The following is a 288358-nucleotide window of genomic DNA, read 5'->3' on the forward strand; positions in this document are numbered from 1 at the left end:
CTTACTGTAATTACTTTGTGTCATAAACTGTATAAAGAGTTGGGTACTTTTAAAAGGAATTTAACCACATTACTGAGGAGATTGACTATGCCTTTAACCCTTTAGGGCACTCACACAGGGGCGGCCTTTCAGCAGTGCAAATGGTCTCAGATCCTTCATTAAAACACATATTGAATAGGTTTCGAGGCACTGGTGTGAAGAAAATAAGTGAAATGTAATTTATTTTTTCTGGCCCGTATTTTCTTTTAGTTTGACTTTTGGTTCATATGACACATCATGCAGTAAAGTCAAATTAGAAGGCCTATAGAAGTCTATAACAGAGCGAGAGAGAGAGAGGGGGGGGACGGGGGGACAGATTGAGACTGCAGATTGTTGTGTATTACTATTATTATTATTATGTAGTGCGTCTGAGTACTTCAGCACCATGGACAGAGCAAAGTGAAGAAGATTGTTTCTAGCGCCCTCCAGTGACCAAACTCAGTTCTGACAGGAATAATGAAAGAGTGATAGAGTTATTTGGAAATATTGTTTCATTCATACAGTACAAAAAACACTGAGTAATCCACAAAGAAAAATCTAAATTTTATCTAATTAAAAATGGTATGTTAAATATGGTATATTCTTATTCTTGCCCAAAACAGTTGGTTTAATACGTAACATTTACTTAAGTTACTTTTTTGCAGGCTGAATGAAGTTACTTAGTTTACTTACTTTGTTGATGCAGGTCAGGGGCAGAGGTTCAGAGTTCCCTGAAGTGTCGTTTTAAAATGTTCTTTATTCCCACTGCCATTTGTTGAGAGAGTTTAGCCAGCAGCAGTTAGTGCACAGCATTTTACTGTATATGAAATAAATAATAACACATATATTGTGTTTTCTCTTTATTTGCACTTTGATGCTCTCAAATGTACTTTATTGTATCTCTGTGTGTACCATGCACCAGCAAAAGACACATTTCTAATAGTTTAGTATCAAATCTTGTGTAAGTATGCATAGTGGGGCTTCAAAAAATGTGAGTTTGAACATTTTTCTAACTCTGACACTATTCTCAGTGGGTCTACAAGGAGTTGTATTCATGTGAGTTTTAATACTGTATATATTAGAACTTTGTGTGAGTTTTTTTCCATTCATGTAAAACATCTATATTATCATTGTTGCTGTTTTTTCAACACATGCTGCAGGCCAAAGTCCATTTGGAAAACTACTAAATATAATATACACCAGACTCCATTTGGAAAACTAATAGTTATAAAATACACCAGAATCAATTAAGAAAACTACTTAATTTAATGTACATTTGGAGTCCAATTGGAAACTACTGATTATAATATACACCAGAGTCAATTGAAAACTACCAAATATGCAGGCTAACACTCATTTGTGCCTATGTCCATTAAGCTTATCAACACTAACATGTAGGCTAGCTGGGCTGTCATTGTGCAATAAGTAGGCTATTGGGGTTATGCAATAGGTTAGTGGTGCAACACATGGGCTGTTGGATTGTTCAATACTGTATGTCATTGTGTATTGCATATGTTATGTGAAATGGGTGATTTTTCATTTGTGCAATATGTAGGCTATTGGGGTGTGCAATAGGTAAGTTAAGCAATACATAAGCTATTGGATTGTTCAATATGTCATTTGGGCAATACATAGACTGGTTGTGCAATATCTTATTGTACAAGGGTTGTGCTACATTTGCAGGGAATGCAGCCGACAGGGTTATCAAAAATTGCCATCGGAAGAAGGAGTTAATGTGTCTGCTATATAGGTACCTGTCTATTGTATATGAGAGCTGTGTTGTGTTGCATGAGAGTATGTGTTGGGAAATGTTTATTTCTGTATTTTGTGTTGTCTTTGTAAAGCTGCAGAACAGACAGAGTCCAAAACAAATTTCCCTTCAGGGACAATAAAGTACATCTTATCTTGTCTTGTCTTGTCTCGTCTTATCTTATCATGTCTTATCTTATCTTACACCAGATTCCATTAAGAAAACTACTAATTATAATATGCACCATTTGGTAAACTACTAATTATAATAAGGCACTTTAAAACAAAACTAGTTGCCTTTCCTGCAAATATTTTGTGAACTGTGTTTCACCACAGAAAAATTCCTCTTTGGCTCCAAGTTCCGGGCCGATATCTTACTCCTAAGGTGTGTGTCAGTAAAAGACAAAAACAGAGGCAGTGTAGATTAGGGTGTGTAGGAGGAGACTGTAAAGGTGCAGCTTGGGAGTAACTTCACTTCTGGATGTCAATTACGCGTACTTTTTTTAAGGAAATATTTGCTGAGCTTGTGCTTTGCCAGTATATACCTGCTGACACTAAACCCTACAGGAGCTGCCCAGAGACACAGCAGTCAACCAACACTGGCCTGTCATGAAGCTCTGCTGGAGTAAAGTCACTTGCCCAGGATAGCACAGTGCTTTTCATTCGTTCAGGCCCTTAAAATAAAAAGTTTTTTTTAGATCTTCACAGGTACCTTTTCGTTGTTTTATTCATCAGGCTGCACAAGCAGATCCCTTCTTTAAATTTTGTATAGCTTTCTCTTATCTAGTTGCATAATAGCCTACTATTGTTTTTTATTTTGTTTAAAAAAAAAAAAGTATTCCTTTTACTTTAAAGCACTTTGAAACTTTGTTTATCAAAAGTGCAATGTAAACAAAGTTATTAATGTTGACTAATAGGGAAAATCAAACAAACAGACAGGGTAAAGGATATGAAAATTATGTGACTGTTGTGTTGCTATATTTTGTCTATTTTTCAACTTTAGCTCATATTTGATAATAATAATTGATGGCTTGTGATATTAGATAAAGTGACATAACTGTCCTTTATTTGTGTATTTTCTCTTTGAATTATGTAGCCTACGTCACCATTATCTAATGTCAACCAACACCAATAAAATGGACTGCTTTTACTTTTTAGTACTTTTTTTCTGCAGGTATAAGTTCGTATGTTGGGATGTTGCGAAGTCACGTTATTTCTGTTAGATTATATATCATGCAAGTATGCTGTAGGTGCGGACTTTGTGAAAATGGCGTCTGATATTGGCTGCCTTCATAAGAGGAGCTGTGCTTTCAGTGACCACAACAACATCAGTGCGTTATAATTCATCTCCTGAGAATGGAGTCTGCCGCCGCATCAGGACTTGCGTTGGACAAGAAAACACATACAAGCCGCCGTCATCATGGGAAACTACGGCCGCGTTGCTGCAGATGTTTATAACGAACAACGCAATGAACGTTTTCATGGGTACCCGGGGACGTGATCGCATTTCACTTATTTATCGCCCGTTTACTATCGAAGAAGAAGTGACCTGCTCTGAGGAGGAAGATGTCAGCGCTGAAAAAGGTAGGAAGGAACAGTGTCGTGTTTGTGCATGGCCCGAGCCTGCAGCGCAGCCTGTTATTGTTGTTATCATTTTTATTGCCCGTTATATCTCAGGTGCACCTACATGGGGTCTGATGGCCGGCTGGAGCATCGCACCTGGTCAGAGTGAAGGTGCAAATGTCAGAAACGGCCAGAAGTTTTACAGAGCATGAATGAGTCACTCACTGAATGATTTTTCACTTGACTGAGTGTTTCCTGCACCCATCAATCAATAGCACTGAATGATGCATGGTGTGTGGGTGAGGTGAGAATTAGAGTACATGTGTTTGGAGGTGGAGGTGAGTGTGTCGGGGGAGAAGGAGGAGATGAGCGGGGTGTTTTATTTTTTTTTTTTACCTTAGTGAAAAGCCATTGTGAATGGAGAGGACCCACAGCTTCTCCCTCAAGTTTCTTCTGTCTGTAAATGCCCACATGTTCACATTGTGCTGCTCCCCTCCATTCAGTCGATCTACGTGTATGTGTGTGTCTGTCTGTCTGGAGTGACTCAGCTGTATTGTACTACTGTATATCTGTCATCCATCTTTTCATCTGTCACAGGTGTTACCATGGCTACTACAGACTCACTGCTGTCTTTTCTTTGAGAAGGATTCAGGTAAGAGGTGGGAGGGGTGATTAAGTCAAACTTAATGAGGAGGTGTCATTCACGCTAATAGGGAAGGGTTTTTTTTATTTTGGTAGCAGGCATCAGAAGGAATAAAGGTGTTAATGGTGGATGCATACTTGCTCTTTTAAAGTGACGATTTTTCAGGAGTAGGAGACCATTTTGGCCAGTCAACCATGTTTGCATCATTGGTGTTTAGTAATAGTGTAAACTTTATTCAGAAACCATAAGAGATATACGCCTGGTGATAATCTATATTTCTCTTTTTGTCAACAAATCCCACAAAAAGACCAAACTGATCATACTAAGTTTTGCCTTTGTAGCCAGATCCTGATATATCTTATTGCTATCTGCCACAGACCTCCATTTTTTGTCCAAAAATGATTAAAAACAGATTAATGAGTCACAGTTGCACTGAGTGACATGTTCCTTCATTACCATAAACACAGAACATTTTACCATATTGCAAATTCTAAGGCCACTTAGCCTTCTGGGCATATCTAAGTTTTGACACGCTTAATTAAATCCAGCTGTCTTATAAATTAAACCAGTGTACTCATAATCCTCAGAGGAGGGGAAAATGCTGAATGAGCATTTATTTGAAGATTTAGATCACAACAGGGCAGGTGAATCTATCCAAACAAGACGATATATCTCAGACCGATCCTTTACCAACTTAATGTTCTGCTGTTAAACAGATTAAAACTTCTTCCCAAATTGCAGACTTCTCTACATCTTAACTAGTGACGTGTTTTTCCCTATACTTAAATACACATGTGCACTAGATCACCTTACAGCACTATCACCTGGCATAAACAATAAAGATATATGAACCTGTATTCTTGCACATAAGGAAATAATATTAAATATAAACATAACTTTGGCCATCCACAAATAAGTTATACATAAAACTATTGTATGAACTTTATAACATATATAATTTACCAATCTGAAGTTTCATTTGAGTCAATCCTACATTACTGCCAAAAGTAAGCAGCAAACCAAATGTGTGTTAATCCACAGCTGAAAATAGTTCCTATGCACTATTAAATCATTTTGCTCACCCCCCCCCCCCCAATACAAACAACCTACAATGCACATATTTTTTAGGAAATCATATACCATTTAAAAATTAATATATTTGTGAAGTCCAATATTCACCTTCATTTGAGCTAATTTTAATTCTTCAACTCCTGAGAGAGTTATCTGACTATTTAGTTGCTAACCTCTACACTATGTTGACCAGCTAGTTGATAACTTTTTCGGCCATTTGGTGCTGTGCAGGAAGTGTACAGTGGGTACAGAGCTTTTGCACTGTAAACGTCTGCCTATGGAGGCTGAAACTTTGCTGATAAGTGAGTTGGAACCAAATCAGTTCCAACTCAAGCCTTTCTAGCACTGTCCCCTTAAAGTGACAAAGATCGACTTAACAGATGAATGTTTCCCCACCATCTGCCCAGTGCATGATGGGAAAGGCTTGAGTCAAGACAGACCAAAAGACAGCAAATAAACCTCACATAATGTGGTGGAGGTGTTGGCTGCTGTGATGTGTGGAGAATTTGGGCACAGAGCATCAAGGAGATAGTTGTTAATTAGTTAAACTCTGCACGACTCCTTCTCTCAGCAGAGGTCAAAGCACCGAGAACCATCCAAGGAAAAAGCACTGCAGGGGTCTGCTGCCTTTCTCTTGGCATTTTTTGGGCATTATAGATGATCAAATGCTGGCTCACATCAGCACAAACCTCAAATACTATCACTATCACTATGATTGCTTTTGAAGCAAAAGGCCACGAGGAAATCATTAAAGAGTGATCTTGAATTTTTACTTTGTGAATTTTAATTCACTTCACACAAAACCAAGTCTTCTCATGATTCTCCTATGACTTGTCGGTGTATAATTCACCAATGAATAAACATTTTAAGGGTCATATTTAACTATTTTTACACTGAGGTTTCACCATTTTGTTCTGCTCATTAACATCTCAGCTACATTTTGCACATTAGTAGCTTGTCAGAGTGTTGCTGTATCATTCTGAATCATAACTCCATCCTTAGATAAAGACTGACTAAACTCAAGTTTGACAGCATTTGCTGTGCTCAAATGGTCATATATGTGTTAATTGCATTCTGAAAATGTCTTTTTAAGCACTACGAATGGGCTGACAGTGGAGTTTCAGCCCGACCACACATCAGAGATTATCTGCGAGTTAATCGTGTGTAGGGTCCTACTGTGCTTTTACAGGCTTTGTCAGCAGAAAGGCTCCGGATGAAGTGAATGTGGATGCGGGAACATCTCTGCGTGTTTGATGTGCATAACCTAAAGAATTGTTCGAGTTCTCTTTCTTTTCTTTATCAGCCATCCACAGAACTTTTCAGAGCTCTTGATCATACCTTACTCATCGCTTTCTCAAGGTTGAGGCAGAATGTTAATGACTGTGTGGACTAAACTTGTATTCTTTAAGGAATATAAAGCAAGGAAGCCACGTGGCAGGAGCAGTGATGCTCATTATGACTTTATGTGCAGGAGCTTGAACTTAAAAAATGAGTCTGATGGCGGTTTGTCATTTCTGTTTGTCTATGGTTTTTAATGTAGAACAGGATTATAGCACAAATGTGTAAATATTCCTTAAGCGCTTCATATCAGTGGTTCACCACTAGGTGGGACTGTTTACTTGATAACGTATTGAAATGCTGCTATGACGCACTCACTGGTGCACTTCAGAAACTGGCCATTTGAGAATTCACTACAGACTGTGTGCTGTGTTACTTTGTGAAAATGTATTTACTTACTTTGCTTGCTTATGCTGCTCAACAGTTTGTCAGCAGCACTGAAAGGATGCATAGCCATCACTACAGCACAAAGATTGTAATGTATCTCTCGTCCTCAATAAAACGAAAGGCTTTAAATAAGGAGTCTTTTTATAGTTATCTGCAAACTATCACAATAATTTCAGTACTTGTGTTGTATCTACAGTCTCATTATTCATGATGACTGTTCGGGGAAATAACTACTAGAAAGGTATTATGATCTCTATAGAATGAAATATCTTCCCATTTTACATTTTTTAGATTATGCTCTCTGTTCGTCAGATCATAAGGAGACTGCATTCAGGATTCTAACTGCATTTGGCAAAAGCGACTTGCTGTACACATTTTTAATGGCTCTTACGTGCGTATGGTATCTCCTTGAGGGTAAAAGCTCAAAGTGTGGGATTACTTGTAATCTGGAGACTTTGTCTCTTTATATTTAAATCATATTTCTCACTTTGTTGCATCTACGCCTCCCCTATAATTCTATCTAACCTTTGTGTCCAGGATGTTTTTTGTGACAGTTTCAAAGAAGGCAGTTTATTTCAAAATTTTAAAATGTGCCCATTAATATCTGGAGGGGGTTGACTAAATAACCATGGAACATGTGAATACTGTAATCAACCAACTAATGAGGATCAATTTCAGTCGACTTTGATTTGCTGTCATACACAACTGTAACGTAGTGGAATAATAGATAACCACCAGTACTTTCGGTTGGAGAGACTGTGGAAAGCATTTGAGACATTAGCTTGAAATGCTAGTACAATCAAAAACATGTTAGGTTTCTTCAGTCAGTGCATTGACCAGACACTGACATAAGATCTGGAGTTGGTCCCCAGGCGCTGCACAGCGGCTGCCCACTGCTCTCTTGAGGGATGGGTTAAATACAGAGGATGAATATCACAACATGTATGTGTATGTGACAAATAAAGTACATTTACATTTACAGTTTTTCAAGAAAACAATGTTGTTCTTTAGGGCACACCTGTTCCTCATATTCTTTAATTGCTGCATTGTCTAAAACACTTTAACGACTCCCACAACACAGAGCCATCATGACCGTTTAACAGTTGGCAAGAGAGGATTGTGGGCTGAAAACCATTGTCTCTTTCCAAACATTCACCTGCACAGAAAACGGGAGAAAGACTTTTTCACTAGGTTTGAGCTCTTACAGCTTTGTGTTCCCATGTCCTTATTTAAACGGTCTGTCTTTTCTATCTGCATCAGATACTGCTGATGTGTCTTTTTCATCTAGTGAAGGTGCACTCATATTTCTCTTGTGTAGCCCCTCTTCTCCTCCAGAATACAAATAAGTCTTACATTATGAATAAAATCAATATGATCCTTCCCAAATCTGTACTTATTCCTCTCTCCCATTGTCTCTTAACATTAGAAGCTCTGCTGTGCTGTAGGAGAGAGAAGAGACTGGTGAAGGAGGGAGGACGTGAGGGGAATGTGAGGGCGGTCGGACTTGGAGATCAAGTGTTCTGCTGGTTGGTGGAATTTGCGGCTCTAGTTTGGATAAGAGGTAGTTGAAAGACAGGACATGTGTTCAAGTCTTGTGATGTAACTTGTGGCGTTTACCTGAAGTGGGACCATCACTTTTGGCGTGCCTCTCTGTGCGTCCTGTTGTTCAGTTATGGGTAACTTTCTTTACGGATTGTACGCCTATTTAAATACCTGCACATGGCATGAGAAACGTGTCTGATCTTGGTGACGTCAGCAGGGTCCCGACAAGACCAGGGAACGACTCCCTCCCTTTTCGGTCGGAGGAGTGATGTCATTGCAGGAAGCGCACGAGGTTGGCTGAGGCTTTATTGAGCTTGACGTTTTATCACCAAGGGCGCCAGATGTATGACCACATGCACCAGTCAGTACGGGGGACACACAACCAGGAAAAGTGAGCGCCAAATAACAATGGGAATACGTTGGTGACTTGTTTTAACCCCCCCCCCCCCCCCGAGTGGGAAAAGGAGCGTGAGGCAAAGGCACACAGAGAGACAGGGATGCTGATAGAAACCCAGAGGGGAAGAGGGACAGCATGAGTGTGCATGCTGATGGGGATAGGAGCGTGTGGAGCTACAGAGCTGCAGAATCCTGAATCCAGCAGATGGAGACTCCGTGTCCTTGTTTTACGGTGATCTGTGGGAGCAACATGCAGCTCGCGCCGCTGCCTCGCACTGCTGCAGTGGAGGAGTAAATGCGGAGCTCAACACTGCTCCAGGTGATCCACAGCAGCCCAGCCCGGCAGACTCCCTTAGCCTTCCCTCTCCTCCTCCTCCTCCTCCTCCTCCTCCTCCTCCTCCTCCACCACCACCACCACCACCACCACCACCTCCTCCTCTTCCTCTTCCTCCTCCACCACCTCCTCCTCCTCCTCCTCCTCCTCCTCCTCCTCTTCCTCCTCTGTCAGTGCTCCATTCCTCTGAGGGCTTTGAAAAAAAGAACAAGAAAGGAACAGAAAAACAGAGGAGAAATCCTGCTTTCCCCCTCCGTTCTCAGATGTGAAACACCTCTGCATGACTGTCCGCCGCTTCCCTGTCATCGTGTGAAGACGCGCCGCATATGTGCTCCAATGTCTCCAGAACATAGACTCGCTGCAAGGTAAGAAGACTTGGACCTGTCCAGAAAAATGTTTCTCGTATTTGGATTTTTTATGTTTTTTGCTTTCTTCTTGAGACATTTTCGGTGGAACTGTTAAAGCCTTGTGTGTGTGTGTGTGCGTGTGAATTTAACAGGTAGATGAGAAGTTGCCACCGCAGATTAAGTAATTAGTATTCCTCGCAATGAAGAGAAATTTAAATAAGCTCACAGAGATAGATCTTTTGTCGGATATGACAAAATACATCTGTCTTCGGTTTAGGAGGAAAAGCTTCTCGTCTCCCCCTCAATCACAGCGATCAGTGCAGGTGTGTGTGTATGTGTGTTCATATGCATGTGTGTGTAACAGAATCCAGCAAGGTGGGAGGGATTACTCCTCAACCAGGCTTCTCGATGGGCAGCAAGGGGATTTTCATCTTGACAATGTGACCAAACAGCTTTCCATCGATCTTCTTATGGCCACAAATGTCGGCAGAATCTCAGGCTTCAAAATAACTAACAGGCTGTCTTCTTTAATAGTACCAATAGTGAATCATTATGTAATGGAGCGAATTGTAGAGAAAAAAAAAAAATCGCTTTTATGTTTGTCTTCATGACGTATTTGGAAATTTGGAAATCAAGATTAAAAGAGGAAACAAAGGGGCAGATAAGGGTAATGAGACCAGGTAGATGGGGACAGGGGCATGGGTTGGTGAGTGGTGGTGGTGGTGGGGAGGTGGATGGGCAATGTAGGAGAACTTATTCCATCTGTGATTTTGTAAAAACCTGCCGGCCAACAGCTGAACGCTGCGATCCTTCTTAAATCCTTCAATCTCTCAATCATATGTTGGATCTGAAGCCTCAAAGCCTGAACCTGTAAGTGACCCAATGAGGGTTCATCACCCCCACCACACACACACATACACACACACACACACACACACCACACACACACACACACACACACACACACACACACACACACACACACACACCCTTCCTCATAATAAGAGATGGAGACTAGCTGGTGCTGCAGCGATATCCAAATCCTGCATTCTGCTGTTTGACAGGGCTTCAGGGTTTTTTATCATATGTGTGTGTGTCTGTGTGTGTGTGAGTTGAAACCTTTGACAGTGTCTTGCACCCTGTGTAGCTCCTGTATTCGTTTGCCCAGAAAAGCACAAATGTGTTGGTTTTGACCTGAATAAGGAAAAGAAGACAAAACACCATAAACCTGTGTTGGCTTGAAATGTTAGGTACATTCACATTCATTCATGTTTGCATTCAGATCAGATCGTAGTCTAGGCTCTTTTATAACTGTGATGCAGCAGAGGATTGACAGATACTCTTTGTCACTAGAAGCATTAATCCTTGTGTCTTGACACATGCAGGCACACACACAAACAGTACATACAGCGTTTGCCCTTGCAACAAGCTCCATCTCCTAATTCAGTGTACATACAGTGAGTTACAGGCACACCTATATGCATACAGGCACACTGGTCCAGCTGTGTGGACCGAATCAGTCTGAATTCCTGTGTAGGAAGGTGTCTGGCTGTGGTGGTTGTTTGTCACATGTGGCATTAGGATGCAGAGGAGGGTCTCAGAGGAGCAGAGTCTCAGCTCCTCGCATCTCCCAGGCGGCTTTTTACTGCTCTGATTCTCCAGCAGATACACTGGCATCCTGAAACGCCTCATTTAGTCAGTTCTCCAACAAGAATTAGAGTGGAAACTCTGCCAGCAGCTCCTAGTGGCTGCAATGTTTATTACACACAGCATGGGCATTTGGGGTAAAAATGGTAGAGGCTAACTGCTACGATGGTTAAATGAATCCTTATTAGCTTTCTTGCCAAGAGTTAGATAAGATGATTAATGCCACTGTCATGTCTGTACAGTAAATACTTGTACTTGGAACCAGTAGCCGGTTAGCTTAGCACAGCACAAAGGCTTGAACTTGCCGTTTTACGGGGGGGCTGTTTCACTTGGCCTGGATCACTTTCAGGAGTCTTCGCTGGTTATCTGTCTTTGTTTCTCTTTTTTTAATTAAACAAACAATATAGAATGTTATGAAGTGAGTTTTAGAGGTGCTGGTAGGCAGATTTTGATACCTTTGGACAGAGCCAGGCTAGCTGTTTCCCAGTCGTTCTGCTAAGCTAATTTCCCAAAATGTCAAATGATTCCTTTAAAAACACAAACATAGCTGGACTCCTTTATTCCTGAAACTTGGCAGCTGATATGAAGGTGGTTCAGTTCATGTTCAAGAACCTCTGTAGGACAGCATAGTTTGTTTTTTGTGTCCTAATTTGAGAATGGGCGAATCTGTCATTTGACATAGTTTAGAAAATGGGTAATTTGTTTATGTACCCTCTTACTTTCACTCAGAGAGAGAATGTGTTTGTTTTTAGGATTAAAAGCTGCAGTACATCTGGCTGTTGATGGCATCTTTTCTCTTTGTTTGCTGTGGGGGTTTGGAGGTCAGGACGGAATGATTAACCAGCCATTAACTCACAAGTTGATTCATTGACGGGTGCAGAGCAGGACAACAATAGAAATACAAGTGAGTTCTGTTGAATTTTAAGTAATAATCCACAGAATCATTTTTAATATATCTTTTATGTTGTCTTATCCAGCCGTTAGAGACATTGCTGTGGTGCAGCTGTACTGCATGATCAAGACATCACCTGAAAGTCTAACTGGCACTACTGGAATGACTTCTTACTCATATTTTCTGTTGAAGAAGCTTGATTTTCTTTTGGTGGCAACATTTTCTTTGTCTCTTCATTCATGGTGGTGATGACTGTACATGTTAATACCTAGTGTTAATACTAAACTGCAAACATAAAACATTTAAAATTTGGCAGATTATTACGTCAGTCTCCCTACTGAGCTGCACAAAACTACTTCTTTCCACCAGAACAATTCTTTTATAACAATACGAAGTTAGAGTGTTGATGAAAACTGCCTCAGGGAATGACACTTTCATGCAATTAACTTACATTTTAATGATTAAGGGTTAGCAGCTTACCTATTTAGATCTTAGACTGTTACAACTTACACATCTTTTCACTGTCTTTTCATCACCTTGCATTTTGCTAGTGACATCGTGGCATTTTCTCCTGCTTCATGACAGTGTCTACAATACAAAAGGTAAAATTGAGAGACATTATATTCAGCACTCAACACAAAAAAACTGTCTTAGCAGCTGATGTACTTTCAGTTCAAGATAAAGTGAAAACAGCACACACTCAATTGTAGTTGCAGTGTTTAAAAACAGTGTGTTAGTTTGTCTGACACATTTCTCTCATGATATTTGACTGAAAATATGATATATCCTATTAACAGTTAATGCACACTTGCATGTCTTCTCTGTATAGCCATTTGTGTATGTATTTTCATTCATGTTCACTTTTCATTTTCACTTAATGAGCAGATTATGTTCTCAATGCATGACTAATCATATGGTCTTTAAATGGTCAGTATATTGTGAAAAACGCCACCATGTCTTCGTCCAACCAATGACCCAAAACCGAAGAATATTCTTTTTGTAATGATATTAAACTGAGAAAAGCTGCAAATCCTCACATTTGAGAAGCTGGAACCACAGGATATCTGGCACTTTTGCTTGAAGTGTGATTTTGTGAGATATCCTGTCTTAACTCGGCAGTATTTTTCATCTGTTCTGTTCTTGTCTACAGTATCCCCTTATTCTTTTGCTGCTGCAGTGACCCAAGACCCCTCCCCCAGAGGAATCATTAAAGTTTCATCTCACTTCTGTAATCTTAATGTTTTCTGGGGGCCTGATGTTCAGTCCGGTAACAAAAACCCCCAAGAAAAACTGGATGGAAATAACCAGAATCCTTGTTCCCTGTTTTAATCCCTCCTTGTGGTGCCTGGTACAATACCATGTTAGGTAGCGAGAGAAGCTGTGTGGGTGTATGAGTGAGTGGAAGAGTGAATATGAGTTTGAATATAGAGAGCATTCAGAGGAGTGAGCTGGGTATTGGCAGCAGAAAGCACGATTGATACAATTTACCGTTTTGTGCTAAGAAACACATGTTCACATCTGACCTAAGTAAAGCTGACTGTGCATCACATAAACGTCAGGAGAAGTAGTTGAGTGTTTTGGAGGATATATATTGACCACATGACGTGACACACTGTTGGTACGACAGAAAAGCAGTGAGGCACCTCAACTGTATCTACGTGAGTGCAGGTGAATTTCACTCTGCCCTGTTAATTTTAATGGCAAATGTGAGCTTCTCCCTAAATATCCGTTTGAAAGGCTTTTCTGCACTGTACGCTACATGTTTTAGCACATGGCCTACAGCGAAAGCCACTGTGGCCTACTCTTAACCTTTTAGTTCTGTGGGATTTTGAAGCAAATTGTTATAAATTCAGGGAGTTTATTTAAATAGAATCGCCTGCTTTTGTGTATTTTTATCAGTGTATCATCAACGATCCTGACTCGAGAATGATTTCTAGTTTCCACGTCAAAAGAAAATCCTGCACGTAAAATTATAAATGTGAGGCGTTTTCAGGAGAATCGATGACAAGCAAGGACAATACTGCATAGGCGTGCGGGCAAATCATACAATCTGCATTGATCAGCCTGAGGAGATAATCTCTTGTTCAAGTCCAATAAACTAGTTGGAGTGTATTGACTTCTTACATGAGGAAACCCCTCATCCAGGTGTGTGGGTTTTTTTGAGGTGGAAAAAGCTGTCACAATTAATAATGGAATCAACTGCCTGGTGTGTGTTGTGCTTTGGCTTCCCTAATGAGGACTGGATTCATCCTCAGTGTCTGACAGTATGCCGAGTGGAATATGCTGCTCTCCAGCCTGTTTCCATGGAGATATTCAGGAGCTGAAGCATTTTTTTCCCCTCCCTTCTGCTGTACATTCGACCAAACAGTGCTGCTTCATGAGAAGGATCTGGGCCAGGGTGTGCATGTGTGTGTGTGTGGGGGGGGATATAACGGTGTGTTAACAGGCACACCAACACGTATCGTGCCACTGACGGATATGCTTATGCTATTGTGGTGGTATTAAGCAGTGAATGTGTAAGTGTGTATGTGTTGCAGCTCAGTATCACCAGCAGTGTGATAGCACTGTGTGTTAGTGTGTGTCTGTGTGTTGTACGCTCTCTCCTGGTGTGTCACGCTAGTAGTAGCTGCTAATCCTGAAGCTCTGCTGTAGCGAATGTCCAAGTGTGAACGTGTTTGGGTATGTGTAGCGCGTGACGGGGGCTGAATTATCGGGCGTGCGTGATACTCGGTCATTGACAAGAGTACGTGTGTGTGTGTCTATGTGTGTGTGTATTTTGTACGCGAGATAGTGAGTCACAGTGACATAAAGAATGAGAGAGAAGAGTGAGATCAGGAAAGTGAGATGGCTAGAGATTGAGGAAGAGAGAGACGGTGAACCAGAAGGAAGAAATTTAATGAATGCAGAATATGATGGTTGATTGTAAACCGTGAACAATATAATCTCATTGAATAAATCCTACTGCATTCTGAGAGCCACACGTGTACCGTTTTATGTGTGTAGTTACTGCATATGTATCCCCTCAGGGCTGTGACACCAAACACTCAAGCTTCTGTGGTTCTTGCTTACAAGGTGACAAAGGTGACTGGTGATTCCTGGCCAGACAAAAAGGGCCGCCACGGGGATGGAGCGTGTCGAAAATAGCAGCGAAAAGGATCTTTCAGTCTTGGCAGAATGATGCAGTGCAGACCTGAACAGAGGGGTCCCTGCTGTATGAAGGCCGGGGCAATCCCTGTAGCAACAGGATTTCTAATCCTGAGGCTCTGCCCTGTCAATATGCAGCCTGCATCTGTTTGAAGGGTAGATCCGCTCTTTGATTTATCGACTGTATCTGGTAGTGTTACTGCCTGGTTTTGTCAGAAGGGCATGGTAATGAAACTATACACAGTAAACTCTTCAGATTAACTTTTAATTGGTTACTTTACTTAAATCGCTTCTATAAAAACAGCTGCTATAACCAAATATTCATTTTACTATCATAGAAGACTAAGAGAATCTGAAATATTTGAATGGAAGCTGGAGCCAGTTAATTTTTGCTAAAAGTAATTAATCAAATCAAAATCGCCGACACCTTTTCAGCAGCTTGACTAATTGACTGATTGTGATCTGATTGTGTGATTGTGATCTCTACCAACACTCCTGAAGGAAATATCTGGCTCTTTAGCTCGAAAATACTACACTATGTTCACCATCTAAGCGCTAACTTGTCTCCCTTTTGATGCTGAGGAGGGAATGTTGAGTAGCTTTTTCATAGAAAACATCTGCCTGCTGCAGCCGAAAACAGTGCGCGGTGAGCTTGAACCAAAACTGTAACAATGAGCTCAAGCTCACTATAAAGCTGAGGGGAGCAGCTGATTCGAGTAGGGGTGTCATGATTTTTTTCAGCATCTGCTAGAGCAAATAAATCATGAGCTCACAGATTTGTCTGGTTCCCAGGCTATGGCAATGTTAGACTATCCAGTGTTAACACACTAAGGCCATATGGTCAAATTTAAAATGTAAATTTAACTTATGTCATCATGTAAATGCTCTGCATAGCACCTTTCTAGTCTTCTCGACCACTCAAAGCTGTAACAGCCACCGGGGACAATTTGGGGTTCAGAATCTTGCTCAAGGACACTTTGACACGCAGCCTGGGGGAGCCAGGGATTGAACCACCAACCTTCCAATTAACAGGCAACCTGCTCTACCTCCTGAGCTACAGTCGCTCAGTCAACTGGTAACAAACTGTTCAACAGAAAATCAATAAGAAAAGTCACAAGATGGCAGAAGGGTACATTACAGCTCGACTTTTCTAGCCCACACCAAGGCACACTTTAAGGAAGTTGGCTTGTGGGTAAATGAACCCTAACATGTGCCATAGTGGGTTTGTTGTAAGAGGTGAGTTCCTCCCGGTGCCAGCATGTTGCTGCAGTCATAGAAAAGTGCATACTATATCTCCTTCTTTATTTTTCTCCATTGTCTGACCATTGTAATCACTACAATGTGTGTGTGTGTGTGTGTGTGTGTGTGTGTGTGTTCAGCAGGGGTTGAAACCTTCTGTAGATACTATTTTTACGACATTCAAAATGACTTTAGTCAGACTAACGTGGCTAGATAAAAATAATAGTTACTCACAGCTTGTGTTTAATATCACAGAAGAGAAATAAGAAGGCCTGTTCATGCAACATTATTAAGCGTCCTCCTGCATTCTTCACAGCAAAGTTGTGTGAAACACCGCTTACCACGGATGAACGTTATCAGCGGGTCAATGAGGGTCAATCAAAGAACTGTGATACATCTCTGACTCCAGCAGTGGCCATGTTATCAAGTTGCAAAGTGCAGCTGCAGGCTACTGGCCTTGAAGTGTTTTTTTTTTTTTACCCACCTCGGACAAACGCAGAACGTGCCCTTGTAGGCTGGGAGAATCCTGCTTTTGATTTTGAAGGTTGAAATGCAAAACTCATTTCTATCGATTAACAATCAAAATCGTGACACCCCTTTATTCAAGTGATGATTCTCTGTAAATTCATCACTACGAGCGACCCCTTTCACATTGTTTTCATATTGTCATTTGGTTCATTGTTATTATATAACTATTGATTATTGCAGCTTTAAATTAATAAAAAGTGGGATTTAAATACAGAGTTTGGTTGGTGTCTAGGTAAAAATTGTTATAGGTGGTTGGGCATTTGGGTTAATTTGGACTTATGGACCTCAGTATTTCCAAAAACGTGGTTACCGCCCTGCCTACAATACACAAACATCTCAAAACAAATAAAAAAGCAGGTATTAGATGAAAACAGAAAGTGGATATAAATATGTTCTTGTCTTTAATTTCCCATTTGAAATTTATACCATAGAAAAAAAGATCAGGATCAGCTTTATTGACCTATGCAGTTTTAATTGTTACGCCATCATGCGTGAAATTGATTTATGTATGTGTGTGTGTGTGTGTGTGTTTATTCTCCCAGGCAGAATCCTTAGTGAACATCTCCATAGCTGATAATAGGATATACTGTGTGCAGTGTTAGACTGTAAAGAAGCTGGGTGGTAGCAGTCATCTCGGTCTATCGCACTCTGGGGAGCGCTTATAGGATCAGTACAAGTTGGGGCAGCAGGGAAGCTGTGTTTGTGTGTGTGTGTGAGCGGGCACATTACATTACCACATGGTCTTGATCCTTTGCCAGTGCCATGGTACCTGCCGTGTGTTAATGGCCAGGGTTTTCTGACTCATGCAGGGCGGCGATGCCTGCCAGGTGGTACATGTCCACACAGGGAATTCAGAGTGCAAATACTAATGTGCTAAACCAGCGTCCAGTCAGGTCAAAACACCTGCAGGGCATGGCAGGGGGCACCGCTTAGCTGGTTTACTCAGTTGGAAGCTCACATGCTCTGTATCATGTATGTATACATGTGAGCACACAGCGACCGACAGAAAGCACTTCGCAGGTGTTCATTCAGAAACTCTCTGAAATGCAGGTGTTGGTAAATAAGATGGTTTGACATTCGCTTTCATTCAAATTACTGTATTTTGCTGTCCAAACCTTATCTCTTCAGTGAGAGCTTTATTCTAGGTTGCTGTCCTGCACTGACAGCAAGAGCAGAACAGCCTTGGCATAAACAGTGTTTTCCAACTTCTTTTATCTATTTCAAACAAAAACTGACTCTTCAACCATTCTTTCAACTTTCAAATCACTTTGGCAAATCCCTAACTAGCCTCTAATCAAAAGGCTCTTCCCACTTGGAAACAGACTATGTATGAGGGTTTTTTTTGACTCTGACAGGCTGCTGGCGTACAACACCCCGAGCCTGGCCTGAACAGAAAACCCTTGGCTCATCAGCACAACTTGAGAATGGAATGGATTTTTGCTGGTCTGTCGAGGTTTGGTAAAATAGACTTTACAGCAAAGTGGAGATTTGTATGTATTTTCTGAAATGCCCAAACTAAAGTTCCAAATGTGTTCTGACATCATGTGAATGAAACCAAACAATTAAGTGTGAGGCCTTTTAGCAGCCCCAGCATTTCGCTAATCGTTTTAATTGCGTGGGATTAGATAGATCTGCTCGTCACCACAGAAACACACGAGGTTTAAAGATTATGGCCTGTACTCTGACGTATCATGGCACATAGAGGTGAAAGCAGTGACAACACAGTCTGGCATCCCACTGGTAGTGACAGTTTAATTCAAAGCTAATTATGGAAAAATCTGGAGCTTGTCTCGGTTTCCTCAAAGGAGTCCGTATGAGGTGAAAAGCGGTGACATACGTCTTTCAGTGGTTACGATCATACTGTCACAACAATCTTTATTCATATTGTCACTGACCAGATTTTGAAATAAAAATTGCAGACGCAGTAGAGATTGTCAGCTAGATCTGTGACGGCATGCTGTAGTGCCACCATAACAAGTCAAATATTACATTTTGTGTGTAGCTGACCAGAATCTGTGAGCTCAAATCAACGTGGCATTGCTGCTTTAATACTGCAGTGTAGCCAGAGACTTCTTTTTATAAAATAAAAAAAGAGACTTGAAGCCTTTTTCTCTAAAAGGTGAGGAAGCTAACACCAGGGGGGCAACTCCACCTCTTTCCTTGTCAAATCTAACAATAAATTCCCACATAATCCTGAGGAAACCATAGATTTAGCCATGGAGAGTATTTGTCTGTCTACAGGGCTTTTAGATCGACCACTTTAGAGACCAGGCGTGAGTGTGCTGTGTGTCATGCTGTGTGCGGAGAAGAGGGAGAGACAAATAAAAGCATGCACCTCTCCTCTCCAAGCCATTATTCCGCCAATCCATTAAAACCAAAAATCAAAGCTCTCTGCTCTTTTGAGCTATAGGTGTTTTGGTGTAGAGTACCAATATCTCAAGATCCCATTCAGGATTCTCAAGTGTAACATCGAATTGGGTCGAGTCGAGTCGTGAAGTGTCACACACTGCCAGCCAGTTTGAAAACATCCAGTTTAATACCTTCTCGAACTAGCTATGTTTTTTTAGTATGGAGATCACCATGTAGTCAAGTACACACTCATCTGACACGCTATCATTTGATATCGGTGATGTTGCTGATGGATTGGGACATGCAGTGACCACTTTAAATACATTTACTTTAGGTTGGTTTTAGCACCATAGCAACCACTGGCCTTATGTTACCTTACAGTACATATTAAATGATTCAAATGGAGGCACATTGATTTTAAAGACTGGGTAAAGACTGCTATTTACAAAGCACTCCATGTTTAAACACATTACCACTGAACAGAGAGGTATAGAAGCAAAATTTAGATTTTCTGCTATTAAAAGGTCCAGTGTGTAATATTTAGGAAGATCTATTCACAGAAATGCAATATAATATCCATAACTATGTTTTCAGTGGTGTATAAAGACCATATATAATGAACCATTACATTTTTATTACCTTAGAATGAGACATTTCTATCTACATACACCGTTTACTTGCTAACTGCTTGTAAAATGAAGCTCTCTGTGTTAGCTGCTCTTGTAAAAACACTACACGTTGTTCTGTTGCTGTGTGCGTCGTGTGTCGGCAGAGTTTATTCGTCCACTGCACATGATAACACGTTTCGCTGTTTAATCAACCAAGCAGCATATCTAGAAATGCTACAGAAATGCTATTGCTGTTATTTAATTTGTTATGCAAACAAAATGGAAATGGTATTTGTAGTTTTCAGTATAAAACTTGTTGAAATGGTTTCAGTGTGTGTATCAGTACATTTTAATATTTTTTGGCACATTTTTACAATACCGTGATAATACTGATAACCGCGATAATTTTGGTCACTATAATCGTGATATGACATTTTCATACCGTTTCATTCCTACGCAAGAACGACTTCACAACTCGGGAAACGGGACCAACCGAGGAGCACATAAATGTACCGTGAACCACTGGTTGCAATTTGCAATCCTCACCAATAGATGCCAGTAAAACTTACACACTGAACTTAAGTGTTTGGAATTTCATACAGTGTGGTAAATAACATGTTATAATAAACAAATGATGATAACATGTGGAATGGCCTTTTGAGATAAGGCGCTGTGCAACTGCAATTGAATTTAGACGAAACAGGCATGTTATCCTGCAGTAACATGATAAATTTGGCCATATCTCAGTGGTTGTCTCACTCACTTGAAACCTATACAATACATGCTTTAACAAAGTCTCAATATTTGTAGACAGAATTTAGGGATTCAAAAGATCATGGCCCTCATCAGCCAATCAGCATGACACCTGGAGGTTTGCTCAGCCATGGTGGAGGCCTGTGCTCCCTGAGTGCTTTCCAGTAATGAATTGCTCTCTTAGAAACACAATTAAGATACAGTATGTTAAGACATACTGTCTCGCTGTCAGATACTCTCACTGGAGAAGACTTTCTTTTTTTTGGGTCAACATTCATGCTCAGTTTCTATCTTAGTATTTATTTGTAAAAGGGAAATGAAATTGCTTGAGCAGGTGATCTTAATAAAATCTTATCTGGATGTGTCATATGAGCTGCTGAATTTTGTTCTCATGAAAAAAGCAACCAGCCCTGTGGAATTTCCTTGTGCGCTTTTACTGAAAATCACATTAGCAAATAGTTTGTATCTTGTACTTGCAAAAAATAAATTAGATGAATCACTTCAGCCCTGAGAGTTCTGATTAGACATTAGCTCTATAGTATTTTCCTCTGGACCAGCTATGCATTCAGGCCGTTATCCCAACACAAAAACCCTTCACAACAGCAACGCTACCACCCAAGGCGCTCTGAAGCCAGGACAAAAGCTTGCTATTGTGACTGCGGATGGGCATAATAAGAAATACTGCTGTGTGAAATACCCAGTTTGTGCTCGTATAATCTCCCTCAGCAGCATCTTTATTAAAATATTCTGTCACTGCAGTGTGCTCTTGGTGTCTTAAGAAGAGACAGCTTCTGTTGAATGTCAGATTGCTTTGACAAATCACACTCGAGTGTGAGAGCCACACTGCTTCTTGTGTGCAGTAAAACACAGCTGATGGAAACACCTCAGCAGGACATCAAAATGGTCGCAAATCAAAGAAAAAAGGGAGAAAAAAATAAAAGAGGTAAAGCCCCTATAAAAACTTCTAATGGGGACTTGAAAAATGATAAAAATATATAAATATTATAAATAATATAATAAAAAGATTGCAGACAAACAAACAAACAAAAAGCAGGAACTTTCAAAGTGAATGACAAAGTACATTCTTTGTCAGTTACAGGTTCCTGGGAATCTGAAGGTAGACTTACACATATAGAGTTTGAAATACTGAGATGTAGCCAGCAGCCATACCAATCTGAAAACAGGAAACAGTCTGTCAATCACCTGGCTGGAGAATTCTGTAAAATCATGTAAAAAAAACTGAAAAAGAAAGTACTTTTAAGTTGTGAAGGTTTGACAATTTGAATGTCTTTATTGCATTTCTGTTAAGAATCTTGACTATAATACCACATTTACTCTATACTATAGTATCTACTTGTAGCCACCACAACAAAGTTTTTATGATTATGTTTACTGAATGTAGACATCTGGTTACATCAAGAGGCCAAGGGTGGCTGAAGAAGACATCTTGTGCACAAGATGAGACACTCGTTTCTAATTAGGGCGTCAGTAAATACAGCTAATAGTCTTTCGGTGGCATAACAAATTATTGTGTTGTATTAGTTATTAGCCTGTTTGATATGTGACATTCTGCTCAAACACAGGAGCACTTTCAGTGCAAGACTTATTCCCCACAATGCACCACAGAGCGCCATGGGAAGTCATTCCTGCCTCCTCCCTCTAAGTGTCTGACACATGGACACTTAGTTAGTTATTAAACTGGACATTATTATCTGTTTTGTGCAGTGATACCTGTTTAAATACTTAATGTGCAATACTCTCTGCTGGAATTCTGCTGCTACTATTTATTCATTATTATTGTTCACCTTAACAACTCTTTTAATTATGTAAATATTGTACATATCCACACTCCTTTATATTTTCTTAGTATTTTATATTTTTACTCTGATATTTATATACTTCTTTATATATGAACTTTCTGTTATTATTTAGGGTCCTTTTGCCTTGATGTGCAATGTGTGCAACTGTGACACAGAATTTCCCCTCGGGGATCAATAAAGTATTTCTGATTCTGATTCTGATACATTAAATGTATTATTCATATGGTGTGGTTGGTGGGTGCAAGCAAGTAGGAGGAGAGTGTGGCATCCTGTTTTTTTGCACACAACTTTGCTACAGAACCAGTCCCCTAAACAGATCGAAAATTTAACCTCGTTTCTAAGTCAGACTCAAATGTGAATATGCCCAAACTCAGATGGTAAAATATAACAATAATATAAAATGCACCCTCCTGATTCCTGTTTTATTATTACTTTAAATAGCCAGGACATGTAACAGCACCATAAAATCATCCACATTTGACAAGGTGGATGATTTGTTATTCTATATTCAGCAAAACCATCAATGTGTTTGCCCATCTTTCAATACTTTCTGACTTCCTACAATGTCTGTGGCACTCAAGCCCATTAGTTCCTATTGAAGACACAAATCTTTAAAAACAGGTCACAAATATATAACTTAAACTTTAAAAGCAAAGTAATCCCCTTAAGCAACTGAGTACTATACTTTACATTACTACAACTGGAGTAAAAGGTATTTTTTGGGGGACTATTTTCAACTGTGGATTAATACACAGTTACTATTCTATTGAGAATTTCAGTCAGCAGGATTGGGTATTAGGGATTTGATCTAAATAAACTTCAATGACATAGTTTAGGGTAATGAAGGAACATTTTTATGGTCCACACACTTTACACTGAAGTAGGGATGGGTACCGTAACCTGATGTTAGAATTAAGTAAATTATGAAGGAACGTAGTATCGATAAGCTCAGACGTTATCGGTTCTGCTTTTGGTACTGGAGAAATTAAGAAAATACATTTCCTATTTATTATTGCTACATAAAAATTATGTTGCACATTTTATCTCAGGGACTGTCTACTTTGTAATAAGATTAAGACAATCGTCTATGATGCATTGTCGCTATTCTTGATCAAGAAAAAAAATCTCTCATGAATCCTGCATGCTCCTTCGCGGTGCGGTACAGCACGCACACACACACACACACACGCACACACACACAAGCCCCTGCTCATGGAAGCACGAGCAATCTGTCCAAACATTTATCTAAATTGCATCATGTACAGGCAAAGTTTTTTGACTGCCTAGCTCATAGTTCATCTCTTGCTGACCCATCTGCGCCAGCTATGTACAGTATGCTAGCAGCCCACACACAAAGTTACCTAAATTATATAATCATGGGTTCATGATTAACAGTAACCATTAGCCAGCTGATTGTTTAGCTAATGGTGGTTCATAAATTCAGTCAACCATTTAAAGATTTGGAACTTTTTTAGTAAAGTTAAAGTGTTACTATATACCACTGTCTTTTCTTGAATTAGCCTACTTTTAGTCCATAACAATTTGTTCAAAACACAGCTGTTTCTTTGGCTGTAATAATTGTTTATTTTACATTTCAGAAAATAACACTGAAGTCTATGGCACAAAGGGAAAAGGCATATTAATCTGACCCTTCACTAAGCCACACTAATGCAAAAGGCGTTGTTTTCTAGCTTTTTTTTAGCTGTATTTACATTTATTCATTTAGCTGACGCTTTTATCCAAAGCAACTTACGATTGCTAGACATGTCAGAGGTCACATGCCTCTGGAGCAACTAGGGGTTAAGTGTCTTGCTCAGGGACACAATGGTGGATGTATCACAGTGGGAATCGAACCTAGATCTCCTACACCAAAGGCAAGTGTCTTATCTATGCGCCATCACCACCCCACAACTTGTCCATATGATATGGCCAAACACTGTTCCTGGGGTACGTGTAATAGTTACATTTACTACCCAGAGAGGTTGATAGGAGAAGAATGATTTATTCCCTTTCCAAAACCTAAAACAAATCCTGAAAAATGTAGGCTGTGGATTGTTCCTAATGTAATGTTAGCTAATGCTAGCTAACTTACTGCTGAATATACCATTATATACAGTGTTGGGCAACCTACTTGGAATATGTAGTGAGCTAAGCTACTAGCTACTCTACAATGAAACTTCACTACACAGAAGCTACGCCCCAGTGAAATGTAGCAAGCTAAGCTACGGCAACGTGGCAAAAGTAGCTTAGTTACATCTAAGCTACTTTTAATTTTGAATATTTTATAGTTAGGTTTTACACACACACACACACACACACACACACACACACACACACGCACATGCACTCACGCACAGTATAGGCCTACTTTATGTTGAACTAACTTCATTCCACAGTAGCAATAGAAGAAAGACTAAAAACCTGCTCCAAACAGTGTGTGTGTGCGAGAGAGAGCTAAATCACAGAAACACTCCTACTGAGTGCCATATCATTGCAGCTCAATGTATTTCCCATAGACTGTAGGTATTTCCTCATGCAACAAACAGGGAACCATTGTTGTTTGTATAAAATAACTTAATTATCACATTATTAATTAATTATATATTTTATATATATTGTTTATATGTGAATTTGTGCTCTGGCAACATTGCAACCTAAACAATCTAAACATTCATGGCAATGAGAGAGAGAGAGAGAGAGAGAGAGAGAGAGAGAGAGAGAGAGAGAGAGAGAGAGAGAGAGAGAGAGATCTCATGGAAACAAGTTTTTGCCACTACATATGAAAGTTTCCTCCTCACTAGAGGTACAGCTCTCCAGGCTGGACCCTGATCTTTCTCTCAAGAGGTGTTAAAATAACTATCACAACAATTGCAGCAAAGTTGCAGACATCAGCCCAAGGATCGGTACGTGATGTCACCGTCACGTACCGGTGGCTTCACTTACTGATCCTTCAGAAATGCTTGGGAAAATGTAGCATGTGTGGGAGCTACCGTGCTACTCGGTCAATAAAAAAGCTTTGTTACTGAAAAGCTATTCTATTCAGAAAATAACGACTCTACCACCAAACTACTGAGAAATGTAGTTTGTCAGTAGTAACACGCTACTGCCCAACACTGATTATATAGCCCTACTGTTCTGCTTTTTAATGATTGAAATAGTGAATACCTTCCCAGCTTACAGTAACAGTGTTAATCCTTAATATTGTTTGTCCTTTGTCTCAGTCAACAGGTGATACAGTGGTACACTCTGTGATCGGCAGGCTTTAGCTTCTATCATTATCTTTTTCACGTTAGTTTGACAGCCTGAATATAACCTTCAAATGCACATTGCAAATCTTTCTGTCTGCTTTATAAATTAGACAATATTTCTCCAGGAAGTGCAGTAATAGACAGTGGAAGTGCCGTGCCAAAAGACCTAGCAATAGTAACTAGGGTGGGAGTGGCTTAGCGAAGGGTCAATTGGGCTACATAGGCACATACAATCCATTGTTGGTTTTTGTCTTTTGATTAGATTTGTTGAAAAATATCTCTTTGGTTTTAAAGGGGTGGTGAGTAAGATTTTAACTGCTACATAGCACAAAAATAACTCTTGACAAGATGTTGATCTGCTCCACTGACTCAACAATTACATAGTACTGAGATCTCTGGCCTTCAAAACTCACTCCCTGGCTCATGCTGTGTTTTGGAACAAAAAACCCACTTTAGCCAGTTTGGCCAATGTTGTTGCAATTACTTAGGTTCCCGATAGAGGTCATAAACCACTGAAGCAATACTGTTCCTTCACACTATAATATAAAGACCTCCCCTGTGCTTCTGTGTGAAAAATCTCAGATGAAGATGTGGATGGCATCAACATACATACACACACACACACACACACACACGCACACACACACACACACACACACACACACACACACACACAAAAACCTTCTCGTGCCACAACCCTCTGCCATGTTTGCCATCCTTCCCTCTCTACATGTGAAGCACCCCTTTGCTCTCGCTCAGCGCTCACTTAGCTCAGCTAAGTGTTGCTTTGAGATTAATACATGGGAGGCCCACTCTGCCAGATGATGTAATAACCGTGATGGTTTGCTGTTGCCTAGATACAGGGAGACAGCAGAGAAAACACTCAGCCAGGTCTTGCTATCTCTGTCACCAAGACCCTCCAAACAGCTTGAGTCAATCAGCAAAAATGTTTCGGGCGAACTGTTGTTCACTTTTGGAGCCAGTATGACCAAAAAAAGAAAAGAAATGAAAACTAAATCATTTTACAAACACACCACTTAAAAAAGCTTCAAACATTTAATGACTGCATACTAGGGGTGCACAATATATTGACTCAATATCGTTATTAAAATAGCATATTGAAAATGTTGCAGAAAGTGTGGACTACTGTTCGATTTAGAGCCCACTTATAACAGCTATATAATGACCATGTTTCATTGGCATGAAGACATGAGTGCATGGTGTTCACTATACGAACATACGCTATATGAGTGAAGATAGAGAGAATTGGGGGGAAAAAAAGCGTTGCGAGTCAGTTGAGGGAAAGAAAAGAAAGGACAGAAAAGTAAGAAGATCTCAGGCTCTGGGAGACACAGACACAACGTAGATTGAAGGGGAAACAGGGCCCATGAACTAGTGTTGTCGTTATCCCAATATTCATGATCACTACCACTATCACTTTTGATCAATATCGTGCAACCCTACTCCATACACACTGACTGTCTAGCCTGTTAAAAAAGGAGATTTTCTCATTATATCATTTCCTTGAATGTTGTTGCTTAAACTTGTTATGCCTCATCTTTGTACATAACATTAGCGCTTTGAGGACACGAAAGATCCACTAGCAACAAACTCACTAACCCTTCACATATCTCTTCATCTGTATTCCTCTCAGTCGCTTCCGCCCTTCATGTGCACAGACGTCCCACAGCTAGAAAGGGAACTCCAATCGCCTGCTAAGATGCAGGTCACTATGTTTGTCTAAGTGTGTGCGTGTGTGTGTGCAGTAGAAAAAGGAAGGTGGTGACTAAGTCTCTGCTTCTGTAACTGCGTTGCATTAAGTGCATCTGTTTTTTGCCCAAATTCAATTCACTGGTTGCTATGGCAGTAGAGTTTCTAACACTGAAACTTTTCGTGGCTTTAAAATCTTTCAAGGTGGTTTAATACCCTTGTTCATTTGAATGAAGATGGAGTCTTGAAAATCTGAGTTGGATGACAACAGAAAAGGGCTTGTACTCTGAGGGGAGCTCTCAATCTGCATTCTTGTCTGCTCTTGTGGACTCTTGAGGAAGTATTCTTCCGATTCACAGTCTGCCATTTAGCCAAGTATGGTTAGATGGAAATGTTCCTGCTCTGCCAACTTAACCAACCAGCGGTGATGGCAGATAATATGAGCCAGATAGCACTTACTGTGTCACTGTGTTACTGTGTTCTGTTGCTGCTAAACTGGTTTGGCTTAAGGTAAAGTTTAAGCTTATACAGATCTTGCCATACTTAAATAAAAATGAACAAATGTATAAAAATGAAAAAGAAAAAGTGCATCTGTTGACCACGTCTCACAGTCAAAAGTTAAGCAGACGTTTGAGTTAAGACTATTTTGTCATACAGACATTTAGGAATAATTGTGATAATAATTCATAACTTCATTTAGCATATTTGAGACTCTGTATGTGTCATCTATTTTTTTATCAGTGTAAACTGAACTGAACTTTGGTTGGACAAAGTAAGACATTTGAAGACGTCACTTTGGACTGTGATGTATAATTTTCAGTCATGTTTTAGACACCAAACTATTAATCTAATTATCAAGAAAATAATCAGAATAACCAATAATTCATAAATAAAAACTTAGCTTTTTGCAGTCCTAGTCATGACTCCCAAGTTCAGCTTGCCACTTTTTAACTACTAAGGAAGCCTCTTAAAACGTGGCACACTGTATTGTGAAAGGACTTGACTTTTGGACACCTTCACCAGAAGTGTATCCTCAAACTTACTTTGGGAAAACACCTCTGTAGCAACATAAAAGTTATTTGATCATGAAAACATTTCCATGAAAAAAACTGATCCCAGCAAATAGGAGATTCCCCACAATCCTTTTTGACAAAGGAAAGCCATCTTTCTGCTGGATGAGCCATCATTTCGCCACCATCTGCTCCTCTGGTGCCAGTGTTCTGCCAGAGACTGGCTCTGACCTTGGGGGGAGGCTACATCGTTGGGCCTGTCTACATGACATGGACTTTTGCTTCCAGCGGTCCATTAGTTCTGGCGAAACTCCATGTGATGAGTCAGTGATGCCTTGCCTATGCAGCATCTACTATAGATTTGGCAGCTAGATTGCCTATCATCATGCATTTTTGTTACTAAAAAAGCATTTTGACTGGTTCCTGCCTCATTAGGCGGCGCATGGCACAGAGAACTAGAGAAGCAGATTAGCTGTGATGTTAAAAAAAGCATAGCTGATGGCTCAGTCTCCTGAGTCTCCAGTAGACTTTTAAAATTTTGCCATTTTCAATGTGACGGCAGTAAAGTCTGACATTTTGTGACACTGTCATGTTAGAAGGAGCTGTGATGGTTTCCTAACTAAAAGCAGAGCCTGTCACACATCCATTTTTCATTTTCCTCACACACCAAAGCCAAAAACCATTGCAAACTGCCACCATACTTGAAGAAGGTACCCTGCATATAGTAGACAGGTAGTGTGAGGTGCTCCACGTCTTACATATTAAAATCATGAAGCTACCCTACTACTGTCAACATGGCTATTAAAATGCAACACAACTTTGCACCGATTGACTGATTCACATCACATTGCGTTTACACAGGTTTAGCATATTGGTCACATGAGGATTCTGCCTTGACACACTGGAGGTGCAATTAAGTCTCAAATGTTATTCAAAGATGGACAGTTTAGAGGGACATTATCTAATCTAACTCGCTCGATTAGACCAGTGGGAATTGCGGCAGCGTTGGCAGAACATTACTCCTCCTGGACAAGTCTCTGAAAAGCCTCTCTTTCTGTTCCTACTCCTGTTCTCTTCAGCTACAGTGTCCTGTGCTTGACACTAACAATAAAGTCAAGTCACATTTGTACAATAGAGGTGAGTAAGGTAGCTAATTACAGCAGAGATCCAACAGAAACCACTGAAAAGGTAATATATCACCATGCTCATACAGGAATAATGAAAGTACCTTGACAGTCGCTTTTGCATGAATTATTAGCCCTTGCAGAGGTGTTGGGATGGTGGTTGCTTAGATGGTTGAGCAGTTAAAAAGCCAGTATAGACGGGAATTAGGGGTAAAGGGGGAATTGTTTTTAGCTTACCTCTCAAACAATAGAAATGTTGTCATGAGTCGGCTGAATGTTACCTCGAAAGATGATATTTGCATCTGATCAATGAGATTTGTTTTTGAGCAAACTACTATAAGTGTGTATTCTCACATTTATGGCCTATGGTTGTATGTACAGTTGTATATACTGTATGCGTGACTATGTATGTTTGTGTGTTTATTTATTTACTGCCTGCAGTGGAAGTCTCACATAACACAGTGCCCAAAGGCACATTTTATACAGTAGAAGCAAAGACACTTGAGGGTTTTTTTTAGGCAGTCACGCACATTGCTGTATTGATACTCCAGGCCCACACAAACAGTTACATGTCATCCCTTTCCACTTCTCCTCTCCCTTTTTTCTCCTCACTGTAGTGTCTAATAAAGCAGAAACACCTTAAAAACAATTTGTGTCACCTTAGCAAATCGCTGCGGTTACATCTACGGTTGTTTGATAGTGCTGTGAATAATGTCAGTGTCCATCGCTGCTGTCTGCAAGCTTCCACAGTGTCTATTTTTTCTTCCCGGGGGGGGGGCTGGTGCTGTGACAGGCTTGCACGTTCAGAAATCCTGAACACATAGATAGAGGCCTGTAGAGTAACTTACAGCGACAGCAAAAGGACACACGCAGGGTCATTTGAGGCACCAGCAATCAAATCCCAAAATTTTAACCTAAAGGAGATGCTGATTAATGTTTGGGGGTGTTCTAATACCAGAATGGAGTGCGTGCATGACACATGTCAAAAGCAAAAGGCAGTTGTAAGAGTTGTAAGAGAGATATGACATACAGTGAGGTGTGTTTGATTATAAATGTCTGTGTCACCTTTTTATGGTGCATTTAGCATCTTCTTATGGTTCATTAATGTGCCAGACGGCTCAGTGAACACCGTAGCAGCATGTGGTTTAATTATCAGGAGGGACAGGATAATCTGTCAAGATGACTGATTTGGACATGTGCTCCTCTTGCAGTATATAGTTTTGTATTTGCAATCTGTAAAATTTACAGTTAACATGCTTTGAGTTTGCATTTATTTCTTTATCTCTCTCTCTTTCCTCTTTATATACGGGGGGTTTGTTCTCCTCTTAGGATAAGCTCAAAGTTGTATGTGAGACCCACCTTGCACACCATCTCCCACTGACATATCTGGTGTTGCCTGGCAACAACTTAGCATTTTTGTGAAGGATACCCTTATACCCATATTAAAAAAAAAATCCTTGAACTCCTACTGTGAGTGTATGAATACTTGAACACATTATGTTTCTCACCAAACACCAGGAGAAGCATCGCAGTGCTATTCTTGGGCCAACAACCCTGCCCCAGAGTTTCCGAGAAGGCTGCAAACTTTCTTTCTCACTGGCTGCTGAGAAGAAGTACATAGTTAAAGTTATAGTTTTACTTTTTGTGTGCGATCAATAGGCTGTAATGCCTTGAGGGTGGTTTGAAAATACAGTATATAGTTAAATGGAATCAAATGGATGCTGTGTAGCTGACAGGTCATTTGCTGTCTTGGCTTGCATTGTTGCTTGCAAGAGCTTGTTGGAACTGCTGCAGGTTAAAACACAGGATTCATGTTTTATCAGAAAGCACACAGCACAATGTACTGTAGTTAGTACATCCAGACATTGTAGTTGTGACTAAATATATTTAATTTAAAGTGGCTGTATGTAGTTTTCAGCGGCCACTAGCGGTGTGTTTTTTTAGATTGCAACCAGGTGTGTGCTCGTACGTGTGCTCAAACTCATGAGCGACACATGTAGACAGACTCACCGGGAGAATGCTGCACACAACATGCTGGAAGCTCAGGTAAACTCCCCCTGCAACGTTATACAATATTTTTATCAGCTTGAGGTTGAAGTAATCCATGCTCATTACCAGTGTTGGGCAAGTTACTCAGAAATTGTAATATATTACTAGTTACTTATTACTCCTTTAAAAAGTAATATTATTACATTACATTACATTATTACTGGGTGATAAAAGTAACTAGTTACGTTACTCTGGTGCCATCCGACGCTACCAACATCAGGGGAACCGGATGTGCACGGAAGCTAGCTGCTGAGAAGCGCAAATCAAGTTGTAATCCCAAAAACTAAAGTAAAAATCTAATTTAACAAAAGCAGTTAACTCTGAGCTCCTCCCACGGGTAAACGGCGTAGTTGTCAGAGCAGAATCCAGACCGACTACGGGTGTTTATTTGTCCGAAAGCTGCAGCGCTGCTCTCTGTATACATCCCGCTTTTTATCCACTTGCATTGACTTAGTATGTAATCAAGCTGCCCAAAACGCTGAATTCACTTTTAGTGTGAACACACCTTTACAGTCGTGGATTTACGTCAAGGATGGTGCAAGGGCCTGCTCTTTGTCCCCCACACCAGGCTGCGGACTTTTGGAGACAGAGCAGAGCCTCAGTGTCGCATCCCCCACCCTCTGGAACTCCATCACCACTGAGAGCCGAAATGCTCCCTCTCTGGACTCTTTCAAAAACCTTCTAAAAACCAACCTCTTTACAAAGGTATTTAACCCTAAATTACCTTTTTATTGTTCTGTCTCAATTATGTGTAAAGCGTCCTTGGGTCTTGTGAAAGGCGCTATATAAATATAAGTTATTATTATTATTATTATTGATAAGTGAATCAAGAAAAAACTCCATATAGCCCCTTTAATTACATGTATTGGTTTCCTGTGAGCTATGACTCACTTCCTTTCAGGCCATTCTTATCAGTCAAACTCCCTAAAATGACTTTAAATTACATTTAATAAAAAAGTTTCTCAAAGAGTTTACTTTATGGGTGTAGCCTGAGTGATGACATTATTCCTACTTGAGAGACCATAAAAGTATTATTATTATTTTTATTTATTAACACAAACATTCAATTAGTTTAGGTCAGGACATTTTACAGCAATAAAAAATAAACTTGTCAGTGCTCTCTAGTGGAGAAAGTAATGGAAACACTTTCTCAATTAATCAAAACATATCTTTTTTGTAATGCAATTTATTGTTGTTGATCTGGTAACTAACACAAGATTATATTAAATTATATTTGTTTATATTGGGTCACTGTTAGTGGCCCATTGACTCAGTCGTCAAAAACTATTTTATGCAATCAAAGTGAGAACACCTACATTATCCTCACCGTGGATAACATACGGCTGCTTTATTGATAACTTCATTATTTGTCATGAGGAAAATTTGCAAGAAGTCACCATCACAGCCAAATTACATGGTAATGGATTCAGAACAGCAGCTGATCTGCCTGTAACTGTAATTATCTCCACATCCTGCTTTTAATTGCATTAGCAGCCTGCCTCCATAGTGCACTAACTGTGAGACAGCCAAATGAGAACAAATTAATAAGACTCTGGAAGTGTCCCAACTCTCTTGGAGAGAAATGTCCGGCTTATTGTCGAAAAGCACACACAGTGAAATTGTGAATAAAAATAGTGAAAACTGTGCAGTGTGTTGAAAGACAAGATATGGGAATCCTTTAATCTGAGGTTTTTGGTAGAATCTCAAACTGTGCGTTGCTAGATCCATTGACAGACAAGAGAAAATACAGTATATAACGTCAAATGTTGCTTGTATAATTGGATCTTTGTCCTAGCTTAGGACTATAAAGACATCATTGTGAATCACTATCTTGGTTTTAAAACAAGCTAAATACCATTGAAATGTGTGTGCAACGTCCCACTCAGTTACCAGCTTAATTAAAAAGGCATGAAAGAAAACAAACGTGATCTAAATTTGGCTCCATTCTTGCAATGTGTGAAATAATTTAACATTTTTTCAACAGCTCATAACCTATCATAGCCTGTAAACAATTTGTAGGGGCATTGTTTATCTAATGATTTAATTATGGAGGAATAGTTTACATTCTTTCGGACTTGAACCAAGAGACCTGGGTTTGCCACTGCAGAGAACTAATTTGTCTTAATTATGAAACCATGAGTGTTTTTTGTTGCAAAAAATTAAGGAAGCTAGCTTGTTTGTTCATCATTGTGTGGACTTCATGGCTTTTTTCTCACTGTTTTAATTTTCTACATTGAGTTTCCTGTGAGGATTATTTTTTCAATGTATTTCATTTTTCAGCCATCTTCTGTTTTCAAATGGGTTGTAGCAAACCCATTCACCCCTAGAGAAGAAGCTATATGTGTGTGAAAGAAAGAGAGAAGGGACAAGAGGCGACGACCCCTGAGAAATCACTTGTCTCTAAATGAGTGAGTGTATATGCAGTCTTAAGGCAGATAAAGGAGATCTACTAAATTAAATGAGGGTTGCACTACGTTATTATTTATGCACATGGTGTCCAGCATCACTGAGTAATTCTGATAAATCACTTTCCCTGCGGTAAAATCAATATGTGTGGCACACACAACACTTCAGTCCAAAACAAACCCAGATAATGCCCCAGATATAGAAGCTGTGTTTTCCCTCTCAAAGCCTGATATCTACAGTTTTAATAATGCAAGAGGTTACAGGTTGTTTGTTATTTCTGTAATTAAGTTAGTCATAACCTCACACTATGGCATCAATTAATCATAAAACAGAGCATGAGATTCTAGCTGACTTAGGTCAGCATGTGAGATATTGAGGTAACATCAGGGGATTTAAAACAACTTTCAGTTGTTATTACAGTTTTTGCCTATTATTAAAACAGTATAACCAGGCTTTTAAATGAAAAAACTTCATTTTTCAAAAAGCCCACCCATTTCCTACACTAAAATCCCTTCATTTCTCATTGCCTACACCATGTGGTCATTGAGAAAGCTCTAACATTCAATATTGTTCACTCAAGTCAAGGTTGAGCTCAATAAGCACCCGACTACCCAGGTGGAAACACAAAGAGTCATAATAGATAACACACCAATCAGAAGCTTCAATTGATAGATCAAAGGGCCCAAGTCAGTTCATTCAGTTTTGGAACAATGGAGCTAGAGAGATGTGAAGGAAGAGGTCTAGGACACCTGAGAGGAGGAGGAGTAGGAGGAGGAGGAAGAGGAGGAAGAGGAGGAGGAGGAACAATAGCAATAGATAGAGGAGGGAGAGGTGAAGGATGAGGAAGGCCCAATGTCCACCCTCACAGACTCACAGACTTTGAGATGCGTTGCCACAGTCCATGAGGGCTTAGGGCTGTCCCACTGTCAAATCGTCAAGTGCGCAAGGGCTGTCTAGGGGACATTTTGAGCCCTTTTTAGACCCTTTTCTGCAGACTTTGCTTGAGGGAATTGCCCACAGTTCATTGCGGTATGACGTGAAACACAGGGAAACGAGAGAAAAATCCCGGTAAATCCGCGTTATAAGAGAAGAAGAAGAAGAAGAAGAAAAACAGTAAACAAACAAGCATCAACACCAACGCTGATGTAAACATTGTAAGAATTTTTCTTAAGATGGTATAGTACACATGAAATCGGAGGAAAGCAACCACCTTTACACACTTAGTTTATTCAACTATTTATTTCAGTTTTTGCTTAATGATGCTGTTTTGACCAAACTATAGTGTAATGATTATTGACAAATATATATTGACATTTAACTCTCCTCCACTCTGTAGGGCAAGAGCCTGCAGGACTTAAAAATCAGGCAAAAACATAAAATAAAAAGTGTGCAACGTGTTTCAGCGTCGTCAAGTTAACGTGATAAAGTGGGAAAGTGCTGTCCCGTTCCTGTTTAAAGCATTTTGAGCCCTTGCAGCCTTTTGCACTCAATCACTTTCCAAGTGATGTCAGTAAAGTCTGTGAGGGTTCAGGGCTTAGGGTTTAGGGGGGACATTGGGATTGGGCCGAACAGTAGGAGTTGGAGGAGGAGCAGTGATACGAGGAGGAAAAGGAGGAGGAAGTGGAGTTTGAGGACGAGAATCTCTGGCCTGTCCCTGACCAAGGACAGGATGCTGGGACAGAATAATTAGTTGTTTGGTGTGCTGTACTGTACAGTACACTAAGGAATACAAAATGTGCAAATGTTTAAATTTGTTGTTTCTTTTGTGTTCATAATGTGAACAGGTTTATGAAGGTGAGAACCACAAGCAACATTATTTATAACCAGTTTTATAGTACTGTTTTGAATTTATCTCACCAGTGTGTAAAACTGTGTTGTAGTGTGTGTGTTTTTGAGGGTGTGTCATGTCTGAGGGCGAAGTTTGGTTTTTCAGCAAGAAGAAGTTTTGAATGGAGAGCTTCATTTTGACCCGAAAATAGGATGTTTGGGGAATTTGGTGAGATGTGAAATTATTATTATTTTTCTCAAAACTCTAAACACAAATCCATAGTGTTTAGAGTTTTGAGAAAAATAATAATAATTTCAAGAATTGTGTTTAAGCAATAGAGAAAAACTGTAAACAAGCAAATGCCATGGCACCCAAGAAACTGTTTGAAGCTGCACTTGAAAAGATTTCAATTCCAAAAGACATCTTATAAGCCTGCACTGTGAATCAAACGTGGCGAGGGATAGCAATAAAACAGAAGAACTGAAGAATGAGCAGTGAGACTTGGCAGTGTTGCATCTTTGGAAGTCTGTGTATCTCTGTTTTTAACATAATTAATTTCACAGCTGTAGGCATGACCTTTATGTGGACAGGCTACATTCTGAGTATGACAGACTTACTTGCAAATACTTGCATGAATTAATTACTAAAAGTGCTATAATTCAGAATATAGTGTTATTGGATAGCACAGTGCAGAATATCAGGAAACATGAGGGAGAAGGGACTGTCAGACTTTTGAAGTACACGCCACATGCAGTATTCTGCTGATAAAACCCGTGCTGTTTTTCTCCTCAAGGATCTGCTCTTGTTGACTCCACTGCACCACAGCAGTGAAACTGTTGTCCAGGGGATTCCCCAACATCTCAGCATCCCACTGTGCAGCATCACACTGTCATCACCTATAATGCAACATGAAGAGATGTTTTAAACCCCACCCCTTCAAATCTCACCACACCCACCTCCCACAAAAAAATTTTTTTTTTGCCACTCTCCTGTCACTCACAGCCTTGAGAAGGTGACACTGACAAAAAAGAAAAAACTGTGATCAAACGAAGTGAGAGCGAAAACCCCTCTAAGAGCTTTTCTTTGCATTTGTCACTTCTGTGGTATTCCTGTCGCCTTTATACCAGACACAACTGGGAATAGTTTCATGACAAATAGTCAAAGCTAATAAATAATCTACACACTTTCTTTGTACGCTTACTGGAAAGAGACTGCAAAGGAAAATAAATCAATAATAGATGTTGTGTTACCTCTAGATTATTTTCTTCTGCACCATTTTCAATGTTTCCCATACCAAATGGTTACTGGAGAACACACACACAGACACACACACACACACAAACACACACACAAATTGAATCTGCAAACTATCTAGTCCTCTCCAAGGCTTTCATACGTATATATAATATAGTTAAGTGGGACTATTATATACCCTTTAGATTAATTAGAGGTAACTCTATTTTATCAATAGAGGAGCACAAGGCCTCCTTCCTGGTTGCAGAGTTGCTGGGAAATTGAGTGAAAACTGGCACAATAAAAGAAAAGCAAGCAAAATCCTTCACATTTTGGCAGCTATCCGCACTCTGGAGTCCTGATGTAGAAAGTAGTCTTATGCAAGGTAAGCTTTTTGAAATGAGTCTCATGTCACTCTGTGTAACTACTGTCCTGTTTGCACAGGACCTATTTAAACCTTGGATTTGTAACCATGCAGTACATAGATTACTGGCAATTTAAATCCCTTCTAAATCTAATTTGAAAAGTAACTTGGGATTATATTCTTAGTTATAGCAGTCATTGTTTGTATTTGGCATGCCATTCCTTTCCTCTTCTTCGTTTTTATGCGTGCCAGATAAAATACAGGCGGTAGTGTACCATATTATATTTTTGAGTGCACTTTAAAGTACAGCTTCAATTTGTGGTTTGATTAACCAAAACGTGACTGATTGTGACCAAATGTCATTACCTAATGTAAATCTGTTATAGAGCTACAAAGAACAGTTATTTCCATCATTAATACATCATTGATTTTTGTAATTCATCAACTAATCACATGGCAATTTTTTTAATAGTGAAAAGAAAAAAAACAACAATTTTCCAGAGCCTAGTGTGACATATATAAATTTTTCATTTTGTCCACAATCTGAAGATACTTACTTAAATTTACTATCATATGACACAAAGCACCAGATAAATTTTTTGAGTTAAATAATAACTCTTATTATCAAAATAGTTATTAGTATTTTCTGTTGATTGACTAATCATCAAATTCCTTTGGGGCACCTGTGAGATAAAGCGGGTTGTCAACTTATCACAGGGTTGGTGGTCCAATCCCCTGTACTCTATAGTTACAGTATGACTTATTTAAAATGGTCTTTTACTTGAGGGTGGTAGACGTTAACATGTGCCGTGCTGTCTAATGCAGTAAGCCTCTCAAGGGACCTCTCCAAGTTGTTAACAGCTGTCTGCTCCTTCAAGTAGAATGGACAACTCTGAGCATTTAAAGGTACCACGCAGACAGTCATGCAGGTGTTTCTGTAGTCAAAAGGAAAAAAAGTCCAAAGGGGATTTCCTGCATTTTTTCTCTCGCCACTGGCAGCATGAAAATTCAGCTATAAAAAAGTATTATCACTTACATAAGCAGAGAGATGGGCACAGGGGTGTGCTACTTATAATCATAGTTCAAGTTCTTCTAAACCCTCATTAATTACTAAATAGGCAGTGAAATATTCTAGAAATATTGTGAGGTGTAAGGAGGTTTGAGGATGAACTTGAGACTCAACGTGGCAGATTTTGTACAACATGGACATCTTTGGATTGCAGGTTCAGAATTGTCTTTTAATTCCTTTTTAGGTTTCCAAATTTTGTGAGTGTTTCCCGGAGCTAATCATGGCCAGTGCTTGTGAGTCCACCAGACGCAGTCACAGCACGTCCCAGAAGTGTCCCGGAAGCGGCTCTTCGCTCTGCAGAGAATATGTCTGTTTTTGGTGGGCAGGCTGCAAGCTCCGCAGCTGAAACGCTTCTGAGACACTTCCAGTAGACTTTGACGCCGGGCTATGGACGGATCAAAACCGTGGTGCAGCCGTAACGAGCTGTAGCCGGAATCAGTGGACTTTCTGAGTAACATAACATGATACTGATTCAAAGCTCCTTTTTGAAGTAACAAGTTACTTTGAAAAGCGGAATATCATCCTTTATCAAGAAAACATGTCACTATATGTCAATACTGTTTGATTGATAAGTGACACCACATCAAAAAGCACTGTTCATCATAGATGGGCATGAACTCAGTTACTTTTTTGAAGTGGGCTCTGGACTGTAGTTTGTATTTTTACTTAGATCCCAGGTAAATTCAGTCTATGCATGAGCTCTGACTCCCGCAGAGAATGCATATTTATACCCCAGCCTGTCTTAAGACGACACTGCCAATCAATAAATTAGATTTTCTACTGGCAGACGGTGCACAGTGATGCTAAGGACAGCAGAAACTGACAGCAGCAGAGATATTTGGCTTGCTAGGCATAAGGTATAATGTAATATTACTGTTTGGGTTGTTCGACTAAGCTCATATTAAGTTCATAAACGACTAAGTTCATATTTATTTATTTATTTATATTAATGTATATTGTCTGCTACGTAGCAGAAAGGCGTTACCTGCTATATTTCAACCCCACATTAAATGTAAAACAACGAATCAACAAATCAATGAATGGATATGTGAATAATTTAACAGACTAAATAAATGAATAGACAAAAACAACAACACAGAACAGTAGATACTGACTGACTTAAGTTAGCAAGTGGTAGTTATTTTTTGCCTGAGATATAGGTTGTCATGAGTCTTTTTCTGGGGGGGTTAATTGAGATTGAGCAATTAATACAGTCCCGTTTTTGTTTCTGTTTTGTATTAATGTTATGTAACACTGCGAAATGGTGAGTTTTTTGAGATTTCTCTCTTTCATTCAACAATATTCCACAGAAACAACCAGGAAACACTAGTTTGTGACAGAGAAAAGCTTGTAACTGTGAACCTCCAGCGGGGCGAGAATACAGCTTTTGGCTGACCTGCCTGAGAAACTACAAAGACCACAGAGGTACAGATGGCAAGAAAACCAGTCAGAGAACAAGGAATATTCCTTGAGGAATAAGCTGGACAAATTCAGACTTTACACCAGAACCTGCTACGAGTACCACGAGTTATATGTTCGCTTTTACAGAAACTTTGTTGAATCCGGTATTTCTAGCTCACTCATGAAGTTGGATAGCTTTTCCCTGGAATGTTCTGTATTCTGTTAGGAGTCCTGAGCCAGGTAAGACAAGAAGGGGTGGACTATGTGTCAATACCAATCAGAAGTGGTGTGGACAATTATACCACACGAGAGACTATCTGTAACCTGGACATTGAGCTATCATGATTGAGTCTAAGGCTGTTAAGCCTAAATATCAACATAAAGTAAAATATTCTGGAAATATCCCTTATCCCTACACAATACCCTTCAAGACGCACATTAAAATTGACAAATGAGCTATGAAGTCCTTATGTTCTAGAGTAAAATAAATTTTGTGGTTATTTACTGGTTTTGATTTTAAGAAATGTAATAAAATACAAATATTCTCCATACCTTGAATGTTTGCCGTTTTACAGTTTATTTAAATTGGACACACTAGCATTAGCTGATTTGAAGCATTACAACAGCAGAAATAAAAAAGCTGCATTAATATACCATGCTGCAAGAAAAGCATCTTGATGTAAGGCTTGTCTTAACCCTAACCCTTCCATGAAATTATTTTGGAACAGCAATTAAATCTTTTTTTCAATGACTATTCTTTTAAGCTTAGTCCCTTTTGAGAGCTCGATCCAGTCTGATCCAGATCTGATTCTACTTCAACAAATTTGTCAATTTGCATTTACTGATGGATAGACACGTGTCACACACCAATACATTACCAATACGCCATGTTTATTCATTTTTTCTCTTGCATGCTTAGCAAACCATCCATCCATCGTCAACCGCTTATCCTGCATACAGGGTCGAGGGGGGCTGGAGCCAATCCCAGCTGACATCGGGCATAAGGCAGGGTACACCCTGGACAGGTTGCCAGTCAATCGCAGGGCCACAGGACAAACAACCACTCACGTTCACACCTAAGGACAATTCTAGAGACACCAGTTAACCTAGCCTGCATGTCTTTGAATGGTGGGAGGAAGTCGGAGCACCCGGAGAGAACCCACGCAGACATGGGGAGAACATGCAAACTCCACACAGAAAGGCCGGGGCAACCGGGGTTTGAACCCACAACCTTCTTGCTGTGAAGCGACATGTGCTAACCACTGCGCCGCCCTGCTTAGCAAACCACAATCTGCAAATATAAAACCCAAAAAATTCAATTCAAGGATTTAAAAATAATTAAGACAACTGTCAAAGAACTGACAGCAAGACTCATTCCTACAATGACAAAACCGCTGCCTAATGAGATGCATCACTCCCCCAAGTTGTGTCAAAATAGACTATATTTTCTTTTCTTTCAGAAAATTGATTACAGATTTTGTTTTTTTAATCAATCTTTACAAAAAGACAACTAGCCTGGCTTCTTGACTGTTTTTATGTTGATTGGTGGGCAGGATTCCTGACAAACTCATAAATTAAATTAAAAGAAATACCCTAAGATTACACTTACAGTGAAGCTTTAAACTTAATTTGTCATGTTAAAATGTCAAAAGTATTTTGTTGTCATTGTGTTTGGCTTCACAAAGCAGCCTTTCATCCATGTGTTAAGAAACAGGTTGCCAAAGCCACAAGCCTGTCTCTTTGAGTGTTCAGGCGTGACTTAGCCTGGACATCTCAACAACGCCCCGCTGTGACCTCAATGAATAATTTAGTTAAGTATATTAACTAAATTAAGCTTGATTGCTACTGTGAGAGCACACATTTCCCACATTCCCCCACTTAATGATTATTTTCATTATCGGTTCATCGGCTGATTATTTTTTCATAATCGACTGACTGTCTAGTTTGTAAAAATTCTAAAAATAGAGAGAAATGTTGTCACAAAGTTATACTTTCGCAATGCTTGTTTTGTCTAATCAACAGTCCAAACCTTATAATTATTACAAATAAAATAAAGTGATTAAAAAGGGGAAATTAAGTACCATGAAAGAACCATGAAATTATCAAAAATAGCTGACAATAAATTATTTACCTGTTATTTTGTAAACTTTATAAAATGTTTTGTGTGCAAAAATCTTAATTTGTGAAGTAATTAAAGCTCTCAAATAATTGTAGCATCTCAAAAACTCCTCTGTGGCACAAAGCAACATTGGCGCAGAAGAGACAGCTAGTGATAGTGGAATAAAAAGTACAATATTTCCCTCAGAAATGTAATGAAGTAAAGGGTAGAAAGTGGCATGAACAGAAAAGACTCAAGAAAAGCACATCACGTGTACCTAAGTATGGTACTTGTACAGTAATAATATTTCCACCACCGCCTGTGAAGGGTACACTCTAACACAACTGAGTATTACTCCCAACAGTTCCTCCCCCTGTGTATATAAATTAAGCTAGTTTTACTACTGGAAGTAGTGGTAATACAGTTACAGCCAAGGCATCACTTTGTTTTGAAAAGTGGTGGGGACATAAGGGTTCAGATTAGGGCCATGATGATACACTTGTGTCACAAGACCTGACAAACAAGATGAGAACATTTTTAACACTATTTTGAAGAAATATGAAATGCTGAAATATATGAGTGGGGGTGTGGGGGTCCTCCCCCAGAAGATTTTAAGCATTAAAAACTTAATTTCCTGCATTCTGGAAACATTTTCTGCTCCAATTTAGGGTGGAAATGTCTTCATTTATAAAAAGAGAAACAAAAAATTCAGCTGGCAGGTGACAATTCATAAATAGAAAAATACAGTAGAATATAATGCAGTAATCAAGCAGCCTGTTACTTTGTTGGACAACGCACATTTGTTTCTTCTATATTTAAATAGCTTTGCATGTTTTCTTGTTATGCAAATAAACCTTTCTCAAAGCATTTTCATTAATTTAACATTTCTTGGTGCAAGCTATTTTTTTAATAAATACTTTCAAAAAGTCATGGGGACAAAATCAGCCTGGTTAAAATGTGGTGGGGACATGTCCCCAGTGTAAATGACACATATGGTTACAACTACTCTTACTCTCCAGTAAACAGGCTTTTCTTTTAGAAACTGCTTTTGAATTTCAGTAGTCTCCTATATATTGCTTACCTTAACAAGCACTGCTGTTTAGGTTTGCTGCCAAGTATTACCCTCTTTATAGAGCTTTTTGTAAGACTCCTTTCATGGCAGAGTCTCTGTTCCTCCTGCTTGAGCAACGTGCAGGATCTTTTAATCTGTCTTCAGCGATCAGGGAGAGGGCCTGTCCTCTATATTTCATGTGCTTCACATTTGGTTAGCCATCATTAAAGCTCAACTTTTCACACTGGCTGTTTGACAATCTGGTGCAGGCTGTACAGGTATTGGAGGAGGAGTTGTTCCCCACCCCACCCTTCATCCTTTCTCTGTCTCTCTCTCCTCTCTCTCTCTCTCTCTGCTGCAGTAAGCTCAAGACAGATGGAGCGGTACATGACAAAACAGCCTAATTAAGAGAGTGGTGCACCTCTGAATTCCCACACGTGGAAACCCTCTCCAGTACCGTGACTGAACATGTTGGCAGCGAGGAAAGAAGAAAAACATTGTTCAATTAGCATCATCCATCTTTGTCCTCGAAGTGCTAGGCTTTTACTACTACCTGGAAGCCTCGCAAAAGAGCGTGTAACAAATAGGCCATTAAAATGTGCCGTTTCTATCGCCTGCATGAAAAATAATGAGCTACACGGTTTAATACATTTACGAGTTGAAGATGATATACACATGGATCAAAAAGTTGTTAGACCTGCACGCCAAGGTCCCCGCTGAAGTTATACGGCTTATTTGTGGGCAGCTTGGGAAAAAAAAATACAGCTCCTGTACTTTAATTAATGGATTAAACAGCTGCTCACTTTGACTTCACGAGATGTAATATGCACCTTCGTCTTTGCTGCTGAAATACAGTATGAGTGTAGAGGTGTAACGATCTGTAACGAGCAACTAATCATGCCAAATATGTGATTGTCCAGCTCCCGCAAATGTGCTGCTTTTCCTTGCATTATAGTAATTTGGATATCTCCGTGGTTGGACTTTTGGCCAGACAAACGAAGCAGCCTGAAGATGTCCCCATTGGCTCTTGAATATTGAGATAAATATCTTATATGCCAAATGATTAATCAGTTAATTGAGAAAATATTTGTCAGCATAATCGTTAATGAAAATAGTAACTAGCTGCAGACCTACACAAGTATGCAATCAATAAAAAAGTTTTAAAAAAGTTTTATATTATTATATTTTATATTTTGTATCAGTCTAGGAAGCATTTTGCTTAAGTTGAACCCAATAACCTAATAATATCTTCTGTGTTTATATTTAAGGGTTTGCTGTCTCCAGTTAAAAAAGATCTCCATCTGTATTACCCTCACAGCACTAATATCTGAGATGTTGTAAAGAAGCGCTCTATGCAATGCTGCATAAAACTTATTTTATTAGATATTGTATGTATTTTGTATTATGCCCTGTACTGTATGCATTAGCAACTAATGGCTGTGTCTACTAAGAAAAAACTTCTTCCTCAAATATAGTAGTAATATAGTAGTTTCATCGAGTAGTACCATAGAAAGAAAACTCTAAGCAGCTGTTTTGTAAAGCAACTGGTCGAATAAAATGTACCATTAAAAACATGATTTTGCCAGACTACATAGCAACTAATAATATAATAACCGTGGGATGATAATTTGTCACAAAGTCATATGTCTTATTGTAACAATTAAGAGTCGTTAGACACTGTACATCTATAAGTATTATAAAAATCACATTATTAGGAGTTGAAATATGATAATATTAGCTTCAGTGTCACATTGTGTCTCTGTGCCTTACATGTGGGAAGACTTTGCTTAAGCACAAAGCTGTCAGTCACTGTCAGTAATGCTGTTGCTGCTAGAATAAATGTGAAAGGGTTGCAGAGAATTACAGGAATTGTTTCACTTTTGTCCTTGAGTGTGGCTATAAAGACAGGGGATAGTGTGTTTTTGTGCAGAGGTACTCACTGCAGGCCAGGGTAAGCTGCACCATGCTGATACCTTTACACATACTGTATATCACTTTAACAGATGCTTCTTAGTCGAGGTGTATGTGTGAAATGTATTGCAAGAGCTGTAATGAAGCCCGACAAAGTATCTGGTCAAAGCAGTCGTTCTGAATTAAACATCTGTTAAAACCTGATGAGGATGAAAGCCTGGCCTGTGCTTTAATATTGTCATTGTTGCAGATATGAGGGGCAGATATCAGGACATTTTTTTTTAGAAGAAGCTCATTTCATATTGTTTCCTCATTCTAAAAAAAACCCCATCAAATAGCACAATATATTTTGGGATGAAGCTTTTATGTGACATAGTTTTTCAGCTATTGTTTCCCATCTGGTTTTGTTCTGCATTAGTAACACAAATGTGTGAGGATGCATTTGTTATGTTGTATGCACAACATAAAACAACACATTTAACCTGTTTAAACGTCACTTTTGAATGTATATTGTCTAACACACATCTAGCTTCACCATTTGTGCTTTTCTGGCTTTTGTCTGTCAGTGTTGCTGTCCCCACGATGCGATTTCCCTGCACTTTATTTCCACATCTGAGCTAGTGTCTATAGCCACAAGGAGTTGGTATATTATCCAAAACGTCCTGAAAGCCGTAAGAGATTTATTCGAGCTGGGGAATTCAGACACAGATTGATAATGCAGAAATACGTTGTAATGTATTTAGTATTTTAATGAGAAATTGCAGAAATGCATTTTGCAGATTTAAAAGTGATGTAAGTATATTGCAAGTTATAGCTACTACCAGGTGTATTTTAACTTTCTAACTTCATTGAACCATGGAATCCATTATTGCCTGTAAATCTCACAAAAGGTCAGGCTGTGTGTTTTTGTATGTTTGGTTTGCTATAACTGCAGATGAAGTGTATATTAAATGACTGTAATACATGATGTCCAGTTGTCCTTTTCCCTGAGGTTTGCAATTAAATATGTATAGTTATTTTAGGATGTGTCTATTTTTTTAAATGCACAAACTAAATGTTTACTGTTGTTAGCATTTAGTAATTTGAATGCCAAACAAGCACCTGGGTCAGTAGTTATACGATCCATTACAATTCATGGTAGCCATGGTAGAAACACTTATAATACAACACATGTCAGTATTCTCTGTGTGGTCACATGTTTGAGAGCAATATGTTGAGGTAAACGTTTTGGAGGCTTAAACATACTACTCAACTGAGAATGCCAAAGTGTTCCAGATGTCTCAATATTCAAACTCACACAGGCTGTGTAAAGTGAGACTTCTGCAAGACTAAATACTGTACATATGAGCTGTTTCCATGGAGATGCGTCAACATTTGCTGCAAGACCTGAATGAGGAGAGGCAAGATGCCAAAGCTAAGCCTCCTACACCTGAGTCTTCCATATCTATCATCAGCAGTGATATATTTTCGTATATTGCCTGAAACTACAGGAAGAGGGCAGACTCAAAAAGGGGCAGGCTTACGCTCATAGACTCAAAGAGGGACACTGTGCATCTGACCTAAGATCATTATCCTTATAACTTATTTTAGACCCAAGTTGCTGCTCTTCTTTTGAATGTTGTACATTTACAATATGTGGACAGATCTATACGTATATACAAACTACATAAAATACATAAACCCTAAAGGGTAAGTCACAGCTAGAGGACCTTATCTGTTGTGTTAATCAATGTTGTGTGGGAGGCTTTACAGGCTGCTACACAGTGAGCAGTGATGGACCATAAGCTCCCTATTTGGCGTTTTCTTCCACTGAAGGGTGTAGAGAAGAGACTGTGGCTGTGTCCAGGGTGTGTGGCATCACTGCAACATCAGCCAGTGTCTGCATGCCGAGGAGAGAGCAGCAGTAGTGGGAGGGAGTGGGTGGATATATCAAAAGGTGAAATGTCTCTGCTGCAAAGCTACATCCAATTGAATATGATTTTGTCTCAGTTGCAAGGTCTAACACTCTTTCCACTTATATAATGTGCACTGCTGTCCCCGTGTATATGAGCAAAAACATTAAATTTCTGTTGTATCTGCAGTAATGCGATAATACCTTTATTATCTACAAGGTGCTTTGGTTATTTCATGCGAGTAAATATTCATTTTGCTACTCAGGTTATTGCCAGGTCATGCGAACATATCTGGTCATCTAAACAGATCAGGTTTACCACTGGACTCAACCCCTGAAAAGACAAGCATTATGTTTCTAGTTTGATTGGAGTATACAGAAGAACTGGGCATTATGCTTGAAACAAAGTAGTTTGTGCTACATGTTGTCCAACATCTAAAAGCGAAAGTGTTTACAGCTGTTCTGCACACTGACACTGCGGGTGACAAGCCTGTCATCATAGAGGGGGGGGGAGACAAAATGGAGATAATGGCGCACACTTTCAGACACTTTCTTTCCTCGAAGGCATTTATGGTGTGATGGAATTTGTTGATGGAAGAATAAAACATGAGAAAGTAGATCAAAGCGTGGCTAGTATAAGATCTCCACACACCAATCATGCCGTTTACATGTCCGGCTTCTAACGGAGTACTCTAACTAGCATCCAGGTTTCTCAAAAGCAGGAAATGGCTTTTACACGCCCAACACATTAGCCAGGGTATTCCAAAAACCTGATCATAACCAGGATACTCGTCTACATGTAAACATACTCTATATGTCATTCTTGCTGGAATATTCAGTAAGTCATCTGGCTACATTAGTTCAGTCTTCAAGATGGGCAGTGTCCATACACTCTAAATTTATTTCAGTTTTAAATGTCATTGAGTGGCTATATAAATGCGGGCCTCCTATCCAGTGCGTGCTGGGATATGATCTAGACTCCTGTGACCCTGACTGAGCATTATTGTTTTGTCAAAAAAACAAGGTGGTGCTGAATGCTTTCATGACTTCCTTTTTGCAGGTTGTTGTAGTCGTGGGCAACACACCTCGGGTATACAGGAATATTTTGTTAATTAGTGGCAGGGGTTCTGAAACTTTTTCTCGTCAAGGATCCCTAAACTGACCCAAATTAGACCACTGACCCCCCTTTTGATAAGATTTTGTTCCAGGATTGCCCATTTGATAGGATTTTGGCTTTTAGATGATTTATTCCAGAAACTGTATGAAATCCATGACCAAAATAGTCATTCATTCGGTCACTATGTCACTTATGCATAGACTTATAACGGAAATAAATGATTCCCCTTTTTGCTGGGGACCCCCTGGAACCCCCTCACGGACCTCTGGGGGTCCACAACAGGGGGGCCAAAATCACAGGCTATGAAAAGAACATATAAAAAGCTTATCTTGAACGAGACCTTAAATGGAGTGGGGCAACAGCAGTGTAAAACTGATGATACAAAGAGAAACATTTAGAGCAATGTTGCTGGGCAATGTTGCCGTCAGTGGTAATGGCTAAAGATTACTATCGTAATCTCCCCGCCCCGCTGCTATCCGTTCAAAACATAGCCAACCTTGCCACCATCAACATTGCCTAGCAACATTGCTCAAAAAGTTGCCCTATGTTAATACTACACAGCACATGTGTTTCACTGTGGTGAATTATTTTTACAATATTAAGGTGGTTGGCTTGTTACCCTAAAGCTCCCTTCACATTTCCATTTTTAAGGTTGGTTTATCACCAGCTTTGTTTTTTATTCTGATTAAGCTATCAATAATACTTGATCTTGTATTGATTGCACTTTTTGTTAACTCTTACTTCCTTCCCTAGGTATTTACCCCATTGATGTGATATGTACTATGAGCTCTTACTAGTATTTATTGCTGCTCTTACTAGTATGTATTGTCAGTTGTAGATCTGTATTTGATGCTCTGTTGATGTTTGTATGTTGTTCCTCAAATATAAGTCGCTTTGGATAAAAGCATCTGCCAAATGAGTAAATGTAAATGTACTTGCAGATGAGATACAATAACCTCTAGGCCAGTGCTTACTTTACTCAATACATATTCAACATAAAATTTATTTTCTTGGTTCTAGTATCTAAGACTGTAAGAGACTGAGGATGATAGAAGCTGCCAGCCCCCGCTCATGATATTTCTATCAGCTCCCTGCTAGTGTCATTGTAAACCTTTAGACAGTTTGAATGTGAATCATCTCACAACTCTATAACTGACCTGATTTGAAGATGTGGAAGTGGGTGGTGGCTTGTTTTTCTCACCGAACATCTGAGTACAGGACTAGGGAGCAACCTGGGCGAGTAATAATGAATGATTAAGAACGGATGTTTTTGCTCAACACCGATCGATAAATTATCTCAAGGATGTTATTTTTCAACAGTGTGATTCATGTTCTACAGTTTGGCTGCCTGTTGCTCTGTTCTTCCCCGTGGCATTAGCTAGCTGTGCATTGGTGTGGAGGAGGAAGGCCTAATTTATTCCAAGTTATGCAACCATCTTGGGAAATGCTGGCCAGGCGCTGACTGTAGCATAGCGGCAGAGCTTTAACTTAGCAGCCAGCACTGAACTGGTTTCCCAGAGAGCAAGCAGAGAGGCTTTCCCCCTCTCTCTCTCTTTTTTCGGCACTAGCCCTAATCTCTCCCACCTTAGTGTATGGCATCTTTGTTGTGAAAAAAAAAAAAGGTTTCACAGGCTGCATCAGGTGCTGACAGAAGCACATTTAAGGTAGAGAGGAAACAGCCTGTTGATCATGCACCACAATAGCTGTTGCATAAGCTGTGATACAGGAAAGCCCTTTATCTTTCATGGAATTGCAATGTGAGGTCTTACAGAGGGAGCATTTGCATTCAACCTATTGTCCTATTGAAGAAAAAGAAAAATCAATCTTGGCAACTAAAAGCATTTTCCTTTACTATGTTTGCATACTACAGCATATATTGTCACTTTAATAAAAAGGTTTTGTAAAATCTTTCTTTTTTGCTTACAATATATCAACTTACACATTTTGATTTACAGTCACACCATGGCTGTAATCTTCTCAACTGTAAATGTAATCTTCTGAAATGTTCCCTTCAGCCTAGAATGGAAACAAGCATGCTTTTCTCAAAAGTCTTTCAGGAACTGAATTCTCTCCCCTCCGAGGTCCATCAATCTCTCCCGCTCCACATGTCCTCTTTTTTTCCTTTGCTTCTGGTTTTAGCTCTCTCCTCATACTGCAAGTTAATCAGATTATATTGTCAGTAGATGCCAGTGCTCTCATGAATAACATTTTTAACCTATATTTATCTGAGCACAACTGCTCTCTTCCACAAATGCCCTGCTCTGCATTCACACACCTGGGAGCTGCCAAGTACAACAATCTGTTGGCCGCTGAGCAGTTTGGGGTTAGTTAGTTGCTCAAAGGCACCTCAGTTGTGGTAGTGGCACACTTATTGTTCCAGGGTTTGAACCGGCATTCCTGCAGAAGATGTGCAGATTAGTCTAGTCCAAGTAAACTCATGGAGTTTTGCTGGTGACCAGGCTTCAGCACTCCATTGCTGACTGAAACGGGTACTATTGTAGAACCGGAGGTAAGAGTTGTGTGGCCACAAGGAAATCTGTTCAAATAAGCACTTGAAATACTTGATGGTTCACCTCAGGCGGATGAGCTGGAGGCTAAAGGTGCTCCATGGTTGCATCAGCTCATAGTAAGGAGAGTGGGTGGTATTGTCCAAGATAGAGCTGAGGAACTCATCCTCCCCTGTGCTACTGCCTGCAGGGTATCCAGACTCAGCCCTATGACACAGCTTTTTTTTTTACCTGTTTGCTGAGCCTGCTGGCATCCCCTTCCTTGATGTCACCTCCCCCGCACACAGAGAACAGTGCATCGGCCACTATGTATTAGTAGAAGTTGCAGAGCAGTCTGTTGCAAATATTGGATGACACAAGCCTCCTCGGGCAGACACTCAGTGTGTGTTGTCATACCAGACCGAGTTGTTATAAGATATGAACTCCCATAACTCGACTGCACCACCTTCACATCCTCACTACGGATTGGTGGCAGGTGTCACTGGCCTCCTGCTCTGCCGAGGACATCTGCTGCAGGCTACTTCACTTCACTAACATTTAATGTGAAGAGTTGCGTTCAATATAGTTTAAAGTGGCTTGACATGATCTTGAGTTTAAATAACATTTTATGGTGCACAATTTTGTTCTACACTGCAGAGATTTTAAAACTGCTGAGGAGCTGTCAGATCTATTCTGGCACATTCACATTCACCCACATTCACATGTTTCTCTAAATTTATTGGGTGCTATTAGTACAGTATATGGATCCTTTGTCTGGTTTGTGCCTTTAGTTTGAGTTTAGCACCTGTAAAAGTAATATAATAATAATAATATTTAGCTACCTTCACTTTGCCATATAAATTAAGTACACACATACAACCAACCCTCAGATTTTGTTTTGAAAGTTAGTAAAAGAAACCTAAATGTAATTTCTTTTGTTAACCTTGGCATTAGCAAAGCTTAGTAAGCTAAGCTGTTTTTGAAAATTTTGTTCATGAGGCAATTTCAAAATAAAAAAAATCATTGTTTTGATCCAATGCTATACTAAAGACAAGACATAAAGTAATAAGTATTTTTGCAACAGTAACTCTGCAGTGGCTAAGGAGCAGTAATGCTATAGTAATGATAGATTGCTGCCATAATCTACCTTTGCTTAATGATTCATAAAGTGAAAACATTTTACCAACTTCTTGGTAATTTATTTTCTTCCTTCTGTCTCTCTCTTGAAAATGATTTATGTCAAATTGACTCTACTTTAAATGAATTGGTTGATAGCTAAAGAGACCAATCTGGGTTGAAGGATTAGTCTCTAAACAGCTGATAATTGGGTAATCAAACCACCTCAAGAGAGTGTATGTAATCAGAATGCTGTGGTGACTGTAGAGAGAAAATGCAGATCAGGCTGACAGACACTATTCTGTGGGAGAAAACTGATGTTTTGTGTCTTCTGAATGTGTACTTTGGATTCCATAATATTCATGTTGGCACATAGCAATATGTGATTGCTGAATTTGTCTGATTCTTGCTGGTATAAACAGAGGATTTACATTATTATCTGTACAATATATTGCAACCTAAATCCCTATAAACCATGGCCTCAAAACTTACCACACCATCACTTTTGAAAGTTTCCAAAAGTTGAACACAAAAGGGTGATACTGTATTTATTTCAGTATTATTGTATTGGTGGATTATATTAAACGTTTTAACATGCAGAACTCAGACTGAATTTAATCTGGCGCCCTGCAGTGTACAGGGGGGAGAGAGGATAAATCAACGGCCGTGGGATGTTCTGATGAATTATTGACACATCAGAAATTTTAGTCGACCTTGTTAGTGTTTTTTTCTCACTGCGCCTGTGCAAAGTGGCAGAGCGTCTGAAAGTGCCATGACAACACGACGCTAGCTATCAAGTTAACAAACTATATAGTTAAAGGTTGTTAGCTTACCTCCAATTCTCTTTGCAAAATGGACGCTCCATACTGTCCACATCTTCCTTTCTCTAAACAACTTTCGGCACACAGGATGGCTCAGATGATCAAGGCAGCATTTATGCCTTGTTACCATCATTGCTAGTAAACAAACTTCTACCTGCCTCTGAGGTTTCAAACAAATCTTTATTGACAATTGTCAAAAACCACAATGGGCCGGTAGGGGTGATGATCAGTTTTATTTTCTATTTACACGTATAGTGAGAGCACATACAAAGTAAACGTTGGCTTTACGTCACTTTTACTCACACAGTACGAGTTGGAAATAAACAACATTTCTAAAATCATTATCTGCTTAAGACAGATCAAGGGACATGATTCATGCATGGAAAAGTTTCTCATACCGGAGGGAACACTAATTACAGATTAATTAATTTGAGCTATTTGTTACACTAGTGGAATCAGTTATACCGTGATGGTGTTGGTCGTTTGGCCTAAGCAGATACAATATAGATATAAGACCTGATTAAGCTGCTGAGAACTGTATCTGCTCTTTGCCTGGGGTGAGATCAAGATTAAAGTTTAAAGCAGTGGTCGGCAATAGGCAGCCCGCAGGCCAGAACTGGCGCGCCAGTGATAATATCTAGCCTGCGGCCAGATTGCTTTGATAGCAGAAAAGAAAAGAAATTGATAGCAGCTGATGCTGAAATAGATCTCAGTCATGACAGCAACAGTTACTCACATAATCACTTCCTCTTAAGTGATTGTGCCTCCAAAATAAACGCGCAAGAACGTTTTTTGAAGCAATGGTTCATGTTGAGTTAATTGAGAGCTTTTACACTGAAAAGTTCTGAAGGATATTCGAAAGCGTCTCTGGCGTACTTGACACGTCCGTAAACGTGTGATTGGATTCCCTTGAATTTCATTGGGGAAAGGAAAATTAGTGTCCATAGGTTCATGAATGCGGATAAAACGGCGGGACACACACACACTGCGGCATGTGAAAAAGTGTCCTTCTAGGCTAATCAATTTGTTTAACAAGGGGGGAAAAAGTCTGCAGGATTTTGGGATTGATCATACAACTCCTCCAAAAGGAGTCCGAAACTCTACCGACTTAGCTAAACGAGTGTACAAGGGTTAGAAATAATGGCAGGCCACGTGATGGCTTGAAAAAAAATTGGCCCTTTGTCAAACTTGCCGACCCCTGGTTTAAAGGTACATTATAATCATCATATCATCATATAATGGGGTTATTTATTATTAATTATTAAATAATTAATACTTTATTATTAAATTATTATTATAATAATAATGGGGTGGGAACATTTCTGATTTACCTATTGGCCATTTGTAAGTCTAGAAGAGATAGACAAGCAGGCATGATGGCTGGCCCATGTTTTCCTCTAGTTTCGTTTATTGTTGTAAAGTGTACACGCCCTGTGCCCCTTCTGATTGGTGAGTAGGACCGCAACAGGAGGCGCGTGGCGCTTGTGACTGGCGAGCAGGTCTGTCACGCAAGAATGACAATGGAATGAATTTGTAACTACATGACTGTTTAAAACGGGTCAGATGCACTGCATAATTAACCTACATTTTAATCGCCGTCTTCACTATTAGCTAATCACGTTCTTTCAAATCGCAATTTCGATTTGAAAATGATTAATTGTTCAGCCCTACCGCCTATATTGTATGTTTTCACAAGCATACTGATAAATTGCGAGATTACTGAATCACTGCATGTTTAGAAGTACACCTGTGGACTACATTACTACACATAACAGAGCATAGCATGTGTGTATGTATGTACACACACACACACACACACACACACACACACACACACAAACGATCTCTGTCTGCATTCATTACTAGTATTATCGTTAATTTTACACATTTTGTCGCCTGAGTAAACAGTCGATGTCATTTACTTCAATGCGTTTGAGAGATAGTCATAGAGATTTGAGAGATTGTGAGAGGGGAGACAACAGATGGCTATGATGGTGCAAATGTGATAAAGAGTAGAACACATAAGGATGGTACTATAGAGAATAAAATTACCTGTGAAAATGAATCCCATAACGTAGCTGATTACAACCTCTAGTGAATAATAGTGGGTTTTAATGTATTCTACTAAACCAAAAATCTAAGCAGGGTAAGTGAAAACAATAATTACATCCACTGATGTTCAAAGAAAGCCATTGGTAAAAACAAATCCCACTGATGGTGGATTTTAAGGGTTTGTGATTCAAAAGTGTTTTGTTGCCCGATATGTATTCTTTTCAAAAGAGAGGTCATGTGTGTCTGGGTATCTGTCATTTAAATGCTGAAGAAAAGCCATATTTTAAGTGATCACATGTGCAGTTGAGTCTGAGTTGGTTGTGTGTGTCCAAGCGAGTGCTTCCATTTATCGTTTGTTTGAACTCTACAAAATGCAAAGCAATTTGTAATGGTGCACCAAACACAGCAGCCCATATGGCAAATCAAGCTCAAGTGTCTGTATCACATTAAATACTGTATGTTGCCCCACATACACACACATTTTTTTTAGACCGGGATCCACCCCAAACAACCTTGAAAATCCTATTACAGTTTTTGCAGCAGTGGTTGCCATGACGACTGTGCATTTTATTTCTGGCTCCTTTTGAAATGGTGTGTGAGATCAGAGATCCAAAATGTTATGTAAGACTATATGTGCACTCTTCCAGACTGGGGTTTCCTGCTGCAGAGAACTTAACGTAATTAATTACAGGGGAATGGCAGTCACTCAAGACGCTCCAGCATTGTCTCCGTTTACCTTATAGCTTTTATCACATGCTGGCAAGATGTAGGCTGTAATTGTTATGCAGGAGGATAAAGCATGATGACAGATGCTTTTAATAACACTGCTCATTTTGACACATTTTGTTGAAAGGTTCTGTCTGTTTTACATGTCTTCTTGTGTCTTCATTTGACAAAAAAATAACAGAAATCATTATCAAGATTCGTGCGTCAGTCAGAGAGGGAGGAAATGGAAAATAATAATAAATATTGGTAGTGCCTTTGACCATGGTATACATTTACAAAAACAAAAATGGCTGGGAAATAAAGGACTCACTTTAATGAGATTAAAGGACAAACTGGCAACTGTAGAATCAAGTTAGGATCTACAGTAAATAAGTATCCTAAATAAATATTTTTATTTTTACATTATTTACACAATTCAATTTCAATATCATCAAATTGACTTGCTTATCAAACATTTATATTTTGTTTAATCTCAGTTTATATACCAGTAAAACCAAGAGAAGGTTTTTCTGTGCTTCATGTCACAAATACAGAACCTGTAGTGCTAACTTAAATGAATCTGGAAATTAAAATTTAAGACAGATTTTGCTTGTATTGAAACAGACAAAAGAGTGTACTTATTCATTAATAGTTCCTGAGTTTTTGAACATGACAATGAGGTATTACCAGCAGAAGCAGAAACAAAGAACTGATCCTATTGACTCACAGTATCTCTCAAATACTAATTATAAAACATGAGGACACTGTCCTCAAAGCTTTGTAACTGAAAGTGCTTTTGTTAATTTATCACAGATTATAGTGCCTACAGTATTAATCAGAGAAATTGGAGAACTCCTGTTCTGTTGAACTATATAGTCTCCTCCTTTAGAGGCAACATAATCAGAAATTATGCTATGATAATATCATGGTGAAAGGATTAATAAAAGTGTATGCATTTTAACATATATTCTCTAATTTTTAATGTTCTGTACAATACATGTTAGATTTAACATAGTATGAGCTTGCTATGTGCATATTGTTTCAGTATTATATGAACATATAGAAACTCATGGGGGGCTGAGCAGCATTCACCACTGAGCGCCTTCCAGAGACATAAATTTATGCTGAACTTTTTAACCCCTCAAATAGAAGCTACTAAATTCTCTCATTTTAAAGTCTCTTTGAAGTAGTATAAAATTTGTTGCTCTTTGTGATCACCGCCCAGTGATCTGCACAGCTCTTCTCAAAATAATTAGGCATATAGCTAATAACAACTGGTTCAACACCGCAGGGCTTGAGAAATAATACTTTTTACCACAGATTGCAGAGGACTTAGCTCCATTTGTTGAGAGAATTGGCTCCCTGCTCAACAGATTGCTGTGGGATAGGTTTAGGAACCTGGTCTTCCCATCACGAGTTTTGCTTTTTAAAGGAGGTAGCCTAATGACTGTAACTGGTCGAACACAGCTAGTTGGCAGATTGTTTGCTGCCTCCAGGTGAGACTCCTATGTTCTGTAATCTTCTTGGTGTTTATGCTGCAAGATAAGTTCATTATTAAAGTCGTATGGTAAAAGCATTTTGATGGAGCCTCGGACACAGGCACTATCAGGTTAAAACAGGATGTTAAGCAAATTTCATTCAGCCTCCATCATCAGTGTTAGCGTATTATGGAGCAGTCTTTGGATATTACTTCACAAGGTCACACTGTATTAATCAACAGTCATTGTTAGCAACTGACTCACCATTCTCATCTACTCTGATCATTTTATCAAGTCATTTTTGGTCCTCTTTGATATCTACAATCTATCTAAGCTAGTACTATATTATTACCATTCACAATGCATGTTCATCAGTGTCTCACTAATAAATATGTACAGTATAAATGTTTTTTTTTCCTGTGTAGTATTCTCTTTATTGGCCCATGCATATAGAGATTAAACTCATCTGCGGACATCTACCCTTATGGAAAACAATAAAATCAGTTGTGTGCAAAAAATATTCCAATAGATTATTCAAGTCATTGCAGCTTGAAGGAGATAATCAGTAATCGATGACAAATTATACAAATTACAAATAAGATACCTGTGATTGAGCTTTAAAACCTCCAAGCTTGTTTTCATGTGAGATTTGACGCATAGTGTGTCATACTTAAAAATACATTAATTAAGAAGCTCAAACCCTTTGCCTGTCTAACAAGAGAAAGGATTTCTGCAGGATTTCTACCATGTATCTGTGCCACCACACTATATTGAACGCAGCACAGTGATGTCATGTTTGTCTTTTTTATGCAACAGGTTAACTTACATTTCTGACTTCATTAAAATGGTTAACAACTTGAGTTAACTTCAAAGCTGTGCAATTAGGAATTGTCATTCTTAGTTAGAAATCATTATACTTCCATGTGTACTGTAATACTATAGTAACTTAATAAGGTCTCTCTCCTCTGCAAGCGTGTTCACTCGCATTATAGGTCCCATAGGGTATATTGAGGATGAAATATTTACATACACTCACATGTACATGCACATAAAAGGTCAGTGTCTATGAAGTAAAGAGATTTCTTGTTGTGAATGTCGGATGAATGCAAAGTGTACTCTGTGGGAATATTTATCCGTCATGTTCTTCTTGCTTGTAATTGTAAGGAGAACCAAAATAGCAATTTCAACTTATGGGGATTTGGACTGGAAACAGAATAACTCCTCAAGATTGACAATACTCTCTCCAGCTTGTGTCTTATTTCCTTATTTCCTTCTTTCTTTCCCCTTCTCTGAAACAGACCAGAAGTTTTCACCTTGGTCCTCTTCTCGAAAGTTCAATGAAGGCAGACGCCTCCCTCCAGCCAGGAACATGAAGGGCTTATCGGGCAGCCGCTCCCAGCACCAGATCCCTTTACCTTATGGCTTGGACTATGACCCTCACGTCCATGACCTCCACACTCACCATGGCTCTGACACCCGCCACTCGTCTTACCTGCTCAGCCCCACAGAGAGCTGCCCAATGGAGTTCCACCACCGCTACTCGCCGCGCAGCTCCATCCACTCTGACTGCATGATGATGTCCCCTGTCATAATGCCCCCAGCTGCTGCGCCTGACCACATCTCCAGCAGCACCTTCCCCAGAATGCACTACAGCTCTCAGTATTATGATTCAGCCACACGGGATGACTGCGCTGCCATCACAGCCTCTGCCACCTCCCCAGCTGTCGCTGCCGCTGCAGCTGCAGCAGCCGCCTCCTCCCATCTCGCCGGCACCAAGAGCAACCGCCTACCTGCTACCCTACTAGACCAGTTTGAGAAACAACTGCCACTACACCGTGATGGCTTCCACACGCTACAGTACCAGCGCACCTCCACCACCACTGAGCAACGCAGCGAGAGTCCTGGCCGCATCAGACACCTTGTTCATTCTGTCCAGAAGCTCTTCACCAAGTCCCACTCCCTGGAGGGATCATCCAAAATGAATGGCACAAAAGGTGATATTGTAGGAGGAGGAGGAGGAGGTTATCACCATCATGGCCACCACTCCACTAAACACGGTAGCAAGAGGAGCAAGAGCAAAGAACGTAAGCACCGCTCTGGCGGCTGGTGGAGCTCAGATGACAACCTGGATAGCGACAGCACCTACCGCACACCAAGTGTCATGTCGAGGCACCACGCCGAACATGTCAGCCACTGCTACCCAGAATCCATGCACAGCCACCACTTTGGAGACCTGTCACTCAAGACCTCTAAGAGTAACAATGATGTCAAGTGCTCAGCCTGTGAGAGCATGGCCATGGCGCCCGAGGGCAAATTCATGAAGAGGAGCTCCTGGTCGACACTGACAGTCAGCCAGGCCAAGGAGGCCTATAGAAAGTCATCGCTTAATCTAGAGAAACCCATGATGCACACAGACCTCAAGCCTTCATCGCGGACATGTCACTACCTGCAGGTGAGTGGTACTTTACTTAATTTGTTTTTTAAATGGACAGAAATCAAACAAGTGTTAAGTTTTTGTTTGGAGCTAATGAAATTAATGTTTGTGTGTTTGTGCATCTTTGGGTATGCTTCTGCTGGAATATATAACCATAAATAAAAACTGGTTATGTTTTTCCCCATTAAATTAGGATTTTTGGTATAACAATTAACAGTTTGTTAGTATTGTCTTTTATTTAATATGAGTGGGATCATCTGTCTGAGTTAAAGAATTCACATATAGGAAGTGGTTGAATTTATGACTGGTTAAACAGTTTAGGAAATGATAGACGGACTTTGGAACTTTGATTTGAGTTATTTCAGTTACTAAATGCACAGTTGTCAATGCAACATTAACACAGTAATGGTGCTGCTCTTTGTTCAAAAGTTAAAATCTGTATCCTTCCTTCAAACAATTTACTGGCATTATTGTCATTGTTCAATTTCTATCACTTTAACTAAAAAACAAAAAATTTAGTGAATTTTAGTGGCAGTAAATGTATAGACCCTGAACATTACCTATCTTAAAATGTAACAAACAATAATTGAGATCAATATCCACTCATCCCCATAGAGGCCCTTCTGAGTTAAATGCAGTGATTGATGTATTGATTAGAAATCCTGCCAGGGAGGCCTTTCGGATTCCACCTTTCTTTCTGTTACTCTCCTGAGGGCAATTACAGTGTCCAGTGTGAGAAGCCAATATATTTAACCTGGATTTCCCTTTGTGTTGTCACCTCAGGGAGCTATTGTCTATTAAGATGTAGAGATCAATTGAGTGAATCAATGTCGTGGTGGAAGACACTGAAAATAAAGGGCTACCTGAACTAGACTGCAATGTAGAAAACACACAGGTTTGGCATCTTAACAAAAAATATATACTGTTCAATAAGAGCTGATGTAGGAGGTTGTGCACTAAAATAGAAACACGTTATGTTTTAGCTTTTTAAGCCTGTCTTGGCTATACCACTGACACATTAACAGACTTAACTAGTTTAGTCACAGGTACTGGCTTCGAAATCACAGTCAAAAGCCAAATGTTTCGGGTTTCAGCTATCCATCCATCCATCCATCGTCAACCGCTTAGCCTGCGTACAGGGTTGCGGGTTGCTGGAACGAATCCCAGCTGACATCGGGCGAAAGGCGGGGTACACCCTGGACAGGTCGCCAGTCCATCGCAGGGCAGTTTCAGCTATCTTTGATTCAATTTCTTTTCATTTTTAATATTCAGCAAATGGTTTCATCCATAGTGACTTAGATTCAGTGCCTTCTGAAATGTGAATTAAACTGAAATGTGGGCATCATCAGGCCTTAAAGGTCTGTATATGAGATACTGAACATTAATATAGCAGCAAACAAATATTTGCCATGTAAAGATACATGTGCATGGAGTCTGGTGGCGATCCAGATTGATATATAGGCTGTTTCTGGTCAAACAAAAGGATCTTACTGTTTCACACTGTAGGGATCCTTTCCACAATGTCGCCAGACACTTTGAATAAAAATCTACGCTTGTTAGTGTTAAAAAGAAGCACTGTTAGTGGATGTAGTTTGACTGCCACATATGTCACCAGCAGTCATTGCAGTTCATTTTGCAACTGAGGTGTAGAGCCTTAATATTTCTGTGAATTAAAGGTTAGATGAATCCAGAGTTGGCAATCGTTGGAACAGTGGACAGACTAACAATGGTTTTGGTGAGTTTTATTTAGCTTCTGTCTAGTTTAAATGAAGTGTGTTTTATGATGACTTTAGTCTGGTTTGTTTTGGTCTGAGATGCTAGTGCGACATTTAGTGGCAGTGACTGTCACATACAGCTCCTTTAATAACATATTTAGAGGACTATCTACCATATATGTTTGTGCTTTGGAATTCTGAACAGTCTTCTCAAAGGAGAAGGTGTCCTGGACTCTCTTCTCAGCCCATTATGAAATGGTCTACTGCTTGAATGGGAAATGAGAAATGATTGGCCATTATTAAAACCCACTGAAGAGGATATATGCCTTTTACAAACATTGCATTCATCCTGTTCCAGCCCCTTTTTCACATTGTGCCCTGTTAGGATTGTGCTTGTACCTCACACAATCCGTAATAATGCAAAAATGTGTTGGCCACACTTGCGTTTTGCACCCAATTTCAGGAAGATTAAAAACACTTATATGCATGGATGTAATTAACTTTTACTGTCTGCCCTCTTTTTTACTATTGATACTGGACATAATATGGTGCTACACAAATCTGTGAACAGTTATCTTAGGTTCTAGATGCATTCCTGTCTGTGACAGAAAGGCAAGAGCAGTAACCCCACCCGGATCTACGGGGTACCAAACATGCAACTTGACCGAAACGCCAATCAGCCAGGCTCGTTGGTATGGCAGTCGCAGCGCATACTCAACCGTAGTGACGGTGGTCCATCACACTGTCCATACTTGGAGAGGAAGAAGAGGTGGAATCTTTGAAAGACTCAATACAGAGGCTCTCTCACAAGCATTTGACAAGCATATGTGTCAGCAGGCAGAAACCCTGCAGCTGCCACATGGGCACAATCTGCACTGAGCATGTCCACACTGAGAGCCTTATTCAGTGGAATAAGTGAGGGGAGATCGTGGTCAACACTCTGTGTGCTCATCGGCTTTTATCTGTTTGATGTGTCTGGGTCCTTTAGGTCTGTGTTCACTTGTGATGAGGAGGACGGGTCTGCGTTGGGCAAGTTGTTGACATAATCTTGTTTCAGCAGGAGTCAAGTCTTCAGGCTAACCTCCTAAGCGAACAACCATTGCTGTAGGGTCAAGCTTGTGTAAAACAAAATGACTGTTAACATGGTGAAAGAAAAACTAAATATTATTGTGAAAATCTTAAACGATAATCATGAAACATCAACAAATAAACAATAGAAAATGTAAATTAGCCAGCTATAAAGCATATTTTGTAAGCTTTAAATGAGGCTCAATACAGAGATATTGTGCATTGTGACAATTGTGACAATTTTACAAATTACTTTTTGAACTATTGTGTTGAATAACTAATAATTAACTTAATATGTAAAGTGGGCTGAATGGTGGTTCGTCCATATTGGCTGGGTAACCTTTATCAACGGGACTGAACCCAAAATACTCCAAACAGGGGCAGATGCATTTTCTTGCATCTTCTTTAATAGTCCTGTCACGTTATACCCACCACTCTCTGTCGCCGACGAGTAGCTCCTTTTTGTGTGCGTAGTGACTGTGGTTGAGCGAAAATGAGCGAGTGGCAGGTAAATGTGAGTGAAGTGAAGTCTAGCAGTGAATGTACAGTGTAGGTTGCAGCTTGTCAGTGGAAAAAGGCTGCAGCTAAAGTTCCTGCGCGCGTGTGTGTGTGTTGTTTACCAGCTGCTGAAAAAGTGAAGGGGGTTATCGTGCTGTCAGTGATATCAGGCGGTTTCACACAGTGTCACCCGCCTACGTAGAGGGCTTACACTACAATACATCACCTCAATACAGCATCCCTGTATCAGTTTAATAGAAAGAGGAGCATCTGTACTTTTGACAGTATTGAAAGTCATGCCGTCAGGATATCTAAATACCCTGGTATGCCGTAGGACTTTGATACTGCCCAAGCTTAGTTCTAAGACTGACTTTTAGTAATTATGTCTTCAATCACTAACTTGGCCAGGCCGCCTGTGTAAGAGAAATACATTTACAGGATTAAGTTTGGTAAGCAAAGAGTAAATAAATAATAGTTTGGCCTTGTCCCACGATCTCGAGGGATGTTTTGAAGGTGAGAAACAGTATTTAGTGAGCAGTAAAGACATTACAGTAGGCAGTACAGTATAAATAATTTAGCTTCAATCAATCACATATTCTTGCCCTTCCTTGTGGCCAGTGCAATGCCTTCCCTTTATTGTAATAATAAAATCTATCAGCCAATGGCAGGGAATTTGAGGAGATTATCTGGGGAGGAACTTTGTATCTTCTTCTTTATTTCTTTATTAGATTATCTACTGTAACATCCCTAAAGGTTGAGCCGATGTCCTCCCTATGATTTGACCACTGCAACAAAGCATGTCTCTTGGGGCACACTGATAAAGAATGTGGTGCTGTATGCCCAAATAAAGCAAAAGCCAACTGCATTTACCTTTAAGTGCATAATCCAGGTAACATTATGGTGACAGATTTAGGTGATAGTCTGCACTCCTGTCAAGTAGGTGACTAAGCTGTGAAAACCTTACTCCAGACTGCATTCAGTGACACAAATCAAATCAATATCTTACCAACAACCAATACATAACCAGCAGACTGACTAACTCACGTACAAACTAGAAATTGTTCTGCCAGTTCTTACAGGTCAATGTTTTTTGTTCTAGACACGTGTAATGTTTACTACATAGTCTTATCAAATCACTAAGACTGACCCCAAATAGTCGAAGATTCAATCCTTCGATGGGCGGGGCCTGATTCAACTGTCTCACAGTTGAAGATTCGCAGTGAAACAAGGATCATGCCATTTTGGTGATATAACGTCTGATTTTACATAGAACTACCAGTTTTCTCCCAATAAGTTAATATACAGCCTATTACAATATACATTTCAATGTTTAATGCTGTAAATAAACATGTAAAAAGAATAAAACTTTCAATAAATGTTTTTGGAATAAATCTAAAATTGTAACCCTAACCCTGGGTCGTCAGTGTGCATGGGTAAGCGTAGCGTGTATGTGTGCAGTGGCAGTGGAGGAACACTTGCTGAAGAGACGGAGCTCCAGCTTCACTGGTGTTGTGCCGAGTTGTCTGCACCTCGCAGGACTTTCTAATAATTTATCAGCGTTGATGAACCATATAAAGAATATTTTATCGTTTTGAAATAGCCGGCTACTTGATATAGACCCGCGAGGGGAACGTGCATGTAGTTGTCGGCAGCAGTAATGCACGTAAAAATCTGCACCGGTGAATGACAGGCGAGAGAGAGAGAGAGAGCCTCAGTTTAGCTGGAAATTTACAGTGTAAATTGAAAAGAGACTGCAGCTCTGCAACTTCTCAAGATTAAAGCGGAGCTACCAATCACCGCACACAAAAAACACATGATTCAACTATCAGTCGACTATAGGCAGGAAGGACTTTTCTGATTTGACTATGTAAATCCTTAGTCGGGGACAGCTCTAGAAATCAGCGGTGCAGTGATAAGATGTTTTATCTCAAGGATTTTTTTTGTATTCTCTGTGTTTAGTAGTAACTACTAAAGGTGTAAAGCAGCTGAACATGTTTTTCAGGTGTAGCATCAAATGAGCAAAGAAATAAGGCAATACTAATGAACTAGCACGATGCTTCCTTGAGTGATGGCTGCCTTGTTAAACACAGCCCCAGACACTCAATGGTTGTGCATTATGATGAAAATTATTCTTTTACTTTATTGCTGTCTTTAAACCTGATTAATTTAGTTTCCAGACAATTGCTGCATTTTATTCCACTCATGTTGGAGAGGATAAATGTATGCATAGCAGATTAGTGTGCGTGATAATTTTACTAATCTGGTCTTTGAAGGAAGAAGGAAGCAGGCCAGCTAATTTTCATGTTACCTTCCTGAGTTAGGCAGGGTTGGAAAGTACTCTTTTAAGCAGTTGCCACACAAAGATGGTGCCTATTATCACAACGTTACCAAAGTGAATGAATGTTCCTATTCTGAATTCTGAAATGTGGTGTTCAGTGCTGAGGCAGCGCACCATGCTGCCCAAAAGAAGTTCATTCATTTTGGATTCAAAAGGAGAGTTCTAGTAGCATATGGTCTAAATGATTTAGAACACTTTTCATAGTGACTACAAAAACATTTGGGGAAACATCTGAGTGAAATATACTAGATTAATGGTGGGGACAGCAATGGGTGCTATTATTAGCATCTCTAAATATTCTACATTTTCCCATTTGCCACCTCCCATAGAGGAGAAAAATGTTCATCATTTTCATGTAAGTGCTTTATGCTGTCTAGTCCTTCACCTATCTGCCCTGCTGAAGCGGGCCGTCAAGTCAGAGAGGATATTGGGTGTTAAAAGGAAAGACTGAGAGGGGGACAGATGGTCAACAAGTACAGAAAGTGAGAACAGAAGTGATAGAGAAAAATTCATCTACCTCTAGGCATAAAAATAGGGGCCTATCTGCTTTGTGTGAACAGTTCAGCGATTGTGGCAGAGAAACAGTTATATGATTGGGTAAAGTAAGTAACAGGCAGAACATTAGGGGCAGCTCTGTGCCTGGGGTTGTTGTTTTAAGAGCTGAGGCTGGCCTATGCACTGGGACAACTGTTAAAGCTGCACCACACAATGACACAGTGTTGTACTTAGCACATGCCTGATCAATATTGTGCCAGAGCATGTAGTGTGACGCACTGCTATCATAAATCACCATCCTCTGGAGCACAAAACCTCATTGTGTCTGTGAGGGCCATTTTTTAGGTCCTGTGATTAATTTGACTTGTTTGATATTAATCACAGTGAAATCAGGTGAGCTAAAATGTAAATGGTATATTCAATATGACAATCAAAAATACTGAGGGTAATTGCTTTTGAAGAGTTAAATCAGATGTACTCTGCCTTGGTTAGTATCACATCAAAATATAATTAAAACATACTGGCTTTCAGTACATGAGCACTTGGTTATGTGTAGATGTTTATAGCCAAACACAGTGTACAGTAATTAGCACACAGTCACTTAATCGCTTTGTTAATCCTGATGCTGTAAAGTTAAGAACATTCACTGTTTACAGTCACTAAGACCATGTACACAAAAAGCTATTTATGCTACTTAATGTCATGGCTGTAATATGTATGTATTTGAATGCTGATGATTTCTGGAGATTTTGATCCTTAGAAATGAGGCACAGTAAACACATGCTGTTCTCTTTCGGCTGTCAGTCAAAGCTAAATGAAGAACTTGTTTTTTGTGTTAGTAGTGATGCTGTGTCATTAAAGACAGCGTGCCGATTTAAAAGTTACAGCCCTAGCCTCAGGGGTATGATTGGCAGTTTTTGCTGTGCAAGCATGAAACTACACAAAGTGCATCATCACCAAGAGTGTGAAGCAAATTCTATTAATCTTTTTCAACAAATCCTTGAATTAAGTATGCCCATGTTTTCATTTCCAATGAGTGTTATTAAAAGTTTTTTTTACCCTTCCAATTCAACTGGTTTGATGATCCTGCAGATGTAAAGTAGCATTTGAGCTCCTTCCAAAAATGTGCTGATTAATCTCACCTGCTACTTGAGATTAATTTTCTTCCAAACCACAAACATGGACTCTATTAAAATTAATGAACGGAAAGGTAGATCCTGAATATTATTGAAATTTTACAGATGTTGAAATGCTGACACACTTCTGACATACAGAAGTGTAAAACTGGAAAACTTGATAGCCATATTTAATAAATATTTTATGACTAGGCCTGGAGCACTCATTGATGCAATCGATTACGGAAATCCAACGATTTGCATGACGTGCGTTGGTGTGTCACAATGAAATGCTGAGCCCGGTCAAAGCCGGTATTCCGTCTGAGAACAAGCTGCTGCTGAAAAAAATTCACCTATGAATATGATCATATAAAGTATAGTAGAGTATCTTAGACAGAGACCCAGCAATGTGGTCCTTTGTAAGCTCTGCAAAATGGAAATGGCTCATCACAGCAACTGTTATGCACGAACACTGAAGCGAAATCATCCCAGAGAGCTTTGTATGTACGACTGAGAAAATGGCTTAAACTAACATTACAGACTGTTGTTACAATCTGTGACTGTTGATTATCTTACTGCATATTACTCCAGTGACCATTTTAAGGTTTAAGTCACTTTAATCTTAATACCGATTCTCCACTTCAGGAAAAGGGTTGACATAGAGTCATTTGGTTGACAAGTTAACATAGAGTCATTAATTTAATCTGTGTCACAGCAATCATTTTTCTTATCCGGCATCTAACTAATAGGATGCATAATATTATTATTATTCTAACACAGCAGTGACTAGGAAATTAGACAAATTTTATACACCACTATTTCATTGTTCTAATGTGTTTTATGTGTCTCTTTTTCACCATGATCGAATCAAATATTAATGAGACAAGTTTCTGATATTTATTTTGAATTAAATTAATTGTTATATTAATGGAGTAAAAATAATCTATGACTGTCTACATCTGACTGACTTATTACTTACTACACTGAAATGATGGATCCACAACTGGGTCTACGAACCAAGCTGTTTGGACTGTGCAAAGAAAATTGAACATCTGAGGAAACATGTAAAATAGCAAAAACACATTATTACATACATACTACATATGTCTTCTGCTAAGGCCCTGCTTCTCTGCCACAACACTATCAACATATCTCTCTGTGTATATTAAATCCACAGTGCATGACCAATTCCCTCACAGTGCTCCTTGTTTTTTCCGCCCACTAGTCGAAAGAATACAGATGGGACAGAGCCTTCACTTACACTCCCCCACACACTTCCAGCCAGTTTTTGTGTTTATTCCTGACAAACCGCTGTTGCTGCTGTCAGAAGTGTACAACCCACTGCCCTTAGTAAAGCAGAGGATTTTACAGAGAAAGACCTAGCAAAATGTGTTTAGAAGAGAAAATAAAAGAGCTTTAATAAACTGAGGCAAACTTGAAGATGTTATACATTGTAACTTAAATATCGATGAGTGATTCCTTTACTCTTTTTCCTCTCCTTCCTTAAAGAGGCTTCACAAATGTTGCAGAAGGCATTACATTTGAATGTTGACATGTCAGGTACAAATTAAAAGTCAGAGCTTCTTAAAGAGACGCCAAATATAATGCATAATTCTGCTTTCAGTTTTCACTTCATGACCACAAGAAGTCAACTGTGCCCTAACATTACATTTTCATTCAGGAAACTTAAATAAGAAGTGATAAGTAAGTAAAAAAAAGTTTTAAAAAAAGCTATTATAAAAACTGTGCTTGCTTTATTTTAGGTTATGACAAACTGCAGACATTTTACACATCTGACATTCAGAATTTGGACACTTTACTGCAATTGTACAATGTAGGAAACAGGTGATGAGTGTGTCTGAATGTTTCAGCACCATGGAGAGAATCACAAATGTGTTTGAGATTTCAGAACCATAGACAGAGCGCAGAGTAACGTGTTACTTTGTACTGCCTTACTTCCAACACTGGAGGTGCACACATGAGTTGTGGCTCTTGTAGACATCTGCCACTTTAGTTGTCAAGTTTCTGTTTGCTTTAGTTTAGTTTAACTCTAACCTATTTTGCCAACAGTAATTAATGTTTTTCATAAGAATGACACAAAGTGCCAGTTCGTGGTTGTAGACAGGAACTTTGCTTAGACAAAACCACTGATTCTCACAGGTGGAGTAAGGTTAAGCACTGAGCTTTAATTTTAGAGCTGAGAGGGGAATGAAATGGAGGCAGAGCTTAAAACCAGGAATGTGAATCAGCTTAATTTTCTGTTGAGGGAAAAACCAGCCAGAGCTTATCCGACTACTTCTCCAATACACTTGCTCTCACACTCGTTTGGCTAATTGGGCCCCATTGTACTTGCAAATAATATCTCTGGTGTAGTTCGCTATACTAGCCTAATACTTTGTCACTGAGCAGGAGAACCCACTGTTATACCCATGGTTTAATAAGTGAGTGAGCACAGGCTCTAGTAAACAAGTAATCTCTTAGAGTATCCTTTTGGTTATGAATGTGTATGGAGTATTCAATACGGGTGTGTTATCTTCCACAGGTACCCCAGGATGAGTGGAGTGGATACCCAGGAGAAAAGGATGACGAGATCCCGTGTCGGCGGATGCGCAGCAGTAGCTATGTCAAAGCAATGGGAGAGGTGGATGATGAAAGTGGTGACTCTGACACAAGCCCTAAGACATCCCCACAGAAGGCCATCCGTCCTGATGCTCTCGTCCTCAAATCAGCCATGCAGAGACCACATTTAGACTCCCAAAGGTAGGCCTGGCTGCCTAGCCTAATATGTCGATACCAAAGCTATGTTTTGATTTCGATGTATTTCAATTATTTTCATAAAACCATTAAAAGATTAATTTATGTGCAGATGGTTTGCTGCAAATAAGGCAAACTGATGCAGAAGGTTGTGTGTGTTTCACACTCAAAATTTTTTTAATTTACTTCTTGAAACTGGCATTCTCTAAAACATATCATCATCAATAGGAATAGCTCAGTGGTTGGTGGTTGCTTTAGGGTGAACAAAATGAACTGCCTTTTTGTTGAATTATTACTTATTACATGCATGGGCTTGGATTTTGTTGCAGTGTGTGTCTTCTCAACTCTGAAGAGGCAGAGTTGGACTGTTTGCTCCAGTGAATGACAAACATTGTACATAGACTGTACCATGAGTTCAGTACAAATGCTTAGTTAGGCTTCACAGTATTGCACATTTACCCATGCGCGCGCGCGCACACACACACACACACGCAGATGCGGGCTTTCTCGAGGTTCAATATAGTCGGAAACTTTTCTTGCCAACAAAGTATTCAATCCACAACTGTTTCATGACATCAGGTAAAGTAGTGCTTTGCTGAACATTGCAGTACCAAGTGGGTTTCGTGTTTGTGACCTTTGTTATCTGCTAGTTCCGATATTTGCTCAACAGCTTACACAGGCAATGCGCTTCATCTTATCAAAGTGTCTCTAGGAAAAACTGTCAGGTTTTTACAATGTCAGAGTCAAGAGAGTGCCTGGGCTTGAATGGGGGAATCGTTGACACACAAAAGTGAATAGTAAGTTACTGACTATTGCGTTAATGTACTGGAAACTGTGGTAATAAAGTTAAGGTACAGCATACATGTTTTTGTTCTGCATTAAAAAAGACAACCAGTTTATTAGGTAAACTTAAACTGATGCAATTTATATCAATTTAGCCCTAACAGCCTTGCAATAGAGCCTACTTCTAGGTTTAAAGGGTTATGATGCTCAGTTTTTGTTGACACTGTTTAAGAGAGGTGATTAAAACTTTCTGGTTGTTTTGGGGGCTGTAGTTTGTGGTTGTGATATTTACTCTACATTTATTGATATAAATGCGGTCGACAGTAATAATAATAAAAATCACTGTAAATAATGTGTTGCAAATGTCTCTGCCCTGGTCAAGTAGAGTGTGAAATAATAGGGATGCATTATTCAGAAGCCTTAAAGGTGGGTATGCAATTATACTCCAATACATGTCTTTAAGTCACATTCTGCGGATACGTCCTCACAGTCCACTAGCTGTCTGTTCTGTGTGTGTATTTGTACATAGCCCTGGCTCTGTAAATGAAAAACAAAGTTGCTCTGACCAAGCCACGCAACACTGTTCCAGCAATTCCAGCCATGATTTGTGTGTCAGGTAACTTTAAATGACTTGCCCACGGACAATCAGCTTACTTTCTAGTTCACCAAGATATGCTGTTGTTGTGATGTTAGCTATAGTAGCAGGAGAGTTGTGACTATCACTGTCTAGAGCTGGTCCTCTCTGCATGTTACCTTCGCAGCAGCAAATGTAGCGACACAACATTTGTTACATTAGTTATTGTGTAGTTATTTGCTCTATATCATGGTAGAGCGGAGGAAAATATTCTGGCAGTAAATGTGCTCTGTCGGTTACAGTGTGTTAGCTTCTCAAGACCACAGACTGTATATAAAAAGCTCAAGACCAAGAAAAGTCTGTTGTTTCCTCACCTGCTGAAAAAGTGAAGCCGGTTAGCGCTAGCTAACATCTCCCCTCCTCTTCAGACTGCACAGCTGAGCAGGAAAGCTTCTACAGTAGGCTACGTCTTTGGCTGCTATGTAACTTAACATTTTCTCAATTTATAGAAAGTAACTGGTAGCTGAATTTTATTACTGTCTACTTGTCCAATGTTGAGAACACAAGTTACAAACTTAGACTAAACTGGTGTAGCCTACAGCTCTGTCCTGTACAGACTGATTCAATTATTTTTCAGTTTTCAGATGAGAAAAAAAAAGAAAAGTGGTTGTTAGGAAAGGAAAGGACGGAGGTGACTGGAGAACCAGAGGTTAGTAAAGCAAGTTAGTGATGCAAACTAATCCTTTTAAGCTAATGAGGAGACGTTTCTTATTGGATTTTAAGAGAGGTGGTTTCTCAAGTTGCCTTTTTTTTTTATATTAATATCTACAGATAAATGTCAAAAGCTGTAATATGAAGAAACAAAAGGCAAACATGTACAGTCGTATCTATAATGATTCTGAGGTCACATTAACGTTTTAGGGGGTGATGCCATGCTGTGCCATAACTGTCTAATCATTGTGGAGAGCATCATAACCAACCAAATTACTTTCCTCAAATCTAAGGGTTGTAGTTCCTCCCCAGTAGACTGATCTTTGGGTGTTGGTTATTTATTATCTGCTCCAGCTTTTCCAACTATTTGTTCAGCAATATGGTGAAAATTATGGCCCAATATGATGTGAAATTACATATTTGGAAAAAAAATTTGGAAAAAAGGTAATTGGTGGATGGGTCACAGTGGGGAATTAAACCCAGGCCTCTCACACCAAAGGCATGTGTCTTACCCACTTCACCACCACCACCCTCTATGCACTGTTGGGCAAGTTACTTCCAAAATGTAATACATTATAGATTACTAGTTACTGTCATTTCAGAATAATTTTTTATCCATCAACCTACGGACACTTTTTTATTTCCCCAGTATCTCCAGGCAGAGAACATTTAGGGGCATCACGTTTTCTGACCGCTATTTCATTGTCAAGCATATAACAGACTTCAGAATATTTCAAAGTAAAAGCGCTCAATTCAACTCGAAATAAAGCATTGCTGCAAAAAAACGTTGTCCCACTTTTATTTTGCAGACAAAACCACTAAAGTGGAAGTGATTATGTGAGTAACTGTTGCTGTCATGACTGAGGTAGACTAGACAGTTGGTTGCAATTCGCAACCTCACCGCTAGATGCCACTAAATCTTACACACTTAACCTTTAAATACAGTGTCACAATATAGACAGTGGCTGGCCACTGAATTGTAGATCAAGAGATCCTGTTTTTAACTTCTTGTGCACCACCTTTAAAGAGTAGCTTAGTATCAGGCTAAAAAGACGTGTTTTTCTGCCCTTTCTGGATGACAGTTTCAAGTCCATTTCATCTAGTGTGCTCTGCCTTCACCAGTTTATGGAGTCCACCTGTACTTCACTGCAGGAGGGTGAAAAACTAGAGATCAGCATAAGATTTTCAAGGGGTGTCAAGTTACTCTTTATTTAATTCCTAATAATATCACTGTGGTGACATGTATCAGTTGTCTATTAAACCAGCACAAACTACCTAATATTCCATTAAGTGTATTTGTAAATCAGAGGATGCTATTGCTTCACCTTCACATTCTTACTAAGCATATTGTTGCTCAGCTTGTTTTCACTCAGCTTATTGCTCTCCGAGAATGTTTGTTTTCAGGCAGTGTGCCTTTCTGATATAGCCAAATTCTGTGAACCTGGGGAGGCGTCATGCATCCGTCATCCCTACTGCTGCTCAGTGCTCTGTGCTATTTTTGTAACCATCATCTCAGCGGGGTTCTGATCACTTCAGCTTTTGTCCACAGACAAATCAGCCCTCTTGTTTTTAGCCTCTGGTGGAGAATATAATAATCTCTTATTATTGCAGCTCCTAGCTCTCATTGTTTCTCTAATAACAACGAGAGACAAGCTATACACACGCTCTCTGTAGTTTTGAGATGGAAGACTTACTGTTTTCTCACAGGATATTTGGAGCTAGACTAGAAGCTCAAGTCATTAAAAATAGCTCACTGTTGATCCAGTTCAGATACTGTTGTGAGGAGATGAGTCATTCAAGTGGCTGAGATTCATTTTGGACAGAAATACTCAATCATGAATTATACCCTAACAGAAGACACACCATGCCTATAGATGCCAACTAGTAGGCTTGTTTTCATCCAGTGATGTTCTATGTGTGGCTTTTCAACTGTGCAATCGTATCTATCCCTACCCCCTGTCCTTGTTCAGCCAGGGCTACCACTTGCAAACCACAAGAGATATGCGGCCCCACCCTAGTGTCACGCTGGACCCTGCCACCTTTCATCCCCCGCCCTTCCGCTCTCGCAACCAGAGCTACATGCGCGCCGTCAGCACCCTCAGTCAGGCTAGCTGCGTCAGCCAGGTGAGTCTTAAACACATGCATGGCACAGGGGCAACATCTGGAGACATGAATTTGAGCTTATGTTATCTTGTCGTATACAGTAGCTTTGAGTAGAGGGCATTACACAGACATAAAACATCCACAGGTGTCCATATTGGAGGTCCACAGCTGATTGTCTATTAGACATAGCCTTGGCTGTCTCAACTTAACTCAACTAGTTTGTGCTAATTTGTGCTATTTTGGACAAGGATTTGATGCTCTAAATGATAGCCTACCTCTGAATCACCTCCAGATACAGTCAAACATTCTTTTCAGTGTGTTTCTTTGAAATGTCTTTAAGTGTGGTATCACATCAAAGAGCCTGTATCCTGAACAAGGATGTCTGAAATAAGCCACTTATAAATGATTCAACACTCTCCTGTTGTTGTGGCAACCCCAAAAGCTGCAGTTTGTTTTGATTAACTTTTTCCTGAACCTAAAACTATTGTTTCGAAGTCGAGACTAGGGCTAGGGACACAGCAACCCTTTCAGGTTTCTCCCTTTATCACGCCCTGCTATGAACCTTTCCAGTTGGATCAATTGTTTAAGTCTGTTTTGGACCCCCATGGTGGCACAGGACATGGTTGCTAAGAAGATTTATGATACAGCAAGAAAGCCTCCATATGGAAGAGTAACAACAGGAGAAGGGATTTTGTCCAAAAGATGGTTTATACAATCAGCATTCTCCTGCGAGTGCTAACACACAGATTTGTAGTATTAATAATAATAATAGTAATAGAAAATGTCTTGAATAATAGTGAAACTGAGCTCTCTTCTGGAATTTAATTTAGTATGTTAAACACTTTTTTAGATAAGGGCAAGATTATGTGGACAGAGGGGACATGACATGATAGAACAGAACTGGATAAATAGCTCCTTTTTACAATGACATGATATTGACATCAACAAAAGACTCGCTAAAGCTTGATAAGAGAAAGAATTCAGACTGCAGTGTTTTTCCTATTTCCATGTAGTAATATACAGTATACAGTACAGTGCATATCTTTGCTTTGGGGAATGTGGTGATGAAATGCTTTATAACACAAACTGAATGTTTTTCTGATCGTTTTTGTTGTCATCTGCCTTTTTTTCATTTGATCTTGACATTTATTCAGTTTAAGGTCGGAATTGACAGTGGCATTTCCTTATGCTAACACTCCTTCATATTTGCTGTGCAAAGGGGAAGAATCAAAGTGAGAAAGAGAAAGGAAGAGGAAAAATTAAGGACTGCTATTCCTGTTTTTGTCTCTCAGGTGAGTGAGACTGAGATCAATGGCCAGTTTGAGTCAGTTTGCGAGTCCGTTTTTAGTGAAGTAGAATCCCAGGCCATGGAGGCCTTGGACCTGCCTGGTTCGTTCCGCACTCGAAGCCACAGTTACCTCCGTGCTATTCAGGCTGGTTATTCCCAAGATGACGACTGCTTGCCTTCAATGACATCCTCCACTGTCACTTCAACTCTCAGATCCACAACAGGTAAAACAATTCCCCCCCTAAACGAGAGAGGGCTTAGACTACATATCCTCATACATCCTATACATGCGCACAAACTTGACATACCTACATATGTACAGTGGGGAACCCTTGAGCTTCAGAGATGCCGGGCTGAATGATTCCAGTTATTTTCTTTGGAAGCTATGGTGTGCGTGTGTTTGTTTTTGCCTCTGCATACTCCCAATTGTTTAGATGGATTTGCTTGTGTTTTACTTTGCACGATTCATGCATCATTAGCCAAGCATTTAGTTGGTCACTTGTGGTGTTGCCAAGCTGTAGACTAGGATATGGGTGGGAGGGTCACATTAACACTCAGATGGCAACACACGCAGATGGCAACACACGCTCACAGTGCACAACATAGCACAGCCACATTACATGGCATGCATAATAGGAACAGGCCCTACCCTAAGCATGTTCAACTGTGGTGTTTTATGTGTGTTGTACGAAGCGTGTGAGTTACTTAGGGAGAGGTGAAGACCAAAATGGGCCAGGGGTAGGGAAGCAGTAGGTTGTTGACATATTTGTGTTGAGAGAATACACTGGACAAGCCTTCTGCATGTCCTCCCCCTGCTCTGTTGCACCAACACATTAGCATGTGCTTTGTAACCAACCTTGTAATTGACCTCCTAAAATAATTAAAAAAACAATCTTGTAAGCAATTTAAGGTAAGTCAACAACCTCCAGAGACTAAAAGACGTGCACACACACATGCACGTGCTGGTTGCACAAAGGAACTGTCCACTGATGGTATACTCATTGAGTTTTAGAAGTACAACCTTCAATTATTTGTAGTATTGTTGTATTGTGTTGCATGAAACTCAAGCTTGTGAGCAGCAGCCTCAGCCAAAATAACTAATAAATGGTATGTAAAGTCAATTACAGGACTTTAAATTTCTTAATCACTGTCATCTTGAACTCCAAGTTTCCAGTTGAGCAAACTTAATTTTATTGGTCATATTTCATTGTTAGCTACAATTGCAATATGACAGTGGACCCAAACTCAACATATTTTGAAAAATGATTTTATACTAGATTTTGTACTAGATGCTGCTTCTTTAATACAATATACAAGGATTTCAAGGTTTTGTGCAACACAGTGCGGGCAATATATCCCTACAATTAGCATCTCAGGTTCTTTGTGCAAGCAGAGTCTTTGCAGTAACTCCCTCACTAAGTGCATTTGGTGTTTACCTGCAAGAGTAAAGCTATGAACCCTATTGAAACATTATTCTTTAAATACATGAATTTTTAAATATTATGACTTGGATTTTTATTGTTTTTGTACACTTTTCTGTCAATTTAATACTAGAGACGTTTGCACTTTTACTCATTTTGTTGGCTTTGTTTTCTTGTGCAATCTGGACTTTTGTTTTTGGAATCCTTTCATCTTCAATTGGGTTTCCATCTACGATTTCTTCGATGTGACAGAAGTACTGAGGATAAAAGAGTGTTCTCCAATCCCACTGTCTTATTTGCTGAACTCTATTCATTTAGCTCTCTGCTCCAAATCTGTCAGCTCTATATGGACTAAAACGAGCAGTTGATTGTACAATATGTTGTGAAGTTGTATTTTGAAGACTGGCATGATGCATCAATTATAATGTCAGATAAGGTTATAGCAACCCAGAGGAAGGGTTCCCTGAATGGTGATTACTTACAGTACTGTCACCTCCCAGTTAAGCCATACTGTAAATAATATTTCTCCTTTGGTGTACTCTTTGCACTGTTCTGAGGGAATAGTGGCCTTAAAATTAAACAAAGAAATTTATCCAGGCTATCTTGGCTAAGAAAAACACTGATTCCTGAAATCATGTTTTTATATTAGCATTCAGTACTAGTCTATGATTGAATTGTAAGCGGCTTATGAACCAAATCCCGTGTGAGGCTAGTGGGCCCCTGAGTGGGGAAGGTATCCCATGATGCTCCATAGGGCAGACGAGCAGCAAACCCCTCTCCATTTGACCATCCATCTCTTGAAGGATAACCAGGGGGAAAGAACAACTGGAGGCATCAGTGATGATTGTTGCAGGTATTTTAATGTTGACACGCATACATATATCTATGTATATGTGTGTTTTTGCACTGCCTTCTCAGTAAAAATAATAGAAACATAGAGTTTTTATATATATATATATATATATATATACATAGTTGGTAGAAATATCTCATTATGTTATCCTAAGTAAGAAACACGGTTCCAAACAACTCACAAAACAACAGACATTTTGATGTCTTCTTAAAACGTTAATACCTCTGAATATTGATTACAGTGATGAATGTGATGCTGGCTTTTGTGAGTTGTTTACCCTGTCTCTATTTTAAGTGTGCTTAGACCACATTGTAAGTATAAATGTATGAGAGATGTACTTCCCAAATATTTTGGAATGTTTTCATATCGTAACCATAAAATAGCACTGAATGTTATCGCATTGCCACTGTCTCCAATCATTTGTAAGAGCAGCATCTGTCTGCTGTACGTGTGAACTATTTTTTCTTTCCATGAAAATCTGACTTTTTTAAAAAAGGCCACACGTGGCAAAGTCTAACCCTTGACATTGAGTCTGTCAGCTGTCTTTGACTGTGGGATTGCAGCCTCTCCCTGGTGCAGCCCTGAAGGGGGGAGTGACCCCTCCCCTCACTGGGTTATTTACTCCACATGGTCTAATCAGCCACCTTGGACCTGATATGTTCAATAGGGTTCATATCTGCTTCTTGGCCCAGTAGTCTGTGATTCTTCTACTTCCTTTACATCTTTTCTTTTGCACAAAATGGCACAAATTTCCAGTCACTAAGAAAAATTTTGATATGTTTTGAGAAAAGGGTTCTCAGAAAATGGATTCATGATTTGATGATTGATGTATTTCATGTTTAATTCCACTCTTTGCTGTGCAGTGAAAAGATGGAAAGAAGCCTTGAGATGACTGAGAAGGCAGTGTAAAAACATTGTGAAAATCCTACAGTATGTGAGTTTAAAGATATTCATTATTGTCTTAGTTAAGGCACTCAGGACCCACTTCAAAAAAAGGGTGCTGTATTTGTACTGGCTCTGGCAGGAAGTAGCTGTGGTACTTGGATATGGTCCTCTACGCCATTTTTTTTGTAAAAAAATTTAAAAAATATATACTTCAACCCCACAGAAAGCAGTTTCCAAAAACTCAATTAACATTCCACCAACAATAAAGTAGATATTGGAAAAATAAAATGGACAGATGGTTGCTTCACATTTGTAATTTTGTGATTGTATGACAATACTCAGTTACCTCTTGGTTTAGTCCAGCACTGGTGAAGATGTAGTCACATTTGAACAGCACATCAGTCTATGGTGGGTGCTCATCCCTGATTTAACCCTTAGGAAATCATTGGGTCTGAGCTTGTATGTCTTTGGAATTAACTTACCACTCACATACTGTATGTTTTCCATAGATATGTGTTTATTTTGTAGTTCAGAATCAAAATCAAATCACACTCCAGCTGTTCCTTTCACTTTGAATGTCCTTCTGTTTGCATATTCAAATTTTTCTTCCAGAGGGATATGATGTTGTGGATGGGACCTCTTTACTAAATGACGACATGATAGAGGATGATGACGGTGCTAGCTCGTCTGCCTATGCGGAGCTGGAGAGGCTGGAGAGAGAGACGGCTGCTGCTCGCAGCCACCACAGTACTAGCTCCACTGTAACAGCCATCTCTGTCCCACCGGCATCCCCACCTTCATACAGGGTCCCCTCTGCCTCACCTGTAGGCACCTCTGAGCCGCCGGTCCCCCAGGCCATTCAGGCCTTCAAAGAGTCTGCTAACATGGTTGCTGCCTTCAACATGCAGTGGAAGGATGAAATCTCAGCAATGCGCTATGAGCTGGCGGAGCTACGTAGAGACGTCTGTGGGGAACTGAAAACTTTCAACAGCAACTTCTTCAACTTTACTCAGTGCTACAACATGTGGACTTTGTGCCGGGAGCCTTGCAGCGACAGCACCACTCAAACAGACGACAGAGTGTCCATAGGAATTCAAGCAGGCTCAAGTTGGTCCGTTCGACAGAATACAGAGGACAAGTCAGTGATGTGCCAACCAGAGCCAGCACCCTTCAGCATTATGGATTTGATGGACCCACCCCGAATTGAAATTATAGAGGGAACCCCTGAGAGTACGCCAGAGGGGTCAGGCAGCCCTGCCAGCCCACTTCCAATAGAGGACTTCCCGTGGGAGATCAACAAAAAGCAAAAGACCCATAAGCAGCCAGACACAGGTGGCCACACAGGTGGTCACAGAAGCGCCAGTCTAGAACTGTGGAGCAGGAAGTATACCAGTGGACCCATGTCATATCTGTCTATGTCATTTTAATCATTCCCATTCTACGCATACTGTAAAATGAGATGAGGAAGCCAGGGTGAAAAACTTAACCAAGAAAGGCAGGGCAGTGCTGTTGTTATATGTCCCTTTACTCTATGCAGACACAGAGTCTGTCATCTCTTGAACAGGTCACAATGTTGTTCAAGCAATCTTTTAACAAGTGTCTTGTTTAGCCATGGAATAAAAGTGAATGATTTTGTTTTACACCTGAATGAGGTGACAAGAATGTGAGAGAGAATGTGGCTGATGTTCAGATCCTCAAGTGCCAACAAGTACAGCACCATCTTCCCTCCTCAATCTTAAATACCCAAACTTCAATAAAAAAGAGGTCAATTCAAGTAAACATCGGTAAATCTGAGGGTCATTTAATGATAAAACTATCAGCCATTGTGAGGTGAAGCATACAGTAAGTTGGTCTGTTTCTGCAAATGAATCTGAATATCATGTTCATTCCAGTTTCTCCTCATGTAGAAACAAGAGTATACTGAAAAAATACTGTGAATAACTTTATAAACCCTAGTTTTTTAATGAATGCATCGAAGAAATACATATAATTATGTATTAATATATAATTTACTTTTTGGTTATTCTAATCAAAACATTCCTTTGCCATAGCCTTCATCCATTTTGTAGCCAGTTCCAGTTGAAATGGGCATTTTGAAAATTTCCAACTTACAAAGGTTTTCTCAATGGTGAACTGGTGAACCACACAGCATAAAGATGTAAATTTAATAATTCAATAAACAGTAGATAGTGCTGACAACTTATAATAATCCCTATAAAATTTGTAAAAGCCTTATTCTCTGGAATAATGTATGGATGACACTGTCTCAAGGCTTTGTGGACTTAGTCCCTAGCGAAAATTGTTTACGATGAATCATTTGTGACTAAGTCTGACAGCATGTGGAGAGGAAAACAGTAAGGGGGATTCACAGTGATCATGAATTATGAATGTATCGGCTTCAGTTCATTCCTGCACAAACTGCATTCATGTTCAAACTCTGTATATGTATATAAATGTACCATTTTGTATATAGAGAAACTTATATTCAATACTTGTACTGTTTGCAGTTATAAACATTCAGATTTCTGAGAGGCTCAGAGGGGTCATGGTAGTAACTGTGGTTCTAAACCAAACAGCACTTTTTCCAGTCTTCGAGGTCTGTCTCCATTTATTTCATCATGTCCATCCTCCAGCTGTTTGTGTACCTCACAAGGAAGTTGGTAGTTCATACCAGTGTTTCCGCCTATTGTTTTTTGTGCAGTGGTGACTGGAGGTTCTTAAATGTTTGGTGAAGCAGCTTAGCTATCCATTCCTTTATATTTTAGGGGAAATGGTCCAACAAATTAATTGGATCTATTGTTTTGATAAATTATGCTTAGAGACTTGAACTAAATTGTACCATATTCACCTTTTTTAAATGCCACATTTCTCTAGTAATTGTGGAATTTGTCATGCTGGGGTGGTTCATCACTGCTGAAAGATAACAGAGGAACATTGGTCCCTCTAAGTAGACAATCAGAATCGCTGAGGGCCTCTACCTCTCCAACATGTCCCCAGAGGTGCAGTATAGTACCACTGAATGTACTAACACCGCCTCACTAGTGATGGCTTAGCTGGGCTCTTGTCAAACCTTAATGGGTGGGAGCCCTCCATCATCTGCTATATTTGGCTATACAGCTCATTTTGTCTGTTACTCATAAAATACTAGTCGCTCATTTGCCACTGGCATTCCCCTCAACCACTCATCTGCTCCACTGTCCCAACATGGCGTACCAAAGTTAATACTGAGGCCCATGGAACTGAGGCTAACAACAAACAACTCCAAGCTTGACAGCATTTATCTTTGGACGACCACTGCAGCACAGGACCATGGGAAGCCTGCATGTGTCTGACCCCTGACTGAAATGTGAACCTTTCAAAAGGACTTTTAATAAAGGAGAGGCATCATCTCCCTATAAGAGAGTGGATCTTCTTCCCCCTTTGCACGACCAAAAGACAATACTTGCAGAAAAAGTGGCATTTTGAAAAGATGATATTCATACAAAGGTTGTACTAGAGTTAAGAGCAAAATTAAAGCTGAAGCCACAAAAGAAAAAAAGGCAGACATTTCCTTTTGAGTTATTGCAGTAGCTCCACCCACACACCTGTAAAAGTAACTCATTAGACCTGAACTTAAATACCGAGCTAAATCATTCATTTGCTTTGATAATCTAATATATGTGTTACAGAGGAGGCATATTTTGCTGGTCATTTTTAGCAGCAACTTCCTAGCTCTGAATTTGAGGTTTTGAGGTTTTGGTACAAAGACCAGTAATAGGTATAAAAGGATATAATAAAAGGAATAAGTTCAAATGTATTGTTGCCATTCTCAACCATCTGCAATACAGAATATGAATTTTTAAATTCTCTACAAACCGGCCAAAGGCAGGGTTAGCATAAATCATTTCAGTGAAAGGCATATGACTGTGACAACTTTTGGCCTATAACTATTTTAATATATACATATATTTACAGAATATATGAAAAAAAAAACTTTGGAAAGGCTTGTATTCATATTTTTGCTTTTTTGAATGATCAAGAGGTATTGCCGTGGCATTCCTTACTTACATCTTTCCCCATAGTTTGGGGAATGCAAACTAATTTAAAGGTGCTGAAGACTGGCCAATCATGATGTCTCCAATCTACATTCATTCATTCTATGCAAGTCCTTTGTTGTGATTTATGTCATCTAAATATTTGCAGTTATAGATATTAGGTGTTTATGTTAATCATTAATGCAAGTCATCAATGCAGGGAATGGAATTATGTTTTCAGAAAATAGTGGTGGCTCTTAAAAAAAGAAGTTATTTTTGCATGAGCCAAGGGTCACACTAAAGGTTGCTTGAGTGTGTCCTGCAAAACAGCTGCCCCATTCACATTTCATCAATTTTAGCTTGTATACTAGAGTCAAACACTTTGTTGGTGAGACTCATGCTTAGTAGTAGCATCTGTGTGCTTTGTAACATCATATACAAAAGAAATGAACAACCATAAGTGCATCACATATTGACAATATATTCACTGACAACAGCAAAATTAGAAAGCAAGGCCTCTGATAATATAATTGGAAATGCTGTACAAATTGCTTAACATTCTTCTAAATTTAATTGCAAACTGGTGATTGACTGATAACAGGGAACTTGCTGACGCTATTAATAGTTTTAATCCAGTGTTACATTATCATTTCATCATTTAGCCCAAAGATTGACCCTTCCCTTAAAACAAGTTGAAATGTAGCAAAAATACAGATATTGATCTAAATAGTATTTTAAAAATATATATACAAACAAAATATGTACATTTAACAGAGACTCCAGATTAAATAGACAAAGGGTATTTACAATTATTTTATAACCATGCAACCATATTTTGTGTAATGAAATATATAATTATTTGTAAGAAATCCTGAATTGTCTATCTAATATGTTATAGTATGTAGTCAATTACCCCATGAGTTTTTGTTTACATCTTGTTGTCATCCAGAGATCTGATTCAACAACTGTGCCAACTGTGATGTCCAGCTCTAAGGACAATGGTTTTTAGGATGGAATCTGATCTCACCTGAACCTGTAACACTGCTTGAATATAAACCCTTTTCTACCCCTGTGTTCTCTTCCTGCATTTATTCACGTTTTCTTGGCGAAAAACATGCTACTCTGTTTTGCATCAATCATGTTGCAATTTTCAGGGATCTCAGACTGCATTGTTTAGTAAATCAGATTTTGTCAGTTATAAAACATTCTTTTGAAAACCATAGTTTAGCCTGCATTTGTTAGCTTATGCTTATTTTGTTAAACGAATGAAATCAGTATGTGACACTTTTGTTTTGGTTTTTCTTTTTGCTTATTGTGGTGTTTCTTGTGAATTTTCATTTACAACTTTTATTGGCCTTATGTATTTTTCATAAATTGATATAAAACAATGGATTAAAATGTTTATGATGTTTATGTTTATGGTAATTGAAATGGCAAAATGGGGGTCATAGCTTTACAATGGCATCCAAAGATGAAACTGATTTATAGCATAAACAGTATTTTTTGTGTCCATACAGAGTTGTCCACACACTTTAACACACCACAAATACACAGCATGGGCCAGGCACAGTGTCTTTTACTTTGACCCTCTCAATATGCATTGCTTTTGTACTAAGCTATCATCTTTTTGTTTGTTTTCCTTTCCTTTTTCTTCCCCCCCCCCCCCCGATTTTAGGCGTCCGTAGCTTAGCTGGGGGGCGTAGGGAGTACGGTAGGTCTGGTAGGGAAACGCTTTATTATCCCTTTTTTATATGTTATTAATACAGTTTTTCATACATTTTGTCTGACTCATTAACATTTTTCACTAAAATAAGATATATCATAAGTTGAAAATGCCATCATACTCACTAAGTATGTATAATACATTTAAATGTTTTCATCTGTTTCCACATTGAATCCAGTGGAATTTTCCAGATTATTTACTAGTACAGGATACAGTTCAACAAACCAAAAGGAACAAAATTGTTGATTACTGTTCGACATGTTGGCCTTGTGTTAGCACACTGGCATCTGAACAGAGTAAGGCATAAGAATATCTCCTTAAAATCTCTTCTGCACAACTGGAACTTACTTTAATGGAGATGTGCATGAAGCCTTTTAAACAATCCATTAAATTCTTGATTTGGTTTATTTTTATTTGTTATGCTTTAATATTACAGTTCTGTTCAAATTCATTGGTATTAGTGTTTCACCCTCTTGCTTTAACCATTGTATACATTTTCTTTAAGCGAACAGAGGGGAATAAAATCAGCACACAGTAGTGTGTCTTTATTTTAAATATCCTGGCATGCAGCAAGGCAGTTTATGACAAACATAACAGCTTTGTTCTACAAACCATCACAAATCAATGCTGCTTTTAGTTGATATCATCAAAAGAGTTTTCATACTCAAATTGTGGACAAGCTACAATTGTTGATATATAAAAAGACCCTTTCAGATTTATATTCAAGTCAGTTGCTTTTAGCCGTTATGATGTTGACACAGATGGCAGTTTTAATCCAACTTACTCTTATAACATTAGTTTTAAGGGTATGATAGATACTACCAATACTCAAACTCAATTTTAAGTTGGTGGTGGGTGATGGACTTAGTATTCAAAATAATCACATGGTTGCAGATTCTGGCATACTGAAAAGTGTTATCTCTGTTTAAAGTAATTGAAAAGTGGAACTGTTAACACAGTCTACACAAAATCCTACACACACACAGTATTATACTTGACGTCAGATATATTGAGTAGGTACAGTATTATATGACAGTTGTTACTGGTTCCATGAGTGGTCTTACACAGCTCATCTTTTGGAACAATTTTCTCAAAAACTACATTACATTGTGTGGGCTAAACTTCTATTTAAAACGATTTTTTATATTTTGGGGAGCAGAGCCCATGAATGGTGATATCCAATGGTCATTCTTAACATATTAAAAGAAATGAAAGATTTGTTGAAATTCAGACCCTAAAAGATGAATCCTCAAGTTTTTGGTGAACCCATGACCTTTCCTCTAGTGCCACCATCAGGCCATGTGTACACCTGGAATGGGCAGATTATCTTGACATTTTTTGAGCACATGTACACTCCCCATTTAAATGAACTGTTTGCACACACAAAAATTAATCTGACAGGCACCTTACAAATTTAGATTATAGGGTACAATGACCAACTTTCTAAGCTGCTTGTGGGGCTTTTTGAAAAAGTTACTTTAAGTTACTTTTTTTATCTATGAAGGCTGGAGAAGGTACATTTTTTACAGATTTATTTGGGATGCTAACCCACTAGCTCATCACTGGGGCAAAGGCAATGAAAAGAGAGTTTGTTGAAATGGTACTTTCAGGCCATTGATTTGTATTGGTTTGTTGTGATATTTCATACATAAAAGGTTAATCCACCTTGCATCCATGGGGGCATCACCACTGTATGTATATATGTATGTGGCTATGAACAACATGCTTGTTTTCTTGTACTGCTCTTGAAAAAAGGGCTACACAAACCTACTTTTTAAACTTTGCAAATCCAGGAGAATCAGCTGGAAATACTGATACACAAGTCCTGTTAGTCGTCCTATGTCAAATCATCCACTGCATTCATATTGATCCATCCACTCATCCATCTCTGCAAACCACCAGTGCCATACTCAATCTCAATCTTAGGCCTAAGAAAATATCTTTACAATGGCTGGGTGAGGTATAGCAATATTTATAGGAATAAAATGAATAAATTCCTCTTAGTCAATGCTATTTGCAAATCACAGGGCAGTTTTTGATATACACAGTAATGTATTTTGCCTGTGGCAATATGTGTTTCTTTTACGCACACACTAAAGAGATGTCATTTAGGTGAGCAGAAAAATCCTGATTAACAGGAGGGATTTCTTTGAACAAAAAGATAAGCTGAAGATAAGGAATTTTAGACTATTTCCGTACTCAAGTAAGATTTACTTTGCTCTTAATCCTTAATATCTACAGTAATCATGTTCTATCTCAGTTATTTTTACATTAAGGACTTTGTGATGTAGTGCTTTAGGGCTGGGGCAACCTAATCAACGTAAGTGATTACAGAAATATGTCTGTAACTTTTGTTACAATCTATGACTGTTGTTACAGTTTGTAAATTGTTTCAATTCATTTTCCTGCCCCACACTGATGAAAAAATACATTTGCCAGAGATTATCTTACTGTTTATTACTCCATTGATGAAATAAATCCACGTCATAACCATTTTAAGTTTTAAGTCAAGTACTTACCAGTTAGTAAAAATACTGATTCTCCAGTTCAGGTAAAGGGTTGACATATAGTCATTAAATTAATCTATGTGTCACAGTCATTCTTTTGAATGTGAGGTCCAGTATTTTCCTGATCTAGCATCTGACAAATAGGGTCTTATCAACTTATTATTATCATCATCATCATCATTATTATACAGCAGTAACATGGAAATTAGACTAATTCTAAAATATGCTTCTATCATTATTCTAATGTGCTTTGTGTCTAATAATGGAGTAATAAAAACTGAACCTAGAATAATCAATAAATTAGTAAGAAATAAATAATTGTTAGATTAAATTGATTAAAAAATAATCATTAGGTGCAGCCCTAAGGTGCCTAGCAATAAACATAGCTATATTGGCTTAATGAAAAAAGTTGGAGTAGGCAACATGCTACATTTATGTAATTTTGTAAAATAGATGCAATGCTTTCAACCTGTTGGTCCATACACAATGCACTGCTCATTGTTCTGACAGCCAATTCACCAAATTGTTAAAGACAAAGATAATGATTATACTGCAACTAGATAAAGCTATTGGCTGTGATTTTTAGGCTTTAGGAGAACAATGATTTTGCAATATATTTACTCATACAAATACAAATAATAGTAACTATGTTTCCATGGTAAATACAGTCTGGAGTCAAATAACACATAGTGTTACATTATGACCTGAGAGTGTGAAGACATTCACTTTGTTACATCTTCAGCCCCCATGCTCATGTACACAGCTCATCAGTCACTGCACGTCATTAAGCCACATTCTACCCTGATCTGAGTAAGAACAGCATCTCACCAGCGTCTTTGCCAGTCTGAGTCTACAACTATGGCAAGAACGGCACAAATGGAGGGAGTCGGACGGAGAGGAGGCGCTGTCAGAACTTTTCTGAAATTTAAGTGTTGACCACAAAGGAGAAAAAGGTTTGAGGGGCCTTGTTGAAAAAGCACGAGAGTGAAGGTCTGTTTACATATTCTCTGCACCAAAACTATTTAAATGATTTTAGGCCACACTTTACATAAAGTCCACGTAAGTACCATAGTTTTTAATAGTGCCTACATAATCATTCTGGAATCTCAGCTGAAAATGTGTGAACACGATAGGTGATTATTATAAAATTTTCCATTAATTACTTGTATTAATAATTATATTTTAAGTGCAGCTGGGTACTTGCATTTCATGTAAAGTATGGCTTAAGCACATGCAGTCAAATCAAATTCAAAGGGATTTTAATGCAGTAAACTGGTTATAGAAATAAGTGGGGCGGTCATACCCTTTCAGTATAAGATTTGAAAAATGGGAATGTGAAAAAAGTGAAACTTGTAGAAGTTACACATGATGCAGTACGGCATGCAATGGTTTTCAATATACAACATTATTTCATGACCAAAGGCATTCCAGAAATTTAAAAAAAAGAGAGAGAAATAGACTGTCTTGCTTTTGAGTTTAAAAAACATGTTCTTTGTCTGGGTTTGTCAGCACATTGTGTCTGATTTTCTTTGTTTCCCTACCGTCTAAAGCTAATTTTTGTTAGCTCTACAAAAATGACACTTGGCAGAGACAGACATTTTCCAATTCAAGGTCATGTTTGCGGCACTTTCCTACAGTTGTGAGACTAATTCAGTAGTTCAGTATTGGTCGACTCTCTTCTGTGTCTTTGTCTGACATTTTTTGTTGGCCTTATACTTAAAAAAATTGCAATGTTCTGTGCCTCTCTTAAGAGACACACTGTACTGCTAATAAACCAAGTTTAATATTTGCATTTTTTTATATAATCTCCAAACATTGGGGGGAATTAACTCTTTAAAACTTAATTGGAAAATCTTTTTTTAAATTATAAAACCCCAAATTTAAAAATTTGACTACTTTCATATTTATGTGTTAATGATTTCTGCTCTGTGTTTTATTTGAATAATTCTTTTTATAAGATCATTCTGTCTGTTTTAGATTCAGTTGATGCATGTTATCTTTGTATGTGTGTTTTAGTGCATTACTGATTTACAAATTGAGGAAAGCCTGATAAGTATTGATTGCTCTTTAGATCATGATACATAGTTACTATATTAGGGCAACGCAGATGGGCAAAATTCCTAACAACCTTAGCAAACATTGATTCTTAAAAGGCTTTAGCTAAAGACCATACAGTTGATTTCCATTTTGGTCCACTTTCATTATTTGTCACGTTTTTATTGCAATTCTATTATTGGTCTTGTAATGCAAAAAGACGTTTTTAGACAATATTTGCAGCATAACAAACACAAAGTCTAGACAAATAAATATACAAATGTCCCTGGCAGTAAGAACCTTGTTATCACACACTTAAACAAGGTTGATGCACCTCTGAAGAATTGTTGTCTATGAGCATTGCCTATCTGCATTTTGAAACAGAAACACAGCAAATGCTGGATAATAAGTGTTACCCAGATTTTAGCCTTTCCCATGTTTTTCTTTATGTGGTGAAGCAGTATTTGTTACAGTAGGTCTGTAAATCTAACTCATTTACTCTAAATTAGTTGCACTCCAAGTGCATTCAGTGCTGCATGTTCAGCATTTGGGAAAAAACACTGATGTTACCCATTTCTAACACTGTTGAGCATATCTGTGTTTCTCGCTCTCCTTGCCTGTTACTAACAATTGGATAAGCAAAAGGAAAACCTAATGTAAATATTTTAATAAGCTTTAGACCTCTTGGAAGTTAGTGTTTTGGTAGGTATTTACTGTAGGTGTGCATTAGTGTGTTTAATACCTGCATCTGTCCTTTCTAACTGGTGTTGCTTGCTCCTTGCAGGGATTCAGTTTCGTCTCCCTACTTCCTGCAGTGTGGACCGCGCTCAGCCACCTCCAGGTACCAGTCTGTCACCATCTCTTTCATCCATACTAGCACTTATCTTTGCAAACTACGTTTCAGTTGCAGTCATACCTGCTATTTTTGCTAACAAAAAACAAAACAAAAAAGTAAATAATTGTGCATCTCTTCCTAGTAAACAGTTGGGAATCACATTACTTTAATAAGCTAACTCTAGTTAATGCAAGGCTGTACCCACAGAGGCCTTTGTTTTATGTTAAGGTTTCTCTTTTCTTTTTATATTGCTTCCTGCAAAATATTAACTGAACATGGACTGCTCCAATAAAACCAAAACCTAAGCTGTGAAAATTAAACACTCACCCTGTGTAGGTTTGAAAGGTGGCTGTGAAAAGCTTGATCATTTGTGGGGGACGGCAGTTTTACCTATTTAAATTGATTTGCTGTTAAATTACAGTGTTTTTCTGATACTTTAACCTTTAAAAATATGTATCAAACAACCATAAAACATTTTAAACCACATCAGCAACATTTCTCTGCCCGTTCCCTAGCATGTTCCCGTTCATTAGCTCGGTATATTTCAAACACTGATATCATGATCATTATACCGTTGAGCTACAGCGTCCGTTTAGAACTTTGGCTACACCAATGTATACAATGTATACAATATACAATGGATACAATATCACCAAAATCTGTGAGCCATCGAATTCTGTGACTCAAAACACGGGTGTTGCGCCAATTATGTGAGCCACAAGATTCTGTGACTAAATCCACTAAAACCACTATCGTTTCCTAAACCTAACAAAGTAGTTTTGGTGCCTAAACTTAACCAAACTACGACCGCTTCACAACTCAACCACAAGTCCTAAGAGCACGGCCATTTTGTCACAGAATCTGATAGGCCACACATTTTTGTGTTACACTGGATTTTAACAGTTAAAAATGTTAGTGTATCAAAAACCATAAAAACGAGTAAAACCACTCCAGCCATGTTTCTCTGTCCATTTCTACGCTGGGAATGTTCCAAACAGTCATTATAAAGTTATATATATATATATAGCATGTGTGTCCGCTCATTAGCACCGCTAACGTTACGTGTTCGTGTGGTTTTGTCTACAACCGTTGGCTTGCCGTTGGGCAATCTTAATGCTACAGGATACAATTTTAGACAGTTTTAGACAACAGTTTTTGTTTGGCGTTTTACTGCTTCAGTATGACCATGCCCTCAGTGTACAAAGCCAGCTCGATAAAGAAATGTTTTCCCTGTTTTGTGTGGAAGAACTTGAGTGTCCCCCACAAAGCCCTGACCTCAACCGTACTGAACACCTTTGGGATGAACTAGAACGGAGATAGCAAGCCAGGCCTTCTCATCTAACTTGTAGGACCTCACAAATGCTCTTCTTAATGAACGGGCAAAAATTGCCATAGAACTCCATATTAATGCCTTTGGATTTAGAATTGGTTTTGTGTAGGTGTCCCAGTACTTAGGTGTCCATTTAGTGTAGGCCTACATGCAACCTTTTATTAACCTATGCAGAGGTAATGTTTTTTTTTACATAGCCCACAATGACGCCATCCTCAATTTGATTACATTGTTTATGTAGTGCTCACAGCCGGCCCGGCCCGGCCCCACACACCTTTGACAATCGGCCAAAAACACTTGCATGCACGTTTTGCAGAGTTTCAATTCTCTGGATGTGAAGCTCTCTGGAGCCCTGCCTTCCTGCAGCATCTTCTATGCTGCCTGCAGTTCCTGATTCATCTATGTCAAATTTGACTTGAAATTAAAAAAATGAAAGTAAATTATTATATAAACAGAAAATTTGAAATAAGAAATATTTAAGTAGTACTCAAAGTACACAAAATGCGACTTTGCTAATGTAATGAGTGTTAATGTAATCTGGTACCTCCATCCTGAATAATAGTTTTCTTTTTATTATAAATTAATCTGCCTATAATTTTTAATTGATTCAAATCAATTCATAATGTATTGCATGAAATGTCAGAAAATAGTTAAAAATAAATATCCTAAGAACCCAGAGCCTAAGCTGACATTTTCAAATGTCTTGTTTTGTGCAAATGACCTGCCAAAACACAAATATATTCAATTTACAAACTAACTAAAACCATTAATAGATTGTCAAAGTAGTTGTCAGTTTATTTCCTGATGACTGATCATTTAGATTGATCATGTGTTTAAGCCATAGGCTACTCTGCTGACCACCAGACATTCTGTTGTTATAAGCCTTGTGTTGTGCACACTGCTGATTCACTGTGAGTGTTGATGAAGTTGGAAATGGCAGCAGAAAGTAACTAGATTGGAAAGTCAGAGAGGACATGAAGGAGCTGACATGAGGAAAACTGTACATAGGTTGGCTAGTTTGTGTTTTTATGCAGAAGCAAGTCCCTGCTTTTGAGCTCCATGGGGCTGGTGATATGTGAAAAATGTTGAAGGCATAAACTACCCAGGTCCTCAGTGTTTACTTTTAATACTACAAATACATTTTAGCAGAGCAGCAGCACAATTTTATAGCATGACATTCAGGTCCATTTAGTCTTGGCTGCGCCTCCAGTGTGTGGGTATGTTTACTGAACTACCCAGTGCAGCAGCGCTACGACAAACAATCAAATTCAAACACAGCCGGGCACAACTGACTACACAAAGGATGGGATGCTTCCATGGACTATATTAACTAAACTTTCAACTAAGGCAGTAGTATTTTAAAGTAACACTTGCTGTACTTTAGCTCTGCGAATTTAGTCAGTTGGTGTTGGTGTTCCTAAACTTGCCTTTTCCGTATCTTCTCAGTTAGCGATTTATTGTGTTCAAGGGCTCTTACTGTATGCTGAACATTATTATGCATCTGCTTAAACTGTGGGTCTTACATGTAGGTGGAGAGAGCGGCACAGGTCTGGTAACTGCATGGCAGCATTGTTTATGGAGACGCTACTTTTAAAGTCAGTGCAAAATGTCAAGTCTAGACAGAAGACCTTGAATTTTGATCCTAAGGAACTGATGCTACTTACCACAATGTTTTAAGGGCTTATGGATTGGTTGTTCCTTCCTGGCTGTTAATGAGTCACACCACAGGACAGTAATTGTATTGGAAATATCACAACATTTTACTGTATCTTGCCTGGACCCAGACATGTAAACCCGATTTCTAGTACCTGTTGTTTAAACACTGTTCAAGTAAATTGTTTTTTTTTCATTGGGGCAAACACAAGATTTATACAAGGTTTTTGATTCTGATTTGATTCCCACTGGAAGCTCGAGACAATCCTCAACCCATGCCCGACACGCATAGGATAAGTTAAGACGTAGCAGAGTTTATTTGCACAGTGGCACAGCCACAACTATAAACCTCCTTGTTCAGTGGATTCTTCCAGCACTTCCAGGCATTTAAGTTTGAGCTAAACTAAAACAGAAATGACATGGACAGATATGAAGACACTCTGAACAGTTATAGTGAAATGCCTTATCTTAATCCACTGACTGAATCCACTATTGCCCAGATAGGGGACTTTGTGCAGTCTGTAGGGGGACATCTGCTGTCCAGTTGATGTTATTGCAAGACATTGTAACTTCTTTTTTCAGACTTAGTAAACCAATTCTCTCAGAAGCCTATTATGTGGTGATGCCAGTCCAGCCCAGGAGGAGTCAGCAAATGAAGTGCCATCACTAAACAGCATTAACCTAAGCAAATAATTGTGTAATTATGCCCGGCACATAAATGTAGACAACAAATGTGTTTCCAAATGTCAATCTATTTAAGCAGACATAAAGTATATGAATGAACTGCCTTTCTGAGGGAGTGCAGTCACATTCATTACTTCTGCAAATAAGGTTGTGTGACTGTTCAATTGTTTGTTTGTTTTACGACCTTAGTGCACATTCCCACGCTCAAGAGAAACCTTTGTGGTAGCGCCACCATTAGCTCAAACTTTCCTCCTGACTCATTGGCTGTAAACACACGATATTTGAACAGCCCAGACATATTTTATAGAAAATATATTAATGAATTAACTGCACTGCATATGTTATATAGAGTATATTTTAACTGAGGACCATGATGAATGCCTTTAATTCAAAGGTCAGTTTCCAGGAGAAAAACAAGTCGGGTATGTGTTTCAAGTGTCTTTGAAAAGATTAGGAGGAAGTGAGAGTTTAAATTATCTAATTTAATTTACTGCTTGTGTAGTAGCTACTGTAGTTTTATGAACCTTTTTTTTCCGATTTAAAAAGAAAATGATACTTTGTTAATTAAAAATAGAAAATGATTTTAAAAAAGGAATAAGTAAGCATGTTGTAGGAAAGCCATGGACATGGAAATACACTATTAAGATTTTTAGTTTGGTTGGTCCATTGCGGAAAAGTTGTACCTGTACCTGCTTCCATCCACTTTTTTAAATTTCACCTCCGTTGAGGTTCCAGGTTCCAAGCGAGCTGAGGCGATACTAAAATGTGACGTAAAAACACGGCAGACTACTGATTGGTCAGAGAGAATCGTCACTATTCACTGCATCATCATCATTATATTTTACAGTTTTCCTATATAATTTCATCACTAAATCCACTTCTGAGAAGTTTCGAGGTGAGAAATCAACTGTGTAGATTTCGAGTATTGACAGTGTTACGAAAAGTGATGGCGGAACAAAAATGTGCTTGAAAGTTTTCGGAGTTGAGGAGCACCACAAGTGGCGGCGGGGGAAACCTGCGCCAACCCGTGAGAGCAGCTCCCAAGGCCGGCCAGCCGCCCGCTCACAGAGCCCTCTGCTCCCACCGTCACACAGACCGCTGCAGCAACAACGGCAGAGGAAAACACAGCTTCATATGCTTATCTGTCTTTACATTCTGACTAAGGTTGAAACGTTTTAGCTTAAAGAAAGAGACAGCTGTTTGTGTGTGGCATTGAACATTACGTGGGGCAGTTGTGTGTGGTGTCGCTATGACGACCAGCTACATTGAGGTGTACTATCTCTGGGTACTATCTGCAATGTAAAAAGGAGCACGGCCAAACCGAGTCGAGTACAGTCGAGGCGAGTTGAGCTGGTACTGGAAATGGAAAAGCGCCATTTGATGGTCGTCCTACACAAGATCGTTATGACAAAAATCTAATGAATAAACTGAAATGCAGAGGTTTATGTCACTCAATTTGTATCTGTAATATTTTCAGTTTTGAACACAAGTCAAACGGTTAGAACGTGTAAAAATAGAACATGTGGAGCTGCACACTGCCTGAGTCACTGCTCTTTCATTTCGGTATCCACCCACTGTGTCTTGCAGAACTGCAGCCCCTTTAAGTTGGAAGGAAGTCAAGTCTGTGACTGGATTTAGCTTAACAGAGTAACTGGTTTCTTATTTCTTATTGCACCTATTTCTTTAAGTCCTTAATACCTGTACTCCAAAGTGGTTTGTGTGTGTATTTCTGTTTGTGTGGGGGGGACTCTGCCAGCATGTGTTTGAGTAGGCAAAACACAACAACCTTGCTTTATTAAGTAATGCATTCATTGTGCTGAATATTTTACTACATAAATATTAAATGAGGAAAAGAATAGGAGATGTCAGTGGATGACTAAATTTGCCTCTTGACACAGCTTATACTAAAAGACAGTTTGTGCTATTATTCTCCTCATAGTCTCATTCTTCTATGTGATTCATGCAGCATGTTTAAAGGGTAACATTTGGAACAAACTCATGAATGGGGATTATGGATATTCACCCTGATGTTGGATATTATGCTCAAGATGTGAAGGAACATTGTTTGGAATAAACCATTTTTTGTTAAGATTGGAAGGAACCAATGCTATTTTCTTGAAATGAATGGAGTAAACTTATTGCAATCTCTTAAAAGAGAAATATTTATATTATATTTAATATTTTATTTTTCAAAAATAAGTCTCAATGTAATGTCAGTCAACGTAATGTCTACAAATGGATCCATGGTGTCTGCACTCATTGAGTTTCAAGCACCTTAGTATAGCCTACACATTGATACAATGGAATCAACTTCCTCTAGTTCCTCCCATGATCTAGGAGGTTTGGTAACTTCATATTTTTTTATTCAATTCATTCTTGCCTTGTGCATTAAATAAAATTAAAACACCCTACTTGAAATCTTTCAAAGTTCAATATATTTTTCTATGACTTATTTAAAATGGATTTACTGGAATGCTATTATCTTTTCTGTAAAAATAAATAAATAAATAAATAAATCCATGTAAATAATTTTGAAAATTTGTATGCTGACCAACTACATGTTGAGTCAGTGATATTATCATAGCTTTGGAATAAAAAAAGATATCCACCAAGTGTAGTTGTTACATTTCCAACTCTGCTGTGAGGTCCGTCTAGATGGATTACCATCGGATTCTCATTTACACTTGAAAGAGCAAAGTTCTCTTGTAATCCTTCATTGCGCTTTCCCAGTATACACCAACATTACAAAGCTGCTGTTGCTTTTCACCTTACTGACATTTCCCTTGCTTTAAGGGCTAAAGTGCCCTGATGCCTAATATCCCATCATGCTATGACGCTCTACTATCACACACTGTGTGATACAGGTGAATTGCAGCACTTGGCCCTTGTCAGCTTTTGGCCACATTTTTCATTCTCACGTTTTATTTTATCCTCTACCCTTGTCTTGCCTTGTCCTCGTCCTCTCATCCTGCTTGTGCTATCCAGCGGTATCATACCCTCCCAGTTACAAGAAGACTCCACCTCCTGTTCCCCCGCGCACCACCACCAAGCCTCTTATCTCTGTAACAGCCCAGAGCAGTACAGAGTCCACCCAAGATGCCTACCATGAGGGCAGGCATCCACGGGGTGGTCTGTGGACCACGGATAGCCTTGGTCGTCCCATCTACAGCTCCACAGACAGCCTGGACAGCACCAAGGCGGTCACCATGGCCATGGAGTCAGCAGCAGGCAAGAGGCACGCATCTTTGGGCAGCCACACCTCCGTCCAGACATGCGACAAAGCAGTGTTGGTGTCCAAGGCTGAGGAGTACCTCAAAACCCCACGTTCCTCTATTGGGATACAGGTAACATCATAACCGACAATGTTACTCAATTTGCCGCTCTCTTTTCAGTCATCTTCATGATAATTACACCAATCTTATATGTCTTCTTATATCTAGTCCTGGCTGAAAGGATAATTCCTTTGTTTGTCATTTTGATATTCAGAGTGTTTATATGTACTAAGCTGTCCTGTAAAACCCAGTCGCAGTAAAACCATTTCTCATGGTTGTCAGTAAAATCACTTTTAAATCAACCAAATACACTTTTTTATTATGAAAGAAGAGCACATTTTATCTGTGCGTAGTTGTTTTAATTGCATTGCAGCATTGCACCACTGGACTGTTACATGGCAACAGGATTAGATTTCTCTGTCCACATGTCCAAGCAGACTTCAAACTGGCACCAAATTTACACATATGTAATTGATTTAATCTTGTCTTTTTGGCATATTACAAATTCCTGAATATACCAATCTGTACTCTACAAGGTTTTGGAGTCTTGCTGACCTTTACAAGTGTCAGGCTGTATGATTACATGGACAGGGCTTATTCGGTGACAGCAGTAATGAAGAGCACAATGAGGATTTCTCTTGCCCTGTCTGTTCTAGTTTGTGAGCTGGGCGCTTAACCTCTTCTTCTTCTTGAGCTAGCTGATAGCGTTGGCCAGATGATACTTGATTCTGCTATATGTGCTAACAGTCTGACTAACATAGGTAGCCCCTTCTTCTCCTGCAGGCAAGTGTCCCCAGTTGTTAGCTCCAATCTAGAAGGTGGCTGTCTGTGTGGACCATGTTGTACCTGCATGAGGCCCACAGACATATTTTGTGGGGAATGCTATGGAGTATGGTGTCCAAAACAATTTATGGTCCTCATGCAATGTAGTCTGTGGACACTGTGCCAGTCGTGACCCAGAGTTCCAGCTAGTTGATGAATCCACTGCTAACTTTCTATTTGAAATTTCTACCTCCTGTTACCTGATCCTCATTGACATCCATGCAATTACCTACACTGAAATTGTACATGCTGTTTGCAATTCACACTTGCAAGTGCTGATTTCTTACATTTGCACTGGTTATTGATTCACCACCTCTCCACCTTCTGCTGAGCATGAAGAATGGGTGGGGAGTGACGATTCATTCCTGACTCTCAGCCTATCTTATGGCTCTTGTTTAGCACAAATAAGACACCTGTCAGTTTGAGAGGCATGATTACAGGCCTATATGTAAAATAAGCTGTTCTGTAATGTGGACATTTTAAAACAGATGTTGTTATGTATTGGTCTATGAATAAATAGCAGATTGTTGGAATTGTTGAAAGCCCTTTGGACAGGTGTTGTAAATTATCATTTCGCTACACGTACTAAATACAATACATCTGGTGCTTGTGCATAATTTTATGTTGCACTTCTATTGCTGTGTCCATGTCAAATAAAATAAACTTAACTTTACTTAAACTTTTAAAACCAGCAGACCTACCAGTTATGTTGCTAGCTGAAAGAAACAAATGCATTTTTGAATCATCTGTAATAAGTAAGAAAGTCTAAATGTTAGGCTGTTTTGAGTGTATCTGTAATTTGACATTTTTCTGTTGCCTGTATTTACCAGGTGGAAACTGTGACAGACTCTGAGACTGAAAGTAAAGGCCTTCCTCAGTTTCATTCAATAGGAATCCAGGTGGAGGATCATAAACGGTATGTGGCTCAGACAGAAAAAAGTGTCCAGTGTCAAAGCTTAGTACATTTAAAGATGCATTTTTGTCATCATTGTCCTTGTAACTCATGCATTTTTAGGCATGGGAGGTTCAAGCGCTCCAACAGTGTGACCACTGCAGTACAAGCAGACATGGAGTTGGAGGGTTTTCCCTCCATGGAGGACAAGGGCCTGCAGTTTGGGGGTGGCTTCGGTCGCCACTCTGAGCCTAGCACGCCCACTCAGTATGGGGCCATCCGCACAGTGCGCACACAGGGCCTGTTCAGTTACAGGGAGGACTACCGGCCCTCCAGTGGGCCCTCCAGCCCGCAGCCTGAACCCTGGCTGGTTGAACCCAGTCTGGAGAGCACCGATGCAGGCCGTGTGTCCCCCCTCCGCAGGGACGGCAGCTGGTTTATGCAGCTCCTTCACAATGAAACCAAGCGGCTAGAGGGATGGTGCAAAGAGATGGAGAGAGAAGCTGAGGAGCATGACCTGTCAGAGGAGAGTGAGTGTCCTGAGGGAAACTACATTTTTGCCAAAGCAGGTGCTGTTTTTGTTGTCTGAGGTCAATGCTTTTATGATATGTGCTCTATTGTTATTGTTTGTTTTTTTTTGCATGTATAACAATATAACCAAAGTGAACATTCACAGTATTAGCTGTCACGTTGACTATGAAAACACAGAATCGTTACAGTCATTTTGTGAGCATATTGGATCCTTGTGAATGCCTGAAAGACATTGCTCAACATGTTGGCCTGTCAGTGATAAAATCAGAATCTCTCTCTCGTGCGTGTGTGTGTGTGCGTGTGTGTGTGTGTGTGTGTGTGTGTGTGTGTGTTTGTGTGTGTGTGTCCACCAGTCCTAGGAAAAATCCGGAGTGCAGTGGGAAGTGCTCAGCTATTAATGTCTCAAAAGTTTCAGCAATTTTACTGGCTGTGTCAGCAGAATCTGGTGAGTAGTATCCGCTTGTGAACACTGTATCGACCTACATGCTGTTAAGCTGTTACATAGGAAAACACAAAAGATCAGGGGGTAAACTTGTTGATAGGCTTGTCTTGAAGGTGCTCCGCCTGATGCTGCACTTGTGCGCCATCCAGAAATAGACCACAGAGATCGATATTGAAGCAATCCCTCTGCCGCCACTGACCCTGCAGGAAACGAAAGGGGAATTCCAATAGGAAGCAGCACCTGTGTTGAGGCGATCCATTACAGCACAGAGGCAGCAGTATGAATGGGATCTCAGCGTTTGAATAATGGACTGCCACGCTGTCTCAATGTTTAGCCCTCATGTCACGTCGACTGGAAACTCATACCTTTTCTAATGCTAACTATCCACAGAGTCAGCATATATTAGAAGATGATAGTGTCGTAAGTGGGGATGTTTCTGCGGCTACAGTAGAGAGAGACAGTGAAAGAGACAGGCACTTAATCACACCTTTCTAAAGCGTAGCTAATTTTTTGAATGAAATGCAAAACCTTCTGGAGGTGGTTGAAAGCTGCCTGCGCTCTCATTACCTTGTGTTTTTCTTTTTTGTGCGTTTGTGTGTGTGTGTCCCGACTTGGTGTGTTGCTCTCTTTTGGATAGTTTTGGGCCACGCTCTCTCCCGCTCTCCCCATAGATAATGGGATGATGAATTAAGTCTTACATTGGTAGTGACAAGCCTTAGATTGCCCTGAGCTTTCAAACGTGTCTGAAAAGGAGAGTGACTCTGTTTTCCCTGCTGGACGGAGGAGGAACTGCACGATGTGCTTTGAAGTTTGACCTTTCCTCTGTCTGAGATCACTCTCATCCTGTGTTTGTGTCTGGAGTAATGAACACATGGCCCTAGGTGGCTCCCTGATTGTGCAAGTTGTGGTTTACTGATTAGGTATCATGAACAGTAATGCAATACACAAATGCAGCAACAACCAGCACCAGATTTTTGTGATTTAAATTTCACAGAATAGTGAACATTTTCCAAAATTACAATAGAATAATAGTAATTAGTAGAGTACAGTAATTTGAGCACACTTGGTGCTGGGACGAACAATCTAAAGAGGGAGCATACACTATACGATGCTTGATTTGAGCTTATGATTGGTGAATAGCATGTTTTTTTTTCTTCCTCCCATGCATTCTGTACCCACTGCACATGACCATAAAAATGATCTTTGATAATCTATCTGTTAATCACCGTTGTTTTTACAGACCATAATATACCAACTTTGCTGTTGAAAAGATGCAATTTATAGCAGTTAAAAGGAGGTTCCCAGGAGCTGTCAGTTATAAACCAATGTTCAATGACAATAGCAATGCTATACTGCCACACAGTGGTGGGAATGGGAAGGTGGCAATGGGTAGCAATATTTGGTAGTTCAGAATATTTTCATTTTTCAAATTTATATATATATATGAGAGAGATCTATATCTATAGAGGGAAATATATATATATAGATAGATAGATAGATAGATAGATAGATAGATAGATAGATAGATAGATAGATAGATACAGATAGATAGATAGATAGATACAGATAGATAGATAGATAGATAGATACAGATAGAGATAGATACAGATAGAGATAGATACAGATAGAGATAGATACAGATAGAGATAGATACAGATAGAGATAGATAGAGATAGAGATAGATAGAGATAGATACAGATAGATACAGATAGATATATAGATAGATTATAGATATATATACGTTTAGTATGATAGAGATGGTACAATAAGCAGGTAGTATAAGACTAAAGTTCTTACTTCAAGTTTGTTTTTAGCATTCAGTAAACCAGCACATAAAGATTAAAGAAATTTCACCTACACTCACTATATTTTGTACGCCGCTGTCTCTACAGGACCCCAGTGCCATGCCCAGACCCACATCTCAGGACCTGGCTGGATTCTGGGACCTCTTGCAGCTTTCCATCGATGACGTCACTGCCAAATTTGATGAGCTGCAGCAGATCAAGAGCAACCAGTGGCAGCTGGTGGAGAGCCCGGAGAAGAAGGTAAAGCTGGTAGCTTTCCACACACTTGCAATATTTTGTCTTAATGGGTTCCAGACGGACTTGCTCAGCTTTTAAGAAAACCACAGTAACAACATTTGCCTTCCTTTTTAGGCTTGTGACCAGCAGGAGGTTAATCATTCTCATCAGAACACTGCAGGGACAACATTAGGAGGCAAAATCAGTTCAGCTTAGACAGCTAGTAGCATCCTCTAAAATGTTCAGTTGTGTCTGTCTCTAGAGTAATGTGGGACTTATTTTATCCGTCTTATGCATATTGTCATTGCAACTCATCACCTGCTTTTGGTCTGTGGTAATGTAAGATAAAGCAGGGAACAATGGTGTTTTAAGCCTGCTTTCCACAAGCATCAAGTGATCAAGTCAAACCAATTGTGCTTAATGGAATTTCATACAGACAGTATGATTTTGAGATTTCCTGTTAACAGACTAGCTAATGGGTGAAGAAAAAGACAGGGGACCATCTTTGTAGCTAAAGCATTTGCTTGAAACTATATATTTTTTAAAAACAGTTAAGTTCTGAAACTTTTGACATTGCATTCTTCAAAGTATGTTGCTGTACAAAATAAAAAATGAAAAACAGGATTAGACTGTTAGATGAAATGATAGCTCACCTGGTAAATAAAAATACATTTGTAAGAGTAGTGCTTGTAGATGAGGGAGCTGCATTTGTAAGAAGCAGATTTAGATGGTTATGTGTTTTTAGAGATAGACAAGATCCTTCAGGGCATTTGGATAATTATCTTCATGCTACAGTTGTAGTTGTAAGAGAGTTATTTTCCTCAAGCAGTTAATGGGCACATTGCAAGCCCCATGAAGCTGAGCCCTAACAGTGATGCAGATGCTCTGTATTGGACTCCTTCAAGCCCGACGCTGTTTTACACCAGCTTGCCAAGCAATCAGAAAAGCTTGCCTTGCATTCCAAAGCTTTTGTGTGTTCAGATTTGTAGGTCAGATGGCCTTCAGTCATTCTTTGCTTCATAATCAATGATAGCTGTTTCTGCAGTGTTACTAGTTGCCTTTTTGTTTGAGTGGCTTCTGGATCACATAAGACAGGTTTTGTTCATACAATGTCTTTGTGCTGCATAAATGTACAGCACCTCAGAAATACTGAGAATTGTGATGATGAATTCTCCTTTGGTGGCCTTTGCTGCAGAGGGAAATTTCTTTTAGCCATTTCTACTTCCACATGGCCTATGGCTCAACAAGCTGCGATACCAAAGATGAGGCAAAGTGGCCTGGGTCTGTCCATGATACTCACATGTACCCAACATGAGTCCATATATTAAAGGCTTAAAGCTAGATTTAGCCAAAGCCGCACACTTCATAGCGAATAAAACTCCTATTAGCAATTTATCTGCACTGATATAACATTTAGCATTTTCTGCCTGATTTCCTTATGAAATTATTGCTCATGAAATCCACTCTGGTAATGTTTCATCTGCTTGTTAAAATTGCTTTTTCTTCCCTCATAACCCTCAATTATGAGTTCTTGTACTGAGCTGATTAAATAGTCTCTTGTTTTTCCATAATGAGATGAGACCAAATTTAATAAAACAATATAAAATTACCATCCCTAGAATGAAAACAATATTATTGTTGTCTATTGATTATTCACAATCCATTAGATTTAGGGACTTTCAAAAAAGTGGGTCTATAATTTGAATTATCCAGCAACCATCGACACTCCTAACATACATTAGGTACATTTTTATTTTTTTTGCATTTCTTGCCTGTGAATCAACTTTTTCTGTTGGACACATTGCTGTTACAATAAGCCTTTTCCTTGCTTAAGCATGTCATTCTGTATCCTAAGGAGCGGAAGTGGCCACCACCTATGCCAAAGCGGCCGGCCAAGGGACGTGGCACTATGATGCGAGAGCGCTCTCTGGATCTTCAGGACCGCCAGCGACAGGAAGCCCGCAGACGCCTCATGGCTGCCAAACGAGCAGCTTCTTTCAGACAGAACTCAGCCACAGAGAGGGCAGACAGCATCGAGATCTACATCCCTGAAGCCCAGACACGGCTTTGAGGTCCACGGATTCATCCTCAGCTCCTCTTGTCCACCTCTGCCCAGCACCAGCTCGTGGTGTCACATCCAGCCTCCTCCTGCTGTCATCATCTGTCACTGCAACATCACCAGTTGCCATTCTCTGGGTGGTCCCTACTGAAGCTACACTAGGCAAGATTTCAGTTGAAAATGCATCCTTTTTTTGTCAGCCTAAATGACAATGTGGCACTGCCATAGGGAAGAACGTCCTATCTTCCTTGCGTGAGAAGTCAGGTGAGTCAGGTGTGGACGGTCGTTTTCACACAGAAAGTGATAAATAAAACATTCAAAATGAAACTGAGAAAACGGGACGCAACAGTGTTAGACCTTTTGCCTCTTGCGCTTTTGGTATTCTTTGGTTAAAACTGAACACAGGCCAGCTGGATTGGTAAAAACATGAGACACTAACATGTGAAGTTGCCTAGTGTAGCTTTAAACCCACAAGGGACTCTTTGCCACAGGTTGTGCACCACGAGAATGAGCTGCAATGCCCCAAAATAAACATTTCACCTGGTATTTATTTGAACAACCTTAATTCAACTTAGTGATTTATTTGGTCATAGCCATTATTGTCAAAACTCCAGTCTTCTCCATTGTTGCCATTGTCCCGCTGTGAGTAAGAGTAATGCTATACTTGCCACATTCAAAGGGAAACACAAAGTCCAACTTTTCTAGAGTTTCTCACCAGCAACAGTGGTCTCGGGCTAAAGCACCCTGTGTGAGGGAACAGCGGCAGCAGAGATTGTAATTGTAAAAATAGGTAGATTATCAAGTGACTGCGGGGAAAAAATGCAAGTAAGATCATTTTTGATGAGGTTCAAATTTCACACCCAGCCTTTTCTATGCGGGTGGGTAAAACCTGATACCTTGGTTGATCAATTTCTCAAAAAGTCAAAATAGAATGGTGTTAAAAATGTGTGTGTGTGTGTGTGTGAGTTGCTGCACATATGTCCTCTATACTATTCTTCTAGCTATGTATTATTTATCCAACTTTAAACAGGCATGCCGCAGCAGATGACCAGTGTTGCTGACTGAGATCTGAAAATCCTCATCATTTCAGCATTTAGTCATTTTCACTCATGTAACACCATCCCCTCTTAGGACTAGACATTTTTAAGCTATGTATGTTATCTGCTGCTGGATGCATTTCCATTGCAGAACAAATATGAATTATTAACAAAAAAAAGACAGTTTTGCGCAGCCTGGAAGAGGTGACTGTATCAAACAATGCATTTTGCACCTTATAATATTCATGTTTGTATTTCCAAGGGAAATGTAGTTTATGAAGCTCATGTGATATTGTTGCAGTTGAATTGCAAGGACAGATATGGAAAATTTACTACAGAATTTCATGTTACTCTATACGTCATAGAAACTGCACCTTGTGTCGTTTTGGTTTCATTTTTTTCGAATGGCATTCAGGCCTCTATTAACTACATTATTGTGATCCTAACACTTTTAATTACACTTACAGTATCTGTCATATGACCAACATCACGGTCTACAGTATACATTTAGTATTTATAGTTGAAACAGTAGTGGGTTGATTTGACAGTGCATTTGTCTTGCTTATTAAGGGGTGTTTCTCAGCTAACATATCTCATAACACACTGCATCCAACCTTTTGTTCCAAGTGGGGCATAATGAAAACACTTCTGTTGTCATTTCGATCTGCTCATGTAGTCTAGGAAAGACAGGTGCAAATGACACTTTAACAATATTCAGTTACTATAGTAAATGGTGCTGCTTTTTACTCTAAAACTGTTGTCCTTTACCCAGTCCTATGTGCACGCACACACACACTCAAGGACTTTTTAAACAGAGATTTATTAATATGGTGCCCGTTGTCTCTCCGATGACTTGTGGTAGATTGTGACTTTAGAAAAGATCATCTTTGCAATGCTCTATCCCTTAGTGATGAAAATGAGGAGAAGGTTTTATTGTTTAACCTACTTTCTAATAACATGCAAAGAGGTCAGGGATATTTATTTATCAGATGGGAGAGATTACAGGCTTTGACATTCCACCAACCTTAAAGTAAAATCTATTATGCCCACCCTGAGCCAAGGGCATACTGCTATAGCTAGGTGAACATGCTGTATTGTACCTGTCGATATTTTATAAAAACACCAACAGTAACATTTTGCAATACATGCCCATTCATCCTCATTTGCCAATCCAATCCCAGATAATTAAAACAAATGTCGATACAGGGCCACTAGAATTATGCTGCAGTACAGTGTTTAATGTTTTCCATTTTATTGTAATTAGAATAGCGCTCAGAAGGGGAGAGCAGTCTGTGTATAAATACTTGTGTGAGGCAGTGAGACGTACTTGTCGGGAAGTGTTATGACAGGGTTTCTCTGCTTGCATTTGTCTGAACAATAGCTGAAGTATTTTACGTTGTGACATGTACATCAGTGCTAAATCTGAAACCCTTATCGTACCACACGGCCTTAACTAAAACGCTCATGAATGTAGAGCCCCTTATGATGCAAAAAAAATAAACGTCCAAGGAGATGAGAAGATGGAGGGAAATTTCCAACTTAATTAGTAGGGCTGACCCTCAATAGTCGAAGATTCGATGTTTCAATGGGCGGGGCCTGATTCGACTGTTAATCTAGTTGAAGCTTCGCAGTTAAACAAGGATCATGCCATTTTGGCGATACGGGGGTGCTCAACGTCTGATTTTACATAGAACTACCAATTCTCTCCAAATAAGTTAATATACAGCCTATGACAATATACATTTCAATGTTTAATGCTGTAAATAAACATGTAAAAAGAAAAAACTTCCAATAAATGTTTTTAAAGTACGTGAATAAATCCAAAATTGTAACCCTAACCCTGGGTCGTCAGTGCGCATGTGTAGCGTGCGTGTGGTGGCGGAAGAGGAACACTTGCTGAAGAGACTGAGCTCCAGCTTTACTGGTGTTGTGCTGAGTTGTCCGCACCTCGCAGGACTTTTGGATCATTTATCACCATTGATGAACCAAACAAAGAATATTTTATCATTTTTAAACAGCCGGCTACTTGAAATAGACCCGCGAGGAACTGCGATGTGCATGTAGTTGTCGGCAGCAGGCATGCACGCAAAACTCACACAAGACCGGTGAATGAGAGAGAGAGAAAAAAGGGTCTTCAAAAAGCCTCAGTTCAGCTGGAAATTTACAGTGTAAGTTGAATGAATAGAGTCTGCAGCTCCGCAACTTCTCAACATGAGCTACCCCCTCCTCCCCCATTCACAATCGCCGTGCACAAAAACACACGATTGGACTATAAGTCGACTATAGGCAGGACTTGACGATTCTGATTGGACTATGTAAATCCTTAGTCGGGGACAGCCCTATAAATTAGTCAGGAGAGAAGTCACTCCCAAACTTTTACTTTTACTTTTATTTTTTATTAAACTCAATTCCATCTTTCTAATTTAGTTGATTGATTAAAATTAAATATAAAAAGGTACAAAATATAATAGAAGACAACATGCCAGGTCACCGGGGGCAATACATCGTTTAACACTAATTTCAGGTTTGCTGAGTCCTAGTCTAGCAGGTTCCAAGAAATAATACAATCAATTTATTAAAATAAAATAAAATATATCAGGCAGGATGTGGTCCTTGTACTTCACACATACAGATAAAAGAAATGGCTATGCGAATGTCCTAAGGCAGTGTGTAAACTATGAACCATTTTTCCGTTTAGAAGAGAGTTCTATAGTTAGACTGTAAGAATCAGTAAATTCACACATTTTTGGTGGAGTTTATATGTATCAATGAATATATTTAAAAGACATATTACAGCTTCCTTTGTAACTCACATTCTTTCATAATTTTGTTAATTTAACTGTATATCTGTATACTGTATATATACACTGCCCCAGTATAAACTGAAGGACTCGGAAATTGAAGGGAAGAATAATTTCCTCGAAAAATCAAGTGCATTATATAATTACAGAAACTAATAAAATGACAAGGGCTTACTTTTAAGTTCAATGAATTCTCTGATTTGTTTTAAATATACAGAATCTTCTTCCATAAAGGGGCTTTACCTCCAACGTTATCACACCATTCATGGTGCATTTCAAAAAGTAAAGATCCAGCAGATTGTGGCTGATTCCATTTAATTACCCTCTTTAAACAGGAACCAACGTTATTTTATGTCATCTCCACATATTAAGCCTTTTCATCTTCAAATTCATTTTGAAGAATAAGTGAGCTATTAATTTTCGCTGAATAGCAGCATTTAAAACTGTTTCAGTCTATTTCTCTCCTTTCAAAATTAGTTAAGACACCAAAGAGGCCCACTTTTTCCATTATAATCTGGTGAGAGTTGGCAGTGGTATAGTGACACCTGGTATGGTGTTTCTCAAGTGAATATTTGACACTCTAAAGGAAGTCAAGTTTATTTTCCTTCAAATGTATTTTCTTCTCCAGTACATCTTTCACAGGAAGTAACACATTCAGTACTTTTTCCACAACACAAACTTTACCAGCTAACCGTGTCTTCGGCTGCTTGGTCAACTAGTCAAACTTGCATTATTAGGTAGTGAAATCTCCTTACCGTACATCTATATAGGAGGTGTATTATTTAAAACTAAATAATGTTTTTATCTTTTTTGCCCATTCAAATGGACCGAAGTAACATTAAGTCTAATACAGGTAAACATGGTTAAGAGTAAATCAAGGCAGTCTTTGCTAAACACTGAGATACAGTGGTGCTGTCTAAAAATGTACACACTGTGGTAGTCATTCAGCAGATGTTAACCAGAAGTATTAAACTTAACACTTATTTTAGTTCAATATTTAATGCCACTGTTTTGATGAACAACACCACATGTCTGGTTTTGTTGGTTATCTTTGTCATGCTATCTTCCATCTCCCTTGCCAGTCTATAAATCTCAGCATCTTCACTCATCATTTGGCTAGATGGAGAATACTGTTAGCTTAGAAATATTAAAGTCCTCATTTATGTCACTGGTTCCTCCCTCTGTTTTGCCCTCAGAGGGACTAACAACAGCGTCTCTGGATTATTACATAACCTTTGATGGGCTACTATAACAATCCAACTGCTCTTCCACCTGACTGAAAGTCATGCAAATCAAGTCTACTTCCCGCAGACTGCATACTGTGATTCCATCACGTGTAGTACTTGATGATTTGGTACCCATTATATCATCAATCCAAGCTTTCCTTTAAAATCACCTACCTTTTCAAACAGAGTTTTTTGTCTTTTTGTAGCTTCAAGTTCGTATTTTCTGTTGCTAGGAATTTCCATGCAGGTTGTTTGAACTGATTATCAATTAGACTGATAGGCAAGTGTTGGGTAGGTGATGAGGCTGGTTTAGCACATAGAAAACTCTAAATTACCTCTCCTGCTAGGGTCAACTTGTCTTCTGAAACCAAGTGGGAGAGAGCAAAAGAGACAGAAGAGGGGCGAGGATTGACAGGAACCAGACTCCCGACCTCACTGTCACTGGCTTGAATGAAAAATGATGTCACTTCAGCTGTTTTTGCACCAGTCACCTACCAGTAAGACACAAAGATGTCCGCAAAAGTCACAGGGACACTAGCTGCTGCAAGTGATGTACACTATTACAATGTGTGTGACATGAATACACATGATGACAGAATTATACATACTAAGCAAATGTGTTTTTTTGTGGTATCATGCGGGGCTATTCTATAATAATGGTACCATTTTCCTGTTCTACTTAAGTATTACTCGTCCAAAGCATGGCATCACTGATGAAATGCTAAATTTTTTTCCTTTTGCCTCTTCGTCGCTATTTTTACCCACCACCATGCTATGAGGGGCTTAGGAGTTTGGCAATTATGTACATGACAAATCCTCAGGTGCCTTACAGTTTGATTCTCATAGGACTCTGTGTGAATGTTTTGGGTCGAGATACATGAAAGGACTGCTTCACCTCTTGAAGTGCAGGTTTGTCCGTAATACCATTAACAAAGGGCTGGAAACCGGGCTGGGTCAGACTGCAGAATTTAAAACGAATTTACATTTATATTTGACTAATCCAAACGTCCTACTGTAATAAACTTCAGCACAATACAGTTTAGAGGATATCAAAGGAGGATTTGCTGACATTTGTTTTCCTCTATTTTTGTTTTGGAATATTTGGTTCAGATCAGATAGTTGTTCTGCTATGATTCACCATCGTGCACTCACATTTTTAGAATTGAATTCATGTATTATGACAGCAGATAAAGCACCATTAAAAACAAAGCCAGTTGTAGGAAATCAATTGTGGTGGATAAGTGATATGATATGACTGTGTAGACATCTTAAGAGTGCTTGTCATATCCATTTCAGCAAATCATAAAAGATAATTTATTTAAAGGTCTTTATCTAGTTTTCCTCCTAGCTGTGATATTGTAATCTTGTGATGTTTTCTTGCCTTTTTTGGCATCTACATCTACAGAATCTGGAGACTGACAAAACTTGACCAGCCAAAAAGTGCAATAGTGTTTTCATATGACAGGCAGGCTCACCTACAGCTATTTACCTCACAGTTAAGAGTTTTTAGCAAACATGGTATATTAGGAGTAGTTGTAATCTCCACAGGAACACTTTGTCATGCCTGTGTACTATGCAGCAGTACTTCTGTGGGGCAGCAGAGCTTGCAGGCCCCAGTGCAGATGACCCTTCATTTATCGTGCACTGAAAGCACGCCAATTATTGTGCTACACACTTACAGGAGCAAAAATGTGTGCTGTCATTGTCATCCAGCACTCAGTCCTATACAGCTCACCCATGATTGCTTAGTTACAATTTATTTTATGCTCCTTTAAGAAACAGAATATACAGTGTAAAGAAAATGTCAGCTAACATTCAATAATACTCTAAAATGATTCACATGGATGTGACAAATTAAGAGTTACTTTGCCAGGGTCACTTTTCCCTGTCAAGTCACTACTCAAAACATTTGTTTATGCTTTGTAGAACACAGTTCGCTGCACCATATTTTAGACTTGCATCATTTAATACCAGAGTTGTCCTAAAGATAAACCTCAGAGAAGTCTGTATAGGTGCTGAATCAACCAACTTCAACTGGTACTTTTCCTAAATTTGTTTCTTTTTTTTTGTTTATTCTGACAATCAGCACACACCAAAAGCATCAAATGCACACACACACACACACACACACACACACACACACACACACACACACACACACACACACACACACACACAGCAGTGTCATTGTATATCCTCAAGATAGAGCCCTGAGTTTCTCTTATACGTATCTTGTGGATCTCTTCGCGGTCTTTTCAAGTGAGGCTCCATTCTATAAATCATTGAAAGCTTTTCTCCTTGTTTCTGATACAGTTGCACTGCAAAGATATCTTTCTATTGCTTGCTCTCTCTTCCCATAAATCATGTGACTTTTGATGACATAGATGAGAGTTTCACCTGTTGTCAGAGGCCAAAGACCAATCAAGTGAGTAATCATGTACAAATGCTTTTGATGTCATGCTTGCCTTTATGCTGGGCTGTATGAGAGTGATCTGCTCCTCAAGCAATAAGCCTAATTTACATGTTTTGGTTAGCTTTCCATACAGATCTTTAGCCTTCTGACCAACCTAAATCTGAAGGAGGTTATAGTAAGGTTTAGGTGGTTGTTGAGCTGCTTGAAGTAACAGCTTGACATTTTGGAAAATATGCATATTTGCTTTTTTTTACGCTAAATATGAAGCCACAGCCAGCAGCCGACTAGCGTAGCTTAGGATAAAGACTGCAAACCAGGGGAAACAACTAGCTTGGCTCTCTCGAAAGGTAACAGCGTCCAGCTAAAAGCACCTCTAAAGCCCACTTATTAACTCATTATAGCTTACCTTCTTTGTGTGAAATGAAAACCTGCTGGTTTCTGGCCATATTAAAAATATTCTGTTCACCTGACCAAGAAACTAGCAGTTAACTGTTATCAGTTAATGTCTGGCTTTAGAATTTTACCGCTGAGGAAACAGTTACAAAATCTGCCTAAAACACATCTAAAGCTCAGCAATTAAGATATCTGTTTAATCCCTACAAAAATAAAAGTGTAAAAACACCAAATTGTGGTTTTATGGGGGATTTTATGTGGGTTATAAACTGGTTTCTTCACCAGACACAGTGACTACCTGTTTCCCCCTGTCCCGTTAAATATGAAGCTACAGCTAAGAGATGGTTAGCTTAGCTAAGTCATATCGACTTAAAACAGGGGAAACAGCTAGTCTGCCATAAAGGCTAATGAATAAACCAGCATATAACTGCAAATTTTCATTTTTACACTTAGATTTTTGTATGGAATAAACAAACAAGATATAACGTCTTAATTGGGGAGCTTTAGAGATGCTATTAGGCTTACTTTCTGACTGTTGGCTAGCTGTTTCCATGTTTCCTGTCTTTATGCTATCCTAAGCTAACCCTCTCCTGGCTGCAGCTTCATATTTATGGTACAGACTGTGAAAGGGATTTAGATAGTTTCATCTCTCCAAGAAAGCGAATAAGTGTATTTCCCAACATGCTTATATGTAACATTTTCTCATACCTCATTGCTGTTAAGTCTTCTTTTTATTTAGGTTGATTTTATGACTTATTTCATTTTTAAATCATGTTATGGGCCTGAATCAATGTGAATCAGTCTACATTGCCTCTGAAGGATAGTTGTAGGCGACCATTTTACACCACCGCTCGTCTCTGCACCAATTCTTGGACAAGCGATCACAATTCAATCAGAATATTCAGGCATGTGGTGTCCACTACTATAACTTGGGAGGTTTCTATATCTGTGCTGTTATTTATGATTAAGTGTTTTATGAGGGGAGAGAGCAGTCACAAGTTTGTTTGCCTTTGGTGGAGAAACGTCTTGTGTCGTGGCTGTGGGTAGAAATAACAGAAGGCCTCTTAAGGGTTTTTGAATAGGACATGAGAAAAATTTGATAGCATAAAAGGTTTGTGGTTAGCTTAAAACTATTTTGAATCGTTAGTTATATCAATAATGAGGATAAATATAATGCCAAATATTCAGTATTTGTACAGAAATATACATATATAATATATAATATATGCCTAATTTAAATGGAACTATTTTCCGCTCTTGACCATGTTTTTGTTGTTTAACATTCCTTTGTCAACATTATTTTATAAGATCTTCAGATAGCATGCAGGATAGTGAAAATGAATGTATTATTTAGTGTTTCATTGCTGCTCAGTATTACAGCATTCTACAGGTCAATTTGTGTTTGTAAAATTAATTTAAGCTGAATATATCATTTCTAGATTTATCTATAAATGAATTGTAAACTTTCTTTTCTAAATGCAAGGTTTTGAAATGGTTTCAACAATTTATATCATTTATATTATTTTCCTGCTTTATCAATGTGGTTCAGTATATTTTGCCTCTTCTAAGTACTGCTATCAATCATCTGTTGTAAATAATTATGCAAATTAAACTTTTTGAAGAAAACAGCATGGTTGAGAGAGAGCGCTTTCATTCTTCTGAGAGTTTGGCAATGGTTCGGTGATGCAGCTGTACCACAAAGCAGACAAGTCATGTGGGATTTTATCTCAAAAGCAGGGTTATTTATGTGGAATTACTAAACCCCAAATTAAGTGCTGTTTATCCTCTATGCACGTCTATGTTATAATACATGGAAAAACACTTGCTCAGGGGCAAACGAAGTGAAGCTTCTTATAATATTCACTCTCAGTTACAACTGTGAGTATTACATAAATTAAGTTATCTATTAGTTAAAGAGGTCATATTATGCTTTTTGGCTTTTCCCTCTCCTTTAATGAGTTATACACCTTTTTGTGCATGTAATAGGTTTGCAAAGTGAAAAAGCCCAAAGTCCAGCAGAAAGGGAGTTCACATCTCCCACAGAAAACACTGCTCTGAACTGCTTGAAAACAGCTTGTTTGCAGTCCAGCCATTTCCCTTTCATCCCTGTGACAACACAGCAAAATGCGCGTCATAATGCTCGCCTATCAGCTACTCCGACACCCTCAAAAACACCAGTGGAAAAACACTCTGAGGTGCAGCACACAGTCACAAGATGTCCGTGCCTCTCCTCTCCCTTCCAAACACTAGCTACCCTACAGGCAGTCAATGGACATAAAGTTGTTACTGTGATGTAGAGACAGAGCTCAGTTAAAACTTAATGGATGAAAGATACATTTGTTACAGATTTTGAACCTGGAAATTAGCATAATATGACCACTTTAATATTGAAGTAGTTGGAGCATTTAGTAAGTGAAAACTTGTATATATTATGTCCCTCTGGACTGCTTAGTGTCCCTTCTTCAGTTTCAGAGGTCTTGGTATTGGCATGCTGGCTCACTGTAGTGGCTTACTAGGAGACTTCACTAGAATGGTGACATCGTTAATGTTATTTGTAACACCTGTGCGTGCCACCTGAGACCCAGCCTGTGGCGAAAAGTGCAGAGGCACCGAATATATGTTTACATGTAGTGTTTTATCTAATAAACATGAACTACACTGCAAAAACAAAACAGAATGTTAGAAGGAAAATAATAAGTAAACACAAACACAGTTCATGAAGAGATCCTCTCTGAGGAGTCTGATGTGGACCTTCTTAAAGCGCTTGAGGAACACTGGGAACAGGTATTCCCAGTTGTGCTGGCGTAACAGCTCTGCCCACCAGTTACCTTTCATGGCAGATATTTTGTGTACTAGCATGAAAAGCACAGGTGTGATTAATGACACTAATGACATGTCATATTGGTTATGCCAGTTACAATGACACTGGTGAAGGACACTTCAGTGGAACTTTAGCCATTGTTAATTTTATTGGTTGCACCTGTGTTTTCCTGCTATGACAAGCAGCGATGTCTGCTGCAAAAGTAGAACAACAAGTTGTTGCGCTCAAGCAGACCAGAGGAGAAGGCTGTCCCAACTACTAAACAGATGGCACTTCAATTCACATGATTATTGCCACAGCTACTGACTTTATTTGATTTTTGTTTTTTACTTTCCGCAGTTGAAAGGTGCTATTGAGGACTTAAAACGTCATGACACAACAAGTCTCAGTGCTAGAATGCTTTCAACATACAGGTGCGGGGGCCTGTACACCCAACCAGGTGTTTTCGACTTTGTCTGCCTAATTAGATTGAGGTTGAGCTGACAATTATGTGATGTCATCAAACTGTATGAACTAATAAGCGCAAAGCTGCGGTCGAATAGTCAAACAGAGAATTTTGCTAAACACTTTTTCAACCACGGTGCTAAGAGAATCTGACTGCACTTACACTTGCTTTTTTTATAATGCACACAAGATAAGTAGCCTACAGTGATAAACTATGCTGTCCAATTCAAGTAAGGTGTCCTTTCTATACTGAATCACACCTCCTAAGAAAGGATGTTTTTAGTTTATACACAGGGTAAATTTGATTACCCATATGAAGTAACAACAAAATAGATGTTGTTGAAAATAAAAAAGTTAGTATAATAACATAAAAGAAATACATGAGCAGAGAATCTTGAGCCATTCATATGATAATCAAATAAAAATAAATAATGAGCAAGGGGCTAGAGTAAATCATATACAGACATAAGTATATAGAGATTCCTGGCATGGGCACCATTTTTTATAAATTTATTAAGTAGAGAAAATGTATTTTTTGTGCATTACACAATGATGGGGATTTAGAAAAATAACATTTATGTATATAGTTTTTTGTTATGATAATAACAACTACTAGATTAACTACAACCTCAATATGCTTGTTATTCACTGAGCATGGAAGTGAAACAATATTACATTACTTATTGCATTAGTTATCAAAATGAGATCACATAGAATAGGCTACGTGTGTGAGAGTTCAGAGATAGAGTAGTTTTTGGGAACTATTTTCCCCTCAGAGTCAGAAACTAATAAATGCCTTAGGACAGACCTTTTTTTAAACAATTTGGTGTAGTCAGAAGTTATGCAAACAGCAATTTTAGGCTATTTTGGTTCAAATGTTGAGGATCAAATGATATACCCATGATCCCATAGGCATCCAGGAATTGAGCGAAAATAACCAAGTAAACTAAAGATGCTGTGGGGGGTGCTGCCCGGGTGTAAGGGTAATAGTGTGAATATCATTAATAGTCCAGAACACTTTGGTTGAAGATATCAGAAACTACTTCATCCAACATCTGTCTTTTTTTAACTTAGCATCCTCTTAATTGTAAGCTAACAACAGGACACACCCACCAGTTTTAATTAAAGAAGTGGTCTTTATTACAGCAAAGAAGCCAAACATTACAGACAAGAATAATTATGAACCATGAATATCAATTCTATAATCAGAATGGCCTCTCATCCAGATCCCTGCTTCATTCACTACTCTTTAGGGTAGCCATTACTTCAGATTTATGAAGGAGGAATTATGGGCATTTTACCAGGATTTGCTCCTTAGTGTTCCCTTAATGTGTCTAGGTAACATTCTTAACACCCTTATCATTGACTGCTTCATCTTTCTCTCTTTGCATGCTATAGAGATGGCCTACAGTTTTGTCCAACTGGTAAACCCCACCATCAACGAAGATATACAGCTGTATTATCATAGCGTTACAGCCTCTGAATTTTCTCTCCCGTCTTAGGGTCAGACCAGAAATCCAGAGAAAAAAAAAGAAACTTAATTTTCCACCAACAGAATACAGTTCTGTATTCAGTGGAAACTATAATGCTTTTTAAACAACATCTGTCAGAATTTGAAGCCGAATCCCCCAGGAGTACAAATCTCTGACTTTGTTTTTTTATCTACAACAGAACTAATGTTCTGACATTGCATCCATCATCTGAATCTCTACAATAGAGCCTTTTAGAGTACTCATGATAGTCTATTTACAATAACATCCTTAATGGTAGACCTGGGCTACTATTTTTTATTTTATTTACATTAAAGTTGTTTTAATTTTTTTCTGAATCAGTTTGTGCACAACAGAAACACATCTGATGTTCGGCAAGCCTGTAAAGCCTCACAAAGAATTCATGAAGCATTCTGATTAATAAAACATGTTGAATCATGGACCAAAAGGTATTCAAACCTTTGATCGTCCATGAGAACGCATTCAATAAAGCCCTGATTTGCGGTCAAAGATGCTGTTAAAATGCAAGGAAATTCAAATGATTAGGCACATTAAATGTTTTTTGTTTCACAGTCCTGCGTGTTTCACTCACTAAGCCCGTTTGCATCACTGAGTCCGTGCGTATTCTGGGATAATGGTGAGCAGGATGAAGATAAACAGCTTATCCCAACTAAGACGTTAAGAGGGATAGGAGCTATTATCCAAAATACTCTGTGCATAAAAATGCACTGATGTTCTACTGACCACAAACAGAGCAATGGGGCTTTTACACAAATAAACCACAGTAACATCACAGAGAGTTTCATTAAGTGAAAACAAGACAATACTACTGAATTCCACCTAAATACTGAAAAACTACATCTAATGCTTTAATATACAGCTTCTATCAGGGGTTCTTAAACTTTTCTTCATGGATCCAAATTGAGCAGATGGAGCCTCTTACCTCTGGACCCACTGTGGGCTCATTAGGTCATACTACTACTCTCAGTACTCCAGAGGAAAGAGACTTGCAGCCCATTCTGTGTCCCGACCCCTGAGTTTAAGAAACGCTGGTGGTAGAGTAAACGTGGAATGAAGAATGATTGTTCTTACAAGCAATGCAAGTAAACAAACAATAAATACAAACAATGTGCTTTATCCATATAGACATATTTACACAAAGTCTTTGGCTTATGAATAAACATCAGCTACAAAATAATAATAAAAACAAACAAACAAAAAAGTGTTGGCCACCAGTGCACAGAACAAATGAGGCCTGGGGTCAGTTCACTTCCAATTCCATTCAAGCCATAAATGAAAACCGTCACCTGTTCATTGAAGAGGATCTACTCTCAGCCTTTAAATGAGTAAATGAGCCAAATCTCTATTCATATTTGAGTTTTGAGATAAAATATCCCATTTGTGTATTGGCAGAATTGAAAGTGCATTGGGCCCAGCCCTGAAACAAACACGATTATGCTAATGTTACATGGTTGAACAAAATCTCAAGTGTTAAATTTTTTTTCTTTTACAATTTAGGGTACAAAGGAGACTTCAAAATTTTTGTCCGGTAAATCAGTAAATGCCGCAACAAAAGCAGTCGGAAAGAAACCACTCAGCAGCTGATAATGGCTGCAGAAAACATAAACAATTACATGTATCACTTTTCTTTCAACGTATACATTTGAGTGATAATCCTACACATTTTTCAAGTTGCCACTTCATGATATCATAAAAAAAAAAATCTAAAAGCTTAATACTCCCTGTGTAAACTTTCTGTTTTCGTTTCATTGTCAGTCTTTCTTAAATGGTGCTTTGTCTAATTGGCAAACTTATATTTTAATTTCTGTTTATGTATTCTGTTGTCTGACAATCCACCAATATAAAATGGGTTCAAAGGGGCAATTAAGCACTTAACTGACTGAAATGACCAGAAAAGTAACATGAAGATGCTGCTGATGTATGAAGTAGAAAACAGAAGCATTCACAGAGTTTGGCCAGGCTGTAACTTTAAGTATCTTGTTTTTGTACAAAAGTACTGGCTCAAATATTCAAACATCACCATGATGAGATATCCAACCAACACTGTTAAGTTACTCAGAAATTAGCATGAGAGCAGGAATGTGGGGCCACTGAAAACTTGCAGTTATTCGAAAGCTGTGTTTGCCGCTTGCAAGGGAGGAGGGAGACATCTACAGTGCACATTGAGTACTGCAGATGAAAAGTCCATGGGAGGGGAGGGGAAGGGTGGGGGCGAGGGGTTGTGGTGAGACATTAAACATTTAAATGGGGTCCAAAACATACAGGGGCCCGCTGGCACTCAAAAAGCTGTACAATAAGCGTAAAGGAGTATAAGGAGCAACATCTCTCCCTCTGTTGCACTCCCAGCAGCTCCTTCTGTTAAAAGTCTGAACTCTTCCCTTTATTTGGATGCTTTACAACACTGTGCAAGGAGCCAATTTCACTTGTGCCATTTGTACTGACGCAAAATGGGTGCTACAGGACGGCCACCACAGAGGGGAGTCGGGACCAGGCGAAAAGCAAAAGGATCAAACACACGGGAAGTGAAAAGATGTTCACCTCCTCCTCTTCTCTCCTTTGTTTAGGAGGACTCGATGAACTCCAGTGACAGGTCGTAGCAGAACCGATACTGTTCCTGTAGACAGACAAAAAGAAGCGTAAACTGAAATTAATATGTGGGTGGTGACATTTTGGCTTTACTTTGCAAATATCGCCACAAATCAGAGCAGATGAATTATAAATTCTTTCTTTTCTGTTTTAACTTGAGCCATTTTCATTCATAATCATGTAAAACAACTTTCATACATCACTTTATACTTAATTATGAAGTTTCAAATAAAATATGAATATTTAATTAAATATTGTTTATAGGATTTTAAATGGCAGTGCTCCTAGCTACTTTTATAATTATTTTAAGAATGTGGGGGATGTCAACAGCCATAACATCAGAGCCAGTGTTGCAGGCTGGTGCAATAGAGAGGAATAAACTACCTTTTTTAATTAAGAGTCAAATCCTCCACTCTTTAAAGCAAGGACTAAACACTGGCTGCTAGATAGTACTCCCTCATAGAATGTGGAGATAATAAACTTCAACTTCTTGTTGTTTCACAGCTTTTTGTACTTATTTTCTAATATACAGTATATCTTAATGTCCGACATTCAATGCCAGTCTCCTTCTATATAACGACTGGTTGAAACATGTTTATATATATATACTTTAAATGTTGTCAATACACCAAACCAAACTTTTAGGTTCTCATCTCTCTCTGTTACTCTCACTCTCTTTGTCTCTCGTTCTCTCTAACTCACCGGAGTATCCACCATGTTGGGTTTGCTGTTCCTCAAGGTCTTTACGGCGTGAAAGACATCAACCACACTCTGTCTCTTGGCCATCTCGCACACGATGCTGCTGGCACAGAAAACTCCGCTACGCCCACCTCCATTTCTGTAAAAATCCGGACAATGATACAGAAATATGTGAGAAAATTCACAATTTAATATTTCTTTGTAGTTTTGACACCTCTCACAGTGTTGATGGCACTGATTTTGGAACAATTCATCCTACTTGTCTGTAAAATTTGTGCGTCATCAGATAAAAAAGACCTTCTGGTAAAAGTTAAGTGTCACTCTGAGTGAGTTTCAGTGACACTTTTTATAATAATCCCCAAATGCTGCCAAGGTAAATGGTACTAACTACCATTCCTCAAGAGATATACTGTCAGTCCTTATTAGACCATTGCTAGATTCAGTCTAAACAAACATGTTAGGCACATTTGGCAACCTTTTTTATATTCTTTTCATCTTCACTTAATTTTTCCCACTTTCAGTCAACAGAATGCTCTTTTGTTGCTTACAAAGCTGCCAATTTTTTTTTAACACACTCTTGCTAAATGGAAGAGGGAGATACAAATATGCATTTCTGTTGTGTACTCACAGGCAGTGCACGATGGTTCTTCCCTCTCCTTCCTCTCCCTCGCGCTGCCACTGGTCGACCTGCAGGATCAGTTTGAGGAAGGAGCGTTTGGAGGCGGGGACTTCTCTATGTCCCGCCCACCCCAGGTACTGGAACTGACGAACCATCAGGTAGCCTTCCTGAGGCTGAGAGGTCAAACAACAAACACACACATTTAGAGGAATGGATTCTGTGAAACAAGAGTCTTGTCTTGACCCTCTGCCAAAAGAAATACGCAAAATGAATCGACTCACCCTGGTGAGGTTGCAGACTCTGAAGAGTCTACTGATAACATCACAATCCATTGAGCAGGACATACATTCCACCTGGACAGGACCATAACGCAACATGCCCTCCTCTGGCCAGTACTGGGGACAACCCTGGCAGGAAACAGTAACAGTATTTGGAAACAGTACATAGAGAAATGCAAAATGTAAAGCTTTAAACACTCCTACTATTACTTCTATAGTAAGATTATATGATTTATGCCTATTTTAGGCATGCTTGAGCAAATGACAACTTTCTACTCATGTATATACTAAAGTTGTATTCTATTCTGTTCATATACGCTGACTTTGGTATGAAGTTGTTGTTGAGGCAAGAACGACATTTTAAGGCAATATTAGCCTTTTAATACAAATAGTGCTGGACGGGATTATCTTCTTCAGCATGATAAAAGGTTCCTAATTAATTGGATTTTTATTTGATACAGCTGACCATAGAAATAATTCCAGTGTGGTGTGCAAGAGTTTATACCTCACAGCTTTAAGAATGGCTCAGTGTAAACATTAAAACATACAATCCAGTAAGAATTTTGTCAATAATAAAGGATGATACTTTCCAGACGACAATTATATATCAGACATGAGGGTTTGATTTCCTCCCTTTATTGCTTATAATGCAAGTGTATTTGTGTCCATGTATACGGGTATGGAGTAGGTTTATGTTTACAGTATAATAAAGTTATTAAAAGTTACATCGCTGTATTGATGTTGTTGGATGAAAGCTTTATATCTCTAAAATATCATCCACACAGAAACAAAAAAGTAGCAACAGATCTTTGACATAATAAAAGGATTAAGATACTAAGGCAACAGAAACGTGAAGTACCTGAGCCAGGTCAATCTCATTCAGCATCACCAAACTGGTACATCCGTAGTCGTAAACCAGACGCCAAAAATCTTTGACAGTGTTAGGCAAAGGATGCTGGGTAACGATGAATGCAGCAGGCTGCCTGTAGCTCTGCAGGAAACAAACAAAAAGAAGGTCAGGTCTCTCATACACACAGTGGTGTCATTTCGTCCACAAACATAAATTGTTTGGGGGGGGGGGGTTTGTCCAGCATAATGAAGCAGAATGTGTTGCTTTTTATATACATTCTTCATCTCTGCAGATCTGTTTTGTTCCCAAAATATCTTTATCCTTGTTTTGTATTACATCTTTCTTTCTTTCTCTCAAACATACGCACACATCAAAACACAAACAGCAGAGTGGGACAGCAAGCAACACAGGTGATGTTTGGTCACATGATCATGCAGGGGGCTTCATCAATTGTGACGGTGAGGAGAAGGCATTGCATGTACAAACACTACAGCTACATCTAGATCTAATAGGGTCAGTTAACTTGATGTTCAATTTAAGTTCACATTACAAATGTCTCTAATGGCAAATTTGTCAGTCAGAAGATAAAAGAGAAAATCGCCAAAAAGACTTTCTTCTGACACAATGAACTGGCTGAACTGAAAGTGAACTGAGCCCAACTCACCCTACATGAAAATGCGCAGCCACGTGTGTGACATGGATATGAATGACTCTGGCGACTTGTAATGACGAGGAGGCTCTAACGTGAGGACGGTCGGGGTCAGGTTTAGGGTTTAGGGAGTAAATGGCTTTGCTAAACATAAGCCTGGAGGCAGAACGACACTGAAGCCATGAAACAAATCCAGTATTGGAGATTTGAAGTAAAATCCCGTTACCTGGAACTCTTCTGACAGCTTGGTTAGAGAGAGGCCAAAAGGTAAGTAACTAAACTTGAAAGGTAAACTTTAAAAATTGGACTGAATTCCATAAGTTTTATAGCACTTGCAGTATTTTTGTTGGAGAGAAGCCAGGTTTCTTTCCACACCATGCATGTATTACATTTTGCGTTTCAACCATTATCATAAACTCACATAATGTATCTACAGCCCACAGCCATATTATATTTTCATCTCTAATGTATAATGTCTATAAGAACAGACCTGCCAATAAACATTAAATTCTAATTATGTCTTACAATGACCAGATATCACAATCTTACCTTAAATGTCTACCTACTTAATGACTTTGTTTTTGAAGTCATAGTACATGGGCAAAATGTTGAGACAATGTCAGCTGTTGCCAATATAAACAATGTCCTGCAACGATGAGGCTGTTAAAGATTGGGTGGTGGCCAGAGAAGCTAGTGGTCTTTTCAGAACCTGGATTTGTCTCTAGCCTTCTGCTGCTAAAACCACAAACACAGCATCACACAAACAGGGAGGGGAGTCTGTGTGTGTGTGTGTGTGTGTGAGAATGTGTGTGAGTGTTGTTGTATAAACATATGTGCATAAATATATGAATGTACACGTGTTTCTCTTTATTGTCATTTGTGTGAGTTTTTAAAAGTGTATCATTTTCAACAAATATGTGATTGCAGTTTGGGACAACAAACATATATTATTTATCCTTTTTTTTTTTTTTTTACTTTTTCACATTTAATGGTGTTAAAAGCAACACATCTGCTAGTCTAAAAGGCTATTTTCACATCAAAAAAGAACACACGCGGTGTGAAATGTCCCAAACTACTCTAGCTTGACGTGTTGAAAATAACACAACCTTACTGTATAAGCATGTGCGCGTGTTATAGACTTACATCCATCAGAGCAGCATTGATGTAGTTGCTGCTTTCTCCGTCTATTGTAATGAGGAAGGGAAGGCATCTATCAGGAGGAAGGCCATCCATAAAGCGGTTCTTATCTTGGTTTCTAGGCAACAATGCAATACTGCAGTCTTCAGGCTGAGGCTGAGGAGTCACCGAGTTTAACGTCTGGACAAAGAGAGGGAAGTATAAGTTAGTGCATAAGCACAGTTTTATGTTGTTAACACTCTACTTTCCAGTGCAAAATTCAGGATGCAAAATATATCCTGTGCTAAAAAAACAGGTGCCCATAACTAATGTTGCTGGTACGTTAACGATACCTGGTGGAGTTTTTGACCGCTAGTAGCACTATGGAGCACTGTTTTTACTTTGTATCATGGTTGTGCTGTTTGTCATGCTATTCCACTGATGCAACAGTTAGTGGCAGTAACAAACCAAAACATACAGAAAAGCGCCAGCAAAGGCAAAGATGAGGAAGATTGTTAGCAATTAAATGCAGGATTTAAAATGCTTAAAAAGTGTCTCTACAAATGCTATTTATGTAATTCAATGCATTCAACACATTTTGTCAGGCCTCAAAGGTACACACAGTGCATTTTGGTAATTATTGTTAAATGTAAACAGAAACTTTAAATTCAGTTGTACAGAAAAGTCTTTATTTAAACATACATGTTGTACTGATAACGTTGTTTTTAATTGTTTCTGACTGCTGCTTCTGGGTTGCAACTAAAGGATAAATTTTAGGGTTGAGAATTTGAGAAAGGCCAGGAGTAGATTGAGAAGCTGATCAATTTATCAACATATTGCTAAATCTACAGCTTAGATGCTGTATACTAAGACATTTTGATATTTGTTTTGTGTTAATGCATTGTAAGTGATATGAATTCGCAGCATCTGTTCTTCTTGACGGAAAAAAAACTGTGAAGTTCCTACATAAACATCGTGAAAAGTGACATTTTAAGGGTTCAAGATCCAGATTACAGTTCGGTTTACCTGGAACTCGTCCTTCAGATGTGACGAGTTGGTCTGCGAGTCGATACGGATCAGCTCATAAAACGCAGCTTTGAACTCGCAGACTGGTATGGCTGTTTCTCCACATAGACAAGCCTCTAGTATGGCATCATGAATGAATATATACTGCTCCTGAAGACATATAATTCAAAACATGCACATCACCATATACATACACATCTTTCAATACTAGATAAAAACATTGGCAAACGATAAAAGACACAACAACCTGTGACACGGATAACACACACAACTGTGATACAAACTGAAAGCGAGCATGCTGACTTTGTGAGTGAGGGATGACGGATGGGAGATGGCGCGACGAATAAGATGAGAAGATCATGACTGTCAAGTTTTGGTTTACCTGACTTCAGGAAATTGTATTTTTTTGATCTTTCAAGCAAATGACTGCAGCTTCAATTCAATGAACAGACACAGAGTGAATTGAAGGCTGCTTTGGTGAATAGATGTGAATGTACTTTGTTATCTGATGGATGACATGACCTGCTGGATTGTACAACAGATTTTATTTCTATAATTTTAAAAGACAGTATAGAAATTACTACAGTATGATAATGATTACAACATGGACAAAAAGTGTCCATGAAAGAATGTATGGAGCTTTCCATGGTTTGGGTTTTGAGTGGTGATTTCCGGTTTTGTTTTGGTAACCAATCCACTGGATGGCGCCAAAGTAATATTTTTTAAATCCATGGGAAAAAGTGTCTTTCATATATATTACATTAAATTATATGTTATTGTGTTTATATAGTGAGATGACATGTTGGTGAATGGGTCGATGTAATCACTTCAGCCTGCACCATGCTGATGGCTGAGTCTTACAGTGAGGGTTTATTCTTTATTGAGTATATTCTAAGATGTGGATGCAGATGGAGGATGGGTAATGCAGTCACCTCAGTCTGTACCATGTTGATCCTCCTGGAGCGAAGAGCCTTCACACAGTTGTAGATGTCGACCACTCCTTCTCTCTCCGCCATGTCCAACATGATGTCAATGACTATGAAACAGCCTGTACGCCCTGCTCCAGCACTGCAGAGAGAAACAGAATTGTTTTTTCAATTCAGGTTCAAATGACAAGACATTTTTTTAATTATTTGACTTACAGACGTAAGGGTTCATATTAATCATATGTGGTAGATTATATAAAGGTCTGCATGTATGTTTGTACCTGCAGTGGACCACAATTGGTCCAGCAGAAGGTGGATTGGAGATTTTAACTCTGCGGATGAAGGAAAGTAGTCCTGTGGCGTGATATGGAACTCCGTGATCAGGCCAGCCTGTGAAATGGAACTGCTTGACTTCTCGCACCTCGTTGAAACCACGCTGAGTAAAGACAAGACATGTTTAGGACTCATTATAGTACATGTCTAGTTCATATTTTATGTTCCCTCCATTGAATACGAGTCATACACAGAGTATGATTCAACTCGTTAGTTTAATCGGTAATTAGAATTACAAATGTAAATGTTTTGAAATACTGTAAATTATGCTAAACACAAAATAAATGCAAAATGACAGACATTATGCAAATTTCAAGCTAAAAAAATATCACTCACCCTCTCCAGTGTAAATGTGCGAACCACATATTCAGCAAGAGGTTCGACCTCCACAAAAGTCACCTTGAAGTCTCCGTACACCTCGGCATCATCTGGCCAATACTTATAGCACTTAACCTGTGGAAAATTTTATTTTAAGATTAGTATTTCACCAAATATAGTATTATTGTGATAAAACATGTTCAAAGACCTTGATCAAGAGGCAGATATAGCTTCTTATCCAATATAAAAAATATAATGTAATCTTGTAGCAGAGCTGGGCCATTCATTTTGTTTAACCACTCAGCCGATCTACATTTTTACCATTAGCGCAAATTCAAATGACAACACCATTAAACAATAAAATGCTTGAATATCTTTCTAGCACACGTGTTACAGCTACTTCAAAGTGTTTCATAATTCTGATTCACAGTTTCTTTTGTCAAAGGCCCTGAATAAACTTTGCAAGGCAAAACGTAATTAAAAAACTAAAAATATACAATAAAAGTACCGAAGAGAGGGGAAAAAAAACTTACCCTTCCAACTTCCACCAGATTGGTCACCATGACGATGCAGGCTGACTGTTCCTGCCACACCATCCTCCAGAAGTCATACACTGTCTCATGAACAGGACCTTCACACAGATACGCAAAGACACATATTCAGTACTTTGTATGATTGCTTTGTGTAAAAAAATGCGCTTGAAACATAAGTTATGAATTTGTACTGTAGGATACATTTGACAGCCTTGCAGTCTCTTACCCTGAGTAGCAATGTAGTGACTTGGTCTCTGGTAGCCCTGAAAACATGACAACATAACACAACAACTCAATATGCATAAAAACGGTATCACTTCGTAAAAAAGTCTTTTAGCACAGTTGGAGACGTCCACAGTGCAACTGTCAAAACTAATCTGTTGGCTTGTACCTGTGACACTAAAAACAATGGAGATCTCTTCTCAAAGAAGTTTACAGTAAAGTTCACAGAAATATTTTGACATGTAATTGTCATTTTTGATGTTGACTTGCAATGCATTTTATGTGTATTCATAAAAAGTCTCATCAAGGTGATGGGATGTGGGAGAACTCTTTGTTTGTTTATTAAGCCCAAAGTAAGGCCCTACCAAAATCTATAGATGGCTAAATTAATGCCCTGTCACCTTTATGACAACTGTAAGGTGTAAAAAGCGGTGACAAATTTACAGCACACAGTGGGATGTAAGGAAGACTGGCGGGAGGGCAAGATGGAGTGAAATCTTTCACGCAGCAGAGGCCTCAGCATTTCAAAATGTATGGACAACATGACTCGATGCATTTAATGGCGGCTGTGTGAATGGATGTACAGGCGAATAAGGGTAAAAGGTTGAGGGGCGTGAATGAAAGAATCCACAGCGATACTTACATCCCTGTACAGCCAAATCTATAGCCCAAGCCACAGGCAGAAAGAACGAGTGGAAGAAAGAAAGCACAACAATGTCAGTGAGTGTCAATCAGAAAAAGAAAAGTTGCATTCACATAATGGAAGTTTGAACAGGACATGCAGAAAAAAAACATGATCTGAAATTTAGGATTAGACTGAATAAGAAAGGACACTTCCTGATGTAATTTGACCACTTTACAGCCAAAGCACATTGAGGTCTCCAGCAGAAAGCTGATTGATTACAATCTCATTTAACAAGCATTACAGATATTTATTGCTATTGACATTCAAGCTTTCTTTGTCTCTCTTCTAACTACAGCTGTACCAACAGAGATTAGCTGGATACACCAGGGAGTGTCCACTCTATTCATTCTAATTCTAGCTGAATGTGAGTGGTAGCATGCATGGGATCGTTTTAATGACAGTTAATGATAATATAGAAAATGCTATAAGCAGTATTAGCGTTTAAAAAAAGCACAATGTGTGAGACTAACATGCAGGTGATTGCTGTAAAGGTGACAGAAAAGTGAAAAGGTGAAGATGGAAAAAGATGGATGTGTATTTAGATTGTGTTATTGAGTGAAAGTACAGACAAACAACTGAGCAAAAATTTAAATAAAATGGATGACTGGAAGGATGGGCCAGTTAAAAGATAAATGCAATTAAGACTAGATGCACTGACTTAAAGGAAATACTCTTATTCACTTTCCTGCCTTGAGCTAGATGAGAAAATCGATGCCACTCATGTCTGTACAATAAATACTAAGCTAGCCCCAGCAGCCGGTTAGCTTAGCTTAGCGTAAAAACTTGCAACAGGAGAAAACAGCTAGGCTGATTTTGTCTATCGGTAACAAAGTCTGCCTACCAGCACCTCCAAAGTTCACTAATTAACACGTATCTCATATGTTTAATCTGTATAAAAACTTCCTGAAGTTACTGCAGCTGCATAGTCATAATGCAGACATGAAGGTGGTAGAAAGTCAGATAATACAGAAATAACATCTCTCTTTGTATAGCTCGTAGCAATATATAAATAATGCTTGCATTCCCTGCAAGGCCTACTAAATCCAAATGATGACTAAATATCTATTGTTGTAACGCACACAGACTAAGTTGTAATTTAAACTGGCTGTATCAGGATACCATGGTATATTCAGAATGGACAGATACACGAATACATGGAGAAAGACAGCAGAACTGACACCTGAGAAAGACACATGTGCTGAATGTATGATGTGTTTTCGGGGTGGCTGGATGCGTATAATGGTTCGATGGATGACTGGTAGACGCAATAAAGGTATAGAGGCCTGACATACGAGCGAGGGAGTGTGGTTTCGTTGGTTTCGTTGGGAGCCAATAGTAGCATTCGATGCGTTTCCACTTACATCGATGTAGTTGGCGTTGATGTAGTCGGAGGAGGGGTCATCTTCAATGGGCTGGAGAATAACCCTTGAATGGTCATCTAAAGAAAGACATATTTGTATGTTTAGGGGGAACAATGTGGAGTTTATGGTTCCAAGGCTCTCTAAAGGCTTTAAGTTGATGGTCATAAAGTTTCATGGTATACGTTTGTCACTAGTTCATGCTATAACGATGTATACTTGAAAAATGACCAGTAAGTTAGTTTATTGACATAAATATTTCAATACAAACATATGAAATAACTGTACATGAACAAATAAAAACATTTGGTCCAATTAAATTATATATACATTATATACAAGCGACAACACTTAAATACAATTACAAATGCTCGTGTCCCAACATTTTCAGGCAGCTATGCAACATAACTAAGACTCTCATGTCTCTGACAGTGGATTAAGATCATTTGAGTAAATTTTACTCTGATCTTGTAAGTCTAAGGACATAATCGTAGACAGGGAAGATACGCAGGTAAAGGCTGGAAGCTAAACGTGAGAGCGCTCTGTAACAGCCTCTTGCAAAGTCTCAACAGAGCCAAATCAGTACACATCTCTAAAAACCAAATGTATTGTATGTATTTTTTCTCTATCTACCACCGTATTTCCCATTGTCCCCATCGTATTTTCCTATCTGTTGTGAACATACATAAATAAAGCTTGTTTGCTTACATGCTATAATGTTCCCATAGCGGTTCTTGGTGCGGTTCTGCTCCTTCTTGGCCACGTCCCAGGAGGCCGACTGGCCCTCGAAGAAGCTCTGTATCACCAACAACAGACAAAACAATAGGGAAGAAAATTACACGTCATAGATTCTTTAAAATGACATTCCTGCTGGATAACTCTGAGCAGAAAGAAGTAGTTGAATGATTTTTTTTGCTGTAGTGGCTTTATTCAACGGTTGCATGAGTGGTGGCATAATGCTTATTAGATACAAAAGAAAGGGGGACCATAAAAAACATTTGTAGCTCTTTGATTGTTTTGTCAATAAGGAGAAAAATACTCTCAAATTAAGAGGCAATTCAACCTTATTATTATTTTATCATTCTAATGTAAAGCCAAAACATCAAATAAAGTACCATTGATGTTTTATAAAAAAAACTTGTACAGTTGTCCTTTACATTTATAAAATGTGTGTACAATACATTTAAAGAGGTGGTATTATGCTTTTTGGCTTTTTCTCTCTCCTTTATTGAGTTATATATCTTTTTTGTGCATGTAATAGGTTTGTAAAGTGAAAAAGCCCAAAGTCCAGCCCAAAGGGAGTTCCCATCTCCCACAGAAAACACTGCTCTGAGCTGCCTGAAAACAGCTCATTTGTAGTCCAGCCGCTTCCCTTTCATCCCTGTGACAACACAGGGAAGAAAACTCGCCAAGCGGCTACTCCAACACGCCCTCAGAAACACTGGTGGAAAAACACTGCGCTCCAGCACACACCTCTCCTCTCCCTTCCAAACACTAGCTACCCTCCAGATACTCAATGGACATAAAGTTGTTACTGTGATGTAGAGACAGAGCTCAGTTAAAACTTTATGGATGAAAGATACATTTGTTGCAGATCAATAACTCACCACTCTGAAACTCCTCCTCCAGTCAAGATGGTCGGCAACATGTACAGCTGAAACAAAGCCATGTTTGCTTCTCACAGACCCACCCTTCTCTGCTTCTGATTGGCTATTAGGCCTTAACTAGGAACTGTGCATGTGCAACTCTCAACAAAGATCATTTAGAGACAAGATGTATTACTCCATAGTTAAAATGAAGCCTTCAACAAAGGGTGAAAAGAGGAGCTGCAGCAATGTGCAGTATGACAAAAAAAAGTGTGAAAATTAAACCATGTAAACCTGTTCTGGTACAAGATTTTGAACCTGAAAATGAGCATAATACCACCTCTTTAAAATTTCTTTAAAAAAGTCAACTCTTCCAAAATAGGATCATAATAAATAAATATCCATGTCAGGGTTATATGTAAGGTAATAACATTTGTATCACTAGTTCTAAAAACATTAACATGACCACTTCTACAAGTAATACATACACTGCCACTTTTGTTACTGTAACCAACCAGGGTACTAATACTACTGTTATTGCTACTAGTACTACTAATAAAATCACTGCTAATAATAATCTTACTTCATATTCCTCCTTAAAGCCGTAGCTGTCAGATGTTTTCATTAGGTTGATGTGCTGCAGAAGGTCGGCCACTCTGATGGCAGGGTGGAGCTGTCCTGTCTGATAAGGAGATTCAGTTCCTTCGCAGTGATATCGAGGAACATCCAGAAGCCTGCTGTTCTCTGCTGCAGAGGCGCTGTGGTTCTCATCTACAAGAAGAGAAGAAAGTACGGGTCAATTCAATTGCAAATTAGCCAAAGTTGCATTGCATGTATCAAGTGTTTTCACTAAAGGGGCCATCCACTGTAAAAACATAAAAAACTGATTTTTATTTTTTTTATCTAGTCGGAAGGATGAATCAGGCAGTATAAAAAAAATTCCAGGGATTTGTAAGTTACAGTAGGAAGTGTAAACTAATGTACATTCACTGATTACTGGCTTGAAGAGAAAATATTACTTTTACCTATATAAGAGTTCCAAAACAATAATTTGTGTTTTCCCAAAACCAGTACTACATGCTGGCTTTAAACTATTATCATAAATTTTCTTTTGCATTTTCTTCAAACCAAAAATACCATTGGTTACTTTTTCTTTGTCTATACTCACCTGTGATTGGAACTAAGTGTCAAAGCAGCAGAAAAAGAAAAGAGTATAAAGGTTTAGTCAAACGGCAGGATTAGAAGTTTTGTTAGTAACATGAACTATAGGTTACTTTGACAACTGTGGTCGATCTCCAAGGACCTCAAAGGTTTATACATAACGGATGAGACAAAGAAAGAGCAGATGATCTCACAAAACAATGGAGCATTACCACAAAATGAAGACAACAAATATATCATATGTGTTGAACATGATGTGAACTTTGCCACTTTACTAAAACATCACCTATAGCAACATAAAAGACACAGCTCTACTGCAATGCCCTCTAGTGGTATCATCTGCTGCTATTTACAACTCCATTACTTTCTTCAGTAACTGCTGCTTCATGTATATTTCATGGTGCTATTCCAAGCTTTCTACACTTTCCATATGTATCGGTTTTATTTAATATTTACCAAATTCACCACATGAACATATTTCAACACCCTGATACACCTATTATACAATTTGAGAATTAAACAATCCATCTAAATCACAGATGAGCAATCACCTGCTATGTATATAGTGCAGATAGGCTGCAACTTGAATTATTACTACTCACATAGTGAGGACAACATTTATGATATAATAACTAAATCTGCATTTTGGAAGCTTGTACATTAAAAAAGTATTTCAGTTGCACGTAATTATGCGATCAAATTGCTGCAGAAGTTCCAGGTGAATGTTTCTGTGCTGTGGGGGATAATGTGAGTTGGCAGTAGTAATGCACAGACTGACAGGTTGTATAATAGAGTAGCTTGGGGCTGCAACACAACCGACTGATTTCATCTTCACTACTGTTTATTAACTGACACTGTTTATTTCATCCAACTGATGCTTTTTTCTGCTCCGAGGAAATGTTAGCTCATTACTGATAGTTAAAGGTTTGTAAAGCCCCTCGTCAGGCCAATTAACAGTAAACTTGACCCGACACAGCCTCTTAATTTGCTACTTCCTGTTACTTCTTCCAGCTCTGTGATGTGATTGGCCAAGACAGATTGTAACTGCAGCCTTCACTCCAGATTAGAGGCAATGGAACAGTTAATTAACACAGTTTGGTGGCATTGTGTAGCCCTTAAGGGTATTTTAGAACTCATGCAGCAATGTCAACACTATACTAAACTAAAGATAAACACATTGCAGTGCAACGATGGAGCTGCAGTACCATCCAACTTGGCAAACACTACAGCTTTCACGATTCAGACTGGGGTATCAGCAACAAAACAAGCCTACACGGGAAAAACATGGGTGGTAGATAATCAAGTGTCTCTGAGATCCAGCACATAGGAAAACTTCCACTGAACACTCATGGCTGTAGGCACTAAGTTTTTCACTGTCACTTGATGTCACATATTTATTCTGCAGTCATTTTGCAGTCTCAATGTGACAAATTATCTTCCTCCTTTCAAGCATCAGTTTCTGTCATTTTTGGGACAGGAAATGGCACACCTTAAAACAACTCCAAACTGTAGAAATAATGAGGTCTCTAAGGGAGAATGATGGTAATTACTGTGAATATCAATAACTCTCAATAGGAAACAGAAACCGTGGCTGGGATTGGGAGTGACTGAACTTAGGGAAAACAGTATAGTACAACAGATGAAGTGCTTGGCTTTTGGAGTTTTTAGTACCGGCCATGTTTTACACTGATAGTTGGCACTAGGTGGCAAAAAAAAAATTTGCTGTCCTCTATTCTAATCCATTACACTTTAGATTGCCTTTGAACCTAACCAACATCTATTGTATTTTTGTTGTATTTCTCTCAAATTTTGTTAATTTCAGTTCACTGCTCGTTGAATGTATGGGTTCCTATCTGTGGTAATACTAGAGACCTTTGTTACACATCTAGCACTTCTAAAATGTAGAGACAACATCGTGGTACCGGAACTTCAATCAAGCCAAACTATCCTCCCAACCAAACATACAGTACATGGCAGAAGCCAAAGTACATAACACTGCAGGATGCAATGAGAACTTTGACTATGTCAGATATTTCAACACAAATTTGGGACCTATGTAATGATGCACGACATCCAAGACGAGGCTACAAGCAGAGGGGCTTTGAGAAGATGAGGGGTGATCGATAAAGGGAGCTGGTGGTAAATATATATCCAACCATGCCAGAAGTCTCACCTAGCACAGCAGTGGGAACCAGAGGATCGTTGGGCACTGCAGGAGGAAACACGGTGAGGAAAATTTCTAAATGTCAGTGTTATTCAAACATAGATGAAGACTAATAGAGAGCAGTGAGCATCAGGAAAATTCAAATGCTCAAGGGAAGCTGTGTATAGCTACCCTTTCTTTCTCTCCAATTTTAAAACTGTAAAACTGATAAGGCTGGTCGATTATTCAGTTATTTCTACAGCTGAACAATTAAGAAATCAGATCAGACAATTAAAGATGCCACTTCAGACACTCAGAAAGTGTGGACATATTTCAAATTTTTTTTTTTTTACATTTTATAAACAAAATGATTAACCAAAAACGGGAGATTAATCAATAATAAAAATAATAATTTATTGCAACTCTAGTTGTTACTGCAAATAAATGTTGCAACCTTGCAATTGTAAAATTCAAATCTCGTCAGTGAGAAGAGAAGAAAGATGAAAATATGTGGATGTGTGTGTGAAAAGGATAAAGTTCAGTTATTGACAGGGTTTTGTGTTTTAAAGATAGTTCATGGTTAATACTGCTGTTTAGGGTTAAACATAAGTTTAATTATGAACCTACATCTGTTGTTGTAGTTGTGAGAGTCCATGAAAGTCACAGCCATAGGATCCTCTGCATGCAGAGTGCTCTGGTCAGCATAGCTGCGATCCATAGCATTCACCATGTGAGTCATTTCCTGCCGCGTTGTTCCGATGGCGTCTTTACGTTTTTTAGCCAGTTTCCTGTCAGGGGCAGAGACAGACACAGTCAGGCACCTTATCAACAAATACACAAGCATCAGCTAGCCTGCAGACCACCACCTTGTAAGGAATAGTGTCAATTTTTTAAGTATAGTATGATTTTGTATGAAGAAGGTGGTATCAGGTCTTTTTTGCCACACAGCTGGGGGCTACAGGCTGCTGATTCAAGATGCAGAGTGTAGAACCAGTGAGAAAAGAAGATAGGTGTGGAGAAGAGAAAAAGAAAGGAGGGAAAGAGGATAGAACAGGCAAGGGAGGTGGAGGAAAGGCTTGTATGTAACAGGCTCAGCTATAGGAGCAGATAGGAAATAGCATTTAATCCAGACCAGGGAAAATGACCTATAACCTACAAGTAGCAAAGGGAAAACCTGTTATCAATCATAGATGGGCTGTCAGATGAAAACTTTTTTTATTCTTACTTTCATCATTATGAGAAATGAAATACAATTTAAGAAAAATGACCAAAGTATTATTAAATATTTGGTTTTCATCCAACAGCAAAGATAGGAAAAATCCCATTAAAACAACAGTAAGGGAATGACTTATGATCTATAGAAGCTCAGGGAAAACCATTTACCGACCAAAGTACCATAGTTATCATCAGTATGAGTAGTAGGCCTTGAAGTCATTTCATATATGTCACTCCAGAATTATGATAACTGGTATACAGAAAGATACATTTTAGAGATACCTGATTTTAATTTTTAATCTCCTATTTTTCTTCACAGGCTGTTGTTTTATAGTGGAATTAAATGGTATTGCCTTTTTTTGTTGCAAGCAACAGAAACCTTTATTTATCATAAGACTGATGCCAGGTGAAGAAAAATAACAGTTTAAAATCTAAACATCAAGGTCTCCTTTTCAGGTTTAACTCTCTGTTTGCAATCCATAAAATCCCGGGACAAATAACTGCAGGGGGCTTAATACTTCGAGCATGACAGAGCATGCAGGAACACTTTGTACTCAGAGCCATAGATGTGCATCAGTTAGGATAACATCTGTACAGGTCAACAAACATTTACCTGCTTTTTTGAGTTAGTTCATCATATATAGAGCAGTTTGATTGCCAACATTATGTGAATAATATTCTCTCAGAGGTTTGATGAAATACAAAAAGAAATACATTTTTTAATGTTGCATAACTGATACAACGTACGGCTCTGACTAGTTCCAAGTTAACGGGCAGAAAGCATGCTGTGTTTTTTTGTATATTTTACCTGTTGACCCTAAAATACACCAACTCCAACTCCACCACACATAATACACACACACAAACACTCACACACTCCGTAGGAACATTGATTTAACTTCTGACCAGGTGTAGCAGTTTGTGCGATTGTTTGTGAGTGTATAACAGATTGTCTAACAGAAAACATGAAAATAGAAGACAAGGCAATATATATGTATATTATAAACCACCAAATGCTGTGTACTTGTACTGTACGAGAGAAAAAGAAGGATGTGGATCTGACCAGAACTAGAATGGATCTCTATTTGAGTTTTATTAATTTTTTATTAATTTTTAAGGCTTGAATTTTAACGGTAAAATTCGAGCTCAACATGTGTTCATAAGATCTACTGTAATATCTTTTAAGAGTGGTTTGATAAAATATGCCATGACATGAATTTATAAATGTGAAACATGGTTAAAAAGATTAAATGGTCTGTATGAGGACAAAAAGAGAATATTATTATGAAAAATGTCTTTGAACCGATGCTGAATTATCTTTTCATTAGTGTCTTGGAAAACTGCTACTTCCTGGTAAACAAAGAATGGTGGTGACCTCGTGCTAAAGTAGTGAAAAGGGTCCCATCTGCCCATCTTATTAAACCAAAATAACTTCTCTATCCATAACTAATAACACCTTGGTTTACACTTATGATTGATCTGTAACTGTATATATGTAAATATATATTTATTTATCTATGATTTTGTTACTGAAAAATAAAACTTTTTAAGGGAAGTGATTAGGGATCCATTTTGGTCACAGCCAGTGAGAGACAATAAGAGACAGAGTAGAGAAGGGAGAACCCACAACACGAGAGAACCCACCAAGAACTACCAAAATCAGACCCATGTGCTCCAAACAGGAAGCTGACTTGTTTTGTGACGGGAACTAGGAAAGAGACACTGAGCATGTGTAGCAGAGTTACCATGATACCTGTGACTTGATGGGCGGATGGATGATCACATGACTACATGCACACAAAGAGCTACAAGTCACAAGTGCAGCATTCTTTTTTCAAATAACACGCTTAGGCCTGTGTCGTCCCACTCTGGCCTGCTTTGTTGTGGTTTATGGCCAACTTTGGCCTTTATAAGCCTGCTTCAGAGCAACTTTGGAGCATGTAGAGGACACCACGGCTGAGGTCAATTCACTGTCACAGTCCCTTTAATAGAAGCTGACACTAAATTTGCTAATATTCAGCATTTATATTTTTAGACAGGAAACCATCAACATTATGTTGCTCTAAAAACACATTTTCAATATCTAGGGATTTAAATATGTTTATATAAATGGTTGGATGTAAGGAATTCACTAAAGACCTGACTGACATGAAAGTGAATTGACCCTCACCCTGGCAAAGCGTCAATGAGGATGACTTTGGCTGGTTGGTCAGAGCTGAAAATGTGTTTTGTCTTGAAAAAAGTATACTGCATCTTTAAAAATAACAACAACTAGCCACTAATAAATCGCCCAATAAGATAACAGCAGCTGGGTGAGCTGATTGTTGATTGGTTGTTTACTTACAGGTAATAAGAGTATGAATAGTAGGTCCTCCTGGGGTTGTGAGCCAATCAGAAAGCAAAGAGTGAGACACAAGGGTCATGAATATGCAAATTAGGACAATACTGTCCTGTCCCAACCAGCAACAACAGAAACAGAAGAAAACACCTTTTGATTGCTACAACTTGAGGGTCATGCAAGGGGGTGTAATAATAATAATAATAAAATATGGGCCCTATTTCTTTCAAAATGTAAAAAGTTTAATGCTAAATAAATACTTCAAAAAAAGCTAAGAGACTTATAAAGCTACTATTAAACTACCAACTAACTATAATTTTTACTACTACTAACATGCAGTCTGTCTTTCCTTTGTTTCTGGAAGTGTCTTATTTAAAAGATTCATGCACTATTTTTAAGCTGCATTTTCTATAACTGGACAGCCCTGATTAGAGGTGTTTAGGCCTGACCAGCCAATCACCATTCCTTTGTGCAAAGAATAGTTATAGTTAATAGTTAATAGTAGAAAACAATTTTTCAAAACTAATACAAAGCTATCCGATCTGTAACACGATGCAGCTCGCTTCCTGTAAAGCAAGCATGATGTCATTGCATGTCATCATGTCCCACCATTTTAAAGATGCAGTATTGTTCAGAGTTGTAAAGGTTCAATGACAATGATGATTGATCTCCCCAGAAACCTTTATGGAAAACTACTAAATGCTGTCAACAAAACCGTTTACTCATGAGAGTGACATAAAATCACAAATAATCATTGATAAGCCAGTTTCCAAGAATGCTACTGCTAAGTCAGTTGTCACAGTCCAATTTAAAAATGCCAGAATGAACATTTATTTTCAGAGCGCAACACAAATGATGTCATAGTTAAAAATAAATATAAATTATAACTGAAACCAGATTTTTAGGACTCATTTTAAGTAGTTTAAATGCAATTTTGTATACCCGATGTTGGTTGCTACACAATATCATATGTTCTTGTACATAAATAAAAATTTAACAAGTATATACCTAGAAACATACTTAGTACATACTTACTTGGAAATATTAATTGTTTCCACTAATAACAATCCTATTCAGCTGTTCATTTTGTGAATTGTAGTTAATATGTAGTTTCAACCTCTCAGAAATCAACCTAAATATAACATTTTAATATGATGTTTAGCTTTTCAGGAACACAGTCATCCTAGTACCTTAAATGCTTAGTGACTTAGTGCTAACACTCATTTCAAGTCAAATGCATGAGTGCAGTCATAGAGTTCAAAACAAAAACAGACAGTGAATTCAGTTCCTCCAGGCTGTGTGTGCAGTTACAGAGTCGTAAATAACAGTTGCCTCTGCATTATCTTTCAATTTGGACCAATTTTCTATTATCAAAGGGCCTGAAATCCTCAGGGGAGAGATGATGTTCAGTATAAGATCTTACAGTAATCAGGCCAGTGAGTGCAAACTAGAGCTCAAACACGGTCAAGTTTTTGGACGATAGTGAGTATATTTCAAAGAATGCTGGGTATCAAAAAGATAGCAACGGCTTCTACAATAAATCTAATATTTCTACCCCTGCATTTAAGCTCATGTCCTTTGATAACCATTTACGATTACACTTTCACACTAAAGCTACAGCACAAACGCTGGATCACATGCATTCATTCAGAGAATTACAATAATAATATGGAGGTCAGGAGCTTCTCCGGTGACAAGAGTTCATTACTGACTGTAATTTATTGTCTCTAATTGTTTTTGATTTGCTGAGTGAGATCATGATTGGTTGTATTGAGAGACTGCCTGGTTACTCTCTAAAGCCTCTGGCAAGATGCAATACTTTAGTGTTCAGAGGAGATGATTAATGTTAAATTTCTTGTAATGTGGTCAATGAGCAAACAACGCTATTTATGTTGATACTTTCTATCATAATCGCAAAAGATGTGATTTGATGCACTTCTCATGAATGTATCTTCCCTGAATATGCAAATTAAAGTCCTAATTATTTTCTTTTTAATGAGGTACTCAGATACACCAGATTTTAATTGAAAGGTCACAGGAAGAATGACATGTTTAATTATTATACACATACACTCGTGTACATGACTTAAAAATGTGCATGCACATATGCACACACAAACCCGGAGACATAATTGAACCTCATGTAACCTTACAGTTACTCAGAAATTTGATGAAAAGAGAGCGGGTCATGTGTAAGACAAAAACTCATTAGTGTTAGGGTGGGGGACGAAATTAAAACACAAAGATGGTTGTAACAGCTTCATAGACTTTCGACATGGTTAGATAACACAGTTCAGTTAAGCCACTGTGAACTGCCTTGCGGTGTGTCATAGTTAGACACAATAACAATATTCTGTGTATTATTTTACTTCAGTGTCTGATGATGTTCATATCCTACTAGAAAGGACGAGGAATATGGTAGTGTAATGCTACAACAACGCTAATTACTGTAGTGGTTTACTACATGATGTCATGATAATAAACCCGAAACAACATGTTTGTGGAGCACTATATATTAAATTACTTTTGGTGAGGCAAAAACAACTTGTGATGCTTCATAGGCATACAGTAGCCATGCTAACCCATTACAGAAATAGGACAATAGCACAAGCTTACCAGGTGTCTGAAGGAAATGTTACAGACATATGTAAGGGTTATCTTCTCACTACTGCTTAAAAACTGCAGCGGCATTCTCATGTTGTAGCTGTGTGTAGCCACCACATGGTGGAGCCCTGACCTAAAGTAACACATCACAGGCTGAAACGTTATAGTGACACCAGGACCAACTGTGACTCTTCTCAAACGCTTTTCTAGAAGTGAAGTATGATGCACATATAGACAGACACAATAATATCATTATTTCAGTCTCTATGTTCACATTTTCTACAAAAGCCTTAATCATGCCTGTTAAGCAACTTTAAAGTATGAAATCTAGTACACAACATTACATTCAAGTATTTTCTAGTGTGAACCTAAGCAAATAAAGTGCATGGGGCAATGTGTGCTCTACAGAGGCTTAAAAAAAGATTAATTTTGTTGTCAACACTTTCAACTTTAACTCCAACCAACCACCCTTCACTTTCCAGCATTTAGCTTTTTCCTCAATCACCTTCTACATTATGCACAATGGACCGTCATCTATGTCTCCCCTTTATCTCTACAATACCATATTCTAGGTTTTTATATATATATATATATATATATATATTTTTTTTTTTTTATTATATATAAGCTATTTCCCAAGCTTTGTCTGAGGGGAGACCCACAATCTCAGACTTTGAAAACCCCTGCACTAAATCACACAACTGTGAAGCAGACGTTTCTAATTTTGGAAAAGCCATATTTCCGAATATATCTCAGGAAAACATGCCTTCAGCCATTTGTTGCCTTAAAAACAGAACAAACTTCAGGAGCTGGTTCTGAAGGGAGATCAATGTTTATGGTGGATGGATGGAAGATGGTGTTACTACAGCAAATACTGGACCAACACACAACAAGAGAATGGATTTAGGTGCACATTTGTGTCTGTGTGTTCTTGCATCTGCATGCGTGTTGGTGTTGTTTTTCATATAGTATTTGCACTCTTCATGAAACTCTTCACTGAAGCCATTTTAGAGGACGTGGTTAGGCTGACTGTTACTCACCTCTTCTTCACCAATAGGATGGCTACCAACACCAGCAGTATAAAGACGAGAACACCGGCACTGATCCCAGCGATCTTCACCACCCGATCCGTCTGCTTGGCGGGGTCAGGGATGACTTCTGGCTCTTCTGTAGCACCTATAACATAATGACAATAAAACAACATCAGTACTGTGACCCTATATATATAAAAAATTATTTACTAGAATACAACAGTAATTACTGATTCTTTTGTAGTATTAGGAGTGAAATCATAAGAAAGGGCAATTTTCCATGCATCCCCCTTTTTAAAAAACTGATGTACTTTATCAGCTTATTGCTGAAATATCTGGTTTATATGTTGATCAATAAGTGAAAATAAATTGTAATAAAGAAATACTAAAAAGGTAATGAGGTATCGCCTTTCGCCAAATGTCAGCTGGGATTGGCTCCAGCCCCCGGCAACCCTGTACGCAGGATAAGCGGTTGACGATGGATGGATGGACGCAAAGTGAAAACCGTCACTAAAACTACCATACCCATGGACCTAATTATTAAAATAAAAGTAAAATCTTCAGTGGAAAGCTGCTAACTGACATTAAAGGGACATCTCAGCAGGACTTCAAAATCTTAGGGAAACAATTGAATATAATTAATAAGGGATGTGAAAAGTAGTTTTTCCCCCCTTGAGCTAATGTTTGCTGGACAGCAGAAAAGAAGAAGAAAAAACCCCAAGAACAAACGTCTTTCACACTGTAACATGAAATTTCAATCACCAAACTACTAAAACCTTTGCTACTACTAAAAGCAAGTTTGAGATTCCTTTTTGTACTGTTACAGTTTTCCACTGTTGTTTGAAAACTGTCGACCAATTAAAAAAGCTTTCAGCCATATGCAAAATACATGTGTATATTAGATTTCTTTTAATTGACAGGCTACATTTCTCTAGCTTTCAATACAACTACTAAGATGCAGATTTTGTTTTTGTAAAATCAAAAAGTATTTCTTCAGCAGCAGGTTATGAAACTGAACAGTTGGAATTATCTTCAAGAGCTTTACCATCTGGGGTTTCCTACAGAGTGTGTTTTTATTTGTAAAAGAGCTGCATGATATTGTACAAAGAAAAGTGATGATGTTTTCTAGGTACCCAAACCTTCAGTTTTTGAAACATCTTCTGGGACAGCAAACCAGTCAAATAAAATCAAACCCACCACCAGCCAAGTAAACCTTGCAGGATCCCTGCATCTTCAGTGGTATAGACCTCCACGCTTCTAAAATGTTGCTCTCTTACACTGACTATAAGCCTGTTACACAAGTAATAGAATTTTGGCACTATTTTGAAGTATTCACACAACCCTGTGTCACCTAAGGCTAAGTATGCCACCCAACAGCCTCAGGAATTGTGTTTGCTTTCTCTCAAGATGTCTCTATAAAATGCCCTTATATCAGGGAAGTGGTGAGTGTGATAAAGAAACATATTCTGATGTTCTTTAAAATAGGATGGTTTAATCATTCCTGTACTAAAGATCAGGTAAATATCAAGACAACTGCCAACATAAATGTCATGGTAACTGCTCATTTATGATGCAAATACAGCCAGAAGTTTTGTTTGAGATGCTAATTTCACTCACAGATTAAAGTATTGAGATAAACAGTACAATCTTCATTAAAATGACTGCTATGTAATAACGAAGAGATTGCTTCTACCCACAACAGTCGATTCTACTGAACAGCTCTGAACATTTTAGAGTATGTGTTTTATAGTAGATATCTGGGCATAACATAGATATAGCTTTAGCAACACAAAAAAGAAACAAGACTCTACGGACCCTATAAGTCTATAGCCATGCTAGTGGCTCTTTCGCACAGCAGAGCTTTGAGGTAAAAATGCTAACGTCACAATGCTAAAATGTTGGCAATCACAAGTGACTAACATGCCACATGTTTACCATGTTCATCATCTTTATTTAGCATATTAGCATGCTTACATTTGCTATTTATCACAAATCACAAAGTACAGCTGCGGTTAAATGTAAGGGTTGTTGGTAAACCAATTGACTGACACTGCCACCTCTAGAGCCATGACGTTAGCATGGCTAAAACACTATTCATTAGAAATGAGTTAATTTAACTATTTTACATTTTCTTGTACACTGTAAAGATTAAATCCTGTGAAAAGACAGTAACTGAGAATCACTGGAAGCAATGCTTATCCCTGCCCTGTACCATCTGCAAGAGGAGTTTCATTTGAACTGAAAACACTCCGCTTACACAGATTTCAGCTTCTCATTCAGTTTGTTTTATCACCTGACGGTAAATGTACTGAACCAGTGAACTCGCTGCACAAGCACTACTAAAAAAGCTGCAACCACACAAAAAAAACAAAAAATGATCACACATTGACTAGAAATTCACAAATAAAAAAATGCTCAATTGAATGTCTTGCACTGTGTCTTTTCAGTGTATTTCAGGTTATCCTTCATCATGCTCTCATTGGGAAATGCAATTTGACTGTAGCTGTCCAATGTTTATGCACCAATGTCACAGTACATCACTTTTAGTCAAACTAATTTCTGTTCCTGGTGACATTAGATAATTGTCTAACTCCCTGACTTCGTCTGTTTGGAATATAATTCCCAAATTAGGTTTCAGGCAGAGTGGGCGCTGGAGAGGGGATTCAACCATGCTGATCATGGACAGAAAGTCAACAGAAAGAGCAGGCAGCTGTTTTCATGCTCCTGAGCTTAGTGATCTGATCCCATAACACCAGAATAGTTCGTACTGCAACGTAAGAACATTATCATGCATTATGATAATCCAAATAATCCAACACAAAGATATATGCACAAAACTCAATATAATGCAATACATTTATCAAACAATAATCCACCTCTAATACCAAACATCAACAAGATAAACATAATCTCCCAATCTCTCTCTCTTTATCTCCCCCAATATTTGTGACTTTAACATATTATTTTGTTATAAAATGTTTCTGCCGCTGAAATCTTTGAAATGCCTCCATCTAGCACCATCTAGTTATGTAACAATATTACACAGGACTCAGATTGACAGATGAAACATGAGCAGTGATGTATCAGCCAAATAAGTGCTTTGACAGGATAAGGTTGGCGTTATTCTATATCTTTCTTATTGTCAGCAAATTCCACGAAAAGACCGAACCCAACAATGTTTGTCTCAGTTCTGGCACTCAGCCCTAAGCCCTAACACTTACAGTAAATCTTTTACAAATATATTATTTTATTAAAGGCTAAATCATTTTCTAAAACAGCTGAGCACTCTAGTTTTTAGCAAACGTCACTCAAACAGGAGTAAACTGTGCATTTGTTGGGGACTATTTTCAGCTGCGGATTAATACGCATTTAGTGCACATTTAGTCCAGAGTATTTTCAACAGCACAACTGTGAATGTGGGAAAGACTAAAAATAAACCACAGTGCCCATCTTTATGGTAATACAGTAGCATATCATCCTGTGCAACAATGCGATTCATTCATGTGTTTTTAATAGTTTGTATGTGGCATAAAATAAACACTTAGTAGGTTCAATTCATTGTTGGTTTTAGTCTTTCTATGGGTGGATGTCTTATTGACACTATATTTATACAGTGTATTAAAAATACTCAGTATGAGTATTATTATTAAAACTTCTGATGTCCATAATGTTTCTGGAGACAAATAAATACAATTTCCAAGATTTTTTATTAAGAAAAAAAAAATATATATATATATATATATATATATATATATATTTGCTGCCGAATATATGACCTGGAGTTACTTATAGTTAGACTGATACAATGGGGAGAACAAAACCCATATTTTGCAGGTTTTCCGACTTACAAAGCATGTAGTGGTCTGTAATTTTTATCATAGGTACACTTCAACTGTGAGAGATGGAATCTAAAACAAAAATCCAGAAAATCTCATTGTATGATTTTTAAATAATTAATTTGAATTTTATTGCACTGTATATTGGCCAATATTAAGCTTATTGCTGAAATATTTGGTTTATATGTTGATTAATAAGTGAAAATAAATTATAATAAAGAAATACTAAAAAGGTAATGAGGTAACGCCTTTCGCCCGATGTCAGCTGGGATTGGCTGCAGCCCCCCGCAACCCTGTACACAGGATAAGCAGTTGACGATAGATTAATGGGTGGATGGTAATGAGGTAACTTAGAAACAGTGTCTCCATTACATTATTTGTCCACCACAGAGCAGTGACAAGTTTAATAAATTAAAAAATTTAAAGGCATCCACATATTTTTTTTATATTACAAGTTTGTAAAAATAAGATTGGCTGACATATAATTTTTGATGATTATTGAGGTATCAGCCTCAAAAATCCAGTTTGCGTCGTGCTGCTGTTACTTGTGCTGTTAACAAATTCTAGGTCAAATGTAGGTCAGATATTAAACAACCACCAATTTATTGTTTTATGTTAAACAAGGGTGACTCTATGACTCCAGATCATTTTGCATTTGTGCCTGTATGAAAATTTCCTCGTGACTTTTTGGTTAATTGCACAAACCAACACTGTAGTTACTTCTTTTTCTCCAATGACCAGGAATCAATGGGCAAAGGGTATCAAAACAAGACATAACAAAACAAGAAAAACAATCTTTAAAAGGTTCTAAGTCTGACCTCATAATATTGGCAGTAGCTCTTAATGTCTGAAAAAATTATCCAGGTCAGTACACTCACAACTTACCCACACAGCCACAAACACACACAAAATACCCTGAGGCAGCAATGACAATACACAATACCCCAGATGACCTAATGGGACCACCATCACTTAATCCTCCCTCCTGGATGCACGGCTGAGTGCACACACACATGCAGAGGGCGGGAGAGAGCGAGCGAGGAAGGGACAGTCGTCTGACCTCTCTGTCCATTAGTGAGCCTTTCTGCCTTATTAAAAAAAAATAGAATAAGTCTTTCATCTTCACTCAGACCTCCTCAGGCTAGAAAGACAGTGTCATCTCTTTCCTTAACCAACTGTTCTAGTAACTACAAGCACCAGCAATTCTTGAAATGTGATGAAACTGGAAACACAAGAACTTTCCACAATTTTTGCTTATTTTAAGGTGAAAACATGACACCTTACAGGCATTTCACACCTTTGATCTATCACATGGAATCAGTTTCCTATGAGCTTACTGGCTTACACATCTTGGTCACATTGAACTCTGTGAACTAAAGCGAAAATAGGTGAATAAGTGAATCAAAGGAAGGGCCACACACTTTTATATTAACTGCAAATATCTCAACTTATACAATAATTTCAACTACTAAATTTTTCAACTTTTAGCCATTATTTTATTTCAATTTATCTATCGTTCTGTTTTATAGGGACACATACCACAGTATTTATCACCTAAAGAAGCTTACAGTGTCTGTGCCTAGATGAGTCATTATAAAAAAACACAACTTAAACAGCCATAATCATTAATTCATTATGGCTGTTTGTGCTGATGACTTTGTCACTTTTAGTGTGTAGTTTTATGATCCTTTAGCACTAGAAGGTCAAAGCAAGGACCATCTGTTGAGTACAGAAAGGGATTAAAACTACAGAACTAGGCTCGCAAGTACAACATTCAAATACTGAGATGCTGTGTTCACCACACCTTATTGGATGTTTTGTAAATATGACATTAACCTTCTATATTGTGGATATGTGGCAACACAAAAAAGATTTGACCATGGTATTTATATTAAAATTAAATGCTTATATTAACATGAATATAATCAACTTTTGAAAAAAGCCACAAACATATCCTGTTTATTCTTTATTTATTGCTGTCTGTTCATGACTGCTGACTGTAGAGCTGAAAAGATTAGATGATTAATTGATTGGTCGGTTGGCAAAAAATATATCCTCTATCCACTATTTTGATAATTGATAATTAACTCCTGCTCCTCATTTGCTGTGTTTACCTGTTTTATTTTTGTAATTTGAATATGTTTGGGCTCTGTTGGAGAAAAGGAACAATTTAAATATGTCAGCTCGAGCTGTGAAAAAATGCGCTGGGCATTTTAACAACAAAAAAATTAATCGATTAATCAAATAATGAGCTGATGAATGGATGATGAAAATGACTGTTATTTTCAGCACCAGTTGACTGTTCTTTGTCACACCAACATTAACCATTAACACTGCACAACACCTCTAGCATATCTAAAGAACAAGAAAATTAGGCCCCCGGCTGAAAATAACCATGATGCAGTTACAGCTTTAGTAAAAAAGTAGGCATATTCTATTTTGATTCATCTTTTCACCTCGGTTAGCCTTCTAGTTATGCATTAATAAATACGGAATAACAAAAACAAATTAATACTTCAATGTCCTAACTGCTTAAAGCGCAACGCTACCAACCACCTCAATTTCATTGAAAACATGTATTTTTCTATTTATCCCTTACTCTACACAGCTAAACTCTGATCCATCAGCAGCATTTAAAAAATCTTTCCTGAAAACAGTGTGTGTGCACTTGTGTGTGTTTCTGTGTATGTACTTATGTGTGGTTGCATGGGGATTAACTCCACACCATTTTAAACCAGTCTGATAATCTATTAACATATGGCTGCAAGTAAAAACATGACATTTAGACTGTGTGCACATACAGGGACTAAATGTGCACACAATCACATAACACGAAAGTCTTTTCTCTCTCACAACATGCACAACATTATATTGTCCCCACAAATACTCATAATCCAGGAACATACCCTTCTCCGCTGAACTTGAGCTCTCACATTGGAGTAAGGGACTGGCCAGATTGTAAACACAGTTATATTGTATCAAAACAATCTGTAATATCAGTCAACAGGAAATATAATAAAAGATCAGATTAACAACAATCATTAAGGGATGATAAGCCACTCAACAACAGAAGATAAGCAAAATCGACGAGACACAAAAATACATAAAATATAGTTACTGTCCTATCATTACGATATCCAAAAAATTATTCTGCAATTAGTTTTCTCAGCGGCCAAATTCTGGAAACGTTTCTAACCACCTGAGTTGCATCTGATTGTCCAGTTAATTTTTGACAGAAAGTGGTATCAACAGTGAGGTCTTACCTTTAGTAGCCAGCCTCAGACACTGTGTCTTAGTTTCCTGAAAAAAGAAAAGACAAAATTAGACTCCCAAGTCCACACACCCTATGCAAACTATACCATCAACCAAAAGTAATTAGTGTGTCTCTTTAAATGTGTACAAACAGTATATTTACTCAGAGCAGCTGGCAGGTGAGAGGTGTAAGTTCACTGTGTGATTACTTTTCATAAATAAATATTTCTTTACCCTCTCTGTGCTGCTCACAGCTTGAAGGTAGATGTTATAGTTCTTTCTTGGAGCCAGTGGAGGATTCCAGAAACCCTGGGGGTTAAAATGAAAAGATTATCAACTTTATATGAGCCTAAATATACGTAGATTGTCAGCTACTGATTTCATTCTGCTAAAAATGAATGAGTTTTGTCTTATTGGTTTCAATAATAATGACAGATTTTAATTCAATCAGATGGAAAGGTAGGACAAGACCATGAAAGAGATTATTTTGGTGCTGTTTTTTGTGCATATCGGGGATCCAGAAACTTTCTGCATAGACATGTACGGTATGTACATTTTCCCCATTTTCTCTTGAATTACTGCATTTGCTTAAATAAAAAAACTCTGGCACATTCATATAGCACATGATAAATGCGCCAGATTTCAATGAAGACCAGGATTCTGATTTAAACTGGACATTTCTAAACATTTGGACTTTTCAGCCTTGGTGGATGTACAGAGGATGTCAGAGGAGTGCCCTGTGGTGTGAATCCCAGGAAGGCGGCTGGCCCCAACGGCACACCAGTGATGGTTCTTAGGGACTGTGTAGACCAGCTGGCAGAGGTATTCACAAACATCTTTAACCTATCTCTATCAACATGCACTGTTCCTAAATGCTTTAAATCTGCCACCATTGTCCCAGTACCCAAGAAAACACCTATCAGGAGCCTAAATGACTAAAGACCTGTGGCCCTTACCTCTACTGTGACAAATTGCTTTGTGAAGCTTGTCTTAAAACACATAAAATCCTCTCTCCCTCCCACTCTGGACCAACACCAATATGCTTACAGAGCAAATAGGTCAACAGAAGATGCCATCAACACTGCTCTTCACACAGCAGAACATCGCGTCTCATATGTGAGAATGCTCTGCGTTTAATACCATCATCCCCAGCAGAATGGTGTCGAAACTGGTGTCAGTCTGCACACATGCAGATGGATCATGGACTTCCTAACCAACCATCCACAGTCAGTCACGATGGGGTCCTTTCACTCCCCGCTTCTGACACAGCATTGGAGTCCCCCAGGGATGCGTGCCGAATCCTCTGCTTAACACTCTATACACCTATGACTGCACACCAACCCACAACAATAACACCTTCATTAAATTTGCGGACGATACAACTATGGTGGGCCTCGTACAAAACAGCGATGAGTCTGCCTGCAGGGATGAAGTCCAGAAACTGACTGCATGGTGCCACATTAACAACCTGGTACTCAACCCCTCCAAAACAAAAGAACTGATATTTGACTTTAGGAGGAAGGAAGAAGAATATGCTCCTCTATACATCAAAGGATATTTAGCGAGTTAGCAACTTCAGATTCCTGGGTATACAAATCTCTGAGGACCTCAAATGGACTATTAACACTATCACGCTTGTGAAAAAGGCTCAGCAGTGCCTCTATTTTCTAAAGGCACTGAAGAAGGTGAACCTGTGTCAGAAGCTTCTGATTTCCTTTTACAGAGGTTCTGTTGAAAGTATCCTTTCTCACAACATTCTGGTATGGTTCACAAGCTGCACTGAGGCTGACAAAAAGGCACAACAGAGAGTTATTAGATCAGCTCAGAACATCACCAACACACAACTGCCCTCTCTCACCGACATATATAGATCCTGATGTCTCTGCCGGGCAACAAAGCTTTCTGATTCTGATTCTGACTGTATGTGTTCACTGTGGGCTCTCGAGTAGTGGACTGTTAAAGTTATGTCAAACTTAATTGCCCCTTGTCTGTTACCTATTTTTCTGGATGTAAAGTGCACATGCCTATACGTTTTTGCTGCACTACGTACAGAATATGTTACTCAGATAAAAAAGGCTTACCTGATATGTCTTGTTGTCTCCCACAGTGAAGGGGAGCGGCTCAGGCAGGTTGCTGGGGGACAGCTGGGCGGCATAATAATATGGAGATCCACCACTAGATGCACTGTGGTAGGAAACTGGGACCTGGGAAAGAGGATATATTTACTTTGAAAATAATATGTCTATAAATCTGGCTCACAAAAATAATGTAGTTTCAGTTAAAATGGATATTTTCTTCTGCAAATAAAAGGTTTGCTTTATAAGAGCTTGGATCCATGGTCTACGGAGTCAAATGGAGGATATCTACAAATTAATCTTTTTTTGGAACGTAGCTCTTCAGTACAAGTACAGCTGTAAACAAATACATGTATATTTGATATGTTGTAAAGGCATGGCTTTGTAAACGTATGTAGAACAAATTAATAATCACCTCATAACAGTCAGAGGAAGCCTGACGACGAGTCCGCTGAGGATTCACTTCCTCAACTACAATCTGGTACGCACTGTAGACAAGAAACAACATAAATACGTTATTAAATGAGTGTCACTAATAAAGTCATGATGAACAAAATATTTCTTAGGTCTACTCTTAACAGATTGTGTCGTTATGTGTCATGTTTATGTGGCCTCGCTAATTTAATTACCATTTAGCAACCTCTTATTTGATAACCTCTGTATTTTACAGAAATATCTTTGCAAAAAGAAGTACTTCATGTTGTTTTGTTTTGTATGGCTTAATGGTTACTTTACATTAATGAAAGAACTACATATGTACAATATACAATACATGCTAAAAGTAAGAAAAATAGTCTCTAGCCAAATACAGGCTGGTGTGACGTAAGTCTGGTTTGGGTATATACTGTATATACTGTACATGTATGTAAATATGCATGTCTACCTTATAGGTGCTCCTTTGGCCTGGGCAGGTTTGAGCAGGACAGTGATGGTTGTTGCCGTTTCATTCAGGAAGGCCTCTGACCCGTCGTACTCATCTATTGTCGGGGCTGAAGAAAGAGCACAGTAGTGTCCATGTATCACTTTGCTAAAATGAGATCCCGAAAAAACATATGTGACAAAAAAATGTTTTAAAACGTATTTTCTACCTGAAATATTAGTAGTCACATTGAGGGTGGTTGCGGGTCCAAACCCTTTGGAGGTGGATGCGCGTATAGAGAGTTGGTACGTGACACCGGGGTGGAGCTGGGAAAACAGGTGATGTGTGGCGTTTGAGGGCAGAGACACCGTGAGTCCCGGCCGCTGGAGAGGCACTGAAGGGTCAAATGAACGCACACCACTGTAGCTGATCTGAGGTGGGACAGAGAGACAGAATCCTGGTTTATATACAGTATTTTCCCCACTGAGATTGTGATAGTTAGGCTGCTACAACTATTACTATTTCTACTGCTTAAGGTAATAGTACCTCATATTGTATGATGACTCCATTTGGTTCACTCGGTTCCTTCCAGTAAAGAAGGATTCTGTCTTCAAATGGAGTGGCTCTTAGTGACTGACTGGGAACTGCGCCTGGAACTGTTAACACACACACACACACACACAGAGACAAAATTATACAGTGCTAATAAAATCAACAGTAAAATGATGTCCTCCAAATGAAGAAGTTCCCAATAAATACAGACAAACTACAGCACACACAGCAATGACTTTCCTAATACATGTTGAAGTAATAAATGTACCCCAAAGTTATAGATCTTTCTTCATTTAATGTGGCATTCCCAAAAATATCAGCAACAAAGGTAGGATGTGATATGCCTTGTTTATTCAGAACAGCACTAGTCGTGATCTGTTTTTGGGCTTTTTAATTTGTAGTACTTCCCAGCACCTAAACTGTCAAAGTAGCTGTAAATAGAATTAACTTTTTTACTTTAACCCTTATTTTTAAAGCTAACATACAAACTATATTCAAATAAGAACACATATTTTTTTATAATTAGAAAATAAATACATAGATACAAGATAAAGTGTGATTTGTGTATCGCACCATCTTCGTCAGTTTGTATGATGGTCTCATCACTTTCTTTACGTCCCTCGGGATTAGTCAGAATCATCTTCAGACTGACATTGGTGTAGGGTGGCAGGTTCCCCACCAGGTGGCGTGGTGCTAAGGAGAAAAAAAGAGAAGGAAAAACAATCATCAAAAAACAATAATCTATAACTTTTTAAATGCATTTATGGCTACAGTATTCAATTACAGTAAAACAGCAGTATAAGTAACAGTAATAAAGCCTATAATAATAGTTAAACTGAGTTTTACCTTTGGGGTCCATGTCCAAGCAGTCAGCTTTGCTACGGTTGTTGGCAGTCATATAATGGTAGCAGATGGTGACGTTAAAGGTGTGACAGCGAGTGATGTTGTAACCCAACGATTCCCAGTCCACCGCTATCAGACGAGACCTGGTTTCAGCAATCTTTAGCCTCTTAGGAGTCCGCATAGGTTCTACAGAGAAACAGAGGAGAACACAGGGAAAGAAGGTAAACCAAAATGATGAGGAGATGATTTCTGACTTTGTATGCCCCATTGTGACAATCTCATGAGTTTTCATGAGTAACTCAACAGATTGCTGCCATATGCACTGTGTTAGACTGTAGCATTCTGATAATAAATATGCCATTAAAATAAAACAAATAATCACTATTTGGATGAGATACAGTATTACTTTGGTGAACTCCGAATTACAGCATTTCTGGGGTTTACAATTCCGGTGCACTGTGTGTAAGAGGCAAATGTACGTGCGCTGCCAAGAAAGAAAGAAAGAAAAAAAAGAGCAATAGCTAGAGTGCTGAGTCAACATTTTCCCCAAGATGAAACAAAAGGGTTTTTACGAACATCTGTTTCTGTTCCTCACTGCTATTTAACCATTTCTCAAATGCAATAACTTCTACAAGACACGTCTTTGGTTTCCATTTTTTATGTGTATTCAGAACTATTATTGTCAATATAATCTACCTTCTCTCCAGCCTGCCCAGGGCTTTAATTACCTTAACTGGCTCATTTAACTGGATCAATAACCCCCTAGACCCCACCCACCTCCACACAGACAAGACCGCAAACACAAAACTAAACATGTCCTTATCTGCTTTCTGCCTTCTCATTTCAGTCCATTATATTTCAGGCACTACATTCTCATGAATGTTCACCAACTTGTGCTTCCCCAGCCATTAAACAGTAATGGCAGACCACCTCACATAGAAGAGCAACTCTACTGCTCAAGATGCAGTGGTTACCTATCTACCTGGAGAAGCTGCCGTTTTCTGTAGGAAAGCTATAATCTTAAGCAGCTACAAATTGTTGTAGAAGAGTCATTTCTCTAGGGAAGAAATTACCTCTCTAACAAGAGCTGATACAACTCAAGGCAAGAAGGTTGCTGTTACTCTAGAAGAAACATCACTGTCTACCACTCACACAGCAGTCACTACTTGATCTACATGGGTTACAGCGTGATCTGTACAACTGCCTCAGGGTTATAGATAGCTGCAGTTACATAGCTAGCAGCTACGCATCTTCTCAAAACTGGAACTACTAGTTTGGAGCTACTATGTGTAGTCTTTTCAGAGATACTGAATGACGACTAAACAATTGGCTGTGTCTGATAATGTAATGCATATTTTTGCTAGAGAAGTAGTTTAACTTTAACTTTTTAAGCAATAGCTGATCACAGTTAAGGGGCATTGTTCATGTGAATAATAAGAGTATATCATGGCCTGTTGTGGGCTATTGCTTTTATAAAACGGTTACCAAGTATGGCAAAAAAAAAAGTAGGCTAAAAGATGCACTACAATTTGACTTTGCTCGTGAACAGACATTTCTTTATGAATACAAAAAGCAGAACCACCAGGCTGCCGGCCGGTGGGCTACAAAGCGCATGATGGTTGCTAAGCAACATACATCAAAGGCTGGAATTATTAGAGCTATTTATTTATATTTATTTGCGTGTTGCCGTTTATCGTGCAGCCACTAAAAACTGTCCAGCGACTTTGGTAACTTGAACTTGGCCATATGATAATATGCTTGCTACTGTGTGCTGGCGGCCAGCAGTGCATAAAATAATAACACTTAAATATTATACCTACCATAAAGGGTGGAATTGTGTCTCTCCTTGAGCAATAGTCTTTGAATGCATTTTTCATGCTATTGAAACTTAAACTTTGTTGCAATATCAGACATGCGGGGCAAGTAGTGGACTGCTGTGTGTATGTTTGTGCGTTTTTGTGCGTGTGAGAGAGGGAAATGTTGAATCACATAATAAGCAATGATTTCTTTCTCTCTCTCTCTCCTTATTATTTGTTTATTTATCTCCTACGGTAACTTTAGTTAGTATATTCCACCCCATTTACACATAGTATTACAATGCAATGGACAGATAGAGACCCCCACGAAGCTCAGATTATAACTCAAACCCTGTTTGTCGCGGAGTGATCTGGATCTGTGCAAAACAAATCGACGTCATAGCCGCTGTTTACACTCATTATACCACTTCTATGAACCAATCACATTGCTTGATTTGAGCCACCTGTTTTATAAGTACAAATACACATCAAGTATCAAAAGTAAAAGTATTATAAATTATAAAAGTGTTATAGTGTTATAATATCATATATCATATTATGAATACCAGAATATGAATTTGTAAGTAGCATTTTCCAGTAATGGCGTAGTCAGTTGAGGTGGAGCTAACTTTACCAAATTTATATATTGTTAGGTAGTTTAATCTGTACCACTGCATCATAATTCATAAACTGGTGATATTTTTTGAGTACAATTTTGATCTGCAACAGTAACTAGTCACTATAGCTGTCAGACAGAAGTGAAGTAAAATGTACAATAATACCCTCTGAGAGTATAAAGTGAAATTCTCAGATAATGTGTACAACATTTGAATTAATGTACATCCAATCCACCACTGTAGTGAAGACAACACAAGCCAAGGTGATGAAAGGTTTAGTAAAGACCTTTTTTCCAGTTAAATGTAGACAATTAGATTTTTTTGACAGCTGATAACGCAGCAGGTTTTCGTGATAAAAAAAAATCTGTTTGATCAGGCTCAATACAGGCAGTACCAAATAAGCCTTGATTAACTCTGATGCTGATCGTTCAGATTGGCTGTGGACATCCCCAGACTGAAATTAAATGTATTACAGGGCAACCAGAACAAAGTTAATTAAAGGTTTATTGTTCCTTGTCATAAACTGTCTTCATTCAAAGTGATTGTCATTCTATCACCTGTTGATGTCCCTCCCTATTCAAACTCTGTCCCGCTGTAACCCACCTGCTTCCTTATGTCCTTCCAGGCTTTTTTAATAAAAACAGCTCACCTTAAATAGAGAGGCAAGTCTCTTCCCAGCCCATCCCTTGTCTTGCTCTCTGTTTTTCTCTGGGTCTTCCTCTCTCAGAGAAGACAACACAAGGACACAAACTTGTCGCTTCTTCTGACAACCCATTATCTGCCTGTCACTCACATGCACAGAAACTCACAGGCACGGGCACACTAACACTGGGTTATTACCTAAATACACACACACACACACACACACACACACACACACGCTTCAGGTTGTGACAGAATCAAGATTAAATCTGGGCAGAGCATGAATAGGTGTGTGTTTATGTGTGTGTGTATATGTGCTCGTCTCAATAAAACTTCTCATAATAAGAATGCACCGTCAAGGGCAAACACAACTCTCATATGCACTCACACACACACAGAGCTGTGAGCAAAAATACAAACATGTTGAGGTTTGTTAAGTAATTTAGATGTAAATATCTCACTAATAAACACACATATAGACATATGAGAGAAAACAAGAAGGAAACGAAAAAGACAGAGAGGAAGGAAGGTTGTGAAGACACTCAGGCAGGTTATTGTCTGCTGAGCAAATATTATTGCTCAACTGTGTGTGTGCATGTGTTAATAGCTGAGGGGTCAGAGCATTTCATTTTTGCTTCAACCTATTATTGGATGGTTGACATTTAAATAGAGTGAGAGGGAGACCTATTGCTTTTTCTGCCTGTCTCTCCCTCTATTGCTGTCTCTTCCTGACTTGTCTTGGTCTCTTCCTCTCTGTCTGTCTCCCGGTTTAAATCAATACGTGTGATCCTCACCATAAACCTGGCTATTAGGACACACACACACACACACACGCACGCACACACACACACAGAGTTAGGGCAGTGTAATAAATAGTATTGATTTCAGGGTCTCTTGATGCTTACACTGCTTCACAGTGAGACGGTCTTCAACATGGAATTAAAACAAAATATATGACTAGCTGCCTGTCACACACACACAAACACACACACTTTGAACCTGCATTTCAAAACCTCATTCCCCTCCTGGCCTGTAATGCTTTGCTGCTTATCTGTCTATTTATTGTAGGTACTGAAAGATGGTATCAAGCATGGTAGGAGGAGAGACAACGAAAGAATATGGACAAATAGAGGAAAGAACGATAGGAGGGCAAAGAGAGTAGCAAAGAAAATGAGTAAAGAAGAGTGTGAAAGCAAAGCAATGTGTAGAAAAATGAAACAGAAGCTGGAGGGAGCAAGGGACAGATAACGGGGGCAGAGAGAGAAATGTGAGAGAAAGATGAGAGAGGGAAAGAGAGAGGCCGAGAGGAGGAACGGGGAGAGACGATAACTAGTTTGGAAGGTGGCCAGAGTCAAGCGGGACCAGGTCCAACGGTAAACCACAGAGGCTGCCTTGTCCCTTTCCCCTCCTCCGGTAGACAGACAAACGGCTGGATTCATGTTGGAACTAAAAGGCTTTGTTCTCCACAGATGGAGCTTTGAAAACAACAACAATACCAATAAACACCAACAATAACACCAAGGACGGCAAGCTTCATATCAGCAGAATCCAGAGGTTGGAATTAAATGGAAAACAAAAGGAAAGGAAATGAAACTAAATGAAATAGAAGTGTGCTAAGGGTGGGGGATGGGGAGGGGACTCTGTCTCCCTGCCAAGAAATTTACAGTAAAAAGACCATAGAGCAGGAGAAAGAAGCTTAAAGAAAAGCTGAGAAGAAAAGAGGTAAGGAAAGGGGAGAGAATAGGAGGGGGGGGGCAGAAAAGGTTGACAGGAGATGCAGCTAAATCCAAGTTAATCTGTCCAATTAGTTCCTGGTAATCCTCCCACTGTCATGAGAAAGACAAATGAAACTCCGGTTACATATTCTGTCTCTAACCCTCATTTTCTCCCTGCATGTCTCTGTCTCTCTCTGGGCCAGATTTCAGTGGATGAAAGGGGCACATCTGCACTGCAACATTCATTCAATTCGCACTTGCGAGCAACATGGAATTTGATTCTGATTTGCCTATGTAGAGGCTAATTATGAAACCAGAAGCCAGGACTTCTTCTAGAGTTAAAAAAAAGGTAAAGATCTCGGTAAAGGGTGGGATTTGTCAGATATCAAGAAGAAGAACAAAGTAACAACATTCAAAACATTTAATCACAAAAAACTCTGGTAAAAGCAATGAGGTAAGTCATTAAGACTTAATAAAAAGACGTGCTTTCCCAAAATATGCTACTACAACCCGTTGTGTCGATTATAAAACCAGTTCAATCACAATCATCCCAATAATATTATGGCAATTCTGGCTAACTTTCTTATTTTTAATCAATTGTATTACTTTGTACATTGTTTATTATTACTACTATTTGTACTTATTATTGTATGAAATATAATATACAAATAAATTGCCTTTAACTACTTAGTTTAGTTCACGGTTATGACTCACCATCCTCTGGTTGTTTTTAGTGTGTTTATTATGTTCTTTAAATGGTAAAATATTGCGGGTTAGGGTTTTATTGCTGGGTTGTTTTTCCTTCTGAGAAGCTGTCACATTTTGTCTTTGAACTGTATCTTTCCCCTGTACACTTAAAAAAATACAGGGTTTCTTGTCCACCAAAGCGTTGGTTGCTATGGTACATAATTTCCGTGGAGGCGATGTGGTGCAAGTAGGGTAGCCTACTTAATTTTACTGAATGTAAAAATGTCACCACAAAGTATGTAGGCCTACTTGCTATGGCCCTTGCTCTGCATGAAGAGAAGGCGGAAACATGAGTGCACAGACTCTCCTCTCCGTACGTGTATTCATGAGATTATGAGGGAGAGGAAACACAGGAACACATCGTTTCGTTCAAGATCAGATGTACTCGGTGTTCGTCCCGCCCCTCCTGCATTGTGATTGGACGGCTGGGTAAAAAGTGATAGTGACGAGCGCAATGTTTTTCCCAAAGCTGAACATTTTTCAACTCTAGGCGACCGGAAAAAAACGCTCAGCGCCCAGCGTGGAAAAGAAACTCAGCGCCTCGTCACACTCCTGCCGTTTTTACCAGCTTGGAAAAACGCGGCGCTCCCATTGGAATGAACTGAAAAAGACGCTAAATACTTAAAGTACAAGTTTCCGGAGCTCTGTGTGAAATAAAAAAAGAGGGTCAAAACTCGACCCAATATTCCCAGTGGCCTAAAAATACAGCTATCAGTAGGAAAAGAAAGGGCAGCACAAAGCCGTGTCACTGAAAAAAGTTCAGTGAATTTGCATTTTATGTGCCTTTTATAAACAAATGTTTTGATAATAATTTTTCATAGTTGCTCTGTAGTATTATTTACAGACTGAGCAGAATTGTGCTGTTTTCTAACAGTTTGGATTTGCAGCAAATAAATAAACTTTTTCTGGGGCGTTTTGTATTAATAGTTAGATATCGATTCCCACCCCTACTATATTTATACAAAGACAGGAATAACTTTATGTGTTATATCTGCCGAAATTACAACAGGTTCACACTGTTCACATCACTTTACTCCATTAAGCTGACGGTGTCGTTATGGTTGCGGAACGAATCGATTAATAAATTCGAATTTAATAATCGATTTTCGCTGATTACGTCAAATAGTTGTTGCACCCCTAACATATAGATAAAGGGGCAGAGTCAGTTCATTCAGTTTTGGAAGAGCAGTATGGAGAAGAGTAAGAAGTGAAAGAAGAGGAACAGTAGGAGTTGCAGGAGGAGATGGAATAGGAGGAAGATGAGGAGGTAGATTAGGAGGGAGGTGGAATAGGGAGGAGGAGGACGTGAAGAAGGTAGAGGGAGGAGGAGTAGGTGGTGAAGGAAGTGGAGAACAAGAATCTCTGGCCTGTCCCAGACCAAAGACAGGACGCTGGGGCAGAATAATTTGTTGTTTGGTGTGTTGTACTGTATAGTACACTAAGGAATAAGGAAGGAAAATGTGTGCAAATGTTTGCATTTGATATTTCTTTTGTGTTCATCATGTGAAAAGGTTTATGAGGGGGAGAACCACAAGCAATATTACTAATAACCAGTTTTTGCAGTATTGTTTTGAATTTGTCTCATCAATGTGTAAACCTGTGTTGTAGTGTGTGTTTTTTGAGGGCTTGTGTGTGTTATGTCTGAGTTTGGTTTTTCAGCAAGATTGAATGGTTTTGAGTGGAGAGCTTCATTTTGACCTGAAAATAGGATGTTTGGGGAATTGGGTGAGACGTTATGGATTTGTGTTTAGAGTTTTGAGAAAAAGAGGCATCATTTCAAGAAATGTGTTCAAGCAATTCATAAAAAACTGTAAAGGCAAACAATTATCCATGCGAAACTGATTGTTGCAAACTACCACATGCTCGCACACAATCACACAAAGCAGACAGCACTTTCTGTAAATGTATTAGCTGCTATTTCAAGGGCCTAACCCTTAAAGCATCATACTGCTGACTCTGTGTGTGTTTTCACATATATAAAGAAGCACATGTGATATATTGTGTGTGGTTTCTACAACATCTGTGCTTGTGTGTCTGGAAACGTGCGTTTTGTGATTCCATTCTTCCATTAATCCAAGTGATGCTGAGTTTGTGCAACATACGAGAAATACTGTGACTTTCTGAACTGTGTGTGTGTGTGTCTGTACATTTCTCTCCATCTCAATACTTCTTAGTGTGTCTCTTTTCTGTGTGTGTTCATGCCTGTTAGCGTGTGGCTGTGTGTGTGTGTGTGTGTGTGTGTGTGTGTGTGTGTGTGTGTGTGTGTGTCAAACCCCGCCATGACCAAGAGGTTTTCGCAGAAAATTCCGGATTTGGATTAAAAGCTACTTCATCACCTTCTTCTGTCACACACACTCACACGTGTGCACTGACACACACACTCACTAACTCTTCACTTCAAGTAGTTGATTATTTTTCATCCTTCAGACAAGAGCAATAAATCACCACAGAAGAAAAATCGAGGAGAAGGACAGAGCGAGAAAGAAGTAGTAATAGAAAAGAAATAAAAAATGCAAAGGAAGAGATGAAAAGAGAAAAAAGAGAGAAGAGGAAGAGATGAAACTCTTCCAGTTATCATATCAATTGCTCTGCAGTGTGTGTGATTAACTTTATTGGTTTTTAATTAAACAGTGTTTTGTGTGGTGACAGGCTTGGGTTTATGCCTGGTGTTTGAGCACACATTTCCCTGTGTGAGTGTGTGTGCATGCTTTTCATTGTTTTGGGTTAACTAAATATTCAGTAAACTACAGGTGGTGGGATCAGGCAAACCTAACCAAACAGAAAAAGCAAAGGAATCATTACCATTTAAATAACATTTGTACCCCATGTGTGTGTGTCCGTCGCTCTTCTCTCTTTCAGAGAGAAACACAAACACAAACACATATGAGTTCACCTCCAAAAGTGTGAATCTGCGCATGTGTGAATGACCTTAGTCACACTGAAAACAGAGATAAGACAAAGAGGTAGGAAGATATATTTACCATAATAACTAAGTCAGAAGAAAATCCCACTAATAGTATCATTACCAAGTGATGTCTAAGTATTTTGTATTTTAAATGTATTTATAATATAAGGAATTTATATGCCAATTTATGTAATATACCATCCATCCATCATCAACCGCTTATCCTGCGTACAGGGTCGCGGGGGGCTGGAGCCAATCCCAGCTGACATCGGGTGAAAGGCGGGGGGGTACACCCTGGACGGGTCGCCAGTCCATCGCAGACTTATGTAATATTGTATTTAGCATTTGGATTTGTAATATAGTATTTAGAATTAGTTTAATCTGCACCAATTGGTCTATGTTTAATGGTGTTATTTTACACTGTGTGACACAAAATTATTTACCATACCTAATTTGTGGGAAATGTGCTTATTCTCTTACTTGCCAATAACTATATGTAACTGTATGTAGCTACAGCCATCAGCTTGTTAACTTAGCAGAAAGTTTGAACAAGAAGAAACAGCTGTCTTTACAGCCACCTACCAGCACCTCTAAAACTCACTTCTTAACAGGTTATATCTTGTTTCATTAATCTGAACAAAAACCGAAGCGTAAAAACGTCAAGTTGTGGTTTCATAGGATGTTATGTGCTGGATTAATCCTTGGCGTTGTCACTCTCACCCAAAAAACATTTTTCCTCTTACACAATGTAAAATGTTAAAAACGTCCAGAAAAGCTGTATGATTAAATTACTCCCATTCATGTGTGCAGGGAGCAAACGGGAAGTCAGCCGGCTTCTTGGATGTGCATGTTCTCTACCAGCACGGCTGGAGGAGGAGTCTAGTGCACATGTTCCATGGGCCATGGGCCAAATATACGCGGACGCATGAGGAATCCTACAAAGTTTTCTTTGGTGTATGCGTTTAGTAAGCAACTTTCATAGGACTGACTGGCGTGCCATCTTTGAACACTGTATCCAGTTTTCTGTAATATATCCATGAGCCAAAATAGTCTGAATATATATATGTATAATACCCCCCATAAAATCACAGCATGTTGCATTTGTACATTTTCCTTAACAAACATATTTTTAAAACTGAACTTGCTGCAGAGCTATTGTTGGAAATGCTCTTACCCTGTCAGTAGACAAAGATCATTCAGATATACAGAATTATTATCTCTAAATTCATAACCATATTTCCTTGTTTTGGTCTGATATCAACACATTATGTGGATTACAATGAGTTATTGTTGTAACTCAAATGCGTTCCTGTGTGAGTGAGGAGAAGAAGATTAATTTCCTCTTCCTGTCAAACAGGAAACTGTTCAATATATGAGTGGCCTGAACAAGTCTATGACTTCCTGTCTGTCAATAAAAACACACAGGCACGCGCACACACGTACAGAGTCATTCACACATACACACACAGGTTGCAAGACATCAGTCAGGCCTCATGGTTATGAGTTTTCATCTCTCTTTCATTCTCCAGTTTCATCATTCTCTCGCCTCTCGTGCTCTCTCCCCCCGCTTCTGCTCTCTTTCTTTTCCAGCCTTATTGTTTTTCATCATCTCTCCATCGCCCCTTTATTCTGCTTCTCATTCATGCTCATTGCTTTTCTTTCTGTCTCTTTCTCTCTCACATCAACTCCCGCTCGCTCGCTCCTTCTCTCTCCCTCAGGCTAGCTGTGTTTATATTTCAGTCGTTTATTTCTACAAATGTCAGACAGTGTTTCTGCCCTCCGTCTATTGATCCACAGAGAGAGAAAGAGATGGGAAGAGAGAGGCAGGGAGAAAGAGGGAAAGGCAGCAGCAAGGCACAGAGTAGAAAGAGAGCTATACAGAAGGAAGAATGGGACATTCGAGTGAAAGGAGGAGTAGCTGCGAGAAAGCAGGAATGAGGTGAGAGAAGATAAGAAAAAACAGGATAAAAAGTGAGAAAGGTTGAGAGAACCTCCAGTATTTTAATCACTCTTTCTCTCAGATCACTGAGCAACCACAGACTGACTCAGGCTCTCCCCTCCTTTCTTCTGTTATGTTACCCTCTCGTTATACTTCTCGCTGCGTGCTCATAGTACAAATATCACTCCACCAACTAAAATATAGATACCAAGAAAAGAAAGAACAACGGTAGATAGACAGATCGATAGACAATCAGACAAAAAGCTGTGTTCACAACTTACTTTGCAGAATGCAATTTATCTTATTTTAGGTGGATGTTTATGACTCAATTCGTTATAGTAAAGTGTGAGGCAATAGTGTAAAAATTAAGATAATAAGTTAAGATTATAACTGAAGCAGTGTTCAGTTTATTTTTGCAGATAGCGATGGCTGTTTTCCTTACAGTAATCACAAAATGGATCTGTTTAGCCATAATATTGTATACAGTATAATACAGTATGTATGTATCTATGACCTACCTGCACATTTGGTCCGGGTAATGAGTGGTGGTCCAGATTTGCCTGTCCCTCCCTCTCCTGGTCTGGTTAGCAACACTCTGATCTCATACTCTGTGTCTGGGTCAAGATGCCATAACTTATAGTTGGGAGAGTTCACAGCGTGAGTCTCTGTCCAGCTGCCTGATGTCATACGGTACTCAACCTAAAGGGGAAAAAATGAAATAGTTATCTGAGAATTCAGTATTAATCAGAATTTATGCTTGCTATCAATGTATATGCTTTCAGACCCTATTCATCTTGTAGGATATAACGCAACTCATCTACCATAAAGGAATAGTTCAACCTTTAGTTAGAAATAGAAAATAATTTTTTGCCAGCCAGCCAGTGGAGACTCCAGAAAGTTACTGATCCCAGCCAAGAAAAAGTCTGGCACAAAATTCCCCTTCAAACAGCTAATTGTCATTTACAGTTGGGGTCTTTTGTACAGATGAAACAAACATATATATATATATATAAAATCTTAATTAGTGAGTTTTAGAGGTACTGTTGGACAAGGCTAGCTGTTTCCACCTGTTTACAGTATTTGTGTTAAGCGAAGCTAACTGGCTGCAGTAGCTTAATTTGTACTATATAGTCTCGTTCTCTGATCCTCTGCTGCAAAATAAATAAATGTTTTTCCCAAAATGCCGAACCATTCCTTTAAAACAGCTGTCATTGTAAAATGACAAAGTTAAAAAAAAATCGAGCATCTACCAGTACCTCTAAATTCTACTAATTCATTTAATCTGTATGTACATGTACTTTGGACAGAGATAGGCTTGGTGTTTCTGCCTATTTCGAGTGTTTATGCTAAGCTAACTGCCTACAGGCTCTAGCTTAATATTAAGTGTACAGGCACTAAATCTCAGCAAGAAAGTGAATAAGCATGTTTCCCCAAATCTTTTACTATTCCTTTGACATATGGCACTTAGACACCATTATATTTTCCGGCTTTCCCTGGAAGGATAAATGGTCATTGTTATGATCATTTATTGCCACTGATCAAAATCAAAGATTTATTTAACATTTAAGTAATTTTTAAGAGAAACGCATCGTCACTTCGATGTCCTAACTTACAGGGACTTACAATCGTACAAGTCATTGCTTAAAATCCATACAGTGTCTCATACTGAACACACCTCTTTCAGTATAATAGGTCCATCTCCAAATATGGAGTTAGCGTTCAGCTGAATAAGCAGATATGTAGGGCCGACACCGAGCAGCTGGGGTGGGGCGATGGGGTGCGGAGGCTCTGAGGAGAGAAAACAATTAACAAGATCATAAAAAGAGGTTGAGTGAAACAGAGTAAGACAAGGTCACAGCAAAAAAGAAGAGGGTGGTGGCACAAGGAATAGGATAGTGTAGTCACTGTGATGCAAAGCCTTGTTAGTGTAACAGCCGACGTGATATTTGTGGGCTCAAATTAATATTTTTAACAACCCACCAGAAAACAGTGACAACTATACTAATGGCACAGATTATTAGGGACATCCTAACAAGTTGCAACTGCACTGACCTGCAATATTATGACAACCAAGTAGTATGAATGTCACGGCGAACTAATTGGCTAAACATTTGTGGTCCTGCAGTGGAGCAGTAAGTACTATTTCTCAGTATACTATATCTCTAATCTTCATGTCAGTAGCTGATGTCGTTGATCAATCCAATATTCCTGTTCTTACTTTCCAATAAATAAGACTTTAATACTAGTTTCTATTTATAGAATGCTTTTCTAGATACTCAAAGACGCTTCACATAACAAGCTTTATATACATTTACTTTCATCTAACAGCTTGTTTCACGCATTGACACTCCTTTGCTGGGATGCTGAAGTTATAATGAACTTAATATTGATGCAAACTCGGCCTTCGCAGCTGCTTCACATCAAAAGCCTTCCACGTTCAAAACAAGTGACTGGAAGGCTTTTGCTGGGAAGCAGCTTCCAAAAATTTCTACCATAGTGGTCAATAGCCCTTTTCAGACATGGAATGTGTAAATGTCCCTGCATTTGTCTGTTAAATAGTTTTTTTGTCATTTAGACATATGTGTCTGTTATGTAAATGTTTCTTACAAGATTTACAGAAAGAGCCACAATGCCAACATTGTATTTGACAGCTGGTGCGAGAGAAGAAGTGCACTGAGTTTTAAAAGTGATAATGATAAGTTAACTTGGTCACACTCAGAATGATCTTATATAAAAAGGCTCTCCTAAGCCTTGTGGTTTATTCAACTGGCTTTATTTGCTTTCTTTACCTGCTGTGGCCTTTACGTTAATCTAACAGCATTTTGACTTGTAAACAGGTCGCTTGTCATTGTGTATCCAAATGTGAAATCAAGGGAAACAGTAAGGGATAATCACCTTTACCTACTTGAATATGACTGTATTTTAGAAAAAGTGCTATAATACGTAAATATTATTATATGTATGTGTAACCCAAAGTGTAAGAATGACTGAATGTGCAATAACAGTTTTATTTTAAATTTGATTGCCTATTCTGTTTTTCATTTAACATATGTCTTAAAAATATGCTCTCAGTGAATAAATAGTGTGTATGCACTTGTACGTAAATGTGACGGATGTGTGATGGTTCAGGGCCAGTCAGTCAGATCAGAGCTAACTGTCAAGCATCTGTGATTGACAAGCACAAACACACACTCACACAAACCTTAAAACACGCAGCATCAAAGATTTATCTACTTGACACATATACACACACAGATCAACACATGCATTAATCACAATCTCCACACACACACACACACTGTGGTCTATCTCACACACAGTAAATCATACAGATTTTATCGCTCTCCGACACATACTCAAACACAGCACCAGGCAAAACTGCTATCAGGAAAATGGAAAGGGAAAATGTCATTTTTTTAGCAATCCAGCTTCAATCATATCATATCAAAGTAAGTATTATCTAAATTATGTGTGCCCATGTGTGTTGCTGTGCATGTTGTTCTTTTAACAGTTATACTTTGCATTGCTGTCTCTTTGTGCATGCGTGTGTGCACGCGTGCGTGTGTTGAATATGGCTGTCAGAGAGGTACAGGCTGGGAAGTGTCTTTTTAGCAACAGATGAAACACCGTAGCTTGACAGCACATGCGTGTGCAAACGCAAATACGCACACACACACACACACACACACACATGCAGACAGAGTTGAATCCAGATAATGAATGTTGAAGCGACTTCAGAAAACCAACAACGTCAACAACGTGTCAGCTCAGAATGCCATCAAATAAACAAAGTAAACAAGCTGATGATTAACAAACAAATAAAGAAATAAAGCAAAAAAAATCCCAAGGATTATTCTTCATGCACACAAACAGCAGGTTTGTGTGCTTGCAGCCTGTGTGTTAACATGTTTGTGTGTTACGTTAGAAACCTATTGAGTATCTAAAAAAAAAAAAAAAACATACACATAAAAATGAAACAGTAAGGATTGTAAGTGGGTCATTATGTGACTCCAGAGAAAACGGGAGCTGAAACGGGTTCACGCTTTTGATTTTCTTCTTTTTTTTTGTTCCATCACTTGTCATTTGTACAGTTGACCTAAAAAAATATAACAAATCATCAATGGTGTTGTTTTGCGATGGGTTTGTTGTCACCATCTTTTTTATTATTAATCACATGTGTGAACCCTCTCATCATTTCAAATTTTATGGGTCAAATGTAAATGATAATAACAAATCAACATGGGGAAAACTTCAAATGTGCGTGTCGTTTCTGACCTAACCCGTCTGTGTGATTAATTTGTTTTCACTGTCACTCACTTTCTTTACTGATATTAGAATTAAAAAAAGCTCCTGGAGGCATTGGTGGAGGGTTTGGTAGATTAAAGATTTATGATGTAGTGAACAAACATTAAGACAGAGACAGACAGACCAATAGAAAGAAAGAGGAGAGACAGATATTTTGTTGGTGACTGGCACCCACTAGGCATGTTCTTCTTTGTTGTCCATCGTCAGCAACCTTGTCAATAAAGTTTAGCTTTCACAAACTGGGGCTGACATAACCATGGAGCTCACTGGAGGACATCTGACCTCCAGACCAAGAGAGGAAGTTGTGTATGAGTGTGCAAGTGTGTGTGTGTTTCAGTTGAATCGACAGCCAACAGTAGTAGTGGTAGTAGGTTTCTATAGTTCCATAACGCCTGAAGCTTCACCACCTGTCACTATAACTTAGAGAGTGTGTCTGTCTGTGTGTGTGTGTGTGTGTGTGTGTGTGTGTGTGTGTGTAATAGGTTAGAAAGGAGAAAGAGACATTTTAAAAGTGAACCATTACAGGTTTAAGACAGTTGTATAAATTCAAGTCAGTTGTGCCTCCTCCTGTGTGCGTGTGTGACAGTAATATTGCAGGATCTTTTTAGGCCATTGGTTGTGTGTAATGCATGATGGCACGGAGTTTGTGTATGTGTGTGTGAGCGTGATACGAGCTGGCGTGATGATGTGCTCTGTCACCGTATGAACCAGAGGGCAAGGCTTTATTAGAGCCTGGCTCTGACCAGACCACTAGTGACACACACACAGATACACAAACACACATTAAAACTCTCTCGTACCCCTTTGTCTCTCTCACGTACACAGCAATTATATACTGTTCATCTCCAGTAAAACATGCCATCATCCGTCCATCTAGTGTTGAAACGTAGGGCTGGGCATCGACATCCCCAAAACTGTAGAATAACAAAAGCTGGCATTGAATGTCTTGTTTAACTTGAAATGCTATGTACACTTACTGTTTGATCAACTAGTTCCTAATCTGCATCAAAATTATTTACGCAAACTTCTTGTATGGCTGCTTGTATGGCTGCAGTAGTTGTTTTTTTTGCATTTGCAGAAAAGCACGTTTATACTATGCTTCACCACACCTGAAACATGAGTATCATATCAGCACTAGAAAATGATAACCAGCCCCACTGCAACCATTAGCCACTTAAATGACTTGAATGAAAACTGAAAATTAATCAACAATGTGGATTTCATAATCAATTAAATGTTTAAGTCATTCATGAAGGAACTCAAATGTGAGAGTTGGCTGCTTTTTTCTCTCACATGTTTATATGTGCTGGTTTTGTTTCTATAAACTAAATATATCTTTTCTATTTGAAGATGTCACCTGGTGATCCGGGCATTTGTCACATTTTTCTGCCATTTTGTAGACTAAATGAATGATTGACTTATTGTAAAACTGACAGTTCTGATCTGTTCATTGTCACATTTCTGCTCTAGGAAGACAGAAAAATAGCTTGGTATAGGAATGATTGGGGAATCCCATGTCACACCTCTCATGCTCCCATGATGCACCTCTGTCTCTACAAAATGTGTTTCTTTTCTCTGATCTTGACAGCTCCGGCACACACATAGGGAGTCGATAATGACACATCTCTGTCATCTACATGCTGTAAATATCAATAGACTAGGCCTGTGTGTACCTGCACCAAGGCAATCTCATATCACCCTGGGGACCACTTTTGAGGTTTTGAAAATTAAACCTGGGTTACTGTCCAACTGCCAAGCCTTTTTAATATGTACAAGTCATATTTTGGCACTTCCCTATGATTCTTTCTTGCATTTTCCTGTTCCTACCAGATTCCTCCAGTAATCATCCCTCATTTCTATTCAATTTAAATTGTTAAATATTCAGCAAAAATATTAATAATGCAGCATAATTCTGTCCATATTCATGGCCATCAATATCCTGCAGAAACCTCAAATCTCTAACACGCATACTTTTCACGAAGTGAAATAAACATATTCCCTGTTCCTTTGATTTATCTCTGGCTCTCATCTCCCATCTGATATTTATAATAAATAAACATGAGGCTTCTCTCCTTCCACGTTCACACGTGCAATCCTCGTTCTTTTATTGTGATATCTTTCTAACAACCAGACTCTGGATCAATATTCATAATCACCAATATCCCTCAGAGCTCCAACAACATCTTTTCACAGATTGTGAACGTGGCTGGTTTTCAAGTCGATGCCTGGCTATGAAACACACACACAGCCCGATGTGTCTCCTTGAACCGGAATCTATTTTCAAATATGTAGATGGGTCTTATTCATGTTTAGACACATGTCTGCTGCTATGCGGATTTCTCATCTCTCTCCTCTTTGCCTACTCAATTTAAAAAAATAAAATAAAAAGATTTTCATGATACATAAACATTAGCCACTTATGTATTCTTACTAAATCAGTGAAGTCCTGCGGGAAAAGTGCGCCTCCAAAACCACCATATTTTCTTGACCAAAGGGAAAAAAACAGATCTATTCATTCCCAGTGAGGATTGCAACCCTAACCCTGGCAGTTTTAGTGTCTTCCTCAAGCGACACAGAGAGCTGAACCCCTAAACTGGACAGTGTAAGAGCTCCATTATCTGAGTCACACCAGCTAATATTCATATTCATGGTGCTCGCTTCTGCTTTGATTTTTCATTTCTTTCTCCTCTGCCATCTCCTATGCAGAATAATAAACATGACTCTGCTCAGCTGTTTACATATTCAGACATATTCCTGATTCTGATATGGATATTCTTGGGATAATGAGCAGACTATTTACATTCAACTTTCCTTCACCATCTCCACTTCTCTCTTTGCTCACCCTCCTCTGCCTACCATTTCTCCCCCCTCCTTTATGTCACTCCCGTATCATTCTTCCTGAATCTCCTTCGCCTTTACCCTCTCTCTGCCCTCCTCTCTATCTTTCTCTCTCTCTCTCTCTCTGGTAGATGAATTGAATATGTAAGCTATTGGATGTGAATGAATAAAGCATCCCGTCTCAAACACACATTGGTGACACCTTATTAACCACATGTCAGCTGCACATGACAGCCGGAGCACACAGAGTTTCCATTTCCACACACACACACACACACTCACAGAGAATATGCACACGTACAAACACAAGGCTGGCATATGCACATCTGCATACACTGACACACAAACTCTCCTCATTAGGCTATATTGTATTAGTGACTTCCATTTTATCAGTCAGACACAGTGAATGTGCATTTGATTGGAAGGACATTTGACATACCAAACGTTACACACATTGAAAAGTTACTCATTGTACAAAATATATAACTGGGTCAAGAAAATAATTTTGGTCAACAACAGGGTCATGGAAATATTCACATCAACTTCATAATTGACCATATGCTAAATGCCTAACAGTGATAGTTCAGTAATAGCTTAGCAACCACAACTAGGCTCAGTGGGTCTGTCAAGCTTTGTTTTTCAAAATGGTAAAGTAATGTAAGAGTGATATTTATATATGTATTTGCCTTTCCAAAATGAAAAACACATGCGCAAAAGCATAAAGAATGGATTAAACAGTGTGTTTATATCCTACAACTTCAACTGCAAACATTAGCATGTCTGTCTAACTAGCTTACTACATTCACTAGTATAGTGTTTACCTCAAAGAAGCTAGCATTCTATTAACTAACTATGTTAGTTTGTGGGGTTATGTTTCCTATAGCACATCCCCTTAGTAGCATTAGCTACTGTGTGGAAGCCGGTCCTGGATGCTATAGGAGTTTAAGCTAACATTAGTAACTCTATCTTGCTCTTTATTGGATTTGGCCAATCTAACATTCCAGGGACCAAGTATTGTAGTACTCGAGACCGGTCTTGGTCTCAAGACCGGTCTTAAGACCACTTTTTGATGGTCTTGGTCTCGTCTCGGACTCAAACGCATTTCTACTCGGTTTTGTCTCATTCTCTGACACTGAGGACTCGGGATTTTATTTCAAGACCAGTCAAGACTATAACTTTGGGAAAATCAATAAATTGCTTTTGCATTGGCTGATTTATTTGTTAACATCCTAACTTTGTTTGGATGTAAAACGTATTGCTTCAAATGCAACCAGTAACCCTAATTAAAAATGTGTTGTTCCCGTTAATCACTGTCACCCCTCCCTGCGATGCTTACGTTGCTCTAGTGTTTGTATGTGGGTGTTTTAATGGAAATGTGGATCTTTCAGATCAGTTTGAGAAGTACCTATGATCTCGTTCCACATTTTATTGTGGGGAACTGGTCTTGGTCTTGACTTGGTCTCAGCCGCTAAAAGTCCTGGTCTTGTCTTGGTCTCGATAAACTCTGGTCTTGGTCTTGACTTGGTCTCGGTTTGGGTGGTTGACTACAACACTCCAGGAACCCATTATCCAACACAGTGTTAATTTTACCAAACAAATCTGTTAGTCCTCATCTTAAAGGCCTTTTCTCTTGTAATGTTAAAGTGAAACATACTGTTCCAATATACAAACAACATATATGTACAAAAATGCATAAACCTGAACTGTCTTGGTCATCCTAATAAAGGCTAGGAAGCCAAACAGCGTTATATTATAATGAAATAATTTCCCCTTATCATAAAATACTAGTAGCTCTGCACTGCAATATACAAGCAATGCACTTTCTTTATTTCTGTGTCTTCTATATGCATCATCAACTGGTGAGGATGCTGACTTCTTGCCTTTTAGTCTCAGTCTTTTAGCATGCTATCATGTGTGTATCCATCAAGAGCATATTAATGATCCCTTTTATAGGGTTTTAAAACAAGTCAGCTGGAAACATTAAAAAGTCAGCCAGAGACTGTGTTTTCAACCAACTCATGAAGCTAAATTAGCTAGCTGATTACCAGCTAATAAAATCTGCTCTGGACAGTGTCATTTCAGAGGGCAAATCTGTCAATGTCTAACGTTACATCTGTCGGACATCAAGGGCCCATAGTTTCATAAATTACTAAAAATGTTGAGTTCTCATTGTAAACTGTACTATGTGCAGTTATGGGGCTTAGCAAACAGTCAATTGGCTTGCAAAAATACTGAACCATCTTTGATACTTTCCACTAAAAGCGATCTACTAAAGCAGAAAAATCTCCTAAAAGTTGTAATATTAAATATTAAACCAGATAAGATAACAGGAGAAAACACAGAGCTAACTGCAAAACAATCAAATAACCTTGAAAATATTTTTTAAATCCTCACCTCTGACAATGAGACCCGCAAAGTTAGACACCCCAGAGCCACGCTCTGATTGGGTGACGCAGCGGTACAGATCTTGATCCTGATTAGTGACTTCTTTGAGGTGGAAGGAGGCGGCGAACCGTCTGTGGTTGATGTTTTTGGTCTGAGCCACAGGAATATCTTCTCCGTTTCTCCTCTGAATCAGCGGGAATCACACAGACAGATCAGGTGCTGCAGAGGCTGGTGGAGGGTTAACTGCCTAGTTCAAGGTCACAAGGCAGAGCTGGACCACACACGCCCAGGCGCACAAACACATAGACACACTCACCCCTCCCCTCTGCCTCAATGACAGCAGATTTGAAGGTCATGACTACAATAGAGCCATAATGAAATCAGAGGCTGTTAAACTCTTACTTAATCATGTTAGCTGCTAGGATGTATGGCCTCGAGTCGCTCTGGGTGTGTGTGGATGACACTTTATTATTGGATGTACCAGTCTTGAGGGCGGCACATTGAATGTGATGCTTCATCTCTTTGCGTTGCAAAGATATATCTATATAAATATATTTGTATTTATATATTTGTTAGATACTGCACATTAATCATTATAAGAATTAATGTTAAATGTTTTATATATCCAAGGGGAAATGGCCGCCCTGAAAAGGTGAATAGTCAAAGGGTTGGTTTATCCATCTCATTTACCTATAGTGGTATCTAGTCAAGATTTTGGTTTTGTTTGCTCTGTTTTGAAATAACTATCTTTTTGATTTCTGGCCCCATCCATATAAAAAACATTTGTGTTGCTCACAGCATCGGGCATTTAAAAACCCTGTCAACTCTTTTCATGAGGACTATTTCTTAGGCCGAAAGCAGCTCCAATGAAAACTGTTCACAGTGTATTTTGTGGATTATTTAGTAACCGATTATCAAGTATTTCTGGAATGAGATGATGCTGTTAAATTTTGTAAATGTCATTATTCAGCACTGTGAGCAACACAAATTAAATTCCATTCACCTCCACTTTATTCGTGAATAGGCAGAAATCTCAGAAACTGCAATTTTAAAACCTTGGCAAATCAAACCAAATCTATCTTCAAGGCAAGATAGATACCACAAGGCGAATAAGAAAATACAGTGTGTTGTACTATTGATGAACAGCCCCTTTCAACCCTTTGTGTGTGTGTATGTATGTGAGTGAGTGTGTGTGTGTGTGTGTGTGTGTGTGTGTCTAGCTGTACCTGTAGCCAGAGTTTATTGTTCGATGTGTCTCGTCCTGTAGCAATACACTGAAATGTGGCGTTTTGACCGGCGTTCACCTCCACATCTCCAAGACGCAGGAAGTGAGGGGATTTATCTACAACAAACAAATGAAGAAAATTAGATTGTACAGCAAGGTTATATGTATTTGTATTTTAAAATGTTTTTGGTTTCATTTTATTTTCATTTGTCTGTTCACAGTGGAAATGAGGTTACGGAGCCAGAGGGAGTTATGGATACAAACAGGTCGGGTTATCACAAACACACTGCATAATTTTACAATATTTCCTAACCCTAAGGAGTATGCTCATTATTACTGCGATTAGATTTTACTGGAGCCAGATGAAATCACAGCACAGTGCTGCACGGCCACTGGGAGGTAACATAAATGTCACATCCAGTATATATAATTCGCATAGCTCCCAATTCTCAACAACCGTGCTAAGATATGAAATAAGCCTTTTAGACCCTGAAGATGCAGTTCAGCTATGACATTTTTATTCCAGGAAGGTGATTGCAATCATAGATAGCAGCTACTATGGTGAATGAAAACACACACACACACACACACACACACAGGCTAGCACACATGCATTCATGCAAACACGCGTGCACACACAAACCTGTGTGTCCAGAAATGCAGCTGTGAGAATGAATGCTTCCACTGTGGAGACTAAGTACTAATTCCTTTTCAAATACTTGCTCCTTCCTATAAGGAGTCCTCTTCCTCTGCCTTTAAAAGACTGGGGCTCTTCTTTTTATATTTTCTCAGATTCCAGGTCACTTTATTGACCATTGATTAATGTGCAGGAATCTCTTTCAGAGACATATCGCTAACTTCTGACAGAGACAGGGACAACAGGGATGCCAGGACCTCACAAAGAAGTTCAAGACTAATAAATGGAATCTATGACCAAGCAAAATTGTCCTGCTACTAGATACATGACAAAAAAGGAGTAATTGCTTCCTTTCCAACATAGGGACCCCCAGGAACCTGCCTATGGCTCAAGATTAACAGACCCTTCTGTTAACCGTAACAGTTTGTCGTCACAACTCCTTTTGGCCTCCAGAAGTAAGGAAACACTCAAGCGAAGGAGAGAAGAAGACCTGAGACGTAGCGAGAATTTAAAATGGATCGCAGTCCTCATCTCTTTCCTGTCAGTGTGAGACAAGAAAGCCACTGTTCAATGCTGTGTGTGTGTGTGTGTGTGTGTGTGTGTGTGTGTGTGTGGGTTAAAATGAGAGAGAGAAAGTGCTGAGTGGTCAGAATCTTCTCTCTCTATGATTGGCCTAATACTGTCTCATTTCCCGCTTCACTCTCTCCTATTCCCTCTTTCTCTCTGTTTCTCCTTCTCACAATCTCTCACTCCCTTTTTATTTCTCTCATTTTCCTCTACGACTTGCCTTTCTCCTCTCGCTGCATCCCTCCTCTCCTGTGTCACCTTCCCACTTATCTACCCATTCAACTGCAACAGAAACCATCCCAGGTACAGTCTAATTAGTGGCCAAAGCTATCAGCGTCTATTCAGCGAGCTAGGACTAATTGCTGGCATGCTAATGACTCACCGCACGGGTAGCTGAGCACCTGAATGTCGTCAATGGCGATGAAGCCGGCTTTGCTGTCCGAAACCTCTGCTTCAAATATGACCTGAGAAAAGAGAGAGAGAGAGATTTAGCTATTACTGTTTTCATAATTACCAATACTATATAGCATCTTTTTAATATCAAACTACTAATTTAAATAGAGAGTCTCATTGATCCAGATTTCGTTTTCAAGTGAGACCTGTGCACAAGATTAAAAATCTACACTATAAGCACACACAAACACACAATTTATATACACCAAACAGTCGTTCCACATGTAAGAAAACAATTACAAGTAGCAATTAAAATGCTGGAGTATAAAATATACAAAAGAAATGACAGAGCATTAAATACTTTTGGATTGCTTCTATTTTTTATTTGACTCTTGAATTTGTTTGCTGTTTAATTTGTTCTGCTAAGTGCACTTGCAGCGTGTAGTTTTAAAAATAATGCTTATTAAATTAGAATATCCGGTCATTGCTGATCCTCCATTAGCCTGTAAATGGAAATACAATAACAGCAAAACACTGGAAATGCCGTTCCTGGCAGAAAACAGTTTGGCACTGTTACCAAATCATCAACTTTTTCTTGTTGTTACCAAATCAGAAATTGTGACTGTGAACTGAGTTTTGGATTAATTCTGAGTGCACTGGAAGCTGCAAAGTAAGACTACTGCCATTTAAATTTGCTGTCAAAGTGATGGATCCAATCTAAGTTGTCACATGATAGATAGAAAGTCAGTGACAGCTCCAGTGATGTGCATTAAACTGGATAAATACAAAGCTGCCATCCTTACTGCTGCTGGATTTATACATTCTGGCAAACAAGCCAAGGAAGGATAAATGAGATACTTCCTGTTGGATCATAGTAATCTCCTTTGGTACACATAAAATGGTTGCCAGAGAAATGATAATAAGTAATGAAACCAAACGCGGTACAGTAGAGAATGAATATCTATTGTTCCCATCCCATCCATCTCTCTTTGATTTCATTCTTCTCTTGACTTCTTTTGCAACATTTACATCTGCTTCTTATCTTGATATGACTACATTGTAAACCTTCTATACCTATATACAGGGTACCCCCAGGATTCTCAAAGTTGTATTAAAGACTTTTTAAGACCTTTTTAATACCACCTAGGGTGAAATTTAATGCCAACTTCACTGCTGTGTAATGGAAATCTGTATGAATTTTAAGCCCGAGAAAATTATTATTGAGTATAGATTATTATTAAGTTAACTGAATTTAATAAAACATTGTATTATAATACTCACATTCATATTTAATAGATTTTTGTCTGTACTCTGATAACATAAAATGAATCAAGGACGTCACTTTGTGTTGGAAAGTTGTGGGGACAATACAATATACTTTGCTCACATGCACAATATTGGGTTCATGAGAACAAGACAAGAAGATATTTTAACACTATTTTGATTAAATATTCAATACTGAAATATATAACTGGGGGGACTGGGGGTCCTCCCCTAGAAAATTTTGAGAATTAAGCACTTAATTTCCTGCATTCTGGAGACATTTCCTGCACCAATTTATGGTAGAATTAATAGTGCAGTTGAGTTGTTACAATTAGTTACACCTTGGCTTGATAAGGTAATGTAATGTAATATAATATGCAAATGCCAATTGCTTCATTGATTAGTCATCCTGTTCTGGTGCATCTAAAGGTTGCTTGAAATATAGTATTGGCTTGATCTGGGTGACGTAGTTTAATGTGTGTTAGCATGTTGGACGTTTCCATTCATATAATGTTAGCCTACAACGATGGCGAAATGCAGACACACAGACACGGCCTCGTCTCATACACAACTGTCTATCCGTTGCTGTGATAATGTTAACTGACCAGGAACCCTCTGCATGTCTTCCAGTTCCGCTGTTCCATTACCGCTCGCCATAGTCTGACTGACTCGCACACTGATCCGCTTGTTGTGCAAACCTCCGCGCCACTGCCTTCTATGCCCAAACTTGTCCATATCTCTGGCCTTCTGAACTTCAGACACTTGCCCATTCTGAGTCGACCAGCTAACGTTAGCTTGTTAGTAGCACTTCAGAGACATTGTTTTCTTGCTAGCGGTGTAAGCATTCATCGGCCCAACACTTTGGTTCATATTAAAATAAAACAGCTACTGGATTGATTGCCATAATAGTGTATAGGCCTCCAGATATTTATTCATTCAGTACTTTGTGCTTTGCGCCAAATTTGCAAATGTTAGCATGCTAACTTGCTAAGCTAAGATGGTGAACATGCTGAACATTACATATACATAACCTACACAGCTATAACTAAACATCAGCATGTAATTGTGAACATGTTAGCATGCTGACATTAGCATTTAACTCAAAGCACCACTGTGTACAAGCAGAGGCTCACTGAGCTGCTAGCGTCGCTGCAGACTCTTGTTAACTTAAATTTCTGGTTGATAAACTGGTATGAACGCATGTGACTACCGACTATGAGTTTATTTATCTGTCTTTCAACACACAAAAATGGATTAATGAGTCGTTTTTAATCAAATAAGTGAGAAAAACGTGAGGAAAGTTGTTGTTTCTATTTCTCTGAATTTCAAGTAGGGTGCTAGTAATGCTGCCATTTACCACTATCTCAGTTCATCAACTCATTTATATCTTCTACCCTCCTTCTTCATTGTACATACATCAGCCCTCCAACTCCCTACACTCTTTATTTTTCCCACGATCATCCCTCTTTCTAACCCTAACTCCTCTCTTTCTGTCTCTCGCTTGCCGTATCTATTTTCTAACAGTGTTTACTCAGAGGGGAGCCCTGTAATGAGCAGAGAGGAGGTCGCTATCAAAAAGAGACACAGGGAGAAAGAGAGAGTGAGGGGGTGAGCAGTTGTTGTCATTCATCACCTGTAAGAGGAAATCTGCCGTGAACTGTTTACCCATAGCTTATCATCCCCTGCTTGTCACACTCTCCCCCTCACTGTCTCCCTCCCCTACCAATCTATCTTGTCTCTCTCTCCTATCATCTTTCACTCATAGCTCACTGCGGAGCACAGCACAAAGACATCAGTTGACTTTTAATACCTTCATCTCTGTCTGCCTGAAGACCGGCTTGCCTGGCTGTCTGCCTGCCTCATTGTTTTTTATTATAACCACGTTTGTTTTGGTAGCTATAACATGACCTAATGACTTCTTCTCTTTTGTGTGCACATGTACGTGTGCAAATGTATAAATTTCATCTTTCTGAGAAATCCACTTTTTGTATACATTTCAGTATAGTCCTTGAGGGCAAGTCCATGCCATAAGCAAATTGCAAGTCAGTTGCAAGTCTTTCAGGTCTCTGAAGATTGACTAATACAATGACACCGCATTTGAATCATTTGTTTTCTTGTACAAGAGTACAGTAAAAAGACTTTTTAATACAACAGAGACCAAGTCTGTTCAATAATATTCTTAATAATAAACTCTTCATAGTGTGTGGTTAAGGGCTGTTTTAGAAACAACTTTTCAAACATAAAAAACATGAACAATTTAGCTAAAAAAACAAGCTGCTGATTACTACATTATATTATGTTTGAATCATCACCTGAATTTTCTGTTTCACTTTATATAAAGACAATTCTACCATAAATTGGTGCAGTGAAACATGACTTCAATGCCAAAAGATTTGTCTTGAGATTTGAAAGCAACAAAATTCAAACATCAAGTTTAAATTACAATGATTTAAATATTAAAGTTAAATCATTGTTCAGTTTAAACTTGATGTTTGAATTTTGTTGCTTTCAAATCTCAAGACAAATCTTATGGCATTGAAGTCATGTTTCACAGCAGTCAAGTCTCAATTTTCTGACTTTGTCTCAAGTCTATTGCTCTGTTAATGATCATGTATTTCAGCAAGTAGTCTGTAAATGATTTCCACAGTGCCTAGGGTCACTGCAGCCTGGATGCATGTCATTGCTCTATTTGTTTCCTTGTAGAATTTAATTATCAGCCACAGGACCCTTTGAATTCTGTGATCCATGGATCCCGTGGTGGTCGTCTCTGAGGAAACCACTTCAATCAAGCAGGTGTCAAGCTCATCAGTGTGAGGCAGGATTACTGATAGCTTGGATTTACAAGTTCTCACATGGGCAAAGCAACTCTGAAAAGTTGAAGGCTGAGGACTGACATATCATCACTCAGAGAAGGGCTGGACGATAGCATACATCCCCTTATCAAACGATTGCATTCATCACTTTGATGTATGCATGTATGGGGTCTGAATCAAAATTGTTTTAATTGGCAGGCAAGGCGTGTTTATAGTTTGAACCATCTCAGTCATGTCAGCTGGGTTTACACACCTGCTTTCTCTAAGCACACTGTAATTTAAGGTCACCATCCTTTTTATATTTATGTGAGAAAGTTGTGCTTGTATGACCCAAAACTTAAAGTTAAGCTTAAGGTTGAAATGGCAAAAACAACAGTGAGATTTCTATTAGCAATGGAAAATTTAAAATAAAAAAGAAATAAAGACAAAACTATAATTAGAAGGTCTATCTAAATAGGGCTGCGTGGGTGTGTGTGTGTGTGTGTGTGTGTGTGTGTGTGTGTGTGTGTGTGTGTGTGCGCATCAATTCTTGTGTGACAGTGTGTGCATGACTACATGTGTCTGCTTAGTCTTCCCCTGGTGAAACCAGTCTCATTACAACTCAAGCTAAAGTGCTAACACAGAAACATGTTTGAACATGAAAAAATAGCTCCATAACCTCAAATCCAATAACCTGATTCATAGCTTGAAAAACCTACATAAGCCTCAGCAAACCTGGATGATTATGTTCAATTAAAACATGTTGACACACGAGTTTCATGCTGGTGATCTCCTCCCATAGTCACTGAGGGCCATTTGAGCTCCAGATGGGCCATTTGGTGGATGCTTTCACACTTGGCCTTACAGTAATAATATAGGGTCCCCAGGCTATGTGTTAACATGAAGTGTGTGTCTGTGTGTGTGAGTGTGCCTGCTAGGACATTTGGAAACAAGCTATCCCACAACATGCACACATCTGTCACCACTAGCCAACAAACACCCACAGATGATGCTGATTGACTATCATGAATTTAAGAACAAAGAAGAAACATACAAGCACGTGTATTCAGTAGAATCCACTTCCACTGTCCTGCAATAATTTCAACCTCTTAGAATCTTATAATGTTCAGATTTTGAGAGTGTGTACAACAAGACACAACAACAATGACAACAATATCAATGTCCTGCACGGTGACCACTACGCCTACAAACACAACGCATACACACACGCGCAGCTCTTTTTTTTCAGTCTCTTTGTAGCCTTATCGTCACCTCCTGAGCCTCAGTCAACACAAATAAATCAGATGCTTGCCTCACAGCATGTGTGTGTGTGTTTGTATTTGTGTGTGTTTGTGTATGCACATGAACACAAGTGGAAATAAAGAAACATGTACATGATTAAGGAATCACAGCCATCATTAGTCATTTAAGGAGTTACCTGATATTCATTAGGCCAAAATGTGGAGACGGCGAGTTCGGCTCTCAGCCACTCTTTCCCTGAAAGACAAGATTACAGTCAACACAAGCGAATAAAATCACAAAAGTGTCAGAAAGAGTTGTGAAATGAGAGTCTGAGTGGTGCTCTGAGCCTGTCTTTACCAGTGTAGGACGTCACGTTCCATATAGGGTTGGCCAAGGGACCCTTGTTAACCTAGAAATGACAGAGCACAATGTAAAACAAATTAGTCCCAAATAGTTCCCACAAAAAAGAACCTCCTTTGAATTTCTTGATGCACTCAAAGATCTCCTTTTCATTACAATGAGATGCATTTAATTACAAATAATAATAATAATAATAATAATGACGATAATAATGGCACGGATTATAACACGTTTAAGTCTAAATCATGCTTGTCTCATGGTCAGAGGTCAGGGTCAGCTACACAACCACCTTTAGGCTGGTGGGAACTCTGTTTTGCAGGGAGGATTTTTGCAGTAATGTGGGTTTGACTTTGTGTCATAAGATTGAAGGGCAGTCTTCCTACTCATAATGCTCCCTTGCTGCTCAGAACCAGGGATCTATCTTCTGTTAACGTGTTTTCTAACCACTTCAACAAATCGTACAAAAACTTAGGGTGAGGAGAGAGGGGATGAGAAGTCAGGACTGTTGTGGTAACAACTAAAGTGGAGGGAAGACTGGATCGTTGCATCACAAAATGCAGCTGTGCTATATATTCCCTTCCCTGAGTGGATCCCCCACACTTTGTACTTTGACAGATGTCCAATAAAATAAATAATATAATCTTACACAACAACCTAAAAATAAAGACTTAGAGTTTAAAAGTCAATATTTTTTGTGAAAACAATTGTTAATACTTAATTAGGCAAACTCAAACAAACTATTGGTTAAGACAAGGCAGTCAGTAGCCTCTATCGTATGCTAGTTGCATTACTTGTGGCTGTGTTTCACAATATCCAGAGCACATTACCCATAAATCCTGTTTTGTTTTGTTTTAAACCGAAGGGGCTCTGTTCACCATCTGCTATTGTGACAAACCGAAAGCTTTAACACAGCACTTGAAGTCATCTAGAGTTGCTTTTTGGAGGAAAATAATATATAAAAATAAATAAATTCAATGCAGCTTGTGTCTCATGAAATCAAACCTCACCTCACACACTGTAAACTGCTATGTAGAGGCCAGATGGTCTTGTTTGTTTACAGAATTCATGTTAATGTTAATGTTAATTAATGTCTCAAAATTAAGAAGTTAGGGACAGATTGTTTACTGGGCAGGTAATACCATGTAAATGGAACCAGCACAATCAGTCGCAGTCATTAAAGACAAACTATTACATTCTGTTTTCTTATGTTTATTCAATAATTACCTTCACCAGGACGTTGAGGGTGCCGGGGCTGGAGCCGTCAGGGCTGGTGAGGAGATAGTTGAAGTCGATGCAGTGAGTGTCGTTCTCCTTCATGACCGGCAGCTGAAACCTGGCCTTCTCCCCAACATCATACTGAGAGACGTCTACGTACATGTAGGAACCTGGACACAGATGTGGAGACAGTCATATAAAAAAAGCAACATTGCATATAATTCGAGGTGCATTGGGTTCACAGTGTTTATGAATCTGACCTGAATAAAGACCAATGAATCAGCTCGTTTTTGTTTGCAGCTGTTTGTGCTTACATCACATAACTGCTGAAATACAATGCTTGAACAGACTAGCAATGGCACCCGTAGGTAGCTAGTGTCGACTCCGTGATTATTGTGACTGGACTTGGCAAAGAGCAGGTTGTGTGCCCAATGCCCATTGCCTGTGTGCGTGTACCTACAAGAGTAAACCAACTCTCTCTGCTGCTGTGTGGCTTAAAAATAATCCACATTGCAGACATGAACAGCTAAAACAGACTGCTGCAACAGTTGTGTGAATTCCCTCTATTTTTTTTCGTGATAGAACTTCACTGCCTTGCACGTTTTTTAAGACTTGCCAGGTCTGTAAATTTCAGTTATCATAGTTTATCTAAATTAAAACCTTTTGTTTATACTCTGCAATATATTGTATACTGCACAGTGTGGTTTTGATGTCTTAATTAGATACTATTTAGTTTTTTTTTCTTTATCACAAATTGGTTTTGATGTTTTCTGCACAATCTCGTAGTGCTTGTCAATTTAAATTTCACTGCACATCCCGTGGTTTGCATAAAACTCTTTGAATCTTAAATCTAAATCACCCCTTACCCAGTTTATCTCTGATAGTTAGTACTACATATCCATGTCTGTGTGTTGCCTCCAAATGTACGCCAAGGCACATTACAGTAAGCCAACAAGGGAACCAGGACTTTCTCCTGTGAGAACATTGTGAGTCCAATAAAACTCCAACCTGTGAATGTTGTCTTCTTTGTTTGGTCTTCCTTCTTTGACACTTTAAAGCAGTTTCTTGTCATGGGAAAAAAGCCAAAAGAGCCTTTATTCTTTCCCTTTATGTTTGCATGTCTTTACTCCTGTTTCTCTCTCCTCTCATTCTCTCTTTTGGGCTTACAGTACAGGAATCAGTCATCAGTCCCCCCAACACATAAAACAAACCCCTGTTACTGCAACTGTGTCATTTGTTTCTCCTTTATGATTGTGGGGCTTTTTCTCAGCAAGCCAACAACAAATAAACACAGGAAATGGAAAAGAGAAGAGCAATTTCTTTCTTTTACATTCCTCATTTTATGTTCTTATGAAATCACATAATCACTTATTTTGTTTTCATTATGTTCCTCCTTTCTCTGCTGATTTCAAACATAAATCCATTAGTTTTGTTATTCTAATATGATGGGACTCTGTCACTACTGAAGACAAAGAGTACTTTAGGTACTTTGTTATGCCTACTGTCACTGCTGAGTACTATACCTTGTACCTTTACAGTACTAGTTGACTGCAGGAAATGGAGCTTGAAATAATACATAATCTGGGTGTGCTGACAGGACAGTCAGTCAGCCCATCCAGATGTTTCAGTAATCAGCTCAGACCTCAACCAGATGTTGTCCCAGTGAAATATGATGAAATGGGATCCTTTCCTGCCTCATGTCTAATCTCACAATCTTACATTAGCACAACAGAGAGAAAGCAGCCATGATAGCATTTAATTCAATTTGTAGAACTGAATAGAATAGAATTAAATAAAACTAGAGCTGAAACAATGCATCGATTAATTGGTAGGTCAATCTCTAGACACGTCTCTTTAATATTGAGTGGAAGTTGGGTACAGTGCCGAAGGAGTGGCAGACTGGGGTGGTGGTTCCCCTGTTCAAAAAGGGGGACCAGAGAGTGTGTGCCAATTACAGGGGTATCACACTTCTCAACCTCCCCGGTAAAGTCTACTCCAAGGTGCTGGAACGGAGGGTTCGGCCGACAGTCGAACTTCAGATCGAAGAGGAACAATGAGGTTTTCGTCCTGGTCGTGGAACAACGGACCAGCTCTTTACTCTGACAAGGATCTTGGAGTGGGCCTGGGAGTATGCCCATCCAGTCTACGTGTGCTTTGTAGATTGGGAGAAGGCGTATGACCGGGTCCCACGTGAGATACTGTGGGAGGTGCTGCGGTAGTATGTGTTGAGGGGGGCCCTCGGGAGTAAGTCGGACTCTTTCCAGGTGAGGGTTGGCCTTCGCCAGGGCTGCGCTTTGTCACCAATCCTGTTTGTGATATTCATGGACAGGATATCGAGGCGTAGTCGTAGTGAGGAGGGTTTGCGGTTCGGTGGTCTTGGGATCTCGTCACTGCTTTTTGCGGATGATGTGGTCCTGATGGCATCATCAGTCCGCGACCTCCAGCTCTCACTGGATCGGTTCACAGCGGAGAGTGAAGCGGTTGGGATGAGGATTAGCACCTCTAAATCTGTGGCCATGGTTCTCAGCAGGAAACCGGTGGAGTGCCAACTCCAGGTAGGGAATGAGTCCTTACCCCAAGCGAAGGAGTTCAAGTACCTCGGGGGTCGCTTTACCGCACCGTTGTGACGAAAAGAGAGCTGAGCCGTAAGGCAAAGCTCTCGATCTACTGGTCAGTTTTCATTCCTACCCTCACCTATGGTCATGAAGTCTGGGTCATGACCGAAAGAACGAGATCGCGAGTACAAGCGGCCGAAATGGGTTTCCTCAGGCGGGTGGCTGGTGTCGTTCTTAGAGATAGGGTTAGAAGTTTGGCCATCTGCGAGGAGCTCAGAGTACAGCCGCTGCTCCTTTGCATCGAAAGGAGCCAGTTGAGGTGGTTTGGGCATCTGGTAAGGATGCCTCCTGGATGCCTCCCTAGGGGGGTGTTCCAGACACGTCCAGCTGGGAGGAGGCCTCGGGGGAAGTCCCAGGACTAGGTGGAGACACTGGCCTGGGAACGCCTCGGGATCCCCCATTCAGAGCTGGTTAATGTGGCTCGGGAAAGAGAAGTTTGGGGTCCCCTGCTGGAGCTGCTGCCCCCGCGACCCGACCCTGGATAAGCGGATTAAGATGGATGGATCTCTGACAATCAATTAATCATCATTTCTCAAGCAAAAACGCTAAACATAGGCTGGTTTTAGCCTCTCAAAGGTGATGATTTGCCGCTTTTCTCAATTTTATATTGCTGCAATTTTAATGTCTTGGGGTTTGGACTGTTGTTCACATTAAAAAAGTGATATGAAGACATCACTCCGGACTGTGATGGGTATTTGTTAAGTATATGACATTTTATAGGCTAAGCGATTAGTCGAGTCACTGAAAAAATAATTGATAGATTCATCAATAATGAAATCAATTACATTGTTACTTGAAGCTCTTAATAGAAGAGAAGAGGGCAAAACCGAACATTATAGAGTAGAACAGAACAGAAAAGAGCTGAACACAACAGAACAGAATAGAACAAAACAGAATACAGTACAATAGAACAGAACAGAACAAAGTTGAACAGAACTTCATAAAATAAAAAAGAACATAATATAACACAACACAATATCTTTGCTCAAGTCAAGAAAACACGGCACTCCATCCTAACTGGTTAATTGTATTTGCATATTATACCATACACAATATGTTTTATACAATGAGCTGTAGGACAATAGTGATTATCACTTATTGTTTAGCAAATCTACTGTGAGAAAACACTTCTCTCTGCAGAATACAGCAGAATATAACAGGCTTTCAGCTACTGAGCGTTGCATGAACACACACACGCACATCAGCTTTTCAAAGCCAAACACTGTATCCTAGTTATTGGATTGGCCTTTCCTCTGTCTTGATCTCTATTCTCCTCTCTTTCTCTTTGATTACCACCCCACCATCCGCCTCTACACACACACACATACATGTATTTCAACCATAACAGTATTAGCATAATCCTACTTCCTGTTTGTGAATGTCACCAACAAGACAAAAAATGAGAACGTCCAAACTGGACTACAGCCAATCTGACCAGAAACAAGACTAGGCTAGAACTGTTCTCTATCGCCAAATCTGTAATCTAAATCTCTCCAAAATGAACACACGATGGATGTCACTCCTATTCCTTCAGTTTTGGCACTGACACTAAGATGGTGACATGAGAAAAGTGCCTTTAAGATGGCTGCCAAGATGGTGTGCCAGCTAAAAATACTCCTATCAGTCAGAGACCCAGATATGTCACAACACACACAACATGGCAAAAATATAACCTTTAGCACTTCAGTTAATCACAACGCTGCCTGCTGAAAAATCATGACAACGAATGGATTAGGCATAGGTAAAAATAACTGAATGGTATTCGGTAAATAGGGTTCTCAGCAATGTCCAACATGTTATAGGGTTATCCAATGCATGGTTCCTGAAATAATATTGAATAATATTTTAGAAATCATTCAAATGCTTTAATATCAGCCAAGGCAGACAAACAAAAACAACACTTAATATGAGACAAAAATAGCATTGGAAAATATGAGTAATAAAACACTGACAGTACATGAAACTGATACAACGCCCATGCTAAGAAAGCAGACCCTGTGATGCCAAGAACATCTGACACCTTAAGTCTGCCAGTTTCTAAAATGGCTGATGTCTTTGAACTGCCAAAGTCTAAAATGGCTGCTAATAGAATGACGACAAAATATAATGATGAGGCTAAAAATACCCTCGTGACAGCCTTAAGACCTAGATATGTCACACAACAACAACAGCAGCTGCGTGGTAGACAGAGGACAGTATTCTTCAGCAAAACAGTAACAGCCTGCTGTTGGGATAACAGCTAATGGGAGATTTACTTTCAGCATTTTATGGTACCAACCATATTACCTGACAACCTCTTGGATTTAACATTCCGCAGTAAAATACTAATAAAAAACATGCAGCTCTTCACTAATACTAGTCAAAAATGGAACAAATTTTATTTGTTTTTAAAGCACTGCAGGGACCTAAACAGCTCGCATCGCAGGTTGTATTCCATGCCCAGGCTAACCAATCGTTATCAGTTGATCAGCTTTTTTTCAATATTTGTTGTGTGTGTGGCATCTTCAAATGTCTTGTTTCGTCTGACAGTCCAGAAGATGGTCAATTTATGAGAAAAAAACCCCGTAAATCTTCACCTTTGAGAAGCTGTAATCAGGGAATTTCTTGGCTTTTTTTGTTTGAAAAATTATTTATTGAATGCTTAAACAATTAACTATATTTCTATATATTTCTGAGGTTTCTGTGAATCAACCACCTCATTGTTTAACTGATTCTTTAAAGCTCTTGTGCTCTATGAATAACTATCTTAACAGTCAAAATGCACAACAACTAAATATATGATTTACACTTTCATTTGACCAGAAATTACATTGGATGACAATGTCTAAAATACAGTGCAATCAAATGCAACAAATGCTACTTTTGTGAAGCTTAATGTTGAATCTGCATCAGAGAGGTTTGATTTAATGGTAATTTTAAGGCTGTATAGTTTGTGTCCATCATTATTCACTCATTATTAAAACATGTTGTGCACAAGGGACCAGCTCTACTGCAGTTTACATGCCTTTTTTTCTCCTGCCTTATTAGACAGTAGTACACAGTGGAAAAGCAAGTGCAAAGAGAAAGACACAGAGTGAATGGCATGCCAAATAGATTTGGAGTGGTTGTGGCTGACAACATTATGAGTCAAGAGTATGTGCTTTAGTCCACTGAGCCACAGAGCCCCAGCCCATGAATGTTCAACTGGCACAACAAACGTTGCCAGCGTTGCATCTACACCCTGCCATGCTGGCTAGTGCCAACATCAACCCCCAGAGAGATTACATAGAATAGTTTTATCTCTGTTACGAAAACTGCCAAACCATCCCTCCACACTCAATACTGCCTTAAGCATAAATGGTGATTAGCAACTGTGACAAATCAATGCGGGTTATAAGAACAAAAGTATAATTGTTGGCTGAGCTATCAAATGACTAAAATGATTCCACGTTAAGCCCTAAAATTACTTCCTTTCTTCTGCCAATACCTTTGACAATATATAACCCTCTGAACTACTAATCAACAAAATAGACTCACTCCCAATGTTCCTCTTAACAAAGGGGATGGGTATATCTTTGCTTTTAGGGGTCAAAAGCCAAAAGGTTTAGTGCCTATGTTCTAAATCATGGCACACCCTCAGGAAGACTGGAGACAATTCTAATAATAGATATTACCAGTGTGTCCCTGGACAGGGCATTTAAGCTACCAACTCAACCCTTCACCCATCCCCTATTACTTCTTCCAAATACAAAACCTAGCCAAGTGCTGTATCTGTAATCCCCTCCAGCAACCTCATTTTCCACCCACAGCACCACTGTCCCACACCCTGCTGGCATTATTAACACATCAAATGTCAGTTCATGCTCCCGTACCTTTAGGCAACACTCTAAACCCCCCTTTTAGCAATCAACGTCTCCAAACCATTAACCTGGCATGCCGTCCCCATGCCCTGGCTCATTCCACTAGCTTCTACAGGCGTTAATGCTTTGCTAATACCAAGCGTTACCTCTGTGCTCTTGGGCAAGATGTTTAACCTCTTCAAACTGCCAACTCTACCCTCTCTGCATAGTGACACCACTTGGTATTAATAACACTAAATGCTAGACTTTGGATCAGTACAAATGGGCAAGGCATCCTACTCTCTTGTCATGGCTTAAATATATGCAAGACCACATGTACCAGACAGCAGGCATAACACACACACATTTTGGGAGGAAATGTGTGTGTGTTTGTGTGAAACACGTCAAGTGCTGGTGTTGAACTGAACCTTTCTCTAAATGTCAGCGAGGCTGGGTTGTCATGATGATAAGCATGAGAGATAAATAACGGCATTACATTGTCATGGCAACAAAGTCATAATCTTCCACAACAGAGGAGAGGAGAGGAGGGGGGATAAGGGGAGAGGAGATAAGGGAATAGGAAAGGTAAGGAAAATGTAGGAGAGGAAAGGACAGGAGAAGAGACGAAAGGAGATGGACAGGACAGGGAAGGAGAGGAGACAAGAGGAAAGAAAAGATGATGAGAGGAATGAAAAGGAAAGGAGACCAAAAGGAAGGAAAGAAGAGGAGACTAGATGAAAGGAAAGGATGTGAGCGGAGAAGAGGAGATGAGAGATAATAAGATCTCAAGCAAGTTTGTGGCTACATTTGAACATGGTTTCTTCACTGTGGTTAACGCCATAGTTCATACAACAGTCAACATTCTCACTCTGTGGTTTTAATTTTGTAAAGCCAGTTACCAGCTCAACATTGCATAGCTGGATATTGTTACAACATTTTGCTTTTAACATTGTAAAGTAGGCAACCTTCCCTGTTCCCTGCCGTTGATTAATGACCTCATATTCTGTTAATTAGACCCTCAGCCCTGAGGCAGAAAGATTTAATTTCCCCTTCATCATCATCATGGAGAAAAAAAACAACTGATTAAATAGGAGAGGAGAGGAGTGGAGAAGAGAGGAGTTGAGAGAGGAGAGGATTTCTTAGAAAAGAAGAGAGAGGGAAGAGGTGTGGATGGGATACAGAAGAGAATGATGTGTCAGTGGTGGAAGAAGCACTCCGATCTTCAAAAAAAAGTAATAAGTAAAAGTACTGATCCAACAATGTAAAAATACTACATTACAAGTGAAGGTCCAGCATTCAAACTCCTACTTAAGAAAAAGTACACAAGTATATTCGAAAATCAAAGTCCTTGTTCTGCAGAAAAACTGCCCCTGATACCAATATATATTACATGCTTAGATTGTTAATACGGATGCATCAATTTATAATAAACATTTTACCGCTGCAGCTGGTTGAGGTGCCGCAAGTTTTGACTACTTTACATACAGCTCTGTATTTTAGTCCAGCGGCTTCAAACTAAAGGGTCAGACCCTCTTGAGAGGGTCACAAAACAGATCTGGAGGGTCTATATGAACTTAAACTAAAACATGTATTTAAATTAAAGCATCTCAGAGGTATAAAGGTAAAAAGTCTATGTGGTGGAACTGCTAACAACTCGTTGAACACTTGATACATCACAAGCAGCCCCATCTAGACAATGCTTGTTTATAAGGGGTCACAAGCCAAAAGGGTTGGGAACCAGTGGTTTAATCTTTAATCTTTATATAACCTATGTTGTTTTCTGAAAAAGTACAATTAACCATAACTGTTAAATGAATGCATAACAAAGGAAGTCAAGTCTCACCTTGTGGCAGGTCTGGTGAGACGTAGGGCACTTCCTGTGTGTTGATGTGCGTCCAGTCAAAGTCATCATAGGGATCCTGCTGGTAATCACATTGAGAGAAGCCCTCATCAAACGTACAGCTCCCTGCAAAGAGAAACACAATAAGATTTAGTTCACGAACAATCAATGATTATTGACTGAAGTATCTCCATGTAATTAGTTTGAATGCAACATGAATTCCTCTCTGGTCTTATCCAGTAAAACTTTTGATTCTTTCCTGTATGTTGTATTTCTGTGCGAGGCTGTGTCTCAGCTCATTAACAAAACCACCAGGAGTCTGAGCTCCAACAGTCATCACTCAAGGCCAGTCAGAATCACCTCTGACTCAATCATCAGGGCCTTCGGCTGATCATCTGAGCCCATCACCACAGCCTCGGGACAACCATGTGTGAGCTGGCCGCCTGGGGCCCCGATTACACAGAAAGTCGCCCTAATAGAGAGAGACGCCACTTGTCCCTGACGGCAAGCTGAGATAATCAACTCGCAATGATATGTGGCTTGTACTGGCAATATCTCTGCACGCTGGCTACTGCTAGCTATCTGATTCATTGACCTACGAGAGATGCACGGCTTGTGTTAATAAAATGGCTAGGAGAGACATGGCTAAGAAAAGCCACTATGCCATCTGATTCAAGTTACTGATAGTTAGTGGGCACAGTGACGTATACCTTGTGCCTTTCTTGACATTGGGGAAAAAAGGAGTGGTTGATATGGATAAAATCTTGCATATATATAGTTTTATTATAATAATATGATTTAGTATACTGTACACAAATACACATAGGTAAAATATACAGAGGAAGGGTAATAAGCACTGGGTGAACATGCTATTTTATTAATCTGATGTCAATAAAACAATATAATGTTGGGATTACTACTGGTGCTTTAGGAACACTGAAAAAAATTAATTATGTTCCCCCGTTGAGCAATAGCACTGAAATAAGCTCAGAAAGTGTTATCATACACCAAACAACCAAATAATCTTGAATTGTGTATCACAATCATGATGTTATTTATTGCCCAGCTCTAGTATAAAGCCCAGGTCAACTTTAGCACAGAAACAAACAAATAGTAACCTGCATAGTTGAAAGGCCATTATTTAATGACTGGACTTGTTGGCCACATTAAATTTGCCAAATCTGGCTAAACCAAAACACAAACCACTAAGAACATTTAAATCTATTTCTCTTTTTGTGTGAAATGTGCAAATTCAGAGGTTATTAAACTTTCCTGTAACCCCTTTTGTTTTCTAGAGAGTGGAAGTCATGAAACCAGCGGCAAACCTCAACACCAAGACATACAGATGCCGTGTTTATACAATATCCACAACCACTTAGAAACCACTAAGTAAGAAAGTATACATGAGCAAGCCACCATGAAGTACTACAGCAACCAGCGCTGCCAGCAACATAAATCTCCTAGCATTCAGCTAGCACTACAGCTTTGTTACCTGTGTCCTAGAGCGAGCTGCTGTGATGGAGAGCAGAACGACAGGCCCTCAGATACCCCACTGATCTGAGCTCCCGCTACAGAGGGATACCAGGAGGTGACAGCCGCCGCCGGAGGAGAAACAAGTTAACATCAAACCAAGCGACTGTCTTCGGCTGCCGGCTGTATGGCTGGTTGTGACTCACAGCCCCAGAGATGCACTGGATCAAATTCCTCTCGGCGTCATTCTTTAAACTAGCCTCTCTACGTGCAACTCAATTCAATCCCATTCAATTCAATTAAGTCTTTGTCACAACAAGTTACCTCCAGTCATAATGTGAAAAATGCCGGGACATGTAGAGGGCACCAAGTACAGCACGACAACACGCATTTTTTCTACTCCAAAGTATTCTATTATAAACTCAACTTTATACAGAATCTAATTCTACTGATGTCTAACAAATGCTGCTATGTGTGTGTGTGTGTGTGTGTGTGTGTGTGTGTGTAAATCTCCATGACTTCCTGTCTCCCACAGTGTGTGTGTCACTTTACATCTTGCTGTCAGGTAGCTCTCTCTGCATGGGTTAAAAGAGCAGAGTGTGTAACTCTGGGGTGTATGTTTGTGTGTTGACTGAAATATACTGCATCTACAAACTACTACAAAACAATAGGAACTACTATACGGTTTAAAACTCCATGCAAAATACAACATATAACATATAGTATGTTAATGGGTGCAGTACCAAAAAACAGTTTGTATATGTGTTTTATGATGGAAAATAATTTCATTTGTTAGCGATATTTTCCACTTTCTTAGTACAGAAACAACATGAGAGTAAAACTGGGCAACCCAGTCGTTTCATTATGCCTTTGTTATGCATTACATATTTGTTTGGATTAGTTTGTATAACCTCTCAGTAATTCCTTTGGCTTTAATGACTGTGATTAAGATATGCAACATTTTTGGTTTCTTCAGAAAGCTTCTAAATAAGGACAGCGTGTAGGATAATATCAGGGGTAGGGGAAGGGGCGTTATAATGGAAACACAAATTTTCAACAAATATTTTAACTCTAACTGAAGATACCTAAAACCACATCAACACCACACTGCTCTTTGCAGAACTGCTTACATGTCTGAAAGGGCCTTTTAATATTCTACTCAAATCTACATACATGATACTCATGATGGGTTGTGGAAGTGAGCACAGGCACAGAAGCACTATAGGGTTCTTTGTAAGAGCAGAGTCTTTGCTTCAAATTAAATTGTGTGTCTTTGTTCCGAAATGACTCCCAAAAGGCTCAATCATTCAGACATTCTGTAAAGATCATGTTCAAGTTTAATTAACACGGTGGGAGTGTTTAAAATGCTAGCTATGGTTGTTTAATTAATGTGGCCTTTGATTTGTTTGCAATCTATGATGAGACAAGACAAGCAGCAGCCATATATCAGTATCCAATATTAAGTTTGATTGCTAATGTGCATGATAACACTATATATTAGACTTGTTCAAAAGCACAGCAGTTTACCGCGAAGCTGGTCCTGAATGGGTGGCCGGTATTTAAAGTGTCAAAGTGTCAGATGGATGTTGAAGACAGACAGCCGCAAGAGGAAAGGTAAATGTCACAGCAACAGTTCAAAATGAATGTCAAGTCTTAGTAATATGTATATATTTTACAACATTGATTCAGTGTAAAAACAGATATGACACATGATTTATTCCTTGCTCACTGACTGGAGTTTTGTGCTCAGCGCTGCTGCTGGTGGCTTGGAACTACAATGTGACAATACTGATGTTATTTGTGCATATAAGTTTAGTGTAAAGCCTGTAAAGAAAGTCTGTGTTTTCTTGATGTTAAATTGCTAGGCCGCTGTTGACATGAAGCACTTAGCCTTGGTTCACCCACTGCAGCATTTGTTTGGCCTTGTTTAACCTTACTGAAGCTATACAATACATACAGAAACTCTATTTAGTTTGAAAGCTTTCTGTTGGAATTTCTGCTTCTGAAAGCAGTGTACAGCAAAACTGGATTTAAACGCCCCGTGTTTATAATATGTGCTGTGGGCTTTTAACTGTGTATACACGCAAACACTGAGTTCCACTCAGCTCTGATATAGTGCTGTGGTAGACGAGGTATTTTGCCTCGACTTAACAGTAAAGAAAAACATGTCCTTGCTTTAAATTCCTCTTTAATGACAATTTCAAGCTGGAATGAGGGACTTCTACATATAAATGAATGTCCACTACATTCAAGCCCTTGCCAAACAAGTTCACACACCAGGTAAATGTCTCTGTATTTGCAGTAAACCGGAGTGTTAAAATCTGCCCTGGCGCACCAGTAGTGATGCTTTTTACGTCAACCAGCAATGATGTTGAAGGGGGGAGCAACCCAAAAAAAAAAGGTAAATTGGAGAGAATGTTTATTGAGAATTGTTTATTTATGTTTATTGACTTTATATGCCCTGCGATGGACTGGCGAACTGTCCAGGGTGTACCCCGCCTTTCGCCCAATGTCAGCTGGGATTGGCTCCAGCCCTCCCGCGACCCTGTACGCAGGATAAGTGGTTGACGATGGATGGATGGATGGACTTTATATGGTCAAGTCATGCCAATAAAGCCACTTGAATTGAACTTTGAACGGAGATGATGCAACTCTTTCCCAACATTGCTCTGGAGTAACAGTAGCGTCAGAGTAGGCTACAGCTACTAGGAGAATGGCAGCCTTAGGTGAAAAAATCTAAGCAGAAGAAAAGAAAAGTTTCTGATGCTCCAGATAAAAGAGAAACTCAGCGTTCAAAGGAAGGGTTACAGTCAAAACAAGAAAGCGATCAACGGCGAGGATAAACGTGGATAACCGTTGGTGTAGCTTTTTCTCATTGGAGGGCAATGAAAGAAGAGAAGCGACTGAGGGCAGACACGTTGCATTACTGCTCTTGGAGAGGTTGGTATTTGTAAAATATTTAAACAATAGATTTTTGTTTTGGAACTGTGGATATTTCTAAACACAAGCCAGGCTGGAGCCCACCTGTAGGCACACATCATGAGCGTGCATCAACAGAGTTTGTGTAGTTACCCTCATTGCCAGGAGGGGAGACAAAAGTTACGCACTGCAGGTTTAAAAGAACATTTCTCAATTATAAAGCATTCCTCTCTTCCCAACTATGCACCTCTGGATAGACATTCTCACCGCTTTCAGCTGCTAACATACTAAATGTGTGTCTGCTGAAAAAGGCGTCTGCAGAAACAAAATATGTGTGAAACTGTCACATACACACACACACACACACACATACAAATCTCATGCTAGCTCGCCCACGTTCTCTGTTAACACTTCCCCCTTTCCTCAGTGTCCTGCCAACTAAAACCAACACACACACACAGCATCAGCAGACACATGCATCTGACAGATAATCATCGTTGCCAATAAACATTAAAGCAGACCTTGAACTATTACTTTACCTCTACTGGAAACAAAAGACCAAATGTTGCATGAAGTTCACATCTGTCTATCTAACTATCTAGCAAGTATCTATCCATGTTTCTTTAAACATGGATAGATACTCGATAGATTGGACTGGATAGATTGGACATGGATTTAAACAATACTAATTAAATTCTAACAATCACTGACATCTATTTTGCATTTGATAAGCTCTGTTACTGGTACATACTGCAATTAAATCAGCAACAACTGATTTGTTGGCCTCCATTCATTTGAAACCACGTTTAAGGCTACCCGATGAATGGAAGTGTAATATTGTCACTGACCAATTAGCTGTGTTTTGATCTCCACCAACCCTTCAGGGAAATGTATCTGCTAAAAGCTTCTCTGTATTCACCAGCAAGTCACAAACTGTGTCCGTCTGGTGTTTTGGTGCTGGGCAGGTAACGTACTATAGGACTTTTAGAGCTTTTTGTCAGAAAAAATCTGCCTGCTGTGGCTGTGAGCAGCCTTAGTGAACCAAAATACTCAAAACAAAGCAGTAAAAACCAAACTATTTTGATCCATTGCTGTTATAAAAATGTCGATCATAACATGTTTCAGAAATAGAGTGTGTATTTGTACTGTGTCTGTATGTATGAGTTAACTGTAAAATATTCTAAATATTATTGTAAATTGTTATTATTGTTATATTGTAAAAATAAATGCTTACAACAATTTCCCAAATATATGCATGAGTGTGTGTCCAGATGGGTCATTATTGCCCCCTCCCTTCCATTCACAAGGACACAGGAAGAGAGAGGGAGACCAACTGCATGCTAATCACTTCCTAATCAGCTTCTGTGATTGGCTGCCCCGCTAATGAAATAATGGTGACTAATTTGCATAATACAATAATTAGAAGGACTTGATAAAGGCTCAAGGGCAGAGAGAGGAGCCACACACACACGCACCCACATCGTGACACCGGAAAGCCGCAGTCTTTTCTAAAAGATTGCTGAATGGCATCAGACACAACATCTGCCACCGTCACTCAGAATCATTTTGTGGTGATTTCCATTGACCTTCACCTCCAGGAGGTGAGTCAAACAAACGTGCCTTAACAGAAACTGTTCAGAAACATGGATACAGACAGCCCTCAGGTGGTCGCCAGCAAAAAAAGAGGACCATGTTCTTTTTTTCAGATATTGGCCTAGATAAAGATTATTAGTTGGCAGCATGGCAAGAATGTGTAACAATAGCCAGTTTGATTAGCTTTCCTTTTCCCCAATGTGATCTAACCGATCTGCAGAACAGGCAGTATTAAATCAGATGTAACAGCTAAATCAAATGAAGGTCTGAGGAGCTTTTTACTTTCTCTAGACAATTCCTGAAAATCTATCATGACAAAGAAAGTCCATTATAACTAAGAGATGGCTGATTATCAAATCTAAGAACGCCAAGTCAATACTTGTGCCCTCGTGCAAAACATTCCTCCTTATTTGTTTCAGACAAATTTCTCTCGTGTGTATGCAAATATCTAGGGTCTTCAAAGCAATTGAATATCGAGCACTTACAGGTTGTTGCTTTTGTTTCTCTTTCCTCCAAGGAGAAAGCTCAAACAGGGCTTTCCATTCTGTAAACTGAATGCTCATAATTCATGTTTTATCTTTGAGATGATGAGTTAATCTTAGAAACAGCTAAAGAAATCAGTCCTGTGAGTTGTGAAATGATATAATGATAGTTCTGCTGAAAGTCGGACACCAACTGTGCCAAATCAACGTTTAAGCTACCACTGTCTTAAGCTCAGGGCTGGTTCATTGTTAAAATACTAAAAGCTTGGGGAAGGCAATTTATTTCAGGAAATTTAGTTTTATTTGTTGAAACTGTCTTTAGATTCTGAGAGCAATCAATAAATAAATGGACAAAAAAGAAAGAAATCCAGTATCTGTGGCTGTCGCAGGACTGTAATTTCATTTGGTCCGAATGAAATGATTGGCTGGCCCACCTGTGTGCACGCTCTGCACTGCAATCACTGCACATGATAATGTGTTTTGGGGGAGTGGCTTTGGAGGGTGGCTGGAAGTTGGATACTTTTAAAATCTAGCTTTCTCTTACTAATTCTCAAACGTTACCTACCCACCCTTTAAACAGGCAGTCAGAGGAGATTTTTTTACATTTTCTCAGATTTCAGAGTCAGTTCTTTGTTTCACATAAAGACATTAGACATTGTTGGAGCTACATTGCACCAAATTTCAAAAACAGACAACATGTCACCTTGTAAAATTACAAGTGTAAGGAGGTAGGGGGTGGAGTTGATACAAACCTTCATCATGGTTAACATTGTTTTTATTATTCTGAAAAGAAACACACATCACATGTTTTCTTTGAAAAATAATGTTTTATGGGCAGTTTAACTCAAACAATGCATGCTGGGAAATATGCTAATGATCCTTTTTTCTTTTAGAAACCTCATTTACAGTCAGAATAGCTCATGTTTATAAATTCTCAGGTGGCAATGATAAGTTAAATTAAGTTAAACGTTAAGTTAATGAGAAAAGATTTGGTGATTCTGTCAAATTCCTGTATGATGCCTATTTAATGTGTAATATATATTTGAGTCAGGTGACTGTTACTATACTACAAGTTGGCTGAGACTATCATCACGTCTTGGTCTTGATCACAAGCTGAGGCCAAACAGCATAACTCTGCTCAGGAATCTGAAGGACTCGGGAGCATAAACACTATATCTAACTCTCCCAGACAAACAACACACATTCTTTCTCTAATGTACGTACAGTACACTCCATTTCTCTCACTCTTTCTGTTGTGTCTAGTATTTATCAGCAGAGCTGTGTTTCAGTCTGCAGGCAGAGATGTTATCACCAGAGAGCAGACAAGACAGGATAAGAGAATTAGGGTGAAAACAGGAGGGAAGAGAACAAATGAATGGAGAGGGAGAAAGGCAGAAAAAGAAATACATTTTTGCGGGATATCTCTAAACCTGTTGATTTACTTTATAATACTGTATACATGCATAAAATTTGTTTGTAAAATTTGTTTCAGTTGCCTTTTTTCTTGTGTTCTATCCCTGTCTTTGTGTATCCTGTATTAATAAATATTTGATGAGGAACGATATAGGTTATATTAACTTTGGTTGCATCATAGTTATACAACATGAGGAGAAGAGAAGAGAAGAAAAGAGAAAAGGAGAGGACGAGAAGCTCCATTCTGCAAATGGAAATAATTTTCAAGGACAATAATTACATTCACATCATTAAAATCCAATTCAAACCACCAGTAATCCTATTTCCCTCCAAATCAGTGCAATTTTTGGTTGAGTCCAGTTAATAATTACGTTTGCTGACCCGGATTTCTAATAATATGTGGCTTTGTGGAACATTACATACAAGTGAATCACTACAACGGGTTAAGAGGTCTTAAAAAAAGGAGAGGAGAAGCAAAGTGAGGAGAAGAATGAATGTAACGATGGTATAGTGTTACTCACTTTACAGAATCATACTTTATAATATTATACACAGTCCCTTTATAATGGCCTCTTCATGTTGCTCTGTACTGTGGCATATTATACTCTGTGCTCCTGTTGTTGTTTTTAATCTGTGTGTGTGTCACCATGTAGCCCTGACGTCAACCACCTCAAGGACACTAATAAAGTTGTACCTTATCATTTACTTTGTCTGTGTCGTCTTTACTTTTTTGTTCTCCCTCTCCCTCTCTGAGAATAGGTGAAATTAGCCTGAAATGATACAAGGTGACATCAGAGATGCTGACACACACACACACACACACACACACACACATGCGAGGACACACATAAACTCTCACTTGTCACGCCTCAGTGGCCCTTGCAGCGCAGCGCGACGCCATCAAAGCCAAGACCCATATACACACACCTCGCATGTTAAACATACACACTGGCACGCGCAATCACACTCCCTTATACACACACCACTTACGCAGCAACACACAGACACGTGCACACAGTCACACACACTGACACTCATGCGTGCATGCACACACACTCAGAGCGGTAGTTTAATTGGAAGTGCTGAAGGCTGAAGAATTTCGCCTTCATCTCACAATACTGTAATTGAATCTGAGACACGTGTGTGTGTGTGTGTGTGTATGTGTGTGTGTGTGTTCAGCTGATTCAGGAGTTTCCATTGACAGTAACAGTAAAACAGAAATGTGTGTTTTTCCTTCTGTGAGGAGCCTTTCCGTCCTTCCATCCCTGACTATCTTCTCCCCTCACCCCGCTCCTCTCTTGGGGTTAATGCGACTTTTCAATTCAAATTCAAACTCAAGCAGTTTTCGAGCGCCACGTTATTTTCCACAAAATGACGATTTGGTTGTACAGGCTCCCTGGTGAAAGGCAGCCATTACATCCATCACTGCATGTTGGCATTTCACTGACCATCATGTCTGGATAGAGTTGTTGTTTTTAACAATAGAACTTTGCATTCTGAGGTGACAATTAATTCGTAGTTGCCAAGAAATAGCTCACTCGCTGTATTTTGAGTGCGTTCTTTATACAATGGTGATTCCTTCTGCTGTTGAATGAGGCTCTCATCGCTATGTTGTAAGACAAGGGAAGTTGAATGTAGTACCTGCAAACACATCTCAGCTTGGACAACCGCAAACAAGAAGCACCATCAGCAGACAATGAGGCGTAAACGGCTTACTAATGACATGCCATCACAGTATAGCTGTCACGCAACACAATGGGAAACAGGAACTGAACTGTGAGGAACCATCTTTGGATGTTACAGTGGCACTTTTTTTGAGCAAACTATTTGCTATTTGGTTCCACATGGCCACCTTATAATTAAAAGGTTCAATCTGAAAAGGAAAATAGTCTGTCTCACTCTTTCCGGTGATGTTACATCAACTGGAAAATGTTGCCTGTAACGAGGCTGGTGTATACTTCATATGGATCAATGTTAAATAAATGGTATTAAGAAGGGCAGATCACAAGTTTCCAGAGCTCAAAATTGCAAAAAAAAAGAAAAACAGAAAGAAGCTAGACTGACTAATGGGCCAGAATGATACGTTTGTCATTATCATTAGCCTGTTGCAGATATACTAGTAATACTGTATGTATATGATATCAAGAAACTTCAATACAGAAATACTTGTCTGAGCAACAATCTAAAAACTAAAAATACAGAGACAAAAAGCAATTCCCCGCATTTTCAGAAGCTGGAGTGAGCTAATGTTTTTATGTATTAGTATGTATTATGTATCTGTCAATTAATTTTCACCTTAATGTTTAGCTCTAAATTCCTCATGCAAGTGTAATTAAATGACCTGTTGACAGTCAACATGACACCTAAACCTTAAATATGCCTCTATGGGAATAACTCCTTACTCCGTGTCTTTATTGTTCTCTTTGTCTGACCACTATAATCAGTACACTCTGTGTGTGTGTGTGTGTGTGTGTTTGTGTGTGTGTGTGTGTGTGTCCAGAGATAGCAGTTAGCACTGTTAGCAGGGGTTGAAACCTTCTGTAGACACTATCTTTATGACATTCACCTCACTCTTGTGCTTCTTTCTCTCCCCCTCTTACGCTCTCTGTCTATCGCTCCATCGTTAATCTCTGTTACTATTCAAATGCTGACATTTAAAGCAACTTCACATGCTGACTGACTGACTGGCTGGCAGATAAGGCGGGAGAAGAGAGGACAGGGGAGGAGGAGGGGATGACGGAGAGACGGAGAGGAGAGCTTGTCGTTGAGTATTAAAATTGGGAAAATCCTCCTCAGCTCTCCTTTTACCTCCCTCTCCCCTTCGTGCCGTCGGTGAATGAGTTCCCCCATAAGCCCTGAAGGGAGTCAGATTTCACTCGTTCTCAGGAAAGCTGAACCATCCCATTCTCGTTTTGTGTGTTTGTTCACCCATTTACCTCTCCCCACACCCACTTCTCTGTTTACTGTCCGTGTGTCTACCCCTTTCTTTGTGTCTCTGTTACTGTGGGTTACAATACAGTTTGGTGCCAGAGGTGCCCATTTAAAAACTCACTATAAAATATAGAGATTTGTGAACACGTTGACACACTTCAGCTTTTTGTCAAAAACGATAGATCAACTTTCCGCTCCTTTTCTGTACCAATAAGAGCTGAACTCAAACAGATAGAAAAGTTTTATGGCTGGCCATTAAGCTTTTAAGATGACTCTAGACATTGGTAGCTTCTAACGTCACCGAAAGACTAACCCATAAAACATCCACACGATCAGATCCCATGTCAGTGTATCATTCTGAATGAGTCAGGGGGGAGTAATTATTGCGCCCTTAGACGGCACTCGGCTCAGCTCAGAACTGAGAGCACAGCTGGTATTTCTTTTAAGTAAAATCCCCAAACAACAAGTCTCAACAGGCTGCTTCTTTCCACTCTTCATCGCACACTTGACCTCAAAAATGCTGACTGGCTGACTCACTACAGACAATCTACAGACACTCAGCCTGTATAAACCTTAGCCGTATTATGACTCAAAGTGGGAAAAACCTAGGAAGCAATAACTATTTTACAGCAGATCTCTTTGCCAAGCATCTACATAGCATGTGAGTGATTTGAAAGTCATAAGATGTAAGCAGTATTAATTCCAGGTTTTGCTGTACAGCTCTGTCTACACATACAATGTGAATGAGGCTAGACGGACAAGTCCCATTGAGTTATACAAAAGGGGCCTGGACTGTAAAAGGGATCAATACTGGATAGAATGGGGTCAGAATGATTGCTAGCCGTTGGTGGCATTCAGGCGGAGCAGCGAGCTCCTGTATGTACTCACATGCCACCGTAGAGAGCAAGCTTCTTTACACTGTGACACTACACCATTCATCATGTTCCCTGATAGCTAACTGATAAATTACCAGGGGACTACAATCAAATAATGCTTCATCCGTTGCAGAGGATTTGAATGGGCCAATCACAGAGCAGACAGGAGGTTTGTTTCGGAGCCAATCGGGGCACAGCTGAGGTTTTGGACTGAAAAGCAGGTCTGGTGTGGACGAGATAAGAGCAGAACAAACACACATTAAACACCAACCCCCAGAGACATGCACACACATACTCAAACAGACACACAAGGTAAGCAAGGCCAGATGGAGAAGGACAGAGGAAAATGTATGGGAAGGAGAGGGCCGAAAGAGTGAAGAGGAAGGGAAGAGTTAGAAAAGTAAGACGAGGAGGAGTGTGAGTTTAGAGGAAAAAAATCCTATCCGAGAGCTATAATCACGTTACATCTGAAGCAGCTAGCTTAGCAAGTCAGCACAGAGGCTGGTGACACACTGAACTGCCTGGCTGACTTCTCCATTTGTCCAGCAAGCTGGTTCAAAGGCTGCCTGACTGAATTACTGACTGACTGACTGGCGGGTCGGATTTAGTCTATCCTGTGTTTGTGCAGCAGAAGCACTTCTGTTGTTCAGCCTGTCGGACAAAAAGCAGTTCTCCACACCAACACACAAAGAACAACCTGAAACAGCACTACTACTGGAGAGACCGACAGAGACAAACAGAGAAAAAAGACAAACAAATAAACACATAAAAAAAGGCCTCTAAAACATCTTACTTCAAAGAAGAGAAAGTGCCTAAAATAACAAGTGGAAAATGTTTCTGGGACTTCTAAAACCAATAAAAATCAAATATGAAAAAAAAAAACCAAATAGAAAAAAAATAATGTGTCAAAGAAGCTCTTTTATCTGTGGTTGTGACACAGTTCTGTCGAACAACAAAAGATACCTAACGATAGCATTTACTGTCCTGGAGGAAATTTACTTTTCACTGCCAGCACAGAAAAAAGAGTACATTACACAGCGGTGGAAACCATAGAGACCCAAACAAAGGGAATAACACACAAGCGGGAATAGCATGCTAGAAGACCAGACAACTACCAAAGCACCTGGTTCTGAGACTGTCTGCAGAGCTAAACATACATTACACATCCTGTCAGGATGGTGGCTGTGCTGAGGGTAAAAACGATGACTGCAATGATAACATGCATTAATAAGGACTACAGCTGTTTGTCACAAGTACCAACACTATGTGTACAAATGTAAAACAACACGCAACAATATTTACAGCTATGTTTGCACTGCGGTCAGTGGGTTTACTTCCAAAGGCAGGTGTATATTAAACGGGAATTTTTTGGCCATCATTTCTGTGCGTGATAATAACATTACTCTCATCAAGTCAATTGCTGACATCTGGGAAGATGGCAACATTTCTAAAAAGACGTTAGATGTGGAGAGAAATATAGGCGGGTAAATGATCACACAGGTTTGGAACAAACTCCCACATTAACTGAACTTATCGGGAAAACATAAGTGATGTGAACTATTACCAAAACTGTCCTCTATAAACATCTATCACAGTTTACATTTGACCTACCATACTTGCCGTAGCTGTGTGCACGTAGTTCAGGTTCTGGTTTTACCTCCAATAAAGTGGGTTATAATGTGGCTGGTTTATAAACTGTTGAGTTGTTTAGAACCTTTTTTATCATATGATGGGTCATGTTTCTTGCCCCATCTGACTTCATTGTAGCAATATTGCTGTTTCCAGTTTACCGTAGGCTACTTTAGCTTAAGGTAAACTGCAGACAGCGTAAGCTACGTGCTGTCAAGAACATTTATACTTGTGCGTTGTTGTTTGCATCGCTCTGCAATTACCCTGCCAAAACGCTAGCTGGCAGTGGGGTTTCTATGCTACACTGTGTTGACTTCTGCCGGTGAGCTGGCTAACTTTTTATTTTTAGCCCTCCGCTAACTTGAATGGGGGTGAAATAATAATTGCGCAGCTCTTCTAGACTTTCCATATGTTATTGACCAAATGGTTCTGACAATGAAACGAGTCATTTCGCCGGGTGTGTGATGCTCAAAAGAAAGTATCCGCATTTTACAACCACTTGTTGGCCACTAGTGAAACTGGCTTCAAAGCACTTCCTGGGAACAAAATGCAATGAAACCAAGCCACAATCACAGATGTCTTTTTTATTTTAGAGAACAGATGTAAATGAACACTATAAACACAAAAAATGTCCATACCAGGGGTACATGTACAAATTCAAGAAAAAATAAAAGACAGCAAAAACAGGACATAAGAATTTAAGAGAGTGAAGTAGATTCAAAATACTGTTGTTCAGTCAATAAGAAATTTATCAAACACATAATTAGTCTTGATTGCCTTCTTATTCTTATAGTCTTCGATCTCTAGATTGAGCCGCAATGTGTAATTTTTGTGAGGTGCACGTCAGGCTATGTCACAGGCAGAGGTTCTTCACCTCTGATTGGCTCTGACCGTGAGAACTAAGGTGTGTGTGTTTGAAAAACAGGCTACTCATCCTGGGATAAAAACAAAACTCATGCTAGGCCACTGGTAACTCCAGCGTGTTGTGATTAGGTATTCTTGTTTACAATCATTTACATAACTATCAATGTGTACAGGAAATGACAGAAGGTTTGAATATACTAAAGGTGCTGTGTAAAATTTAGGAGCACCAGTGCAACCAATGCAAAAAGTTAATCTGGAGCCCTGCCAGTTGTAGCATACCAGAATTTTACTTTAAGTTATAGGAATGTGTAGCATCTCAGCAGCTATTCTTCAAAGAGAAACTACAGGGATGTGAACACATTTTTCGTCAGTTTTCCCGTCCCTCTTTCATAAACACAGAGACACACTAGCCTGGGGACTGGACAAATAATGAAGAGTGTGCATAAATACTAGTGTGTACGTTGTCACCTTCAGCTTTTACAATGTGGTCAAACGTCACTTATGGCCTGAAAAAAAAACGTGCAACAGAAAGAGAGAGAGAAAGACAGAGAGAAAAGAAAGGGCAAAATAAGTGCTACAGAGACCTCCACTGCTCCTGCCTCCAGGTTAACAGCATGTACGTGCGTGTGTGTGTGTGGTAAATGAGTTTTGGGAGTTGTCGTCTCTTTACGATAGCTGTAACTGGCCCGAGGACAGCTGTTATTACACTTTACAACAGGGAAATACTGTATATGAGTGAGTGTGTGTTTGAGAGAGAGACAGAGTGTGTGTGTGTGTGTGTGTGTTTTCAGAGAAAGAAATGGAGAAACATCATGGTCGTGTACTTGGTACGTGTGTCCTTGTGTGAGTTTAATGACAAGGAAATTTAAAGATGTTTTGGATGGGGCTCATTTGGAAAAACAGGCAGTTTATATTATAGCACATTATATTAATTCACCTTGATTCAATAAGTCACTCAAGTCTAGTTCTACATTCTCTTGTGTTTCTGTGAGTGTGTGTTAGTGTGTCTTGGAGCTCAGGAGTGGCTCATGGGAGGGAGAGGGCCAGTTACCTACAGGGGAGTGGTCTTTTAATAGATGTATGTGTGTGTGTGTATGTGTGTGTGTGTGTGTGTGTGTGTGTGTATGTGTGTGTGTCTGTTGTTAAATGAGCAGGAAATGAGTCAAACCGGTTTCTGACTCACGTTCAGGTTACAGAGCACTGCCTCTGGCACACACACAGGCACAAACTTACGTACACACTATTAGACACCAGACACCATTGTTAAATGTGTCCCTTTTCATTGTTTGTCTTTATTTCAGTCTGTACATATTGAGGTCAAAAGACAAATATATGGACTATGTTGAGGCTTAATGGTCAGAGAGATGACTGGAGGGTTGCTGGTTTGAATCCCTGCACACACTCAGACACAGAGCACCAGACAATAACCGATGGCCTGTCTTTCAGCACTTGTCAGTGGTGTTGAGTGAACAGCATGAACTCTGGGTCGCTGAAACCCTGACAGCCTTTCTTTAGAAAAACTCAGACCCTTGGATGTCAGAGCAGAGACTTTTTTTGGTTGCCAACGGAAGAAAGTTGTAGTGCAATCCTGTTCTGTTCATTTGGTCAATAAAACTAATTAAAACTAGCAAAAAAATGTCCATCATAATATTTCAAGAACGATGGGACCAGTGAGTAAGTATAAATCCACTTACAGCAGATTCACAGTATGAAAAAAAGGATAGTCCTGCACAGTTAGTACATGTACTTCTATCTTGTCATTGCTGTACAGATATCACTGTCACTTTTACTCCAACTGACAGCAAACACTGTCTCCTGTAAGCAGAAAATGTTTCCTGACCTTGACAGAAAGCCTGACCATTGATTTGGGGACAGCAGTGCATGAATAAGTCTTTCTGGGAATGACATATATATATATATATATACACAATATATACACACACACATATATATATATATACATATATATATACAGTGGGGAGAACAAGTATTTGATACACTGCTGATTTTGCAGGTTTTTCTACTTACAAAGCATGTAGAGGTCTGTAATTTTCATCATAGGTACACTTGAGAGACAGAATCTAAAACAAAAATCCAGAAAATCACATTGGATGATTTTTAAATAATTAATTTGCATTTTATTGCATGACATAAGTATTTGATACATCAGAAAAGTAGAACTTAATATTTGGTACAGAAACCTTTATTCGCAATTACAGAGATCATACGTTTCCTGTAGTTCTTGACCAGGTTTGCATGCACTGCAGCAGGGATTTTGGCCCACTCCTCCATACAGACTTTCTCCAGATCCTTCAGGTTTCAGGGCTGTCGCTGGGCAATACGGACTTTCAGCTCTCTCCAAAGACTTTCTATTGGGTTCAGGTCTGGAGACTGGCTAGGCCACTCCAGGACCTTGAGATGCTTCTTACGGAGCCACTCCTTAGTTGCCCTGGCTGTGTTTCGGGTCGTTGTCATGCTGGAAGACCCAGCCACGACCCATCTTCAATGCTCTTACTGGGGGAAGGAGGTTGTTGGCCAAGATCTCGCGATACATGGCCCCATCCATCCTCCCCTCAATACGGTGCAGTCGTCCTGTCCCCTTTGCAGAAAAGCATCCCCAAAGAATGATGTTTCTACCTCCATGTTTCATGGTTGGGATGGTGTTCTTGAGGTTGTACTCATCCTTCTTCGTCCTCCAAACACGGTGAGTGGAGTTTAGACCATAAATCTTTTGTCTTATCAGACCACATGACCTTCTCCCATTCCTCCTCTGGATCATCCTTGCACGATTTTAATCCATGACGGCGTAGTGTGTTAGTAATGGTTTTCTTTGAGACTGTGGTCCCAGCTCTCTTCAGGTCATTGACCAGGTCTTGCCGTGTAGTTCTGGGCTGATCCCTCTCCTTCCTCATGAACATTGATGCCCCACAAGGTGAGATCTTGCATGGAGCCCCAGACCGAGGGAGACTGACTATCGTCTTGAATTTCTTCCATTTTCTAATAGTTGCGCCAACAGTTGCCTTCTCACCAAGCTGCTTGCCTATTGTCCTGTAGTCCATCCCAGCTTTGTGCAGGACTACAATTTTATCCCTGATGTCCTTACACAGCTCTCTGGTCTTGGCCATTGTGGAGAGGTTGGAGTCTGTTTGATTGAGTGTGTGGACAGTCTTTTATGTCTGTCAAGACAGTCTGTCTTTTATACAGGAAACAAGTTCAAACATGTGCAGTTAATACAGGTAATGAGTGGCGAACAGGAGGGCTTCTTAAAGAAGAACTAACAGGTCTGTGAGAGACGGAATTCTTACTGGTTGATAGGTGATCAAATACTTATGTCATGCAATAAAATGCAAATTAATTATTTACAAATCATACAATGTGATTTTCTAGATTTTTGTTTTAGATTCCGTCTCTCTCACAGTTGAAGTGTACCTATGATAAAAATTACAGACCTCTACATGCTTTGTAAGTAGGAAAAACTGCAAAATCAGAGGTGTCAAATACTTGTTCTCCCCACTGTATACAGAAAATAAGGAAAAGCATAATAGGTCCACTTTAACATTGATTGTCAATGCATAACTGTACAAAGAAAAACCATGATAAATAAACTATTTCCTCAAGGATGCCGACAGCGTAGCTGACCCTGAAATGTCCATTTCATGGGGAGTGTGTATTCACATTTTGAGGGGTTGCTCCAGGGCATCAGACTCTGTTTAATCAAGCAAAGACTCACACTAAGACGGGCCCTTTAATGTCAGCATCATGGGAGGAGACATGGACGAGGGCATCACTGAAGCACACACACCCATTCCATGACCTACGACCCAGACACGAACACAGCACAGGCTACAGAAAGCAAGTATTACAAGTCAGTTCACAATAAACTTTTCATACTGTATAGACATTCCTGATCTACCTCTTCCCAGCTGAAATTAAGAGAGAAATCAAACTCTATGGAGACATTTTTTCTTGTTAACATGCTTTTTAACTGAAATATTTTTCTGTCGCATATGCCCGAGATCCAGATGTCTGAAGCTGGTAAAGAATTACAGTTTTTCACAGAAACATTTCAGCAGTAATGTATGTCACAGCACAGTATCTTAGCATCACAGCTGAATATATCCCTCCCTGAATATATCAATCTGTTTCTAAGGTCAAGAATGAACTTTCAATCTTATTTCCATCCCTGTTTTTAGGCTAAAACTGTACATGTGTTCATTCTAAAAATGTTTTTGAGGTAGGGGTATACATTTTTACAAGTACATGCTGGTAAAATGGTAGCAATATAGAATCTTTCAGGGTTGCTCACCAACAAAAGCAGCTATTAAAAAAATCTCACACAATCTCTCAAATGCATCATCATATTAACAAATTCAAACTGCCTATAAGTTACTGCAAATTGATGTCATTCAAATACTTAACTATTCATTTATATGAGTCGCATGTTTCCAGTTTACCTGGAATTGTTAATTAATTTCCTCATTGGTGATTGTGGAAACGAAAGTCTCATGACTTGGAAAGACTTCATCACTTAAGTGGTGTGAGTTGACATGACATGGAGGAACATTTTCCTAGCTCCATGTGGCATTTTGTAACATTCTTTTATTGCTAAATATTTTTCTATAAAGTAAATATTGATTTGTAGGTGATAAAAAAAGATTCGCTCCAGTTGGAACAAAGTTGCTTATAACCACCCGTGAGAGTGTTGCCCTACATCTTTTAAACTTTCCCACAGTACTGTACTCGCTACCTTTGTCTCTGTCACACATACAAACTCTTTTTCTTTTGTTTTATATAAATACACACACATCCACAAGCTCTTACTCCCTTTGAGGCACGTACACCACAATGTGTGCCAAGTAATTAACACTGTGTTTGTTCTGTGACCAGTTTGGATCCTTGATAATGGAAAACAAGTACAGACTGACCGCATTTTCATTTATCCTGTATGTCCATCTTTCTATCCATCCCTCCTCTTGATTTCTCATCCCTCCCACCATGACCACTAAACACACACACTCACACACACTTTCCTTCTCCTCCTCCCTCCATGTCAGTGCCATCGTTCATGGCAGGCAGGCAGAAAATGCTCGTTCCTCTATGGTTTGTCGCACAAGCAAACCATTGGTTGTTATACAACAACCCAACAATCACTGCTCTGTTTGGTTGCTGACTTGTGTCTGTGCCGAACACACACATACACACACACAAACACAGTTACTCTCTCTTTCTCTATGGCGCACACACAAAATCCAGTCTTTTTCTTGCTCACGTTAATGTAAGTAATCAAAGTGGACAAGGGGCTTTGTAATGCAGAGAGAGCGAGAGAGAGAGAGCGAGACAGAAAGCACGAGGGGGGGGGGGGGGGTCATCTCCTTTAACTGTCCACTCCTCTCTGCCTCCTGTCCTGCAGGCGAGGGGGAAGGGAGAGAGGGACAAGGAAAGGAGACAGGGAAACTGATAGTGACACAGGCAGAGGAAAGATGAAATACAGACGGGATGAAAGAGAAGATCAAACCAGTTTGCCACTTTACCAGCATTAACAGCCCATTCAGTCCTCAAGCTGGGATTTTGCGATCACAACATTTATGTTTCCTTTCAGAATAAACAAATCCCCTGGCGATTCACAGTGTGGACCATTTACTGAACAGCCTTTACTCCCTAAAACCCTGGAGATGGACTGTAATTTTCCCAAATCACAGCACAATATTACAGCAAAAAGCATCAACTAGCAGTCTGTTGCAGCTCCATTCTTTGATTTACAACAAATCTACATCCATCAGCGAAATATATAGAAGCTGCTGGAAAAACTTCTGCCATAACAACAGATGCAATTTGAGAAAACACACACATTTACAGATAATTGGACTGCATAGTGTTTCTGGCAGGTGAGCTAGGCTGATCTGGCTGCTGGCTTTGGAGAACACGTCTTACCATGGCTGCTGCTTTAACAGGAGAAGATGCAAAAAGAAAATGTATGTGAGCGTGAGTGTTTTCGTGTATTATTATGCCATGGCCATGGGAGTAGAAGTCCGTACAATCAGGCCTAGAAATGTGTGTTTCCACATATATTTCTGAATGCATACATGAGTGTGTATTCACATGTGTGTGTGTATGTGTGTGTGTGTGTATGTTATGCCAAGGGCGTTGTGTGAAATCCACTCAAACAAACAACTTGAAGAGTAAAAAACAGCTTCCTTGGACCGAATATGTAGCCATGGGCAATGTGTGTGTGTGTGTGTGTGGGTGGGTGGGTATGTGTGTGTGTGTGTGTGTGTGTGTGTTGGCCTGAGGCAGTGTGTGTGTGTGTGAGGAGTGGATTGCTTCATGCCTGGACGGACATGAAAGGTAGAAAGAGACAGAGAGCATGCCCATGCCCACACACACACAAACACACACACACACACACACACACACACACACACTGCAAACAGAAAAAGCCTTTTGCCATAGTATTCATGTATGGGTGCGTGAACACACAACTGAATGCACCCACCTCCTGCAGCATGAACCCAGAAAACACAGGCGCTCAAACACACATGGTCGTTGTGAGTAGTGAAGCAGAGTTTTTCAATATCTTCTAAGTTGAGGAAGGTTAGACAAGAAGATTATTCATATTTTACCCCTCTGGTTTGTTTTTGTGGGTAATTTTAATTTAAAAAAAGTAGTGTTATTTTCATTATTTCATAATATCACAAGTGATATTTTCCAATTATTCATGATTTTAACACATTGTGTGTATTAGTTCAGAGAACATTAACAATGACAGTTGTTTGCGATGCCTAACTACATTCAGATAATATATGTTCTGCAGAATATTTTTCAAATGAATCGTTTAGCTGATGAAATGTGAGACAATTGTGCAAAGAGGCATTCACAAATTCCAAAAGCCCAAGGAGACATCTTGAGATTGATCCTGCCTGACCGAAAAGCACCACAATATTCATTCATTCACAAAAACAGTTATAAAAAGAGGAAAAAGCAGCAAATTGTCTGGAAGCTGGAACCAGCGTACGTCTAGTAATTTTACTTGATCAATTACTTAATTAATTAAAAAGATTATGATGATAGATTAATTTATATACATCACAGATCAATAAATAGTATAATTATTAATTATATAATAATAATAATAATAATATATATAATAATTTTATCAGAACTAAATTTCATATCTCAACCTTCTCTACAGTGACTGTATGGAAGCCAGACGGCCCTTCTTTGAATTTGGAGAAGAATAATGTAATCTTAAAAGCAGCCTGTACCAGAACAAATACTTTCATTAAAAATCCTCAGGAGAGAGAGGTCAAACCAAAATGTGCCTCTCCTCGGTCAGATACATGGAGAGAGGTGGGACCAAGTGAAACATCATATCAGTATCACCAGTTAAGAAAATCCAAAGCTGTAATGATAGTATCCATGCTGAAGTGCATGTAGTTGACTCTCTCCACTGTCAGTCTAAAATGGTAAGATGTGATAACTTTGCATTTAACATGGGACCAGTTACTAGCTGCACCTCCTGAGCACCCGGATGGTCGACATGTATCTCCTCACACTGATCTTTAGAATATTAAACGGGTAAATCTGTCTGTAACAGCAGAAAGGCTGAATTGAGCACATTCCTCCATACAGACGGAAGCTGATTTCATTATAGATAAATCAGATTCATCTATTCAATCTCACTTTCTTTCTATCTGTCAGGCCCTTTCCAGTTCTCTCCCCTTCTTCCTCTCTCTATTCCCAAAATCTGTCTCTCTCTCTCACTCTCTCTCTCTCTCCCCCCTTCATTTTAGAGCATTTCCTTTATTTTTTTTAACTCTGTCTGTCATTCTCAATTTCTGTCATTCCCTGTATCGCCCTCTCATTATCTTTGTAATATAATAAGTTTGCACACAGATGAGAAGAGAAGAGCGTCGAGGAATAAAAAGCAGTAGATAGTAGAGAGAAACCAGGGGGAAAAGAGAGGTGAACAGAAAAAAAAAAAAGAAGTGCTGTGTTAAAAAGCTGAGTCCACCAGAGCAGTCACAACAAATTCATCTCTCTCTCTCTCTCTCTCTCTCTCTCCATTCTTTCTTTCCCTCTCTGGCCCTTCCTCTGTTACAAGCTGGCCACAGTAATACAATAAAGAACTTGGCTCAGCTCTGTGCGTCTGCATGCATGAATGTGTGTGTGTGTGTGTGTGTGTGTGTGTGTAAGGTAGACGACACCTCTTACTCCCTACTCTCTGTCTCATCATTGCAGCTGTTCCACAGAGGTGTGTTTCAATATATCACCCTGTCACACACACACGCATACACACACACTCAGTCCCTGCTTAATAAGCAGTATTCAGAGCTCCTGGGTTTATAGAAGCTGAAACTGCACTCCTGCACAAAACTGGAGCCTTTCTTTCTTTCCTTTGGTCCTTCTTCATTTCTTTTTCTTTACTCCCTTCCTCCTACCTCTCTACCATATTTCATTTGTTGCCATTTCTTCCTATCTTTTATATTCCGTTCCTTCTTGGCTACTTTCCTTCATTTATTTTACTTAAACTGCAGTTCTGTTCTTCTTTCTTTGTTCCCTGATTCATTTCTTTTCTTGAACCACAGTGAGGCCTTCAGACAAACATCCAATTGAATAACCTGAAGGAAGTTGGTGTGTTGTGCAAATAGATTTAAACCAATGGTTAGCTCATCCAGTGACCATCACTAGAGCTAAAGCTATAAACACTAATCCAGAAGAAAAAAGAACAGAGAAGTGCCTGTACATAATAACACTAGTGTGTTTGCAGGATCCTGAGAGCTAAATGTTTAATGCCACTGATTGTCAAAAGCAGATTACTTATGCCTAAAATACACAAGCAATTTAATATTATTCACCCACAGACATTACTTTAATGTTTAAATGAATAATTTGAAATTTTAGAAAATGCCCATATTTTCTCTCTTGCCGAGAGTTGGATGAGAAGATTGATATATAGGCCTACCGCTATCATATCTATACATTAAATATGAAGCTACAGCCAGCAGCTGGTGAGCTAAGCTTAGCATGAGAACTGGAACTTGTAATTTTTCCACTTTGGTTTTTAAAGTGATTTAATGTAGTAATTAGTGAGTTTTAAAGGTGCTGGTAAGCAACCTTTCCTAAATTTGAACAGAGCCATGTTTTCACTTTTGATACTAATCCAAGCTAATCGGCAACTGCCTGTAGCTACATCTTTAGCGCACAAATGAGAGTGGTATTGATTTTTAATAAACTCTTAGAAAATCAGCGATAAAAGTGTATTTCACAAAATACTAAACTGTTTCTTTGAGGGGCATGATATCAAATGAAAAGTTATGAACATGAATACAAACTAAGTGTAAATCATATAATACGGCCCAGGAGAGTAAAACCAGCTCTGCCGGGCCATTTCAAATCTTTTAGTTAACTACACAGTTCAAGTTGATTGTATTCTTTCCTTTGCTGTTCTCTGCCCAGATTAGTTGTCACACTGAATGTGAGGAATGTCAGTGGCCCAGCTATTTTTATACATGGATACAACAGAAAGCCAAGAGAAAACAGGAAAGAGAGGGAAAAAAGCAAAGAAGCTGGAGGACGAAAGTGGACACCTGGATGAGTCCTGAGGCTCTGCAGGGGAGGAGGGGAGAAACCAAGGAGGAGGGAGGATGGGTAGAAGGGTGGACAGTTTCCTTCAGCTGTTCCCTCATATGGGTACGTATGTGCTGTCAAGTGTGTGTGTGTGTGTACGGTCCATATGTCCATTAGTGCTGGAGGAGTTGAACAGGGGGTCATACCAGATGGACACACACAGACAGACAGACACAATGACAGATTCCACCCACTAGCATCATGTAACCACAATTCAGCAGCTCTCCTGATTGCATGCTATTCCACATGCAATATACTAACTTTAACACTGCAACATATGAGCAGAAGATGCGTTGGCCATGAATAGTGTGAGATTTCTGTCCAGTTCTACAAAAATCAACAAAATTAACTGTTACAGTGTTCTTTACTCTTTGAATTAAATCCAAATTGTTCTTCTGTGGCACTGATTTCAACAGTTCTCAAGTCATTCAAAGACATTTGTTTTTTATCTACCTCATTTGATTGCAGATCAAAAAAACCTGCTGTAACATCACAGGCCACAGATAAGGCCAGAAGTGAAACAAGGTTTCTGCCCATAGAGAGCAGTGAAGAGCTGATTTAAAAATCGGTTTAATTTAAGATTTAAAAAGCCTCTAATCTTAGAAATCCTTCCACTTTGAAATTCTTCTATCCATTTTACAAAGTTCCTTTCTAACACTGCAGAATGGGTGCAACTAGCAATCCTTTTCATTCATCGATCAATCGCTTCTGGCCTATGAAAAATGCCCATTGCAATTTCCTAGAGCCCAAGGTGACCTCTTCATATTGCGTAGTCCAACCAATAATCCAAAACCTAAACGTATTCAATTTAGTATAACGGAAGACTAAGAAAACTAACAAATATTCACATTTGAGAAGGTGAAACCTGTGAATCCTGGACATTTTTGCTTAGAAAATGATTTAAACAATTAATGGATTATTAGAATTGTTGCCCATTAATGTTCTGTCACATCGTTTCTACAACTAAATGTTGCAGCTGTATATCAACTCATTACACTAAATGAAAGCTTCTTAAAATTTGTCTTTATAGCACCGTGTATAGTTGTGCTACTCATCAGGCCTGCACAGAATAATTCTGGTTAAGAGTGGATACTGCAAAGCTCTCAGAAATAAATTGTGGCTGTTGACCCCGATCAACCTCTCACTCTCAACACACACATCACAAATATACAGACACAGACTCTCTCACACACAAACACACTCCACTTAATATCCTCAGCACTCCACTCACCACTCCATTCCTCATCCAGTAAACTGGGTCTTTGTGTGTGTCTGTTTGTGCCTGCGTGTGTGTGCGTGTGCGTATAAGCTGAGGTGAAAGGTTAAATGATGGCCATTAAGATTCATCTCTGAGTTCACTACCAGCAAACCAAACACCCACACACATGCACACACACACACACACGTGCGCGCACACACACACACTCACGAGGGAGGTCTTGCTGTCAGAGTGCAGCAATTGTCTCTCCTCTTCTGTTTGTCTCTCGCCTGTCATTTAGACTAATTCAAATCACTGAATGCATAATGAAAGCAGTAATTGTAGCACTAAAGTAGAGCTAAAAAGCATGGCTCACAACAAGCTACTCATTTTGTTGCTTCTCCTTTTTGGCTTCAAACTCCTGTCTTGTTAAGTGATTCTGGAGACGGGAGACGAACAGCATGTTGGATTATTCCTGCATAAATCAATTCCTGTACAGCTGACCATCTCTCTGTGGATCTGTTGTGACATGCCATCTACACATTTCATAATATTCGCTCTCTCTGCCCTCCTGCTGCCTCCCGGGATGAAGAAAGGAACAGAGGGATGAGGTGGAGCGGGTTACATATGAGGGGACGAAGAGAGGGAAGAATAAAGTGATGATTGAAGTCGTTCCATCTTCACACCTACAGATTGGAAATCGCCAAGCAATTTCCTGCTTTCACTATGTTTACCACACAAAAAGTGTGTGTGTGTGTGTGTGTGTGTGTGTGTGTGCGCGCGCATGTGTGTGTGTCTTTCAGTTAATCCCTTCCTCACTGACTAATTGACTGACTGACTAACAAGGAAGTAACTGGCTGACTGACAAACTGTCTCATTTTCTTCAATCTAAACTTTTACACACACACACACACACACACACACACAGATACAGTATATACACACACACACACAGTGTGATGACTGAGTAAACCTTGTGTCAATCCCAGCATGCCTCTCTGGTCTGAGGCAGGAGATTCTGTCATCACCACAGTTACTGTCAGGATGTATCATCGGTAGCCGTGGCAAATAATTAAGACCTGCCTGTCAGGCCTGTGGTCAGTGTGCGCGTGTGGAAACATATATGGATGGACAAACACATTTGTATAATTAACTACTTGTCATAAACACACGCACGCACGCATGCACACACACACACTCTCTCTCTCTCTCTCTCTTTTTCAAGCCAGAGCTATCCGCCAGCATGCATCAACATACCCAGTGTGTTACTCACCGAGACTCACCAGCCATTGGTCCCACACACACCCACTTTACACATAAACTTATATATATGGACTTCATTTGTCTCATTTTATTTTCCTTGTGGTTCTGGCAGTTGTACAGAATTAGTGTTTTGTACGCATGGTGGTGAATCACAATGCTTGGTAGTGTGTAGGAGTGGTGGAAGGAGAAAATAGATATTTTACTTAAGTAAAAGTAGCAATACTACAATGTAAAGTACTTGGTTACAAGTAAGGACCTGCATGTTGACACAAGTATAACATTTTTAATCAACATCATTGATTACTTGCTTCTGTCATTTCAGCTAATAGCGTTAGAAGCGTTCCAGCTTCTCAAATTGGAATATTTTCCACTTTCAGTGTACAGTGTTGTAAATTGAATATGTTAGGACTTTTGGTCCATATTTGGACACAAAATAAGGTATCTGAAGATGTCACCTGGGGCTCAGAGAAGTTGTGATGGGCTGTTTTTTTTTTTATAAATCAAGTAATCAAAAATAATGATCAGATTATTCGATTATGGTAATGTATAAAAAGCAACACGTTCTCATCCCAGGGCATCAAATACCAACGCTTCGAGAAAGCCTTACAAAGTGTCAGTATTTGAAGCACAATGTACCTTTCAGCATATGTATGAAACACATTTTCAATGTGTGGTATATATGCAGTTTGGTTAGGTTTAGAAAAAAAAAATGGTTTTGGGTTGAAATAAGTAGGCTACATTACATGACGGCGGATGGGTTACTTTGTAGTTACTTGAAAGCCCAGGGCGTCTCATACAGACTCTTTAGGGTAATCAAATACTTTGTCAGGCTTTCTCAAATTGTAGCTTTTTGACACCCTGGGAGGAGACCGGGCAGCAATAACATCATAAATAATTGTTAGTTGCAGCCCTACTGTTGGATAGTTTGGTTTATGTCATATTATCATATATTAGTAGCTGATCATATTTTTGTATTTTACAGTTTGTAAAAATTTTAATTTGTAAAGTGACTTGTACAATATTTCCTTCTAAAATGTAGTACAGTAGAAGTGTAAAGTAGCATGAAATGGCAATACTCAAGTAAAACACAAGTACTTCAAATTTGTACTTAGGTATAGTACTTGAGTAAATGTACTGAGTGGCCTTCCACCACCACCACTGTGGGTATTTCATTATTTTAAATTGCTTTTGATGATCATGGACTACTTTTTGTCTGTCACTATAGCTCTGTCTCAACTCTCTAAACAAGCAACTAATATTCTGTGTATGGTCCACTTCGCTAAACAACATTAAGATCATGTTTCGGGCAGTTGCTCCCTTCTACTACTAGTGAGCGTCCACATCCGTCCTCACCGCATTAAGCAGTGATGCAGGTTCACTGACTGAAAAGCGCCCGTGTGTGTGTGTGTACGGTCAGTAATGAGGTGTGACTAGTGTGTGTCAGTGAAAGTTGAGTGATCGGCGTAATGAGCAACAGAACATGGAGGACAAGAGAGAGCGGTTAAGAGGAAAAGAAAGGCATTAGATGTTCAGAAAAGGATGTGTTTATTTTTTTTATGATGATTGATTACACATCTAAAAGCAGTAAGTGTCTCTGCAAGTTGTGTTTGATGCTGCTGGATGTTTGATGGAACAGTCCAAAAATTTACGGGATATAAGAAAATGTCATTTTTCCGACTTAAGGAAAATGACACAGGTGTTGTCAGTCTGAAACCAGTTACTAGCCAGATGCGGAGCTTCCTGAACCAAATGACAAAATTCTTGTTAGCTTTCTAATATAAAACGTACAAACTGAATCTTGCATAGTAATAATCTAGACTGTGAAGATTTTTTAATTACATTTCACAAAAATAACACAATACACCTGGCTAAATAACCAAATAACATTGTCCATTGTTTCTAAACACTACTAAGTCTGAAACACACATCTCCATGTATGTATTTAGAAATAAAATCATACCTATAGCCTATACAAAAACATTATACATTTATATTTTGGCCCCATAAATTTTTTATTGGAGTTCTGTTATAGCTTGTGATGCTACCGTGTCTTCTTGTTTACATTACTGATAGCTAAAGATATTACACATTAATACACTCTTTAAGTTTTGTTGGTGAAACCAAATTGAGAAAAAGACTAATTTGAAACTACCTAGTAACTAAAAAGTACATAAGAAGACCTTTATAGACAAACTTATTAATGAATTTATGAATAGCTGGAGCTGCGCACTCCAGATCTCCGTGTAACGTACTTTCTTGGCTTCAATGACTTCATGTAAGTCAAGTAAATCATGCATTTGCTGATTTGATTTACATCAAAAATATGGGCTACGTGAAAATGAAGTTGGCCAACTGACGAAAGTAATTCTACCCTCCACTACATCTCCGTGGTTGGATTTAAACCATAAACTAGAGAATGTGAAACAGAAACAAGCCCTTGAAAGACAAACATACTGATTTCAGAGCAGAAACCTATCAGTCTCTGCAAAGGATTCCAGCCAGGTAGCAAAGTAAACACACGCACATGCACATGCACACACAGGAACAAGAAACAAAGTCCATCTCTCAAGTCCCTGCCTCCATCTGTGTGAATGTGGGTTAACAATTTGTCCTCTTTCTGCCGGCCAAAGTGTAACCTAACTACAACCACAAATGAGAAAGCAAGGCAACGCTTTCTGGTCCCTTCTCCACATGGTAGCAGTGAGTTTGTCTGAACCCAAAAACAGGACTTACGGGGAGGAAAAACCCTGACCAAGACAAGACAAAGGAAATTCAAGCTCTGCATCCTATCAAACCAGCATAACTTTCACTCCCTCCCTCCCTCTCTCCTCACTTGTTATCTGCAGATATGGAGGGGGTAAGGAATGAAAAAGAGTGCAGCTGCAAGAGTTTGTTGTGTCAGTCTGCTCTGTTCCTTATCACACTTCAAACAGCTCTTGCTCCTTCTCCCACACACTTTTCTCAGCCCACTTCTAGTCTGTATCATTTACTCCCAATTCATTCTCCTCCATTTTGTAAAATGATTATAGACCAAGTCTGTGTCACTCAGGTTAGGGCCTGTAATGTACATCTAAATCACTTCTTGTTTATAAGCCGTCTAAGTCAACCTGCTCTTTTCTGTTCTACTTTCTTAAAATCTGCTTTGTTCCATTATCTGTCAACAGTACATCTACAGTATACTGAGAGGAAAAGTTAAACTATTGGACAAAATAATGGTGACAGTAACACTCTTTTATGTCAATATATATATATATATATATGGATGTCTCCTAGCCAAGCCATATTTTTAAGTATTTGTTGCTTCACCTCTCAACAAATGGTAAGAAATTGCAACTTTGCGAAGCTGACAGCCACAAAAACACAATGGTAGCACCTTATCAATGGATTCAACTTCCAAGGAACCGGGCTCATGGTTTTAAGGTGATCTGATTCAGTACATCACAACTAGAAATGCTGGCACAGTTCACAGTCAAATCTTGAAATAAATCAAATTCTCTTCTGTTACACTCACATTGTACATGTTGTTCAAAATAGACAACACCACTGCCTTAAAATGATGCTCCTAGAGCACACATTTAAAAAAGATATGTGACAACAGGGAAAGATTTCTAAATTAGCTTATTGAAAAAGCCAACAGCAAAGAAAAATTGTATCATAGTCCCAAGATACATTAAACTTAAGTTTGTCAAACCATGCTTCATTATACTCTAATAACACGCTAAATTGATATCACAGCAGCCAACAAAAATGATTTATAATTCACTTAAGGAGTCAAGACATTGCGCTTGTAATAACAGCCGTAGAGTGAAGAAAGCGGTCTTCTGTCAAGCCCACACTTTGTTCACCCGTGGCAATTAGAAGAAGTTTGGCTTTTTAGTTCGTTCTCACAAGTAGGTGGAGGTTTTGCACTGTTCCCGGATGCGTTGGTTGCAAGCAACAGGCTGTTGATTTGCTTCTGATTCTAAGAAAAACCAGGCAGTATTATTAACGTGACTCATGTTCTGAGGAATCCCAGAAGAGAGGGCTACATGTTGAGTAGATTCCTCTGTTGCAAAGTCATCATACAAATATTAAATCCAGACCAAACTATTTTTCTTTTCACATTGGCAAAGTTATCCTTTAGCCCCTGCACATGCAGTTTCCCCCTTTTCTCCTTCAGCTTTAATTTTGTAAAGCATCTTATTAATCCAAGTTGTCATTAGATCTCTATGAAGGTTAACTATCCATCCATCAATCAAATGTAATTACATACCGTATACATTCTAGATGTATACAAAGTGCCTCATTTTATAAAACATTTCCCCAAAATTCAGCCTGTTATATTAGGTATCTTTGAAAAATGTTTCCACTAGAATAAAATACAATTAATAATAACGTTGTATAGGTTTGAAAAGATATGGTCAACACTGGTGAAATGCACTGTTTTGTATTAAGAGTGGTGTTCCCATATATGACATTATGGATCCATGTATGTATCTATGAAGAATCAAGTAAATCTTGAGATTTAAACCCAAAGAATGCTAACAGCCGTTCATTGTGGCTGGCTTGGCTAGTGGGATGTTGACTTCGTGTGAAAGTCATAGGGTTTGAAAAAATAAAAAAACTGTATAGATAACTTTTACTTTAGCATTTAAACACATATCAGTGTTTCTCACAATCACTTGAAGTTGTGCCATACAAGTACAGGAGATCTTTATGAGAGAAATAGTGCAAAAAGAAAACTACTAGACTATAGCCTTTTATTAACAGAAAATACATCTTCAAACAGCAGATTGTGTTGCAGTAAGCCTACATGAAATAAAATCCCTGCCATGACTTGTTTTATTAGGCTCACATTGTTAAACCACCAGCTCAGCATCATCACCTGTAATGACGAAATAATTATGTTTAGGTCACACACAGCTAAAAATGAATTCACTAAAAACCTGCGGTTGCTCTCCTCCTCTTTCACTCCCTCTCCCATGTCTGCTGCCTCAATTAAGGCCCCCACCCCCCTTCAATCTTTCTTGCTCTCATTGGACCACTAACCTTGATTCACTGTTCTCACTGTACTCTTCCTTTTACTCTGCCTCGGGCTAGAACATGCATTCACACACACTAAACACTAAAACACATGAACACAGACAGAAAGATTTACAACCCAACACGGAGTGGCATACGCTGAACGGGAGATATACACATGTACTTGACCATGGTAAAGTAGAAGTGGTTAGTTTGGGGCCAGTGCAAGGGGAAAGTGTGGCTAACCGAAACCACATGTGGCTGACTTTCTCTAACTCCATCCAGAGGTATGTGAGTCTCTGAAGTGTGTGTGTGTGCATGTGGAGGGGGAGGTGTGATAGCAGAAGGAAAGGCAGAGCAAGCTCATGGCTTGACTTTAACCTTTATATACCCAGGGAACAGTTGTGTTGAGCAGACACGCAGTTTTGTAGCCATGCTGCTATACACTCACAAGGTAACACACTTGGGAGCTGTCCCACTGTAACTACAGTTTTCTACTGGTGGCCACTGCAGCAGTGCCACATAAACTTCTTTTAAAAATCAACAGTTTGTTTCGACCTGAGTCTTTTTCTCGTAATTGTGCCACCTTTCCTCTTGCATAAATCATTACAACCGTTTGTCTCTAAGTCAAGCCAAAAGTAAACACCGAACGTAGCCCCCTTGATTGGCTAGTTTTGCATAGGGATCTATTACACAGACATTTGAAGGTGACAAAAGGTTGTATTACTAACATGTCTACTACATAATGCATTCAGTTATGTCTGACAAACATCGGTTCATACAACAGCATTGTCAAAAGAGACCATTTACCCCATCCCCTCTACAAGAAGATACAACAAATGTAGCCACTCTGTCTGGAGAGAGATTTTAAAAAGCTCTGTAGAAGTGACCATGGATGAATAACTCTTTTCACAGAACTGGTGAAATTACATTTTACTGTGATTGTACCTTCTATGATTACATGCGACAAACCTGATTTATTGATTCCCATTTGTGTACATAACTCTGAATAAGGACATTAGATAAGTTCTTATCAAGAGCTGAAAAGTATACTACAGACTGTCATCAGAGTTTTTCATCAAAAGAATCACTTCATACCACAAAACATCAACACATTTTTCCCCCCATTCAGAACTTAACATGCACAGACTGCAGTAGTTCTGTTTCAAACCTGTACTTGACTTCAGATAGCTCACTTTGTTCTGAGGGACTAACCCTACAAGACAGAGCGACGCTGTGCATTAAGGTAGTATTGTGTGTGTGTGTGTGTGTGTGTGTGTGTGTGTGTGTGTGTGAGGTTGAGTGTAAGAGACAGTTTATGTCATGGGGAGGCAGAGCTGTATCTGCTAACCGTTACTCCAACAAGACAGCTCGCTTGGCTCACACACACACACACACACACACACAAAACAAACACACACATGAGATGCACATACAGACACTTTATTTACCTTTGGCCCAATATAGACATAGTGACAGTTAACCTAGCCACTTAATACAAAGAGACAGTTTCTTCTTTGAAGACTTATATTCAGAGGGTGTGTGTGTGTGTGTGTGTGTGTGTGTGTGTGTGTGCACGTGTGAGTGTGTCCGTGTGTGTGAGTCAGAGTAAATCTGGCTGATCTGAAAACAGAGCAGGGAGAGAAAACACTAACAAAAGCATTCCAGAAAGTGGGGGAGAGAGAGATAGCAAGACAGAAAAAGAGAGAGGGAGAGAGACCTTGACGTGATACAGGAGGGGGTGAGGTAGAGACACGGGGGTGAGAATGTTTTTTGCAAGCGTGAAACTGTAGAGAGGAATTTGTTCTTTAGTTTTTGAGCCATCAGCTAAAACACACTGAAACATCAGTGTTTCATTTGGCAGCTACATAAACTGGTGTCAACTGGCAATGGTTTAAGTAAATTTCAATTACTATTTATTATTCTGATAATTGCAAAACAGGAAAGAATCATCTAAAAGCATTTTCTTTTTCTAGCTTCTCAATTGTGAGGATTTGCTGCTTTTATCTGTTTTATGTCGAAATAAATTGAATCTCTTGGGCTTTGGACTGTTGGTTGGACAAAACTAGAGATATGAAGATGTTACCTTGATCTTTAGGAAATTGTAATGGACATTTTTTTTTACTTTTTTTCTGACCGTTTGATAGCACAAACAAAAATTAAATTAAATTTCTACATTATTTTATGTATTTCTTTTCTCATGTTGGCTCACTTCAGGAATGTTTGTCCTGTTTGATTACAGAAAAATAAGTTTATGACTGTTGGCTGATTGGTTGGTTGAACCTTGGTTTAAACGTCAGTGGTTGTTGTAACCATCATCAGTTCATAGACAATTTTTGAAAATTGCAGTAGGAATGAATTTAGGGATAAGAGACAGTGCTTTTGAATCAAACTCACTTTTAACTTGTTTTAAAAGTACTGTATTCTTCTTATGTTCCTATTGTTCCCATGTGGTATTCCCATGTTGCCCTGTTTATAGCTCCCTTTGCGATTATAATTTCCACCTTAAACAGAATGCACACTTTATCCCTGTAATACAGCACCATTTAGTCTGAATTTGGGAACACAAAATCCCACCCTTGATCTTGTTGTGGGTCTTTGGAGGGGGAAGCACTGAAACTGGAGAAACAGGGAGGAGAGGAGGTGGGATGAAGACGGGGAATAAAGGGGGAGTGGAGGTGGGGAGTAGGAGGAGGACAAGGGGGAGAAAGGGGGGGATAAGGAGTACATGAGAAGGGGGGAGGGTTTGATAAACATTGTGTTGCTTTGTTTAGGTTAGTGGACCATAAATTCCAAGGAAAAGGAGGGAGGGGTGACTGAAAGAGGGGAATGAGGTAAAATAACCGTTAGAAGAAGCTTTGACAGGAGAAAAGAAGGGAGTCGTACTTGGATATGTTTAGAGAGAAGGGAGGCAGTATTGAAGGGAGAGGAGAAGAGAGTTTGTTTGACTGAAGTGACTGATTCTCTCGGCTCCACCAGACACGGTGGAGTCAGCATAGTATCAACATCACTGAGGAGTGTGAGCGTGTTGCACAAGTGAGTATCAGCATTAAAGAAATCAAATACCTTCACAATAAGTATCTCACGGCTACCTCCGAGTGAAAACCTCATCACCTCCTATTTTGGTGTTTTTCTTGGTTCACATATTGCTCTACAGCTGTGTGCGGAGACTTTTCACTGCACTGCCTTCTTATCACTTCCAGTGGAAAGGACACACTATTTGCACCATTCAAAAAGGATATATTCAGTGGTGCTCACTTAAAAACAAAAGTGTCTCAGGGAAACATGGTCTCAGTAGGTGTCCTGAGCATACAATCGATGGAAACCGTGGAAAAACTATTTACTAGTTCCATGAATGCATGGAAATAAATCTGAACGTGAACACTTGACTTGTGAACCACAGAAAGTTTGAAGGTACGAAGTTGCATATCAGCAGGCAGCCCTGGCCCCTCTGTCTGTTGAAGCTGTTGGTGGTGGTGCATATTTTTATTTGGATGTACGCCAGTAACATACTGTGATCATTTGTGACCTCTTCTAAATCCCAGTATGCATTTCAGTTGTAACGGCCCAGACTAGCAGGCAGTAATACTGTTTTGTAAGGTATTTATTATGGGTTAAAATTAAATTAAATACCTTCCAAGTGCCAGATACAAAATCTACTGTTGTTCTGTGCTAAAATACATTTGAGCATTAGCTGAAGACAAAGCAAGTGAGTATCCTTCCAAGGTTTCTGTACTTTTTAGTACTAAATTCCTTTTTTGTAATTATACGGACTGCATTTCATGTTGAGCTGCAGAGGTGTGACAGTAAAACAAAAGGGTAATTTTGTACTGTACTGCACTGTAAAAACTGTAACATTAGAAGATAACCACTTGATTTGCCTGCTGAGATTTGTTTTGCACAGAACGAGGACTGCCACCCATCTTTTCCATTTACATCATGTTAGTAGGAAGGGATTTTTTTTACTTCTAGTAAAGACAGCAACCCTTTGACACTTTCACTTTTATGTACATACACATAATGAGTGTTGTTTTAAGACCGACTTGAAATTATGTTCATCACTAGGTTCATTAAATGTTTCATCACTTTTATTTTAGTTAATCTGTGAGTCCTTGGGCCCAGCTTTTTGTAAAATATCTATCCCTGTAAAGTGGAAAGTTAAACATGATTGAGGGTGAGGATACTGAAATATGAAATCAAAGATTAATGATTCTCATTAATTAACTAGCTACTTATTAGCTAAATAACCTCATTTTATTATAAATATTGACAAGTATGACAACATTTTATTTTTATATTTAGAATGCTTTCTGTAATGTGTCTGTCTTATGTGTACTACATGTACATATGAACTATTAATATACTGTATGACTTCATCACAGACAGTGTTTCGGATATCAAGGCTGAGGAGGACCAACCAGAAAACTGACAGACAGATGTTCAACATTTAAATGTCTGTCTGCAAACTCCCACACATAGCCTGTCTGCTAGAGTGATTGACTGTAGGTGTGTATACGCAATTGCTGTCAGGCTGACCGTGTGTCTGCAGTCATCTAGTCATTTGGAGGGACACACACCGTCTGGCTGGCAGGCAGACAAACAGATAAAATGACAGATTAGGATGGACAGATATCATTTAGAGGAAAAAGAGAGGTCTGGAATATCTTCTAGAAGATTTAAATCTCTGCCTACACAGACAGACAGAGGACCAGCATCGTGGTGATGCAAAGATACATGGTCGGGGATGGAGATGATAATCTTAATGGACTGGTCATCTATCTGTGAGCTCCTGATTCACACACACACACACACACACAGAAGGGTTTATATATCTCAAAAGCTTTCTACTGCTTAAAGCTTACAGCTTAAAGGGCAGAAGAGAGAGTTATTAGAAAGGACTGTAGGAACAGTAAAAATAGTGTCCTTTTGATAACAGGATATGCATACTGTAGCTGTATGGCTAAAAGTGACTGTAGCAGAATGTCCTCTTGCTATGGTGTACGGCACAGAGATTGCTTATGGCTACTTTTGTGTGTGTTTGTGTTTGTGTGTGTGGGGGGGGGGGGGGGGGGGTTGCAGCTTCATGACAGATGTCTTCTTAACTGGACTAATGGAAACCACTTCAGCCACTGCCTATAGCTACACACACAGACACACACAAGAGCCCTTTGGCCATGTCTATAAAGTCCACCTGTAGGCTAACATGAAGTCGCTCAGTCGTTCCTACAAACACACACACACACACACACAAAAAGCTTTGTTGTCACATAACATAAATGTAAGGTAACGTAAAGTAAAAAAAACAAAGTGTGGTTTATGGTTAGTTTCTGATGTCACTTTAAATAAACTTTCTTATCTTCATTTGTCTCTTAAGGAGCTTTGACATTGACAAAGATAGCCCTAGCAAGGACACTAAAAGGCGCACGCCACTAAAAAGTAATACTTTATATGCCTTCACATTGTTTTTCTCCTTTTAAAATTTTGTTGTTTGGGTAATTTGTCTTTTCTAGGTAGTTGACAGTACAGGAAGGCAAGAGAGGGTGAGCCAAAAATGTGTTAATGTGGCACACGTCCCAGGATTGGTTTGAATGCCGGGTTAAACTTTAACCAAGTGAGCCACCAGAATTCCCCAGCACTCGTGTATTTTTGTCTGAGCGGTTTGGCTTGACCCCAGTATCATCAAACATTTGCTAAACATGCGGGACAATGGCAGGTTTTGGTTAGAGGGACAACAGGAAAGCTAGAGGCTGAAACTTGGATCAGCTACAGGATGAGCTTTTCGCTTTCACAATAGTATGCTAATATTATAGTATTAATAGCCAATTCGTGCTAATAATAGCAGTTTGTGAGTGGAAAATAAAAACTTGACTGGACATGGAGGACATTAATGTACCATCAAAGCAGATGTTCTGCTTTTGAGTCGTGAATTATTCACAATAGAACAAGAAATTTGCAGGGCTGGCTTTCAAAGGGGTTTAAGTTTGAGTTTGTCCCTGTAAACTAGAAATGAAGGGAGATATGTAGCCAATCCACAGCCAATCAATTAAATCAGGAATTTACAGGAAGATTAAGACTTCCTGGAAGACTAAATTGGAACCTATTATTTAAAACACTACACTTTTATTAATTTCTACCTCATCTACAAACTATCAATTAAGAACTCACAGAGCAAGAAAGGTTGCAAACACACCCTGTCTCAGGGTGTAATCTGCTGAGATTAGTGAGAGATCGTGTAGAACCTGCCAAAACCATTTTCAAGAACCTGTCCTGCTTAATAGGAACTGACAGTATTTCTGCCTCGCTGGGCTTTCATTAGGTCTCTATTATTATTGTATTAAATAATTTGAGCATGGCTCTCCAAATTCTATGTTTGACTCCCACTCACACAGTTTCAGTCTCAGTTTTTAAGGATTAACCAGAATGTGACCTTGTGTAAAATGAACTGAGGGTTTTTTGTCTTTGATTGTTGTGAATAAAAATATAAACATCCTATTTGCTTTGATTACCTCACAGCAAAGCCTTGTGGGATACCAAACTCCACAGTTACACATGATCTCTCTCTGTGGCGTGAAGTGTCTGCAGTGTATTTCACTAATCGTTGAATTACTAGTCATTTTCACAATAACAAACAACTCCCTCATTAACAACCATCCCGTGTGAGTGTGTGTGTGAATGTGTGTGTGTGAGAACGGGACAAAGACTGAGGGGGAAGCAAAGCTAGAGGATGTGTGTGAAACAGAGTGAGAGGATGTGTGGTTGCTAAAGTGGACAGAAGAGAAGAAGAGGAGAAGAAATAGACATGAGACAAAGAGGCGTGTTCGGCTGCTGCAGGAACAAAGTTTCTCAGAGCTCCCTTATTAAAGAACAGTCTCAACTAAATAAACAACACCTGGGAACTTCAAACCTACCGACAGCTGTCTAACTACACAAAGACAGACAGAGACAAGGAGAGGAGACACACAGACAAATGACAAATAGATTAACTGACAGCCAGGTTGGCAGAGACACAAAGACAACAGCAAACCAGTGCAAGAGCACTTCAAATAATTCATCAATTCAATTCAAGTTTATCATTTTAGACATGATTTCCACCAAAATAGCAGCAGACATGACCTGAAAGTTATATGAAGGACTGAAACTATTTTGACACTGAATCAAATAGTTAATTGTAAGTATCACTGCATACTGTACCTTAATACCAGCTAAATAAGGTGTTCCATATTCCAAGATGTTATGCTCGTGTGCAAAGGTGAAATTGCAAAAACAACCATAAATGAGCGTCCGCATGGGATGGTTAGTAAAGACACACCAAAAAAAAGACGGAATGACCAAACTAACAATTAGATCACAAAAACGGACTTCGACACATTGAAAAGGGAACTTAAACAGTGACATTTAAAGGTGAGGACTATGTACAAGTGGTGATGATACTACAACAACGATGATGACTATGACAGATGAAGTTCAGCTCTTGGCTGGTCACTCGTAACTCACCCTTCTCAGAGCGCCCCATGTGAGCTGGGTCCAACAGAAGCAAAGCAGAGAATAATAAGACAGAATTAGATTGGAGAGCATGCACAGGCGTACAATCACATATATGCAAGAGAGAAGCTGTGTGTTTCAAGATTCAGCAGACATCTATTGATCCACAAAGGACCATATCCTCTCAAGTGCAGGGTGGCAACTAGCAATTATTTTCTTTATTAATCGATTCATTGTTTGGTTTATAAAATGTCAGAAACATGTGGAAAACAGACATCACAATTTGCTATAGCCCTAAGTGTTATTTTTTAATTCTCAACAGACCAGGTTCAAATGCTGACAGAGCTCATTGACAGTGAAGACAACATTAAAGAAGAAAAATGCAGACGTTACCATCAAAACCTATGTCATAGTATGGCTGAGCTCCCATTAACCTTTTACGTCAAATCCAGCTTCAGTGTACACATTACTGATAACTGACACACAATGCACACAAATAAGGATTAAAAAAGTAGTGAGGAGAATCTGTTGACTTGCACATATTTTGCCAACAGATGCCCAACCTTAACCTTTATCCTCTGCTTCACCTAACCCTCATGTTAACCCTAAAAATAATCAATTTCCCAAGACTGTCATCACCTGCCACCACTTTTCCCAGTCCCTCTCTCGTTTACACACACACAGACAAAGACCCACCAGCCATGACTCTATTTTATATATATGTATGTATGTATGTATGTATGTATGTATGTGTGTGTGTGTGTGTGTGTATTTATCACCACACACTACACTAAACAACTGGTACTGAGGGGGCTCACATCTGTGTCTGTGTGAGGGAAAGAGAGAGAGTGTCTATGTGCAATGTAATTAATCAGCTGAGAGTGTTGATTACTTAATCTGTCATTAGCCAATGATGTGTGTAAGTGCGTGTGTGTATGTGTATGAGTGCAGTAGTGTGTTTCAAGGCCCCCTTGTACCGACAGCTGTGACCAGAGCCAAACAGGGCAGAGCAGAGATTGATGATACTGGACTAATACCATCATTCATCAGGGATGTGATATTTCAGGGATTTGGGATTTGTTTTGCACGTGCAGCCTCCCTTCATTTCCAATGGGACTTTAACACTTTCTTGGTTCACTTCCTGCCGCATGACTGATGATTCACGCCCATCACGTACCAGTCTCTAAAGGTTAATCCTGACCATAACATTAGGTTATGTTGTTGTCATAAATTTTCAATTTGTGCATTGAATGCCTGAGTGGAAAACACCAAAAACTCACAAAGAAAAGTTTAAATACTGTGTATCAGCTTGTCTAAGGTGAAAGAGTTACAGTATCAAAAAGAAGAAGTCTGATGGAAACTGATTTTTCACTTTCTTTATGATGATGATGATGCAGTACCTGCTTGTGCTTAAGACAAGGCATCCATGTCATGCAGCCACTCACAGTTACCAGCCTGAAGCCCCAAATAATTACGAATAGGTGTTGGATATACATGAGCCCAACTTCCCCAGTTCGAGTTCATTGTAAAACGATAAATTTTTGGACCATTGGCTGGACAAAACAAGCAATTTCAAGATGTCACCTTGGGCTTCACCTCTACGGTTGCAGCTAACGATCATTTGCATTATCGATAAATGTGCTGATTATATTCTCTATTAATTGCTTAATGCACAAAATGTTGGGGACAAAACAAGCCCATCGGGATTCTCAGAGCCCATTCAGTCTGTTTACAATGATGCAAAACAGAAACAAAACAGGATTGTTTTGTTTCCGCTGTCATCATTACAGCGGAAGAGCTGGTAATAGTGAATGTTTGGCATTTTTGTAATTTACTGATACAATTGATCACACATCAAAATTATTTCTTTTAAGCGTCTATCATTTGAGGTCTAGGCTAAATCATTAATCAAGAAAATTATCAGCAGGTAAACAATATTGAAAATAATAGTGAATCTCAGGAGGGAAGCAGCAATAACATACCATGATGTCTTAGTGAAACCTTTTCTGGTCATGGGCAGTACTGTCACAGTACATAGATTTGTTTCACAGCTCGGTGTGTGGAAACCTGAATCACAACCTCCGTCAATCATGTCGTTGTTCTTTTAACTCTCTGATAACAGCAAGAGGTAAAAAGGTTGCACCGTCGCTGTGTGTCGCTAATCCATTTTTCAACACAAACCCTCAAATTCATTCATATACACACACGCACACAGTCTAATGAGGGATTAGCTAATGAATTCTCTTGACAGATTAATCACATTTTACACACGCGCTTGTGTGCGAGCAGACTTCATCCCCAAACGACTGAAGAAATGAGCCAGTAATTTCAAAGAGATGTGTTTTTGTTTTTAAATCTATCACTAAATTGAAATCCGTAGAAACAGATTGGCTCTGAGCAAAGTGGTGTTTGATTTGAAGAGAAGACGTTAAGATGGATCTGAAGGACAGCGGACGGAAGCGTTACTTTTAACAAGAAAATAAATAAAACGGCGTTTGATTTGGCGCCATCTTACATGGCATGAGTAGAATGGGGAGGCATTTTCACAGGAATCTAAACGAGAAGCAAACATTTCACATGCTCATCTTTGTACCACTGTACTCCAGAGGGCTTCAAAGCATCGGCCTCCCTCTTTCTCTTTAAGTGACAGCAACACACATCAGTTGACACACACAGTTGCTCGCGCACACACAGGACACGATGAGAAACACACACACACACTCCCTCCTGCCGTTTTCACTGTCTCTTGAGTGGAGGAGATGCCCACGGCCAAAAACCAATGGTTGCATTTCTTGTTTTTTCCCCCCTCCTCCCCTCCTCTTTCTCACTATGACTCTCTTTCTTTCGCCTCGTCTTCACAATTTTATTTCATCTTGCAAATGGAGCTGAAAAGTAATTATAATTAAACCAACTTGGTTCAAATGTTCAAAATACTGAAATAATTTACAATTATAATTAAACCAGCTCAGATGTGGTGTTCAGTACCAGCGGCAGCCTTCTAATTCGTCTGGAGACACTAATGGAAAACAATTATTTCACTTCATTAAGATTAAAGACGCCTGGAATCTGTGTCACCACTCGATCAGAGAGGAGACGGATTTAGAAAGTTGTCAAATTAACATAAACTCAGTTACTGATTTCGTAAAAGCAGCGAGACGCGCATCCTTGTTCACATTTATTACCCTGACTTTGTGATAGTGATGGGCCAAAACAAAACAGCACGATAAGGCGAGACAAGAGGGAGACAGATTTATATAAATGCCATAATTTATAGTTTGACTTTCTAAATGGGGAAACTAGAAGATAAATTAGGAAACAAGACAGATTTAGAGAAAAGACATCTTCACACAATTTTCAAAGTGACTTTGTTCAAATATGACAGATACAATGAAATCCTCGCCACTGCTTTTTCTCGTCCTTGTCTGTGATTCCAGTGTGCGCCGGCTACTGCACCACAACCCACATCTCTCCCGTGACTGTCTGTGATTTCTGTCATTATTGACTCCTGATCTAACAATCGCCACTTTTTCTCAGCAACAGTTCAGATTGGCAGTATTAATTATTATCTTTCTATTAACCCTTTCGGCCTCACTGGTTAAACATTTAAGTGATCTAATAACAGTGAGTGACAGAAACACCTGTGCTGTATCTGTAAAATCTAGCATGCCCTGCACTCTCTGCACCAAATGTTACTGTTGTCTTTTTAAACTCTGAAATTTTTCATGATTGGGATTCACAGTGTGTAAAAAAAGGGCATAACAATTACTTATTTATCTCTAGAAATGGTGTAATTTCATTGCAACTAAACAACCAATTCCCTGCATCTGATTTACTAAAATCACTGTTACTATTGCTTTTATGTAAAAAAAATATATATATCTACTTTAGTTTTTAACCCCCTTTCCCCACTAATGATATCCCACCTCCTGCTCTCTGTGAAGCAGCATCTACTAGTATTTACTTGCAAATTAACAGCACTCAGATTCCCAAAGAGGCCTCAAAGAAATTCCACACATTTGTTACCCAGAGGGCCAAATGGCCACAAGGGAGGGGAGAGGGTGGGTAGTTATGGGATAGGGGTGGGGTGGCAATAAAACGTTCCCAGATGAAGGGGTAATTAATGTGTAATTTCTATGCAAATCATTAACAGGCCTGAGGGAACACTGGGGCAGAAAACGACGTTTTTATACTATTTCTAGCACTTAAATGGAGCGTGGTGTGTCCTTTATTAGAGCCTTATAGGGGTTTTGGTATGAGTTTGGAGGTCAGCTTTCTACCAGCTGTGTGAGTCTCTCTCTCTCTCCCTCTCTGTGTTGGAGTTCAGAGAAGACCAACTGCTGAATGCGGAAATAAAACGTACGGCAGCCACGCAGGCAGCGACACAGGTAGAGAGAGAGAGAGAGAGAGAGAGTTTTCCTGCGAGGAGACCGAGAGCTGCGGAACACAGCCTGCTTGAGGACTTTGTTTTCTCTCCGCGTCCGATTAGTCCTGCACCGGCAACACGGCTACAGCTATCACCTCCCTTCTCGAGTTCATTTAGGGGACTTTTTACATTCGCATCCTTCTCGGAATGCATTCGTGTTTCCGCAGGACGAAACGAGAGCAAATGCACACTTTGCGATTCTAGTTTACAACAGCCTTAAGTCCAGGAGAAAGGGGCTCCATGCACCCCCAGACACACGAGACGGAGTTTAATGTCACGGCCGTTTCATTACTAAACAATGGTCATGCACACTGTTGCATAGACTAGTTCAATTGTGACTATTTTGAGTTAAGGTTTCATCCTCTCCGCCTTGTAGAGTTTGTCAATAAAATCACATCTAACGTCATAAGTAATCACATATGAAACCGGGATCCAAGAAAATGTATTTCCTTACTAAATACGTTAGATCATACAGCGCAAGAACAACATTCACTTCATCGGCGTACAGGCTATATTTCCAACCATTAGGTTTTACTGTAGCGCTGGTAAAGTTGGAACAGAGGAGGATCTTTGGTTTGCAAAGAGCGAAAAGCTCACGGCGCTCGCGATCCGGACCGACAGTGGCCCCATACAAAATAGCAATAGTCTTTAAAGACTTAAAATACATCACAGATAATAGAAAATGACACCTTTTTAAATAACAGTAGTATATCATGTAAGTTAAAGTAGAATAGGAGTCAGAAAGAATCGTTAATAAGGCTTTCACCTCTGAGAAGAGAACCACTGGGGGGAAACACCATAAAGTTCATGATTACTGTAATGACCACACATAAGTCATCGTTGTTGCACTATAGTTATTCGGAGGTGATCTCCGTGCACACAGCAACTTTCTCTCACTCCATGCGCTGTTCGCGAGCCTGCACTGCTGAGCGGTGAACGACGCTCCCCTCACACACACACACACACACACACACAAGCTCTACGGTCTTAACATATACGCTTCCAACACATGCTGTGAACAGGTAACTCCGTGCAAAAGCTGTAAAAGGCTGGTCAGTGTAGCCTGTTTTTCTCATTACTGCAAGTAAATGCAGTTGTTTTGTGATTTTTGGTCCTTAAATCAGATCGTTTTATTAAAAAAAATCATTCCGGAGTCCCGAGACAGCCTTAACAGAATGAATGCAACTCAGTTTAAACGTTTAAGATACGAGTTCACAATCCTATTGTTAGATCAGCGTTAGTCATTTGTGCAAGTCAGTGCATCCCAACAAGAGATCTCACACAGGCTTTAAATACTACGACTTGCATGCAACGTTTAGAAACATTTTACATTTTAGCAGTGACAAAAGTACATTCACTCCATGAAACCTGCACGTCTCCGATCCGAGGACATCTAAAAACAGGCCCAAAGCGATAAAAAAAAGGCACGTCGTACAGTTTAAACACGGAGGCTAACTTTTCTTCTTCACCTTAAACACACCTGTCCGATATTCATACGCTTACACGGATGGAGAAAACGAAATCGTCCAGACTTTCCATTAAAGACACGGAAAACACACTTAACTGTCTGTCTTTCCTCGCTTCGTCCTTACCTGTCGGTATTTGGCCGGAGACGTTCCCAACTGTCGAAAAGAGAAACAGGAGTCCCAGGAATGCAGAGAAAAGTGTATCCATGTTTTCAAACGTGGCCGTGTGTTGAGTCCGTAACAGTTTTCCTCTCCGGAAAGTTTTTTCCTGCGAGTTTCTCCGTCCTCTCCTCTGTCTTCGCTCTTCTTTATTTCTTTCTTTAGTTGGTTTTTATTCCTCCTGTTGTGGATTCAGTCGCCCCATTCTCTCCTTCCTCCGGTTTCTCTCTTTTCGCTTCCTACGGGGCTCTGCGGACACCACACTTTGTTTCACACAGAGCGAGGGAGCGCGCACGCGAGAGAGAGCGAGAGAGAGGGAGGGAGGTAGAGCGAGCGCAGCAGAGAAAGTGCGTGACGTCACGAGGCAGGAGTTGATTAAAAACACAAATTAAAAGAAACAATGTCACTAAACTTTAATTTCTTGATGATGCGTTTAGTTTCACTTTATGTTTATTTTCCATAAGTCATTGTTTAAAACAAACTGTGATCACCACCAGCACTCAAATGTTCAGTAAAGCATTTAAATTATTTGAATTATTTAATTATTTATTTGAAAAACAGAAAGTAATGTATGTTGTTGCTCCTTCAAAATGAGCCTCCTCTTATGAATTTTAAAATGTTTTTCTCCTCTTGTTCTCACCTAATTGATAAACTATACCTCTTATTTTCATGCAAACTCTGTGGTGGAACATATCTAAGAACATTTACTGTAGACTATTTTAATTTTGAGGTACTTGTACTTAACTTGTGTATTTCCATTTTATGACCCCTATAGTTACCAGTTGCTTTTCAAATTACGATTTTACATATTATCAGCTTATGTATAATGTTTGTTTGTTAGGCTATATATTATTCTACAAGATACCTTGACAAACTATAACATTCAAATGTTAATACATCAATAATAATAATCTAATAATTAAATGTATACAGTAATATAACATTCAGAAAGTTGCCATTGTACATAATGAGTCTTTTTCTTTTACTTTTAAGTTTTTCTGATAATACATCGTATTAAAGTTTGAATGCAGGTCTTTCACTTGTAGTAGAGTATCTTTACATTGTTCTATTGCTACTTTTACTTAAATAAAGGATCTGAATACTGTACTTCTTCAATCAATACTCTGTTTGCAACAATTAGTTTTTCTTTCATTATATAGTATATAGTGTGGGTTGTACAGTGTAAATAGTGTACCCCCCACCACACACACACACACACACACACACACACACACACACACACACACACTCTCAGCAATCATTTTTGTTAAGTTAATATAGAAACTTCTATATTTTTTAACTAATAAATTAGTCACATAGTCAATAAAATGTCAAAAATGCTGACAAAACTAACTTAGAGATACCACAGACCAAGGTACCATCTACACATTGTTTATTTTGTTTAATCAGCTGTCCAAAGAAAAACAAAATAACTTACCTTCTGAATGTACAAAGAATTATTACACAAATCTGCAGCTGCAGATCGTATACAGAGCTTTTAGGCGAGTTGCAGCTCATTGTTTGGCAGTCCGGGCCTGTAAATGTGTTGTTTTGCTTCACTGTCACTGCTCTCATATCACAGCAGACAGATCTTTTCAGCAAAAAAGCTCTAAAAACAAACGGCAGACAGACACAGCTAGCGACTAGCCAGCAACTGTCTGCTAAAAAGTCTCCATGTCAGCTTAAAAGGTGAAGATATGTCAAAGTAGAGTTCACAACTTGTTTCAACTGGACCTATAGTGGCCAAGAAAACCAGGTTAATTAGTTATTGTACGTTTAAATGCAGAAAAGCATTCATGCCAATAAACACGGGCAGCTCCAGTTGGCCCCCTGACGGCAGTTGAAAAACGGCTCTGACACAAAAATATGTATAATTCCTGGCACAGTCCAGGACACCTGTCCTGGCCCCCATAACCATTCAGCCAACCCCTCCCCCAAAGGCACCCCTGCTAATAAAGGATGTAGAATAGAATAGAATGGAAAAGAAAATAATAGAAACAACCCATATCCTTTGTAGGTGAGACACTAATAGAAACTCACACTGGTACACAGCGATTTCAAGTTAAAAGGCTATCTTTTGTCATGTAATAATAATGTTTGTGTTCATGTAAGTGTCTGTAAATTGAACTCATTTCACAGCATGGAAAGATTAAACAGACCTACTAGAGTTCTGCAGGACAAAAATCACACTCTGTCAAAGACATAAATCAGAGCACCGAGGCTTGGATCTGCAACGTCATCAAGATGTACAGCCAAGAGGTGCTTCTTTTTGATTTAAAGGAGACCTTGTGGGCAGCTGGTGGACTGTGAACATAACTGTATTTTTTATTTGAGCTAAAATCCTTCCTGGCAAAAAGTGATTTAAATTACTTGAGCATTTGGTTGCAGGATGACCTTTATATCCCTGGTTTCAGACCATAAAATGCATCACCAGAAAAAACTGCATATAGTACAGCCAACACATTTGTGATTCATTTTCTGTTTATACAATTAGCTTATTACACAGTACCTAACCTGCTAGGGTTAGCATCAGTATCTGTAAGCTCCTAGTGGAAATTAAAAACAAATATTATTTGCCTACATCGTCCCGCCCTGGTGGGGCTAGATGACATCATGACAGGCCTGCCAAAAAGACAAAATACATCTTTTGATTTTTGGTACACTGCTGAGCTAAAAGTATGTGTGGATGGAAATGTACAAGCACGGAACCATTGTGTATCCTTTTAACGTGTTTTGTCTCTCTCAGTGCCACCTCTCCCACATACAAGGTGTGAACAATCTCTTCTCCCCTGTTGCTGTCTTTGGGAGACAGGGATATTCATTTAGGCAAACTTTGGTCTCTGCAGAGACAATACATTCATTTCCAGACTTTCACAGGTTTACGGGATTGTCGGTGTGCTGGTAATTATAGGGGTTTTCTTTCAGTCCAAACAGTAATTGTGACTGTCTAGCCTGGAATTGGAAGTGTCCTGCAAATCAACCTGGGTGTCCTGTCACCTAATATCACTCCGATGCTACTACTCTGCTTTAAAATGGGAATTTTCTATTGTTATTGTTAGTGCTGGTACCCTGCCATTATAGACAGTAGTGTATCCTCACTGTTGTGTTTGCTGAAGTTGCAGGTTCCAGGTTGTTATTTTCTTGTACACACTGCTGTCGTGCCATACTTTTGTATGCATTGATGCAGGCAGGCTTTACATTTGCAGGTTTGTGCACAGTGAGTTGAAATTGTTTAAGCATATCTGTATTTTCAACTCGGAAATGATTTTGCATGGGTACTTACAGTGGATGCAACTCTATTTGCAGTCATGGTCGTACAAATATCAGTGTGTTCATTAGATCAATGCAACATTCAAGTGGATTTTATTACTTAGATTTTCTTGTGAAAATATTAAAAACATTTTCTCTACTTCTTGTAATTTTTCCCAGTAACCTTTGTACCAAACATTGTCTTTCATAGTGTGAATTCTGGTTTGCAGTGATTTGAAGATATTTGTATCCCTCCTACAATTGTTTTTTTTTTTTTTTTTGCTCTCACGTCAAACAAAACTATCATGTTGCAACTCTTATCTGCCTTCACGTGGCAAAAGCCAGCTGGGAAAAACATGGCAGGTAGTCATGTTAGTCCACGTGGAAAAATCTTTGTGCTGGAAATGTATAGCAAGCATAAATAGATTTTTTATTCAGCTGTTTGACCCTTATGCAGGTACATTGTTCCTGTGCAGGCAATTTTCAGCAGTCTAACCCCTAACCAGTAGCTCAATCCAATTTTGAGACCAAATGTGCCATCCAGTGTCTGGTCTATGATGGATTGCAGAGGAGGCTCCTGTGTTTTTAGACCAATCCTCTAAATATTGGACGATTTTACAAGACTTCATATTACGTTCAGTGAAATTTTTTTTAAATGTCCAATGCCAATGTTTAAAGCCACACTAGCATGGCTCTAGGGAAGGCAATGTCAATCTGTTGGTCCAGACTGAAATAACTTCTACTGGATGGACTACCATCAGCTTTTTTACCTTCAGACATTCATGGAGATTCATTCAGACCATGAATCCTAACGACTTTTAGACGATCCCTTGACTCTTCATCTAGCACCAGCACGTCAAGAGTTTTCACTTATCCAGTGAAATATCTCAACATCTACATACCTGATGACTGCTACACAATGTCTACAGACATTTATGATTCCCAGAAGATGTACGACAGTGACTTTGTAACCCGCCTGACTCTTCCTCTAGTGCCACCATGAGATTTACATTTGGGATTTTGATAAGAATACACTTATTGGATGGATTGCCAGGACATTTGGTTCACATATTCATATCCTTCTGAATTGTAATCATGTTGGGCATGTTTTCATCAAGCACCATCATCAGGTAAAAACTATTGACATCCCTAACATCCTAATCATCCTCAGCTGGACAAAACTTTGTACAGGAAATCTAAAGTTGACTTAAAACAGACACACTTATCTAAATACACTGAGTTTATGATACAGGATCAGCGGATTTAAAGAGGTTGTATAATGCTCATTTTCAGGTTCAAAATCTTAATTAGGGGTTGTACCAGAACAGGTTTACATGGTTTAATTTTCAAAAAAACACCACATTTTTCTCATATTGCACATTGCTGCAGCTCCTCTTGTCAGCCTAGCCTATGTGTTGCACACTCCGCTCTTGAGCTACAGAGTGATGCATCTTGTACAAAATCTTTGTTTGGAGTTGCACATGCGCAGTTCCCAGCTAAGGACTACTAGCCAATCAGAAGCAGAGAAGGGCGGGTCGTAAGAAATAAGGTAGTGTGATCCAAATCAAAGCCGCTTCAGACTGCAACCATAACCTAGCAGATGGTATAAGTTACTCACAAGTCCACAACCACACAACATCATTGTTCCACATCTTACCATAAACCACTACAAAAATCATCATGTTTCAACTCAATTTTACATAAAAATTGGCCAAACAATTTGAACGTTTGCTCAGTAGCTTTCACATCGGGTGTAACATTAGCATTATAGCTATAACTGGTGATACGAAAAAAAGTACCTGGAAGCAGATACAGGTACAACATTTCTACAATGGAAAACCAAACAAAGGGGAGTCGAGCCAAAGGGCCTCCGCTCAGACTAGCTTGGTTTGAGGGCGTGCCTGACCCCGCTAGCCGCTTGGCAAGTTTTATGACGCGTTTTCATTGTGATGTCACAAGTCAAGGAAGTGAAGGGCTGGACTACAAACGAGCTGTTTTCAAGTGGTTCAGAGCAGAGTTTTCTGTGGGAGATGGGAACTCCCTTTGTGCAGGACATTGGCCTTTTTCACTTTGCAAACCTGTTACATGCACAAAAAAGATATATAACTCAATAAAGGAAAGGGGAAAAGCCAAAAAGCATAATACCACCTCTTTAATTCAGTTGATCAAGAAATATTATAGTGAGTGTGGTCAAAAAGTTTGGCTTTAACTGTGACATTTGACAAATTTATTGATTAAAAAAGTAAAATACTTAGTCTTCTTTAATCTTTAGTGTTCATATGGCATACAGTCGACCACAGAAATAAAAACTTGGCTGCTGCCAAGGGACAGAAAATGAGAAAAAGAGAACCAAGTAGAACTCGAGGTCACATCATTTGATTTTGGCTTCAATCTATTCACAGCCTGAATAAAAACGTGAATTATGTTTTTCTAAAGCCGCAACCTTCACTCTGTCATGTTGAATACAGGGTCCTTCCAATGCAAAAAGTCATTCAATATTTCAATCACCACGTAAAATACAAACTTGCTGAATTAAATTATTATAAAGGGAACTTGACACTGGGATTACTGGGATTGTGCCCTCAGATTTGACAACTATGCAGTTAGTATGTCAAAAAATGAAGAGACATGATCAGAAGATCTGGCAAAATCCACAAAGGACAAAGGAGTTTGCCCTTGAAATAGAAGAAAATTGTAAAAGGGCCAAGTAAAGTACAATCAAGTAAAATGGAAATGAAACTAAAGTGTTAATACTGAGATGACAAGGAAAGACAACTCGTTTTGATAAAAGACAAGAACACACCATGGTTAAAAATGTGAAAGCAACAAAATCAATACAATGATTATGTAAATAACAATACATTTAAGTAGCTTGAAATTCAAGCAGCAATAATTAGCAGTGGAAAAAAACTGCAAGCTCGACATTGACATAATTATTATCATCAACAGACACAGAGTAGTATTCATTTGGAGCATTTGTTGTTAGTCTTCACCAACTCCTGAGGAAATCATCTGGCTCTTTAGCTCCTGAATGTTTCGCTGTCTTCAACAGCGAGTCACTAGCTTTGACTGCCTGCTGTTTGGTGCTGGGCAGGTAGCGTACTGTGGATTTATCAAAACGTTTTTGCTGAAAACAGCTGCCTGCTAAAGGTGGAAATTAGGTTGAACCGAATACCCAAAACCATTAAGTTGTGGGTATTGAAACTAAAACAATGGAGCTGAGCATTACAGCTAGTCAATTGATCCAAGAAAAATATTGATTCATGCAGCTTTAAATAAAGGTCGAGCTGTGTTACATGAAAAGTGGGACGATGTATTTGTAGGAGTATGAATGATCAAACATATTAATGTGTACTACTGAGGGCTCAAATTCACCTCAGGCTAAACACTGGACCTAAGATTATTTTTGGAAAAGGGCACAGTGCCCTTGTCTCAGTAGAGTACCACTTTATGAGGCATAGCTTGCACTCTTTAATGATGAAAAAAGATGTGTCTTGAAAAAATACACTGATGAGCCCATTCAAAGAACGCAGTTTATAAATGTCCTTAAAAACCTCCTTCCCCTGCCATTTGTACAGGTGAGGAAGGCAGGCAGGTTTAGCGCTGATTATCCATTGTCAATCATGTCTTAATTGTGTTTGCGAAAGCACGACAGCCTCTCCCTCCCCAGATAAGAACAAAATAAAATATATAGACAGAACATCACTGCCAAGTGTCACAAGATGAATAATAGAAATAAAACAAAAAGTCTATTCAGCAGGCACAAAAAAGTCACATGCCAGTGCACCTTTAGAAAAACAGACTTGCAAAGAGGCTTTCATTCGCGGACATCATTTCTTACAAACATTTGTCATTCAATGTCATTCATTTCATAATTCATTTTCTAGTAAGAGAGCAGAGAGGTATTTAAAAGATTTCAGCACATTCACATCAAAGCCACTTTTTTCAATGAGACTGAACTGAGGTTGATCAGCCCAGTAAAAATAAAAAAGCTTTACATTTTTTAAGGCATGTCCTAAAACCTCAAGGCAAGCCACGTAAGTCAAACTCAAGTCTGAAGTCTAGTCAAGTCCAAGTCAAGTCACAACTCTAAGCAAACCCCAAGTCAGTTGTAATCATCCAATTGTCACTGTCACAATCACTGTTTCCTCACTGTCTCACCGTCAGGTGTTCCCATGTGCTTCAAGACAGTCACCATCGTCCCTGTAAAAGTCTGCAGTGTCTAGTCTGAATGACTGCCGCCCTGTGCACTCACCCCCATTCTGATGAAGTCCTCCAAGAAAACGTTATTGTTCAGCACATCAAAGAATAAAATCCTAGCCAGCCTGGACCGTCACCAGTTTGTTTTCAGAACCAACAGATCCACAGAGGATGCCATCTCCACTGCCTTCCACTCTGTCCTCACACACCTTGAGAAAAGAAACACCTACATCAGATTGTTGTTTGTGGATTTTAGCTCAGCACTCAACACAATCTCCCCCCCGAAACTGATTGGGAAACTTAACACTCTGGGCTTGAGTATCACACTCTGCAACTTATTATTGGACTTCACAAACAGACCAACGATAGCTGGTGTTGGCGGTCACACCTCCTCCACTCTAGTGCTCAACTAGCACTAGAGTGGCCAATTTATACTCCTGCGTAGGGTCTACGTGCGTACCTTACCTGCAGTTATACTTATGCGTAGGTGTGTCCATCATTCTGCAATTACACCCCCAAACGCTAGTCGGTAGTAGCGCTACAGCATCCACTGTATTGACGTTTGCCGGCTGAGCAGGCTAACTTCCGGTTTAGCGCTCCACTAACGTAAATGGGGGTAAAACTGTAAATGTGCGGCTGGTGTTGCCTTTTCAAATGTTACCGACCGAATGGATCACATTCTGATAGCGAAACGAGTCATTTCGCTCGGGTTGCGACGGTCAAATATATTGATTCACTGTGTTACAGCCACCGTTTTGGCCGCTAGTAAATGTTACTTCAAAGCGTGGGATACTTCCGGTCAGCTTGGAGACATTGCAAGGCTACCCAGCTGACCAATCACAGAGCTTATGGTCCGCGTCGGCTCGACGTGTAGTTACATTTTTGAGGAGGTGCACGTCAGGCAACTGCGTAGCCTCTGCGTAGCACCGTAGCCTACGCCGTCGATTTGACGCGTATAACAAGTATAAATTGCACTTAAGCCCCTCAGGCCTATGTGCTCAGTCCCCTCCTGTTCACGCTGTACACCCATGACTGCAACACCCGACATGGAAACAACTCTGTTGTGAAGTTTGTGGGCAACACCATCATTGACCAAAATTCAAACAACAATGAGACTTGACATATTGCGAGGAAATCCACAATCTTGCAGAGTGGTGCGCAAAACAGCACCACCAAAAGCTGATCGTTCCTGCACGGCTAACTGAACCAGTTAACAGCAGCTATAGTTAACAGCAGTTAGCGGTTAGTCATGGTGATATGCTGCCCACAATAAATTTTTCTATAAAATGTTGCAGCAATGAAATGAATAAAACAGCATCAGGCAGGCACAACTTTATCTTTAGTTATTAAGGCTATGCACTGAAATGATTTGATATCACAAAAAAACAAAATTAACACAGTTTGACAAAAAATACCACCTCCAGAAGCTCCAGAGCCATGTCATGGCATGTCAGTTTTAGCATCTGAGTTTAGACTTCTTGTCTGTAAAGTCTTAAATTTAAGAATGAAAGTTCATTCTTAATCTTGGAAAGAGTTTGACAAAACAACTCCAAGTCAAGGTCAACTCACAAACTTCCTGGAGCTTAATGAAATCAAATTAAATTAAAACAGGTCCTGAGCTTGTATGTCAGCAGATCTGTCCCTATGAAGACTGGAGGAAGCTCAGTCGACCTTGACTTGAGATTGTTTTGTGTTACTTTCAAGGTCAAGAATGAACTTTCATGTTTAACTATTAACACAGCTTTGAGAGGAAAATGTTAATGGCATGTAATTTTAATCAGTGGCAACTGAACTCACAAGATTACATGGTTGGTTTATTAGTCATTTTACAGCACAGGGTTGTATAAAGAGACAAAGTTTTAGTTCCCTTTATGCTAGTCACACAAAGTAAATTTTGTATACAAAAATTATAAAAAAAATCTATAAACTAGATGGGTGGATAAATAACAAATCACAGAAATAAAACTATTTGATTTGGAAAAAGCCGCTCTGGATTCTGGTGGTATGAGAGCACATACTTCTGTATCTCTTGCCAGACAGCAGCAGGGTGAACAGGCTTTGTTTGGGAGGGTGCTGTCTTTTAGTTTCCTTTGGGCTCTGTGCAGGCACCTCACCTCACCGATATCACTGATGCTCAGTAGATGGGCATGAATCATCTTCTGGGTTTCATCACCCGCCACCTCCTCCTGTCCTTGGCTGTGCACATCCGATGCCAGTTTGTGATGTTTCCAGTGAGCATGCTTTCTATTGCTCCTCTGTGAAAGTTATTAAGAACTTGATGATGCTGATTCACAGGAACTGTTCATCTGCTGCACCTCAGCTCCACTGATGTAGACGGAGGTGTGTCTTTGCCTCATTTTTCCCTACTAGCAGTCGTATTTGCTGACTCTGCCCAGACTGGACACTGAACACAACCTAAGCGACCTACGGAGGCACGGCGGGTTTAGGCAGGAACAGGAGAGGCATCAAACAGGAGAGGAGCGAAGAGATTGGGCATCAGAGAGACTGCGACAGCTTGTAGAGCACGGGTCGGCAAATAAGTCTGACATCGTGCCAAATTTTTTTAAAGCCGTTACGTGGCGGGCCAGAACATTATTTCAATAAAATTATTTCAAAACCTTAGTGCACGTTTAGTTCAGTCGGTAGAATGTGGATCTCCCGTCGGAGGAATTCTGCCTACATTTTGTTCTCCCTTGTTAAACAAAGTGATTAGCATATAAGGACACTTTTTTACATGCTCGCAATAAAGCATGTGCTGCAGTGCGTGTGTGTCCCTGCGTTTCATCTGCATTCATAAACCTATGGACTTATTTTCATTTACCTGAAAAAATTCAGGGGAATGCAATCACACGTTTACTGACGGCTTTTTCAGAGGTGTTTATTTTGGAGGCACAATCATTTAAGAGGAAGTGAATGTGTGAGTAACTGTAGCTGTCATGACTGAGATCTATTTCAGCACCAGCGCTATCAATTTATATATTTTTTATTTTTCTGCCATCTGAGGGCGGCCCGCCTATTGCCGACCACTGTTGTAGAGCCAGAATATTTTCAGAACTAACTTGGTAAATTAAGGATTTATTTTGACCAAACCAGAGATGGTGATTGTTGGGTTCAGTGTAAAGACAAACAGTAATGGTTTGGGGGAGTTTTGTTTTGTTTCTGTCGAGTTTGAATGAAGTGTGTTTTTACATAAGCTACAAATTAATTAAGCTTGTCTTAGTATGGTAAAACAGAGAAATACCACCATCTCAATATTCTGATGATAAGGTTAGTTCATTTTTGAATGTTTTAAACTGAAATTCTGGCCATATCTTACACATTGTACCTTTAAGACTTTTAAATCTCAATTGAGTCAAGCTCAGTCAAATCCCAGTCAAGTCTCAAGTCCTAATTGTGACCTATGCCTGACTCAGTGCTAAGTTTGCAGCTCAGGCAATAGTAACAGTTACGAACCAAGTTTATTATTTATTCAGCCAATTCCAATGGGTATTTTTCTAACTCTTCCCAACAATAAAATATTCTGCATTTGAATGAGCAGAGGAGAGGAGAGGAGAGAATGGTTTCTTTTTGTAGACAGAGTTGGCAAGGCTCCATGTTAACACACATACACAGAGTTAAACCATTTGGGGTCTGTGTGCGAGAGATATGCATGTTCATGTTCAGTCTCAAGGTCGCAGCTATGGTAGGAAACTGCTGTGTGTGTGTGTGTGTGTGTGTGTGTGTGTGTGTGTGTGTTTATATTTGAAAAAAGACAGAGAGGGAGAGAAAGTTTGTGCGCGTTATTTCTCTGACACATACTCAGGTCTGAGGTATGCAACCTGGTGTGGGAGTGTGTAAACACACATGCGCATAAATATACACTTCTGCATACTCTGCACACTTACTAAATTCACACACACACTTACATAGAAACATACCTGAAGCCAGTTTTTCAGCAAATCCTTCAACACAGTGTAACACTGGGCGCTGTGTTCGAGAGATGTTGCAGAGTTGGCCAACAACTAGTTAAAGGAAATGTGAGTCTGAATGCAGCCTGACCAGACACTCTGCCAAGAAATGATTCGGATGAAGCCACCATTTATCTTCTGCACAATCATGACGCTATTTTTTTTTTGTGTGCGTATATAGATGGTTCCCGCAATGTTTTGAAAACAATTTTTTTTTGTAGGAGTATCATCTTGCATTGTCTGTCAGCTTGTCTGCCTGTCATTCTGTCCACATATCTGTGAATCTGAGTCAAAGATAGCAGCTAACAGCTTTGATTTGCAACTTTCTGTGTATGGAGGTTTTTTTTTGCAAAAGTCTATACCAAAACCAGATTTTTGTTCCAGGAAACAAGAAAAAATGTCATCTCAGTTTGAGGCGATGTGTATTTCTAGAAAGAATTCACACCTTGTGCAGCTTCAGTGATTTTCCTGAAAAGCTAAATTGCATCGCTTTAACCACATTCAAGCACATATAACCCACACACATGAATGTACTGTGAAGTTGCTATGGCACTGTTTACACCTGGACTTAACATGCATCTCATGAACTCTAATAATCATAATAACCTTTATTTGTATAGCATATAACACAGGTACAAAGTGCTTTACAGAACAAAATAAAATTGTACAAACAGTCAAGATAAAAACAACAGAAACAATATAAAACACCTGATAAAACAAGTGTGCAAGTACAAAAAAGAGGCATAGAAACTAGACAGACAATAGATTTAATATTAAAAAAAGGCCGTCATATGATGTTTTGAGGAGTGATTTAAAAGACGGTACTGGATTAGCTAAATTAGCTGTTTTACTTTAAAAACAGAGTTTTAAAATGAATACAATCTCCGTCTACACCAGCATTTAAGCTGCGTATCAGAGTTGATCTCCGTCTACATTAAAACGACTGAAAACACACATCTAGTGTACGTTCAGGTACACTGGGCATGCGCGTGCTGGTGTAAACATGAAGCAGATGGTCTATTACCTTGTTACAGAAGATTTGGCGAAAGACTAAAGTACTACAGACGAAGATTTTATTTGTTACACCAGATTTTATTTTGCATGGACCAAGAACTGGACATGCACAGTTCAAGTGCAGGCTATCAGTGTTATTTGCACAATACAAAATATTTTAATGAAAATACCAAATCAGAAACTCTGTCTGTAGCATTGTGTTTCTGCTTTGCATGACTTATAAGACCAATCTGAGAGCCAAACTTAAGTGGCTGCATCATCGTCTCTAAAGTCCTCCGTTTTTGCCTGTCCCCACTAAAACGCTACCCCGGTGTTTTAAAACAAAAACAGGGTTAGCGGCATTTTCAAACTTCTCCGATTTAGGTCTTTGTTTTCGCCGTTTTAGTCTGGATGGGAGGTGCAAAGGTAGCAAGAGGTGTCCCTTTTTAAAACGAAAAAGCAGTAGTGTGGATGGGGCCTAAGGGTGCAGGCCAAAGTGACCTAAGTCAGTTTTTTTTTTTATCGTATATTATGTACAACAGTATGAACAGCCCAAGTCACACAGCATCAGATATTTTTCCAGTTTGGATTTGGGCCACTTTCATAAGGAGTCCGAATCAGATACAGTTTTTGATTTTGAAATGCGACCTCCGTCTGGTGGCCTCCATGTTCACTTCCGTACGACAGCGTGCTGCCTGTGACGTCGTATTATACTTTTGTGCATGCGGGTCACTTTCAGGCTGTGGCTAGTTCACACTGGAGTCTGAAATGGGCCACATTTGAAAAAATGATGTGATCGGTCAATCAAAAAAAATCTGAATTTAGCATTAAGGCCTGTAGTGTGAACGTATACCAATAGAAAATTACTGGTTCCCTTTCGTAACAAGTTGGATGTGGGAACTGCCTGACCTCTGTGCTGTCCAACAGTTAAATTATAACAGTTACTAGTCCAAGTAACGCTGCGCTATTGAACGTGCTGCAGGTCAGCGGCACCGGACCTTAAGTTGTTAAAGTCAGCTGTTAGCCAAAAAGCTAAAGGAAGACTGGAGAACAGGGAGAGAGAGGTATTTTCAACAGCTGTAATTGACGGTATTGCCATTATTGTGTCACAGTCTACGATGCAAAGAACATTGTCTTCCGTTGTAAAAGTTTTTGACCACGAACCATTCTACATTTATACTTAGGCTAATTTAAACATCAGCTAAAGAAAGACAGCAACGTGAAACTCAGAAAGAAACTCCGGCGCTGCTGACAGTGATGGTTGGACTCATCGGGAGAGAGTGGCGTTGTATCACCCAGTAGTAAGCAGAGTAGCTACTATTACTTTTTTAAGGAGTAACTTGCTAAGTAACTAGTAGGTAATAACTAGATTATTTCTGAGTAACTTGCCCAACACTGAGTTGACAATAAGGATTGGATAAATTGGGTATGTTTTGATTATTGCTTGTGATAGGCCTAAAGTTTACTTTGACTTTGTTGTCGATTGATCATGTAGTCTATATGTACACTTTGCTGTAAGAACGTTTGCATTTTAAGTCGTCCTTACGTTAAAGGTTTTGGCAAGTTATAAAAAAAATTATTGTGAATTGTTGTGACAGGGTTTATAAGTCCATTTCATAAGGCTTTGATCCGTGGGGTCGCTCTGCGCTTTTCATCAACAGAGAGGCAAACAAGCGCTCCACGAGGTAACCATGTCAACGGCTTCTGTGTAATTGGTGCGATCCCGTGAAACTGTCGCGGTCGTTCTGTCTCACGCACACACACACTGCTGCCAGAGTTGAAATGTCAAACCTTTTCCTACAGTTTATCAACAGACAGAGACTGATCAGCTGTTTGATCTGAGTTTCCTGAATAATATAACTGTTTCTTTAAAAGTTAGGCCACCAGGTCTTAAACAGGCAACCTTTGCTGCTGTCTTTTATTCATTAAAAATAACCTCTTAACTAATGAAGAGGTAATTACAACTAATTTGAAAGTTAGTAGTTATATTATTTAGTTATAGAATAAATTATTTCATGTTTCATGTTGCACATTAAGCTGTTGAAATTTGGTAAAAAATTAACACAAAATAATAATTGTTATAGAGAGGTTGTGATGCCGCAGTGGATTAGACCCTTGTCTTTGATTCCCACTGCAACACATCCACCAAATAAGTTATTGTCATGGGTCCTGCTTTACCATCCATGTTATAATTGAGCCACCGCCAGTTTAATTGGGGTGTCGGGGGGTCTCAGTATATTTTCCCTTTGCCAATCACATGCCTGAGTACTGTACATGGAGCTGTGCTCTTGTGATCGGATCACCCAAGACACATGTTAATGCCAAGTGTAAACAGGGTCTAAGACCAACTGGAAATGATCCCACACTGCAGTTTGGCCAGATAGCCTGTGTACATAGTGGATGCCTTGTAGAAAGCGGCTGAATTTAATTTTTGCAGCAAGTTTGCTTCCAAATGTATATTCTGTGCGTCTCTGCCAATGTGTGTGCATGCCCACAGAAGCCATGTGACAAAAGACATGGCCAGGAATGTTCAGTTTAACCCAGAAGATATAGTCTTCATGAGATTGTTGTCAAACACATCGAAAAAGTGGCTTTCTGAAGTAGTAACACTTCCTCTCATAATTTCTTGGTCACCTTTTTTAAAATCTGCATTGTGTGTTAAATTTTCATCAAATCACAGCTTTTAATGACTTGGCCACTTCACACACACTAGTCTCATCTTTGCGAGCCTGTCCACTGAGCCATGAGGGGGAAGGGTTAGTACACACTTCAGCTGTGGCCAATTTTTCTCACATTGCTCACAGATTCCTCCAAGGCAAACACAGTTGGCTGTATTTTTGTCCAGTGCCTGGAAAAAAGCTGTGAACCTGATTTGAAGTGATATTCTGCGAGATAAGTCTTCAGTTTTGTTGCACTTTGCTGTTTTTCTGGTTTAAAAAACAACAGCTCCAGGAAATAAAAGCTTATTTAATCTGGCTACAGGTTAATGTAAAATAATGGGAGTTAGAAAGTTTTTAATTTCAGAGGCGTTATTCTGGCGTGTAGTAGCTGTTGTATGGAGCTTTGAAGAATCAGTACTATCAAAAAACTCTGCGTGCGTGTGTGTGTGTGTGTCCCTGGTCCAGCTTGGCCTATAAGGCTGGCGCTGCCCACTTGTCTGTTCAGCTGTTACCATGACAGTGCCCACCATGCCAGGCCAACACCATATGGTTGCCATGGTAACATTCACGTTTTTTTTGGCTGATGCTGGGGAACCAGGTGTATCTGCCAGCTGGTAACGACAGGTGGATGGTGGGAGTGAGCGTGTGTGTGTGTTGCGCCTGTTTTAGAGCAGATAAACTGAAAACACTGAGCCTCCAGGAGACAGAATAAACTGGAGAAAAAAGAGCCTAGCGCTGTGTTTTTCTTCTTTCCCAAAGACTGATATTTAGAAGCATCGATCCATCATTTGCAAAACTCTCCATGGGTAGGGTACCTGTACAGTTGGCAGTTCTTGCAAGAGTCCAGCAATTTTGGTTTTGGTCTTGGCCTCTATCAGCTTCTGTTCTGCCAATTCAGCATTTTGAAGCTGGGACTCGAGTGACCTGTCTGAGTAGTTGTTCACTAGTTATCAGTTGCAATTTTTTGTGAAACAGTTTGTGTTTGAAACATGACATGGCTGTTAGTTACTTACATTTGCAACGCTGTGAAATGATTAGTCTAGTCTCTGTTAGGAATGTGGTTTTGTGTTCATGTCTTTCCTGTTTAAATCTGTTTTTGGTTCTGTGTTTCTCTGTGTAGTCTTGTTTAGTTAGTTCTTAGTCCGGTACATTAGGTCATGTCTGTTGTGTTTACTCCTGGTCTTGTGTTCCCTGTTTAGTCTTGTGTATTCCCTTGTTCATTTACTGGTTCTGTTTAGCTCTGCATCTCAGCCCTGTGTCCTAGTTGTGTCTCAGTTGGTGTCTTAGTGTTTACTTCTGGTCTGTGTACTTGTGTATTCTGGTTTAACTGTCTCTCTCTGCCGGCCTGTGTGTTACCCCCTGTTGTCTCTGCCGGCCTGTCTCTCTGTTTTCCTGCTGTCTCTCTGCCTCCCTCGTTAACCTGATCCCAGTGACCTGTGTTGCTCTCTCCCAGCTCGTTAACCCATGTGTGCATATGTACATGTTTGTTCCCTCAGTCTGGGTCCGGTCATTGCATTGTTGTGTGATGTAGTGTGTTCACTCAATCATGTTCGTCTGGTGGAGTGTTCTGTCTTCTCTATGGATCTTCCTGTCAACTGCCTGTAAGCTTGTTTTGCCTGTTGCCGTTGTGGATTAAATCCTTGAACCTTATCTCTGCCTTGGTGTCTTGGGTTTGGGCTCACCTCTTCTGCGCTCCTCCACGAATCGCGACAGTATCTTTGCTTTTTGTTTTTTTTCTTTAAGAATCCCTGCAAAAGGGGAGAGTGCAAAAACTACTATTACTCTTTTTATCATTATAATTTACCCTCATGAGGGTGTAGAACATGTAATGTTGCTTTAGTTTAAAAAAAGACTTAGACAAATACAAAACAGGCCAACAGACTTGACAGTATCGAAGGAGAAGGCCATAACATACACACAGAGGGAGCCCCCCTTCATGACAGTACCACATTTTTGTCCTCTCCTAAATACAATACAATCTTGGACAAACACAAAAAAAACAAAAGGCAGGGGAGGGAGAAGCCATGTCACACACCAAAAAAACAGATCAGGAATGATAAAATACAATAAAACATAAATCAGAATGAGAGGCGGGGGGATTAGCCCCATTAGAGACACCCAAGTCCTGCACACCTACAGAGGATAACATCACTAACCCTTAAACTCCTAGGCTACATATTGAAATTCGCGCAACCCCAAAGCACTTCGGTCATGTACTAGTAGGGCTGTTGCGGTTTCCACCGCGGCAATATGTTAGGGTTCAACAGTGTGGTATGGGGTATTATTGCATTTTTCATCAATGAAGTAATTTGGTGCCATATAGCAGAGTAAGAGTGTCTGTATCTGTCACCTCACTGCACAGCGAACCGCTAATAGCAGCTTTATGGTCTGAGCAAGCTAGCTGCTGCGTGCTATTCAACAACATTGTCAAGAAAACTCCTTTTTGTAGTTTGACCGTGTCTTTTTCAGACATAGCTATATTATTACCTTCAGGGCATGTCTATCAAGTCAATTTACATACATACAATTTGTGGTGCTCACGGTAGGCTTGACCAATAGTATTTCAATTTTGCGAGTATCGCGACAGCCCTTATATACTAGTACGTTGAGTTGCTTCCCAACTGTGGCCTACCAGGCCTTTTAGCACAATGGATGCTATTCTAGTACCCATATAGTCTAAAAACTGGGGCCAAATACTATAAAATACCTTTAATCCTACACTTTGACCTGTATGTAAGATATTCCATAGGTAACATATCAAAAATGACCTTATGCCACCCTGTTAATGTTTATCCATTTCAGCAGTGTACTCTTCCTTGCACAAAAAGTGAGAATACAGAACAGTCTTTTGGAGTGTGTGCTTTTAAGTTGTTTGGGTGGTAGACTGAACAATAAGGGTAAAGTGTCCTTGCTCAATTTAATATAAAAAATTAGACATAGTACCACTATTTTATTCCAATATATTTACAAGTCCAGACACAATTAATAAAGTTCCAGAGCTTAGCGTTACACTTTGTACATACTTCAGATTTATTGTGATCCATTTTATGTCGAAGATATGGCATTATCTGCTGTTGGGTTTCCCTCATCCTATTGCAACTTGAAATGTTATTTGCCACTTCCCATATTTGCATCCAGGTTGCTTCATCAATGTCTATATTCAGGTCAGTCCAATCTCTGGGCAGAAATGCAGGTTTGCCTTTATCGTATTTAGATAATGCTTCATATCCACGCCCCAAAATACCTTTGTTCCAACAGATATTATATTCTCCAACGGAGAAAGCTGATGACAAAGGTTGGCGCCCTTTTGACTATTCAGAAAATTCTGTATCTGAAGATATCTAAAAAAACACATTTTGTGGTTTACTATATTTCTTACGTATCTGGTCAAATGAAAGTAGTATTTCCTTTTCATACATACAGTAACTTTTAAGGATGTGATCCTAGTAGTTCTTTGAAGTGTGCTAAGTTTTGAATTCTCTTTTAAATTCTTCATTGTTTATCAATGTTTACTTGCTTGCAGTCTTCTCTTTCACTGCCTTTGTTTGTGCATTGCAAGGCTTCTCTACATGTCACCGCCAACTATCAATCAGAGGAGCAGACTAAAAGGAGTGGCAGGAATGTATACATGGCTGTGTACAGTACTTGCACACATGCATGTCTGTCCTTGTGAGAGTGCACTATGCAACCAAAATGTAAATGTAAATGTAAAATGCTAGTAGTCAAGGACTCCACAGGGTACCTTCAATTGCTGCTGGTATCATACTACAGTGAAGGAACCATTAAGTAGTATGACTGAGAACCTGGCCGACTTGTCACTTGTCTTGAACAGCTTGGCAGCAACTTTTGAAGTAGGGTTTTGATGGGAATCATCAGGTGTGTCTATTTGTCAACAAGCATCAGATGCCAGAGTCAACAGATTCCAACATATCAAGCTGACTGCATTATTGAAATTGTTCCACACTACATCCTTGATTCAGCTCAAGAGGTTGTAATTGTGCTATTACATTATGCGATGACTGCTGCACCTCTAATGTCAAGAACCAGACTGAGGCTCTATTTAACTATTTTACCTTCTTTAGTTCAGTTACTCCTCACATCAACTGAATGCTTATGCGCCTGGGATGGGTTCTTTGCAGAGTCTTCAGAGCTGAAATCTCCCTCTGGAGGGTTGGATCAACACAATAGAAGGTGGAGGTTGAGGAACTGAAAAGGCAGCTGAGGCACAAGCAAGAAGGATTTTTATATTAATAGATTTTTAATGTGGGAGAAGGAAATAACTGTATTTTCGGGGAAAATCTGTGGCTGTGTCCCAGTTCCATGACACATGCTAATCGTATATACAGTACGTATTTGCATACTAATTGTCATAGTATATTGTCTTTGCAGAAATCAATGTACTTAACCACTTTGTCTTGAAATGACACCACCAATTAAATGTAAAAAGAAGATTTGAAGTAATATATTTTTGTGTACCAAGTTCTAATATTAGTTTTAATATTTTTTCTAAAAATTGCCTACTTTTTTCTTGAAAATGTAATGCTTTTTTCATGAAATATTATGGCTTTTTTCAAAATATTAAGTTTTAATCCTCCAAAAAATACAACTTTATTCTCATACTTATTTATTCATGGGGTGGTGATGGTGCATAGATAGGATGCTTGCCTTTGGTGTGGGAGACCTGGGTTCATCCACCATTGTGTCCCTGAGCAAGACACTTAACCCCTCGTTGCTCCAGAGGCGTGCGACCTCTGATATGTATAGCATTGTAAGTCGCTTTGGATAAAAGCGTCAGGTTAATGTCATAAACTTTTTATATTTCATAGGCCTATTGTACTTTTAACATTTCATGACTTAATTCACCAAATCTCAGATTACTGTTTTTCCAAATTTGGCCACTTTGACACTCTCATGACTGCCCACAATTCTTTAAAAATGTCGAGCTGTGAGCAGCACTTCCATTTCTTTGTGGTACCATAGTGTATATCTGCCACTCAAAATAATTACTTAGTCTTTTTCAAGTACTTTTAATTTTGTAACTTTTCCACTGTGAACACTACATAACCTGATCATTAGTTTATGGTATAGAACTGACACACGTCATATCTTCTGACAACATGTGCAGTCTTCTAGGTTTGGGAAATTATCTGATGATATCGAAATTCAATATTGAGTTCAATCTTTTGCAAAGGTGTGCAACATATTTTTTTTTATAGATGATGTGTCTCTCTGTGGATCATGTGAAGTATACAGAATGTGTAAGTCCCAAACTTGGGGTCATAAGGTTTTATAATTGACATTCACAGCAGGCCAGAAAGGACTGGGACATGAAAAATTACATCAAGCTTTGGAGCCTGTGTAAGAGTTTGCTCTTGCCAGAGGAGAGGTGTGTGTGCATGTCCCGTTGCTTTTCCCTGTGCATGTGTGTCTCTGTGTGTGTCACCGTAAATGTGTGTGCTTACATGTACATTGTAAGTATCCGTGTGTTGGTGTGTGTGTCTTTGCCCGTGGAGATGAGAGGAGAGGAGTAAAATTCATATCAGAGTGTTTTTGCTACAGGCATGGTAATTATGGCAGTTTTTTAATAACTATGCTTTATAATCATTTAGCAATGATGATGCACACGTACTAACACACATACACACACATCTCTTGAGGCACTAATGAATTTAGATGTGATAGGCACTGAAGCTGAACTTAAGGGACGGGTGGGGGCAGAGAGAGATAGATGGATGAAGAGTGAGGAAGGCTAAGAGACAGAGAGGCGGGGAAACTTTGTTTTCAGTGTAACAAAATAACCATTTATGCATGAAAATGCTGTGCTGCATCCATCATTTTTCTTCAGTGTGTTGACTGCTTCCCACTCTGATACCATGAGAATGCAGCGAAAGAAAAGAACAAACAATTTCAATAAATTAAATGCATACAAATTAAAAGTTATTATAAATGTTGGTTACAGATTAGGCTGCCTTAATGGTTCCCAATCTGGGTGTCTTGACCTCTGGAAGGGGTCACACGCTAAATCTAATCAGTCAGGAGATGGTTTATGAGACAGGAAAGAAGAAAAATAATGTTCTGCCAATTAAATTTATGTTCTTTTCCCCCCAAAATTTCTTTGCTGTTTCTTCTTGTGAAATACTGGATAGTCTTTTCGTTCTTCGTGCCCCTAACATTCAGATAAAACAGTTAAGAGGTTTAAGCCTACTTCACACGATTTGCTGGTCGGAGAGCTCGGCGACTGTCGGGCTGTGATCAGGGGTAAATCAACGATCGGTCTGCGGTTCAGTCGTTATGTGTGAACTACTCAATGACGCATCAAAACGGCTCCCTGACGCATCACTGAAACATCGCAGACACCTGCCAGATATCTAGCATGCCAAATATCTGGAGTAGCTGGCTGACTCGACATCAACATCCAGCCAATGAGAGCAGGCAGCTACTTTTTCACTGCAAAACACTTTTTACTCACTTCCAGCTCTTTCTGTAGCATAGACCATCCCTGCTACCTGCTATCCATTCTTTCACCCAGATTCTTTGTCTTTATAATTGGTATCTTTATAATAACAAACAACAGCTGTTTTGTGTGTAGGTTTGCGTCTCTTCCCGTTTCACATTTCACGTGTGTTTTCTTCAGGTTACACAGCTGCTGTCAGCTGGCATAGTGTGTGACCCCCTGTCACTGATCAGGCGCATTGTGTGAACGCCACAACGACTTCAAGACTCCCGTCACAAAACGTCAAGTTGTGTGAACAGCAAGGCCATCGGCTGACGCTGAAAGTCATGTAGTCTGCATGGGCCTTAGAGAATAATTAATCTAACTGCTCACAGCTCATTGACATATTCAACCAGTGATCACACACAGTCTGAAAATCCCCTTTCTGAACAGACAATTTTACTATCATGACCACTTTTTGTGAGGCCTGAAAGAAGGCAGGATGTCACTCAAGCTTCCTTTTATGGTTTTTCACATCTACTGCCATCACAGTTTTGCACATGAACAGTGATCTAAGCTTTAGGGGAAGGAGAAAGGTTTTAGATAAATAAACCTTCCTCCTCTCCCCTTATTCTCTCCTCTCCTCTCTTCTCATAGGTTTAGACAGGTACTGAGAGCTGAGTGAATTGGTTGCTGAGATGGGTCATTAGCTTTTCGCCCTCGCCATCGATCTGAGCCAGAAGAGATGGGGGAGAAAGAGAAAGAGAGCGACAAACAGAGGGAGAGAGAGAGACAGAGGCATGGCTGCGCCTTTAAATTGAGATGATTGGAGAGAATCAAACAGTGAATGGAGTGACCGCGACAGGATTGGCCAGGTTAAATGGATTAAACTGTCTAGAATGCTTTATTTTAACTTAATGTCACAGGTCCAGTAAGTAAGCCTGATCAGGCGGCCATTTTGTGCCCCGTCGTGTGTGACGTTTTGGTCAGTTTATTTGGGAACACAAAATGGCATGAGTGAATTTCATAAAACCAGCAAAGAGGATTATTTTAGTCTCAGTTATCCAGACCACCTGATACACTGAACAGAATTAACATTAAGTTATTCTAAAGAGCAAGTTGTCTGAATGTTATTCTGATTAATTTGTGGAACTGTCATAATTTTCCTGCTGAAACATTAAAGTAAAACCAGTCAAACAATGTGTTAGAATGAGAGAGGCACTTCAAAGGCATGGATGTTTTGTCTGGATGTCGGATGTTTGGTAGCGGCTTGGCTCTAGGGATGGCAAAGTCGGTCTGACTGCCGGTTGGTCCACCACTTTGGTCTGGACCAAAATCTACTTGGAGGATTGGCGCAAAATTTTGTACTGACATTCATGATTACCAGAGAACAAATCCTAATGGCTTTGTGACCCCTGACCTTTCGGCTTTAGTGTCACCATGAGGTTGACATTGTTGCTGTTTAGTGAAATAACTTGACACCTGTCAAGATCACTAAAATGAATTGTACACACATTCATGTCCCCTTCAGGATGAAGTGTAATCACCTTGGTGAACCTCTGATTTTCCATCTGGCACCATTGTGAGGTCAAATTTTTATTTTGTCCAATAATGGTGGTTGGTTTATGGTCATCATCCTCAGCTGTGGTTTGTGTTTAGTGCTCATTAAAGGTCCAGTGTGTAATATTTAGGAGGATCTGTTGACAGAAATGCAATATAATATACATAAATGTTTCCAGTGGTGTATAAAGACCTTACATAATGAACTGTTATGTTTTTATTACCTTAGGATAAGCCATTTCTACATACACCGCGGGTCCTCTTACATGGAAGTCGCCATGTTGCACCATCATGTTTCTACAGTAGCCCAAAAGGACAAACTGCTCTATAGAGCCCGAAGAAGAAGTAGTAGTAGTAGTAGTTCTTTGGAATCCCCAAACTCACCACTAGATGCCACCAAAACGTACACATTGAACCTTTAACAAATGTTCTCATTCAAACACGCTAAACTATGATGTTGAACATGGTAAACTGCTAAATATTACCATGTTAACTAACTCCGAAGCACAGTCTCACAGGGCCACCAGCGCAGCTGTATGCAGGCTTCAAACAAAAAGTGAAGCAAATATTCACCTCAAAACATCTGCTAGGTTGTTTACACCTACTGTAAGCCAGTCTACCGACTGTACTGACACTAGCTGTGAACAAGCTAGCAACTGACACATCAGCTGTGTCTGTGGGAGTGTACCTTTGTGTGTGTTTGTGTGGCAGCTCAGCCTCTCACTGATCCCTCACCGGAAATTCCACTTCTTTCCGTTATTTCCCTCCAGTCCCTCTCCTTTCTCCTCTTGTCTCCGTACATTTATAAAGTACATTCATAGAGCCCTGCGCAGAAATGTTGTTTTCTCCTCTTTCCCCCCACCCCCCTCCACTCCTTCTCCTCTTCCTTTTTCCTTCCAATCATGCATTTTTGTTCACTTTGCCAACACCATGTAATTATCATGAAAGATGTGCTGCGTTTGTGTTTCTTTCTCTTCACAAAGCCTCACACATCATGTAGGAGTGTAGGTGGAGTTTTCTCAGATTCGACTATATACGGTAAAAGACCTCAATCCACTCTGCTCATCCCTTCCACCATCTTTACAATCTTAACGAGCTGTGACATCACTGCCTTGCCGTTCTAACGGACTGTGACATCACTGCGGTTGTGTTTATTGATTAAAACGCTGGCAGCCTTCAGGAAGTTGAAATAAGAACCCAATCCAATCACGGTTTGACTTAATGGCATTAGTCGCTGCCATTGGCTGGGTGGTTGCTCGGTAACCTGATTAGTACTAAAGCAGTTTGATGTTAATGAGATTTGCTCTTATTGGTGTCTGATCAAATCACATCAGGGATGCGTGTGCACAGATGCACTCGCACATACACACAAAAATGCCAGAAGAGACACACATACACTTTATATGTATTAGTGCATGCATCAACAAAAGTACATACAGCTACTTATGTACAAAATCACACGTGTGAAAATACAAACACATGTATCTGTAAGTTGCACACACACACACACACACACACACACACACACACACACTTACACTGCATTATAATGATTTCACTGCATTAAAACAAACAGAAAACCATTGGACATACTCAAAGTAACAGACCCAGAGAGGAGGAAGAGAGAAAAATAGAAAACAGAATGATGAGTACAACTTGGTTTTAACCCAAAGATGAGTCATAGGATGTTTACGATCTTTTCCCAAAATGATTCTTTTAAAGCTTCTGATTTTGAGGCACAACAACAAACTGGAACAGAGAGATAGAAGGGGGGAGATTTAGGGCTCCTCAGAATCCAAGTTCTGCAGTAACATCAACAAACATCAATCTGCAGTGAAAAACTCCATCAATCCTCTGGAATTGATCCACTTGGAGAGGCAAAGCTAAGAGGTAAAACACCCCAGCGGGGTACACAGTCATCCTGCGCTCTGAGATTCCCATCCAAGCCACATAGGCCTTTTTATACACCGGCAGTTTACCACACTCAAACATCTGCTTTGAATTTTTGTCAGAGGTTTATAATGTCAGGTAACTTGGTCTCAACATATTTGGCTGCATGAGTTTATTACCTTGTAATAACAGAAAGAAGAATGAGGCAACAAAGGAGTATCATGACCAGTTGTATGCCTGCCATAGATCCCTTTAAGACTATGATAATGCCATAAATACTATAGAATAAGAAAAATCTTGAGAACACTCAAAGTTTATGTTCCAAAATAAGATTATTTGCAAAAAGTGAATCAAGGATTTGATTAAAACAGACTTAATTTAAAAAGAACAGGAGTCCTTATTTGACAGAATACTCTCACAGACCGAGTCCTCCTAATGCAATGTTATGATCATTACATTTTGGTTTTGATGGGTTGCTTGGCAAATGGAGCACAGCGCATGACAACCTGCCAACTGGACAGGACCTGGTTATGAATATACATGAGAGAACCAACTGTCTGAGACTCAGACTTAATGTCCACAATAAACCGGCTAAATTTGAACTTGCATCCTTTACTGTCAGTTTTGGCCTACTGTCCACGCTAAACTTGCATTTCCGCACCCCAAAAATGGCTTTTTAGGAATGCCTTCCAGAGTAAATAGATCTTAAAAAGATTGAATATGTGTGTGTGTGTGTGTGTGTAGGTGCAGGGTTCCTTTCTCTTTGTAGTTTGAAATGCCAACTCCTCTTTTCACTCTTACTGATTCCCTTATAATTAATCAGCCGTGCAATTATACTGCAGAATAGAGAGAGAGAGAACAAGAGAGGAGGAAGAGAGAGAGGTAGAGAGACACAGGGATAGGAAGAGAGAGCGAGAGAGAGAGAGAGAGGGTATAAAAACCTCTATTTGAATCTATTGTTGAGGAGCAAGAGAATAAAGAAAAAGTCGAAGAGAGAGGTGGAGAAAGAGAGGGTTTCTCTTGAAAGGTGATAATAAGGAGCCCTTAAAAGAACAAATGAAAATGTCATTTCTCTCCCCATTTCTCCCCACCTCACCTCCCCCCTCCTCTGTCCTGTGGAGGGATAATGAGGGGGAAAGGGAGAAAGTGAGGGAGAACGAGTGTTTCTCAACATGAGCCCTTTTGTTGAAACATCTCTGCATCTCTGCACCCCAACGTCTTTCCTCCTCCTCACCATCCAGCCTATCCTCCTTCCCTGCCCCCCCCCAGCACCCTTTTCCCTTTGTTGTGGATTTCTTTTCTCCTTGTAAAGACACATCTCCCACCACCCATGCCACCCTCTACACCTTCTCTTTTCCTCCTTCGCCAGCCCTCTATTATGCTGGGCATTAATTCCAGGTTGTTATCAAGACGATAGGTTTGGATTGGGCCAGAGCGGGGAGGTTATTTCCCCCTTCTCAGCCATTAGAAAGGTCAGTTATTATGGTAATAGGACACAGTTTGATATTAGAACCACTCTCTTTGTTCCAGACAAGTTTCATTACTCTAGAGAAGCTCTCATTACAAAGAGCAACGCCTCACTCTGGCTTTCTTTTGTTGAAAGGATAATACATGAGGCTTGTGAATGTGGGGACACTGTCTGCAGGCTGTAAATATGATGTTGAAGTGCCCTTGAGCAAGGTAATTAGCATGTGACTGCTTCGGTAAAAGCTGGTGCAGTTATAGTTTGAAATACATTGCCTCTGATATTCATAGACAGTAGTTTTTAATGTGCAAATAATTGAAAACACACTCGCACTGAAATGAAAACAGCACATTCATAAAATATGACTTTACATTAGGTTTTGTTTGCTTTATTCTGAGCTTCCATACACTTTCAACAGAATAGTGTAATCACAGCAGATCATAATGAATGCTCCATGAATACATCTTGTTCTCACTTGAAATCATTCAAGTGTCGGACCTGTGCTTTTAGTGTTGCAGTCGATAAGAGAGTACGCTCCTTTGAGGTCATTTCACATTGTAAGCAACAGTCGCTGAGAAATCAGTCATTTCCAGTGAAAGGTGAGTGCAGAGCTGCGGGCAACCTCACATGCAGAGCAGGAAACAGGCTCCTTCTCATGGAAGCTTCTGTGAAACGCCGGTGAATCATGTCGAGCTTTTTGAGGCCGCACAACGCAGTGCTTGACCAATGACATGACAGCCCTGCTCCCTCTTGCAGAGAAGAAAAGGTAACTCTTGCCACTTGTGGTTCTCTTCTGATGTGTGTGCTGTACGAGAGTTGTCTGAATCATGAGCGCCAACAGGTGCAGGTCTTTTTGTTGCCTGTATGTATAGTCATGCGACATATGCAGTGACTATATTCTCTTAACTGCGTACAGAGAATGATATAACTTTTGGGAAAATATTGAGAAAACCATGAATTACTTATGAAAAATAGTGGTAAAATATACAGACGGGAGGAAAATTTTTAGGAAACATACATAAACTGCAAATTAGGTAATGCAGAAGGGTTGGTGATGGAATGAATAATGGTGCTGTTAGTTACTAAGTTAACACAGTCAATCCAAAGGAACATATTTTTACCATATGTCTCTCAACTAAATGCAGACCAAGCCTTTTTTTGGAGCAGTTTATACTCCGGCAGAGCAGCTAAAATGTGTGCTTTTGGCCATTTGGGACTCCCCACACCTTTCCATTCCCTCAAAGTTCAGCACTTGTCAACAGCAAATGCGAGTGCGAAAATTCTCCACTGTTTAACTCTAAATGAAAGATTTACTTTGACTCCAGCAGTGAATCCAATAATCTTGGCACTTCAAAGGAAAAAAATTGATTTCGTACTGAAATTTTGCAGTTGTAACTCTGAGCTTGCCAAAATAAAGTTCAGATGTTAGTTTCAATTTAAAATTAAATGATATGCTATATCTATATGTTGCAGCTTCTCTATTAAAGTGACCTTGTAATATATCTAAATGTTTGTCTTAAAAATTATTTAATAGAACACAGTCATGATTCAAACTAAACCTAGTTCATAAAGAGTTGCTGTCCTATACAGAAATTAATTTCTTCTGTGTGTTTGGATTGGAACATACTTTATATAAAGCTGAATATTTAGCATTAACAGTGAGAGCCACCATTGACAAATAACATTAAATTCAAAGCAAAGCTTGGTCAGCACCAGTGCATTCAAAATGATGATGTTATTGCCCGTTGGCGCCTGTAAATGTAGACCTAGTTGAAACTCTGCTCCTTTCCTCTTCTTAGTGTTCCTACAGAGAAACAAGCATGTCGCAGAGAGGCTGCATGGGTCTGCAGGCGACACACTGCTTATCGTCTGAGAAAGAGTTTAGGATGATTCTGTTATGCAGCCGCAGGGAGGCTGAGTCCAACTGGATCAGACTGATCGAACTGAACAGAGATCAGCGGAACACACCGTGGAATCAGACAAGACTATTACCAAAAGATAGAAGGGCTTTGTGTGTGTGTGTGTGTGTGTGTGTGTGTGTTTGTGTGTGAGTGTGAGTGAGTGTGCTTCTGTATTGGTCTTATTTTCACACTCTGTCTAAAATTGTGTGTGTGTGTGTGTGTGTGTGTGTGGCGACAGCAGATGGGCGGTAGAAGAATCAGTAAATTAATCCTCAACACAACGCAGAGCACTAATTACTGATTAATAAGCAGTGGACTGCTCTCTCTGTCTCGTACACACACAAATATGCACACACACACACACACATACAGGTTGATCTGGTTATGTTCACATGGGAGTTATACGGAAAATTTGTCAGAAATGGACAGAGGCAGGTCAACAGAAATACAATCCGATAAGCAGAGAATTTGACAAGAGACTGAAAAGACCGTGACACACAGAGAGAGAGAAAGAGACACAGAGAGACAGACAGGGAGGGGGGGTTGGCTAGAGAGAAACAAAAAGAGAGAGGGAGCGATGTAGGGATGCAGAGGGAATGCAAGTCTATTGTCTTTTCATCACACAGCACTCATTGTTCCTAATCCACTTATGCACTCTGGGGTAACTGAAACACACACACAGTTACAATTTAGACATTTAGCTGGCAACATACAAAAACACGCAAACACACACAAATTCCATACCAGGTTAAGACTAATTGTTGCTATCTATCTATCTATCTATCTATCTATCTATCAACTAGACAGGTGCTACTCCTTCTGCTATAAAAAGAGTGATGGACAACAAATGATGGTGTACAGCAACAAACAACTGCAGTGGATCAATACAGTAAATGTTTGTTCTTATGAAATTGCTCCCGTGATAAGCTTGGTTACATCAGCTATGTTGATTTAATGATTTTTCATTTCAAACTGTATTTTTGGCAAGTTCTTCTTTCCAGCCAGAGATTAAACCGCATGATTTCAGTGACTAATACATTTTCACCCACAGAGGCGGAGAACAAATCATTCAAATGATCTGGAGTAGTTTTTCTGGGGTGGTATAAAATCTGGTAAACATGTATGCCTACTCACAACGTCATGTCTACCTCTACTCTAGAAGTTACCTCTGAAGTAAAGTAACAAATAATGCAAGATGCATGTTTCAAATCACCTTAGAAGTGCTGAAAGTAGTATGCTACAATACTGTAAAAGACAGATTACACAGTTTTCATATTGGGCAATACACTTATATTACCCAACATTTATGGAATCTATCATTTCCATGATATCTGTCCTATATGTAATCAAGTTGTGATCAATGAAGTCATCCTCTACCATCACTGATGAAGAAACACACTTTAACTGTATTTTACTCTATTGCAACATATAGTAGGGGTGTGCATCTTCACTGGTCTCACGATTGGATTGGATTATGATTATCAGGTCAACGATTTGATTCGATTTGATTCGATTCGATCACCTCAAGTGTGGGAATTTCTAGGCCTGATTATGATTATGAGTGCTACAATTGGATAAAGATGTATTTTTCTCACTGTGTGACTACTTGGTACTTTTAAAGCAAAGTATTTATCAACAGTCCAAACAAGTAGGTAATGAAATGCAGATAAATGTAGCTAACTTTGCATAGCATTATTACATTATTACAGCTTTATTACTGACCTCTGCTGCTGCTTAGTATAGAGTCAGATGGGGTTTGAACTACGCACTTTACAACGCTCCAGCCAAACCACATTCACTCCACCTTAATATATCTGTTACTTTTTTTGTGTCATCTAGTGTAGTGACATGTTTTCAGTGTAATTGAACTGTGACCTACCCTGTACATTTACTGCCAGACTGAAACGTAGCGTTCATCTTTTCCTCTGCTCCGCTGCTTTCACCGTCACTTATTGGGGCCTTTCACGTAAGCTGTCCATGCTGCACCAGTGTGCGGATTAAAATCATTAACGTTAGTTGCGCATTGATTTTATTGATCATGTGTAAAGTTTAGTTGCGGCAGTCACTCAATCAACAGCTGTCTGTCTGTGCCAAACGGGGAGAACCACATGTCTCCAGACGGTCCGGAGCTACACTTCCGCATTTCTGAGTTCCGCCTTTTTCATTCTGTTAACATTACGTTATCAATTAACCTGTAGATAATCGATCATTGACATTTGTGACTCAATTCATAATCGTCCAAGTCCGCATCGCGATGCATCTAAAAATCAACACCCCTAACAAATAGGTTTGTCTAATCAAATGTAACTCTGAGCCTTTCCTCTCTGATGGGGGCCTTGCCCACCATGCTGGTGTTCACACCCCTTTTACATTATATGATTATCAATTGACTTTACCACCAAGTGAAATTGGCAATGTAATTATGGATGGGAATCATGTAGTGTATTTTACAATATTGTATTGTACATACTATAATCATTGCAGTGGTCCTTTGTGGTTCTGTTTGTTACATAGAGCACTAAGCTACTTGCACTAAGGTTGTAGGTTTGAATCCCACTGAGGTAACATACAATGAAAATCTCACATCTTGTTTTTTTGTTCTGTTTTTTGAAGTTCTGAATCTGAAGATATCAGGCAATTGAAACAATAATATATACATGTATATTTGGCCAATAATTCAGAAATTTTTTTACAAACATTCTGCATGTGCTTTGTGTGAACATAATGTATTTCAATGCAAAACATGTCTTTCTATATGTTTGTATTGTACAGTGAGTCAATGTCAGATGTACTTATAGTTGTGAAAAAGGTTCCTTTTGATGATCTGTTCATAGTATTTGTTAGTGGTGGAGATTGCCATTCCCACAAGCTGGATTCAAATTGCCTTCAAACTCATGAGTGATTCACAGGAAAAAAATGCATGCGTCAAGCATAATTTTAAATCTTTGATGACAACTTTGCTGTTCACTGTACACCTTCCTACAACCATATCAGATCTGTATTATGTTTTTTTTTTCAAATCTGTGTACAGTTACTTTGTTGTTCACAACTCATTTGAATTTCTCATTCATTCAAGCAGATTTCATGTGTTTTGGCACATATGTGCAAGAGTAGTACATCATTTGCCACTTGCACATGGCTTGCTGATCAAAACTGATATGTTGATTGTCAGTGAACTTGTCATACTTACACATTCAACATTTTTTCATCATTTGAGCCACCACATGCAATATGATACATTCAATTATCCAAATATGTCAGACGTAGTAGATGTATATTTCATAAATATGTATGACATGTTATTTTTGTGATGTCTTCTAAATTGCCAAAAAACCTGACTCTCAGCAGTGCTCTCTGCCGGTGGATCAGTTTTAATTATTGCACTAATGGACCAAGAATCAAGAATGAGCAAGGTAACAAACTCATGTGACACAATAGTGTTGCATTTAATGATTTTAATTTAATTTCTTATTACAACTTAAAGGGTTTTAGTTTCAAAGCTACATAGTTCAGACAATGTCTATTCAATCCACAGGCTTAGTAATTAAACATTTAAAGTGTGTGACAATGCAATGTGTTGTCAAGTCCAACTTGACAACACTTAACATTCAGACATAAGTCTCAAAACACAAGTCTACGGCTCGTTTTAAGATTTTGACTTTGTTTTGGATAGTAAGTAGTAAAATTCAACATTGTTGCCCCCCGCAGACAGATTTTGGTGTCTTTTTCCTCTTCACTTTACATCAAACAGACCCACAGGACAATAAGCTGGACCTCGTTGTGTGTCCCTTTTGGGACCGTGAGTATTGGATGGACTGGAAACTCTGCACTCATTACTCAACATAATGGACAGACGGGGGAGGGGGTGGGAGGAAGACATAGAGAGAGTTAGTGAGAGTGGGAGTGAATGTGTCCTGCACTTGATCATGCAATATTACCGCTCTAATAGATAAAGTAAAAAAATGCTGAGTTGTAGTTTTCCCACCTCTCTCCAGGACCATCTATCTCACTAACTGTTACAGCCTGTGGAAGCTGCTATTTCTACAGGAAATTACCATAGAGCCTTTACTTCCCCCCAAGTATGACCACATTAGCCTTATCTCCAGCAGAAACTACAATACGCAGTAGACTGTACATTCCCATTGTGGCTTTTCATTCTCAGAAAATAAAATTTTAATTGAAAAGTTACATGGTCTTTTGTGTAATGATTAAATCCAGTGAACCCTGTGAGAACCATGGACCCAAGAAACTCATTGATATCACCCTGCAGATTTCAGGAAAATCAGTAATTTCTTTATCTAAATGTGGAACTGTTCATCTTTACTCCTGAATTAGATTTTATTATAATTATATTTTGGAAATACCTTTTTTTGCCCAGCAGCAAATATATGAAGGGCCACTCACAGCCACATCGACTTCAAGGGTTATAACCCCCATAAACATTTCACATTTGTCTCATTTCAACCAGGAGGCTGAGAGCAGTAATGATTTACTTTAATTGATGTGGAGGTAATTCAGTGGGGATGTATATTGTTAATGCTTCTTCTACATTCCACAATTCATTTCATTTAGTTTTTTTTATTTTTATAAACACAGTGACTTTGAAAATGATCAAGGTGAGTAAGTCTAATAAGTACAAGACGGTTTGTAAAAGGCATTGTCATAACCTAAATAAAACTAAAAACAAAACTTTATGGAAGTCAAGTACAACAACTTGTAAAACTACCTAAATAAATATATCAGAAAAAATGTACGCTGATGAAGATCATGTGATATGATTGCAAGTACCACAGCAGCCACTAAATGAGGTTAGATGTTTTGTTAACTACATTTGTTATCAACTGATCAACTTTTTCTTTTAGTTTATGTGGGAGGAGCAATTGCTCATGATTGAATGTAAATATCTGCTATGTAAATAATTATGTAAATTATTCTCTGTTTCAAAAAATACTGGAAAAGGTTCAAATAGAGTTGCTAAGTGGGAGGAACTATTTCGAGCGCCACTGGTTCTGGAGGCCCCGCGACCCTGTACGCAGGATAAGCAGTTGACGATGGATGGATGGTTCTGGAGGTAAAATTCCCATTCAGTTTTTCCATAGACAATGTTACATGACTCGCAGTTGACGTACTTCTATGGCCTCGATCGGCATGAAAGTCTCACAGTTGAATCAATCTACAATGTTTCTTTGATCACAAGTTGATGATACAAGCCTGCGCATAAAAACATCAGAGTAAAATTTATTTATTTCAGAAAGAAACATCCACTCACAGAGCTTGAAATTCTGTTACGTGCATTGCTAATGGCGGGCAGAGGCTAAAGATTACACTGCTGAGTAAATTGATGAATTCAGCTACTACTACGTTTCTCTTATTTCCAGTTGCATCTCCGAAACATTTTGAATTCTCTACTCTGGTTCATGTTTTTGATTGGCTTCTTCTCCATGGCAACTGGCGGCAATAACATAAACCTTAATTGATCGTCAAGGACAGTCCTGTGATACGATGTTAAATAAGTTTTTTTTTGTAAATACAGACCTGTGGTCCCTCCCACTTCGGAACTCTATATATTTCAAAATATCTAAAGTGGAAGTGAAACAAAGTATCCTGTGAAAACTTACTAAAACTTTACATCTTTACATTTTCAGAATTTCTAGTCATTTGTATGCGTCGAGCTCGCACACTGGAAGCTGGAGTTTCACAAAACAGCCCCAAAAATTGGGGGTGTTCAAGACTGGTGATGCTATTTTCACTTTTCACACACACACACACACACACACACACGCGCGCGCGCGCACACACACACACACACACACACACAAAACATCATCCTGTATCCTGCTGTTGAAACAGAACAGACCAACAGCTGCTGAGAACCAATATCACTAATGACTGACCTCATAACATACAACAAATACACACACTGGACTTGGCTACCAATCAGTGCAGCATGTGTGTTGTGTATCAACACATATACCATACAGTGTGTGTGTGTGTGTGTGTGTGTGTGTGTGTGTGTGTGTGTGCGCGCGCGTGTGTGTGTGTGTCCGATGTGGGTCATTGTGTATGCGATCGGTGTCTGATGATATTAATTTTAATCATCATCTGTCTGTCGACACCACAGCTGCCACACAGCATAGAACGTGAAAAACTAGAGCAGACTGGGTTTTTCAAATGTAGGCTACCTGTTAGTAATATAATGGCAGTAATCCATGTGTCTTGCAGCACCAACGAAAACATGAATTAGATTTGAGAGCAACTTGCAATTAGGAAACATATTTTGGACTGCGGTTGAAATGAGGACATGCATTTTACACAACTGTTTTTGCAAGTCAATAAAACCAAACAGAGGATCAGGGAAGAATGAATGTATGCCTCGAGTAGCCACCCATCACTAATGTACTAAAGTTGGTTTCAAGTATGTTGCTCTAGTTGAGAATGGGTAATTTGTACATAGTGTATTGTGTAATTCAGTGCTGAAAAGCTCGCTAGAAAAAGACTGAGACCAAAGCTGCTGGGGAGTTTGGGGTCAAGCAAGAGGCACGGCATGTAGAAGGGTTTCATGATTCTGGTTGATATAGTAATCATTATTGTTTTTCTCAATACTTATATTGTGAATAGCTTCAATATTCATCCATCTTGGGGGTGTGGGTGGGGGGAGAAAAGCAAGCCAACTCACTCAACTCAGTGCAATATGTAAATCATTAAAATGGTCTGTCATTTTGAGGGCAGCTGAAACAAGTAGTGAACACAACACTGACATATCATCAACTTTTAAGTTGATACAGTGAACTTGTCATCAAACAGTTTCTTTGTTTTTTATTTATTTATCCAGCAGTTACAGAGCAACATTATCATTCATTTGCAGTAAGCCCAGTTTTCTGTTTTTGGTCTTTACTAACTCCTGAGGGAAATATCTGGCTCCACTATGTTCACAAGCTATTTGCTAACTGTATCAGTCTGCTGTTTGGTGCTGAGTAGGTAGTGCACATTAGGTTTTTAGAGTATTCTCACTAAAAACAGTGGCCTGCCACAGAAAATGCTGCTATGACAATGGTAAGACTGAACCAAAACAGTCAAGTTGCAGTACTATATTTATCTACATATATATTTTGTATAAAACACTTATAGCATACATCTATATAAGAAAACTTACACTATACTATAACAAAAGACTTCTCTCCCCTTCATTCCACTACTCATGCAGACATACTGGCCCACACATGCCCACACATCCTGTGCTCTTTCTGTATTCTGAAGGCGTGTATGGGGTCCAAGTATTGATAAGTAAAACAATTTCAACAGCACATGTTATAACTTTCTGTTGCTTTCAAATTTGATCTGGCAACTTGTCCTGTATACTGTAGATTATTCCCCCATTGAGTTACTACCCACATATTTTTACAAATAAGTGTCTTCTCTTGAAGAGTAACTCATTCCCAAGACATTTCCTATCTCAAATCTATCAATTCCAAATCTTTATTAATTGTTATTCTTTCTCAAAACTAAGTCAACAACAAAAGAGTTCGCATCTTTGGCAACAGCCCCCTGATATCTATGGCCTATATACTGATCTCGCTCCAGTTGCTGGTATGAAAGAACAGATTATTACCAGCTTGACAACCCAATTTTAATCTAACTGCCAACATTTTAAGGCAAGAGCAGACGATCCAGGAAATTAAAACAGTGATTAATGACTTTCAGGGAAGATCAGATACAAATAAAAAGCATGTAGGAAAATTACATTTATGGGGGAAAAATGTTGTAAAAAGTTAAACTGATTGAGATGTGTAATCGAAACCCGAATACTCACTGTTCACTGTTCACCATACAGGAAACAGTTCATACTGTTACTGGCGTTTCTATGATGAGGCATCCTCCACATCTGCTGACCTCAAGCTCAAAGAGATTAAATATGACCCAGGCTTATTAGGGTGTTTAATTATCATAATGCTCTCATTATGTTGCTACCGAAAGTGATGCAACATTATTATTTCATTATTTATGTTTGTTTAACCTTGTAGATTAGCTGGGCATAAATTCTCATTTGCAGTGGCAGTCGAGCTCGGGACAGAGCTGAGATGAAGAGATGAAAAATAGAGACTGTCTGTCTCCAGATGGGATCTAAACCACATACAGCAAAGTATACTGTTAAGGAAGCAGGTTACTATCAAACCACATGACGCAGAGAAATAATAGATTAATAATGTAAGAAAGGCAGCAGGTGCAGGTGTTTTGACTTGCCTATTTTAAAAGGATATGGGGTGGGATGAAAAGATCAATTTTAGGGATTTTAGAACTCATTGCATTTGCTGGCAGCCGCACAGTGGAGTGGGTTACAGCCAAAGGAGGTGTGAGCTTCGGGGAGGAGGAGAGGAAGAAGGGGAAATTGCTGGAGCTGGTGGAGATGTGGACTGGTGAGCTCAGATAAAGCGGAGTCTTGCCAAGGATGGATTTGAAGATGAGTTGGTCTGATGAATGAGTACAGCACTGATAGACTTGTAGGACTGCCCACAACGTGGTTAATATTTATGACAGCAGCAGCTGACCAAAGTGGTTTTATTATAATGTGCAGGCCACATTGAGTGCTCAGAGGCCCACCGAGCATGCTCCAGTAGATCGTTTTAGTTTAATATATTCCCTCGAAACCAGCAGGTTTTCCCACAATTATGTGAAAAACCATCAAAAAGGAATAAACCTCATTACTGAATAAATAGCATTGAGTATAGTAATTACTGTAAACACTTGAAAGCTGAGATTACAGTAAGAGCTATAAAGTATAAACGATGTAAAACAAATTCCAAAATAAATAAAAACACAAGCAGCTATATAAAAGCATGAAAAGGAAGTAATTCACTGACATTCATTATACAGAGATCTCAATCCATTGAAAAGCCAAAACAAGTCACTTTTTAAGGGAGCAGGGAAACACAAATATACATTTTAAATGAGAAAAAACAGTTAACACTTACTTTTTCACAATATGCCAGTATTATCAATCAGTCATTTATTAACAAATTTGTTCTCAGAACCAGATGGTAGGTTCATTTCAACAGTGTCAATAACATCAAACATAAATCACATTAGACCTGGGGTGGAAACTTTTTGGCTCACCTGCCAATGGGACCACCGGCCAAACATATTTTTTACCAGCCAAAATAACAAATTGCCTTTTTGCGTCACATATATATATATCTTTTTTTCGGTTCTTTTATTTGAGATAATGATGTATTATGTCGAATACATACTTAAAGAAGAGGCCAGAGTGAAATTTGAAGCAAAATTATATTTTTTATAGTACTTAAGACATAACAGTAAATTGTTTTCTAAACTTACAAGAGGCTTATTTATCATTCAACTTAAATCTCGTCACTGCTTACTCTTACTCTTACTCTACAATCACCCTCTTTGCATGGTCCAGGAAGTCTGGCCTCCTGGTTCTGACCGACAGAGTGTCAACCCTTTTTTATACAGTCTATAAATCATATTCCTTGATCTCTAGGGAGGACAGCTGGACCGTAAGAAGATCTGACACTAGACTGGACCGCCAACTTTATTTTTTATTTTCTGCTTCAGCCTCCTTTTTGTCAGCGTTTTTTTATTTTGTTAGTTTGATCACTACACCTGGTAAATGTTGCCACATTATGGCCGTAGATAGCAGTTAGCTAACAGTAAGATTAAGTGTGATTAATGTGTTGTACCGCGCGTTACTGAGATTGTATTGTTTATTTATTTTTTTTAGTAATACGTTATATTACTGCGAAAAGCAATACATTACAGTAACTGTGTTACTTTTGTAGCGCGTTACTCCCAACACTGGTCTTTTAGTACAACCAAATGCTGAACAAGATATTTTTAGGCGACCAAAATGCTACAATTAACTTTAAAGCGTCAGTTTCACGCAGTATTGAAGAAGACCTGAAACTATAGCAACTCAGACCATAAACTCATTAGTAAAGTTTTTACTGAGTTATTAAATCTGATGACCAGTATGGTCATTTTTTCATTTACTAAAATGCAAAATGCAATCAGAGGTTTAAGGCACTTTCACATTGGCTTCACTTTTTAGATCCGGAGGTTGCTGCTTGCATTAGACGCAAGGACTAGCACACCATACAATATTCACAGATTGCCACAAGATGAACTTCACAGACAGTACAGTTATTAAATTATTAGTACCCCTACATGCATCTTATTCCTCCTGTCAGATGTACTGTATTTGAAATGCAACTTGCCCAAATTGCAGCAGCTAGAATGTGAAAAGATGGTCAAATTAGCCCCGTCCTGACCCTGTTGCATTTGCTCCGATTTCAAGGTACTCCAGCTGACATAACATTACATGGACTTGCACCATCTGAATCCTGTCTGAACCCACAATACAGAGCTGCTGGCTATTCAAAGAATTAACAAAAAGCTTTCTTTCAACTACCGAACAACCTTTGGTATTTGGAATAGTTTTCAAGCTCTTGAAAAGGCATATCTGCTTAGTTTGAATACAGTACAAACCTGTTATCACAGGCCCTATCCTGTATGTGAACTGTTATTCCCATTTTCTGTTCTTTACAGTATATTTGATTACTAGTTATTGTGATTGGAAATTACTGTGAACATATTGACTAAAGATATTAAAAGTTTTTTTGTTTAGTCCCTTAGGATATTTTATTTTCTTGTTTATGACAAAATTCAAGAAAATGGTGAATTGGTATTTAAAAATACTATTCTTTAGAGATACAATCTTCACCCAAAATTAAAGTTATTATCCCACAAAAGCAATTCACCAAACTAAGCCCATAAGGCTCCAGAGAGGTGAGTTTGTTTTCAGTGGGACATTATTTTATCGCTCTGAAAGCAACTCTGTGGTGTGGGAGGCACACACACACACACACACACACACACACATTTATGGCGTCCATGTGCATACATTCACATACCCGTATAAAATATATGCATACATAGCCATACAGTATGAGCTGAGCTGAACTGATATGCAGACTTTAACACACACAAATTCCATCATGTATACACACACGTACGCTGCCCTACAATGGCACTCCCACATACACATTCACACACATACATACATACACAGTGTCTTCGCCAGCCAGATGTGAGAAGGATTAGCAAAGTTGGCAGTCTGCACAGTGCTCCTTATCCACTGGAGCTAATTCACTTTACTACACTACCTCTCCCTCTTTTTCTCACTGTCAATCTTTGTCTCCATCTTCACCTTATGATCTCTCTGTTTCTTTTTCTTTATCTGACTTTCTCTCATAAATATCTTCATTCCTATCTCCCGTCTTGCTCAGCCCCTTGCTCTCCCTCTCTCCTTTGTTGCTTTCACTTCCAGCAAGAGCGCTTCATTTGCTTTGTCAGGCAAGTGAGGTTGTCTTGGAAAGCACTCTTTGCCTCCAGTGGTAAAAACCCTGCGCTGATAAAGGTGTATACTGTAGATGGGTGACACTATGAAAACTGATAAAAAGCTTTATCATTGTGACTCAAATATTATTTAAAATATATAAACATAAGCTATTTTGTGTTAGTTGAACAGTGTAGGAAGGTCAGTCTAGAAGCTTTTTGATTTAGCAACTACTCACAGGGCTATTTGGTATGAACTACTGTGCTAGCAAGCTTGCTAATTGTCAGTTAGCTCGTTGTTATCTCGGTATGAAAGGAACTATTTGTTCACACAGTTTTTTCAAAAGATGTTTGTAGGCCTTTCTGCAAACTATTCCTCTTTTGTGCAGCAGTTTATGCTATGAGGATAGTTAAATAAAAGTAGAAAAAAAGTAGCTAAAAATCAACAATAGCGTCCTCCATTTTGGGCTCGCCATTCCCTCAAAGGTCAACACTGTCAAGATGGCTTGCTATGCGTCAGTGGCATAAATATGCTTATTCAAATCAATAAAATTTGCCATTAAATCTAATGCAATCTGACTTCTTTATGCAACCAGTCGAGTTGCCCCCTGATGGCTACTATAAAGAATACAGAGACAGTTTCACACAACATACTGGAAATTAAGGTAAACGTGACAGCAACATTTTCATCAGCTTGAGGTTGAAGTAATCCATGCTCGTTACATGATAGCATTCCATTTACAGCATTTAGCCGACATGATATGTTTGCATTAGCTCGCCTGCCTCTTTTCAGTAACTACTGTCTTTCACCGGAGGCTTAGCAATGTGGAAATTGGAAATCAATTAAAAACCATTATGTTACCTCAACAGTCCAAAACATTTCTGGCTACATCAATACACGATATATCAACTATAAAACCAGAAATGAAATGTTACATGCTGAACAAAGTTTCTCGACACAGCAACTTAAGGTACTCCAGTACACCCCTCTGTACTGGCTCCACCATTCCAGGTCTTCCTCCCTATAAATTACTCCACACTCCATCACTTCCTGTTTGCCACTTTGACCCACAGGATAGTAATATGGGTAATGTTAACTAGTGAAGTAATATGGAAAGCAATAAAACTGTAGTATTTTGCATTAGCAACTGCTCGGCGTTAAACTAACCTTACATGAGCCAGCTAAAGCACAACATCACAATATATTTCACATGTTTTGCAGTACTGTTAGTTTACCTATCCAACAGGATGAAATCCAACTCTGTGTCGGTTTTGTGGGTTCCAAAACAAAGCAGAGGTGACTGTGTTTTCACTCGACATCAATTTGTTTTCATTTGCCGGACGGGCTTCAGCACATAAAACTTTATTGTTGTTTTTCATCTTTATGTGGATTTTATGTTGGAGTTTGGGTTGAAGTCTGTGTTGTGCTGGGAGCCGGTATTTTTGTGGTGTTAGTGGACTGCATTTCGTAAGCTGCAGTGTTGTTGCTGTAGTGTGAGAGAGGCTCAAGAGCGTGCGAAGCAACAACCCGACCCGATACCTTCACATAAGAAGCAGAATAGTGGCTGTTACAAGAAACACAGAAAACAGGCGTGTGGTTCATTTCTAAGTGAGGTCACAGCCTGTTGACAAAAAGGCAGTAAAAAAGTTATTTATTAAGTGATTTTAAAGAAAAACTAATATAGCCCCTTTAATGCTTAGTTAGTTAGCTTCCTATTTACCATACAGATATGAGAGTGATGTCAGTCTTCACATCTAAAACTCAGGAATAGACAAATAAGCATTTCCCAAAATGTCAAACATTTCTTTTTAATGTTGATGTGACCGTATCTCAAAGTAGGATGCATGCTTTCCTTCACAGGGATTTAAACCTGGGTCACCCAGTTGAAGGACAACCACAGTTATTGCCATATGTGACACAGTGGATACTTTTTCCAGAGCAGCTCACTGTGTGGTGAGTGCATACATCTTGTACATAATTGGGTGCAGTGGGATCGACTGAAACAACCTTCCAACCTGACCCCAGATGACATGGCACAACCCAACCCACACTCAGGCTAAATCAGAGCCAGTAAGGTCTAAAAATACTGATGATTTCAGAGGCTAGGTGGCAAAGCATAAGGGCCTATTGTACAACACTGGACACTGGGACAATTTTTCAAAAAGGACCTCCCTGCAAAATGATCATGCTCTCTGGAAAATCAAACACCAAAATAGCTCACCTAAGAGCTATTACTGTAATTCACTAAACCAAAAGTTATAGCTAAAGTCCTGCATATAAATAGTATCATTTATCATCGAGTACAGCTCCAGGTGTATTGAATACAATTTTTGGGACAACTGTAGCAATGACGAATAACAAGATATTAGATCTGCTTTATGATAAATCATTTGCTCCAGAGGTCATCAAGCTATCAGCACAGAGGGAACATTGTGTTTTTTTGTATGTCTTCCAGAAAAATTGCTTTTGCTTGTAGTTTAATGCTGGTTTCAGCACAATAATGATTAAAAGATGAAAACAAAATAAATGACTTCTGTGCATTGATATTGGTGTTTTGTACTCACTGCAAGAGACTGAGTTAATATGAGTAAAAATGTACACATTTCCTCACACAACTGATGTTCCATTCATTAAAATATTAATCACAATTATCTTTATCTCATGCATAACTTTTAAATGGTAGGCTATTGCGTTTAGTGGTCACTAGTCATAGTTAACAACTGTAAAAATTAAAACAAGAAGCACCTCTTTTAGTGCACGTGTAACCATCACTTAATACGAACATAGGGAAGGAAGTTGGTATTAAAATGTATATTGTTAGGACAGGTAAGTACAGGTAATTCACACAACACGAGGAATACCTATGAATCCATGATTTCGCACGGCAGAGAGATAGAGAAAGTTGATGCAGAGTTGATGAGATGATGAATGGCAGGCTAAGAGTGGGCTGTGCCACAATCAGGAGGGAGCAAAGAGGGCGCCACACCCAACACACACTCACACACACACATACACACACACAAATTTTGACTCATTGCAGTATCCGGATATGAACATGGACCTCTTAAAGGTTTTCTGTAAATGGAGTGTTTGATTCCTTTTTTAAAGAGCAGATTGTAACGATTTGATAGGAAATGAGGGCAGAGAAAGATGGGGAATGCTAGGTCCATAGCTGGACTTTAATCAGAGAAGTTGCAGTTACATTGTGCATGCCCTTTAAACTCCTGGACAACCATGTTGCCCCTTACAATACTAAATGTTAACCGACACAGTAAATATTCCAGTAGTGTGTACAGTTTATTCCTTTCCCCAGGCTGGCAAAGTCTAGCAGGCAGAGGCAGAGTGCGCTATTTCAAAATCCAGTCATGCAACAATTCAAGACCAGACTGACCTCAAAACTGTGACATTGTTTTAGAATTTGATTTGGGTGAGATTTGACCACTGGGTCACGACTGCCAAACTTGCTGGTAGTTTCACAGTTTCACACTGAAGAGACTCACGCTGACAAGTGTCGTTTAGACGCTAGACTCTGAATTATCTTGTCTGCGTGGATCGGCTCCTCACCCCGCAGGGTGTGAGGTTACTTTACATTGAGGCTTCTTGAAAAGACAAGGAACCAACATGTTCAGTTTAAATCAATCGGGCCTGATGGTGTTATCAAATTACAGGTAAACACTTCAACAGTGTTGGATACTTTACTTATTACTCAATAAAGAAGGTGATCACTTTACTTATTACAATCATATACTTTCCAAAAATAATACCAGTCTGTACCTGGTTTAGAATTGGTCCAAAAGACTGATTAAACTGGTGTTAGTCTGTTTATCAGGGGAAGAGGCATACTCACCATGATCCATAACAGGACAATGCTCCTTTGTCACATTTGTGTAAGGTTAAAACAAGAGTTATATGTAACCTGTCTACATACAGACATCTAAGAAAGGATGTCTGTATCAGTGTAGACAGTGGACTTTTCACTTTCAACTCACCAAACAAATGTTTGCTTGGGTGTGAAGGGTGGCTGAGGGGGCATGCAATGTCTGACTCTGTCATCTTCTTTTAAAGGCCATTTAAGTTGTGTGTATGTGTTTGTGTGTGTGTTTGTGTGTGTGTGTGTGTGTGTGTGTATGTCCGTGAGAGAGAGAGAAAGAGAGAGAGAGAGAGAAAACAATGGATAGCTGACAGACTAACATGCTGTTTGGTATATACATGCCACATCATGATATGTAACTGACCTTTCTCTCTCTCTCTCTCTCTCTCTCTCACACACACACACACACACACACACACGCGCGTGCGTCTTTCAATTATGTCTGTAAGGAGGTAACAGGTCACCCTGTGTGTGTGTGTGTGTGTGTGTGTGAGAGAGAGGTTGTAAGATGAGAGGGTAGATAGACTGTAAGTCTAACCCTAACCAAAAAAAAGGAAAAAAGCTGGAAAAACTGAAAGAAGGAAGGATAACAAGAAAGAAGCGATGGAATGACATCTTATTATTGCCAGCCAGTATTATTAACCTCAACTGACATGCTACAAAAATTTTTAAAATGTTACAAATAGCACCATAAAGTTTATACATTAGTATTCAAATTAAGTGCTATACTGGCCACTTTATTTGGTACACCTTGTTAGTACCGGGTTGGACCCCCTTTTGCCTTCAGAACTGCCTTAATTCTTCCTCAGAGACTTTGGTCCATATTGACATGATAGCATCACGCAGTTGCTCTCCCGTTCTATCACATCCCAAAGGTGCTCTATTGGTTTGAGATCTGGTGACTGTGGAGGCCATTGTAGTACAGGGAAACCAGTTTGAGATGATTTGAGCTGTGTGACATAGTGCATTATCCTGCTAGAAGTAGCCATCAGAAGATGGGTTCACTGTGTTCATAAAGGAACGGATATGGTCAGCAACAATACTCAGTAGACAGTAGACTGTCACGTTTAAACAATGATTAATTGGTACTAAGGCGAATTGTAGCCAGAGTTTCCTGTTGTACGTTCAGAGATGGTATTCAGCACACCTTGGTTGAAACAAGTGGTTATTTGAGTTACTGTTGCCTTTCTATCATCTCAAACCAGTCTGCCCATTCTCCTCTGACCTCTGACATCAACAAGGCATTTTCTTCCACACAAGTGCCGCTCACTGGATATTTTCTCTTTTTCGGACCATTCTCTGTAAACCCTAGAAATGGTTGCGCGTGCAAAACCCCAGTAGATCAGCAGTTTCTAAAAGAATGTCTGGCACCAACAACCATGCCACATTCAAAGTCACTTCAATCCCCTTTCTTCCCCATTCTGATGCTCGGGTTGAACTTCAGAAAGTTGTCTTGACCACATCTACATGCCTAAATGCACTGAGTTGCTGCTATGTGATTGGCTGAAAAGCTATTTGTGTTAACAAGAAATTGAACAGGTGTATTTAATAAAGTGGCCGGTGAGTGTATATCCCTGGAGTGCTCCAAACTGTTTCTGGGGAGGCACATTGAACGGAAGTGAAGAAAATACTACATAAGTTATCAAAAGGAGATCATATAGAACAGACGAAATGTGTGTGATTTGGTTAAAGAGAGAAAGTTTATTGTCTTTCCTACTTTCCCAGAGTCAGAAACTAACAAATGCCTTAGGACAGTCTTGTATGCATTTGGTATTGTTTGAAGTTAAGTCAAACAGCAATATTATCTTGGCTGAATTGTTGAGTGTCTATGGGATCAAATAACATAATCATGATGTAATAACATAGACATGCAGGAATTGAGCGAAACTACGCAAGTAAACTAACTATAGTGACAGTCTCGGGTTTCCTGTTGTCTGACATTGTGTTCATTTTCTTTTAACATCTCCTCCACTCTCTTTGTCATTCTGCCTTTCATTCTCCTTTGCACTTGATCAAATAAAACATTACTGAGCTACAGAGATTAACAATGCAAATCCACATTGCTTTCAGAGACAATTTTGTGCTCAGACAAAATCATCTCATTTTGCATTGTTACTGTTGTGCAGTGTTGTGCCTACATATGTGTGTCTAACTTGATGTCTAACTAGTGACTAATAGGAATACAGCGTTCCCACAAACGCCTGAATCATCTTAAGTTACATCAAACCCTCACAGGAACAACTGAAAACTTTAATGTCTCCTCCCACTTTGTCTTTCTATTGACCTTCTTTAATTCAGCTGTGATTCAGTTCTCTTGTTTTTGCCCTTTCTCTTATCTTTTTCCAGCTCATTTTTCTTTCCTCTCACTTTTCACATTTTCAGTAGATATTTTTAACAGTGTGAAAATTGAAACCATTTTAGTCTCATCTGTGGTTCCTTTTGTCTCTGCTTTTCTGCTCTTTTTCTCTTCTTTCTCACTTTGGTTCAATCCACTTCCACAGTGCATTGGACGCACATAAACAGAAGCAGAACCAAAGCCAATATGACTCCCACCTACCAAGATACGGAAACACACACAAAGTCCCTCCATACATGTTTTAACATTAACAAATTAAGACACGAGATAAGACAAACATCACTCAATCTTCTCCAACCCAAAGGAGAAAAAGATAAGTTATTGTTTTTATGTTTATTTCCCCTGCAGGCTAATTAGACAATTTTCACAACAAAGATAAACTTCACACATTAATAATACTTACAATAATGCTGCACAGCAAAAATGTTCATCTAGACATTAAGTCTTCAAAAATAGAATAAATTGCATTGTAGTTAAGCTTGTTCCACTAATGGCCACCTTGTCTCCTTACAGCAACACCATAAACTGGAACAGAATCGGCACCCTTCATTGTTCAATTATGAATCACAGCATATATAACTTCTTGAAAAGATAGCCTGGGGCATTCTTCTATCATCATTGCATTAACGACTTTGTGACCATCCTCTTTTGCTGTCCAATGCAATTGCAAAAACATTAATTACACTTTTATTTCTTCTCACAAACAAGAGAGAAGAAATTGTGTTGGAAATTAGATTTAAAAGTTTTGATGCTTTGGTTGATGAAATGCCACAAACATCTCCAGTGGTGACAGGTGAATATAAAACATGTGGCTGACATACTGATTGTTATTTTGTATGGTTTCATTAATTCTCATCACTCACTTTACTTGGCACCATCTGTAATATTTCACCATGGTAACTAAAAGATTTCACTGTCCATATGTCACTACAAAATATGCCACCTTCCATATGATGTTATATTTAGTACACTAGATGGAGGGCAAATGATTGTATAAAAGAAGAATCTAAAGATAAAATATAGAAGACCCTGTTGGTGTTATGATTCTTTTACTTTAAGGACAGTATTCAAAATGAAGTATTCATTATTTACCTTGGAAGTAGTAGTTTGACAAACGATCCCAACTTAAGGTCTGCTTACTAGCTTTCAGCTGTATTACATGGTCTTCATCAGGTGACATTACCATGAGTTGGGATTGTTTTGTCCAAGTATGAAAATGTCTTTTTGTTCAGAATATGAATTTTCTATTTGAATGCAATAATCAAATGAATCCATGGTAAAGCTGAATAATAAAACAAACTCAACACAGATCACCACATTCTACAAGATCTATTTAAATTTGACATTGATGTGGATGTTTTCCTTTATATTACAGTGTCCTTTGCTATTTATCATGGATATAAAAAAGTTTTTCTAGAATAAAACATAACAGGATTTTTTGTGCACTGTCCACCCACCCTGTTGTATCTCATGACTAACTGCTTCTGTACAATATGAAATTTGTACAAATTCTTTATGGTTTCGTTCAAGTCCAATAATGAACTCTTAGGTTTATTGAATTACATATTCCGTACATTAACATATCTACTAAAAGTTTCAGAAAAGCTACATTTAAGAATTTGAACTGAAAAAAGAACTAAAGAAGTTGCCGCAAACTGTCTGTTTTACATAAACAAGCCTTTTTTATACTTTTTAGTAAGTATAAGGATGTTAACTTGCAATAACTGATTTTTTGGCCACTTGGCGGCAGCAGAAACAAGTTTAGCAAACTGTTTTGTATGTGCTCACAAGGGCATCACTTTGTGTTGAAAAGTGGTGGGGACATTTAAGGGCTCATATTAGGGGTCTGACGAAACATTTAGCCCACGAGACGTGAGACTGCACAATATTGGAGTCACACGAAGAAGACAATTAGATACTCCAATGCTATTTATAAGAAATCTTCATTGATGAAATAGGCTATTCAATTGGGTGGTCTGGGGGTCCTCCCCCATTAAACTCTTGATTTCCTGCATTCTAGAGACATTTTCTGCACCAATTTATGGTGGAAATGTCTTTTATTTATATGAAGGGAAACAAAATTCATGTGGTTGGTGACAATTCAGATTATAAAACTATTATTGAATATAATGCAGTAATCAGCAGCTTGTTTTTTTAGCCTAAGTTACGTTTTTGGACAAGGCAGATCTGTTTTCTTCTATATTTACATTGCATTTCATGTTTTCCTATTGTGCAAGTTGTTGTGTTATTTAACATTTCTTGTTGCAAGCTAATTTTCAAAAAAACTTTAGCAAATGCTTTCAAAAAGTGGAGGGGACAAAATCAACAATTTCAAAAAATGGTGGGGACATGTTCCCAGCGTCCCAAGTGTAAATGACACCTGTGTGCTCAGACCTCTAAAGGGCTTCGCTTTGCTAACTTTGTCTGTCTTGCTGTTTGGTGTTGGGCAAGTAGTGTACAGTGGATTATTTTTTTTTTCTGCTGAAAACTGCTGCATGCTGGGGCCAAAAACAATCCTGATGAGAATGGTGAGAGAATTAAAACAGTAAAGTTGTGGACCGGAAAACCAAAGCTATGAGCTGAAAGATGATAAAATGCAGAGCTGAGGGGAAGTGCAGAGTTGGTGATAATTCTCTGTGGATTTGTCACTATGAGTGACCCCTTTGACATTACAGTCAGCCATTTGATCCATTGTAAATATAAAATTGTTGCTGCTTGAAGGACCAATCATGCACTTACATAGTATTCTAATGCAGAAAATATTACAAAGGAGAGATTGCAACTGTCCTTTTCTTCAGAATGACCTGCTTAACGTGTCCACACATCTACCTTACCTTACCATCCATCCATCCATCCATTAATTCATCATCCACCCCTCCTAGAGTCCTTCCACCAGTCTTGTCACTGAGCAAACCACCCCAGACACACTACAGATGACCCCTAGACTCAGTATACACACATCTATCAGCCGCTCCCTCACAGTGAGGCGGCTCCACTGCAGTCTGAGGTGAAACAGGCACGGCAATATGAGTGTCATGGCCGCCCCGGTAACACTGCCTGTCAAACCCATCAACAGAGAGAACCTGGGGACTAGCAGGGCCAGTAGGTATGATGTCATCAACAAGGCGCCGCGGACCATCAGGGCCGGACGAGGCACACCTTGACCTCCGTGTTTGGAGTACGATGAGATAACAGCATCTGCAGAAAGAAGATTGAAGCAGAGAAGTTGAAAGGCTACAGCGCTTTTGGTGACAGTTTGTGTTGACCCTGTAAGCAACGTTTGTGTATGTGTTGCTCTATTCTGACTTATTGTTTTCCAGTTGCATCTACGTATGTAGGGGCATCATCAGCCTCCAACTTTACAAGTACAAGTAAGTGAATAGAACAAGTACCAATTATGTGGCATTATTTACTGATGAGTGAAAGACTTGACTATTGCTTGAAAAAAGCTGTAGAGGACAGGGAAACTTTAATCATCTTTTGTTCATTTTGCCCAGTGAAAATATTCATCATAACACTACATTACATTTCGAGGGCAAAAAGTAAAGTATCATAATCTGATGACTTCATGACTGTTGACAGTCAATAATTATGAAAAGTTCAGCCATGGTGACAAATGTTTTGACAGTCAACACATTAGCGAAATTTCCTGATCACCCGACTCTCAAGTGAAAATAAATGGCATGTGATATTTGCTTGTATTCTGAGCTATAGGTTGGATTTTTTTGACATTCTTTTTGAGGTTTCATTTCATGTTTTGCTGACTTTGTTGCTCTTGATTTTAGGTGCAGTTAGTACGAGTTAGTTGTCATGTTGGTGGGACTAGTGTAGTGGCACTATGTATTTCACATGTTGTCTGCTGTGACATGTCTGATTTGTACGTACCCTTTGGGGATTAATAAATTGATCTAATCTAATTTGCTCATGTTGCTCACAGTGTGAAAACACATTGAGGGTCCAGAATTAAATATCTGTTGTGAATCAAAACATATGTTTCCTAAATCGTTATCAGATTACTTTATTGGTAATCTTTGGTAGTCATGGGGTTCAAAGGTGGATGCCAGCATCCAGATGACTTGAAGGAACTAACTTCACATATGGTGACAATACTTTGGGCAAGGTTAGAGGTTTGAATATAGAATAGATCTGTTAGTAGTATTCACCTCCAAGCAGACAGGTCTGTAGTATTTCAGCAGCAGAGTAGAATGGCAGAGGGTAGGACAGCAGGGCTTTAGCCAGCAGGCACAGGTTGACGAGAGGTCGAAGGTCAGAGGGCAGGTTGTCTGTGATGACCTCACTGGTCTCTGCCCCCCATGTCAACACGGCCTGATGGATGAAGTAAACTATCAGTGCAGTCAGTCAATCAATCACTCCACTTGTCCGTCCCTTCTTCCATCCTTTGATCAGACCTGCTGTTGTCAGCTAGATGTCGAGCCAAAAATACATTATAGTACTGTCTCAACATTTTTAGATATTCGGCCATCAACAAATTAGAAAATAGCAGCTGTAAAAACTGATGGAACAAAACTAACCTCTATGTTACTTTTAGAGCCATCAGAAACGCAGTCAAGCAACTCTATGAACTCAGTAATCATAGAAATTACAGGTAAATTTGCCCTGTCACTAACCAGTAAAGAAAACAGGGTTTTTATGATGCAGGCGGCACCATGAGTCCACGCCAGCATGGCATTAAACTGCCCTCTGTCCTCCATACTGCCCTCTAGAGGAGGGAGGAAGATCTGCGAGGTGTAGGAGAAGATGATGACTCCCACAGAGACGAGGAAGTCCTCCGGGTCCACGGACAGAGACAGGGAGGACCAGGACCAGCTGCTGGACCGACTCAGACAGTACAGCATGACCAACAGGCTGTTAGTGGGGTCAGAGACAAAAGGAGAGAACATGAGAAAACATAATCCTCAATTACTGGAATAAAGTATCTAAAATCAATGTAATACTAATTCTTTCATTTATTAATTCATTCAACATAATACAACAGAAGAAGGCCCATTAAGATTTGGTCACTCTCAGGGCAATAAAAGTCCTACCTAAAGGCAGATGAGGAAAACAAAGGAAGAAATATTTTCAGACAAACTAGATTCATTGTTCCTGTATAGTTTTTGAAAAGTCTCCTACTTCTTCAGCTTAATAAACTAGCTTAAAATGTTTAGGCACAAAGCTGAACACAGCTGTTTTTCTTAACTCATGAAAGCTTGCAGTTTTGGAGATACATAATTTTCAAAAGACAGGGATTTTGTTTTTTCTTATTAACATGGAATGCATATTCTTAATTTAATTTAAACCTATTCTAACTAAAAATCAATAAACTCAACTTGAGACTCCTCTTCAAAAGACTTGCCTCGAGCTCGAGGTGCAGGACTTGTGAACAATGTTTATTTTTAGGAAGGCTCTGATGAGCTTGCTGTTATTCCCCTCCCTCTGTTACCTATAACCTACCTACATAACACGTAGTATCAGCTGTGCAGGCCACACATGAGAGGGGACAACAAACACCGGCTTTGTTTGTGTTGACTTACAATAGTTTAAGCTGTCATTAATTGCATTGCACATTACATGGTTGTGCTCTGTGAAACACAGGTTACAGGTTTATTGTTGATCATGTAACATTACAGTTTTATTTAGTTACATTACACTGGTTTGAGAGTCTGGGGGATGTGTTGACTTACAGTAATTTATAAGCTGTCATTAGTTGTAGATGCATTAGACTACATGGTTTTGCTCTGTAAGTGAAAAATAGGTTAATAAATATGGATTGAACGCAGCAGGTTCATCAGGTTCATTCATTATAACCACGAGTGACTTGAGACTTGCTTGGACTCTGAGCATCTCTGCATCCAACTGACACAGTGTTGTTTCCCATTTGCCATGATGTGCATGCAACAAAGGGTTACTTTTATTTGGTTATTAAACCTTTGCTCCGGAGGGTGGTTCCCAATTAATCCAAGCTGCAGCAAGAGAAAGATAGATAGAGGTCCAGATAAAATATTTTTCTCTCAGCTTAAGTTTTGAATTGTCAGAGGATAACTGAGAAATAATGTATTTGCACATGACTTAATAGCCAAAGAAAAGATCTAAAGCTGGAGAACTTCAAGATCCATCTCCATTTTCCTTTGTCTCATGCAAGTCACCTAGCATGAGAAATAAATCTAACAACCAGTAATAGCAGTGGAGCAGGAGCAGCTTCAAAATGATCAAGAGTGAGAATGAGAGCGGATTATAAAGGCCGCCTCGTCCTGATTTAACACAGTTGGTGGAGTTTGTCAGCTGTTACCGATCACCTGACAGTGTGCACAATTGTTCTGCTCTGTCAGAACAAACTTGATGCGACTTCCACTCTATCACCTGATCAGTATGTGAGCCAGGGAGCACAGCAGGCTGAGGGTAGAGACTGGTCTGAGATCAGTCAGCAGCAGGCAGGGCAGCAGGAACATCAGAGACGCCAGAGAACACACTGATCTAGGAACAGCCATCCCTGATAGACTGTCAGACAACAGATTGGTGGAGACAACCAGATACAGGGTACAGGTCATCAACAGCTCAATGATCTGTAAAGTAAAAAAAAGAATAAAAAATTAAACAGGGTTAAAGAGAGATGTTTACTTCAGGTATTTACTGGACATTTATCACAACTCAGTTTATAGACATGTGCAGAACGTTTAACAAAATAAAGAATGTGTGTGTTACCTGAGCTCCATTAACCATGCACCCCCCCAGTCCAGGACAGTTGGGCCACAGTCCTTTGCAGCAGACCTTCACTATGTCCTGGTAGCTGTGTCGGACTCTGACCTTTGACACCGACCCTCCGCTGAAAGATACAAAAACCTCCTTGCAATGATAAATGTGTGTCCGATACAAATTCACGTTTTTTTTCTGTTTTCAAAGCTACATCATGTTGTCTTCGAACTATTAAGCACATTTTCAATACATCTTTAATAAAAACTAAACTTTCCCTCAAAAATATAAGAATTGCATTTGCTGTGTTGAAGCTTATATTCAAGTTTTTAAAGTTGTTTTTTTACAGCTGGCAATGCATATTTAAAATCAGACTCATTTGAACTAATCTGAATCAAAATATAATTTGACAGAACACCACAAATGAATGAGGCAAAAGTAAACACGAATATCACAGCATTACAGAACCCAACACAGTCACATTTCTTTTAGCTGTGGCAGAGGTGTATTTCTAAAGCGTACCAGTGCTGAATGAACAGAATAACATGTATGTGTATTTGGTAAGAAGAGGAGTCTGAATAGAATGGGATGAATAAATATAAGAATGACTCTGTTGTCAGAAATAATAGTCACCCCTGCTGAAAATACAGAGAGGAGAGCACCTGCGGAAACTCAAAGTTAGTCAACAATGACTCCAAGAAAAAAAACTCCTAGCACTGATCACACTGACAAGTGCTCTTTGGGAAGTACAGTCCAGAAGTGCCACAGCAAGTTAAATAAGGTGCTTAGCACATCCTTGCTTTCAATACAATAGAAAACCCACTGCAAGTGCTTTTATGAATTAAAAGTGATATTACCTAGCTATAGAGTGATGTTGCTATTAGTTAATTGACACTGTAATGTTACATGCATTCATTCTGTTCAAGTGTTTGTAGCACCTCCTGTAGGTCATTAAGTAAATGTCACCTGTTCTTGTCATTTTAGACGTATGCTCTCTCATTAGCTGTTAATAGTCACATTGATCGTAGTCACATGATCAGTTCTGCCATTTTCCTGTAAACAAGCTAGAGAATGGCATGCTTCAAGTCCTCACTTCATCTTGCTCCATCTGCCTGTGTTAACCTTGGGGAAGCTTTGTTTGTGAGTAGATTAGTTCATCTATGTTTATAGAATTTCTTTCTGCTAATTTTTCATTGTATTTAATATTATTTATGTACATTATTTCATAGTCACTTTTGTATTATTTACAGTTTCACACTTCAGCAACTTGACCACATTGAGTGCTGTGTCTTGAATAAACGGACGTACAAGTGCACGTTGATAACCAACTTTACGATCCTCTGTCACTGAAGCCATCTAGTGCTGCTTTAAATCAAGTTAATCAAGAGTGTTTATCTAGCTGGTGATGTGCGCCTCGCTACGCGCTCATGTGCCAGAATAGACACCAAATGATTAGAATATAATAGGAACCCTACCTTTGATCCTCTTCATATAGACAGGTCACCAGGATCCTCCCTGTGTGGTTGCAGACCCAGGCTGACAGAACCAGCAGAACAAGACCCACATAACCTGACTGGACCAGAGCAAAGGGTAAACCCAACACAAAGATACCCTGTGGGAGAAGAGAGAGATAGAAAGAAAAACCATTATTGGGGAGGCTTCAGAGGACAGTGAGAAAATATATACAACAGACTTTCAGGGGGGGGGGGCTTGAGCCAATCCCAGCTGGCATCGGGTGAAAGGCGGGTTACATGCTCAGTAAAATTAAAAGAGTGTGAGAGAGATAGGAGATCCGCAGCTGTGTTACATGCGATATTATCGATATGCAGGTTAAAGTCCCCAATTATTAGGACCAGTTTGATAATAGATGATAAAAATTCAGTAAAATCAGTAAGAAAGACGCCAGCCGGGCCAGGAGGACGGTAAAATTAACACAAAGTAAAATGTGTTAAAAGCACCTACTTTGAGCATCTGTGATTCAAAAGAGGAAAAACTTTCAGAGTTTATAGCTTATATAAGAATCTGTCACAACAGTGACTGTCTTCACAGATTCAGCAGGGTGAACAGGCTGTGGTTGGGGTGGGTACTGTCCTTTAGTATCCTTTGGGCTTTGTGTAGGCACCTCACCTCCCCGATATCAAATTCAAATGATATCAATGATGATCTTCTGAGCAGTTTTAATCACCCGCTGCAGAGCCCTCCGGTCCTAGGCCTTGACTTGTTTCCATTAGAAATAATAGCTGACAATTCTTGAAATGTGAAAATTCAAAAATTTTGTTGCAAGAAAAGAGGGGGAAAAAGACTAAGGAAGACCACTGACAAGGAAATGAAGAGAAGAAAGGACCATTCATGGTTGGAAGATGAGGAGGCGAGAGAAGAGTTTTGGCCTAATGCCTGGAGAGTTTGAGGATGCCGGAGACCAGCAGGAGCAGAAGGAACGAGGAGTGTCGAGCTTAGGCCCATCACTGAGG

The 288358-nt window shown here is 39.2% G+C and overlaps 3 protein-coding genes and 1 long non-coding RNA gene across 20 annotated transcripts in view; 1 reads left to right on the forward strand and 3 right to left on the reverse strand.

Moving 5' to 3' along the window:
- The first annotated feature begins 9178 nt into the window (after positions 1 to 9178).
- LOC119908860 (disks large-associated protein 2) lies at positions 9179 to 105090 on the forward strand. Of its 2 annotated transcripts, XM_038726769.1 has the most exons (13): positions 9179 to 9406; positions 57775 to 58928; positions 68682 to 68899; positions 72932 to 73085; positions 74357 to 74576; positions 83200 to 83235; positions 88573 to 88629; positions 95276 to 95634; positions 97215 to 97300; positions 97400 to 97806; positions 98161 to 98252; positions 100142 to 100294; positions 102126 to 105090. In XM_038726769.1, the coding sequence occupies exons 2-13, from the start codon at positions 57846 to 57848 to the stop codon at positions 102339 to 102341; spliced, it is 3081 nt and encodes a 1026-aa protein (XP_038582697.1). In that variant the 5' UTR covers positions 9179 to 9406; positions 57775 to 57845; the 3' UTR covers positions 102342 to 105090. The 2 variants fall into 2 exon arrangements, with proteins under 2 accessions (XP_038582697.1, XP_038582698.1); XM_038726770.1 differs by lacking the exons at positions 83200 to 83235; positions 88573 to 88629; positions 95276 to 95634; ... (3 more) ...; positions 100142 to 100294; positions 102126 to 105090 and adding an exon at positions 78124 to 82906.
- Positions 49648 to 52789, reverse strand: LOC119908861. The gene is made up of 2 exons (XR_005445347.1): positions 52254 to 52789; positions 49648 to 49970 (listed from the first exon to the last, which is right to left on the reverse strand). It is a non-coding gene; the product is annotated as an uncharacterized LOC119908861 (long non-coding RNA).
- A 9490-nt stretch (positions 105091 to 114580) lies between the features above and the next one.
- ptprk (protein tyrosine phosphatase receptor type K) lies at positions 114581 to 233609 on the reverse strand. 16 transcript variants are annotated; one of them, XM_038726092.1, is made up of 40 exons: positions 233287 to 233608; positions 227284 to 227307; positions 188528 to 188650; positions 180261 to 180421; positions 179034 to 179085; positions 178873 to 178931; positions 173369 to 173450; positions 171784 to 171899; positions 170567 to 170741; positions 162705 to 162817; positions 161548 to 161728; positions 150672 to 150854; positions 150399 to 150518; positions 149820 to 149929; positions 149503 to 149704; positions 149298 to 149403; positions 148830 to 148902; positions 148421 to 148543; positions 146574 to 146648; positions 146351 to 146387; positions 139261 to 139396; positions 135623 to 135652; positions 132691 to 132851; positions 132094 to 132129; positions 129343 to 129530; positions 127882 to 127969; positions 127177 to 127253; positions 125774 to 125791; positions 125135 to 125171; positions 124909 to 125006; positions 124394 to 124510; positions 124006 to 124160; positions 123731 to 123866; positions 122799 to 122948; positions 121800 to 121973; positions 120017 to 120148; positions 119161 to 119286; positions 118889 to 119052; positions 118264 to 118399; positions 114581 to 117589 (listed from the first exon to the last, which is right to left on the reverse strand). In XM_038726092.1, exons 1-40 carry the CDS (start codon positions 233366 to 233368, stop codon positions 117536 to 117538), a joined length of 4410 nt encoding a protein of 1469 aa, XP_038582020.1. In that variant the 5' UTR covers positions 233369 to 233608; the 3' UTR covers positions 114581 to 117535. The 16 variants fall into 16 exon arrangements, with proteins under 16 accessions (XP_038582020.1, XP_038582014.1, XP_038582013.1 ...); XM_038726086.1 differs by having other exon boundaries at positions 127108 to 127253; XM_038726085.1 differs by having other exon boundaries at positions 127108 to 127253; positions 127882 to 127978.
- Positions 233610 to 281491: 47882 nt separating this feature from the next.
- Positions 281492 to 288358, reverse strand: part of LOC119909476 (vesicular inhibitory amino acid transporter-like) — a 13693-nt gene continuing 6826 nt past the window's right edge. The window contains exons 3-8 of the mRNA XM_038727723.1: positions 287363 to 287499; positions 285900 to 286020; positions 285558 to 285760; positions 283826 to 284063; positions 283361 to 283523; positions 281492 to 282395 (exon numbers count right to left, since the gene is read on the reverse strand). Of these exons, the coding sequence (XP_038583651.1) occupies positions 282076 to 282395; positions 283361 to 283523; positions 283826 to 284063; positions 285558 to 285760; positions 285900 to 286020; positions 287363 to 287499 (1182 nt within the window). The 3' untranslated portion in view covers positions 281492 to 282075. The remainder of the gene's footprint in view (positions 282396 to 283360; positions 283524 to 283825; positions 284064 to 285557; positions 285761 to 285899; positions 286021 to 287362; positions 287500 to 288358) is intronic.

Source organism: Micropterus salmoides, unplaced genomic scaffold (genome assembly GCF_014851395.1).
Source record: "Micropterus salmoides isolate LMB-PRFRI ecotype aquatic unplaced genomic scaffold, ASM1485139v1 Ms_hic_scaffold_18, whole genome shotgun sequence".
In the NCBI taxonomy this organism is placed as follows: Eukaryota; Metazoa; Chordata; class Actinopteri; order Centrarchiformes; family Centrarchidae; genus Micropterus; species Micropterus salmoides.

Bases quoted from the DNA above. Each gene is read 5' to 3' on its own strand.
- LOC119908860 (XM_038726769.1), top strand. From the start codon at position 57,846: ATGAAGGGCTTATCGGGCAGCCGCTCCCAGCACCAGATCCCTTTACCT. The intron at 68,900-72,931 runs GTAGGCCTGGCT...GTCCTTGTTCAG, and splicing joins CCACATTTAGACTCCCAAAG to CCAGGGCTACCACTTGCAAA. The intron at 100,295-102,125 runs GTAAAGCTGGTA...CTGTATCCTAAG, and splicing joins TGGAGAGCCCGGAGAAGAAG to GAGCGGAAGTGGCCACCACC.
- ptprk (XM_038726084.1), bottom strand. From the start codon at position 233,368: ATGGATACACTTTTCTCTGCATTCCTGGGACTCCTGTTTCTCTTTTCG. The intron at 129,531-132,093 runs GTGAGACTTCTG...CTCTTCTTGTAG, and splicing joins GGTTCCCACTGCTGTGCTAG to ATGAGAACCACAGCGCCTCT. The intron at 127,254-127,881 runs GTAAGCAAACAA...GTCTTTCTTTAG, and splicing joins CTATGGGAACATTATAGCAT to ATGACCATTCAAGGGTTATT.